This window comes from Dysidea avara, chromosome 3, assembly GCF_963678975.1.
Source record: "Dysidea avara chromosome 3, odDysAvar1.4, whole genome shotgun sequence".
NCBI classification, from domain to species: domain Eukaryota; kingdom Metazoa; phylum Porifera; class Demospongiae; order Dictyoceratida; family Dysideidae; genus Dysidea; species Dysidea avara.
The window spans coordinates 26,614,514-26,842,052 of record NC_089274.1 but is presented as its reverse complement, the minus strand read 5'-3'; the positions used below and the strand labels follow the sequence as shown (position 1 = coordinate 26,842,052).

The following is a 227,539-nucleotide window of genomic DNA, read 5'->3' as shown; positions in this document are numbered from 1 at the left end:
TCATAGATTTAGAGAATATTCATCTCGAAATAAAAGATTATCTTACAATTAGCAATGTTACATCAAAGAATGAGTATCACTGTGAAAGCATCCTATGTGGCGGGGAGAGTATGGTTTTGGTCCATGGTCACTTCAACATTTTGCATAACAAGACTATGACTAATCTTGTTTATTTTCGGGATGCTTATATACAGTTGGTTGAGAACAGTGTTATTAACATAATTGATAATATTGTTGAGCACAACATTGTCAATTTCAAACGTCAGATAAGCGTAACAATTTATCCATTATGCTTCTTTCAATTTTATAGCACACAAGGAAATAAACTGTGGAGTGATGGAAAAGCAAACTATTCTGTAATGCTAATTAATAATGAATTTACTAAAATATTTAGTAAAGCTGTTAAATTGCTGCAGTGTGGTTGGATGGATGATGCAGTGTCTTTTGTTGCACCATACGTTGCAAATTCAAACTTAATTAAATTTATAAATGCATCTGGGAATTACAGTTACACCTTTACAGAAAGAAATCAAACAACTTTGTTTTTGTACAAATGCAACAAGTTATGATTGTAATATTGATGAATTAGGTCCAATTTATCCTGGACAAACCCTATCAATTAGCCTTGCATTTGTGGGGAGTGATATATTGCCATCTATAAAAGAAAACAATGATTATGATGATGATGATGACTACTGCTACCTTGATTCTGTTACCGAGAACATTCCAAATCTTAAGGAGGTGATATTTTCAGTCTTGAATAGTATATCCCATACAGAATGCTCTGTAATGCTAAGTAATGAAACCATTCAAAAAGTCAAGAATTTACAATGTACTTTGGTTAATTTTAGAATATTGACTAGAGCTATCAGCAAGTGTGAGCTATTCCTATTGAGGCATCGTGTATATGTATTGCCTGAAAATATTGATACATTTTTTGTTAAGCTATACCACTGTCCTACAGGATTCGTCTTAGATGAAAGATGCATTTGTGACCCAGCACTAGAAGTAGGCCCACTTCCTATTAAATCATGTGACATTGACAAACAGGCTGTCTGAGACCAGGCAGAAGCTGGATATCTGGCATCACTAGTTACAAACATTCTCACAGTTATATGGTGTCACCTCATTGCCCTTATGACTACTGCAAACCTTACTCATCATACCTAAACTTCACCTCTTCACACTTGCAGTGTCAGTTTAGCAGGACTGGTTTGTTATGTGGAAAATGTCCTGAAGGACTTAGTACCATCTTTGGATCCTCTCAATGTCTGTACTGCTCATTGACAAGTGTATACTTACTCATTGTAATACCACTGGCAATAGCTGGTGTTACATTAGTCGTTCTGCTGTTTTCACTATCACTGATGGAAATATTATACCTTTTATTCTTTATGCAAATATTGTCAGTATCAATAACATCATATTCTTTCCACAAAATTCTTCTAATCATCCAGCCTATGTCTTTATATCACTTGCCAACCTTGATCTTGGGATCAGTACATGTTTCTATGATGGGATGGATGACTATGCAAAGATGTGGCTACAGTTGTTGTACCCTGGCTACCTCATATGCATAGCTGCTACTCTAATTGTTGCTAGCCACTACTTACCAAAAGTACAGCAGCTCACTGCTCAGAGGGCACTACCTGTACTTGTAACTCTATTTTTGTTATCTTACACTAAGATTTTGCGCATGGTTTGTAGTGTTTTGTTTTCGTACACCAAACTGACACAATTACCAAGCCTCAGAACCACCATTGTGTGGTCAGTAGATGCTAATGTGACACTATTTGGAACAAAATTTATTGTTCTTTTTATTCTATGCATCATGATGTTTTTAATATTGATCCCATTTACTGTGATACTAACATGTACCAGAATTTTGTCAAGGTTCAATTTTATTCATTACTTTAAACCTTTACTTGATGCTTATCAGGGTCCATACAAAACTGAATTTTGTTACTGGCCAGGACTGCAAATTGTAATAAGAACAGTATTTTTTGGATTGTCAGCCTTAGAGAAAGACTTTAACCTCACAATTGGAATTGCAGTGCTGGTAGCAATTGGCTATTTCCAAGCTCTGTTTGGAGTCTACAAAAGTAAATATAAAAATTATAATGAGCTTTTAATACTGCTCAATATAGTCGCATTGTTTTCTGTACACACTCAGAACAAGAGTAGTGTTATCTTTATTAATATTTTGATCATGTTTGCTGTACTACAGTTTAGCTTGATAATAGCATATCATATTGTCTATTTCCCATTTCATGGATGGATTATTAGTAAACTGCAGCCATGGATTGACAAGTGTCAGGAATGGTATCAAAGCAGAAGGAATGTTGGCAGTAGCATCATGCTGCATTATATAAATGCTCCTGAAGTTACGCATAATTACACCGAATTACGTGAGCCACTTGCAGGATGCGACAATTGACTGTTTTTGCATTGTAGGATTATGACAACAATATAATAGCTATGATACATTACATGCACACATGCACATACATTTTTAATGCTGCTGGATAGCAATATAAGCTTACTAAGTTCTGTATATGAAAGAGAACATCACTTTGTCCATCGTGACAGTATAGTTATTCTGTTACGTTTCAACATGCATGATAACTAGCCACCATCCACATGATAAGCACATGTCAGTTTTTTATATTGTTTGCATGGTTCTAACATTGCCTATATATGTGGGGTTATATAGGCAATATTGAATATTGAATATACCCATGATGCTATGACTTGCATTTGCCACAAGTAGAATGAATTTTAAGTTTGATTAGGGATCGTAAAAAGTATATAGTGAAACAAGAAAAGTACACCTGAAGATGTATACACTAGTGAACATTCAATCCCTAATTCAGACCATACCCTGCATGACTAAATTAGGGATTGAATGTCTACTAGTATATCTATCACCATGCATGGCTGCTATTAGCAATGTTTACCAAATTGGCACATCTATGTACTGTTGAAAAGTGACCTTGTAGTGTTTATTGCAGGGATTATGAAAAAATATGTACATACACTTACTGGCTTATTGCATGTTCAGTAAGATCATGCATGAGTGTGTAACATGCTTAATGTTTTGTACACTCTTCCTTTATTTTACTATAAGTCCGGCACTGTTCTTTCTTTTGATGCAGTATGTGCAGGTTCATCAGTCATAATAATGTTGCAAAATGTAAGCAAACAAGTACAAGGAAAAATTAGGAAGATAAGGGATCATAGTAAAAAAGTATATAGGGAAACAAGGAAGGTTGTCTGCACCTACACCTGTGATAGGAATGTGGTTTAGCTATTGTCAACATGTTGATTCATTTGAGTGAAATAAAACGTAATGGCCACTTCACTTTTCAGATGGTTAATGATAGTGGGGGCATGCATTCAAGATAACATTAAGTGCCACTCTTTCTTTTGATGTGGTATGCACTGATTCACCAGTGATGATAATGTTCAATGAACAAGTACAAGTAGAAATTAAGAATAAGGATTGTAGAAAAAAAATTATGAAACAAGGAAGTAGGGCTGAAACAGATATATATCTGTATTATCCAGATATCCGAATAATAATTTACTATCCGGATAGTAATTTGATGCTATCAGGGTAGTTTCTAATAATTTGAAGCAATCTTATGTTAACTTTTCCTTGATACATATATAGCTAAGCGTTATTACAAACTTTTCATTTAAGTGATTATGTTTGTTTTTATTTTATTCTAAAGTCAAACAAATAAGTTCGCAACAAAATATACGATAATTTTGTAGCAAGTGATGATATCACTATCCGTAGGGTATCCAGAAAGGTTTTATTCAGGATATCCGGATAGTACATATATAAAAATACTATTCTTAGAAAAGTTAGGATTGTATATGTGAGAGGAGAATATAACACAGATGAGATTCTGCAATGGGAAAGTTCTGTTCCATGTGTGGACAAAGCCAAGAATTTGGTATAAATTTAATTTGTGGTTTTGCATGTAATTATTCTCAGAAGATAAAATAATAACTACTACATGTACACGGGTTATTGCATGCTGTTTCTTGAAACTATAAGACAGTTGTTTAATTTGCATATACCAAATGGTACCATGCATTTATAACTACAAATTCTATGTTCAGTCATATACTCTTATTCAATACAGCTGTTATTGCGAGAATAGGTTAATTCCATAGAGACAGTGTTACATCTATATTTGGCTTTAATACATAGTTGCAAGTTCAAAATTTCCATCAGAAAACAACTTTCTGTTAGGAAGCTTTTTTCTCAACATGGACTTGATGTCACCTACAAAATATGATGGGGTAATAAATTGTGCAGTAACATTAAGTGTTGACAACCGAGGAGAATTGGTTACTAGTGTAGCAATTCCTTCTGTTGTCACTTATCTCACAGACAGCACTACATGTTCCAATTCACCATGAGCTGATACTTCATTCATAAATGTGTTAGGAATATCAGTCGAATCTGACTGTACACTGTTAAAACGAGGTGTTACAGGTACACCCATCGTAAAGGTGTTCATGTACACCCATGGTATTTACAACACCCTAGGGGAGTATTGTAGCACTTGGGGTGTTGTTGAACACCACAAATATCATTTTACTCCCCAATAATAGCTAAGCCACTGTAAGGGTGTTTGCCTACACCTAGGTATATTGAAACCCACAATTGGATGCTTCTATTGAAAATTAGGTTATAAGTACAGTTTGCTAACTTCTATAAGAGTGACTTGGAAACAACTATGTGGTAAGTATAAGGTGTTGCAAATATATTATTGCGTACTGCTAATGTGCTTTGTTGTTGGTAGTCATTGAGTATAAATTGAAATCAACATGAAGGTTACTGGAATGCTATAGCAAGCCTACATTTCTTTTCAACAAAATGCCACCATGGAGAGCACTAGAACACCTTTATAGCTATTCCTAGAACACCCTTAGGGAGTGTTGCAATACCCCTGTAACACCTTTTTGTTGCTCCTAGAGCACCCCTGGGGAGTACTACAACTCCCTTCAAAGGAGTTTAATTTAAACAGCAGTTAGAACTCCCCCAAAGGTGATTGGATTACACCCTATTTTTAACAGTGTATATATAACTCATGTAAACAACATTGTACATAGGTCCATTCTAGTGACAGAGGAATTGAAGAGCTTCTTGAAGTATAGTTTAGATATCTTAGCTTTGTACAATTGCAGGTGATATTCTGTACAATGGTAGAACCCAATTCCATCCAACCCAACTTACAATACACCAGGGATGGGAAGTGACAGATATGTCATGATCAATACAGTCATCACAGTTGGGACAATCTCTAAAGCTTGGTGCTAGATGTAATGCTAGCAGATGTATGAAATTCTGGAACAAAGAGATCAGACGCTGCATGTATATACTGTCATCTCGCAATGGTCTCATAATGCACATTTCTAATGCTAGGTGGGTCAACTTTAAATTGCTCAGTATCTTCCACAGCTGCAACTGATTCTCAACTTCTGTGACTGGTATTCTCAACAAGTTCAGTCCTTGCAAGTTGTGACAGCAAGTGGCAACAGTACGTAAACCTTGCAAGCTGTTCAGACTTATGGTGGACAACCCAAGTCTCTTCAGATTAGGACACATTAGTGCAACTTGCTCCAGTTGGTCAGATTGAAATGCTTGATCTTCAGAGAAATCAGTATCAGTCACAAATCTGAGGCTATTAAAATCACATTTTATCTGATCGTAATCAAAGATATCCTCAGGATACCACATTTCTGGCTTCATACACTGCTCTGCTGTCATGAGTATTTTCTGTCATAAGCAAAAGATACTTTCCTATTGTTCCAAATAATTTACTAACATTCAGCAGTGCAAGTGTGGCTGTCTGACAAAACTGTAGCTGGAACACCGGTAACGCTGGAAAAAGATTCATTGGAATTTTCAGACCATCGAAGACTTTGATACAACCGATTTTACCAGCTGGAGATATGGCATTTGAATGCACCCACACAGAGAGTAGACTATCTACAAATTTGCGCTGACACATGATATTCAAATTCCCAGGTACAAACCCCGCTTTTATCCAATTACATAAGAAAATTTCAAGTCATAGTCACTACTCTGAACTCGGATGGTCACTTCAGTAAGACAGTCACTTATGGACAGCAATAGCATCAAGTCAGTGCTCCCGGCACTGTGTATCTAGTGTCTGCAATCCTTTCGTGTCTCCTACATCTATCTTTAACAGGAAAGGGTCTAACATGTTAGCTGGCACATTAAGTGTCGTCACGTGATCGCAGTGTTGCAGTGCTGAAGGAGCGAGGGGTCCTTCACCTACAGAAATGTCGTCGATGATCATGGAAATTTGGCAATTTTTATTAGAAATGTAGAAATTTTTGTTGGGAATTCAGAAATATTAACTGAAATTTTAAATACATAAATCCGTACGATTAAAATTTTTATAATGTTTGGCATTGAATTTTGATTGTTTCATTAGTGTAAGTTACATTGCATGGATTTATATGTGTATATACACGAGGCCAGATGCAAGGAAGAGGGGTCACTATCAATACAAGACGTATAGCGCCATCTAGATTATACGCACTAACATTTGTCCGTAATCTGCTTCGTAAATTTGTTGTATACTTTCGAGCTGCCGGATTCAATTCCCACAGAGCAAAGGCCACAGTGTAAGTCGTTTTGGTGTGTCCGTGGATTACTGGTGATCAAATTCCTACCTCACCCCAACCATGATAGAGTCACGACGGCTTACCAGGCCGCTAGTGAACCATTCGGCTCGGCTTGAGCCCATACTGAAACCATAATACAGTAGCCTAAGGCACAGAATATACTACAACTCAAGCTACAACTTCGTAGCACCCAAGAATTTCCAAGACAGAAATTCGGAAATTTGGTAGAAATTTATCCAGAAATTAGAAATTTGGGTTAGCAAATTTCCATATTTCGAAATTTCGTAGATGGATTTTGTATGTGAAGGACCCCCCGTGAAGGAGGCACGTAATCTGGAAATGATAACGTTTTGATGTATCCTCCACAGGACCACAATATATTGATAAGGCGTTGTTCGGCCTCGCGTGCATTTACCCGGACTGTTTTTAATCTGTATATAATTTAAGCTGTAACTTTAGTTTTGTACTTAAATTATTTTTTTTCCCTTGCCATGCCCACTGCTGTCCACAGACATGTGGTCGCATGTTGTCCGAGGACACATAATATATAATTTGTTTGTAATCATGCATGTTTTCTCATCAATTATTAGTGATGGTTTTCTCCCGAGAAGGCCAACAAAATTCTCTCCAAAGCGATGGTGTTTCCATAAACCTTCGAAGCTTACGTGAAATGTACCACAGATTCACCTTGTCACGAGTACTCACGAAGGTCAGTACATACACTAACAGCTCAAAGGGCAGAGACAATAACATACTGAAATTCCAACGTCACTAAGTGAACGATGTTAATAATTGAAAAATTGAATTGGAAATGTTTGGGATTGATGCGCTTCTATATGGGAAGCGCCATTGAGTACGGATCTACGCGCCTTAAAAATTTAATCGGGCCCAATTTTTATGTTGTCGAGTCAGTGCCTCTAACATGTTACTAGTTCTTCCTGTCGACGTTATTGTGTATATACTGACCTTCGTAACCTGTGCACGTGACAAGGCAAAACTCAGGTATGTGTCGCGTAAGTTTCAAAGTGTCATGGAAACACCATCGCTGTGGAGGGAGCTTTTGTGGCCTTCGTATGATTATTGTGAGGAACAAAGTGTTACCTCTTTGATGAGGTCGTACGGAAAGCATATCAAACCCTGATCACGTGCCACTTACCTAATAGACAATATGCATGCTATATTATTCGAAAGAAAAATGATCAATTACAGTAGTGCGGCGACGCTTTCCAAAAAAAGTTGACGGTGAACGACTACCGAAATTTTGTGAAAATCCCATACATAAGTATGGGTAGCTAATGCGGCTCAGACTATAACTCACCACTAATGCTACATGCAGGCTTTCTCTCGCCAGGTGTGTTACCTCCTAGATAGAAGAAATCACCTCTCCGTAAGAAACGCTGATAACTTCGCTAGGACTATAACTCACCACTAATGCTAGGGGAAACCTTTCGCTCGCCAGTTATACTATCTCCTGGGTAGAAGAAGTCACCGCTCTGTAAGAATCGCTGATACTGCCACGCTATGAATCAATTCGCACTTAATTCACCGTCAAAAGATCACGTGCTTATTAGAATGTTTTCGGTATGCATATTGTCTAATCAGTACTGTGATAACATAACAGTGCTTAAGCTACCAGCTACAGAGATAAAGCCCACCCAGCTAAAGGTAGCTGTAGGACACCTGAGAGAGTTGAAGGTATTGGATATCCAGTGGAACTGGAATACTCAATTGCTGTTATTATCCATCAGTGCCAACCTTATACAAGTGACCATCCAAATGCCTAAAGCTAATGCTAATAAGTTTAAAATATATAGTTTCCTGTATGATTGGATAACAAGAGGGTTTGTTCCAGTCAATTTGAAGTTTGTTGGTCAACATGTTAATGTAACTGAAGTTTTACTCACAGTGTGGTCACAATGGAATGACAATTCACCAACTGATAAAACTGGTTGTGTTAGATGGTTTAAAAGTTCCAATAAATCTCTTCCCAGATCTACCAGTATTCCAGTTACAGTTTGGTCAGACAACCACACTTCCACTGTTGGATCCTAGTAAGCTGTTAGGGATAGTGAGGGATTATCACCTGATTTTGACTGACTACAATCATGCATGGTAGCAAAGCAGTGTATAAGACAGATTTAAACTATCTTGGGACTTTCAGTGGTTATAATTTTCTAACCTGTAATGTCAATAGCCTCAGATTTGTAACTGATATTGACTTCTCAGCAGATGAAGTATTTCAATCTGATCAGTTAGAACATGTGGCACAAATGTGTCCTAATCTACATAGACTTAATTTGTGCATGACACAATGTCTGAACAGCTTGCAAGGGTTACAAGCTATTGCTGGTTCCTGTTGTAACTTACAGGGACTGAACTTGTTGGGAATACACACTATACAAGTTGAGAATCAGCTGCAACTGTGGGAGATATTGAGCAACTTGAAGTTGACCCACCTAGGAATTATGTTTTGTGTTGTATTACCATTACAGAATGATTATGTGTACAGAGAACGTCTTATCACTCTGTACCAAAAGTGCATGCATCTACGAGCATTACACCTGCAGCCAGCTGCAGAAAAGCACTTAGTAAATGGTAGTTATGATTGTGATGCACACAATATAGATGAGTGTTCCAAATGTGATGCATCTATTGATCAACATGTGTTGCTGCTTAGCCACTTTCCATCACTGACGTACTGTATGCTGGATCAGATGGCACATGGATCTACCATTGTTAGGGATATAACCTCCAGCTGTAAGAAATTGAAATATTTCAACTATACTCATGTTGCATATAACCCTATATCACTAGATGTGATCAAAATACAGTGTGATTTACAACAGTTATGTTTGGTATCACCTGTGACAAACATTCCGGATACTTTTATGGAAACGGTGTCAGCCCATGGTGGACTGGAACATGTGGCTATCTGTGTGCAATCAGTAACTATAGAAGGGCTCACTACTCTGATAACAAATTCTCTTCAGTTATCAACACTTTTTGTGGTTACACGTCCAGTGCATGACTCAGTGGACAATGATAATGAATTTGAGACATTGTTGAAAAACAAATTTCCCAAAAGAAAATTATTTACCAGTGGAAGATTTGAAATTCAAAATCGATTACGTCATCGTTATGCGGTGTACTGGTATAAACACAAACCAAATATAAATGTAGTTTCATCTTTATGGAACTAATTTGTTTGAACTATACATAAAGTTTTGACACTAAAATGTGAGTATAGAAGAGGTGCCTTTTGGCATACCACACTTCATATGTTCGTACATGCAGTGCTTTCTTCGTGGACTTACTTTTTAATCATTTGGAAATATTTATGCCATCGAAGTATCACATGATGGTAACATGTGATATACAGCCATGCAAAATAGTAAGATTTAAGTTCAAGTTATATGAAAAAACATTATAGTCATTTCATGACTAAGTATCTGCTGTCTCAATCATTCGGTGTGACTTTACTGACTAGTTAGCAAGCTCTGACATGTGAGCAGATGTGTTTTGTGGGCAGGAAAAATTACACCTAGTATTTTTGGCTATAGGCTTGCTCCAATTATATATAAGCTAGCATAATTTTGAGCATGTATAATGGATAAGCAAAAGCATCAAGCTAGCATTATGCCAGCATCAGCATAATAGGTACAGATTTCAAAATTTAAACCCCATGCACACACCAAAAAATATCATACTTCAAAAAATCATGTACTATATTAGAGCTGAGAAACCTTACTGGGTAAACCAATTAACTGACCATGCAGTTATCCCAGTTATATATCAGTTACTTTTTGCATAACTAGTTAACCGATCTAGATATTCCTGTATTATGTTTTGGGAAATGTATTAGCTGATTACCATACATTTTACAGAAATATATTATACAGTTACTTATGGCTTAAGCCTATACTTTTGGCACAGCGCTATGAAAATTAAATGCATGCGGCCCTACCCTCATAGGCTTCTTTTTAACATACAGAGAATTGTAGAATCGTGTTATACAGTAAGGATCCCCCAAGACAAAATGGTACACCCCATCTGATATCATATGAAATATTTTGTGCGATGAAAAGCACCTTTACAGAAGAGTCTTAGTGGACACTATACTTGGAACCCCAAAAGCCACATGCCACTAATGAGTTTAATATTGTGCCACAATGTTTCATTTAGCCTCTAGTCTTTCTGCAACTGTAGGAAGACAAGCAGACCAAAGTCCAGGCTTGGCAATATTTAAATATTGGTGCTTCCTTCTGAGAGTTTTCTTAAATTTAATGCAAATTTGAAATTACAAAATTAATGCCTTTTGCTCCTTGCCTTTATTACAGTGGAACCTCAGTTATCTGAACCCCTTGGAACTAGGAGTGGTTCATAAGTTTGAAAAGTCCGTATGAAACTGTGTATAAATAACATTTCTTAAAATTTCAGTGCTATCAACTACCCTAATAGAACAGCCACTACTCTAATACAGGAGTCATTTCTGTAGTTCGGTTAACCAAGAATCCGGATAAGTAGGGTCCGGATAACTGAGGTTCCACTGTATTACCTTTCATCTCCTATCTCTAGTCATCAACTTCATCCGCATTGAGGCATTATTATACTGAAGCATGTACCACAACATTGTTTGTAACACAAAGAAGTAGAGCAGTTCACTACAGAGAAGAGCACAGTGACCATCCCCCTTAAAGATCTGGCTAACTGCATTTGATTTATACAGCTTACAGAAACAATGCAATTAACTGAATGCAATTGAAGACTATCATAATATTTATGCTGAGGGTCCACTGGCAACCTGTAACAGTGGCCTCAGTAGAGTTGTTGTAAATCACGGCAGTTAATTGTGAAGCAAAATAACTATTATAGTAACTTAAGTATTAGCTAACATTATGTGCCCAATTTGGTAGTGAGTTATAGAATTTAATCAAGAGTCCTCTCAAGTATATGTACTCTTGGTTATAGGTACAGTGTGTACTGTAAGGTATGCCTCCTGTATTCACTTTGTACACAGCTCAGCACTAGGGATACAGCCCCCAACTGCTGACAGATTAGAAATTAGAATTCTTATATTATATATTCTACTTACTAGATTCATTCATGGACAGTATAATGCTTGGCTCCCTTTAGGACAAGCACTTAGCTAATTCTGTACTGTTCTGCATAGGCAGCATAGCTATTTATTAGTGTTGTCAAATTCTTCCTGCTACAAGCTCACTAGTTAGTTCAAATGTGGTTTCCAGAACCCCATGAAAACCCCTAATATGCCAGTCACCTTTAATGGAATCAATATAAGTTTCTTATTGCACTGTAGCTATACTGTCCTGCCCCGTTCCCATTTATATATTAATTTATGGTCATGCACTGCCAAACTAAGATAGTCTGGTGTCCTGGAACCCCAGGAAATCTCCTCAATATACTTGAACAGCTTGATGCTTAAATTCAAAGCACCTATTATGCTTAAAATTGGGACTGGTGCCTAGAGTATGTAGCTACCCCTTGTCATCACCCCCTAGCTTAGTGCCAATGCTAGGCAACTGTTCTTACTGATCCTTTTGTTAGATTCTCTGAAAAAACACAGCCATACAGAGATGGGCAGCAGTGTAGGTACACGATCATTGCTTACTATACTGTTATAATCCACCAAGCTCATTAACAGGCAAAGTTAAATACATAATGGGTGGCAGTGTGCATACACGCATGTGGTCAATAATAGTAAGGATTATAATAGTCTTCTGTAAATTCCAGACTCCATGATGCAACGATAAAGATCAGGTAATGAAGCACCCCAATTGGATATTAAACAATTGATTTATAGTATCCTTACTATAATAGTAATGCACATAATTGTCCACTTCTGCACCTCACCCTATGATCTTTCCCTTCTGTCCCTTATAGTGTGTACTACAATATGTTAAAAACTCTTGATTGTGTTTCTTGTGCACTTGCACAACAATGCTAATAACAACACAAAGCTTCCGCTGATTTCTGACAACACTGTCACAATACTTTAATTATTTTATAAGCAGATACTACACCTATACACTGTCTACAGTGTACATGGCTCTAATGCAACGTCAGCACCTAAAATCAGTCATGCTAAACACCAACTGTGTACTTAATGCTCAGTCTTTGGCCTACTCTCCAACCACTTCTTAATGTTTGGTAGAGCAGCTACATCATCATGAAATTTCTGGAGCACAGGGTAGTCAGCTAGGTTGACACCTAAGTTATTTGCAATTTTATCCAACAGGTAATATCCTTGAATGTCCACCCATGACAATTTCTGTTTTGGAAGAAGCAAACAACTTATAGGCAGCTTAAAGTAACACAATAATGTTTAAACTACATGATCACATAACCGATACAAATATCATGCAGTACAGTAGTACTGTATAATAGGGATCATGAAGGTTTGGGCTTTCTTGCCAAAAAATATCACCCTTTTCCTTCAAAACAGCTTGGCAGTATTGGTTAGGCATAACCAAGCTGAAAAATGCCTTCAGAGCAACCCAAAACCCTTCAAACCAATTTTTAAAAGAATTCCTATCTATTAGCTAACTGATGCCATAACTCATGCTACAGGCTTGATTTTTCTTCACTGTTTGATGTTGCTTCGGCCAGAGACACACCTTTTCGCCAACCCAGCAGCTACAGTGCATGCATCATGGACTTAGCTTTGTCCTCTTTAGCATGTACCCTAACAATCGACTACTACTTGAAATTGCTGTGGCCTTTGTTTTCTGTTTTGCTCCACCTGTCATAACGAAGAACAGTAAGAGAAGTGCCTCTGCAACTAATTCAGTTACTGTGGAAATTTCAAGCAAAAGTTCCACCTCCTTTTACAAAAAGCCCCACTTTCAAGTACAGCATGTTCTACCCATAATACAGCATTACAAATGAAGATAGAAGAACAGTACAAGAAGTACCACTATGGAAATTCTGGAATTTTGTCATTCATATACCGAAGCCAAGTCACGCGTCACCACAAATCAGTGCCTATAACCAGTAGTGTAGAAATATATGGGACACAGAAATTGAAAGCAACAAGGGAGGTCATCAACATTTGTAGCTATACTAGTGGACATTAATTTTAATTCCTACTTCATGACACTTAATTATAAATTAATTTATGACTGGTGAACCAACACTGCATATTGCATCAAAGGAAGAATGGTGCTGGCCTTATATAGCTATTACAGAGCTTTAATGGTCCCTTAAACCCACAAAGAACTTTTGGGAAATGCATGTTTACACAATATAGGCACGCATGGCAACACTATAGGTTTGATAACTTAGCCTACAACTACACATTGATTAAAAGTCTGTTCACTAGGCTACTTGAAGAAGGTTAAATGAACACTGTAACTACAGCTTGTATATTACATTGTGCTAGAGGTGTACCGATATGGAAATTTTCCAATATACCGATAACCGATATATTGGCTACAAAAATCACTAATTCCAATACCAATATCTGAACATAAAAGGTTTTCAGTATGGACACCGTTTAAAAAATGTGGCAAAAAGCTTAAAAGGTGGTTACTAAAACATAAAAAAGAATTGTGGAAAAGGTAGTGATAAAAAAAAAGTGTGCCAGCTCAGGATTTGAACCCTGGCCATCGTGAAAACCTTTACAACTTGAAACTTCTGCTTTAACTATTATACACAAAGTCAACCATAACATACTTGTGTGTAATATCTGCTCGTATCTGCTAAAAAGTCAACTTTTCACCGATACCAATATCGGTGCAGTTCTACATTGTGCATGTATTGCATTGTGACTATGTACATGACCATTAGGTACAGATATACTGTATCACACACTACCCGTGATGATTCCCAGTTTAAATAAGCAGCAACATAGCAGCTTAGGTCAGGGAATTTAATGGACAGACAATATTAAGGTAGAGCAGTCAAACTCAAACTCTAATGTAGACAACAAGTGTGAGGGAAAATGTTATGAAACCCACATAATCCAGAAAACAGCTTAATAAATATGCGTGTCTTGCAAAAAGTGCTGTAACTGTCGAAGTGTTTATCCTATGGCTATGCAATTTATGTCATTCTACTCGTGATGTAACATGGATTAAAATGATACCTAGAGCTTTACCCTAATGTTAAACAGTGAGGCCTAAACTAACCATTAGAGATGCAACAATATATCGATATATCACGTATTGTATTGTTTTAAGATAATATTGCTGTATCGATACACAGTCAAATCGTGATATATCGGCATATCGTGGCTTGTTAACATGGCTGACAATCGAAATATTGTACATTGTGGTTAAACTAAATAGTATGTAATGCTTCTCAAAGAAAAAAATAGCTCACTTATTTCCCTTAAAAAATGACATAGACCATTGTTTAGACTTCACTTTGCATCGTGCAATATATCGTTGTATCGTGATACACCAGAGACAATATATCGATACGTCTACACACTGTATCGTTGCAACGCTACTAGCCATGCAAGTAACTTTTCAGATGGTGATTGCCCCTATCACCTTACAACAAGTTCCATTCGATTTGCCATTAAATTTTCCATCGGGCTATATTATGACTCACGTTAGTAAACTCACAACCAAAAACCAGGTGGCTAGAGTTTTGAAACACAAAGACGCAAGCTGACTCACAGTTGTTCATCACTTCATAACAAGCAAAGAAATTGAATGCAATGGCAGCTAATAAATTAATTGTGCTGGCTAATGCTCCATTGCACTGTTAACTCTAGTTCATTGTTAAATGTACCACTCTGCATGGGCAGTTCAAAGGCCCCGCCAGTGCCATAATTTGTATATGGCACTCCTGCAGACCGCAGCGAGTGCATTATAAGTTATAACGTACTGGTTGCGGTTTTGCAGACTGCAACGAGTGCATTATAAGTTATAATGCACCGACCACAGTGCAATATACAGATATTGCACTGGCTGCGGTTTTGTGCAGCAATGCACAAGTGCCGGCAGCCGAGACTGCTACGACACCTCACCTAATAGGTACCTCACAGATCACTCGAATTCTTTTATAGCCTGACATGTAAAGGTCGATTGTGGGCCATAACGTCACCAATACGTATAATGTTTACCAAGCAGCCAATGGCGATCGGAAAAGCCAACGCGGTGACCACAACTCTAGTCTACATATATATAAACGTACTCATACACCTTACTAGTCTGGTGCCAGATTAAACTGTAGTCCACTTCGACAATGACTCGATAAAACTATTATATTCTAAATAATACTCACTTTTACATTCAATTGTAGTAACCAGTTTTTGTCATGCCACCAGATTCGAGTTTAGCCAGTGTGAATAGTAAGAATTAGACTAGTATCGTTTAGTAGTTAGGTTTTGTTTACTTAAACCGTCTATTACCTGCTTTTTTTCACTCGAGAGAATCACTATGGCGATTAGTCTGACGCTTAGTCTATATGGCGATTGAGTGATCACGCTGGCATGCTGAGCACTACATGATGAGAGTCAAACAGCAAATGCAGGTTAGTGATACAACCCATAGCGTACTAGCTTTCAATATCTCAGGTGGCTGCAGTACTGTAGAGGGAACGTCATCGCAATGTTCAGCTTGGTTACCCACAATCGATGTTAGAAACCTAGCCTTTATAAGTGTTACAGCTGTCTAGTGAGACTCTCCCCACCTATTAGGTGAATGGTACATAACAGTTATACAACGTACACTCATGCTCTGCCTGTATAACGCACTTGCCTTTGGGCCTGACAGCCCTCAGGCTCGTGCGTTTATATCAGGCAGAGCACTCGTGCCCGTTGTATAACTATATAATACGATTTCCGTTTACAAATGTAGGGAAGCCATTGCTCTACCGCGAATCAACACTAGCTAAGGACACAAAGGAGGACAAGGGTAAGTCCACTATGCATGTAATGTATGTACCATGGTATGCCAAAAGGTACTGTTGGGCTGAAACAATGTCAAACAGTGACCCTAACCTTAGCCATTATCAAGTTATGCTTGTCTGAAGGTATCAATCCATCAGTCAGCAAAACATTCCACTGAATAAAAAAATTAATTCCGTAGCAACTTATCTGAAGCATTTTTGGCCATTCAGGAAACACTTTTGGACCAGGAGCTTATAAGCTCCTGATTCTACCTAAACAATTATGCCAAGGCGCCATGAAGCTACCAGATAGCCAGAAATTTTCGAGGGACAAACTTTCACAAATTTCGAGAGTAATCATAGCTCCATGAAAATATAATCACAAAATGTTTCAGGTTTATACACATAGGTATTACCTCTCCAAATCTGTTTTCTAGACTTTCGTGCATTAAAAATGCAAAAATCAGATTTTCTCATCATTTCGTGAAAGTTTCATTCCTCGAAAATTTCCCACTATACAGTATTGTGAAGTTTCTGGTCAATATTATTTTACGAAAAGGTGCTAACCTCCATGATCCCTAATATACAGTACTACTGTACTGTATAATTACTGCATATAGCAATACATCAAGACATATACCTCACACATCACCACTTCAGATGGTATATTCACATATACTCTCGTGCAATAAAAACTATAACATGTGTGTGTACCACAGCAAATGCATGATAAATTGTTAATCGCTGAATCAGGTCTACAGCATCAAATAGTGATGAATTAGAATTCACACTAGCAAACCATCTACAGTATACAGTGAAACCTGTGATCTGGTCATAAGGTCACCCGTCAAATCATTTGTATGCAAGTTACTATTAGCTTAATGTAGCCAGGGACGCCAGGAATATTTAGAGGGCCCAGGGAAAATTTAGAATGTGGGGCCCCTATAACCCATAATTTTCAATAAGGAAAAACAGACAAAAAAGGACATTACAAGAACAACTATAGCTACTAGGCAGCAAAGTAGCTACTAACTGATAAGCTAACAGTTTTAGCACTGATGCAAAGCATGCTAAGATAGGGGGCATGCCCCCCCCCCCCCCCCCCCCCCCCCAGGAAATTTTCATAAATTAAACCCACTGAGATTGAATATGAGAGTGAATTTAATAATTTATTACAGTATAGCTATAATGTCTATTTGACTGTTAGGGTGACTGCTGTATTAGGGTATCTTGAGCTTGAATTTTACAGCAAGCTTTCTGCCAAATACATACCACCCAGGAAATTTTTATACCTATCCCAGACTGATTTTGACAGTTACTATAACTGAATATTTGCCTGACTGCTGTAATAGGGTGACTGCTCAATTAGAGTATCTATCTATGTAAAAGTTACAGTGTCTATATGAGCGCCTTATAAAATTATTCGCTTTGTTGCCACCATAGATAATAAACTGAGTACCCTTTGCTTTGAGTATCTATGCTACCACTGCTACACTGCATTGCTATGGATCTTATTGAGCTTGCTGGCTATAGATGGTATCTCTTACTGAGGCTTCCTTACACAGGGAGTTTTTTGCACTGTTCAGTGTATATTTGTTTTATTGTAGCTATGTATGGAACTATGGATAATGTAGCTATGGGGCAGCTACTACTGTATGAGGACCATGGAGGCCCCCTTGGGACCCCCTTACAAGGTGGGGCCCAGGGCAAAATTCCCTAGTCGCCCCCCTGTCAGTGGCCTTGAATGTAGCCACTTTGCCCTAAGGTGAGCAGGTTTCACAGCAGCTATACCAACCTCAGATCCAATAAAGTGTCCATTCTTCACATGCTTCTGAAGGACACCAAACATCTGAGGTACAGTCTTCTCTTTAAACTCAGCAATCTTCTCAGCCTGTTAAAATATCTTTTAACATATCTGCAAGAACACAAATAAAATATACCTTCTCATCATCCTTAGCAAACACAGCTTTGTTCATGCTGGCAGCTATGTCAGACAAGTAATCAGAAGATCCTCCCAACACAGCATTGTCCAATTCATTATTACCAGCCATTCCTGTGGCCCAAACACATGTAACTAAATACTACACCACAATAGGCAAATTGACAACTAATATGTTTCTTATTCTTATCAAGATATAAGTTACAACCAACATTGTGTCCTAAAAAGTAAAAGGAATTTTTCCTTGTACTTGTTTGTTTACTTTTTTGAAACATAATTATGACTGGTGAACCAGCACATACTGCATCACAAGAAAGAATAGCACTGGACATAATCATGTACTGAATGCAAGCCCCAACCATCAGTCATAGTGGTCATTAGCTTCATTTTCAGGCTGTTCAGCCCAATATAAAATAAAGAGTTATTGAAAAGTGCCTCTGCAATATGTACACTATGGAAAAAAAAGAGGATGATTCTGGTAAAAATGTGATAGCATATATGACCGTCTCAGGGAAACCCGTCTAGTTCACACAAGCATGTGTTTTGAGAAAAACAAAATTTAAAATAATTGGTGAAATTACACGTGTAACGTTACAAAGAAAATTTTACGCAAGGTTTCATCGAGTCATTACTCAGGAAAGGAAGTCTTAAATCGATTAACCCTATACACCATCTTATTTACCTACTCATGGGGAGTTTGAACATCTGTTTCATTACCGTAGCCCCAATGGTTTGCGTGTCACGTGCATTTGTTTACAATGTGGTAGACATAAACAAAATCGTCACCATTTCTTCAACAAAACCGCCTTCATACATGCACAAGTGACTGCAGGGCTAAAACTATACCTTGATTGATCTGCCAATCCATGGTGAACATTGTAAGCCAAATTCCAACTTGGTAGACTAATCCAAACGGAAGTTATGGCTGTGAATGTAAGCACCTGTAGCTTATTTTTAGTATAGTCACTATACAAATTGATTTCCTTGTTCTTCTTACTTTCTAGCACTGTAATTCCAAACCTACTCACCATAATCGACTGAAACTTTGGTGAACCATTCCTTGGACAATGCAGATAATGCTGAGAATTTTTTTTTTAAATCAGAGGTTGCGCAAACTAGACAGGTTTTTGCTGAGATGGTCACATATGTGGCCAGATCTGCAAAAACCTGACACAATCATGCATTTTCGAACTCCTGTTTAGTAAATATAATGTTCTGGCAAAATTTTGGCCTGATATGGTAATAACTTTTGGAGTTATAACCCTACAAAGTAGCAATAACAGAAAGATCGATTTGTACAGCAAGTATTATATAGTTATACGTACAATGGGCACGAGTGCTCTGCCTGATATAAACGCACAAGCCTGAGGGCCGGCCATCAGGCCTGAAGGCGGGTGCGTTTATACAGGCAGAGCACGAGTGCACATTGTATAACTGTTATGTACCATTTATCTAATAGGTGGGGAGAGACTCACAAGACAGCTGCACCTCTAATAAAGGCCAGGTTTCTAACATCGATTGTGGGTGACCGAACTCAACATTGAGGTGACGTTCCCTCTATAGTACCACAGCCACCTGAGTTTGACCAAAACTAGTATGCTATGGGCTATATATAGTACTAACCTCAATTCACTGTTCAGCTCTCGATCACTGTGTAGTGCTCAGCATACATGATCAACTCAATCGCTCTGATTATTCTCTCAAAGAAAAGCAACTAAAAACGGCCTAAGTAAGCAAAACCTAACTACTGAACCACTACTAGTCTAATTCTTACTATCTACACTGGCTAAACTTGAATCTAGTGGCAAGACAAAAACTGGTTGCCACAATCAAATGTAATGGTGAGGATTATTTAAAATAATATAATAGTTTTATTGACTCATTGTCGAAGATGGAATAGGCTCGGATGGCATCAATCTAGTAAAGGTTATAAATATGTTTAGACCAGAGTTTTGGCCGTGTTGGCTTTTACAATTGCCATTAGCTGCTTGGTTGATCTTTGATCCAGTGACATTTAGTGATGTTATAGCCCCACAATCGACTTTCACTTGATAGGCTATAAAAGAATTTGAGTGAATCGTGAAGCATATTTCCACCTACTAGGTGAGGTATCATAAGATCTCAGCTGCCGCTACTTGTGCAATCCTGCACAAAACCACAGCCATTGCAATATCTGTATATTGCATTGTGGTCGGTGCATTATAACTTATAATGCACTCATCGCGGTCTGCAAAACCACAACCAGCGCATTATAAGTTATAATGCACTCGCTACGGTCTACAACAGTGCCATCTACAAATTATGGCACTGGCAGCGCCTTTACACTGCCTACGCAGAGTGATACACAGGGAAAATAAATCACATATGCTTACTAAAACGATTGTAACTTACGAACAGACTGCCATAGCAGGGGTGATTATAACAGTCAGCCATCAGGCATTTACCGACCAATTAGCAAGATTGCCACCCATTTCCTTGTTTGGTGTGACATTGGTCAGGTCAGGAAAGTTGGGTGTAGGCTGTGGTTCTCACCTGCATTGTTACTGTTGTTGACACAACAACAATGTTCTGTTGCTAGGAGATTAAACTAACCAGGTGGAGTCACTGTACACCATAGTGTAAACAAGTATTTTGAGGCAAATAGTGTTGTTGGCTGATTGGCTGGCAGCCATGTCAGATCAACCATAAAGCTGGGTGTCTGGATTCAGTGGAATGGAATGGTGGACTGGAATGGGACTGGAATGGAATGGTACTTTGGTAATTTCAATTGGTGGTCACCTCTTTATAAGACCACCTTCTAACAAAGACCACCTCTTTATAAAGACCATTTTACTTTAATGTTTAAATTGCTGCTATCTTGTAGTTTTAGAGTGTATCCCCATAGGATGGTCTTATTGATCAGTTGTGCGCCACATGCCTAGGAAAGTCAGAGTGATATCTGATTTGTAATGCAGCAATATACCCCATGCAAAAACAGTTTGGGTGTACAAAAATTATGTTATCATCAAACTAAAAGTAACCGCTGACAACTAAAGGAGCTAATATCTCAGTGAGGCCAAGAAATACTGGCAGATAACGCACTATAATTTGGTCCTTTATCATTGACTCGTGCAGTCTTGCTGCATTCCTAATTAATTCCCTGTAATTCTAATTGGCTAGTAATATAGCTGCCTTTTTTCTCCTCTACAATGCCGGACTATTGGGAAAGGTACCAATTTACTAGCCTATTAGATTTACAGGGAATTAATTAGGAATACAGTCAGACTGCACAAGTCAATGATAAAGGACCAAGATTATTTAAATTATACTTAGTTACCAGTATATATTAGCATTCATTTCTTGGCCTCACCAGATATTAGCTCCTTTAGTTGCCAGTTGCTTTTAGTTTTGTGGACACATCTTTTTTTTGTATAGCCAAGCTGTTTTTGTATGGGATATATAGCTATTACTGTAAATCAGATATCACTGGCTTTTCTAGACATAACATGTGGCATCAATAAGACTGTCTTAGCTATAGGGCTCTAAAACAACAATTCAGATATTAAAGTAAAACAGTCTTTGTAAAGAGGTGGTCTTTGTTAGAATGTGGTCTTTATAAAGAGGTGACCATTAATTGAAATTACCTAATTACCGTTCCATTCCACCATTCCATTCCACTGAATCCAGACACCCCATAAAGCTGGTCTGACATTTGTGTGATCATTACTGAAAAATTATAATCACCACTGCATAAGGAGTTGACATTTGCACTATCACATTTGCCATGAATGGGGGTTCTGAAAACCCAGACTGGACCGGACCAAAGTAGATTCTCCAGGGAAGAAAGATTAGCCATGTTATAAATATTTACATGCTCTATAGCACTTATACACCACTCATCTTGCAGCAACTCCGCCAAGCACGCAATTGCGATGGTTGAGCAACAGGAAGTATCCACTGTAGAACAACTAACTAAGCTAAAACACTTTCTAATGTGCTTTACTACATGATCGCTACAAAACTACATGTTCTCCTGCTGTACTTGCTAGAGTTACTGCACGAATTGGTTAGAGTCGTGCTTTTCACTCTAGAAATCTATCCTGAAATAATTTAAGTACTGCCTACCTTGCTTAACTCCCATGCGTTATCTATCACCAAATGGATTTCAAGACAAATTTAATGTTTTAATTGCTAGTTTAGTTTCAATCACTTTGCACAGCACGACTCTAATAAATTCAGGTAGCCACTCGTGTGTGCCAGTTCTATGCAAATACAGGAGAACACGTAGCTTTGTAGCGATCATGTAGCAAAGCACATTAGAAAGTGTTTTAGCTTAGTTAGTTGTTCTACAGTGGATATTTCGTGTTGCTCAACCATCGCAATTGCGGGCTTGGCAGAGTTGCTGCAGGGTGAGTGGTGTATAAGTGTTATAGAGGATGTAAATAGCAGTAAAATATTTATAACATGGCTAATCTTGCTTGCCTGGAGAATTGACCTTTGGTCCGGTCCGGGTTTTCATAACCCCCGCCATGAATAGGGGATCAGGGTATAGCACCATTGAACTGCTTGTCCTGTGGTTAGCAATGGAATACAGCTATAGTTTTCTCTATATCATAGCCCTCAACACGTTGTAGTGGACAAAGGAAAGCACATAGACGCTTGCAATAAACTTTGTGAGGTAGCCAGATGATGAGTATTTCATTTTGCACATGAATTGTGTCAATATTCATTTGTGTAAATATGTCCACAGATGGGTGAATAAGCTATTTGACATTTGAAAAAGTATTATAAAGTTGTCATGTACAGGAATCAAACTCAGAACCATTGGGTTGACAGTATTACGCCCTAACGCTAGGGATGTTTGTTTGTGGCTTCCTGTAGCTCAAGCTTTCCTCAACACCAATGCCTTCAATGCTCTCTAGAGGACAGACAAAGACAGTTAGAAACTTCATTTAAAAATGATGTAATTCTTAGATGATGAGCGCCTTGTTTGACGCATCAACTGCTTAGATACATGTATCAGTTAGTGAGATAATTGTCTGATGTCAAAGGAATGTAGACAGACAGACAGACAGACAGACAGACAGACAGACAAATGGCTTTTCAGCTTTATATATGAATATCTAGATAATAGTTAACTGCCAATAATGTAACAATTTATAGAGTATAAAGAAATAAAAAATGTTAGTTTCTGCAAGCTGTACTGTACCCAAGTGTAGCGATGTGCGATATACCAAAGATAATATCGATTTTTCGGTAATTTTAAGCATATATCGTTGGTGGTTTGATATTGCTATTAAATTTTAAGCATTCCGATAATTAGCGATACAGTGTACATCAATAAATACCACTTTATCTGTGAATACTGACAGAACGCTACGTTACTGTGACTATCGCAGTTCACACAGCTACATACGTTAAAACCAAGCAGTGGTGTAGCTACCATTGAGGCAACCTAGGCAGCTGCCTTGGTAAAAGTGCATTGAATTCAGTACTGCAAAAGATTGAGATACTCTAATAGAGCAGTCACCTACTTCCAACTCAAATAGAACTTTCCTGGCTATGCCTTTGCCAAGGACAATTCTCTACGAAGACATTGTTAATCAGTGACGTACACCCAGTTGATTTCATCAAAACACATGATCAAGAATATGGTATCAGGCATAGGAAAGGAAGTAGAAGACATAAAAGTGCCAGAGAACGTTGCTGCTGGGAGCACTTTAACTGTAAGGGACAAAGAACACATAGGAATAGTGCAGAATGGCTATACTTTAAAAATATGAACCAGCTTGGTAGAGGAGATAGTATGGCCAAGTGCAAGGACTGTGGGACTACTGTTAAAGTTTTGAAGGTAATACAACGAACTTCGTGAGCCATCTAAGGACAAAGCACCCTAAGATATACGAAGTAGCAAGACAAAAAAAACACAAGTATTCGTAAGCAAACCAGCCAGGCTAAGAACAAGCCTGTTACTACCAAGAAACAGACTACTCTACCTTGTATGGCTGCAAGAAAAGCGAAGTTAGACAGCAACAGTACCCTACATAAGATACCCCACAGGACAACATTTTTGAGATATGTCATTCCCACAATGTAACAAGAAATGAAGCAGCAAGTTGAAGCAAACATCCTAAGAGCAAGCTAGCTCTCACAACTGACATGTGGACTTCAGAGGCTACTGATGCCTGGTCAAGCTGTCATTATTTGACAGTAACCTTTGAGTTGGTTTCACTCTGTCTTGCAGTTGAGTTGAGCACTTTACAGGAAGGTACATATTGCTGCTTGCATAAAACAGATCCTTAGCAATTACAGCATTGACCAAGCTTCAGTATCTGCTGTAGTAGCAGACAATGCATCTAATATGGATCTGGCACTACGTCTTGGAGAAAGGAATAGTAGGCACTGCTTTGGCTATACTCTACAGCTAGCCATTGATGACAGCATTAAGATGCCTCCAGCCATGCAAGAGATGATTAAATCAGTCAAAGCCATCGTGTCCTTTTACAACCGCTCAACTAAAGCCACAGAAAGACTGAAAGAGCTAAAAGGACAGTTGAACCTGCCTAATCATAATTAATTACAGACTGTCTGATAAGGATGGAGCAGCACATATTACATGCTTCAGCGTCTTTTGACAAAATCTGTCAGCACACACCATTCAGAAGTAGAAAGGTTTACCCATGGTCCTGCAGATGAAGCACACATAACTGTAACTGCAGGCTTTTGTTGTTAAATCTTGCAGCCTCCAGAAGAAGTCACATGGGAGCTTAGTGCCAAGCAAAGAGTATCTTGTAGTAAAGTAATCCCTTTGTTGAATGCTGTAGTTTGAACTTCGGAAAAATGTAGTTGATGAGGATGAGATGATGTTCCTGATGATGAAACCCAGGTACCAGGGAAGCAGTGTTTCTAGTACTAAAGAAACCCAGCAAGTAGTTTGCAGGTTTGATAGCATCAATAGAAAGGAGATGGCTAGGTTATGAGGAAGATAAAATTTATAGTATATGTAGTCTATTAGATCCACGATTCAAAGAAGTCTGCTTCACCACAACTGCACTGGCTAGAGCAAAGAGATTACTTCTTAGCATCATGTGTGCAGATCCAGTTTTTAGTAGTACAAGTGTTGTCATTGATGCTGAAGATAAGGCTGAAGATGACCAAGAAGGTGCTCCTGTGAAGAAAAAGTGTTTATGGGACAGTTTTGATAAGGAAAGAAATCTACACAACTATCAATCAGTCAAGACAAAACGAGCATGAATTGTAATTGCATTGCAATGTTGAGTACATTGGTAGAAAGAAGGATCCTTTGGCATGGTGGAAAGAAAACAAGAACTGCTATCCTACCTTGGCATAGCTTGCAAGGGAGTATCTAGCAATACCAGCCATGTAAACGCCATCTGAAAGAATATTGTCAGCAGCTGGATACATTAGTAGCCAAAGAAGATCCCGATTAAGTGGAGATCACATTAATGAACTACTGTTTCTAAACAAGGTCACGTATGAGTACCAATCAAGAAGTCCTAAGTACAATATTGTGTTGGTCATGAATTACTTATTATGGAACTAATTACATGATTACCTGTCATTGTTATAATTTTAAAAGGGGCGTATCCATTCACTGGACTGCACTACTGGACTCATATAAAATTTGCTCAAACACATTTTTTCAACCACACACACCTTTTTCAACCATAAAAGTGATTTCACAGAGTGGTACACCACATTTGAAGCTATAGGGCTCTCCTCTCCATGTCTTGTCTTGCATAAAAAAGAGGCACATACAGCTAACTGTAGCCTATCTTTTTTTTAAATTAGGCGTTACAGTGCAAGTGTTGAAGGTCTGTAAGATATCTGGTCCTACAGCCTGTTTAAAGATGTTATATTAAGTATGTTTGAAAAAGACGCTATTTAGTTTTGGAGGTCTATAACTTTGCTTTGAACCCCTGTTACACTCACTGTATTTTTTTTGCAAATATGTGTAACCTTACCTTCCTGTTTGAAAGTGTGCGTATTGGGAAGCAATTCTTAACACTTCATACTCGTTGCTATTTACAAACATTATAAACCTAAGAGCCGGCAAAGCTAGAGTGAATGCACAGATTACAGGCAATTTCTATATCATAATGGGGTAAAATGTATGTATGGTGGCTATTTCACAAAAGAAGACTAAATAGATAAGACGGCAGTGTTAACAGTGCACAGTACTTGAAACATTGCTAGCAGTAGACAAATTACGATAAAGAACTGCACCAAGGTTTTTAGTGTAGTTTTTGTGGTCAATGTACAAGTTTTATGTCTCATGGTGAATGGTATCAGTTTCTAAGACACTTATTCTAGTTAAGCCTGGCAATAAAAGGCAAGAAAACAAAAAAAACTTGAGTCCAGTAGTCCAGTCCAGTAGCCCAGTCCAGTAGCCCAGTCCAGTGAATGGATACACCCATTTTAAAAGTACACTTTCGTACAGTTTACATTCCTGCACACATGTTAGCTTTGTAGCTTGGATTAAATCTATGATTATTATAATTTAAAGAAACTATATACAATTTGAAATAAATTTATACATACTGTACAGTAGCTTATACATTATAGCAATGCTGATATCGATACCGAACAATGATAGCAATAATCGTACCGAGAAAATCCCGACCTCCAAAACATAATAATGTACATCACTACCCAAGTGATGGAAGAGGTCTCTACATCATCAGATATTCTTTGATATACCAGTAACTTAAGTTTACCATTATCTACATAAATAACCCTATCATCCTTATCTCAATCATTCTTATATCAATAAGTCTTACAATATCTCAATGAACAGATATATCTAGCAGCTCTTGTCTGAAGGCAACAGTCAAACAGTCAGTCAGCAGAAAATTCCTTTAAAAGTAAATCTTTGTACAAAATTTTGTGAAATACTGACCAATATGACAACTGTATGATCGAGACACTATAATAGTATTAAAGCAGTCAGCAGCCACTCTATTACAAGTCACCCTCTCAAGAGTTCAGCTACGAACAAGTCACCCAATAGTAATCAGCAAAGTAACATGTCACCCCACCCATACAACTACATTACAAGTCACTTTGTGGAGAGTTCAGCTTTGTTACAAAGCTCCCTGTATTGTGTAGAGGGTTCAGTTACGTACAAAGTCATCCTGTAGTTCAGTTGAGTTTCAAGTTACCTTATGGAGAGTTCAGCTACATTACAAGTCACTTCAGCTATGTTACAAGTCACCATGTAGACCCTCCTTAAAGTGAACCTTTCAGTGATATTTAAGTACTACATACATATACCTGTACAATATTGTTATAAACCCATAGCTACACTTACCAAATGTTATTCCCAAGTACCTGAGAATATTCATGCACCCAGCAATCACGGTACCATCTACATCAAGGTCAGGTGCTCGTCCAAATGGCATCTCTACATAAATAATCATTCTAATCTAACTGACAATATGTAGAATATGGTTGCAGCAATAAAGGACACATAGTGAAACACAATCATTCACACTATGCATGAAAAAAAAAAAGCTGGGCAAATATTGTGTCAATGAAGTATTTAAAATGATTGACTATACCTTATGGTGCGAAGCATGTCAATTATAGAGGGGGCTGGGGGCATGTAGAAATTTGAGACTGAATCTGTGAGTATTTTTTTAGTGGTACATATGTGCTTGAATAGGATACTCCTATAATGTTATGGCGATTGACTATACCATGTGTAAATAGATACATTAAGGCATTTCAGATGGACTCATGCACTTTATGTATAGATATATCTGTTACTGGAGACAGATTGAATAAATTGTATAGCAGAACCAACTCATACATGTATGTTTCTGCTGAATGTTCTATTAGAGTAGTGCAGGACGGACAACAAATTGTCAATCATAATCCAACAAGTGAATGTGTTACAATGCTAATATAGTGTGGTACCCATACCAATAGTGCAAACAAACACAAGCACGGCTGGGAATGAGACTATATACAAGCTGTTGTCATACTACATCATTGTGATGTTGTGCTTGGTCATTGCATCCTCAGTACTAATAATTTACCATAAAATAATAAAACACACAAAAGATACTATGTATACTAAGCTATAACTACCTGTCACAAGATATGGAACTCTGACAAGCACATATTTATATGTTTAATTCAGTGGTTGTGCATCTATTATTTCAGCCAAGACTGCGTACTATAATAATCACATGCAGTTTTGCTAAAGGTAGACTATACTGAACATGTCTGTTGATTCATGTTAGCATTATCTATGCTGTGGACATTTATAGTGCACGTGGCTTCTCACAAACAATACATTATGTGGCACCCACAACTCTCACCACATTATGCACATCCCACAACTATATAGCTAGTCTATAGTAGAGTTGCTATATCTTGCATGCACACATCATTTACAATATAGCAGCAATGTGAAACCATGAGTTCTCAGCAGCTAGAAGCCATGCATGTCATTTACACAATGTGGTCAGACAATATGGCACTCACAAAATAGTATGTTCATAACAATGAAATAATTGGTATCACTGAACTCTGTCTCTGAGATAACATGCTTACATGCCAGACAGTTAGTGTGGGCGCGGCAAATAAACTGTCTAGTCACTGTGTTGCACACATTCTGTGAATGTTGACAGAGCCAATTAGATCACTTGGTGGATGAAACAAATGCAAATCGCAATTGCATGTTTACACGAAGGACTTGAGACACCATGTTCAAGGATAAGGAGTACTGTTTCAGCTGTGACTAATGCTACAACAAAGCCTTAAGGAGCTCACACATTTGAATCCTGTGATTGTAAATACTGTAATTTAATGTATTTTGTAATTCATAAATTATTTTGTAATTCGATAATTACGTTGCTAATTGCTATGCACTGCTAAGGAAGCATAACTCAACAAACCAAGAATTACACAGAGAACTATCCTCTCAACTCTTTTATAGTGTGTCTATCATGTTTTCTCAGACAGACCATAAGAAGACAAGTAAGTTGCCAGATGAATACACTCCATTTATTTCATGTGGTAGTGTCTCCCTTGTTAGCTCACAAGTGGAATCTCCGATCACCATTCTCAGAGATACTGGTGCGACGCAGTCTGATATTGGAGGATGCCCTTCCCTTCAGTTCCCATTCCGACACGGGAATGACTGTGTTACTACAAGGAGCAGAGTTAGGAATTTTCGTGTAAGGTTCACTTAAAGTGTGGTCTAGTGACTGGAGCTAGGGTATCCTATGAAGCCAGTTATGCCGTTTTTTTGGTTGCACATATACCCGTTGTGAAAGGCATTCATAATGTCTCCAGGAACTCGCTTCAACTGTTTTTCAAGCTGGCACAAATAAACTGCTTCAAAGTAAAGCTTACTTACCGGGAACATTTATACTGGTTCTGTGCAGCTTCATTTCTCACATACAGGCTGCTTTTAGTATAAGCCATTTTGCTCACATGGGTACAGAAAGACAAACAAATATACATACATACAGTGTGCGAAATAACTTTTCAGACATGTCCTGTAGTACTGTCAGGGCATTGTGAAACTTGTGTGGACATAAGCAATTTGACAGGACATTATAACTTTTATTTTTTCCCTTTCCTGTGTTTCTACCACTTGAATGAACGGTTGTTTCAAACGCATTAGGACCACCAATGTACTGTAGAGATGATTACTTATCAACCACTCACAGATACTGATAGTACAGTATTTTAAAGGGTAGCTACTGGTCACATGAAATGGCTTCTGTGGAATCAATGCCTTTGTAGGAAAGGAGTCATAAGGACTTCAGTCAAGGCCTTCTATTTGCCTTGGAATGATATAGCTATATGGTCAAACTTCGCTTATGCTTAGTGGTTCTATCCCTAATATGAACTAGATGAATAAAAAGTTGGAAATTTTAAAATAGGAATAGGGATCACTGAAAAAAGCCACAAAACAAGAAGGGATTGCTGGGGTGGTAATGTAAACCACAAATCCCTATTTTGACTCTCTATCATAACAGGATAAGCTCCTGATCATAAATCTTTACTTACATGCTCTGTCATTTTGAAGTGAGGGATTTGTGGTTTACATTACCACCCCAGCGATCCCTTCTTGTTTTGTGGCTTTTTTCAGCGATCCTTATTCCTATTTTAAAATTTCCAATTTTTTATTCATCTAGTTTGTGTACTTTTTATTAATCCAGTAATGGATTATGAAGACTGTTGCGAATAGTGTAAATTTGCATTCTCCATAGTAACACCGTCAACATTTCAGTACACACATGAAACTGATCAAATTGCAATGTGCATACAGACTGAGAGTCTCCTAACATCAGCTACAATTTACATTACTGGTGCCTTTAATAGCTGTCAAATTCAGTGCAAGGATTGTTGTTATACACTTGACTGCATTATACATCAGGGTGAACTTCCTTCAGACTGGAAGAGGGCATATGTAACACCAGTATACAAGAAAGGCCTGCGTACTAATCCATCGAACTATAGACCTATATTATTGACTAGTATTTGCTGCAAGTTTTTGGAACATATCATCTCAGCAATATCTTCTCACTCTATTGACTACAATATCATGTGTACAACTTAACATGGATTTCTTTGATTGATAATGAAAAAAGTGGTAAATAGTGTAATTTTGCATTCTGCATAGTAATGCTGCCAACATTTCAGTACAAACATGAAACTGATCAAATTGCAATGTGCATACAGACTGAGAGTCTCCCAATATGAGCTACAATTTGCATTACTGGTGCCTTTAATAGTTGTCAAATTCAGTGCAAGGATTGTTGTTATACACTTGACTGCATTATTAGAGTATTTACATGACTGCTCTATTAGAGTATTAATCTGGATAACCCGCCCACGTACAATAATCACGGAGCGAAAAAAACCACCTTGCAACAAAGTCATCAGCCCAGATTAAGCTTCTGGCCTATACCAAGTTTAATAAGGACAGATTCTATTAGCCACAAGCAGCACACACCAAAACACCTAACTTTGACCATGGTCTTGTATGGCTTCTTGAGCATAATGGCCTTGAAAAGCATCCTTCAACTCAAAACAACCCTCTGGTGGTTCTTTGCAATGAGTATAGGACCACTAGTAAGTATCAAGTGAAAAGGAAACAGTATGTGGGTTATTTCTCACACTGTACATACAAACACACGCACTTTTTGAAAGTAACCAAGCATGTCCCACAGGGTGTGTGCCTGGTTTAACAAATAGCAAACTGGTTTATTTTCACTTGATACTCATTAGTGGATCTATACTCATTGTAAAGACGGTTGTTTTGAGTTGAAGAATGTTTTCCAGGGTGGTTTTTGGTCATGCTATTGGGATTTTTGGACGATCCCTATTATCAGGAGCTTATAAGCACCACTTATAAGCTCCTGCTATTATGAACCCACTATTGTGGATTTTTAAAAGTATAGTAAACTTTTGGCTTCTTGTATGGCTTTACTGTGGAAAACATGATTTGGCGGTTAAAACCACAGGAGCCATAAATTTAATTGCATACCTTGGTTGTTAAAAATCTTTTTTTCTTAAATATAATGGTTGATCGCAATAAGGAAAGACAATCTGCAGCGAATAAAGGAGATGACAACATTATATTTCTGGCTCTGCTTTGTAGCAAGAAGTGAAGCTAGTCATTTGTATGCAATTTCTGTTGGTTTGCTCATTCCACCTAATGCCACTCCTAGAAAATTCATTGTTTCCCATTTCCCGCCCGCATACAGATTCTCTTCCCACATGGTATTTCATTATTGCTGTCGATATTCATTATTTACCCTGTGCCTACATAGGCAGCATAGCAGTAACTAGTTTAGCATTCAGAAAGCCCATTTAGCTAGCTTTTCACTGTTAAGGTTCTTAGTTTAAATATTTCTACTGTATTCTCGTACCTGTAGTTATGAATTTCAAAAATTAGTGGAAATATCTATAATGAATAATGGATAATGAACCACCCACCCGCATGTATTTTTAAGGTCAATGAAATGGGAAACAAGGAATTTTGTTGGAGTGGCCTAAAGCAGAAAACACAAGAGGTGTGAATGATGCCCTCTCTAAAAATCTTGCCCTTGTAGTCCTAGTAGTTTCATTGTTTTTTAACGTCTTGTGTTACTGTATATATGTGTTTGTGGGGAGTACGTTTGCAGGGTTGTCCTTTCGTACAACCCAAGTCTTTTGACAAAACGAATAACTTCCAAAACAAGTCAGAGAAAGGGCCATAATAAAACTAAAACGCGACCATAGTTACGTAGCTAAACTGAGTTAGGTTGAGGAGCGTACCTGCTTTGTACTTCTTTCCCCAGTCTTCTGGTTCAAATCGAAAGTCTTCATACTTCACTTCAGCTTGAGCAAAAATGATGCGGATTGGTTCTGCCGCTCCTCTGGCGTTAAAGTAGTACAACTTGTATGAAGGCATCGCGACTCTCTAAGAGATGGACTGACTCGGAGATTGTTGACGGAATCGGGATGAAAGGAAAATTGCAACTGTACACCACGGGTCCACTTGTCACGTGATACAGAGGTTTGCGGAATGTTTGCAACCAGGAGATTCGCTAAGTTCTCCCGATTGGGGGTTTACTAAGGGGTTTACTAAGTTCACTCGATTCCATGCCACCTGTCTATTATCTATGATGCCACATTACATCACTGTACTGGGATAAAAGCACCAGCGCTATAATACATACAAGCACATGTAGATTTGAATTTTGGCGCGAATTTTTTGTCAAGTTGCAATGCTCTAGTTGGGTTAGATTTTTTGTCACGTCGCATTGCTCGAGTTAGTATAGTAGACTGCCCATGGATGATTCTAAACTGCACATGAAGGCTACAGATGATTCTTGGATGAATGGATTAGTGATGAAAGGACTGTGTTATGAAGGGATACTGGAAGATGTTGACACTTTGTTAGACAGGTTTCAGCAGCAGACAGTTACAAGTTGGGGCACTAGAACTTCGACAGCAACCTCCAAGGAAGTTATGGTGAGATTTTATAGCTGAATACTTGGAATATTTTTAACCTAGGGTAATGAACTTATAGGATTGCAAGTTATATTGGTCGAAAGATGGCTTGTCGTTCTGTGATACACCATTCCGTCCATCCAAAATTCGAAGACTTCATTGTCAGCATGGGCCACAGTACTACAAGGGTAAGGATCACAAAACAGACAGGATCTTGGTTCAGAGTACAAGAAAGCTAAACTGCTCAGCTGTAGTAGTCATCAGAGAATATCAAGTCTTCAAATCATTTTAAATCCTGAATGAAGAAAAGATTGAATTGTCACAAAAAGGATTAAGACAACTGAAAGAATGCCGTTTACAAGAGCTTAGGAAAGCTCTGCAAGAGAAACACATAGTTGAAGTTGACACTGTATACCATGTATCACTACCTTGCAATGAAGCTCATTGTCGTCATCCAGTTGGTGAAGTTGCTGGAATGGCACAAAGAGTGCATCCAATGCTTAAACAGAAGATATTTCAGATTGTACAGGAGGGCTTGACAAACCCTCAAGAAGTACGGAAAGTATTACGTGAATATGTCAAAATAGAGTTTAAAGAGAATTGTCCAGATATGTCAAATCGTTCCTACTTTCCAACTGTGGAAGATGTACGTAATCACATATACCTGGCCAAACAAGGATTACAATACTCCAAGCTTGATCAAGAGAATTTAGAGCTAAAAATTAAAGAATGGTCAAGAAGCAAAAATTCTAAACATCATTTTAGGCCTTTCAACAATAATGCAGAGTCTGAGCAAACACTGCTCTGGGTGCATCAGGAAAGTTGGCAGCAAGACCTATTAGCCAAGTACGGCAATGTGATCACGCTAATGGATGCCACATACAAGACTACTCGTTATGATGTGCCACTGTTTTTCTTGTGTGTAAGAACAAATGTTGGCTACCAAACTGTTGCAGAATTTGTAGTTCAAACAGAAACTAAAGAGCACATTCTTGAAGCTATAGAAATTTTGAAACAGTGAATCCATCTTGGAATCCACCTTTGCTTATGTGTGACTATTCTGAAGCTGAAATGTCAGCATTTGAAAGTGCATTTCCCTTAGCATCAGTATTTTTGTGTGATTTTCACCGAGAACAAGCTTGGACAAGGTGGGTACGAGACCGTAAGCATGGCTTAACCAACAAAGAAGGCAAAGAACTTCTTTCACTTCTTCGAGATTGTGCATGGGCATCTGCACCAGAAATAGAAGGTCAATCTGTCAATCTGAATTATAAGAAAGCAGAAAACAAGTTAAAGGCTTCTAAAGTGTTCAAAAAGCATCAAAAAGTTCGTGCTTGGTTGTGCTCAAATTGGCTTGAGATACCAGAGGTACAGTATGTTTACAATGTGTAGATACATTAATGTAATCATAAGTGTTAAGTGTACATTACATGTGTGAGTATCCGCTATTGACACTTCTACTCCAGATATACAAAATGTTTTGAATCTAAACGGACTTCAATTTTAATACCTTTAGGCACCTTTTTTATTGTATTGTGGTACAGTGGGACCCCTCTAAGAGGTTACTGTTGGGAGATTTATTTTTGTCCTTGACATAGAGGTGTCCTTTATATCAGGAGTTTATATCTCCCATACCATACTATCACTACCTTTACCACCCACAACACACATACATTGTGTTGTGCGCTACCAAGTGTGGGCTATTGTTATTGATTTCCAGAGATGAGGGTAACGCGTTACAAAAGTAACGCTTTACGTAATAATATTACTTTTCACGTAATAAAGTAATATAATCTATTACATGCCAATTAAGAAGTAATATGCAGCGCAAGTTATCTTTGCTAAAGTAACGCGTTACGTAAGAAACGCCTTACTGTAATAATATTACTTTCGAAGTAATGCGAAACTTAGCTAGAGTAAGCGATCTATTGTCGGACACCATCTATAATCGGACACTTTTTCTCAGAAACTACCAAGCCGAATCTTCTGAATTTTACCACAGATAAACTTCACACTTAGCCTAGCAATGTACCAAAATTTGGGCTGGAAAGCTTTTGTGGTTGCTTTGCTACAGCCGATTAAAGTGACTGTCCGAAAACCTCTAATATCGGAAGTTTACCTCTTTTATCGGACACCGCCCAGCAATCCTCCACTAAAAGATGAAATTCCTCACAACTACCACTGACTGTTAGGGGAATACATGTACTTTCTAAGCAGCCATAGTTTGTTTCATTCCTCCACTCGTAAGCGGAGCTACAACCATTAATATTCGGGTGTGTCGCGACCTCTATAATCGGACAGAGCAGAATTTCATTTCACGCGGTTTTATCACTTCAAAGCTACCTTTTAGGTATAATTAGCCATGAAAATTAAAGGTGTGGTACAAAATCTAATTGGATTTCCAAGGAGTCGTAAAATTTTACCATTTTAGTGATCAGTATGCTACTGTGGGACTCCACAAAAAGACTTATGGACTGTTCCGAAGAACTTTTAGCACTGAAATGCATGGATGTAGCACAAAGGGGAGGGACTAAAGTCCTTCCACCCCTCCACTTCCAATTATCAAAATATACTCTAATAGAGCAGTCAGCTACTCTAATAGAGCAGTCATGTGTCCAAAGAAACATTTAGATTCAGGTTTTAGCAAAATTCAGTCACCTTTGTTACCAAAATCAATTTCAGATGACTATTCTTCAACTTTCCTGTTGGGGGTATTCCCCCAGACTCCCTTGATAGAACATGCTTTGCATGGTAAGAATGCTTCTCACTCTCTACCAGCCATGCTACTTAAGCCTTTCATTCACTTAATTAACTTTTGCTATCTGCTCTTACAGCCATGCATGTCACATATGCTTTGCAACACGCTAAACAAAAGGTATAGTTTTGTATGAAATAAACAACTATAGCTACATGCACTCACTGTGATGTAGCTATACAGCTAGTAAGTATAGCTAGAAGATATTACAGATTTTAAAAATGAACCAAAGAAAGGCATGACATGTGCACTATATAGATATAACTGTGACAAGCGTATAATGTAGGTTAAAAGCACACAATTAGCTCCAATCTGGATCGTAATTAACTGCTGGGATGGTTGTTTGCAGAAATGGCAAATATATAGTGATAGTCATCCTTGCTGGTTGTTACTCCAGGACATGAACATGTGATGTCATTCTTTGCATCTCTTATATGTGACCCAATTTCTTGACTGGATGATAGGAGTTCCTAGCAATGTACAAGTTTTGTTTTGCACCTGCAAATTAGCTATATACACATGCATGCATGTCTTATTTTTAATTAAGCGAAATCATACCTTTCATTGAGCACATTGTATAGTATGTGTGACATGCATGGCTGCAAGGGATATAGCAGAAATAAGGTGCATAAGGGATTTACAAGCTAGAATGGTAGCTGGTTCATACAGTTTGCTGTGTGATAAGTATACACTTATCATCATCTAAAGCATGCACTATCAAGAGGGTCTGGGAGCATGACTCCCAAAAAAGCTTTAAAAATTAGCCTTCTGAAATTCATTTTGATTTACCAAGGTTGAAATTTTATTCAAAAATGTATCTAAATACTTATTTGAACACATGACTGTTCTATTAGAGTAGTTGACTGCTCTATTAGAGTATATCTTGATAATTGGACTTCAGCCCCTCCCCTTTGTGCTATACACCCATGTATTTCAGTGCTAAAAGTTCTTTGGAACAGTTCATAAGTCATTTTGTGGAGTCCCACAGTAGCATACTGATCGCTAAAATGGTAATATTTTACGACTCCTTGGAAATCCAATTAGATTTTGTACCACACTTTTCATTTTCATGGCTAATTATACCTAAAAGGTAACTTTGAAGTGATAAAACCGCGTGAAATTAAATTCTGCTCTGTCCGATTATAGAGGTCGCGACACACCCGAATATTAATGGTTGTAGCTCCGCTTACGAGTGGAGGAATGAAACAAACTATGGCTGCTTAGAAAGTACATGTATTCCCCTAACAGTCAGTGGTGGTTGTGAGGAATTTCATCTTTTAGTGGAGGATTGCTGGGCGGTGTCCGATAAAAGAGGTAAACTTCCGATATTAGAGGTTTTCGGACAGTCACTTTAATCGGCTGTAGCAAAGCAACCACAAAAGCTTTCCAGCCCAAATTTTGGTACATTGCTAGGCTAAGTGTGAAGCTTATCTGTGGAAAAATTCTGAAGATTCGGCTAGGTAGTTTCTGAGAAAAAGTGTCCGATTATAGATGGTGTCCGACAATAGATCGCTTACTCTACTTCGCAAAAGTGACACATTACTTCGCAAAAGTGGTAACGGAGTATAGGTAGCTAATGCGTTACCTTGCAAAAAGTAGCTATCTAACAAGTTCATAAACCATCAAGATTTACTATAGGGTGTATCTGACGTTCAACCACAACGTATACTGCACGTGATACTGCAGGATGTAAATTGTGAGACTTACCGCTTTGCGCATGTGTGTTTGCCTCGTGGTAATGTGTGAATTTCTTATATGGTGAAAGAGTCGGTCCATATTTGCGTTCAAGAACCAACTTGTGGTACTAAAGAAGCCATTCTGTGACGTGAAAGAAGCCAGTCTGTGACGTGAAAATAGCCAGTCTGTGACGTGAAAGAAGCCAGCCTGTGCCGGAGGCAAGCCGGATCAATTGAGAAGCCATGGATTCTTGTAGTGACATAGAGCAAGAAGCACAAGCCAGTGCCTCCTTTTATAGTTGGAAGTATAAACACTATTTCGCGATAGTGGAGGAAAGTGAAAAGAATATCAGAGCTCGTTGTAAGTTATGTGTTGGAAACAAGACCCTCTCATTTGCTCGGAACACTACCTCCAACTTAAAAAAGCATTTGGAGAATGTTCATAAGAATGTAAAGCTAGAGTCTAGGCAAGTTGAAGGAGCAAAGAGAAAAGGTAAACGACCAAGGGCTGATAATGATGACAGTGATAATCAGCCACTGAAGAGGCAGTGCACATTACCATCAATGTTGAAAGATATTTCGTCCACAAAATTACGTAATGCACTTGCTGAATATGTTATTGAAGACATGCAGCCACTGACTACAGTTGAGTCCCCTGCATTTCGTAAACTGATTGGCAGCATCTGCCCTTATCAGTTGCCAGATCGAAAGTCATTTACCCAACATTTGGAAAAGATTTATGATATGATGGTCAAGAAGGTAAAAGAGGTACGGAAGCAGTTGATGGAGTTTCAACAACAGCTGATGTGTGGACAGCCCACCATCGCAGTTACTTGGGAATGACTGTTCACTGGATTGACAAAGATACCTTGAAGCGATGCAAAGCTGCAATTGCTTGTGTTAGAATAACCGGGCGCCACACCTACGATGTTATAGCTTCAAAAATAGAGCACATTCATGCAAGCTATGGATTGAGTGGAAAAGTGGTTGGTACAATTACCGACAATGGCTCTAATTTTGTAAAAGCCTTCTCATTGTATTCAACCTCATCACCAGAGTCTACTGAGGTTGCCATACCAGAACATTCAGAAGATGTAGAGGAGGATGAATTTGTTTTTGAAGATGTGACTGGAATTTTGCAAGTTGATGATGGAAGCACAGAGGACCTCACACAGGTGCATTATGAGCTTCCACCACATCAGAGATGTGCTGCCCACACACTAAACCTGGTTGCTAGCACAGATGTCAATAAATATTTGTCATCGTCTTCATTATCAAGAAGTGTATACCGAAGTTCCTTTGGCAAGAGTATGGCATTATGGAACAAAGCAAGTAGATCTACAGTTGCTGCTGACAAAGTAGAGGAGGTAGCTAAAAGAAAGCTAATAGTGCCCACTCCTACAAGATGGAATTCGTGTTATGATGCTGTGGTACGGATCACCGAAAATTCTACTACTGAGCTTAATGAATTATGTACTGGAATGGGACTACGTTGCTTCAATGACAAAGAAATAACTTTTTTGAAGGAATACTGTGATGTGCTCAAACCACTTGCTAGGGGCCTAGATATATTACAGGGTGAGGACAACTGTTACTTTGGCACACTGCTACCAACTTTGAAAGCCATAATCAAGAAGATTAAAGCAGTAAAACCTAACCTATCATCTACGACCATGGGGCTTGTTGATTGCATAGAAAATGCAATTAAACGTCGCTTCCAAGTATTTTTTGAAACCAAAGATCCTATTTTAGCTGCAGTAGTTTTGCCCAAATTTAAACTGAAGTGGGTAGAATCTCAAAAGATGAAAGATGAATACAAGCAAATGCTTTTACATGCAATGGAAGAGCAGACTGATGATGAAGTAGAGGTTACACCACAAAGTCAAGAAAGATTGCAAAGATCAAGGAGCAAGAAAGCTAGAGGATTCGTTTTATGATTTTAATGATGATGAAGGGAGCTCACAAGCCAACTGCATTGAAGAAGAGGCAAATGACTATTTGAAGAGTGCCAAAAGCATTGAATGCCTTCACAAGTATCCAGCCATAAAGAAACTGTTTCTTATGTACAATACTGTGTTACTTTCAAGTGCTCCGGTTGAAAGACTTTTCAGTCTAGGAGGTGCAGTGCTTACACCAAAGCGAAACAGGCTGACTGCTTCAAGATTTGAAAAGCTGTTGCTAATGCGATATAATAAAGACTTTCTGGACATTTAGAGATTAACATGCTGGTTATAACTGGATTTATATTACTTGATCTGCAGTTTTATTGATTTTTGTATGAAATTTGATGATTATCTAAAAGTAATATGTAATATATTACTAGTTATATTGAATTACAAAAGTAATATGTAACTAAAATAAGTTACATTGTATGAAGTAATAAGGAATAAGTAATTAGTTACTTGTGAAAAGTAACTAACCCCATCTCTGTTGATTTCCAACATACACTACACAACAAACATACAAGCAATTTGCACATAATCAGCCAAAAAATTACAACATGGGTGAGTGGGGGCTTTGCCAAAATAATAATAAAGGAAAACATAATTTGGGTTGTCCAGCCTGGTAAAAACCTGATAGGCTTTTTTTGCCTATCAGGAAAAACCATAAAGTAACTCCACTCATGTTGTGCTTATCTTAACACCTAAAAATACAATTAAAATTGTCTATGTCCTGTCATTCTCTTGATCTGGCAACACTACCTACAGAGAATTAAGGAAAATCATGTAAACCATATTACTGGAAGGGTGGGTGGGTGGGTAGCCCACTTGTACGAAACATGTGGCATAGAATGAATTACCACACCTCACTTAACATTATATAAACCCTGTCACGTGAGAAAGGCTCACGTGACCCCAATAGTATTCATGCGGGAGTTTATTTTCTGTCTAATTCATTACATTCAAACGACAGAAAATACAGCTGTACACGTGTAACTAACATCAACTGTAATAGCTTTATGATCAATATAACTCAACAACTGAAGAAGAGAAAGCTGGTAGCCAGCTCCAGCTTATTTATACAGTCCCACACTAAGACCAAGGGTATATCATCATGTACAACTAACAATAAACAAATTAGCAGTTCTAATTATTCACAAGAATTAACATCGATTCAGTTCATATTATATAGCACTGGTGCTATTGATTTGGGACCTAGACATGTATCCCTTTGTATAGGAGCTGTTCACAATTCAGGGGTATCTTTTAAGAGGAGTTACACTGTAACTATATTTGAAAGGCAAATCATTGAGGTAACCTGTGTTTAATCTGAGCCTTAATGGTACATGCCAGAAGTGTGTGCTCTTGCTTCCATTATAGCATACAATATGCAAATTTGCATGACCACTGTAAGTGACAGCTCAAAATTAATTATATCACTTGTTCTGTATAAGGCCTCTAATTGTTTAAATAGCTACTTTACACGGTGTATTACATGATGCATTACACTGTGTGAAGTAGCTACACAGCTGCAAACATATTAAATCTACACACTTCATATTGAAGTTATTCATCAACTAATTAAACAAAAATTATTTGTGACTGAATCTGCGAAAACCGTTCCTATCACCCAAGACAAGAAGTTAGATTTTTTTACACAATCAAAGCTTAATGAATGTACTATCAAATTTCATTGTCACATGCAGTCGACCAGAGTAAAGTGGTCTCGCTTTTTTCAAGCACGGCGAGCCGTACGAGTGGTCTGGAGTCTTGATGGAGCCCTGGTCAACCAGGAGATGGCTGTGTGTGGCTGTACAGCTCCGTGGTGTTGGACAATGACTTGTGCTGTAAATTTCCTTTCATTTTAGCCTGTTCTGAGCCCTGAATGGCCCATAATTTGCCCTAATTTATCTCAACACATTCCTTTTCAGTTTTTGAACACCATCTTACCTGCCTTCCAGGGCCCCCACCTCCCACCCTTCTGGAGCTTGCCTGATACAGACAACCTTGGTTTAAAAACTATCTAAAATGGTGGAAAACTTGGCTGTTAGCTGCTTCATCAGTGGATGATCTGGAGGTAAGAAATTGCTGTGAAACATGTGAAAATTTGGTATGCGTAGCTACCACCACTGGCCAGCTACAACACTGAATATTTAAAACCAACGCTTCTTGATACTTTTAAATGAGTGATAAGACCGGTTTTCCCAGAGCCAGTCACATTTGTCATTGATGTATCATGTTTGAAATGTAATTTAACATTTTAGTGGCACATACATGCAAGGTTTATTTATTAATACTTTGTAGATGAATTTACTATGTTATTGCATTTACAGAAATGAGCACATGCGTATCGTGACAGCAGGTATTATGGAGCTGTGGACACAAATAATGGCGTAGAAGCTTTAAACAAAGTTTTGAAATATGGTTATCTACCTAAGAAGAACTCACTCACTTTATCGGGAATAGCAACACTGTTGGTAAAAAATTATCTTCCGGACATGTACCAAAAGTATATTTTTCAAAATTACAAATTTTCTGGAGAGTATCGAGCTTATAGTCCAAGTGTACCTTCATATTTACATGGACGCCCACACTCCATCATTACCCACTGCCTACACAGGAAAGCTAAGGCTAACAAGTACACTACAGAAGATGTCACTAAAGTCGATGATGGTGTTTTTCAAGTTACAAAGCCCAAAGGTGGAAATCACACGGTTACTTTCTGTAGTGACAGTGGTTCACCAAGCTGTACTTGCAAGGATGGAAGCGACATCATATACCTTGCAAGCACTTTTTCTGCGTGTTTAATTTTTACCCTGATAATTGGGATTGGTCTACACTTCCTAAATGTTACCTGGAAAGTGCATATCTTTCCAGGGATGAGGGTGCACTAGAATCATACTTTGGCAGTAGCAGTGGACAAGATGGCATGCAGTCACTCTCAGTGGAGACCAGCCCTTTAATAGATAGTGATGACCTGCCAAGTGGGACACCATCATCATCCAGTGAAATTATGCCAGTGAATGAAACTACAGAAGATTGTATGTCTGCTCATTCCAAAAGGTGTGTCTGCTTGTAACCAAAAATTGCATTTAGTGCATGTGTATTTGATTATACAATCACTGAGTCTAACCACATAATATTCCAGTACAGATTATGAAGATTCGTATTTTCCCACCAAATTTTTTTCCATTTTCCTAGTATGAAATTATAAATAAAAAGCAATTATCAAACATTTTGTGGTTGCAGACCACACTGTGTGCTCACACGAAGACACGGTTATTATGGTAGCTATATAGTTAAACCCCCTCTTAAAGGTGACCCCTGAATTGAAGACAGCTTCTATACATAGTATACCTGTCTAAGTCCTAAATCTATAGTACTAGCGCTCTATAAGCCCCTGAACAAAGGACACCTCTTTGTATCTATAGTAAATTCCCCCAATCGTGTCCATGAGGTTCCACTGTATTGTGCTAGACTTGATTGAGAAGATTTATTTGGGGATTAAAAGACAGTTTTTAACTACAATGAAAGTGATTAAGTCCATATAATATCAATTATACTAGATTGTTTAAGAATGAATTTACTATGACAGCTCTCTTGGCTTGCAAAATATGATAGCATACAATATACCTGCAGGTAGATAAATATTGGTGACCCTTCCACTAAAATATATAAAACACATGTAAATTGTTGTTAGGCAATTTTATACGTTTATTCTTACAGAATCCTACACTGAAGAAATCCATTACAAAAGCAAGAGTTGCTATAAAGAACTTGGAAACTCTTACATACAACTTCCAAGAATGCAACCGCAAGGATGCACAAGACCTAGCCAAACAATTAGAAGAGCTCTATACGAAATTCTACAAACATTTACCAAACAAAGATGGGTTGGTAATACGTCCTCGTCTACAAGTCACACTGCAAAATATTCGGAGAAGAGAGCATCGTAGAAAGGTGTTACTAAAATGCTCTGCAATGCCTAAAACCAAGCCAAAGAGATCTTCTAAATCAGTGATGTCACGTGTTGGTATTAAAGCAGACAGAGTTCAAGAGGTAATATCTTCACAAAAGCCACAGCCTTGTTAATATGTCTCCCACAGAGTTGTAATGGTTGTGACCGTAAGAGTACAGTTAGTAAGCCAGATACAGCAGCCAAGCAATGTACCTCCAGTGCATCAGGTATGTAAGACAGTGTAACTTGTGTCCTTTGTAGTAAACATTGCTTTGCATGTGTTGCACTCTAGGGGGGAAAAGGAAAAGGTGTTTTGAATGCAGTGGTTGTTTGTCTGAAGATTGTAAGAAGTGCACGAACTGTCTGGATATGAAGAAGTATGGAGGTGAAGGAAAATTAAAACAATGTTGTTCACAAAGAAAATGCTTTGCAATTGGTAAGTAGCTAATTTGTGTGAGTACCATAATGCTCTTGTTTATTTAGCAAGAGACAGTGTGCCACCTGATTCCAAGAAGGTTCATATTGATGATACACTTCTGGTAGAATATTTGAATGGTCTTCAACGTGAAGTTTTTCCAATTTGTAGAGATGGGAACTGCTTTTTCAGATGTATTGCATTTGAATTACTGGGTACCCAAGATTCACACATGACCATTCGTGATATTGTTGTGAAACATATTTCTTTCAACCAACCACTATTTACTGCCTATCATATGCCTCAAGGCACTGCTGCAACTATTGAAGATCACTTACAGACCATGTCCAAATCTAGCACATGGGCGACTGAATTGGAGATAAAGGCAACAGCTACATTATTTCAGGTGCCAGTGTACTACTGCATTCTAAATGACACTACAGAGAATTACCAGTGGGAGGTAATTTATCCCCTCAAACTCAGAAGCATTCAGCTTCCATCAGAATTTGTTGAAGCTGTGTCAAAGGTTAATCACTTTGAACTATTTTATACTCGTAACTTGCACTATGATGCAGTTATATCCAGCGAAACTGGTAAAGTGTCTGTAGTCACTCCCAAATTAATTGGTATTGAGGAGTATGCAATGCTTGACTAGTGTAACCAACAATATGCAAAATGTAATAATTTTATTGTGTGTGTGTCTCATTTTACCTGACAACTATATATGTATATGTAGGGGGGGGGGGGGGCACTAGCTCAACCAGCTGACTGGATGCTTGACACTGCATTTGAGATCCGGTGGTGCAGTTTGTCAACTAAAGACAACACCATTTACTACATTTACTACTTACACTTTTCGAATGGTGCATCACTGCTTTGCACTATGCTGCACTTTATTAGTACAGCCACGGAGTCTGTCAGTGAGGTCATTAGAAGCTATACTGAAGACTATGCCACACACCCTCCCAGCTAGCGGTTTAATAACTTCACTTGATTTGATGCCCACATTACATCAAGGGGACAGCTATACTCTTTCAGATGCCAGTACTTTATTGTATGCAAATGACACTGAAGATTGGGAAATTATTTACCCTTGAAACCATTCAGCTACCAACTTTGCTTGTTCAAAAATTAACCCAGCATTTTCCATTTACGATGTGATGTGATTGTGTCCACAGAGACTAGTGTGGTGCCTCTAGTTACACCTCAATTGAATGGTTTATGATACTTGAATTAACTTCTGTCAACAGTTCATATTTTACATATGTACAAAGCAATAATAAGTTCAACATACTAAACATTGATCTGTGTTCACAAATCTTGAGCTCCAGTCTAATAATCAAGTTCAATTACTCGTAACTCGTTACCTCGCTTGTTACTTTCTTAGCTCCAACTAGTCACAGTACGTCAGAGAAATTCTTCACCAATCCTTCGCGTGTAGCTATATGCTGTAAACTCTTTATATTAGTCTCGCGTGGCCAGACCGCTATTTCAGCGCAGGGGCTTATCGATTAGAGATTATAAGCGCCCGCGCAGAAAAGGGTCTGGTCCAGTTCGTATAGGCAAGTCGTTCACAGAATCAACAACGTGGTGTTGGGTGTTGATTGGGGCCACGTCATCCCAATGGTCACTACGTCATTGGCCTACCCGTTTGAATGCCGTATATGGATAATTGTGAATGTCAGATGACGTACCTATGATCAGCACTCCAAGTGTTGATGAAGGTGCTGTGAACGACTTGCCTATACGAACTGGACCAGACCCTTTTCTGCGCGGGCGCTTATAATCTCTAATCGATAAGCCCCTGCGCTGAAATAGCGGTCTGGCCACGCGAGACTATCTTTGTTTTTTTTTTTTGTTTTTTTTATAATTGTAAGACTCATATGCATGAGCATAGTACAATGATTAGTTACAAATTAAATTAGAATGTAAGTAAATAAGTAAGTAAATTAATTAAGTATAAGTAATTAAGTAAGTAAATTAATTAAGGATAAGTAATTAAGTAATTGAAGAGATCACTAGTGTACAAGTGTAGAGAATTGTTGTAGAGTTGGTGCATTGACAGTGACACTTGGTAAAGCATTCCACTGAGGGACTACTCGTGGAAAAAAACTGTACTTATAGCTATTAATTGTTGAAGATATTGTAACAAATCTTTTGTTGTGACCTCTAGTGATAAGAGAGTTTTTAATCATACATTCTGGGAGTGAAACATCTATTAAACCATTTAAGATTTTATAAAGGACGCATAGAGACTGAATATCTCGTCTTTTCTTCAAACTGTCCCACTGTAAAATTGATAACATTTCACCAACACTGCTGTATCTGTTAAAATCAGACATCACATATCTAGCAGCTCTCCTTTGAACAGATTCTAATTTGTTAATGTTAATGTTGGTATAGGGGGACCAAACAAAAGCTGCGTACTCCAAAATTGGTCTGACATATGTACAATAAGCATCAACTCTAATATTCCTCTGACAGAAATGAGTGTTTCTTCTTATAAATGCTAGGGCAGAGTTAGCTCTTTTACAGATACACTCAATATGCTTGTTGAAAGTAAGTTTACTGTCTAATGTAAGTCCTAAGTATTTAGCTTCCTGTACATGGGCAAGCATTTGATCATACAGTGTGTAGTGTGTGACAATTGGATGCACTTTGTGAGTAATTGTTAAAACAACACATTTAATTGGGTTAAATTGCATAAACCATTTGTTTGCCCAATGTTCCAGACAATGTAAATCATTCTGTAGGACATCGGAGTCATGCTTAGAGTGAATTTGGCGATACAATAGACAGTCATCTGCAAATAGGCGACAAGTAGATTTGATACAGCTGGGTAAGTCATTTATAAAAACAAGGAACAGTAAGGGGCCCAATACAGAGCCCTGAGGTACTCCACTGGTAACATTGACAACTTCTGAAATAGAACCATCACAAACAACTTGCTGTTTACGGTTGGTTAAAAAAGACTGAATCCAGTTAATTGTCTCTCCGGTAATTCCGTAGTACCTTAACTTTAACAGTAAGAGTTTATGGGAAACTTTGTCGAAAGCCTTGCTGAAATCCAGCAGTATGCAATCAGTTTGTGCATTGCCATTTAAACTGGATGCTAAGTCATGGACGGTTAATAGTAGTTGAAGATCAGCAGAGTGTTTTTGGCGGAAGCCAAACTGATTGGTTGAGAGGATATTGTTACGTTCTAAATGACCCATCACATGCGAGTAAATAATGTGCTCTAAAGTTTTACATAATAAAGAAGTGAGTGAAATGGGCCTGTAGTTAGCTGGGTCGGATCGTGATCCTTTCTTGAAAATAGGTGATACTGTTGCTTTTTTCCAATCTGTAGGGATTATGCCTTGTTTAAGGGAAGCTGAAAACAAAATGAACAAACATGGAGTCAAATCTTCAGCAAACATCTTCAGAAATTTAGCAGGGATGTGGTCGGGTCCTGCAGCTTTTGATGGATCAAGATCTGTTAGAAGCTTAGTTATTCCAGAGGCCTGTAAATTGATTTTAGAAATACTTGAGAAAGGAGAGTCCCCAATGCTTGGCAGGTCTTCATCATTTCTGTCTGGTGTAAAAACAGTACAGAAGTACTCGTTCAAGATCCTCGCTTTTTCTTGACTTGTTGTATAGGATTGCCCATTTCTTTCTAAGGAGGGTATACCAGTGTGATCAGATCTTAAAGATTTGATGTACTTATAGAACATTTTCCGCTTACCATACACATAAGGATTGTGGATAGTCTTATACATATACTGATTGAAAGCACGTCTAGTTTCCCTTTGCATAGTTCTCTTAATATCTTTAAACCTATTCCAGTCAGAAATTGAATTTGAGGATCTTGCTTTGTTGTAGTACCTCTGCTTACGCCTCCTTAGCTGTTTGATGTTGCGACTAATCCAGCGTTGTTTGTGGTTTATACGGACGGTTTTAGATGGGATGTAATTGTCCATAATATCCAGTAAGTTATAATGTAAAACATTCCAGAGAAGCTCAACGGGGGTATCTTCAGTAAATACAGATGTGTAGTAGTTTTTAAGTGCCAGTAACTTAGTTTTTATGTCATTATGATTCAAGGAATTCCACAGGAATATTTTACGAGCTGTATTTTCTTGGTAGGATGCCTTCATTTGAAATGTTGTGAGAATTATGTCATGGTCACTAATTCCAGGAACTGGACCAGATCGATGTATTAGGGTTGGCCTGTTTGTAAAAAGTATGTCCAATAGGTTTGATCCTCGAGTTGGGAGCTCAACCATTTGAGTAAACCCACAATCAGAAACTAAGTCCAATGTTATATTATTGATCTCCAGAGGATATCTATATCCACTAACAGAGCTGGTGCTCCAACATATATCAGGTAAGTTTAGGTCACCTGCACAAACAATCACTGCCCTTGGATAGGCTAACACAATGCTATAGATAGCATTACAAAGTGAGTGGTAATTAGATACATCTCTATTAGGGGGTCTGTATACACTTATAAGTATCATTATGTCACTAGAGTTTGAAGATGCTTTCACTTTTACTGCACATATTTCACAGTGGATGTCACAGTCAATAAGTTCCGATTGGTACTGCCTTTTTATACCAATTAGAGTACCTCCATAGCCATCACTTCGATCTTTCCTATAGATTCTATAATTTTCAGGGAGAACTTCACTGTCAAAAACTGATTGGGATAGCCATGTTTTGCAACCAGTAATGAAATCAGGTTGGTACAAGTCAATAGATTCCCACAAAGCTTGCTTTTTACTAACTACGGATTGTATGTTTACTGAAATCAATGTTAATTTTTTAGAAGGTAGATTAGATGTAGGTGTACTATTAACAGGGTCAGGAACAATTGTTAGAGGGAGGTGGGGTAGCTAAAGTAATGAGTGGCATTTGATCCATGGCTTGAATTTGAGTTGGTGATGCAGATGTATGGGCAGTAGTAACGGAACCAGGGTTATTATTAACTGGCTTGCTTAACACTACTATTTTGTTATTTCTTATTACCAAGTTAGTTTCTCCACTTAACTTCCTTCTTTTTAATTCATCTCTGAGCATTCTAAATGTATCTCTCTCTTGTCTTGTTCTATCAGGTGAGATAAAAATGTTACTGAAGTCTTTGTGGCGGTGAAGATTATGAGCATTTCTTAGGATTAGCAGCTTCTCTTCTAGATCTGTGACTGTTACTAAGAGAGGTCTAGCTTTGTTGCTAGCAGATCTACCTAATCGTAGTACCTTAACTATCTTTATGTTAAGCCTGAGACCCTCTTTACAGACGTGAGCAAAAGCATCACTATCTTCATCTGATTCTGATAAATTGTATACAACAACATTACATTTACGACGTTCCCTTTCTGAATATTCTCTGATGACATTTATGGCTTCTGCAGCACCGGTGGAAGGTGGAGGATGTGAAGGGGGTTTGGTTGTAGGAACACTTTTGTCAGATTTAGACTGATCATGTGCAAGGGCTTCAACCTTTGATGACAAGGCTACTAGACAGGCAGATAACTCTTCTATCTTGGAAGCTGTTTCTTGTAATTTTCTGCTGACTAGCTCATGACCTTGTTGAAGATTAACTGTAAAACTGTCAACACTATTAGTAGATACATCTGTATTTCTGACCAACTGCTTAAAACGTGTTTCACAACCATTCAACTTGCAGCAGTAAACAAGGTTAGGAATACTTTTAGTAACCTCTGCAAGCAGTTTGTACTGCTCCTTACTTAGACCCTCACAAGCTGTGTGGACCCAAGAAAAACAAATATCACACTGAGCTGCCTCACTACCTTTACCCTTGGTAGTACACTTCTTTTTACAATGGTTACAAATATCACCTGTTGGTGTGCAATCCACAAGTATTCAGCAGAGCTGTTAATGCCTTCGAAAAAATTGTCACTAAACTTGTTACCACAATCATCTTCAAAACCATAACTCCTGAACGTCAGTAGGTCGTCCACCAAACACCATAATCGATTATCACAAGTCCGTTTATATAAGAATGAGAAGGACCATCTAACTTTTTATAAACGGCCTATTAGGCTAGAGCGGCGCTGTGTTAGACCATCACGTGATCTAACCGTGATGAGAGCGTGTGAAAGGTTCCACGTCTTTAAAGTCTAGCACATGCGCTAGCTAGTGATGGGCGATACCAGGATTTTCAGAACGATACAATATCGATACGATATTGACTAAAATTGACCGATATTGATACTTTTCGATACGATATTGTAACATTAATTTGCACGTGTAAATTGTTAGTTTTCTGACATAATTTGATATTAGGTAGCTATGGCTATACACAATGGGGATTTCCTGTCCACATACACAAGAGTAACAGTAATTAGAAAATTGCTGAAGGTAATGGAAAGCTACAATTAACTATTAAATAAGCTAAAATAGACATTTTAAAATTAAATCAGATCACGTGATGTATCGTATCGAAATATCGAGTTTTGAAAAATATATCGATACTTTTCGATATCAGCAAAAAATCAAACGATACGATATAATATCGATATATCGCCCAACACTAGCGCTAGCTACCAGTAGCCCCCTTACATACCAGGGCATCCAATCGAGTGAACTTAGCGAATCCCGTTATTATGTGGTGTCCGGAATTTGAAAACATACTCTAGCTAATTGGTTTCACAAAAGCGCTTAGTTTTCTAAGCAAAATCGATGAAACACTGCTTCGCGCGTAGCGAGTTTAGCACTAACCAGGTATGTTTATTGTAAGTAAAACAATGATGCCATGCTTTGTTACATCGTCCACACATTTAGCTGATGCTGAAAAACAAGTTGATGTTATTTTTTATTATTATAATAATTGCAAGACCTTGCACAGCGAGTATAAATGCAATATACAAATCAAAATATATAGCTACAGCTAACTAATTACAATTTTACAGTTCATTTATAAGAAGGTTGTTAAACACGGTGATAGATGATGCTTCAACAGCCTCTGGTTGCAAGTTGTTCCATAGTATAGCAGTGGAAGGAAAGAAGCTGAATTTATATGTGTCAATTCTAGTGAATGGCAGGGTAAGTTTGTACTCATGACCCCGGGTAATTTCTCTATTAAAAGTGATACATTCTGGTAGAGTAAGGTCCACAATATGATGAATAATTTTGTACATCATTTGGAGTCTTAACATATTTCGACGATAATTTAAACTGTTCCATTTCAAGGTAGTTAGCATTTGTGTTACACTGCTGGTGGAGCGAAAATCTCCAATAACAAATCTGGCTGCGCGCCTTTGAACAGCTTCTAGCTTGTCAATATTACATTGGGTGTGAGGGGCCCAGACACAAGTAGCATACTCCAGTATGGGACGCACATACATCAGGTAAGCTTCAGCTTTCACTTCACGCTGGCATGAAGACAGATTTCTTCTCAGGAAGGACAAGGTATTGTTTGCTTTCTTACATACTAAATTTACATGTGTGTTGAAAGTAAGCTTGGAGTCAATCATTACTCCCAAATATCTAGCTTCATTTACACACTTTAGTGGTTCATCATATAATAAGTACAACTTCTAGTTGATGATCTGTTTCAGTGAAATGTGTAGAACTTCACGTTTAACATCATTAACCACTTATTTGCCCAAAGCTGTAAATTATATAAGTCTTGCTGAAGAGTTTCTTGGTCAATTTGATTGGTTATTGGTCTATATAACACACAGTCGTCTGCGAAAAGACCACAGGATGATGATATACACTCTGGTAAATCATTGATATAGACCAGAAACAATAAGGGACCCAACACTGTCCCTTGAGGTACACCACTAGTAACATTCACTGGGTGTGATATACAACCATTACATACAACTCTTTGACTACGGCCATTAAGAAACGATGAGATCCACTGAAGAGTGGTTCCCCTAATACCATAATGGTGCAACTTGTGTAACAGAAATCGGTGTGAAACCTTGTCAAAGGCTTTACAGAAATCCGAGAATATGACATCAGTTTGTACCTTGTGGTTTAAATTTAGAGCAAAATTGTGGATAGTTTGTAGTAGCTGTAGTTCAGCGGAACATTTTCCATGGAATCCGTACTCACATTCTGAAAGAATACTGAACGTTTCAAGGTGAGACATGATATTTGAATAGACAACATGTTCAAACAATTTGACACACACTCGTTAATGATATTGGACGATAATTACAAGGGTCATTTCGACTGCCCTTCTTAAATACTGGGGTCACTAAAGCAGTTTTCCAGTCATTAGGTAACACACTTTGTTTTAGAGAAGCACTGAACATAAGGCCCATACAGGGAGCAACCTCATTTGCCAATTCCTTAAGTAGTTTGGGTGGAATACCATCTGGGCCCATTGCTTTATAAGGATCTATTTCACCTAATAACTTTGCAATACCTGCAGTGTCTACTTGTATAGCGGGCATGTCTGGGTACTGGGCATTACCCATGTCTGGTAATATGGCATTATTATCTTGAGTAAACACAGAATAAAAATACTCATTCAGTATATTAGCTTTAGCAAGATCTGTTGAATGCATTTTTCCTTCTTTTTCAAGCATGGGGATTCCTCCTGGGTCTCTGCGTAATGATTTAACATGCTGAAAAAACTTTTTCTTTCTACCACTTTGGTATGAATCGTAGATCATTTGGTGCATGTAATCATTGTAAGCTTTCCTACACTCTTTCTGCATCTGTTTTTTGAGAAGTTTGTAATCTCTCCAATGTACTGCAGATTTAGATCTCTTAGCTAAATTGTAACATTTTTGCTTTCTTCGCTGTAGTTGTTTAATTGATCTATTTATCCATGGTTTCTTACAGATCCCTGATACCATTTTTGAAGGGACAAATTCATCAAGAATTAACTTGAGGTTGTCACGCAATGAGATCCACAAGTTCTCAACAGGTGTGTCAACAGAATAATTTTCAATAAAACTGTTACTTAAAGTAGAGACGTATCTGATCAAAATCTGCTTGGTTCCACATGTATAGTCTATGTTGCGTTCCAGGTGACTTCCTAATTTTACAGCATATAGATGTATGGATAATGTCATGATCACTTATGCCTGGTCCAATGTAGCAATGGTTTACAAGATTTGGTCTGTTTGTAAAAAAGAGGTCCAAAATGTTTTGGTTACGAGTGGGGGACTTTACCAACTGGCTAAAAGAACAATCTGCAGAAAACTTCAATACTGATTGGTTGATAGACAGTGGATACCTGTAACTGAATATAGATTCACTATTCCAATCAATATCTAGGAGATTTAAATCTCCTGTATAACAGATAAAAGAGTTTGGATATTTCAGAATAATTTGGTAGATAGTATCACACAAGCTTTCTACGTGGGAGTTATTTCTATCTGGTGGCCTGTACACACCAATAATTATCAATGACTGGTTATTAGGTAAGAGTATCTTGATTGCACAAAGTTCGCAGGAGTTACAACATTGAAGTGCTTGGCAATCAATAGAGTTATTTACTGCAATTAAAACACCACCATATCCATCAGCACGATCACGACGATATAATTTAAAATTTGATGATATAATTTCATTGTCACCAATTGATTGGTTAAGCCATGTTTCACAAGCCACTATAATGTCAGGATGGTGATTGTCCAGTAGTTCCCAAAACACTTCTTTTTATTCAATATACTTTGACAATTAAGGCTGATAATATTCAAACTGTCCCTATGTATGTTTTGTTGAGTGTTACATTGGTTTGTTAAAGTGGGATTGGAAGGTAAATTAATAGAGGAATCATTCATTACATTTACATTGTTCATTAATTCAGTAGGGTTGTCAGGAACGTTTAGCAGATTGATCTGAAACAGGACCAGTAGGTTGTGAACGACGGTTTATAACAACAATACTACCATTACGGATGGCCAGATTTTGTTCGCCATTTGATCTTCTCTGCTTCAATTCATTAACAAGTTTTTGGTGCTTTTCTCTTTCAAATTTAGTCCTATCAGGTGCAACGTACACATTTTTAAATTGATCATGGTTACGGAGCTTTCCAGATTGATACAGGATTGCATCTCGAACAGACATATCATCAAGGCAGACCAACAATGGTCTGTGCTTGGTATCAGTTTTCCGACCAAGACGAACTGTTTTGCTTAGGTTTATATGTTGTGCTACTTCTAAAAACCAGGCGCCATGCAGCTAGCTAACTCATCTATGCTACTATAAATTGACCAACTATGTATTACTACTTTACAATAGGGTAATTTTGGGTTGAGCAATAACATTATTAGCTAATTCTCGTACTTCGTAATTCATGAAATATTCGTAATTCGTTCAATTACGTTGCTATGCACTGCTAAGGAAGCGTTTGTTAAACAAACCGCTTTTACCAACATATTACGCACAGAAGTATCTTCTAAACTGTTTTATAGTTTGACTAACGTGTTTTTCCCACAAATTCTCTCGACAAAGCCTCAAAGCTGCTCTTCATTTTCGTTCGCGTACGTAAGGGATACGCCCCCTTTCAACTCGAAGCGATAGGCTATTCCTGGCAGTGTACGAGGCCTGCACCATTGTTTTTCAGTTGCTAAACGCCTGAAAACCTCAAGGGGAAGGTAGTCCGAGGAAAGTCGCCACACCCGTATTTCAGTCCGCCGAAAAGAAACCACCTCAGAGCCAAGTTCACCTGTGCAGAAGTTTAATACAGACTTCATTTCACTTTAACTTCTAACGTAAAAGCTGCTTTTACCATTATTAAACGATTTTGCTCACGTGGGTGCGTACGGACAAACATAGGTAGATACATGTAGGTAGATAGGTAGATAGATAGGTACACACACACACACACTTTTACGAAAACAATTTCAGTAAACCAGGCGAGCGCCCACCGAAGGCCGGCTGTGGGCGCGCGCCTGGTTTAACAAGGGTTTACATAATTCATTTTAACGGCGCTTAAGGCACTTCCACCCTCCTCTGGTTTGCAACAAAACCGTAGGCTCGAGGTTGCTAAATCACGTGATTTTGACAAGTAAGCCGGGGACTTTTAATGGCAGTGACAAGTGCTAGTATACCTCAAAAAGGTGAGTGTAGAAAATGTGGTATTACAATCAAGAGAGAGAACGTGAAAAGTGTGCTATGATGGTGTGTCTAAGCCTTCCGGCACAAGAGTGACAAAATCCATGACCATGAGGCATAGTCTCGTGGCCAGATCACTGTTTTCTTTTTGTCATTGGCCAATGACAAAAAAGAAAATAAGTGGTCTAGACTACATCGAGGCCGGACTACATAATGGGTGTGGCAAGCAGAAAATTGCAATAAAAACTGAACCAAGTGGTTAGATATTTCCTTGAATAAATAGGTTTCTGCCGACCACTCGGCGTAGTTCCTCGCTAGAAATATTCTTCTAGAAGGCGTGCATAATATAGTCTGACGTGGCCACCCCTCGTTTATAAACGAGGGGTAGCCAACGTCTTGGGACTCGCGTACACTATCTGAGAAATCCATTAAATATTTAGAAATCCCGATTCACGTACAAAATAGGTTATTCTCGTTTTCGTCCGTTCATGAGTTCAATTATGATCGCCGCTCTATACAACGTTTCAAATTGACAGTGCAAAGTACACCTGTGTCTCATCTGAAGTTCCCAGCTACTCTCTCAGGTGTTCCTTTGCAAAACCTCGAGGAAAAAACGTCACCGTAAAAATCGAAAATAGAATTATATTGTATTAACAAATATATTTTACATACAGAAATATTTTTGAAATAGTTAAATATTGGGACTTGTACACCATGTTGGGTTTTTGCGTGGGCGCTGGCTACCCCTCGATTATAAATTAACGGTCTGGTCTGTCTAGTCATAGATTAACTATTCCCCATTGGAACGATCTATGTATCCCAAATCTATCTACCATTGATCTTACAATTAACTACTCCTACTTTATAATTGTAACTTAGCACTTATTGTAACTTAGCACTCGCTGTAATTTAGTACTCATTGTAATCTAGCACTTATTGTAACTTACCACTTACTGTAATTTAGCACTCATTGTAACCTAACGCCTATTGTAACTTAGCACTTATTGCAACTTAGCACTACTCGTTATTGTAACTTAAACTAGGCACTTATGTGTACGTACCGTGTACATTAGCGTAAAAACCCTGTCGGATGTTTGCTAATCCATAAATAATAAATTAGTGTGCCCATGACAACGCAGCCACATAGCAACAGTAGTGAGTTTGTTGGTTGTGCTATTTCTGCAACTCTTGTCTCGTTTCTGGAAGACTACTGGTAGTGCATGGTGGAAGTACCCGGGGAACATAATATCCGGGGAAACATGTATCACTGTAACTTGTAGATTGCTAGCCAGTTAGTAATGTGTGTGTGGGGAAACACGGATCCCAAGTGATATGTGTGCGGGGAACACGATACTTGGGGAAACACATATCACTGTGAAACTGGAAACCATGGAGCACAAGTTATGCGTACAGCTCACGAGTCAAACTCCCAAACAGATGCGAACTCTGGAGCCAACTAACCCAGGAGCTACCTTGGGAGCCAACTTAGGAGCTAATTTGGGAGGAGCTATCCCTCAACAGCGAGCCACGAGTGGTAAGTGATAGTTTTGCTCCCAGTAAATTTCCCCTCTCTCGGTGGGCTGAGGTGCATTACCAAGTCTGGGATGCCCCCACCTCTCCCCTATGTCGTGCCATGTCGAGCATAGGGTGGAATAACTTCCTGGTAGCTACAATTTTATTTTAATTTGTTAGCTAATAATTATTGAATTTCATTTATGTAGTCTATCCTTAGTAAGTTTGGTGGGTGGTCCAGCACATATTGACACCCTAGGTGGGAAACTAGGAGTACTTCCTTCTCTTCCTTTAAGAGCTTCTAGTCCCCCCTCACAGGGTGGGACCTTTGTAATGTTCCTTGGTACATCATCTTCAAAGTTCCCTGCATTGAGGGCAAAAGCTGGCAAAATGTTCCTCAGTCATGCTCCCCAGGTTGTCAAGCAGCACTACAGGAGTTCAGCTCTCAGTAAGCACAAGTCAACCATAATAATCTTTGTTTAACTGAGAAGTGGTATACAAACACCGATTCTGCTCACACCAAACATAACCGACAGTCAGCATTCCTCAGCTCTCAGTAAGCACCACACATACTACTGCTCTTAGTGAGCACTAGTATAGTACTCATGTACACTGTCAGTTGACTCACAGCAATCTCAGTGGGCACACCCATACTATGCTTATCATACAGTATGATAGTACTGTATAGTAGGGACCATAAAGGAGTAGGCGTGGCCCACAAAAAAAACCACTCAAAAACCACCCTCACTTTTCCTAGGCGATATTGGTTAGGCAAAACTAAGCCCAAAAAAGCCTTGAGATTTGACCCAAAATGCTTTCAACAAGTTGCTACAGGATTTTTTTTTTAAAATTATTTAATGGAATTTTCTACTGACTGACTGAGTAAGTAAGTAACTGACTGATGTCTTCAAACAAACGTAACTGGATATCGGCGAAGGCTACGGGCTTGATTTTTTCACTGTTCGACATTGCTTCAGCCTGAGAGGTGTCTTTTGGCATACCGCAGTACATACAATGCATTCTTCATGGACTTACCAGTGTCCTCCTTTGTGTCTCATTCATCTTTGCTGGCAGTGAAAAGTGTTGATTGGTGGTAGCACGTGATGGCTTCCCTTTGTAATGGAAATCGTCCGTATTTTTCATACTGACGCTACTTTGATTGTAGAGGTGTTTTTTGAACAGTTCTTGATTCGTACTACTGTGTGACGGGTTGAACCAAGAGTTTTTATATTATGAACTCTTGGTTGAACATAGCTGACAACAAAGCATAATGGATACTTACTTTTCAGACGATAATTGATGTAGCTGGGACATGCCCATTTCTTTCTTTTGATGTTGTATGCGTGGATTGCATGGGTAGTTCTTGATTCATAATGCTGTGTAACAGATCTTGACAACGAAGCGTAATGGATACTTCACTTTTCAGACAATAATTGGTAAAGCTGGAGTGTGGCACCATTTTTTCACAGTATGTGTGGGCTCACCAGTCATAATAACATATTACAAAAAAAAATTAACAAACAAGTACACAAAAAAAATTTGGAATTTTCAACTAGAGCAGGGACCATAGCACATCGATAAAATGTACCGAAACAAGCTGGAGTAGTGCATGATATCAAATCACAGTAAAACAATAAGAAGTGTTATGTCCCTACTGTGCATTTCCATTATGGTATCTTGAGCACAGTAGGGATATAACACTTCTTATTGTTTTACCGTGATTTAATATCATGGACTACTCCAACTTGTTTCGGTACATTTTATTGATGTGCTAGCTATGATCCCTACTCTAGTTGAAAATTCCAAATCTTTTGTGTACTTGTAACTTGATCTTTGATCAGCTCTCAGCGAACATCATTCAGTTTTACACCTTATACTGAATTCAAGCCAGTAACCCTGGAGTGCACTATTCATGCTGAACTGTCTAGCTTAGTGCAGTGCTGGTTTAACATACAACTAACTAGTTACAACCAGTTTACAGGGTGTATGTACTTGTCAGCACGTGACATCTGTCCTAACATGCTCCCCCTAGAGCTTTAAAACCGCTGTAACATACCAGATGGACTACAATGGGCAATACAGCCAGAGCACAAGTACATATTCCCTGTAGGGCCATGACAATGGTGGTACATATTTACACCCCACTGTACATCCACAGGCAACGAAATGGTGAACCTCCCACCATCTGCAGACTTACTAGAGGCCAACATCAGGTAATTCAAAGAGGCAGGAAACCAGCAGCCTGCTTCAGGCTCTCAGGAGCACTCTCTGACGAGAGACCCACAATACCACAGTTCATCATCTCTAGTATTCATAGAAGGTCTTCCAGCCCTCTCCACAAACACCATCAATCAAATTCAATGAGGAGATTACGTTGATTTTGCAGACCTTCCACCTTGCAGAGGAAACTATTCCCAATAGCATGGAAGGTCAAGTTGTTTTGTTGGATCTCCGTGACGTATACGTTCAAAGTGTCTACCCCAAGACTTCAGGCACAGTGTTTTGAGCTATACTCAGCAGTAGTGGCACAGACCCATCCACACAGGATACCTGACCTGATGGCACATCAATGTAACATTGCAAGGTATTCTTTGAAGTATCTATGGTCTTCATGGGTCATTTATGACATTAATTACCGCCAAGCCAAAGCCCTGAACCCAGGCTAATCCTGGGCTACATCAGATGGAGGCCAATGCTTCACATCAATGAGGAAGGATCAAGGGTAGCTCTGGTGTAGATTCTGTCACTCTATGGATCACCTGTCTGTATCATGTCCATTGGCTACTTGTCATGAATCAAAATTGTCAGATAGGTTGCTTTTCAGTATGGCACCCCCTGATCATCTGCCAAACCATTAAGATAGGTCACACACATGGTCATCCATGGATCCACGTACACCCAAAGAGCACGCAGTTAGTTAATTTATAATAGTGGTATTGTTGTGGTAATTGATTTGACCACTTCGTGTCACTTTGGGTAGAAGTCTTACAATGGCAGTAACCATGTGCTGTGGGAAACACATTATTGTAAACTAAATGCTGTTAGAGGTCGGCAAAAGTATTCTGAGCAAGTGCCTTCTATTGTGAGCTTGGCATTCTGAACAGATATTTTAACATATTGTCAAGGGATCCTTCACATACAAAATTCATCAACAATATTTCAAAATATGCAACCCAAGTTTCTAATTTCTGGATAAATTATTACCAACTTTCCAAATTTCTGTCTTAGAAATTCTTGGGTGCTACAAAGTTGTATATAGCTTGAGTTGTAACATAGATTCTATGCCTGTAGCTACTGTATCAGATGAACTGTGGTTTCAGCATGGGTTCAAGCAGTCTAGTAAGCCATTGTGACTATTGTGTTAGGAGTGTCAGTCCATGCATGTGACCTCTCTAGTGAGATGAGAACCAGCAGAAATTTGAACAGAACAGTAATCCACAGATCCACAGACACACTAACATATCTTATACAAAAGCCTGTAAGAATCAAATTAGACAACAAATTATGAAGCAGATTACAGACACAAGTTGGTGCACTAATATCTTCTAATGACAGTGACCCCTTCCTGCTCTCCATTATTTCCAACAAAAATTTCTTAATTTCCAAGGTCATTGAGGATATTTCTAGAAGGGAAGGACCCTTTCCATATTGTCATCATAATGTGCAAGAAAAGTTTGTATGAGTTATATGTACTTCACACCCAAGTGATCTGATTGGTTGCACCAGGTTTTAGTAATCTGGCACAAGTACATGATGCTAGACAGACCAGACCCTTAATTTCTAATCAAAGGGGCTGCTGAGCCAGAATAGCAGTATACTCCAATACTATACTATCACCAGGGGACACCGGTTTAACTTCACATTTAAGTATCACTCAATACTGAATTGTAGATCTAATTATTTTAGACAAGTGTGCCATAGGTGTAACATATTTGCTCACCACAAAGAGTACAATGATTGCTGAGATCCAATAAACCCTGAAATTACTCTCATTACATGTACAAACTTGCAGCTGGAAAGCAATTCCAGTTTCAAGACAGTCCAGGCTTTCTAATTCAATTGTGTGTGTGTTTTTTTTTAATGTATGGAGAAAAATGTCAATCTTAAAGCACTGTGCATGCCAAAGTACCTAAAACTTGATATCAGCAATCAATACTCTTATCTTTTGAGCATATTTATAATTGGTCTGGAATGCTTACTTACAGGCAGCAGGATATAGAATTTTTTTTTTTAAATCACCGAAACTAAAACTAGAGCTTTTGCCTACCTACCTGCCTGCCTGCCCTGCCTGCCTGCCTGCCCGCCCGCCCGCCCACCCGCCTGCCTGCCTGCCTGATCACAGTCGCAAGGCTGGAGGCCAAATGAAGCAGCACACGGCCACCATTTTATGCCATAATAACAAACTTACCAGTGACATGTGCCATTTTGTGGTTCCAGCGAGTGTGTGCTCTCTGCACATTGCCTTTGCCTTTCCTTTTATCTTTTGTCTTCAATCAGACTAGTCGTTGTCTTCTTCATGTAATGAAACCATATCAAGGCGTTACTTTCTGTATCAACACTTTTCTAGTAAAGTGAAAATATGAAATAGTGACTACGCCCCTGGTAGGTGAAAGGTACTCTAATACAGCAGTCACCCTGATAGAACAGTCACACATGTGTAGTTGTATGCTATAACAAAAGGAACTAAACAAGCTAGTATAATTAATTTTAAAATGAAGTAGGGATCCAAGTAATAAAAAGTAGTGAAACAAGAGATGATTGTTAGCAGCATATTTAGATGCCACAAACTATGTAATTATTATGTTTGGTTGATACCTGTAACTTCACAATAGGTTACAGACCACACCCATTAATGATCTTGGTTGATTAGTAATGATTGAGCATGGAGACCACACCTCTTAACAATCTATTTACTCGATCATGATGACCACACACCCTTATTGTTGGTCTAGCTGTATTTATCATGCTATTGCAGCATAGCTTGGTGGGAAAATCCTTGAACAAAACAACTTATAATATGCCAATGTAGGGATTTTCTCACAGAGCTACATATGTTATAATACCATCATTCATCTCTTGTTTTATTACTCTTTATTGCTTGGATCCCTACAAGCTCTTGTAGAACAAAAACCCTCACAGAATGCTGTGTTGAACATGCCACTGTGAAATTTGCATTGATTATGTAACGAGATGTAACTCACGCAATTGATCGCTCATTCTACCACTGCACCAGGTTTTTCCATTGTATAATAAGCCAAAATTTTGAATGCTGGTCTTTGACAGGTTAAGGAGTGTTCCCCTGTATAGCCATTGCATGTGTTTTAGCAATAGAGCTGCTTTTTCCAAGCTTAGTGTGAATTTTGTGCATTCTGTAGCACCAATATTGATGATAATACATAGGAACATGAGCACTGTTAAGAATCACTGGTTGCCAAAATGGGGGACAATTATCACTTCACGTTTGTTTATAAACTTCATTATAGTAATATTCTGAAACATAGCATCAAAGATGAAATGGTCTTCTTTACACAGCAGGAACATAGGTCCATGCATGCTCTAGTAGAATTCCTCTGTAGAGATAAAGATACAGCATTTCAAAAAAATAATTAACTACAACTGCTGAAAGCCTTGGCCGCCACCATCAGATTAGCTGCGCATTCACGTGTATATAAACATATAACAGAAGGGGTTAGAGTCCCTCCACTGTTGTTCACAGGGTGCATAGTCTTTGCACCTTTCAAGATTAAGATAGTGTACTATTTACAAACAGAAATCACGTCTATTTTTTCTGCACTAGGTGATGGATATAATAATGATGGCCTAATAGGTAAGCCAGCAGCTTCATCAAGTAACTTCCTGCACTGAGATCGTGAGAATATGGTGGCCTGTTAAATATAACTTAGAGCATTACACAGTGAGGACAGAGATATGTAATAGTTGTAACATAGGCACAAGTGATTTGCCTGAAATATATCAAAAGCACAAGGGCTGAAGGCTCAACTGCAAGTGCGTATATTTCAGGCAAATCACATGTTATAACTAATATATTCCACTTGAATGACTCACCTGCAAGTGTGCAGGAATATTTCACAAGCATATATATATGGGACCATGTGAATTTAGATTGTACTTACTTTACTAGCTATTTAATTATAACAAAAATAGTGAATATGTTTATGATCAATTAAGTGCCATGCCCAGTGCTATATACGTATGTGAGTGACATTGCGCCAGGAACTATCTTCTTCTCCAGCTCCACAGGTTAACTCTGGTTCAGCTCAGGCTCGCTTTACAGAACTATAACCCACAATCGATCTTCACTGCAATTAAGTAGAAGAGATACCACAGCTTCATCAAAGAAATCTGATGATTTCTGGGAATGCCTGGAATGTATCAATGAGAAATAGAGGTAGCATATCAAAAAATGTACCTCCTAGGAGGGATATATTTTTGATATACTACCTCCGTTTCTTGTTAATGCATTCCTGAGCACTGATAGCAGTGCCATATGGCATTTATTCACCTTCTCTTCCCTTTGAAGTGAGGTGTGAAAGTGGTACGTATATTTGTAAAAAATAATGGCCAAGAATATTAGCTTAATGGTATCATCAAGAGTGAATTATTCACACTTGTTATCATATATAGCAACAGGGAGTTCCTAATCTTTCCAGTTCAGATAAAATTTGTAGGTTTTGGTCTCTTTCAGATTCCAAATGTTGGACAGAGTCCAAAGGACACATCAGCTCTTATGGTAGTACTGTATAGTCGAGGTTTGGGCTTTCTTGCCCAAAACTTATCACCCAAAAACCATCCTCACTTTTCTTTTCTTGATGGCATTGGTTAGGCATAACCAAGTCCATAAATGCCTTCAGAGTGACTCCAAACCCTTAAATACCAACAAGCTTCTATGGAATTTTAAACTTTTCTTATTTGACTGAAAACTAACTGACTGACTAACTAGCTAACTAACCGATGCCTTCAGGCTGTCACGAGAATCATTTGTAATATCTGTAGTGACTTGATTGATTGCAGAGGTGCTTCTCGTGCTGTTCTTTGTTTGTAATGATCTAAACCGGGTAGAACATACCTGAAAATGAAGCAGAATTTCCATACACTTCGTGGTGATAGATAGTCTGAGCACACCTTTAATCAGAATTTTCACAGTAACTGCCGAGGTGCTTCTTGCACTATTCTATACGTTTGTAATGCTATGTATAACAATTAGAACAAAGCTGAAAATGAAGTGTTAACAACATTGTTTTCCAATACCTGTGATAGTCGGGGTGCATTAAGTCACTCATCATTTTTCATATGTCTGACAGGCACCATATTTCCTTTGATACGGTATGTGTTGGTTTACCAGTCATGTTATGTTATAAGTGTAAGGAAAGGTTTATATTTTATTTGAGTAGGGATCATAAAATAAAAGGCAATAAAACAAGGTAGGGCAGCTATACTAGTGGACATTTAATTCCTATACTTTGCCAATAGTATAGCCATGACTGAAGTAGGGATATTTACATGTCAGTCAGGTTTAGACAACCACCCTTCTCAAATGTGAAATTCCCTTAGACTTATTTTGGTTTAATCTTTCCTGTAACATCAGTGAACTAACAAGTAGTACTGTCCCATCAAAGAAAAGAATGGCACCAGACACTACACAGCATTACAAATAAAGAACAGTTCAAGAAGCGCCTCTGCAATCAATCCACTCAGTGTGGAATTACAGATGATTCTCGTGATAGCCAGCACAAGAAGCCATTAACATGCTAGCCGTGATCCAACACCACACAGTAGTTTGGACACAAAGTAGGATACAGGCAAGTCTGTGATACGGTGGATCTAGGATTGGGAAAAATTTATTTAGATATAAATAAGACTCTAGCAAACAAACGTAAGGAATTTTGCAAGCTACGTAATAGGTATCAAAAACTATAATAAAAGGTGCCTAAGCAAGAGAGATCATCACCTGAAATGCACTACTTTAGCCATGCTGCTTTATTGCTAATGAATGAATCTACATGCCAGATAACAATCCTCTTTGTGTAGCTAATGATCCCTACTAGCTTGTAAAATTCCAATTTTTCCTTGAAACTGAAGCCAGACCTGGAAATAAAATTTCAAGCAATATTGTACTTACGTAGTACAGTGGCCACTTTTGGAATCGTATGTACCCTGAGTGGTAGAATGCTTTAGTGGATTTTTTGTGTAGGTTAGAGACCTATAGCACGAGGATCTTCGTGGATTTTAAAAACCAGGCAAAGTGAGGTTTTAAAATCCACGAAGATCCGAGGGCATGGTCTCTAACCAACTTAGAAAATAGGTGGAGTCAGTGTGGGATTGGGTTATATGTCGTACTGAAATCATCACACAATGTTTAAATAATCACGGAAGACTGAATTTGAAGTGTTGAAAAAACTGAAGCTTGCACTGCTTCCTTTTCACAAGTTCAGTTAGACTTGGATCTGGCACAGCGCTGGAAAATGGTTTTGATCGATAGCAATGTCAAGCCAGGTTAACGGTAGCCAGTGCCTATATGGCGTCACAGCAGTGTAAAGACCATGTGTGTTGAAGAAGCAGCTTGTGTGGATTTATACAATGGAACAAGCCAAGTTGTGTCTTCAGTGGCGCCACAAGTAGCACGAAGAATAGGCACAGTTTCTAATATGGACACGTCCACATCACACATAGCACAAAATAATGTTTCTACGAGGAAGCTCACCCATTTAGGTATTAGTAAATTCAAGAGTACATAATAAAAATAGGGAGGGCCTCTCTATTTTTTATTATGTACTCTTAGTAAAGTCCATCCATAAAATAAAACAGCCTAAAAGCACTCTAGGAACAAATGGGAACTAAACAGAATTTTCCATGATATTTCTGGACTTCTCCATTCATCGTAACAAACATACATACAATGTTAGATTGTACCTCCCATAATCGAATTCCTTTAAGCATGCCTAGAAAATAAATAGAGTGGTTAACCACATGTTGGTCTGGGTGACTGGTTGCCCACTGCAGGCTATCAGCCTGAATATGCTTGGACGGAGCATTGCAAATTAATGATCGAAAGTGAGATTTGTGATGCTTGAGGTATTTTCTGCTAGCAGGTTTCTAATCTAGCAGGTCTCTTAGTGGATTTTAAAGACCTCATTATCCTTCAAAGATCAAAGCATATTATGTATACTATTTTCTAGGTGAAGATGGTAACTGGAACTTCTTCCACAAACAATAACTTCCAAAGGCACTGCATGTGACAATTGTCATCATCACATAAATGCTCTGTGAGAGTTTAATGAATTTTGTGGAAGATATATACTTCTAATTGTAACTTTGTGTAGTCTAATTCCAGGTGCACTGTCATGCCCTTCTATTGAGTAATGTTTAATATGTACCTACACAAGTCTTGTGGTTCTATCTGAGGGCCAGAGGCTTCAAGCAAAGTGAAAAGTCAAAGCAGCAGAAGAGAAAATATGAAGTGGGACTCATTGCTTACTTCATACCATGGTGCATAGCTAGTTGTTCTTCCAGACAGGAAAATAGTACTACTGAAACCAAGTCATCTACGATGAAGCACACCAGTGTGATACATTTGCTGGCTCACTGAATCAAAGCCCCTGTACCGAAGTTGAACCCGACTTTATTATAATAATGCTAACTGAGGTTTTCCTATTAAGCAGAACGATTTCTTTCATTGTCTGTATGAAAGGATTGGTTTGAAGTGAGCTAAGGTTGGCCTGGTCCACCTCAACATAAACTTATCTATTTTCAAAGAATTGTGGAATCATTTTACACTACACCTACACACACTAGGCTACCACAATGAAATAGAGTAGCACTAGTTTTCTCTACATCGACCAATTGAGAACATCGATGTGATCTTCTATATATAGAATAGATATAAAGCTGAAAAGCTGTCCGTCCATCTGTCTGTCTGTCATGCATTCCTTTGGCGTCCAACGATTATCTTACCAACCATGCACGAGTCAGTGCGGTTTTAACATCAAACAAAGCGCTCATCATCTTATGTATCGTTTAAATGAAGTTTCCAACTGCTGTCATTTGTTGTTTACAGCACGTTGAATGCATGGGTGTAACCCAAATCTTGCTGGAATTCTTTCTGTAAACTACATACAAACCACAAGTAAACAGCTTTACATTCTTTATAAATTCTTGTTTACATTCTTTACATTCAGCTGGCATTTATAAACAACTTATAGGCTATAGGAAACCACAGATCACATTTGGTCAAAGCAGTAGAGCATCAAACTTGCGAATGTTTAGTCCCCAGATTGGATCCTGGTGTTTTTTGTTTTGTTTTTTCTTCTGACCTTTTTGGTTACAACTTTTTTTTTCTTCCAACTTTTTTTTGTTGCTTTAACAACCTTTTTGGTCACACTGAACTTTTTTTGCTTCCACAACTTTTTCAACCTTTTGGTTTCACCTTTTTTCTGTGTTCTTTACTGCACATTTATGCCATATAGCTACTGTTATTCTCTCACTGGGCACCTGCTAACCTGTTTCAACATTGTTTTTTTTTTTCAAGTGTTTTTGTACTTGCAATCAATACAGCTTATACTTGACTGAGGAAGATGTTGAGGTGATGATAAGCTAGTATTGTTTTAGATATACTCTGTACATCAAGGCTAACATGAATTGCATCAGTGCATGGCCCATTTTTTGTTTTACCTTATTGTTAGCTAAGTTAAGTATAATTGTAAAGTTTCAAGTTCCAGTTTGTTAAGTTAAGAATACAGCACATGCTGCTGTCAGACCATCAGTACTGGCCACTATAAAGCTTTAATAAGAATAATATATTATTAATTTGATAGTGTAAGGAATGCACAAGTATCAGTCACAACAATCTATCACCTTACTTGAATGCATAACATGTAAAACTCCTGCACCATAGGACAGGTACCAGTGCTGTAGGGCACTGTGTACTGATGCTACATGCTGCATTATGTACAAGTTCATTCTGTTTTGTAGTCAGTAAGTTAAATGTCATGTAGAATCTGAAATGGTGCCATTACATGTATAGCCTGTGTGACAGTTACTACTAACACTGCATTTATAGTTTGCACTTTTGTGGTAAACATGTGGGATAATACAAGGCTTATATAGCTTAGCTAAAAACAGCTCATGTTCTTTAAAAGTGACATCACATACATGAATGGCACTGATGTTTAATACTTGGCTCCCATTGCTTAGTTAATATAAAGATGGTTCTGCACATAGGCCTTAGCAGGTAACATACACAGTATGGCAAGTGCTGCACCGTGAAGCAAGTACCAATGCTATAATGGTATGTACAAATTCATGTCTTGCATTTTAAAGGATTTTACATATATAGTGTGCATAATAGGACAGGTACTACCAGCACCATTTGTACCTGTGTGGTAAACACTCTATACACAATATACCACACTATAATATTATGCTTAAACAAGTGATGTTTCATACTTGGCCTGGGTTCCAATACTGTGTAGAAATTTTTGTCACTAGATAGCCACAAGATTAAACTTAGTGTAGTGCATGACTCATTGTAAGCAGTCCTGCACCATAGGGCAGGTACCAGTGCTAGTCATAAAATGATTTGGATTTGTGGTAGATTTAAATGTAAAAAAAATATTTTCATCATATTTTATGAAATTTATATTTATTCAGAACCTTTGTCCTTTGTGTAGCCACAACATTCAAGTAGAAGAGAGTAGGGTATTCTATGATGATCTATAGTATGACAAGAATAAGATTGTTCATTGCCACATGAAAGAATAGGAATATGAATAATATTATCAGCTTAAGATCCTTATATGGAAATTTGTATTAACTTGTGTAAGATATTACCGATCCAATAAAAATGAGTAGTTTAGTTGAAGCACCTTCTATCCAGTTATAAAAAGGATTACAAATGCATGTACAATGTATGCTAAAGTAGGTGCTGGGAAATTAAGGATTAAACAACATTGTATTTGATACATAAATTTCAGAATGGTAGAAGGTGACTGGTTAAAAATCCACTCATGATCAGGGGCAGATGCAGACTTTTAAAAAGGAGGGTTCTCACTTTGAAACGTGGTTTATTGTAGCTTTGCGTAGTAGTAAAATTTCATAGCAAATATTCACTCTCCTGTAATGTCATTTAACTGTTAAATCTTACTATTTTTGGCCTTTAATAATGATCAAAACAATATTTAGATGCGTTTATTGTGCATGAAGATGTTGGGATAGTAGTTTTGTAGTAAAGATGTTTTGCCACTCTAAGTGTTTACATTAAGTATATTTCTTTGACTAATAAATTGATTTTGGTTTACTGGATTAAAAAAACAAAAAAAAAACAGCAGCTTGTCAAGGCTCTTACCACTGTCGACAAAAGGTTTTCCATGGAACCCTACAACCTGCCTTGGATCCACAACTGCCACTTCTAATTAAACATATCTTTATGTGGTTCATTTATTATAGTTTACTACTGACTGTTCTGTTGATCCACACTGAGTAGACCTACACTGTACTGAATCAGGGGTTAAATGTCCACTAGTATATGTGCACATGTGGGTGACCTCCATTGTTTCCCTACTTGTTTTTTCTATGATCCCTAATCGAACTTAAAATTTTTAATTATATGTATTTGCAATCATGCTTAGCAATTGTACAAGTATATCTGCAGGTGTAGGTGACCTCCACTTTTTTTTCTATGATCCAATCTTCTTAATTTTATTTATACATTTTGTTTACTTTTTTGTAACATTATTATGACTGGTGAACCCATGCATATCACATCAAAAGAAAGGATGGTGAATGTAATATATACAGATGGTGGATGCAGGCAGAATGGTGGATGCTGACTCAAAAAGTGAAATGGCCATTACGCTTCACTTTTGGCTATGTTCAAATGAAGAACAGTAGAAGTGCCCCTGCAAACAATCCATACAGTCACCACAGAAAATACAATCGATTCCATATCGCACTACTGCGAATTAGGGGTGTGCGATATCAGGATTTTGATTTCGATACGATATCGATAGATAGTTAGTAAAATATCGATTCGATTTCGATAATTAAATAAATGGTGTGGGCGGGTTAATTGTGTGGGCGGCCGATATTTATAGATGTGCTTTAAATGCAATAGATCCACTAAAAACATTATGTAGTACTACTAACAAACCTAGGAACTGGTAGATAAGCTTTTAAAATGGCTAAATTGCACATAACTGACCTTTATTTCTAGCGTGATTGCACAATCACAGACCAAAATACTGTAACTTTACCTAAATTTTCTTAATATATCGATTAATCAATAAAATACCGAAATTGGCATTTGCAATATCGAATTCAATGCGATAATAATACTGGAAAATTATCGCGATATCGATAAATTTTCGATATATCGCACACCTCTACTGCGAATCGACAACCTTGGGCTGTCAGCAAAAAGAAATGGGACGCAAAGGAGGATAAAATTAAGTCCACGATGCGTGCATTGTACATACTGTCGTATGCCAAGAAGCACCTGTCAGGCTGAAGCAATGTTGTTCGAAAATTCCATTGAGTAAAAGTTTTTTTTTTGGTCATACTTTTGGATTTGGTTATACCTGACCAATACTGCCAAGAAATCAAGTTGGTATTGTGAAACTGGTTTTTGGGTGATATTTTTGGCCAGAAAACCCACCTCCATGATCCCTAATATACAGTACTACCCAATGATGGATCCAGGGTAGGGCATTTGGAGCAAATCCCCCTCCCACACACACACACCTTGTGGAGGAGCCATACTTCTGATTAAAATACAAACTTTATGCCAGGCCAAGATCAGCTTATAAAACTCAAGAAAATATGCACATTTTACTAGCATTTATTATGAATTCACCTGAAACTAAAGCAAACCAAAGTCAAACTAGCTATGGAATTGTCACCCAGTACTTTCGTGCTTTCTAAGCGCCTCTAAAAGTAATTATCGTGTTGCTGTTGTTTAAGATATTCAGAGCCTTTTAAACAGCTTTAAATACTTCACAACTGCAGTGGACCCTCACAAATCCGACCTCCCCTGGGACCAAAGGCTGTTCAGATTACTGAAATGTTTGGATTTGTGAATCATCAATTAACACTGTGTTTTAAGTTTTTATTGACTAAATAAGTATATAAGAGGTCTTCACATACATCAAGTTTTACAGTACAGTGTATACATTTTTGGAGTTAAGTTGAATGAAAGTGTCAAGAGTAAGTTGCTTAGCATTACTGAAAGTGATGGGGTAGTGCACTCATCTTGACATTCATACCAAGTGAAACACTTGTCCATAAGGCTAGTCACTTCTTCACTTTAGCTTATCTTCATTCTTTTTAATGCCACTTACAGTTGATTTGCCAATGCCATATTCTTTAGAAATGTTGCTTAAACTTGCTCCTCCTGTAATCTTTTTCAATATAGTAACCTTCTGTTCAATTGACAAGGTCACACGTTTTTGCTTTTCTTCAGCCATATCCTCAACTTTTTAACCTCGCTAAAAATGCGTTTATTGCTGGGTGTTAATTAGATTTTTTTTTTTTTTTTTTTTTGCTAGCTACATGACCCGTTCGGATTATCCGAGGATCCGGATTAGAGAGGGTCGGATTTGCGAGGGTCCACTGTATCTGCAAAGGCCAAAATAGTAAAAATCAACAGTGAAATAGTACTAAGAGGTGTATTATTTGCTACTTCAAAAATGCAACAGCTAACAAGAGAATCTGGGTCTCCCCAACCACCTACAACTTGGCCTGTTTGTGCCCCTCCTCTTGCCAGGTCCTGGATCCGCCCCTGCTACCGTACTGTATGATGCAACATTTATTTTGAAATCTGGAATTTCCAATGCAGGAATTTTGTCATGTACTACTGAAATTTCACATTCTCAGAAAAGATGTGGGCAGAGGACCAGAAACACAATTGCCATTTGGATTGGCCTATCCAAGTAAATTCACTAATTAGAATACACATTTGATTGATCTATCATCACACAAGCGGTAAACTTTGACCTGTACTTTTGATGTTTACAAACTTGTATTTTCCATAATTACATGCTTTTAAAGTTGTAAATAGCTACCTTACCGCTTACGTACAATTTGATACTTACAAATATGAGTGAAATCCACATGCAAAAACAGTTTGGCTGTATAAAAATGGTATACATCCATAAAATATAGCACTCAAAAAGTGGTCTCAAGACAAAATGTAGCGCTCAGCTTTGCCTCATGCTATATTTGTCTCTTGCCCACTCTTTTCCATACTGTATTTGACATATAGCACTTGTGGCAGTACTTTAACTCTAACATATATATATATTAAGCAATCCATTGTAAACTCATAATTATAGGATTACAATTAAAGCATTGCTTAATTAAGCATATATATCTGTATATGTAATGTATATGCAGGTACTGATCGTCCTAAGATTGCATACCTGTATAGACATGTCAAAGAATCTGCTGCCTTGAAATGGAAACACATTGGAGTTGAATTATTGGATGAAAAAGATGTGGAAAGACTGAATGTAATAAAAGCCAACAACTCAGGGGACATAGCTGAATGTTGTGGGGAAATGTTGGAGCTATGGCTTGCTAAAAAACCAGAGGCAACCTGGAATCAGCTAATAGAAGCTCTGAAAGCTCCTGGTATTGAATTAAATGATGTTGCATCTAAAATTGAGAGAATGCTAATCCCTTCTCTGAAAGGTAGCTAATAAGTACCATATCTATCCATCATATCTGACTAATCTAACATAGTTCTGCGTTTACATACAGCATGCATTATTTGTGATGATACATTACACTTGGAATGTTACACTCTTGATTGATTGAAAATGAATTCATGAAAATGAATTCGAATATTATTATCTAATTTAGCAACATTGTGCCAATGATATTTCCCTAAAGGAACACGTTTTGTAAGACTGTAGTAATTGTGTTCATGGATCTAATTTTATTCAGAATTTCTTGGATAAGCTTTAATTGATTGAATATGTTTCAAAATAGCTATATACATTATTCTCAAAATTATTCCATTTTATGATTTATACATAGACAGAAAAAAGTGAGTAGTATGCATTAAAATTTGCATGAATGTGACAGTTGGGTATCTTATTGGAAATGTTTCAATGCTCCCTATATTATTCAAACTCATCGGGCCCTGAGTGCATTCAAATGATTGAAAAGTTAAGATAAATGAAGCTCATATCATCAAGACTCATGGTAGTGAGTCATGCGGCCAAGAAACTACAAAGCACACACCCATACAAAAGATGCATGACCCCTTACTGTGAGTTATTTACATGTAGGGTCAGTTTTGCAGTATTAGTCCTGGATTATGCAACATCTCTCAATAGGTTTGTATTGCACTACGTGAAAAAAATCTTTTGGAGTCGTTATAGTCGTGCGACCTCACTAAAATGTAAAATAGGCGTATTTACACATATTTCACTTTATTTCTCTACCTTATGTTACACCTACCATCACGTTATACCAATCAACATAGCCATGTTTGTGCAGTCCATCTAGCACTGACATAATCTAATTCTGGTTTGCCCATACACATATTTTCTTCGATCAAATCTCTAATCCATACAATAACTTTTAAAGACGTGACGTGGATACAAACTCTAATGTCTGATAAACAAGTTCTGACAGTCTGCAGAACCATAAGTTCCCTAGGGATGGCATTTTAAGCAGAAATCTTTTTAGATTCCAATTAGTGCCACGCCCCATTTGAACATTTATAATCACCAGATGTCTTATAAACAAGGTGTTTCTTAATCGCTAGATGCCTTATAAACAAGGTGTGAAGAACAAAGTCACTAGGGAAGGTGTTTTAATCAATTTCTCTATTTAATTTTTAATAGATTGACCACAAAGGTAAGGTGCATACAAAAGGCAACAAGCCTATAAGGGTTACAACCTACCACCTCTATGTAATGTGCATCATGAAGTTGTAGCTTTCATTAATCATTATACACATACCATGGCGCAACAAAATTTTGTAATGGAGTGTGGCTTGCCAGTGATTGTGTATGAGCTTCTATTGTGGCTTTCAAGTTTTGTAACGGATTGCTGGAATGTGGTTCATGGTTTGCTGGTGACTATGTATATGAGCTGGGTTTGTTCTTATCTATAATTCCACACAACTTGCACAATGTTCAAATTTCACGGTTAGCCACAAAATTCATGAAAATTTCTTGCTTTATGGTAAACTGACGTACAACAATGCTATTACAACATGTAACACAACTTTAATCAACATCAAGACATTACTAAAAATAGTTTAACACCAGTGATGATGTCTTGGATGTCTACATAATGACATTAAGTGAGACCTGTAAAGAACAAGCAGGCACTGAACTTTACCCACACATTTTTAACTAACCTGGAACATCGGTCGCAACACCAAAGACACTTGCTTGGATATCTGACGAACAATTGCAATCGGCCTACAAAAATTAACAAGTGCATGGGCATTAAATACAATATGCCTAAAATCTGGATACTGGAAAATATCTAGCATGATATGTAAATGACGGGGGTGCCATCATATCAGTACACCTGATCCAGAAATAATGAACAACTATATTCCTTTGTATGTACATAGACTGACCTGGAAATTCACTACGCCACTGACAGTTGAGAGCTATAAAAGGAACACACAAGATAATACAATTCCTCTGTATGTAAACTTATCTGAAATTCATGACTTCCTACCTGGTCCAAAGTTATGTCCACATCCAACTGCTACTGCATACTATGACCAGATTACCTGTAAAAACCGATAGGCGGACATTAAATACAACACACCCAAAATCTATGTCACTTTTTAAACAAATAGCACATTTGAGGATTGGCCCAGCAGTGACCTTACTACACAGTGTCCTGATTAGACAGGTTTCACTGTACATAAATTTAATTATTTAGACCAGTATGCAATGTGAATGAGTATTCTTTTGTACAGGCATCATGTGCATTATCTTACTTCTTCCATCTACAGTTGTGGGACTTCTAATTGAAAGCTATTTGGTCTGTACGAGTATACCCTTGTCGACAATCCATCCATGAGAAAATTCCAAGCCGGATAATACTGGTATTTGCTGCTACTCAAGTTGATACCATCAGAAGTTTTCAGTTTGGTCTCAGTGAATTTGCACTAGTCAGTGCAGACATCTGACAGTCTAAAAACCAATCGCATACACATGGTTAATCAGTGTGAGGCGATGTGGCACTTTCCCTGGGCATTTTACATACTAGCCTCATCTTTCTTCACTCCTCCTTTCATTACTGAACCTCCACTCCTCGTTTTGTTACTGAACCTCCACTCCTCTTAAAGTACGCTTCACCATTCCATTGAAATCCAGTTACAATATGACAAATGTTTATCATTCGTATTTCCCTCTCAAGACATGGACTGCCATCAATAATTAATAAAACTGCGTATCACATCTGTTCACTTGAGGTGTTACGGGGACTTTCCAAGAGATTTCTGCAAAATAGGTCATGTGATCATTGTCAGTTGGGTGGAACTTGCTCTTAGTTATGGTTCACGCGTACTTTATGTATTTTAGTGTTTAATTAGTATTCATACTTCCCTCTCAAGACATGGACTGCTGCTCACTTTTCACTTGAGGTGTTACTGTACAAGGACTTTCCAAGAGATTTCCCCTAAATGGGGCACATGATAATTGTCAGTCAGGTGGAACTTATTTATTTCCATTAATGCACCATGGAGCTTGTGTTGTGGCTTTCATTAATCATTATGCACACATACCATGGTGCAACAAAGTTTGTAACAGATTGCTGGAATGCGGTTTGCGGTTTGCCAGTGACTGTGTATGAGCTTGTGTTGCGGCTTTCAACTTTTGTAACGGATTGTTTGAATATGGTTTGTGGTTTGCCGGTGACTGTGTATATGAGTTGGGGTTGTTCCACACAGCTTGCACAATATTCAAATTTCATGGATGTCTGCATGACGATACAAGATTAAGTGAGACATGTAAAAGAACAAGTAGGCATTGAACTTAACCTTAAATTAAACACACATGCAACTAACCTGGAACATTAATCACAACACCAAAGACACTTGCTTGGGTATCCTCATGGCTTAACTATGGAGTGACATGTGTAATTAATGGGCACTAAACAGAATGTACAACACAATTTTCTTTTCTGCAAGAACTTTTTAACACCAAATAAGGGCACTACCAGCTCACCTACAAGAGCATTTCACATGAGATGTGATATTAACTTGTTTACAACCAATATGTGGTGTATGTGTGTGAACATGCATGTATAGTGTTTGTACATTTTGTGTGTGTCTTGTGCTTGTATGTGATGTAAGGGTGTGTTTGTATGTAGTGAAATAAAAATAATAGTATGATGTTCGTGATCTCTTTCATAACCCTCAGCAAAGCATCTTGCTCTACGAGTGGCAAACCAAGCTGATAAGTTGTCCTTAGGACACTATAGCCACTATGGCTGTGGCCATAGCAGGTTTTATTCATTGATAAGTACAGAATGATTGATATACTCCAATAGAACAGTCAGACAATAAAATACTCTAATAGAACAGTCATTGAACAATATAGCTGAATACTTATATCTCTGTCTGAAAACACTGCCAGATGCAATCTCAGATTTGCTATTTCAAGATGGTGGCATTCCCCAAGATCACCTAGAAAAGCATGCTTTGCAAACAAGTGCTTTACACACATCTTTGGTAACCCTGACTGTAGCCATTACTGGCCTGACCAGTAAATTTCAGTAATTTCCACTGGCCCTTGTCCTAATAAAAATTAACCGCTACTATAGGATTGTATGTTATATGCTCACTACTTATCAGCAGATTTATGTTTGGTTGCAACATATCTACAAGGTAGAATTCATCATATCATACAACCCCATGGCTTGAACATTGAGTCTATAAATTATATCTAAACCAAAACAGCCAAGCTGTAAAAAAAGAATGTGGCCCTCAAAAAGGCCAGGATGAAAAAAAGATGTGAAATCCAAGGTGGCGGCCAAGAAATGGCTATGATGGTAAAAAATTTAATTACGACAATTCAGGTGAATTTGCGTTGCCTCCTCCACTAGGATTCAGCATGGGGTTACAGATACTTGTAGTTTCTTGGACGTGCCTTTTTTTACAGAAAAGGTGTTTTTGGGAGGTTTATATACATGCAGAGGTCCTGTTCAATAACTCTAATAGAATGCATACCTTAGACAAAGTACTCTAATAGAACAGTTATACTACTGTTTGGATAACCAAATGTTTGGTTAATTGATGGCCAGAAAATGGAGGGACCATTGTTTATAGATTGCTTTCATGATGATTTTCACAAATGATTTCATATCAAATTACACCTGTTGCATGTCAACACAGCTTTGCTGAAGCTCAGTTGTAATACTACTAACATTACAGTAATTCACAAAAGCTAATTCCTGGCAAGTAATTTTATGAGGCAGTATATAAACTTCTCATAATTATAGAGTCTATATACAAGCATAATTAGCCAAATAGATACCCACCAGTGCACTTTGAACCTATATTATACAGAGTTAGCAAAAACAGGATACTTTTTCTCTCATTATGAATATGCTGCTTTACTATTATCACAACACATGTTTACATATAAAATTATTTAGGTTGTGTTACGATGTTCAAAGTTGTATGCAAGGGCAATAATTCAGTATTTATACCTGTATGCTCACAACGCTAATAATCAACATTCTGATTAGCAGGTATACATTGCTACATAGTGGAGATTGTTTCCCAAAATTCAAAAAAAAAACATAAGCTGAAATCAGTTAACTTATGTGTTGAGACAATTTCTTACAAGGCAAATAAATAGTCAAGCACTGATTGAATATAACATAGGCAAATCTGAGGCAACAGTTATAAATGCACTTTACAGTTATAAACTGTACACTGAAATTTTTGTGCCAAGATCAAGGTACTCTACTACTCTAATAGAATAGCCGCAATTCTAATATTATCAATTGTAATTTTTTTGCAAATTATAAGAATACTTATTTTGATTTGATACACTTTACCACTAAATAGGTTTTAGCTTTGCACACTTTAGCTAAATGCTATCAAAATACTCCACCTAGGAGTTCTAGAGTTCCATTCTTCTCCCCTTAGTGGAATAAACGCTAACTTCTTGTCCCCCTGACAATGTCTTCTAGATCTGCCTATGGAGTATAACATGTGAAATGCACAAACATACATAATTTCTACTTGTTATGGATCATAATTGTCTTCACTGCTTTGTTGTATTTTCTAGATTCATCACACATTACAAAAGTTGAAAAAGAACCTGAACCTGTATCATCACAAATTGCACTTACCTTTTCTCGTGATGAAAGGATTAGGTCAGCATTTGAAAGGTTGTCTGCAACTGTCATTAATATGATCGAACATTTTAAATTTTCGAAGTTGCAACATGCATGCATACATAAGGCAATGTCACCAGACAGTTTCATGTCCAAAAGTGTTGTCCCTAAAGTAGAAGAAACTTCTACATTTGAAAATTTGTGCAACGTGCTCACTAAGGCTCATTACTGGAACTACCTGGACACCAGAATGATGGAAGCTATGGTGACTGCTTCTATGATCCCTGCTGCCAAAAAATCATTAGAAAACTACAAGAAAACATTTTTCAACATGAAACTTAGTGAAGTTGTGCCTTCCTTTGTCCCTGTAATTCAATTAAAACCAAACAACAGTACAATAGAGGAAATTCTTGATAAAGATCCAAGGCAATTTACAATTGGTGAATTACATGAACACCGCTTTTACCTTGAAACTGAACTGTTTGAAACTGGTACGGATACTTTGACATACTACAAAATCAATGTGGGATCAATCATTATTGTATGGCAAATACATGCTGATTATGCTTATCAGGCATATTTATCACTACAGAAAAAAATATCCAAGCTTTCGTCACAAAAAATTAAGCATTTATCTATTCCTGATGTAAACAAATGGACTGGATTACCTGTTGTATTTCGTGGACAGGACTTGAGGGAAATTGGTCCTATTGACCCTTCATTACATCATGTGCAGCAAGATCCGCATTCCTTACCTGAAAACCTGAGATGGGCTATCTTAAATTCTGACAACATTACAGAAGTTTCAAGGGCATTTGATCATTATGATCAAGTCAACCTTGGCATTTGTGAACGCCTACAGTGGTTTGTTTCACATCCTTGCTTTAATAAGAACTTATTGTTTGGTATCAGAGAGTCTTCCCAAAATGAGTTAATTTGGGCAGTTTATTGCACACCATTGCATGTCAGAATTGGAAGAAAGATCTTGCCAATAATAGAATTGCACTATTCAGGAAAGTTGAATCAGTATGATAAGAGTGGACAAAACCACCTGCACAAAACTGCAATGAAAGAAATCATGAGAAAAATTAACTTGGCTGGAATATCTCAAGCCATAATACAAGGTGGTCCAACTACCATGGTTATTAGAACCCAGACTCATCTTACTAGCTGGATTCATCTTGCCTTGGATTATATTTCATTTGACTCCCCAAGAACAGGTGGATTGAGAAGAATGACTTCTAGAGATGTTTCTGAAACATTAACATTTATCAACCAATACATGTCTCGGTTTGAGTTTGGACAAGTGTTCCTAACTGAAAATGAAATCACCCACTGTTTTCTGTGTCCATCCATGCCTAATTATATAATTACATTTGTAGTTGAGGATCCTGAAACAGCAACCATAACTGATTTGTTTGCATTTAGATTGATGGCAGGTAGCAAAACTGCATTAGCCTTTGCCATAATAGATACAAAATCTCCACCCAAACAGTTCATCTCTGACCTATTGATCTGTGCCAAGCAACATGGTGCTGACAGCGTTTACACTTACCAGTTTGGACTTGAAAGAGAAGCATTTACTGATAACCTGTTCTATCAAGCTGATGAGTTTTACTGGCACTTTTACAATTATATATATCCTGAAGTTGAGGAAGAAAAATTTTGCCTCTTTTGTTACTAACTATATGGGAGTAGCATCTGAAACATACTAATGCATGTACCTACAGCTATATCAATAATTATTGAAGTACTATAGCTACATGCACCTGAAAAATAATTGTTACATGTACATGTACCATATAACCGTCAAACAACTAGCATACGTAGTTATTGCTAAGGGAGAGCTCAAGATCACTAGTTAAATACCAGCATTATAATATATGGTAGACATAAAATTGATGAATCACAGTTATGGTGCACGAAGAACAAGAGCATTAAGATTTAATTCAAATGTAAAAATAGAGCTGTTGTATATATAGCTTAAGGAATTCTTATTGTCTCTGAAAATTGTTATTTCCAATTGCTTAAATGATTGTTGAATAACTTAATGGGTGAAGGAGAGGAGATAGGTAGTCACTTTTACATAGCAGCATTGCAAGTTAACTGGAAGCAAATCAACGGAATAGCAATTTTTCTATTTCATGGTTGATTAGTGTATTACCTCTGGTCCTGCATACAGAAACTTGATATACATGGTGAAATAACAGTGGCGTAGCTACCATTGAGGCAGCTGCCTCGGCGAAAATGCTCAACAGAACAGGCTGAGCAGGCCTGAGTTTTGGCACCCCGGTTTTTCTACTTAAACGTTACTAGACAGCATTACTGCACCCCAATAGCTGAAAAGTGGTCCAGCACCATGCAAGGCACCATGTCACCATAGGCTCCAGCCCTGCTTAGTACTACAGCCATAGATTCTATTTTGTGTGGCTTGAATTTGTAACAGATCGAGATACTCTAATAGAGCAGTCACCGTAATATACTCTAATACTAATAGAGTATTAAATACAGATTATAGCCACTGTTCTCATTACACTGCTTGATCATTTACATTCATGTTAATTGTCTTCACACTGCTTTTCAAAAGTTCCAATGAGTCAACTGCGTGGCATTACATTGAGTTAATTAATCATGCATATAATGCATTAGCAGTTACAATCAAAAAAATAGCCCACTCCACATGCCATTTCAAAGCATATATTTTCAAAATTTTCCTTGAGGGAGCATTCCCCAGACTCCCTAGCTTGACATGCTTAGCACATGCAGTTGAACATCACATGAAAGAGATAATTATCTCTGACTTAAACATCACATCAGATCAATAAAAAGTATAGTGTACATGACTATGACCTCTGTTGCAATCCATGGATGGCCTGACCACTCAACATATCTCCGGAGTAAGTTGTGTTGTATGCAATTAAACTAGTCTAATAAATGAAGTATGGTATACTGTATCATTAACTATGCTGCATGGAGCATTACTTATGACATGTAGAAAAACGCTCAGAGTCTTCTGAAACAGTTTCCTCCATCCAACCAGATAGTCAACCTGAAAATGCTGTACCACTCATCTGACTTAAAAGTATTTGTGAATCAGTTGAGTCAGAAGCAGACCCTCAATTTGGTCAATGTATAAACTTTGCCTCGGTAAAATTTTTTTCCTGGCTACACCACTGAATAATATATACATATACTGTTACATTTATACAAGAGTACATGCATATATTATATATATATCCGGTAACTACCGTAATTCGCTTTTTTTTGGTTGTAAAATAATCTTCGTATGCAAGTACCTGTACAAAAATTTCTTATGCATAAGATTGAACTACTCTAATAGAGCAGTCATTCACGTAAATCATGCGAAAATTTTTATCACGAAAAATTTTTGCACGAAAATAAAGCGAATTACGGTATAAAGATTATTGTAGTTTTGTGAATCTATAATATTCCTATATGCTATAGTATGTATATGAGTATGTAATGTTCTAAAACTGAAATTGTATATAAATATTCAAATGTTTGAGCTATAAAAGTGTACCACTGCATGAGCAGTTGTACATGTTGCAGTCCATTGTGTGCTGATTTGTAGCATTACACATAATGCTGCATGTAGCACATGTTAGTTTGGTGTAGCCAGACCCACTCCATGAAGGTATAGCACAGCTGTACACCAGACTAGTAGCATGTATAATGCAATGCATTATTCACATTGAATGTGTATCATGTTTATAGCCTTTTAGCATAATTATTATATTAGCATGAAAAAAGCAGACAATATTGTTTCATATACATAACTATAGTATGCAATGCAATTACTTCACATATCCCTCAAAAACCACCACAATCTAGAAACAACCTCCCATGGATTACCCCTTCTATAAAAAGATTAATGAACCGTCGAACTCGTTTATATCGCAAAGCTAAATCTCTTCAAACTGAAAAGGCTTGGAATGACTACCGTATTCTAAGAAATAAAATCACAAACTGTATTAGAAATGCTCACACCAAATATCAAACTAACCTATTCAACGAAAATGAAAAGACAAATCACAAGAATTTCTGGAAATACATAAAGAATATTCGTAAAGACCAACATGGTATACCTCCTTTAAATGAAAATGGTAATACTATCAACAGCTCTTAAAGAAAAAGCTACTGTTCTAAACAACAAATTTCAGTCTGTATTTACTCAAGAGAATACCACTGACATACCAAACTGCGACAGCACTCCACATCCTATAATTCCAGATATTGCAGTTTCATGTGATGGTGTGCAAAACCTCCTCGAAACTCTAGATCCAAGTAAGGCATCTGGTCCTGACAACATCCCTACCAGGATTCTAAAATTTTGTGCAAAAGAGATTGCTCCAATTCTAACTGTTATCTTTATCCAGTCCCTAACATCTATACATATACCAAATGATTGGCTAAAAGCCAACATAACACCTGTGTTTAAAAAGGGGGATAGAAGCAACACCAACAATTACCGGCCAATTTCACTAATTTCAGTTTGTTGCAAGATATTAGAACATATTATGTATCACCACATTGCAGAGCACCTCAACACCAACAACATATTAATTGACGAGCAATTTGGTTTTAGAGCAGGTCATTCATGTGAGGCTCAGCTCATATCTGTTGTTGAAGACGTACAATTGGCCATGGATAATACTTCCCAAGTAGATATGATTTTCATTGACTTTAGGAAAGCATTTGATACAGTTCCGCATTGTAGACTCTTAAACAAGCTTTCTCACTATGGGATTCAAGGTACAACTTATGACTGGATAAAGATTTGGCTGACTCAGCGAACACAGCGTGTTGTTGTGAATGGACATGATTCAAATTTTGTGCAAGTTCAGTCAGGTGTTCCCCAAGGAACTGTTCTTGGCCCATTGATGTTTTTGCTCTACATTAATGACATCAAGTGTGGCATCTCATCCCATTTGAAACTTTTTGCAGATGATTGCATATTATATCGAACTATCAATAGTCAGCAAGATCAATTATTATTACAACATGACCTCAACATTATATTAAAGTGGACTGAAACTTGGTTAATGGAATTAAACACTTCCAAGTGTGTGGTACTTACCTGTAGTAGACTAACATCCTCCTCTACTTTCAACTATACTATCAGAAATTACTTTTTGCAGCGAGTTACCCAACACCCTTATTTAGGAATTCTCTTAGACTCAAAAATGTCATTTACACCTCATATCAATCAAGTTATCTCTAAAGCAACAAGGATGCTAAACTTTGTTAAACGTAACCTTTATAGATGTTCTGCAGAAACTAAATGTTTAGCCTACACCAGTATAGTGAGACCACTGTTGGAGTATGGATCGGCAGTATGGGACCCCTACTTGCAGAAGGAGATACAAAGTATAGAAATGGTACAACGACGCGCTGCTCGTTGGGTCAAGTCAGACTACCAATATAACAGTAGTGTTACATCTATGTTAGCAGATCTACAATGGCCATCACTTCAACACCGACGATATGTGACTAGATTAAAAGTCTTCTACAACATTGTTTACTCCTCATCAGTCTTAACAGTCCCAAATTATTTCACTAACACCACATATCCCACCCGCCACCACCACCCCTTCCATTTTGAGATTCCGTTTGCTAGAACAGATCATTATAAATTCAGCTATTACCCCAAATCTATCCGCGATTGGAACAATTTACCAACTGACACAATAGAATCCCAATCTCTACAAGTATTTTTAGATAAATTATAACTGACTCTTATCTATGTGATTTGTAATGTTTTTCCTTACCTGAACATATCAGTTTGTAACTGTGTTTTCAGTAATCATAATCATAGTAATGTCAGTTTCATCAAATAAAAAGTTGACCAATCAGTATCATGATATGTCATGATAGCTATATATTATAGATTACATATGTTTTGTTGGTGAAACACAATGCTGCAGATAACCAGAAATTTGATAAAGTGAAAAAAGCCATCAAAGCAAAGTAGACTGAGAAATGATGCAGCTAACAGTTACAGTATCATGCATTTATGATGTAGTATAGCTCCTGACCATTATATTAATGCTTAGCTAATAGTTGTACCACAGGCACAAGTGCTTTGCCTGATACATACACACGAGCCACATGCCCAAGTGTGAATGTGTATATATCAGACAAAGCACAAGTGCCTGTAATATAACTAACATATGCCACGTGGGTTAATCACCTACACGTGTGGGAAACTGCTGGCATGCTTCATGAGTATATTTATATTGGGCCATGTGAATTTCAGCAGCAGACCAGACACCGGAAACAACTCTATAGAATAAGGTGTTCCTGTGCTAAGAGATATATACACATAACAACATGAGCATACAAAAGGTTCAATTGTGAGTTTATACTGTGAGCAATTGCAAATTAAGAGGCACGGGACATTAAAACACAACTTGTTGAAATGTTTTGATGCTGTTATAAGTGTTGCCAGGTATTCCTGAACCAGTGCAGTATGTTGGTGATATGTATGCACTGGCTTTCCTTTGCAATTACATTTCCATTATTACATTGTGTGATTGGCAGCTTTCTTTTACCTGGTACAACCGTAGCATAAAAGCATGCTTAAGTTTGTACCTTCCTTTTTAAGTTGCAAAAATAACACAATTGTAATATAAATTTGTGTCAACTTGATAGCACTGCTGACATGTGAGCTGACTCTGTTACAAGATGGCTTTTACTGAGCCTGTACAGTATGCTGGAAAATAGTGGAAGAAGCAATGTGCTTATTTTCTATATAATAGTCTATGTAGAATGATGTGTGTATGAGCATAGCTTCCTGTACAATTATATATGCATGTGACCGGCAAAAAATTATATTATATACCACTTTCACACCTCAGAGACTGTTTTCCCGCATGCTTTATACATGACTCCAGGACAGGAAACAGAGAATTTACGTACTTGGAGTGGCCTTATATACACTAGACTATGGCTCATACTGAAACACAAATGTAACCAATTGCAATCAGTGAACATGAAAGTGTACAACTGTGCTTCACAAGGGTGTCAGTGTAGTAGGTCCAGAAGACCTAATTAAAATTTGAAATTTTAATAGAGTAGTGAAACACTCTAATACAACAGTCAATTATTCAGTGCGTTAACATGGGTATACACATCAACCAAAATAGATCTACTTTATACTTCACAGCACATTTAATTGAAGACTAATAATTCTCAGTTTTCTCATTTAATTTACACAGCAATAAACCATTCAATGACAAGAAAGTATAATGCAGAAGGTTTCAGTTGCCTGACCAATACAATTGCTTCTCATTTCACTGTTTCACTTTGGATTCCTAGATACAAACACAACTGATCGCATGCACTAGCCCAGTTTCCCATTTAAGACTATACCTTTTAAAACAACAACCTTAATAGCAAAAAAATATAACAACCGTATAACATTATGCATACACATCAACACTCATTCAGTAATTGCTAGTCAAGGCAAGCAATTGTTTAAGCCCATCTGTGTACATGTGTTTCCACACTTGTGTGTCTTGAAAAATCTCTTAACACCACTTGGACCATGATCAGTAAAGCCATAACAGCCAGGAGTCATTGAATGGATTGCAGGATCTGTAAGCATCACCACTGAATATGAATTCACTCCCTGCAAGTAAAAACACTATCTATACAAAGAGATAAAAGTATAACATTGTGTTACTTTAATGAGTTTTATGTCTATATGTACAGTTACTCATAAAAGAAATTTTAAAAACAACAACCCAGAGTTAATAGGCAAAATTTGTTGTACACAATAGTTTGGAGTTATCATAAATCAGGAAAATTTCGACGTAGAAAATTTTCATCTATTAAAATTTCGACGATACCTTGCATAATCAACAAAAAATTTTGACGAAATAACTAGCTATACATTAATATTTGTATGCACAAATTATCTGTATAATATATCTGTATAATAGTTTAAAATAATTTGTCGTTTTAATTTTGTCAATACAGCCAGTGACGAAAATTTTTTGACGACAAATTTTTCCTGATTTACATTATGCACATTCATGATAAAAGTGTTAACAAGGCTGTACTTCATAAATTGTTGTAATTAAATAATCAACAATACAACTATACAACTGTTAATCATCCATAAACACATACCACAAAATTAAATACAACTGTGTAGTGTGAGAACGTTTATTTTTTTATAAACACATTTAGCAGAAATTTTGCATACATAGACAAGTAGATGAAATGGCTAATATAAGTACAAATAATTTGTGCTAGGTGGTTGTAATATTGATAATAGTAACCATTATGTAACAATTTTATCAAATTTTAGTGGCTATCGGTATAGAGTACTGACCAGTTGTTTGATAATCTTCCAGTAACTGAAACATGCAAGCTAATGGAGTTCCAGATTGAGCCATGGTTCCACCTTTACTCTGCATGTTTTCAGCCATAACTGGTCAGGGGAAGCAACTACTGACACCAAACGTAGTACACAGGAAGGTGAAGTCAAGTGGAATACCTCTGCCAAAAATTGTACTCTAGGGATGTTTGGACGAGAAGGTACATGTGGTGGAAATAAACGTTCCATTAAATGGTTGCTTATGCTATACTAATTAAACAAAAAGAAGGCAACACAACTTTTCCTACATAAACTGCCTGAAAGAGCTTTATAGTCATTATACTGACTTCTGTATTCACATCAAATAACTACAACATTTTCTATGCCCAATTTAACTTTGGGATGATTTAAGTCAATGTACATTTGTTTCAAGCAATACAGTGACTGCTATATAAATGCAATTAATACAAGCATTCACATGTGGTGTACATTAAGTATGCTTTTGAAATAACAAATATTACGAAACAGACATTGGACATACCAACCTGCAGATCACAAATAAGCAATGATTTCCCTGATTTTACCCAGCTATAATGGCTAAATGCCTGCATCGTATCTGACTCCTCAGCCTTACAAGAAACTATTCCAGCATTGTTGTTGTACTTCTCAATATTGCCTCTGAGGAATGTCTCCATCATGAAATTCTGTTGAGATCCTTCACACTGAACGATTTCCAAAGGATGGACTGTAATTTGTACAGCATTAGATGGTTTCAATGGTTCGCCATTAAAGCTATGCACGTAAGTGTTAGTGATGACACGTACTTTCAATTCTTTCATGTAGCATTCAATCTTGTTGAATTCATCCCCTTCTCGCTTGTACTTTTTAAGCACAATTTTTCTTTTACTGGTTACATCATATCCATGGTAAACAAGACATTCTTCACCTTCAGCAAAAGGATCTGGGGCACATTTGAAAGAGATGTTTGTAGCAGGAGCATCAAGTTTAAGGCCATTTTGAAGATCTTCCATTGATTTGAAAGGAGGTGTTGATGTTTTATTACCGGTTATTGCACTTATGCTACCCCACTCTGGTATATCAGGGTTTAACTTGTAAGATTTCAGTGTGGCTTTCCTGGCAACTTCAGCTCCATAAACACTGTTCATTACTGACCTACACAGGTATAATAAGCATCTGAATACTGATTATCAGGCAAGTAAAGGTGAGTAAAAACATGTTGAATGGCTACAAGTTAGGTCAACAAGCAAATATGTCAATACACCTACCAGCTATCCACTCAGTTTTGAACATTCATACGTTCTATACTCTCATGGTTTGTAAGACAAATGAAACAATTAAGATAAACAAAATCTTGTTAATACTTAGTACCAATCAAGTTCAGTGCTGTGAGTCCTGCTCTATTATCTAGTCTAAAATAGCCTAGCGAGCAGCCTTTCAAAATAGGCTAGTGTAATATCAAAGGTGGAGGTCACGAAATGTCTGCAATGATATTATGTTAATTAATTTGACATATTAATAGTCATTGCAGCCATTTCTTGGCCACCACCTCTGATACCACATCTTTTTCACACTAGCCTATTTTGAAGCACCCTTTTCACACCCTGTTTTGGATTAGATATTAAATGCACAAAAACAGCCAAGCTGTGAATAAAGGTGCGGCCTTAAAAAACCTTGGAACTTGCAATTACTAAAAGAAGTGATATCCCCACAAAACAGCCAAGTTGTGAAAAAAGGTGCAACCCTAAAAAGCCTGGGTTTAAAAAGTTGTGAAGTCAAAGGTGGCAGCTAACAAATGGCTGCAATGATGTTAATGCTAATAAATTTAATAATGGCTGTGTGCATTGTTAAAAATTGTTAGTATTAACATCATTGCAGTCATTTGTTGGCCGCCACCTTTGATTTCACAACTTTTTAAACCCAAGCCTTGGCTTTGATAATTCCTTTAACTTTTTTCTCTTTATTACAGGAGACACGTGGCAATATGAAAAACTGAAATAAGACGAATTTTGGAGGCATGTATACCTGATAGCTGGGCAGATTCAACTCAAATTAGGAATGGGAGATGCCCTACCCTGACGAAGGAGCTACGAATACATGAAAACTTTTTTAAAGATTTTTTGTATTATTCCCAAGGTTACCAGCCCCCCTTCCCACCACCCCTAGCACTGAAGATGTTAATAGTATTAGACAAATACTAAGATAAAATTTCAATCAATGAGCTGGAACCATCTGACCCTCAGCTAGTGCAAGGTCAAGTGCTCCTAGTGAAAGTGGTGATTTAGCTCCTCTCAAACACATAACAGCGGAGTGTAACCATGACACCACACACAACTTCTGAAGAGAGACAAGGAAAGCAAGCCTTCTGTAAAATATCAGTGACCCGTACCACCCCTTAATGATAAAATACAAGTTGGGTAAAAGAACCCATCTCAATTTCCCTAATGCATTGTTTTCATACTTCTGTTGTTTCTCACATTCAAAACATCAATAAAAGTGAGGATACTTGGGTACCACGATATGAAGGTGCATTTAGATTAAACACTTTGACATCAAAAAATGCCTTCTGATGTTTACCTCCCCAGAATCCTGAAGCAGAAACGTCCACACGAGCTCCATCCTCATTATTTATAGCTGTTGCATATCAAAGGGTCTCACCTGTAAGAGGCTGCAATGGATACGTAAAAACGGCATTTTCTGGTTCCGTAAAATGAGTATGTCACCCGCCCACACTAGCTGTACTTGGCCGCTTAACAGGCTATTTTCATCATTTCTAAGTACTCTAATAGAACACACATTTTTTCTGAGCACTTCAATACAATACAATTTCCCTGATAGATCTATGAGTTATCATTCCAGTGTACTAAACCAGAATTTTCATTCAAAAAGGTAGAGATTGAGGGGTGAGCAACTGACAGCAGTGGCAGAGTGGTAAGGGCATGGGTATATAGGTGTGGAGGTCCCTGGTTAAAACCCTGGAGAACTTTTTTCTGACCTTTTTTACTTCTCAGTGACTGTTCTATTAGAGTATCTCGATCAATGCATTTTCAAATGTTTGGTTTTGCTTTATATCTCCTTAGCTAATACTCTCAGTACTTTCAAATCGCAAAAAGTTTGTACTACGATAGTAGCTTCATGTACAGACTGATTTTCGAGTTATTCTGTCAAGTGGATTACCCTGTAGGCATGACAACAAATCACTTTTGAAATTTTCAAAATCGCACATAATTCCATTTTTCTTAGTTCGATCTGTATAAAAATTGGGCTGTAAATGTACCGCATTATGCTCTTACTACCCTCCAAATTTGAAGTCAATTGACTAAAGCATGCACAAGTTACTGCAATTTTTCTAAAGTGTGCAAAAAGAAAATTTACAGAAGAAGATTAAGAAGAAAAATACAAAGAAAATAAGATGAACTTTGAAGGCACATATCTCAGTGATGGCTTGGCAGATTCAGCTCAAATTTGGAATAGGAGGTGTCCTACCCCGAGGGAGTTTTCACAGCAAAACTGGTTAATTTATGTTCAGGCACTATTGAGCTACGAATGCATGAAAACAGCATTTTCTTGGTTCCTGTAAACTACACACTTGTCTTGTTTGTCACGCGTCCACGGTTGGCCACACGACAGTGTCCTGATTTCTCTTTGCATGTAGCGGAAGGGACTGTATGCACACACCTTTAGCATCACTGCTCATAACTTCTCTGTATGACTAGTGATGTCGGGTACCCAGTGATACTGCTGCCTGAGGGCAACACAAAGGGAGGACACATCAGAGAACAGCGTAAGGAGGGTATGTTTGGGGCAAACAATCCATCTGGCACCAGGAGCAGCACAACAAGTAAAAAAGGATACTAACAGTTCTGCATGTTATAAAGCATTTTTTTAAATGTCAGAAGTTATCAAAAATCGTGCAGTGACACATTAAGTCATGCATTTAAATACGGAGCGATTTCCAGTGCTTAGAAATGTATTTAAGTAGTAGTGTTGCCCAGCTGAGTGTTGCAGTGATTGGCCATAACAGGTGTTGATTATAATGATATTTCATAGTTCCTAGTGCTAATAATAGCATTTCCTTTGTGACATAGTAGAACACCTTAAGTCACGCAGTTTTCCTGGCCTAATTGAAATCCTATACTTTTCTGTGCGTGTCGGTTTTATCATGAGATCATGGCTTTTGCACAACTTACCACCCATCAAACAAGGTCAGAAGACAGTAACCAGCATCCATAAAATTTGCATATTTTGATGGTGCATAGCATAGAGAAGTGGGAACTACGCAATTTATGGTGGTGTTCAACTTACAGTCCCTTACGTGAGAATTCATTTCTTTTTGTATGTATTTAAACACCAAAGCCAGTCTGCAAAAGCCACCTGTAATGTACAGCTGGCTTTTGTCTTTTCCAGGTAAACAGTAGGACTAAATTTTAAGTGACATGTTACCATTTTGAAACTAATTTTTGTACTATCATTTTACCAGTTCTTAATTAATTAAAACCCTCTTACTGTAGAGGCTCCAATCTAATAGCTCTAATTATAATTTACACACCATAAATCTTATAAAACTATATATCAATCAACTCGCTATAGAACAAGAAATTTGATTATGGAGTTTTTGTTTACACAACGGCAACCACAAGGTCATTATTAAAGTGCAAAAATTGCCTGAATAAAATCACACAAATAATCTCATAACTTATCAGTCTAGTGCTGACACAGTAAGCATCGCTAAATCTCCAAATCTGGATTTCAGATGTTTGAGCAATTGCTATGCACATATACACAAGAGGTCACTGATTCGAGGCATACAAAGTAGCAACATGCCACTGTAACCTATATAATCCGTCTCCTTACTGTTTCTCTTTATTAGTAGTGCCACTATCACTTTGAAGAATCGTCCACAATGCCTATTATTGACCATCAAAATGATGTAACCTTAACAGCAATTGGCGCAATAGTGTGCAAGGGACCAACTGTCCCTGTTCCTGTTCACTTAAGTGTGTGACCATTACAGGATAAGTACAGGGGCTACTAAAAACTTGACAGAAGCTACAGAGTGCTTAGATAGTGATGCTACAGGCATTTATAATTGAAATCACCATACGGTGGTTGTGGCGGTGAGTGGGTTAATACCAATTGTAATAACTGGATCTTTTGAATGTTCTTTTATTCAATACAATACCCACACTAGTAGCTCTCTCCGTTCAATAACCGCACTTGTTATAAAGTCATGTATAAATGCTATGTAGCTTTGGAAGAAAAACTCTGATTCTCTGAATTTATTCTTAATTTATGGCGGGAAGTAGCTTTGTTATTACTAATGTCTTTTAAAATAAATGGAGTAAAGGTCTACTAAAGGGGCACAATATTTATTACATACAGAACTGACACACGTATATACAGAAACTTTAGCACAAGAGGGCATGTCTAGAGATCAATATAGCACAGGTTGAAACTGAATGCTGTATTTTTTTTGCATATTCAATGTAGGGATGGGCGTAGAGCTGGGAAATGTTTCAATATATTGGCAATATCGTGATATTGAACTACACAATATATCGTATCGAGGTAAATTATAGAGCCACAATAATATTGTCTAGACAATATATAATCGCCAATATCACCTATATTACCTAATTAAATCTGGCTAGTGGTTGTGTTTCTTGCACTTGCTATATACCTACAAGGAAAGGCAATTCAATTATGGGCAAATTCCAGCTGTTGTCTGGCACCATTTCCCATTCTATGATATAATATGATGTAATAATGTGTTATGTAATGATACTAGTCTCACCGCTTGACAAATTTAATTATACTCAATATTTAATCATATCGTGAATATAACCTTGTCAATATATTGAATAGCATTATTTTCAGTATCGCCCAAGACTAGTCATGGGCAATAATCACATTTCTGCTATACGATTATTGTCATGAGCCATTATCACGATTATCACAGTTATTGTCCACTTAACCACTATAACAGAAAACCAAGATTATTAACTCCTGAGAAAACACTAAAATATTAAACTAAATGACCAAAATTTTTAAGATGAATGATTATTATTTTTGAAAATTCCTTGATTATGCACGATTAGTACACGATAATTGCCTGTTTCGATTATCACTAGTTAATGAAAATTAAACGATGTCGATTATTGCCAACAAAATAATCACAATTATCATGATAACGAATAATTGCCCATCTCTAGTGCTTTAAAGAAAACATTGTACTTTCTAATCATCTTGTTCAGAGCTTGCATATGGAGTACTCTAACCACTTAAATTTTTGGCGATCAAGACTATCAGTAAGTGATATTAAGTTGTAACATACATGATGGTTGGATTTATGATTTATAATGTCACGGACGTAATCAAATTGTGCAGTCAATCAGTGGGATTGTGTTTGAAAAAAAAATTGCATTCTTTTCACAACTGCACTTTATGGAAAATACAGTACACTTCGGCACTTTGATACCCTCATGCAGAGTACAACATTTAGACTTAAGATACTTAATAACCTGTTCACGGCTTCTCCCATTTCTTTAGGCTCTTTAGCACTAATCTGTCGAATTAACAGTCGACGATCACTGAGTTGCTGAAGTGACTCATTGAAAACATTGATCATTTGATCTGTTATACTAGGATCAATATACCCAAACCAATATTGGACATCATTGTTGGCAACTTCCTTCATCATCTGCTCATGGCTTATACCAGCTGGGTCCCCTCCAGGGTAGTTATCACTTTGATTGTGGTATTGAGAACCATGACATGGATAATCCGCAACATGAACCATAACCTGTGTATAAGCAACACTAAAGTGCACATATGGTTACATTATAAGAACAACTGTGCATATAGTTGTGGTTCACCACTGGCTTGTACTATGTATGTCAAAGTTTACTAATAGAGCTAATTAGTTTCTGTATACAACTACTATATGCTTTGTATTTTTCTTGCCATTTTAGATAGCATTATATATAGCAGAGTTGCTCTTGTACAGGTGAGACAATGGTGGGTGAGCAATTTATATCACACAAAATGGATAAGGAAGAAAATGGGTCCAAGTAAAATTTTCTTCGCATACCTTACAGACTTCTTTGTCTCCCCATGACAGCTGGCTAAAAGCAGTTTGTAATCCTCCCATAATATCTTCTGGACCATCTCCTCCTCCAGTGGCATTGATTCCATCAACAAAACCACAAAATGCATTCTGACTCCTACATAATAATTAAAAACCATGATTACGGGCATATCACAGAATAAAAAGTAGTGAAACAAGATATATGAATGATGGTGTATTATAACATAGCTGTGTGAGAAAATCTCTACTTTGTCATGCTAATTATTATGAATGCCACTGTTACCACAATATCCATGTTGTAATATCTTGTTTCACTGCTTGTACCCTACTTCTCACTTTTAAATTAACAATTCACTAGCTTACTTATTTCTTTGTTATGTCATAGGAATGATATACACACGTGACTGTTTTATTAGAATATGCACTACTTATCTCAAGTGAGCCACTGGTACAGGTGTCCTATATGACCGACCAATGCAATACACAGTTGTCATGCCTTGTTTTCTACAATGAAACCAATTGCTATATATAAACCTGGGTAGGCATAAATAGTGGACCCAGGGACCGAAAATCCAAAGACTGGGGACCTAAGGACCTACAGATCCAACTGAAATTACAGTGAAACCTGTGTACACCTTGAGATCAGATAGTTCTGGTCTTTATATACAGGTGGCTCTTACGAAGAAAAGCAGGCATACTGCAGTCAGCTGACCAAGGTAATTGCTATTAAGACGCTTGTACAAACCATAATATTCTGTTTTGCTATAATTATTTGTACAGAAATGGCAAGGTGAGCTTGTTGTGAATGTTGCTAATGGCCATTGGATACTGTAAAGCAGTGAAGCCAGACAGATCAAATAGTGTTCATTGAAAGACAGGAAGTGTGATAATTGCATGCTTCGTTATAAGGTAACAACCACTATACAAGAGTTGAAGTATACAGCAATTCATAGGTGAATTCTTGATTGGCCGCTATACACATAAGACAGGTGACCGCTTAGTACTTGTGACCATGGCCATCAAAGGTGACCGCTTAATTCAGGTGACCGTTAACAAATGTACAGGTTTCACCATACTACTGAACGCCCACCCAACTACTAAGTCCTGATGAAATGTAAAATGGCCAATCCACTTTAGTTTCAGCTATGTTTGACCCATTATACAGCATTACAAATTATGAGAAGTGCTTCTGTAATCATACCACAGAACTGAAGCCTTATATAACACATTACCATGCCTACACAGTAGTGGTGAAAGAAATGGGACACAAAGAAGGACAAAGGAAATTATGTCTATGATGCATGCATTGTAGCTGCAGTTGGCGAAAAGGTATGTCTTGGGGCGAAGCAACATTAAGTGAAGAAAGTCAAATTCATAGTCTTAACCACAGTTGTGTTATGCTTGGTTGTAGGTTATGCTTGGTTGTAGGCATCAGTCAGGCAGTCGGTTAATTAAATTTTCATGGAAACTTGTTGGAAGACATTTATGGGCTTGGCTTTGTCTAAACAATACTGCTAAGCTATCATGAAGAAAAAGCGAGGCAGGTTTTTGGATGAAGCTTGATGTATTTGAAAAGACCAATGTGTATGTTCCACAACTACTTCAATCTTTGGCTTGTTCTACTGCCTTTGGCTTTTGCATACAAAGATATCTAATTCTTACTAACTAACTTAGTAAAATTGATGTATGTTGTTCGGCTGGACTGTGGTTGATCATAATCTGTATATCTCACAAAAGCAAACCGAAGATCACAACCCTGGAACTGTTGAACTAAATCATGTTGAACTCTCTTAATACAATTTTTGACAGCATCAATATGGCTTTGCATGGATCCAGTACAATCCACTAAGAAGCAGAGATCAACCTATAATCACAAGTGATGATGAGATCACAAACATTGTTAATGCTATTATCATGGACCACAAAAAAAAGTGGTTCATAATAGGGATGACCAGAAAATTTTCAAAACTCTCTAATAGAACACACGCTTATAAGCAACCTTCCAGGCTTTAAGCTTTCTGAAGGCTGAACAACAACACCAGGAAAGTAGTTTTAAACATTTTTGAGCTTTCCCCAAATATCTTCTTGTTTCGCATATCTACAGCCCGGAATTCAGCAGTAAAAAATAATTGCATGGTTAAAAATATTCCTACCCAGGTCTATGTTGTACTAAGGTCTTTTTCTAAAGCATTGACAAGATACTGGTATGCACATCACCTGTGGATTAATGACACTCAGAGTAATTCCTAGTTCTGTAATAAGAAGAGTGTCACTGGATTTGATGTCAAGATCCTTTAGTACCATCTGCTTCCCATGCCTCACTGTTTCAAGTGGTTCACTTTTAAATAATACTTGGTACCAGGACATGTTGCTTTGAACTTTTTCTTCTAGTAATGAAATCAAATCGGCAACCAAATAATCCTACGAGGAAACATGTAAAATACATCCAAAATGACAGTGAAAACTATTGCAATGTATATTACTTTTCAAAGGCTTTGTTTTCAAATAAAAAGTTTAATGTTTTTTCTCAAAGTCTCTTTTTGAAACCTTCCATATATATTCTCTCATAATTAACAGAGCCTATAAGCTGCAACATTGGCATTTTATGCCTGATTAATCACTTCAAACATAGCACTGATACATTTAAATCTATAGTCTAGAGAAATAACAGGCTGTTAATTGAGTATGTATTTTATCACATAATATGTTATCAAACTTATATCAAACCTTAGGAACAGATGATGGCACTTCCATCTCATGCATCACTTGATCTATTCCCACAACATAGAGTATGAATCGGTTAAGAATAACCAATACTAGTGTGCTTCCGTCAGTAAGACCACAATATGATGACAGTTTACTGTTAGGATCCTCTAGTTTCAAATCAGCATAACCTAAAATTAATATATCATTAGCATTCATTCCCAGTAAAGAACAATGGCATCAAGCTGACTCTAATAGAGCAGTCATGTGTTATTACTTGTGTGAGTACACCCGAAATTGAATCGGGGGGGGGGGGGGGGGGGGGATTGTGTCTTTGCATGTCTGTCCACCCACCCATGTAAAACTAAAGTTTCAATCCTATATAAAATGTCCATTTTATGAATGAAACTATTTACAGACTGTCTTAATCACTTATGAACTTGCTAAGCTGTTTTCATTGTGATATTGAAGGGGTGTGACCTGTATCTGAGATGATTAAATGGGGGTCTTCCCAAATACTGTATGGGTACATGTATTTCAAAGCAAAAACTCAACAATATTTGCATGCCTCTCATCAAAGAAGTGCTCAGCTTAGAAAAAATGTACATGACCCATAGCAAAAAACTCTCCACACTAAAGCGTGGCCATGGGTACTAGCTAAAGAATTCTCATCAATAGAGAAAGTATAAAACAGCCAAAAAAACCTTCTATGCATGTATTTGTGCTCTAAATTGTTGTTCATTACAACTCCATGTAACCAATTTAATCCAATTAAGCAATTAGCGATTACTACTAAGAAATTGCTTTTAAAAAATAATTTATACAATAAGTTTGTATGCGCGCTCAGTTTTATTGGTAGGATCAGCCAGATAGGTCTTTTACGAATGTCTGACTAAGTTTTCAACCCATAATGCATAAGCAAGAGGAGCTTCGTAGGATCAACAATTAAACCAATCTAATAACCTGTAAGATTTGATTAGAATTTGACAGGGCTCTGCTCACACTAGCTGGTTGGTAATAGTCAAAGTGGCCACCACCCTTTGTTGTTTATGGTAAGCAATACCATATTGTCTCGAATAGTGGCCCGGGCATTTATTTCTTTCAAGTAATTTTCACCCAGAGCCAGTGGCCTGGGTGAAAAGCTACTTCAGTGAAATAAACATATAGGCAACTTTACCCAGGCCATTATTCAAGACCAGGCCATTATTCAAGACCAGGCCATTATTCAAGACTGGCCACTATTCGAGGCAATACGGTATACAAATGAACACGGTCACTTACCTTGTTTGGAAAACACTAGTCTCTGTCTATGTGGAGGAGGATGCAGGTCATGACAGTCCTCAATTTGCTTCTTCAAGGTTGATATTGTAGTATCCTATAGGTAAATCGTATACATAGTTGCATAGTTCAATAATGAGTATGACCAATAATGAGTAACCAAATTATACCACTACTACATCCACTGAGAGAGCAACCATGTACAGTGCACTTTTGACTAACACAAGACGTCACCCCGAGTGACCACCCAGCATATAGGAAAGTTGCACAAACTATTTACTATCAAGTTTTCTCAAGTTTCTGATAGCTATTGTTCATTTATTTATCACCACATATTCTGTATTTTTCAAATTTTGGCTTGCGGCTTTGGCCCAGATGACATACTGTAGTATAGTTACCTGTGACTGGATCTGCTGAATTCTTTATTACAGTATAGAGTCTGGTTGTTGGACACATGTGTTTAATAATATTTCCCAAAAAAATTAATTAGGTGCATGTGAAGCATATGCACCTAATAAGAAAACCCCATCATGACTGTTCATGGATTGACTCTCCTGGAGCGGTATGATTCACAGTCACCATGCATGTGTACCAATATTTGGAGTCCAATTCCTGCACAAATCCTTCCTGTGGAGCATGATTTCTATGCTGCAAAAGACCATTTTGCTTGTAGACATAATAGAATCCACATTATTATTATTATTGGCCATATGCTACATGAAATTTCGAACCTGAGCATTTCTTCTCTTGTATAGCTGCACCTTGTGTTGGAGCTTATGCACTTACTACATATGTACACTTAACAACCAGACTGTATGGTACCAAATTATCTACATTGTCTATGGAATGCTCTGGAGACGTTTCAGCTCCATACTTTTGGAGTTACAGCACTACAGAGCAGTAGTAACAACAGGAAGATTGATTTGTACAGTAACCCGGGGCATATATTACGGATGCAACAATATGTGGAGTTGAAATTTACACCACTGCACTCTTCATGAACAAACAGATCCATTGCTGAGTTATTCCCTTTATCTTTTATTCTTTACTACATGCACAAAGTCGAAGTCATTGAAACAATTTGCTATCTTTCTTACGTGACATTTTATGGAATACCGTAGATTCCCTAAAAATTCGGCAGAAATAAATTAATTCCGTTCGTGTCTGGCCAACAATTAGGAAAAAATGTACCAACCCAGTGCTATTGTCGAATTTTTAGGGATCTATCCCTAATACAGTCTGCACGCCTCATGGCTATGTTATTTGCGATCCGTTTACTGCTTACTTTATGAATTTCTTTCTACAGGAACTGAGGTTTGCTCCCAGGTGTGTGTTGAGCCAGAGTTACAGCCGGTTCAGCATTCTGATGAGTTCCCTCTTGCCACCTCTAATACTCAGGATTCGGCTCGCTTGGATGTTGCTGTAAACGGCTTCTGGGGTGGTCGTTCGGAGAGATGTTTCATTGATGTCCGTGTTTTTAACCCTTTTGCTCCTTCTAATAGTTCCTCCTCTCTGTCGTCCACCTTTAGGAAACATGAAAAGATTAAGCATCGTGCTTATGGTCAGTGGGTTCGAGAAGTGGAGCATGCCACTTTCACTCCAATTGTTTTGGCTGCCACTGGTGGTTTAGCCCATGAGGCTACTGTTTTTTATAAGCGACTTGCTTCTCTTCTGGCCACAAAGTGGGGAGATGATTATTCTGTGGTTCTGGGTTGGCTGCGTTGTTGCCTGAGCTTTTCGTTGTTGCGCTCGGCAATTCAGTGTATTCGTGGGGCACGGTCTTCCATTGGTGTTTACACCAGGACTCCACAGTCAGTGGACTTAGTGACTGTGGAATCCCATTTGTCTGCTTAATTTTGTTCAGTTGTCCAGCACTTGCAATCTGTGCTGGGGGTGGTAGGAAAGAGCAGTCCATCAAGCCCGGGTTAAAAAAAAAAAAAAACAGGAACCAATAGGAACGCCTTGAGGCTGAGCTGACGATACCACTTGGCCGCAGCGCTATATACTATGATTGCCATTATCCAGGAGGGATGGTCAATGTCAATACTACATCGCTTTTGAATGCAATTACCCAAACGGCGTAATATTAAGGATTTCAACAAGTAATAAAAAATAGAAACCACAATCAGTAATATTATTAAACTATCTCGTGATAAATCTCGCTATCAGATGCTGCATAAAGTGTTCCATGGCTTAACAAAGTGTTATCTGTGGGGGTATCGTGTTAAAAGGAGATGTGGGGCCAGGAGAGCTGTGAACAGAAACGAAGATCATTTTGCGGTAGCCGTGATGTCTCACGATGATATCGTAGTCTCGCGTAGCCAGGCCCTATTTCTCCGCACGGCGCTTATCGATTGGAAATTATAAGCGCCTGCTCCGAAGCTTATCGATTTTTTTTTTTTGATGATCATAACACACGTACATACTGAAAACTACAACATACTACTACTTATTACCTAACTATATACTTATTACTACCTATACGTACTTAACTTAACCAAAGTCAAAGTCAGGAAATTCATCCTCAGCAGTAAGCGAATACTGGCGGAGTATCATTTTTGCATTGTACCTCCACAAAGTCACAGACAGTTGCTGGAGAAGTTGGCGCCTAGCAAACTTTCGAGGTAAACCGTTTCTAACAGTTGTTCTGTCAACTATGGATCCTAAAATTGATAGGGCATATGGTGACCAAACACCAAAGGTCTCACATACAAGAGGGATAAAATCTCCTCCATTATCATTTACAATGTCCTGGTACTGGTTGTCCTTAGCTATCTCACCAACAGCAGCGGCCACCTCAGCCTGAGAAGAAGCAGAAGATATGACAGCAGACTGAGTGGTACTCCTGACGGAGAGATCAAAATAGGCAGGACGACCAAGATGAAAGTCAGGGTGGTATATATCGCCAGGACGAGATCGGTCAGATGGAATGCCTTGCTCCCTAAGAACACCAGGGTGATCTTGGAGCAAGGCATGGTGTACAAAAGACACTAAAGCATTATGACGCTGGATCCTCAAGGGACCATGAGAGCACCCCAGCAGATGATCACCAAACTGGTCAATGACAGATAGACAAGTACAGAGTGGTAAAGAAGGGAACAAAGGAATGCCAAGCCACAAACGTAAAGCTATCGTGAGGAGGAATAGCTAGACCCAAAGCAGGCTGTGGAAGTGCTTTAAGCCAATCACTGCTGGTGCCAGAAGAATGTGATAAAGTATGCAGACGTGCTTGATCACGAATGGTGGAACTGCTTACAAGCTGTTTAAAAAGTGAATCATCTAAAATGGCTTGAAGGTCAGTTTGAGAGGAGTTTTGCAACACAGAAACAGACATACCTTCGAAGAAAGCGAGGGAACAATCCTCCCCGGGAAATGGCATAAAAACATCAAAAGTTTCCACTAAACGCGACACTAAAATACGGGAAGAATTACAGGACCCCACAAATGCAGGAGCAGCAGAACGATCAGATTCACGTAGGCCCAAGCCTCCTAACCTAAATGGCAAGGTGGCTTGTGTCCAATTACTATCAGAAATTCCACAACACAAGATTCTACTAAGGCATTCTCGCAACCTAAGGTCAAAATGTGAGGGAAAGGAACCCAAAGAGGAAGATGGCACACAACGTAAAAGGTGAGTGACCTTGCAAACGCTAAGACAGCTCCTAAGCAGATGCAACTCTACTTGAGGGTCCTCGAGGTCAACCAATTTATCCTGAATTGCAACTATTTTATCAAATTGAACAGATAAAAAGGCATCGTAAAACTGTGGAGGTCCCCAAATAGGAGATCCAAGAGGTTCCAAACCACTGTTCTTGGGGTTGATACGCTTGATGGCAGGATGAAAGTTAGGAAAAGAACTGTCACCAGAAGGCCAGTATAGTCCACACTTGGATAGATTGATGTAAAGACCAAAACTGGGACCCGACTCAGTAAAATGTGAAAGTAATGCGTGAAGACAAGATCTAGTACCTATAAATGTGCCACCATCTAAATACCACAGGTTAAGAAGACATGTTTCACTAAAAGAGATGGAACGAAGAAATTGCACCAACACCAAAGAAAAAAGTAAGGGACCAAGAGGATCTCCCTGTTGGACACCTGTGGAAGCAAGAATACACCTGTGGCCAAACCTCAGCTCAGCAAGTTGACTGTAGCACCAATACACCCAGGGGGAAATCTCTGGAAACTCTTTACACACACCATCAAGAAAAGCTGAGCGATTACATTCATTAAATGCATTCTTCATATCTATTTTGAGTAGAGCTAGAGATTCATCATTGCCAAATTGGGAAAGAGAATGACGGACAGCATGGATAGCAGCCTCAAGACCACCTGGGATACCAACACCCACTTGACCATAAGGTAGGAAAAAGTCAGAGAGAAAGGGACGAGCAAACTGACAGTACAGACGACTAGCAAGACGACGAAGAATTTCACCAACTGCAATAGGGCGAACACCCCCGTTCTTTTTCAGAAGAGCTGCTAAAGGGACACCACACAACCAAGGGGCAAGCGATGGAGAAGCTTTTCCAGAAAGCAAAAAGTTCATCAGACGAGTGAAGGTAGTAAGGCAAAGTTCAGCAGAAGGTGCAGTGTGGCCACTGACTGCATCAAGAAGGTGTTGTGCCCGTAAACCAGAGGCACCAGGACTGGTACCACGAGGAAAACCCTTCAAACATATTAATACAGCAGATTCATCTACAACTAAAGAAGCAGTCTTGGGGGCCAAACAAGAAGGTGGATCAGAGACAGGATGTCGCTGAAGCAACTCTTGAAATGCCAAATCATCATTCTTATCAGCCACACCAGTAGAAGTAAGAGACTGTACAGCTTTACTGTACCTACCTTCCCGAGCCCAGAACAAAGCTCAAGAAATATTGTGTTTTGAAGACTGAATACAGTGACTGGAGCGAGAGACATGTAAATCATCTTGTAGAGCTTTCCAAAGATTATACAAACCATCGGGCTGAGACCAGAGATGAAGGCGGTCTAGCAAAACAGAAGCTAAAATAAAACGACGGCGGCGCTGACGAAGTGGAGGCATACGTAGTGCCAGTTTAGCAAACAGAAAAAGACGCATAAAGCCCCAGACTGAAGAAATTGCATTTCGAAATTCGGTAGACAAGACTCTAGCTAGCAAAGGACGAACACTGCGGGGAATGTGAACAACAGTTGAGACAGGACAGGTCATAACATAATTCATCACTACAGAAAGAGCCTCAGACTCAAGATGAAGAGGGCCAACAAAAGAACATGCAGAAGCTGACAGAAGGGCTAACTCTAAAGGATCAGAAAGAATACTGGTGGAGAAAGCTAAGGAAGGTGGTGAAGGAGAAGTGGGAGACTGACTTTCAGACTGATCACAAATTAAGAAAGGAAGATCAGAAGCTTATCGATTGGAAATTATAAGCGCCGTGCGGAGAAATAGGGTCTGGCTACGCGAGACTAATGATATCGTTGAGTACGTTCCCTGAACAATCTCATGCACACTTGGTACATCATCCAGCATCGAGGTAGCATATCGTGTGAGATCACAGGGAATCCTCAGTACTCAAGAGACCTTCGTCAACTAGTACTCCAAGTGCCGAAAAATTAGTGCGCTTATAATTAGAAACTATCCTGCGCTTGCCGAAATTTAGAGCACATTGCGTTCAAAGCACGGGGAGTGCCGAATATTTAGAGATGCCGAAATTTTAGGGAATCTACGGTAGTATAAAGAGGCTTTCTATTTGATGTAGTGAGCAAAAAGGCTTTTTTCATTTAGAAATTTTATTTACGACGTGTGTAGCTATACTATGCGATTAATCAATTACAAAATTAAAATCGATTAGATTTTTTTTCATTGATTAATCAATTTACCGCGCGAGAGACAGCTACCCATCCTCCCTGTCTTTGTTCCTGTTTTGTATGCATGCACATTTAATCTCAATTAAAACAGTTTCACGTGAATGTTAAATTTGTGACATTCCTTCTTTTCTACTGTATAAATGCAAGTCAGTTATGTTAATAAGAATGGGAACCACGTCAGGTGAAGAAGAAACCAAAAGTTGTGCCTTACCCTATACCCCTCGAGGTTTGTTTACTGTCTGTGTTTTTGGTGAGTTTGAGGCAAGCTAGTTGAACTCACCTATAACTACACTAGTGTACATGATATTTAAGTTGTTCCAGTCAGTGTCAATAGTTTGTGTTGGCCCTTATTGACACCAGTATTACTTTGATGTCAATAGCCACGACAAGGGGCTATCATTTAGGCACATCAAATTTGTAACCTGTGACTTACCAACAAATATTTTTAGTTTTTAAATTTTTTTTCCTTGACCAGAGATTTGGTACAAATTTATGGTCACGTGCAGATCCACCTATACAGTGAAAGCCTGTTGTTACCCCCTTGCCACAGCCATTATTCAAAATGTGACTGCTCTATTAGAGTATTTTGATATTGTTGGCCTAATCCAGTAATCGCAGTAGTCTCGTCCCCAGCCGCCTGGCCACGCGACCTTCGCGTGATCGAGCACTGGGGACTATTGCAGTAATTGAAACCACGAATACCGGTAACCCAATCCACATTCCCCAGCCAGAGCATGCGAGACCCACTCTTTGTCTCTCGAGACTAATCACCACCATCAGTAGTCTAATAACTTACAGCTCCATGAATAGCATTAACATCTGTTAGTTTTCCAGTTATTCCTTTAACTTTAATAGTCCATGATGAAGACATTTTACCCACTAGCCGTTTAACATGCACACAGTAGCACTGTTATGTCTCGTAAAGTTTCTTCCACACGATCCAAAAAGCATCCAGTCATTAAAATGTAACGCGACTTCTCGCGTGATTTGTATGGTATTTCCTGGAAACTAAAATAAAACCCCCTTTGAAAATCCCTGAATTATGATCACGTGCAGGCGAAGAATTTTTATCCTGGGCTCGCGTCGACTCGGTTGAATGGAAACTACAAGATCCGCACTGCAAGTCAATTTTTTTATCAGCCCGGCCTTGATGCCCTTTCCACCAGAATTACTAGATATATGAACAGCCACATCTACAGCTAAATATGCATAAATACAGTTTGTGATTATGCTTGGTTAAACATTTTTATAATATTATAGTGCACATAAAAGTAGCTAAATCAAAAGGATCACTTTTCAGTACAAACGTATCCATAGTTTAATGCTCAGTCTTGGGTCTTGTCTCCAACCACTTCTTAATGTTTGGTTGAGCAGCTACATCATCATGAAGTTTCTGGAGCTCAGGGTAGTCAGCTAGGTTGACATTAAAGTGACTTGCTACACTGTCCAACATATAATATCCTTGAATGTCCACCCACGAGAGCTTCTGTTCAAAGGAAAAGTAACAAATACACATTTACAACTACACATGATGTACATCAATAACAGTGTAATTAGCATTGAACAATGAATCAGGTTAAGAAAATGGACATGGATTGTGTCACTAACACACTGCCTAGCCACTGTTGTAATGACACAATTCTATCAGTTATGACATGCAATCACATGACAGTATGATATAGTCCTAGCCTGTTGCAAGGACATTATTACACAACTAAGCCAAGGACAAGTGTAACAACAATATCAACAAAGTATATGGTATTTTAAATCCCAGTGCACATGCAACAGGTAACTGATGTTTGAATTTCTTTGTAGTGAGTTCTAGTTCCTGTTAGTGTGAATGCTCAAGATTTAGTCTAAATTTAACTTTGTAGCTACTGGATAAACACTATACATACAGGCTATAAACTGTGGTGATAGTAGGACAACTCCTGCTATTCTCGGTATGTCAGTATTACTAAATGTTAAATATTTAGTGGTTCGATTGTACTGTGTAATGGATTAACCATTTTATTGTGCTGTTTGTATTAACATTTCCATATTAGGCTATTTGCTCCATTGGCAGAGTTAGGGGTAACTAGTTACTTTGTAACTAAAGATATGTAACTAGTTATAACTGCCTGAAAAGTAACTAAGTTGCAACAGGAACTAGTAACAATATTTACATTGTAACTATAGGTAATTATGCTAAGCAAAAGCACTTCGATTTTTGTGCTACAGCCACATTAAATAGACACTTTCTGTGTACTGTTCTCCACGATTCAGCTTGAGTAACTGACATAAGTTGAAACTGAACTGAAATTGCTACAGAATTGTTATTTCAGAAAGTGTACATATAATTATTATATTGTTCTCTTCTTCCTTTGCTCTGGGTAAAATAATCATGTTACAAAAATTTAACCAACAATTATATCTTAATTATGAAAGTAACAAGTAACTAAATACTTAGTTACCTATAAAAATGTAACTGTAACAAAGTTACATGGGATAAAAGTAATGAGTAACTATTGTTACTTTTTATAAAAGTAACTACCCCAACTCTGTCCATTGCTATATCATTCGTGGTTGATACGATGTCACAAACTAGTCTGAGTAGCTGTCACAGGGTGATAAATTAGTTATCAGTAGGTGATACAGTAGCAGAGCTCTGTTTAGCAGTTTGATAGTAATCACCCAGCGTAGCACTTCCTCCTCTGTCTGTTATTATGTTATTCCAGTACCAATTACAACCAGTTGCACCAATTATCAAATTACGTCACAAAATTAGAGGCATATAATAGACTGAAAATAACACTGAGAGCATAAAAGGTGCAGGATATGGTTGCAACTTATCACATTTACGTTAAAGATTAAGATATTCTAATAGAACAATCACCACAAATATTCTAATAGAACAGTTACACATAGTTAACTTGGAAGGAAACTATTATATACAAGTATAAGGAATTTTAAGTTCGATTTGGGATCATAGAAAAAGGTAGGGAAACAAGGAAGGTTGCCTACACCTGCAGATTTGTGACCGTCTTAGCAAAAACCCGATTTGTTCGTGCAATTTCAGAGTGTTTTTCAGAGTTTTGGAATTTTTTCAGAATTTCTCAGCATTATCTGTAGTGTCCAAGGAATGAATCAATGTTGCAAATTGGCTTAAAATGTTCACCATGGATTAGTACATCAGCAAAGGTATAGTGTTAGCGCTGTAGTCACTTGCAAACATGGATATGAAGGGAGTTTGGTATAAGAAATGATGACGATCTCGTTTACGTTTACCACATTGTAAACAAACACACACAACATGCATTCCGTTGGAACTACAGAAGATTTTCAAACTCTCCATGAGCAGGTGAATAATATGGTATATAGTTTTAATTGATTTGAGTCTTCCTTCTTCAAGTACTGGCCGGATAAAAACTTGCATTTTTTCTTTCTTTGTAGCATGCGTAATTTTATGAATTATTTTAAATTTCATTTTTCTCAATATGCATGCTTGTGCAAACAAGTCGGGTTTTTTTGCTGAGATGGTCACATATACTAGTGAACATTTGATACCTAATTCAGTATAGACTGTGTAGGTGACCTCCCTTGTTTCCCTACTTTCTTTTCTATGATCCCTAATCAAACTTAATATTCCTAATTATTGCTTATACTTCTTTCTTTACTTGTAACATTATGACTAGTGAACCTGCACATACTGCATCAAAGAAAAGGATGGTACTAGAGTTAATGTTTTGTCTGAACGTGCACACCAGCTATCAATTACTGACTTGAAAGTGAAGTGGTTACTATGCTTCGCTTTCAGCTATGTTCAGCCCATTACACAGTGCTACAAACGAAGAGTAGTAGGAGCGCCTCTGCAATCAATACAGTCACTACGAAAAATACGGATTATTCCTGTTTACAAGTGTAGGAAAGCTATGCATCACGCTACCGCAAATCAACACCTTGGGCTGTCAGCAAAAAGAAATGGAACACAAAGGAGGACAAAGGTATGATTCGTGCATTCTATGTACTGCAGTATGCCAAAAGGCACATCTCGGGATAAAGTAACGTTGAACAGCACAAAAAAAAATCAAGCTTGTAGCCTTAGCCATTATCGAGTTACACTTACCTGAAGGCATCAGGGTATGCAGTTGGTCAGTACAAAATTTCATTGAATAATTCTTTTTTTAATTTATTGGAAGCATTTAGGGTCATACTGAAGGCACTTTTGGGCTTGGTTACACCTAACCAACACTGCCAAGGTGCCAGGATGGTATTGTGAAGCTGGTTTTGGGGTGACCCAAACCTCCATGATCCTTACCGTACTATATGATATCTAGTTCACTATACAAATAAATAGCATCCTTTAGCTATGTACAAACAAGTACAATATAATTAAGTATAAAATTATATGGCCAATATCAGTATCCATATTAGTGAAATTCACTAATGAGTTTCAATCTCAAATCGGTATTTTGCTGTATCAGCAGAACACTAATAATAGATCAGTTCAATGAAGTGTCTGGGGATGCAATTAGCATTGGATACCCATAAAAGTGTATTGAAGTCATTGAGAAACAATAACTGAGTTATATTTCCTTTATATGGTTGTCTAAATTTTCTGTACAAAGATAGCAACTAGGTAGATTTTTTTCGCTTCATGCTTGTCCGCCAAAGGATCAGCAAGCCACAAAGTTAAACGTAGCACTAACATTCATAATTTCTGAAGCCACTCAGAACTGGTTGGCAAAGCTTAGCAATAGATAGTTCCATGGGCTGCAACAAAGATGAAAGCTAAAATAAACTAGACAGGCCAACAAGTAAACAAAATGTTTAGCAAGGTAGTGAACATTACCAAGATCATTCTAACATTTAGTCTTGTGTAGTACTGTTTGCCTGCTTTGGCACCAGAAAACTTCTACAACAGACAAATTGGGACCAACTGATGTTGGTGAAGTTTTACTGTTTTTCTTTTTTTGTATTGTTAGAAGTCTATAAGGGCTGTCCTCAGTTATTTAACAAAGGTTCTACTGTATGTACAATGGTTGTGCATTGGAACACTTTCTGCTATAACATAAAACAAGACTATCACAATGTAGCAGTACTATTTACCACACACACACACACACACACACACAATAACACTAGCTAATGGGAGATACGTACAATTCAGTGGAACATTTCTGAGCTGGTTGAGCCCCTACAGATAAGCAATAATACTGTACAGACTCCATACCATTACATATGCTCCTTTTACTAAATAGGATTCGAAGAAAATATCAACTCCATCAAGAAAGTAGCTGATATACTAGAGGTTCAGATTACACTATTGGAGTATTTTAAATATCAATTCTTTGAAACTGCACAATCTATTGCCCTTGCTGTTCAGAACCAGCAGGCCTGCAGTAACTTTCCTATGTCCATTTGTGGACACAGGAAGAATACAGCATGCCATTACCAACCTCAGATCCAATAAAGTGTCCATTCTTCACATGCTTCTGAAGAACACCAAACATCTGAGGTACAGTCTTCTCTTTGAACTCAGCAATCTTCTCAGCCTGTTAAAGTACATGATGTAGTTATGACCACAAACTGACAATAACCTCATCATCCTTGGCAAACCAAATCTTGTACATACTAATGGATATGTCAGAAATGTAATCAGAAGCTCCTCCCAACACAGCATTGTCCAAATCATTATTACCAGTCATTCCTGTGGGTTAATACGGGCACCAGTCAACTTCACACATCACATCATAATGGATCAGCAGACCATGACAACAGTCTGACCTCCACACACTGGTCAAAACATGACACTATCTAGCTTTACTGGTTTAATAAGAAAAAGCAGCCCCAGTACCATCCTTATCTTAAGCTTGGCAATACCATTAATAGAAAAGTTAGTCAGTACAACTATCCTAATAGAACACATGTTAGAAGTGTGGAAGTTCAGAAATGTGGTATGGCACTAACAACTAGGTTATGGTATATTGTAACTAGTTTTACACAATTTAGAGACCCAATGATGATGTGGGCAAGGATATCCACAAATTAATTACCAAGTTTCAAGTACTTTATAAAATTTCTGAGATATAGAGGGGCTAACCATCTGTAACAACATTTAATCACAAGCAGTGATTCATTAATTTTCTATGTGTTTTGGAAAGATTTTAAAAGACACAACAACAAACAAAAGACAATGTACATTGTTAATGTGAATGCTTGTATCTTTTAACTTTATGGCTCTGGATGAGGTGCTCACCATGGCAAGAGTACTGGAATCTAGAGGTAAGAAGCTGGGTATATGGACAATAGGTACAAACAGTGGACTGGATCAATAGACTGGACTACTGAACCGATGTTTTGTTTTTAATTTCATTTTTTTTACATTCCAGTTGCATTTGAAAAAGAAATGCCTGCTTGGTACATTCTCCACCAAATCATCCTACTGCAGACTACTTGTATATATAGCATGCCCTGTTTCAAATTTAATGTGTATATATTGATAGTAAATTTTAATACCAATGCTTGATCCCCAAATGTAAGCAGTATTGAAGAGAGATACTGTTAGACTTTCCTGAAGACACAGTGTATGATATACATGTACGAGCTGCTGACCCATAACCAAATCTTTCATGAATGCATATACTGTACAACACATCTAGTGGTTGCACTCGTATTGGCTTGGGTGATTAATCGCCCGGCATAAGCTATTAGCCTGCTACAGATTGGAAGTGTTACATATTAACTGCAACATGGGGCATTCAGGCTTTTGACTATTATCTCTCCCTCAGCCCTCGGGCTGTCAGGCATACATATTAGGCAAAGCCCTCATTACCCATGTTACAACTATTACATGTATTATGTGTTGTACCAATACTTGTTTATGTACACATTGGTATCATCACACATGTGCATATTTCTTAACTGCAAAATAGAATCATTTGGTAAAGAAGGCATCAAGATTAAAAAAAATAACAATAGGGAGATCAATATAATGCCAACCACAGCTAATAAAATAATCTTGGGACATGTCACACTCATATTCAAGCAGCTATGACTAAAAAAATGTGTTGAAGAAAGTGTAACAGCCAATGTACCTAACAAAAGTGCTGAAAAATGCAATCACAAACCAAAAAATACCAGTCCAGTAGTCCATTCCAGTGCTTGTACCTTCCCATGGACAATTGTGCTGTAGCTATTTAGTACCCCCAGGTGCCAGACTGCATTAGACATGAAAACATGCTGATTAAAGCTTCCACACACCCCTTGGGGGATGGCTATGGCACTAGCCCATTCACATCAGCTAAAGTGGGAGGGCAAACAAAGACCAGCACAAACTTCCACTTTCACTTCTTGACTTTGTTCTCAGTTCTTAACTTCGCGCCAATATTAAGTTGACATCTAAACCTGTTGTTTGGTCTGAACAGGGAATGGTCACCCACACTAATTATCATAGCCTAGAGGCACCTCCAGAATAAGTAATGCCTTACACTAAACCCATGTTTCAACCCTGCATTACTGCAAACAAAAATTACAGATGAAACAAGAAGTTTTGCTACCACCATGCACCATTCTCAAGACAATATTATGTAGGCTCAGTCAAAATGTAACACTACACTGATGGTAGCTGGCTAGATACTGTCACTCCCCTTGGTTGCAAAAATACATTATTAGCAGATACAGGTGAGTACCCAGCCCCACCTAACACAATTATGGTCAATTTAGGGTTTAGCATGCACGCATCTGCCCAGTGTACCAGTATATGTAGTACTAACCAAATATCATTCCTAAGTACTGTAGGATGTTGATGCTCCCAGCAATCTTGGTGCCATCTACTTCAAGGACTGGTGCTTGTCCAAATGGCATTTCTGAAAATGATCATGAGAAGGTGAAGAACATCTTTAAAGTTGTTAAAACAATATAATATGCATATTACACCACAGTACAACAATATGGAACCATGAACTAAACAAAAAAAAAGATACTTGACATAATTGCTAGCGTCCTGACTGCAACCATCTCAAATGCCGGCAGCTCAGTGGCATAAGACATGGCACTCAGCCTCAGGCATTACTGAATTAATTGTGCACGTCCTCGGTACACCGTGGTGGATACATGATACATACCCTACAAATAAAGCAATGGCCTTACCTGGCTTATACTTCTTTCCCCAGTCTTCTCCTTCAAATCGAACGTCTTCATACTTCACTCCAGCTTGTGCAAAAATGATACGGATTGACTCTGTCGCTCCCTTGGCATTCCAGTAGTATAACTTGTAGGAGGTCATAGTACTTGTGAAGAAAGAAAGGAGGGATGGAGTAAGTCGCCTCGGGTACTGTACCAGTAGAAACAGCGAGAGAAACACTTTAAACTTTAAAAACACGTGTTAGTGCGTGTTTAGTGCTAAACCAATAAAGGTTGGGCGCGCGAGACTAGCTACTCACGTACTAACTCGTGATAACTGAACTTCTACGGGTGCAATCATAGATCTATGGTGAAGCCTCTACTGTGAAATGATGGATGATGAAGCAACTGGACTCCTGACCATCATGTTGGGAGACATATAACAGAAACGTAAGATTTGATTATATACTCTAATAGAACAGTCAGCAAGTCCAAGTATACCTTGAAAGGTTTTGCTATCCCGGCTAATGGGAAACAAAGAATCAGACATTTTCTTGACTAGTTCAGCCCGTGCTATTTCTCAATGCAACCCTGCTACAGGGAGGTGTGCAGCACAGGGGCGGATCCAGACTTTTTAAAAGGGGGGTTCCACTTTGGAATTGCAACTTCAGCCTAGTTATAAGTAAGTTGAAGACCAAAAAAAAAAAAAAGATCACTTGCTCTAGCTATTATATAATTATCACTTAGCATCCTGTATTAAAAATGGGAACTGTTATGTAATGTCAATGGTCTATTCTATGCTATCAATGAATGCACATAAATCAATCTAATAAAACAATCTAAATGATATACACTGGACATGTTATTTGTCTATATTGCATGGACATACTCCACTCCTAGTTACTTTTACTTTGTCTGATTAAGCATGACTGCACTGTCTGAGAGAACAATGATAAGCACTGAACTCTACAGAGAGACTTGTGTGTAGCTGAACACTACAGGGTGACTTTCTTGTAGCGGAACACTCTGGGCAACTTGTAACTGAACTATCCACAGGGTGACTGGTAATGTATAGTTGAACTTTCTATTTGTTTTGTAACTGAACTCTCTACAGGGCAACTTGTAACATAGCTGAGCTCTACACAGAGCAACTTGTTTGTAGCAAAACTATCTGCAAGTAACCTGTTTGTAGCTGAACTCTCTATATGCAGAGTGACTAGTAGCATAGCTGAACTCTCTACAGGTACTTGTTATGTAAATAAAGTTGAACTCTCTTCAGGGTGACATGAACTTTCTACAGGGTAACTTGTGATGTAACTGAAATCTCTACAGGAAGACTTGTAGCTGAACTCTCTACAGGGTGACTTAATTCTTGTGGTCAAATTCTCTAAAGAATGACTTGTAATGTAACTGAACTCTCTAGGGTAACTTATATTGTAGTTGAACTCTACAGGGTGACTTGTAACGTAGATGAACTCTCTACAGGGGGACTTGTCTTGTAGTTGAACTTTTCTACTGGGTAACTTGTATACAGCTGAATTCTCTACAGGGTAACTTGTAGCGTAGCTGACCTCTTTTGGTGATTTGTTGCCTCACTTGTTACATACTGAATGCTCTAATATCATAATGGATCATCCCATGTCAAATCAACAAGGAATTTAGGGTCACCTCTTGGATTTTGACGAATCTTGGTATGTTTGTAGTACCTGTGGTGCTTATCACTCATGCAAATTTTTAGCTCCATACATCCTGTAGTTTCTGATTTATGACCACAAATATTTTGAATATTTCATGAAAAATTGGTCCATCTCTAGTTACAAAATCGACTGTAACTTCACATTGTGTAAATATTTTTAAACACAAGTTTCACTGATGGAAGACTGTTGATCGACCTTTCCAGTGATCCTTGGGATATCTACTTAATTATGGTTCAAAAATACTCGTCCTTTATATTTCAAAAAAAGTCTGTTTGAAATTCTTCAAATTTTTGTGTGAATATTAACTGGGTCATGGTCTATGTTTGATAAAATTTTTGTGGTGGGGCCACAATGGGCTCAAGAGTTATAATGAATTATGTTGTGGTATGCAGTGGAATTTGTAACCTATTATTGCTGTATGGGAGTGTACACCTCCAATAACTACTCACAACAAGGCCATACCAAGTTTGTCTTACAGAGTGAAGGTGTCTAGTTACAGTGCAACCTGTATTAGTGACCACCTGTATTGAAAGACGACCTATGTGCTGCAGTTAATTTATACTTCTTTAGTTGGTTATCAATGTATAACACCAAAGCATCAACCCTTTCTAGCAAATCCAAAAACGGAAGGTGGACTTTAAATGAGATCACCATGTATCCATTAACATGTAAATGTGGTACCATCTCTTCAGAAATACCTTATTTATTAAGTACTCTACACAATTCAAGTTATGTACATGGATGCATAAGTACAACGGACCTCCTCAAAAAGGACCCCCAGGCTGTTGATAGCCATTCATGATTATGATCTCACTTTATAAAAGTACGTACATTTGGACCCAAGAAGTCTGTGGTTTCTTAAAAATTGAACACTTTATCAATGGTCCAGGAAATAATGAGAAGAGTCACACTGTATGCAGTAGATGTATTACTTGTACCAAGAGTTTTTTTAATATTATTAACACTTGCTTGCACCTCATGTGTGATTTATAGTACTGTAACTACTAAATGGTTTTTCAAAGTATTTTGCATTTACGCTTTGAAGATCAGTACAGGCAAATGTTAAATACACATGAAAATATATGGTAAACATGTTTATCTATTGCATAAGTATGTGCATGAATTTTTGTCTTGATCTTCAAAGTGGGCACAAATATAAAGTAACTATAAATTTATTTCACATATTGAGGTGCAAGTAATGCATGTATATGGGTAAAACCCTCCATTCCTAGGATTTTAATAAAGTGCTCATATTACAGAGGTCACAGAAGTATCTTGGTTCAAAGGTATGTGCACCACTAGAGTGGGAGTATAAACAGGTGTCCTGGTTATCAAGGTGTGCAGGTATCCCTTTTGAGAAGTTCTGTTATACATAACTATGCAGTCACATACGCAACTTAAATAGGGCTAAGTCCACTACAGTGGGATTCAACTTGATAAAGAAGACATTTCTGAAGAGACAGTACAACATTCACATGATATGTTTATGGACACATGTATATCAAGAAGTTTGCGGACATTTGCTATACTTTTGTCCATGGCAAAAATGCCAGCTGGAACAGGTATGTCCAATACATTTTGATTGAAAAACCATTAAAAATTAATTAATTATCGTGTACCGCCCACCTCGAGTCTGTTTAGCAACTTTCCAAATTTGATACATGTAGAGAAACTCTCTGTGAGTACAATGATACCAAAAGAAGTCCCGAAATTTAGGTGCGTCAAAATAGCTTAAATCAATCGCGCGGGTGTAGCAAATTTCCCCATACATTTTGTATTGGGCATTTCGGGGGCATGCAACAAAAGGCGTAATAACCTGCAACACATGATAGATACCTCGGATTCCAAACCAGATTTGGAAAGAGCTGTGAAAAGCGATTAAGATGAGCTATAGCAGAAGAAAATCAGAGGAAACTTAAGCGCATCATTTTAAGGTTGAAAATCACTTACTTTTTCTATGGCGAATTGAAAGGATATTTGCAAGGGGATGCTACACGGTATTTTGATGTCTTGACAGCCATTAACCTTCACTACATTAGCACTGTGAATTAGTTCTGCAGATTAGTTTGCGAAAATTGCAGTGTTCTATGATTAAGCCAAATTATGTCTGTTCCATGTAAAAACTTCTTCATATGGTGGTCAGATTTGTAATTTAAAGTCAACCTGTCTAACAAGTTGATGTTGTGCTACTTCTAAAAACCAGGCGCCATGCAGCTAGCTGAATTAACTATAGACAGTATATGCTACTATGAATTAACCAACTATGTATTACTATTTTACAATAGGGTAGTTTTGGGTTGTGCAATAATATTATTAGCTTATTCTTGTATTTTGTAATTCATGAAATTTTCGTAATTCGTTCAATTACGTTGCTATGCACTGCTAAGGAAGCGTTTGTTAACCAAACCGCTTTTACCAACATATTACGCACAAAAGTATCTTCTAAACTGTTTTATAGTGTGACTAACGTGTTTTTTCCCACAAATTCTCTCAACAAAGCCTCAAAGCTGCTCTTCATTTTTGTTCGCGTACATGAGGGATATGCCCCCTTTCAACTTGAAACGATAGGCTATTCCTGGTAGTGTATGAGGCCTGCACCGTTGTTTTTCAGTTGTTAAATGTCTGAAAACCTCAAGGAGAAGGTAGTCTGAGGAAAGCCGCCACACCCGTATTTCAGTCAGCCGAAAAGAAACCACCTCAGATCAAAGTTCACCTGTGTAGAAGTTTAATACAGACTTCATTTCACTTTTACTTCTTACGTAAAAGCTGCTTTTACCATTATTTAACGATTTTGCTCACGTGGGTGCGTACTGACAAACATAGGTAGATAGGTACACACATACACACTTTTACGAAAACAATTTCAGTAAACCAAGTATGCACCTACAGCAGGCCTTTGGCTGGCTGTGGGCACACGCCTGGTTTAGTAAGGACCATTTTTTTGGATTTGCTAGAAAGGGTTGATGGTTTTGGTGCTATACATTAATGTCCAATTAAATAAGTATATATTAACTGCAGCACATGAGTGGTCTTTCAATACAGGTGGTCACTAATACAGGTTGCACTGTACCTAGACACGGGTGTATCCATTCACTGGACTGGATTACTGGACTGGACTACTGGACTCACATACAATTTGCTCAAACACATTTTTTTGACCACAGACACCTCTTTCAACCACTAAAAGTGATTACATAGGGTAGTATACCGTCTCGTCTTGAGTATTAGAGGCACATACGTACAGCTAACTGTACATAGTCTATTATTTTAAATTTATTTAAGCACAAGTGCTGAAGGTCTGTAGGACACCTGGTCCTACAACCTGTTTAAAGATGTGTGTTTGAAAAAGGTAGGTGCTAGTTTTGGTGGTTTATTTACAACTTTGGTTTGAACTCTTGTTAAAGTTACCGTATTTTTTGCAAATATGTGTGCACAATGAGGAGCAATTCTTTGTAACACTACCCACTCGTTGCTATTTACAAACAATATAACCAAAGAGCTGGCAAAGCTAGAGCGAATGTGCAGACCGCTGAAAGGCTATAGGCAATTTCTATGTTACATACATAATTGCATGGTAAAATTATTGTGTGCTATTTTTTTACAAGAAGGCTATAGAGAAGACAGACGGGTGAATTAGTAGTGTTAACAGTGCACAGTGCTTGAAACATTGCTAGCAGTAGGCAAATTATTTTTGATAACAAACTGCACTTAGGTTTTAGACTTTTAGTGCATTTTTTGTAATCAAAGTACAAGTTTTAGTACATGTTTTATGTTGGTGAATGGTATCAAATTCTGAAACACTTTTTGTGGTTAAGTCTGGTGATAAAAGTCAAGAAAAAACAAAAAAACTTGAGTCCAGTAGTCCAGTCCAGTGAATGGATACACCCCCTAGACACCTTTACTCTGTAAGACAAACTTGGCATGGCCTTGTTGTGAGTGGTTATTGGAGGTGTCCACTCCCATACAGCAATAATAGACTACAAATTCCACTGCACACCACAACATAATTCATTATATCTCTTGAGTCCATTGTAGTCCCACCACAAAAATTTTATCATAGACCATGACCAAATCATTATTCACAAAAAAATTCAAACAGCTTTTTTTGAAATATAAAGGATTAAAGTTTTCAAAAAAGTATTTTTGAACCATAATTAAGTAGATATCCCATAATTTAGGGATCACTGGAAAGCTCAATCAACAGTCTTCCATCAGTGAAAGTTGTGTTTAAAAATATTTACACAGTGCGAAGTTACAGTCGATTTTGTAACTAGAGATGGACCAATTTTTCATGAAATATATATTCAAAATATTTGTGGTCATAAATCAGAAACCACGGGGTGTATGGAACTAAAATTTGCATGAGTGATAAGCACCACAGGTACTACAAACACACCAAGTTTTGTCAAAATCTGAGAGGTGACCTTGTTGATTTGACATGGAATGACCCTAATGTAGCTGACTGCTCTAATAGGGCATGACTGTACTATAATTGTATTAGAGTATCTCCACTGCCACTTGCTATAGAAGTAGTTGAATTTTACTTCATAACTCACTGGTTTGTGTATGTACACTGTTGCCACAAACTGTCTAAAACGTTTACAATGCCTTCAGAAACTTGCTACACCCTTCCACAATGCACAAATCACCTAAGAGCCAAGCGTGCAGAAGTTTATAACACAAGCTCTATACTGCCTTCAATTCTCACATAATAATACTATAGCTGTCTTAACCTAGAACAATACTTTTCACTTGCAGTGGTGATAAGACTGCATGCTGACAGACAAACACATTATAACATGTACATATAATAATTACATGCTTACTAGTATTAAGAAAGCAACTTCAGAAAATCAGCCACATGTTCACGACTGGCCAGTACATGTATGAAGAGTATATTTGCCAACATCTTTATATATATACTAATTTCAAAGCATGCAATGAATGAAACTGAAGTTATCATATTTATGACTTACATATAGATGAGCATAGTGTAGGCAATAGTCAGCACCACTCGCCTGTAAATCAATTTTGTCAGTTGGTAAACACATGCTTCTTAATATACTACGGAGATCTAGCACTAAGGCAGTGAACAGCTACAGAACATGATTTAGCTGCTCAGAGATATTGTGTGTACATGTGATGCTCTTCCACTTCAGCAATCATATATACCATTGTAAAGTTATCTTCTTTATAGGAACATTAATAACATACAAATGCAAGAGTTGTATGTGTGTTGTTAAACATATACATGCACATATATTTCACGGTGCAAATGTAATAGCTGCAATTTAAGTACGTGCTTTGGTATTATGTGCAGATTCATTTCATAGATTTAATTTTAGGCAGTTTTGCCAGTCATCTGTAATATGTCTATGGTATATATAGAGCACTTACGTACTGCTGTATGGTATTTGTACATACGAGCTGCATATAATTATAGGGAATAAGCACAAGTAATATACATTCATAATTTCCATCCCTCACACATATAGCTATTTTACAAGTACTTGAAATTGTCAACTAGAGTGGGGACCATACATAGCGCATCAATAAAAAGTGCTGGAGTAGTGTACGGTATTAAATCATAGTAAAACACTAAGAAGTGTTATATCCCTTCTGTACTCGGAAATACACAGTGGGGATATAACATTTTACTGTAATTTAATATCATGCACTACTCCAGCTTGTTTCAGTACTTTTATTGATGTACTATGGTCCCTACTCTAGTTGAAAATTCCAATTTTTTGTGAATACTTGTAACTTTTTTGTGCAATAAAATTATTATGACTGGTGAACCCACGCATATATACCGCATCAAAAAATGGTGCCACACACCCCAGCTATCAATTATCATCTGAAAAGTGAAGTATATCCATTATGCTTTATTGTCAGCTACATATGTTCAACCCATTACACAGTATTGTGAATCAAGAACTGTTTGAAAAGCACCTCTGCAATCAAATTAACCACTATGAAAAATATAGACAATCTCCATTACAAAAGAAAGCCATCATGCACTACCGCCAAATCAACACCTTTCACTGTCAGCAAAGATGAATGGGACACAAAGGAGGACACTAGTAAGTACATGAAGAATGCATTGTACATACTGTGGTATGCCAAAAAGCATATGTCCGGCTGAAGCAACATCAAACAGTGAAAAAATCAAGCCCATAGGCTTAGCCGTTATCAAGTTACACTTGTCTGAAGGCATCAGTCAGTCAGTTACTGAGTCATGTCAGTAAAAAATTCCATTCTATAATTTTTTTAAAAATCATAGCAACTTGTTGAAAGGATTTAGGGTCAATCTGAAGGCTTGTTTGGGCTTTATTGTCGTCAGGGAAAGTGAGGCTGGTTTTTGGGTGATGTTTTTCATGGACCACGCCCACACCTTTGCGGTCCCTAATATATTGTTTTGCTTCAAAGTCAAAAGATGGATCAATATAGGCAATTAATGATCATAATAGTTTCCAGACTTGGGTGGAAGTTTCATTCAGCCATGCAAAGCCATCAGTCTATTTAATGGTGAGTGGATAGCTACTACATGTTGCAATTGACATTTTCTTTCTCGGTGTAGTTTCATGATTGTCTGGAACATTTTCAATTGGTAAAGGCTTGATTTAACCAAGATATGTGAACATCCAAAGTTTCATTGTTTTCTTCTTCAAGGGCACACATCTTTACAATTAGCTACTTCTTCTCTTTTGCATACTCTGAAAATTGCTATATAATTAATTTATAGTATAATGGGCATTAGTGCTGTGCAATAATAATATATCTCAATAAGTGACAACCATGTTTATCTTCATAATCGATATTATCTTGATAATGATGTGACATCATGGGACTGTTTTGTAAACATCTTTTTTGACATAAAGTCATACACTAGTGTTTGTTAAGTCAGAAATTTTAATCCTTCCTAAACTAGCCTTTCCACAAGTTTTCCGTCTGACTGTGGTTGCCAGATTTACAATAGATTATGAAGATTTACTACTATTATCTTGATAAGCAAATTTGCCATCTTGTTTACAATAGGTGATTTAAATTATCTCCCAGCCCTAATGGGCATTAGTTTTATTTGTGTGAAAAGGGACTGATATTTTGTCATGGCTACAGGGGAAACTGCTGATGTAAATAACTTGACAATTTGTTAGTATACATAGATTAACCATTATGGTAGCAGTACTAGTGTTATTTGGTAGTTTGACTGAGTAATAAATATGCCCGGAGTCACACTAGCAAAAAACCAATATAATAAGTAGAATTTCAGGTCTAACAGAACAGTAACCATGGGCATTGGAAAAAGTTGTCCAGAGTTGAAACTGGTCCAGAAGATCTCCCGGCACCACTCACTCCCAAACCCTTGACCCACTGCTGTAACTTTTTTTGTTGTTTGTTTACGGTGAACCGTATACTCAACATACAGGCATACAGTCATTATTAAAAAATCTTTGTGCATCTTAATATAGTTCTCCAACTGTCCCTCTCTCCACGTTATAATAGATCTGAAGAAAGTTTATTCCAAAATATGTCATACTACAGCTGTAATCTGCCAGCTATGTATGAAATCTAAAGTCACAAGGGTTCTGAATTCTTAAATGGTTAGCAGGGTCCTAATCATGAAGTCTCTATGATCTTCTTGTGGTAGTGGTGACAAATTTAGGACAAAAGGTCAATAGATTACCTTGTCCTTCACCAGCTAACAGGCAACAAACAAGGCCCATTATTGCAGCATTTCTACGGTTGCATAAGGATGGAAATTTAGAGAAGCTCATATTTTCAACGCATGTCTGTAAGGCAAGACAATGTGAATAGGATCAGAATAGAAAACATATCCATATTCAATTGTTGGTCTCACCAATGACTTGAAAAGGATGAATGAGTCAGTCATAAGAGTTTTAAAAGTTATGACAATGATGTAGCTAACCAAGTTATTGCTTTCCACGAGTCAGCACCTTCACAATATGATCTTGGGGTAGAGTCAAAAGTAAACCCCACAAGAATATTAGTTGAGTTAACTTCAGAAATATTGTAATCATTCAGAAACAAAAGTGGATATTTCAAAATATCTGTCTTAGAAATAATTAATGAGAATGTCTTGAATGGGGCAAATTCTATATTCTGAGGACAGCCAAATTGATATAAAGCGTTTAGATCAGCATTTAGCTAATTGAGCAGCAGCATTGCAGCGGTCTGACTTCTGAGGGATAATTTTCCAAAGGGTACGGGCATTGGCATATCCTATCATTGAACAATACTTTACTACAGTAGGAAACAGCGGATGTATAAATTAAACAGAAGTGGTGACCAGATGGTTCCTTGAGGTACTCCTGCATAGATAGAATAAAGTTCAGATGAATCTACAGAAGTGACAACTTTAATGTACCGATCTGATAGATATGATTCAAATAGATGAAATACAGTCTCTCAAAACCCAATGCTCCATAGGTGGGCCAAAAGACCTTTCCAACAAACATGGTAAAATGCTTTATATTACACCTCTGAAAATCCCAAATTTAAAAGTATTCATATACAGCAACGAGGATTCACCACCAGCAGATTTATAATAACAAATGCCTATACATGAACAGTTATTTCCTGATAATGGAATACTGTACCCCCACATGTTATAAAATCAATGTCAATCAATTTATTTATTTCATAGAGAATTAATCTGTACTTAGACTTTTCTTTGTAATTGTCTGGGACAAAGCTAGTACCCTGGTACAGTGCTATCAAATAAATAATAAAAAGGACAACACAGTGCTTATTGATTAAGTGCATTATGCCTATCTTTTTATTGTTTAGTTTAGTATTGGCATAATGTGTTTTGCGGACTCACGGACTAAGCTGGAAACAGACTCTTAGCATTAATCCAGGCATTATCTATCTCTTGTAGTGCTGGAGACACTGTTATCAAGCCACAACTGCTGATACTGCTCTTCCTCAGAAGTCATGAACGTCGCGATTACATGCCTTTTGTATTTGTGTTGTCCATATTAACTTGATGTTTCCATGTATCATTTCTGTTGTGTTTGTACTCACGTGGGTGGTTGGAGTTGTGAAGAATAAGTGGCCAGTGCTAACCAGCTGCCGGCTAATGACCAAAGTCGAAGTGCTGAGCAAGATACTTCATCATTTTGATCAGGGCAGGGGCGGATCCAGGGTTTGGCATGGGGGGGTGTACCAAGGTATATGTGGTAGGCATATGGAGCAAGGGGTGTGGGAGTGCAGCCCTGCAGAAGTTATATAAAGCTATTTCATATGTTTCAGGGATAAAAATTTTGATGTAGAGTGATTTTATAGAGAAATATCCAAATCCTTTCTAAGTAGACTACGTTGATCAAGAGTTATAGTCAAATACTCTAATAGAACAGTCACCACACATAATACTACCTCCATAGTTGCTGAGTATAATAGGAGAAAAAAAAAACAGCATCTGCAGCACTATCCCGTGCATGGACAAGGATACTTTACAAATGAAATGTGCTTGGTCTTGTGTATGCCATTCTTTAGGTCCATAATTATAAGCTATATAATAGCTAGCTCAACTGCTCATGACTGTGACTGCTCTATTATGCACCTATCAATGTATTGCCCCACTACCCCCTACCCCCTCAGAAATATATGGGGCTATAGTGGGGATTTGACACAGCCAAATGTCAAATGCCCCATAGTAGAGCAAACCCACTGTGTCAAATCCCCTCTGGGTTGGCCCTAGTTGTAACACAGGGATTTACGCGGGATTTGACATAGCATAGAAAGTTACAACAAAAAAAATACTTGGGTGCTTAATGAATGATTTTCAAATAGCAGTTTCGTGCCAATTCCCCTGTAAAGCCCACTTAAGCCTGAAGGGGGATAGTGGGGCAATACATTGATAGGTGCATTAGAGTATCTCAATCTCGTACAATGTTAACCACTTTGGGGGGGGATGTGTCCCCCGTGGATCTGCCATTGCAGGGTAAAAATGCAATGAATAGATATATCCTACACACATAGCCAAACAGTTAAGCAAGTCTTGCATGAAGCATTAGTAAACTTATTGCTCATATAACGGACTTTTGTACCAGCCTTATTTGGAACCATTTGCAAGTCATCTATAACCCACCTTGAAGGGCTCATTTGAATCAAGACAATTAACTTTCTACTGAGCAAGCATTCCATTAATGTTATGTACAGAGATGAAAGTATTGATGTTTCACTTGCATGTTTGTATAATTATAAATGAACACAGCATAATAGAAAACTGCCAACTGTTTTACATATACACTGTGAATTAGACAATAAAAATGTTGTTTAGATAATATTGTAAAATTAAACAATAGTTCTACTATAAACACTTCCACTTTCAATATACCAGTACAGGTATGTGCACAGTGTGTGAGCAGTTTACTTACAACACAGTTTGGTAGCACATAAACATGATGCTTTAATGGGAACATCAGCACGGACACTCACTTTCTCAAACAACTTATGAATAGTTTCGGCTTCTGCTTTTCCTTGCTGCTTCAAAGCCTGGTATAAGCCTAGCAATGACCATAGGTTGTCCTTGTACTGTTTTAGGTCCTCTTTATACACAACTTCAGCCTCTACAGCTCTCCCTTGTTCAAGCAATAGAGCACCAAGAATATGTCGTACAGGTATCATCCATCCCCACGGCTCATCGTATACCAAGTTAGTGTCACGCTCCATGGCTAAGCGAAGATGCTTGAAAGCTTCCTCAATGTTCCCTTTGTGGTACTCCACTTCACCATTCATAACAGCTTCAGCAATATCAAGAATACCATTGTGATTCTCAGGGTCATGCATGATGTTGTTAAACAGGTAACGTAACTCAAGTGCCTTGTTGTTTAGTGCAGTATAGAAGTGACTTCGTTCCGCGTCAGCTTCTTTCAAGCGACCTAGAACCGCAAAAGCTATAGCTCTAGAATAATGTGCAGTAGCAACTGCACTGGCATACATGTCCTTGTCTTCCTTCAGTGGACGACTAATGATGTCCTCCCATTTGCCAAAGCGGATCAACACGTGCCAAGGAACAGACGTAAATGGCTCAAGATACAGGGAACCCAATGGTGTACCATCCAACTTGAACGTCACAGTTTCTGGTCCAAGTTGTTTCTCACTGCCTTCAGCATATTCCATGGCTGTGGCAAACTGCCCATCAAACAATGCTGCCCATACTGTGAAGTGGTAATTGTGGAGCCGATACATTTTGTAGAATTCATTGTTTTGCCCAGTGTGTTTTACATATAGCTTGTCTGCCATAATACCCTTCTTGTTGATTTCAATTGCCTCTTTGTACTGTCCTACCCACATATCAATATGACTTGGCATATGGATAAGATGACCTTGTTCAAACCCACTTCGTAGTGCATCAGCTGCTGGCAAAGCCTCTTCTGGTGTGGCTGATAGCTCCATCGTGTGAATGTAGTAGTGGCAAAGCCCTGGGTGAGTAGGGTACACCTTCAGAGCAGTTTCCAGAACAGAAACCAACTCTTCTGTTTCTGGTATTGCAGGTTTGTATTCTGGAGGTGATGTCCACAGCTTCCATGGTGCTAGCATCATCAGTGATTCAGCAAAGAAGGCAGCAATATCTACGTCACTACCTCCAAACTTCTGATACACAGATCTCATCTCGTTAGCATAGTTTTTATTTAGCATTCCTGCTGACTCTGAACCGGGGGGCCAACAAAAGCGAGACTGCTGAGCCTTGATCAAAGCCATTTCCCATTCAGATACATTCCCGTCTTTCGCTTTCTCCATGGCGTTCTTTGATTCTTGAAAAGCAGCGGCATGATCCAGGCCATCCGGATTGTTGTAGTTGGCAGCATTACTGTAGCCAATAAAGTAGTGAGCCATGGCACAGTCCGCGTCATAAGTGAGCGATTTTTGAAAGCATCGGATTGCTTCTTCGTGGTTAAATCCGTACATTTGTAGCAAGCCATGGTTGATAAGAACCTGGCATTCGGCCGATTTGGTGGTCACTTTCTTTCCAAAATCTCCCAAAGTCAAGTAAGTAGACATGACACCACTTAACAAACTTATTTTCGCGCATTAAAATTTTGCTGCCCAAAAGTATGATACAGAAAATAAATTATTAGCTACTATAAATTTAAAAAGTACTGTATTTACAGATATTCTAGTGACATTTATGTAGTTTTGCGGCAACACAGCTTAGTAGCACACAAACAAGATGCATAAAGATTTATGTCACTACGGGCGCTTGCCTTCTCAAAAGCTTTAAGAGTGAGTTCAGCTTCGTCTGTCTTCCCTTGTTGTTCCAAAGTCTGATGTAATCCTCGCAATGACCACAAGTTATTCTTATAGTGAGCAAGATCCTGTCGGTACACAACCTCTGCGTCTGCAGGTTTCCCTTGCTCAACTAGTAAAGCACCGATTACATGTTTTACAGGCATCATCCATCCCCACGGTTCATCATAGACCAAGTTAGCGTCACGGTGTGCAGCTAAACGAAGACATTTGAAGGCTTCTTGGACATTCCCTTTGTGATACTCCACTTCACCATTCATCACAGCTTCAGCAACGTCAAGAATACCATTATGACGCTCTGGGTCATGCATGGCATTGTGAAGGAGGCTCCTGCCAATTAGCGCCTTACTGTGCAATGCTGTATAGAACTTACTCCGTTCTTTGTCAGCTTCTTTCAACCGACCAGTAACAGCAAATGCTATTGCACGAGCATAATGTGCTGTGGTAGTTGCACTAGCATACATGTCCTTGTCTTCTTTCAATGGACGACTAATAATTTCTTCCCATTTGCCAAACCGGATTAACACATGCCAAGGGAGGCAAGTAAATGGTTCAAGATAACAGGCACCCACCGCCACATCCTCTACCATGAATGAAATTGTTTCTGGTCCAAGCTGCTTCTCAGATTCCTCAGCATACATAATGGCAGTGGCATACTGTCCATCAAACATTGCAGCCCAAACTGTAAAGTGGTAATTATGCATTCGATACATTTTGTAGAATTCAATGTCATGTCCGGTTTCTTTCATATACAGTTGGTCAACAGCAATACCCTTCTTGCTGGTTTCAATGGCTTCACAGTAGCGTCCTACCCACATATCAATATGGCCAGGCATATGGATAAGATGACCTTGCTCAAAAGCACTAGTGCGTAGTGAGTCTGCTGCTGGCAAAGCCTTTTCCGGTGTAGCTGATAACTCCATTGTGTGAATGTAAAAATGACATAAGCCGGGATGATTTGGATATGCTTTGAGGGCTTTTTCTAATACAGATACCAGCTCCATTGTCTCAGGGATCCCTGGTTTGTACTCTGGTGCTGGTGTCCACAATTTCCATGGTTCCAGAACCATCAATGATTCAGCAAAGAAAGTTGTGATATCTGCATCAGCTAGTCCAAACTTTCGGTATACCGATCTCATTTTGTTGGCATAATTTTTGTTCAACACTTCCAAAGGTTTTGAGTTGGGTGGCCAACAGAACCGATGCTGCTGGGCTTTGATCAATGCCATCTCCCATTCCGACACATTGCCCTGTTTAGCTTTCTCCATAGCTAGCTTAGTCTCTTTGTAAGCAGCCCCATAGTCCAGTCCCACTGGGTTATTGTAGTTGGCTGCATTGCTGTAGGCGATGAAGTAATGCGCCATTGCGCAGTTTTTGTCGTAAGTGAGTGATTTCTTGAAGCATCGGATCGCTTCTTCGTGGTTAAATCCGAACATTTGTAACAGTCCATTGTTAATCAATAGTTGACACTCGGCCGATTGGGTGGACACTTTCTTTCCAAAATCTCCCAACGTCAGGTACGTAGACATGGCCGGCGGATATTTTTCATAGATGTTTTAAGGCGCACCAGACGCCTCCAGCATCTTCTAGCGTAAAATGATAATGAGTTCTCAAGTAATGCATTGTTCTAATATTTTCGCGCGCTGAATAATGTGGCCGTCATGAGGCTTGCAGAGTGCAAACGTGTGCGATTTTCGTGCTGAATCTGTATTACGTCCGCATCATCTTGTTTATACAAACTGTAGCTAATGGTTACTGTATGCGAAGTGAATAATGTACGTGTGATCGCGGCCTGGCCAAGTGCTTCAGCTGCAGCCTTAACTAATTGTTTACACTAGTGTACTGTATGTACAGTGATGTGGTTAATTTCCCTTCCCTCAACAGAACCAACCATTTGCAGTACTCATGATCATAAATGTGTCAATTTCCTAACATGGTTATGAAACCTGAACTACTTGGGAGATAATCAAGTAACTGGCTAAGTAAGTGAAGACTGGCCACATTTTATTTTAATACTATTAGCTATAGGGAGATCATATTACATAGAAAGTACATACCACTTATTGTGGAATTAAGTTAGTGAACTTTGAGGCCGGAAGGTCAAAATCATGCTCAGTAGTTACAGATATGTATATAATTATTGTACACACTGGCACACTAGGGATCTGTAAAGCGTAGGGGAAATCAGAACCTTGACACTATAGCTATTTGATCACACTGAAGGAGGATCCAATCCTATCACCAAGTCAATCACAAGCAGTCAAGCATGGTAGTCTCAGCAAAGTGCCAAGGTAATGAGTGAGGTAGCAAGCAAGATTGGCCACTACCACTTCTCATTTCAGGTGCAAGCAAGTACATTCTTGTTCCGCATACCATAGATATACAAACCCCAGAATTATACACGTACACATTCGCTGTTTGGTATTGACATGAATAGAAATCAAAAACTTCCCTTAAAGTGTTTGAGGTGCTGCAACAGTGTGTAACACTAACTTGAGAGTTGTCCATGTTACCATTTGTATGGTGTTCTAAAATATCCAGACACTAAACTATTAATTTTAACTTAATGAAAACCCAGTGATTGAACTTTATATTATGGGTTTTATAAACTTTCAAAAAAAGAACTAAATAATCCACGAAACCAAATGTCCAAATAGGTACAGGTCACCTAACATTTGATGTGGTGAAAAAACAGCTAGTTAGATTTTCACTGAGGTTTAAAATCGAATGTGAGAAGAATTTAATTCAATCAAACCACAAACCATTTGAGCAAATTGCAACATGTTATAATTACTTTGTCATTTATGGTTTCTAATGTAAAGCTAAACATTCTTATAGAACACACAATTTGTTTATTGCATATTCAATATACATTTGGCCCAGAGCACATATCATGTACCAACTGCCTTTGTATTATGGAAAGCAAGCACAGCAAAATTTATGATCCAAGTTATTAGACAGTTCACTGGTAGTGTACGTATTTTACCTTTTATTTAGGGTGACAGCATCCATGCCATCCTAAAGTGTATATTGAGTACAACAAAACCCTGGACTGAATGTTAATGAAGTAGCCTTACTAGTCAACTACTTAGATCTGTTTGGAGCTCATCGATGTGGCCACTATAATGAGGTGGTAGTCTCATTATAGAGATGGCCACCTGATGAGGTTACACTGTACTGAAAAATAGTGCATCACAAGCAAAACATATTTAAGTTCTGCTTCAAATATTTTAGTGCAGTAGTTTCTGCAATAACATTTATAACGTTAAAAAACTGTACACACAACATCTGGACTATTTACACAAATATACAAATGTACACAGAAAAAACACAAACATATACAATGACAGATAACTGGGCTATACTAGTTCTCCCCATTCATCATGATGACATAGCCTGACCAGAGATGGTCTCAATTTGAACATCTTTGTCCTGCAAGCAGACCAACACAAAGATTGACACAGGTTGAAGTATAAACAAATAGTACACTTGTAAGAGTTTTGTTTCCATGGGCTCGTACAAATAGCACAAAACAACATTTGACATCTAGTGAGCTGGAAGTGCAAGCCAGCCAAAATATTGGCAACTACAGTATAAAAATTGTACCACTGGAGGTTGATGATAATGCAGCTGTGCTTAATATAAAACTTTTACCTGGCCAATTACTGTAAAGTAGGCCACATAAAGTACAGCTGAAATGATTTTAATGCTTGAGTACTCTCTAGAGTTAACGATTAAGTACTCGCAAATACTAGCTACTTGTCATACCTTTGTGATGTGTTTTAATGGACCATAAACAGTGTATAACATTTTCAAGTAGCTGCAAATAAAGCTTTTTTGTTGTTGCAACGTTGTCTGGTTTGGGAAAATAGCAAAAGTTAAATTTCATGTGAAAGTTTGGTATGTATTTTAGGCAACTGTCCTCTCTAATCCAACCTAGTTGTCATGGTGTTGCAATATTTGTTAATTCACGTCAAACAGGGTTGTGCTATTTCACAGTACTAAGGGTTTGAACATACAGTATATACTAAGTTTACAAACTCACTGATTGCTGTGAAGCAGCTGCTATCAACATATCAATAGTACAGTCCACTTGATTGTTAGTAGCAATACACTCTACTTCATTACTAGCAACTATAACTTCAGTCTAAACAACAAAACAACTTCAATACAACATTGTTTGGCATTGCCAAAATCATGGTGATGACAAGGGCAGGACATATGAGCTGGAGCAGTCAGCATTGAAATGTTTGCAAGGGATACTGTACTGTTATGAGATATGCGTTTTATACAATACATTATCATGATACCTCTCAACCTTATGTTGTAGCAAAAAAAAAGTATTTGGTTTCCAAGTAATACAAAGACACAATACTTATACATGGGTTATCCAGTCATTACTCAAGTTCTAAAGTCAGCACAGGAAAATTCTCCTATGTAGGGTAGGACTAGTAACCCACAGGAGGACCATGGGAGGACATGTAACATAAAGTTCCACAATGACCCCAGCACCATTTGTTTAGTCAGCTGACACCAAGCCACCAGGTCGCCACTATATACCGTTGGGTAGACTGGACTAAATAACAACAGCGAATACACATCAGTAATCGACCTGCAATTACCAGGCCAATGTTCTAACCACTTGGCTGTGCTGCTACACACACACACATACACGCACGTACACACACGCGCGTGCATAAACAAGTTACCTCAGTTATCCCAGCATCAGGAGTAGGTACTATTCCAGTACTCTCCAGAGCTACTGTCAGAGTGTCCTGTTGTTCATCGGATGACAGTGGCACTTGGTTGGCAGTAAAGCCTTCAGGCAGTGTTGATAAGGTGACAGGTGATTTCACTGTCTTCAGTTCCCCATCATCAGCAGAAATACTAATGGAATCCTTTGGATTACCAGACTCATCCAGCTACAGTACATAGCAACAGAGCATTGCACATGAACTATGTTCATAAACACTGTACAATTTGAAGTCTACAAATCAAATCACACATACCTACTTTATGTATTTTTAATTGTCTGTTATTTTATGGTTGTTAACTTTTCTCAGCTGATACAAACTGTAAAATAACAAACAAGTACAAACAAAAAGAATGGTCCCAAATAGTGTGTGCTATAGTACAGGAAAGCATTAACTGCTGTACTAAAATAGCTCTGGGGAATGTGCCAATGGTGAGTCAAATTGTAGGATAAAATGTAGAAACCTGTGTTGGGGTTACTAAATAGTAACCTGTGGTCTCGCCGGTGGTTGTTTGCTACATTCATCAAACGAAAATCGGCAAAGCCAAAAACAAAATGTCCATACTGTTAGCTTACTTTCTGGCATCATTAACGTTCAGCTAGGCATTCAATACCAATGTCTGGCACGGTGTGACACTGACAACAAACTCGAAGGATAAATCTCTAGCACTCACAATTTTCTTCTCAATAGCTTACTTTCTGGACTAGTCCTATTCTGGACAAGACAAGCGTCTTTCTCTATCCCGGCATAGTAACTACTTGATACTGGCACTATAGTAACTACTTGATACTGGCACTATAGTAACTACTTGATACTGGCACTATAGTCACGCAACAGTTATGAATGTCACGCTGGTGCAGTAGCACTGACGCAATCAACTCGACTTGAGGATAAATCCCAACGTTAGCATGCAGTTAGCCACTTTCTCTCACTCTTTCTTAACCTAACAATCTCGTTCTGAGTTACTTCCAACATGGCCATGGGTTAACAAGTCAACCCTAGCTCACACTACTCCTCGGTTCATTTAATACATGAGACTAACACGAGCTACCGACCATGTGTGCCAAATAATAATGAACTAGAACAAGCACACAATATAAATGGTATAGCCTTTGTTTATTAACCCATTAACCATCATTGGCTCCATATGGTACCAAGCAATATAACTTATGCATAGAATATATTTTGGGATTCACTATCAACATTGCTGTGAATTTCTATAGGTAGTGCACCTATACTAAATGGTCATGCCCATAGAAGCTCTGCTTACTGGGTTTACTAGTCCTATTCCGCAAGTGTCACATAATCACGAAAAAGTTAACTCGCTAGAATAGGCTGTTACTATAGTCGCTAATAGCAAGAGTTTATAATGTGTTAGGGGCACATTATAAACTCTTGCTAATAGTGTCTTGTATTACAATAAAGTGAAACAGATCAATAGTACTTACTTGTGATGATTGTTCTCCCGTCCTCTGGAGAACAAAAGAAGTGGCCACGAGTTGAAGAGCGCATGCGAGAAGACAAGTTTTGCTGAAACTCACAGAAAACAGCCTTGGAAGATTTCGCCATAAGGAAACATTGTAGAGTAATAATAGAGACTGACTAAACTTACTTATTTAATGTTGTTACACTTACAAAGCTCGTTTCTGCCGATTTTTCGTGTTTATTGTTTAATAACAATTTTGTAGTTAACATTATGTAAACAACAACACACCAGCATTGTTTCTTAGTACATAGCGAACAAATTCATGCATAGGTTTTATATATAAACCTATACATTGTCTGATATAGCATATTTTGGCAAGCGCTGTATAGTGCTCCAGGAGGCCTGACGGTTAATGGGTTAAGGCACTAATTAAAACTGTACTGAAAGTGGCAAAGCATAGAGTAAGCTGTTCATCATGTTATAGGCTGCTGTGTTATAGCTAGTAGATGCTACTTTGGCCAGGAATATCAATACACTGGTAGAGCAAATGGTTGCAATAAACCACAATCACAGCCATGTTGTAGAATACTTAAGAACATAGAAAATACTCGCCATTTGCCTAACAATTATATTTCAGAAGGCTCAGTCTCTCATATCAACGGTGTTTGACCAGTTTTCTTAAAATAACAGCTATGTTTACAGCTCAAAAATAAATTAAAATTTTTTAAATAAAATGTATATACTCCCACAATCGACCTTTTTCTTAGTTTGAATACGTGTGACAGCTCAGGAACGACGTGGTCTACTTTAGTGATGACTGACACCAACAAAGTGCTTCAGAAACTGACTGATCAGTTACAATCACTACAAGACGATGTTTCTTCACTTAAACAGCAGAAATCGAAAAAGAAGAAGAGGAAATCTCACCGCTCCAGGAGCTGTGAGAGGCGCCACCGTTCTCAGAGCAGAACTAGATCTAACAGCCCTCGGAGAGGGCAAAGATCCTGCTCTCGGAGTAGAGCATACTCTCCCCATGTCTCCCTTTCCCACAGTAGATCCCCCTCTCGGAGTAGAGGACCAACACCCTCTCGGAGTAGAGAAACTGCTTTTCACCCTCTTGGAGTTGCTTTTCACACTCTTGGAGTAGACTATCACTAGGCTCTCGGAGTAGAGCACGCCATAGGCACGATGGCGAGTCACAATCCAGAAGTAGGAGTTATTCACGATCACGGAGCAGAGGTCACTCACGTTCCCAGAGTGGAACAAGACACTCTAGGTCTCGTTCTCAGAGTAGAACACCTAGCCCAGTAAGCAAGAGCAGAGATTGGGCAGACTGGTCGGACGACCCGGACTATGATGAACTTGTAGCTTTTTCAGACACGGAAACTCGTGGTGCCAAGACTGCTCCACCTACCAGACTGGTAAGTCACCAACGAGATGGCAGCCTTCCTGAAGCAAGCATGCTCTAAGAGACTGGAGATTTCTGACCATCTGAGTACGAGAAATGCCTATGCTCTCCCCAAAGTACCAGCTACAAAGACAGCAGTGCTTGTTGATGCATATATGAAACCGGAGGTTTCTCAGAATGGAAAGGCAACCGATAAAGAGCTAGGAGTGATCCAAACGGCCATTCTAGACTCCATGGCACCCCTCACTACCATTGTTGAGGCTGATGTCAAATGTGACAATGTCACCCACAAACAAGCCGTTAATGCTGCAAAGGCAGCCATTCAACTTGTGGGCAATGCAAATGTCAAATTCAACCATTTGAGGAGGACTAAGATAATCTCTCAAATGAACAAAGCTCTCCTCCCCCTAACAGAGGATGATGAAAACTTTACTGGTGCCACTCCCTCCCTATTTGGAAGGGAATTTGCCAGAACTCCAAAGAGCTAGTGGATCAAGTTAGAGCTATGAGATCCCACCTCCCTGGCAACAAGGACAGCAGCAGCAAACCACATTTTTTCGAGGCGCCCCCCCCCCCCCAACAGCAGGGGGGTACCAGTACAGCCAAAGGGCAAGGAGGTAAGGCGGTCGAGGATTCAGATATCCCACACAATGGCAGAGACCCCAGTGGAACAAATGAACATATTGACACATACGGTTGTTCAAAACTTTTTGATAATAGATTTCAAAAGTACACTGCAGAATCACCTAGCACGTCTGGGTATAATCCCCCCAAAACAAGTAAGCTATCCCCCAGCTGGGAGACTAGTTCACTACCAACAAAACTGGTTGAAGGTAACCCAGGACCGTTGGGTCCTAACACAATCCAAGGTTACCTGATAGACTTCTCCTCAAGTCCACATCAACCTGTAACACCACATTGTCCCCAGTATTCTGCGGAGCAGACTCATCTGATTTCAGAGGAAATAACCAAATTATTGCAGAAAGGGGCAATAGGGGAGATAGTACCTGTAAAGCAACCAGGGTTTTACTCAAACGTCTTTCTTGCTAACGCCCAGTAATCAACCTCAAAGCTTTGAACAACTTTGTGAACAAGCAACATTTCAAAATGGAGGGCATTCATACATTGAAAGACCTCCTGAGGAAAGGGGACTGGTTAGCCAAAATAGATCTAAAGGGCACTTTTTTCTCGATTCCCATTCACCTAAGCCACAAAAAGTTTCTCAGGTTCATTTTCAAGGAGAAGACATACCAATTCAATTGTCTCCCTTTTGGCCTGTCCTCAGCCTCTTGGGTGTTTACAAAAACTTTGAAACCAGCATTGGCCATCCTCAGAGAGAGGGGTGTGCATCTAAAAGCCTATATCGATGACATATTAATTCTGGCGGAGTCCAGGGAGTTGATCCTAGATCATGTGACTGGAATGCGGTACCTTCTAGAATGTCTGGGATTCATTGTGAACACCAAGAAATCAGTACTAAATCCAGCTCAGGTAATAGAATTTCTGGGTCTGTTCGTAGACTCAATAGCTATGGAAATCAGGCTTCCTCCAATAAAAATCAAACAAATTCGAGCAGAATCTTGCAAGCTAGCGAGGCAAGAAACAGTCTCAGCCCGCATGCTTGCACAACTACTAGGCAAAATGAATGCCACAAACTGTGTCCTTCCTCCAGGGCCCCTGTTTTATCGCCACCTACAAATGGCACTAACGAATATATTGGGGCAGAGCTCCCAATGTTACAAAGCACAAGTCCTCCTAACACAAGAGTGCCTGGAGGAGCTGGAATGGTGGGACAACAACATGTGCAGGTGGAATGGCAAAATACTCATTCAGGGGGACATAGATCTGATCGATTCTGATGCATCCCTGGAGGGATGGGGTGCCTGTTACTCCAAACAGAGAACAGGGGGACCAACAGGAACGCTTGATGCATATCAATTGTCTCGAACTGCTTGCAGCAACTCTAGCAACCAAAACCTTTGCAAAGTCCAAGACTGCAATATCCATCTTATTGAGGATCGACAACACCACAGCGGTAGCCTATATCAACAACCTGGGAGGAACAGACTCCAGGGAATTGGTGATGCTTGCAAGAGATCTTTGGATGTGGTGCCTGAAGAGGAATATCCACATTGCAGCAGTGCATTTACCAGGTGTTCTGAACACAATAGCTGACACAGAGTCCAGGGAAATGCTGGACAGGACAGACTGGAAGTTGAACCCTGTGATATTCCAGGAAATCAACAACCTCTATGGACCCCTAGACATAGACTTGTTTGCGTCCAGATTGTCCACCCAGTGCCCACTCTTCTTCAGCTGGTGGCCAGATCCCTATGCACTGGCAGCAGATGCTTTTCTCCAAGAGTGGACAGCCATGAAGGGTTATGCGAATCCTCCATGGAATCTGGTGGGCCAGGTTCTTGCACAAGTGCAATCACAACAGGTTCAAGTGGTGCTAGTGGCTCCTGTCTGGAAGGCTCAACCATGGTTTCCAACACTTCTGAACATGTTGATAGACCATCCTCGGTTAATCATCCTCGGTTAATCATACCGAACCTGAGGAAGCCAATCAGCACAGATCCAATGCCTCTTCTTCCTCAGTTAGCTGTATGGCACATCTCAGGGATAAGTTCTGAGGTCAGAACCTTTCAGAAGAAGTTACAGCACTCATCCTCAAGTCATGGAGGACCAAAACAAACAAGTCATATGACTCATTCTTTGGCAAATGGCACAGCTGGTGTGCTGAACGGAGTTTTAATCCATTTTCTGGACCTATAATTAATGTAGCCAATTTCTTGGCAAAGCTATGTACTGAAGGATACCAGTATAGCTTGATTAATTCTTATAGGTCCGCAATCTCATCAGTGCATGAGCAAGTTGATGGTCACAATGTGGGACAACACCCACTGATATCCAGACTACTGAAGGGTATATTCCACAATAGGCCTCCACTGCCCAGATATACTAGCACGTGGAAGGTTCAAACTGTGTTAAATTATCTGGAAGGCTTGGGAGAAAGTCCCTCTCCTTAAAGGCATTATCATGGAAATTGACCATGCTGCTTGCTCTGACACGCCCTTCGCGGTCAGCAAATTTGTCCCAACTGGACTTGTCAAGAAGGGTGCACAAACCAGACAGTGTGTGCTTCTATCCTAATGTGTTAGCCAAACAATCTAGACAAGGATCCCAAATAGTAAATTTCTTTTTTCCTGGAAACCCTACACTGTGTCCAGTGATGGCTCTTAAAGCCTATGAGGATAAAACCGGACCTATTCGTGGTGATGAGACTAAGTTGTTAATCTCCTTCATCAAGCCACACAAAGCTGTGACATCCAGTTTTGTGGCTCGTTGACTTAAATCAGTTCTGAGTGCAGCTGGGATAGACACTGCAATATTTCCTGAACACTCCACTAGGGGGGTATCTTCCTCTGCAGCTGCTAATGTTGGTATCACCACCAATGATATTTTAAAAGCAGCTAACTGGAGTTCAGAGTCAGTATTCCAAAAATTCTACTATAAGCCATCTGACAATTCGTCATATGTGACCTAATTTTAGAAAACTGTTGATATCCGCACAATTTTCAAATGCATTTATTTGTTCTTTGTTTTCTACAGGGACAGAGGAATGGACTAGCAAAGTTTCAGCTTCATACGTTAAGCAGCACTAGACAGCCGGATGAGCAAATAAATTGATATGTACAGAAGCTATCGAGAAAAGAGTCTACAGGCACTTACATAAACCATCATAACATAAGGATACAATGGCGCACAGAATTGAATCTTCACTCATTGCGTTCGCCATGCATTTGTGCATTCACCAAGGTATAGGTTAGCCCTAGGCGTGCTTCTGTGTTCGAGAAGGAAGGCAAATTCACTGAAAAACGATCAACAGTAAATTCTTTAGTCACCGCAACGTCTGTAACGTTGGAATCCTTTCGTGTATGGAGATGAAACAAAGATTTTTGTACTCTCTATGAACAGGCGAACACGATGATGCCCAGAATTTATCCATTGGAGGCTTAATTCGCCCACCAGTGAGACGATAAAAACTTGCATAATTTTTTTTCTGGAGCTTGCATTTTTTACCCATAGTTTTTAAATGCGTTTTATTACAAAGGTACTATTGTGCATATATCGACGGTTTTCCAAAATTCGGTCACATATGGTAGAGCAGTTCTGTCCAATTCAGCCTACAAACAACACCATTGATGAGAGACTGAGCCTTCTGAAATACAATTCATAAATGGCTCAGACCACGAAGTGGTTGCATGCTATTTAGAATTGTATGAAGAAGGTGAAGTCGAACATATCAACGGTCCCACCCACCCACCCTTGTAGGCTTTCTCAAGCTAATCAAAGGTCGATTGGTGGGTTCAATTGTGGGAGTATATACATTTTATTTAAAAATTTTTGAGCTGTAAACATAGCTGTTATTTTAAGAAAACTGGTCAAACACCGTTGACACGTTCAACTTCACCTTCTTCATACAATTCTAAATAGCATGCAACCACTTCGTGGTCTGAGCCATTTATGAATTATATATTATTAAACTGAACTGAGTGTATTCACCACTGTACCCTTCCAGCCAAACTCATCTTGTTGTGCCAGACTAATATGGCTTACACAATTTACCCACTGCCGAGTAGTAGTGTGAATGGGATGTAGGCACCAGAAAATTATACCACAGAATTTCAAAATACATTGTGACTTTGTCCTGCTAATAAAACATTTTCACATTTGTAGAGTCAGCTGTGTTCATCGCTTATATGGCTAACAACTGATCACACTCAGCAAAAGTGTCGAGACTTCAGATAAGACAACAACACTTATTATGGAAACTACTGTCAAGTACAGTCATGCACTTTACCATAATTTTTTTAATTGTTTCACACAAATTCATCCCAGCTACATAGGTTTCCTACAAAATATCAATACATTCTTCAACACACACACGTTTAGAATAGAAATTAATAGTCCATCATCTCACTGATCATGCAATCATACAGAACAGGGTTCCCAAAATATAAATTTTTATGATGCATGACCAAACAAAAGTATTGACGAAAGGAAAATTTGATGAAAAGCAAGAAATCCACTGGCACTTACTGACGTTTGATAAATTAAAATTTTACGAATTTAACCAATTCGTTAAAAATTCGTCAAATTTTTCTTTCATCAAAACTTTCTGTCGTATGGTAGTAAGTTGTACACCAGTTCTAGTCTCTCACCTCAACTCCGACTATTTCAACTTGCACCTGTTCCTCAGGTTGTACCACACTTGTCTCAAACTCCTCATAGTACTCAGCCTCGTTCTGCTCCCCTTCATATTCACCGATCTCTTGTGAGTAACTATCCTCAGTGACTGGCTGTTCATATGTGCTAGTGGTTGGTGCTGCCTCAGTGTGGAATGTGTTGGCTACTATCTGAGACAGCTGAGATAGTTGCTGTTGTTGTTGTTCTTGTGATAAGGTTTCAGCCTCTGTAGTGTCAGCAGTGTGGTTTGTGCCCTGCTGTTGCTGTTCCTTCATACTGCAAGGTCAAAAGATGTGCAGAATAAGCAGATGTCTTATGTGAACACCACAACATTTATCATACTATGCAAATGACTAACAGACAGACAGATGGACACTATGTACTACACACATATTGTACTAAATAACAATCACAAACTACACAGTGACACACAAAGCACACTAAACATACCCAATACACACACACGCATGCGCACACGCACACTAAACATACCCAATACACACATGCATGCAAGTGCACACACACACTAAACATACCCAATACACACATGCATGCAAGTGCACACGCACACTAAACATACCCAATACACACATGCATGCAAGTGCACACACACACTAAACATACCCAATACACACATGCATGCAAGTGCACACACACACTAAACATACCCAGTACACACGCACACACACACACCCATGCATACACACTAATCATACCCAATACACACACACACATGCATGCACACACACAAAGCAAAGCCTACAGCAACCGTGCAAGGTACCACTATTGCTGCCCAGTGAACCAGCACTGGGATGCCTGTGCACCACTCAGGCGCTTGAACCTTGTGCAGGCAAATCCTCCTGGGGCAAGGCTAGTAACCCACAGGAGAACTGTCAAGGTCTCACAGAGAGAGGTCGCGGAACCTGAAGTTCCACAACAACCCCAACACTGCTAAGCGAGACAAGGACAGTTGGGCATTTGCTTCCCCAGTAAACACAAGGTACCCATTGATGTTACAGCTGGGTGGGCTGCTTCTCCAAATAACACCAGGTCACCATTTAAACAGCTAGGTAGACTGGAGCAATGTGAGTAAAGTTTCTTGCTCAAGGAAACAACAACAACACCAAATTGGCATAACCGAGAATGAACCTGGAACCTCTCAATTACCAGGCTGATGTTCTAGCCACTTGGCTATGCTGCCTCACTACACACACACAGAGTCACGCACGCACGCACGCATGTACGCACTGCATACACCAACTTTTCTAGGAACAGGCTTATCAGTTGAGCACTATTCTGGTATAGAACTTGTTGTTCAGTTTGCTCAGATGTGCTGGCCTCTGTACTGGCAGCTTCCAAATCCATACCAGATGCTTCCAACCGAGTGGCAAATTCCTGGAGTTGTTCTAGAGGAGTAAATTAGAAGCATACACATGCACATATACTTGCTTACCTGGAGTTGGTGCTTTCTTGGAATTAAGCACATTCAATTTGTACCTCTTCAAAAACTTCTGTGCCCACCCTCTTGAGGCCATGAAATCAGGACACTCTGGTGTAATCAGTTCTTGAGCTTTCTTACAAATCATTGAGATGGTAAGACGCTGCTTCTTTGCATATTGTTTTAATACCCAGTTACGCAACTTCATATCCAATTCTTTGCCATACTTCACAGGTCTACCACTATTGGGGTTGTTTCGCCTACGATCTTCCCTAGGAGAATCTAAGTCAATCTTCATCCAGTAGGCTAATGAAGAATCCGAGATGCCCAAATCCCTTGCAGCTGGTCGCAGTCCTTTTTCTTTGGCCAGCTCAACTGCAAGTTTCTTAAACTGCACTGATCGGTTAGTGGAGTATGGACCACGAGCTCCTTTACCACGACCACCAGATTTGTAGTCACCATCAGCATCAGGATCTGTCTCACTGAGCCTTATCTTCTTCCTGGCCTTTGCCTGATTAACAAACAAGAGCAATACTAATAAGTGATCACTATAACAAGAGGAAAGGTTGGAAGTGTGCTGATGGGTTGAAAAGCATACGGAATGAACTTACTGTAGGCTACTGAAACATCACTAGTGTGATGAAATATGGCAAGTACATAACAGTGACATGAGTCACATGATCAGCCCCATTGAATATGGTAGTATCATGAGATCTTGCACTAGGTCATAGGTGTCCTTGTTGGTGAACAAGAAAGACAGACAGAAGTCCCATTCAAAAAATAGTGATGGGTTAACTTATTGCAATAGTGCACATCACATCCTGTGCAGTCATGAAGTGCTGCCCTCAACACATCAACAGGATGAACAGACCACAAAGGTCACAATGAAGCAATACACTAAATAAACAAATGATGAAATAATCGTTTGTTGACTTGGCTGTTTACAGTATTAGATGACCTCTATCCAAAATGACGACACAAGCATAAAATGACCGCCAATAGTGGGGGGACTTTAATACTTTCGAGTACAGACACCTATGAAGAAAATTTTTTGATCAGTCATATTTTAGCCGAGAAAAGAGATACACAGTTACAGCCAACAGGTACAGTTATAAGACATTACAATAAATCATTTAAGCATCTTTTATAGAAGCTTTTCCATCGTAGATTTCGACTATAGCGTAAGTTCATCCTTATATTATTTATAACCATACCAGTTAGTTGGAGCTCTGTATCTTCCATCTTGGCTGAACTATGACCAGTCAAAATTTTTTTCTCCATAGGCGCCTGTATTCGAAAATATTATAAGCCCCCCCCACTATTGGCAGCCATTTTATGTTGTGACATCATTTCAGATAGAGGTCATTACAGACAATTTGGGACCAAGAATTTTTGGTCAGTAATATAGAGGTTTTCCTCTTTCAGAGGTAAAAAATATATTAACCAGACCTGTTTGGACCAAAATTTTCGTTATTATGGAGGTTTTTTCTATTGAGTCCTTAATTCAGAGAGCTTGTTAAGAGAGGTTCCACTGTAATAGTTCTTGTGTACAAAAACAAGCAGGAATCATGAGCAAGTAACTTCTTTTTGAAATTCAACTAAAATAGCCTACGTGATTTCTAGTTTTTGCATGAGAACTATTAGAACTTCTGAGTCTGTATTAAGAAAATGTTAAGACTCCACTGATTATTCATACCCTGTGTGATCTCAGTAGTGTCTAACAATACACTCCTTATTAGAGAAGACACTGTACTTTGAACTTGACTTTGACAGAGTATTAATAAAAATAAAAATAAATTCTCATTCAATTTCACTCACCATTGCTGAGGGGTAGACACGTTTTCTTTTAGTTTGATCATCTACCAGCTCAGAACACTCAACTTCTTCACCACCCACAGTGTCTCTGCTACTGATCTCAGCTATCACCTCTGAGTATGACCCACCTGTGAATGAATCAATGTGTGTATTGTGTATACAATGATATGTCAACATCGATACTCTGCCTGACATCCATGGGAGCAAAGTGCAGCAGCAGCATGCATGTGTATGTGTGTGTAGGGGAGGCATGCATGTGTGTCTTGCTTTACTGTGCAGTGTCTATATGAGTGTAACATGACTTACTTGGGATACTCAGTTGTAGGGAGAGCCCATTCTGTAGTAGGAACTGATGCATCCAAGTCATGGTAGGAATAAAGTCTGGATACTGTGGTTGAATCAACAGAGAGGCTTGCTCTTGTAGCATCTTTGTACTAATAAACTTGTACTGAGCTTGCTCTGACAAGACCCAATCTCTCAACATCACATCATGCTCCTCAGAATATGCTGACACTGCTGGAGTAGTAAATATCTCATTAGTAACTTCACTCTCTTGTATCCAACTACACACCACTTCTGTTGATAGTCCAAACAGCTGACAAATGGCATCTAAGTTTTGCGTCTTTGCCAGTTCAACAATGTACATCTTTTCCTCGGGTAACCAGTCCTCATAGGAGCTGAGTACTACCACAGATTGTGAGGCTTGTTCTTCAACTGGTTCATCTTCAACTACCGGCTGTTCGTTGCCAACCGCCATATCTAGTACAACCAAACTGTGGTCCCCTGAATCAAGCTCAATAGTCTCCTAGAAATCACAATAACACATGAGTATGTCACCAACAATATAGACCCAACAGCATCAGCCGAGGCCTATCAGCCTACAACCACTCCTTTTACTATTCAGCCATCAATCTTACTTGTTCTAGTACTTCTCCTTGTTGTTCCTGTTTAGTGTTGGGTTCAGCATCAGTCCTAACCAGTTCTGTACTGCCCACATAGTCCACAGTGGTCGTGTACACTTCAGTCTCTATGAACATGTGCTCCCCGCCAGCAACTGAAGATCCCGCCACTGTTGAAGCTGTAACCTGTTCCGTACTTGTTTCGGTGCGCGGATCATCACTTCCAGTGACTGCTTCGACTACTACTTCTCCCACATCTTGTGATCCTTGGGTGGCCATCCTGCTAACGAAACAAGACCATTTCGGTGAAGATTGTTACAAAGGATAGCCATTTTTATGTCACTTTCATTCTCGTTACAAATCAAACGAATAACCATCGCTATTAGTACTTATGACAAGTTAATGTTACACCCAAATATCCTAGCTTACTGCCCGAATTTAACATAGAAGCTGGTTTCTTTTAATTTCGCCGTACCTGTGACAGTTTCTTGTGAAGATTGATCACGTGACATTATAGTGCACGGATCGTTTAACGCGTGACATCACAGTGATTGCATAATCACTTCTGTATCCCAGGAGACAAGACGAGAAACAATAGTTGCGAAGGTGAAGGAAATTGAAGTAGTGCAGGTATATTCACAGGGGTTTATAGTATTTATGGTAATGCGGGGCGAATTAAGAGTTTTAGATTAAATGACTATGGTGTTTGCTTGTTGGTTCTCACGTGAAAATCAGCCAATGAAAAGAGAGGAAATACTTTCAAATTCTTATGAACACTGCGAACCATTCTTATGTGCCATTCTTTTCGCACAAGAACAGTGATCATGGTTTTTAGGTTAAGCGCCGGCTAAGGCATAGATTTTGGCTAAGGCTAGTTGCGATGCGTGTAACGATTAGTGAGTCTGGACCTTCGCTCCCTGAAAGCAACGATATGATGTCGATGTGGTTTATCTAGTACAAGCCTATCTCGGTGACGACACATGGTGTTATTCTTGTATTAATGATTAAATAGCTAAGCTGGTGTATGATGTTCACAATTTCAATTACCTCATTTTAATACAGTGAATAATGCCAGTATCAGCACCATATTCCTTTGTTATGAAATGTATGAGTGGGAAGGAGGGGGTTAAGTATTACTTACACAGGTTACAACTGACACTGAGTTCAAGTTGTATGTTTAAATTGTAGTTAACAAAGTTAAAAATATGTTTCCATTGTGCACATTTCTATACAAGGGCATATAGCAATAAGGCCACTCCAAATGAGACTGTAGTTTCCCGTCCTGATGTTTTCGTTATTCGGTGCGGGCGGGAGGCTTATCATTATTCCATTATTAAAGGTGTGATTGCTCTATTAGAGTATCTCGATCTTGAGAGGATTTCAAGGTCATGAAAATAGATTCTTTGCAAGCTAGCAACCACCAGAACCGTTCATCTTTAGGTTTTATTGTACTTTTTAGCAATGCTAAATAAAAGGCTCCATGAGAAGTTTCCAGAAAGCAGCATAGAAAGTGGTTGTGGAAAAATAATGACATGCAATGCGGGTGTCCAGATGTGATGTGGGCAGAGGACGAGAAACTACAGTCTCATTTGGAGTGGCCTAAGTTTGACTTTACTGTCATACGTTCTATAGGACAGCTTGCTCGCCTGAACAATTACTCCCACGTCACTCCTTTTACCCTGTCGTTCCAGCTTATAGAGTATATTTTCCCAGTGAATACAGCTGAGAAGCTAATTAACATTATTTGTTTAAAATTCCAAATCACACAGCTGGTTTGCACTATTAGAGTGTTTTGGTCTGACAGGATTATGATTTATACATATTTTTTAACTGATCGTGAGACGAGCTTGATTCAAAACATTGTGGAGTATGTATCACATGAGCAATAAAGCATATTTTGTTTGTGTCCTAGGGCTGAGCTAACATGTGATAGAACAAATTAAATCCTTGGAAAAATGACTTAAAACTCGTGAAGGAATATATAATGACATGGTAGGGTAATGATTATTACTTTTTAAGAGCGGCAATGTGCTGAGTACAGAATCCAGTAATATATACTAACAGCAGATTAGAGATAGATTCTTTTTTTTCTGGAGGTTACAATGCAATTTCACGTACATGATTCAAAGATAGAGCAAAGCCAGTCATAGTATATATATAGACTATAGGCCATATTATTAACTATATAGTGTTGCATGCACCAACATGTGACTGGATTTGTAAAAAGATATCTTTTCCACACATTTTACATCCCAGCAAACAAAATGATGTGACACTTGACCCCTTATACTGATTAACCTGCTCCTCATTTCAAAGTACAGCCAGATACTTTAGCTGCACTCATGGAAAATTTCAGGCAATTATATACAATGATAAAAAAGTTATGAAGCTTCAAAGTTCAAAAAAATGGGTCAAATTTTGTGTGTGAAAAAGGTACATTTTTGCAAATCCGGTCACACATATGTATATATTGTATAGTTGTACATTTTTAAAAGCTAAATCTGCATGCATGTGTGTACATGAATCCCATCATCAAATAGTGGATGCACAGGGGATAGATGACTGCATGGCTTTCTCACAACTAGGTAATAATCTTAACAGCAACCATTACAGTTGTATTATGTATAGCTTCATAGAATTATGACATGCATATTAAAAGCATGTATAGCTTCTGTCCATGTGACATGCACAGAAATTGGCATGCACAGAAATCAGGTAGCTAACCCAGTACAGTCATCCTTTTTTAGTGCATGCAGTTCTTGTTCTTATATTGTATTAGTTTTAGAAACCATCCCTAAATGTTTTTGTTAGTACTATATATATATACTAGTATTTTTTTAAATTTAATTTTAAAAATGAAGAGGGATCTATGCAATAAAAAGTAGTGGAACAAGTGATGAATGATGGTATTACAGCATAGCTCGTAGGGAAAGTCCCTAGCTACTTTGGCATAGCTATAACAATTATTTTGTTCAATGCCAAAGTAGGGATTTTCCCACTGAACCATACTGTAATACCATCATTCATCTCTTGTTTCACTATACTTTTTATTCATAGATCCCTACTTCATTTTTAAATTAACAATTTTAAAAATACTAGTTTGTTTAGTTTTTTGTTGTAGCACAGCTAGCTATGACTCACACACGATTGTTGTATTAGAGTATCTTGAGTCAGCCAAGGGTATGCAGCTAGCTAGGCCGAAGTTATCGTGTTTACTGTTAAGTAAATAGCTAGATTGTTATTAAAGAGGTGTGGTCTCTGTACTCTATCTCTATTAGTCCACCTTCACCTTTCTGATTTTGATGGGTGTAGTCACAGATAAGCCTAGTCGTGAACCTATCGCAAACGGGATCCCAATCGTGAAGTTGGAGGTATCTAGCTGGTATAAATTCTAAAAGAGAAATTAGAGGGATCACAAATCCCTATTTTGACTTGACTCAAAATGATGAATGGAGCATTAAGTTAACAAAAATTAGTCAAAAAAGGGATTTGTTGTTTACCCTGCCACCCCAGCGATCCCTTCTTTTTTTCATGGATTTTTTGAGCAATCCCTATATTCCCTTTAAATTTTTCATTTTTTTTATTCATCTAGTACTAAAAAACAAAAGAAGTGATGTGCTAACATTGCTCCTAGTTTTAGGTGTATAGTACAAATCAGACTGAACTTGATGTCTTTTGAAGTTAGATGTTCCATGCAGACACAGGCAAAGGAAATGTTTTTGCATGGAGTGGCTTAAAAGAGGCTACATGATTATGGCCTATACATCAAAACACACCTTAGGATTGATTCTGGGAAGTATACCCGTTCAAGCAAGTGCTTTGGAATGTTTGGATACATATATTGATTGGATATTAGTCTGATTTAAAAATCGAGCGATGCTTTCACTCATGCTCTCAAGGAGGGGGATATGAAATGTAAAACATTGTAAAAGCGAAGTAAGGCAGTTTTATCATATTAAATTCACCATAGAAATTTAATGCATGGTCATTTGAATATTCTGTTAGAGCAGTGACTGCTCTCTTACAGTATATCTTAACATAGTCAAACTCCTTTGCCCAATTGCTTCATATGCTGTATACAGTTTCTACATGTAACGTGCATATAGCCTTTTATGCCCATTGATTTTCTGTGCTTCAGTAGTGTGTAATTCCCAGCCTGTTGTCTTGCTGTAACTAAAATCAAAGAGGGAAATTTGAGGGGTCAGAAAGAGGAGCTCATTCTGATCTGCCTATGTCTCTTGATTTGCAAAAAGGTACCAAGTATAGCGTAGCAATACAATTAGTGTGGTCATTTAGCTGTGGGATTTAGTTATTACAATGGGTATTGTAGGAAATTACATCATGTCTGAATGCAATGGTCACCATACATAAACCATAACTTATCAAATTTGCTTGCAGTCCAAACCTCTAATTTGATACCGACCTCAATGTCAACCTGAGATGGTAGAATAGTTCCATTTCACATTACATGTCATCATTTACTACATCATTGTTTCATGCAGTCTAGCATATTAGCAATGACAGAGCTTTCCCCAGCAAAGTAAAGTAGAATGGTAAAACTGTAAATTTTCTACCAACATCAAATTTAATTTGTTAATTATATACATTCTTTTCACCACATCAAAAGAAATTTGAGTATATAGCTGTGCTGCACCACTCTACTGCTCTTTAGTGAATGATGAATTCAGCAGGTAAAGTCCTTCATATTGGGGACGTCATTACTATACCATTACTCCCCTACTGGAAGAAATTCAATGTTAATGCAAAATTGCACTGAAAGTCCAATGGTACATCAACTTAGCATTTGTCATTGAAAAAATTAGCCAAAAGTCCAGCAAGACTTCAGCTTTTCTCCCAAAACATTTGTCAGCTAGGTTTACTTTTGGTCAAATCAGTTGGTGGTATATTATATATATACAACGGCCACGAGTGTTCTGCCTGATATAAATGCACGAGCCTGAGGGCCGTTAGGCCTGAAGGCAAGTGCGTTTATACAGGCAGAGCACGAGTGCACGTTGTATAACTGTTACGTACCACTCACCTAATAGGTGGGGAGAGTCTCACAAGATAGCTGTAACACTTATAAAGGCCAGGTTTCTAACATCGATTGTGGGTAACCAAGCCAGACGTTGTGATGACGTTCCCCCTGCAGTACTGCAGCCACCTAAGATATTGAAAGCTGGTATGCTATGGGTTATATCACTAACCTGCATTTGCTGTTCGACTCTCATCATGTAGTGCTCAGCATGCCAGCGTGCCATATAGACTAAGCACCAGACTAATCACCATAGTGATTCTCTTGAGCGAAAAAAAGCAGCTAAATAGACGATTTAAGTAAACAAAACCTAACTACTAAACGATAAGTCTAATTCTTACTATTTACACTGGCTAAACTCGAATCTGGTGGCATGACAAAACTGGTTCCCACAATCGAACATAAAGGTTAGTATTATTTAGAATATATTTGTTTTATTGAGTCATTGTCGAAGTGGACTACAGTTTAATCTGGGCTAAGATGGCACCAGACTAGTAAGGTGTATAAGTACGTTTATATATGTAGACTAGAGTTGTGGCCACCCACGTTGGCTTTTTCAATTGCCATTGGCTGCTTGAAAACATTATACATATTGGTGACGTTATGGCCCACAATCGACCTTTACATGTCAGGCTATAAAAGAATTCGAGTGATCTGTGAAGTGTCTTTCCACCTATTAGATGAGGTGTCGTAGTGGTCTTCGCCACCGGCACTTGTGCTATGCTGCACAAAACCGCAGCCAGTGCAATATCTGTATATTGCACTGCGGTCGGTGCATTATAAGTGCACCGACCGCAACCAACTGTCGTTGTGGTCTACAAAACCGCAACCAACTGTCGTTGTGGTCTACAACCAACCAACCAACTGTCGTTGTGGTCTACAAAACTGCAACCAGTGTGTTGTAAGTTATAATGCACTCGCTGCGGTCTGCAGCAGTGCAATATACAAATTATGGCATTGGCGGTGCCTTTGAACTGCCCACGCAGAGTGGTACATGGAGAGCTTGTTGACATGAGGCCTTTTGTAATGTGCTTGTTTTGAGTACATGGAATCAGCATGTCATGGATGTTATCACAATAACTGTATATATACTACAGCTACACTGTAGCTCTTCTATGTCCATGTATGCATGTGATGATCAGTGATGCTTCCATGAGTGTGAAACCTATATCATGACAATGAGAATCACAACTATATGACTCACTGCATGCTGCATATATGTAAATTCTCATATTTTAAATTTATGGATAATAAAAATAGTCACTTTTTGTGATCAATTATCACACAGCCCTAGAACCAGATCCTGCTTCTTTGTGGACAAACACCACGTAGCACTGTATTGTTGAGGGGTTTGCACACAATGTGTCTGTTCAACTATTTATAAAGCTGGATTGATTTTTTTGCAAAGTTGTGTAGGCATGCAATGCAGCATGTGTGGCTATATATTTCTGGTACAGTGGAACCTGTTAATCAGCACACTGTTGGTTGGTCCCAAGGTGTCCTTAATACGTTTCACTGCACGTATATAGGTATTTTTAAGGAAAAAATATTCTCCATATATTCCCCAACCCTGGCACAAAAGTAACAATGTGTTTGGATTACTGCATCATCCAAGTTCCCATGGGGATGAAACTTGATATAGGGTTTGTCTATTTGTTAATCATTGTGAAAATCTTAGCTTTTTAATCATGCTTGATACATCTATCAACTTTGTGTCATTTGTATACAGTACGTACTGTCAGATGGAAGGTATTCATTAGTGCTTACTTTAAAGTGCATGGTTACTTTGCTTTTTCTGATGGTTATGTCACCAAGTCAATAGTATTAACTGTGCCTGTTGCAATGTTTACATAATCTGTACAACACAGGAAATCACAAGCTTGTTATGAAATTTGACACTATCAAAATAGGTGGACCCACATTTTTTTCAGTTTCACTTGACAATCCTTTTGCAAGGAGTACACAAATGTCCATAGTGGCAAGCAGGGCACGTTTTGTCAGGTCAGCCCTGCTTCTTTATCTTTGCTCTGATCACATGGTTCACACCGCACTAAATTCCCACCATGTCCAAGATGAAGCCAATGACTACTGCTGCTTTTATATTACCAGTACTGTGGTAGAGTACACAACGACCAGCTTTGTTGCAAGGGAAAGCATTTTACATAACAGGAAACTAGTTGTAAAACATAGGACAGCTGATAAGATAAGAATTATTTGATCAGTATGTGCTGATTCATGCCACAGATCAGTTTTAAAATTGTGGAAAAGTTATTTCTACTTTATAAATACTCCCTTACTCTGAGGGAGATTTTTTGTTAGCATGCAAGTTATGGCTGTGCTGAGCTTTCATAAGAGTCAGCACAGTGTGATACTTTCTGCAAGAAACCCCCATGATATGCCTGGGGGGAATTATTCTGGTATATTCTACCTGTCTTCACTGATGATCTATGCTGCTAGGTCCACTAACACATTTGCTTTGTAGCTCAAGGAAAATGCTCATGAGCTCCTGGTAGTATTCATGCTATTGCAGTAGTGCTGGCAGTAGAAACATGTACATCAACAGCTAAATTTAACATTATTGTACCTTCAATAGCTGGTTCGTGCCTGTTGCAGGCTGCTGCCATGTTGCAGTTACTTTTGACATTAGCGATGCTAGTGATTGGTAAATTGTGTTGCTATTATTTACTTCCTTTCATGTAATATCCTGCACCATCATTGTTAAATTCTTACTGTAGATCATTTTAAACTCATAGCAACATTTTGTATCACTTGGCAATCAGTCCAAATTATCCTCATGTGTTGCAGTTACTATTCACCTTGTTAAGCACTTCATGCATCAGACATTCAAGGTTCTGGCAAAAATGCATTTTTTTATTTATTGATACGTCATTCATCTTTTATAAGTGTAGCATTATAGGGTTTCTATTTCTGTAGGGAAGTCTGTTAGTCATGTGTGCATGATATAATCTTTTGAATGGGTGTCAAGTTCTTTAGGAAGAGGTATATGGAAAATAAGGTGCAGTACATTGAGTTTCATTATTGCTGGGGCCTGGTTCACTAGGGAGTGTAACACGAAGATTTTCAACTAATGCATTGTAATTATGTTATACTATGAGTTTAGGTGTGACTACCATCCACGCAATATACCTAATATTCTTTTCACTTTCAGTAAAATGGTCTTTCGTAACATCTTGTGGTTTTTAATTTATGCATGGTCATTGATATCATTGTGGTTGTTTGTTTATATGACCACAGTTAGGTATTTCCCTAAGATTTTCCCAACACGTAATGTTATGAGTTCCTGTTAGCATAGCATGCATGCCAAAGCAAACAATGTAAGCAGCTCTTGTATTGTACTTTTACGTATTTACACGTGGTGTAACGCATAATAACAATAGCTTGTGTAGGCCTAAAAAATAGGTCACTCCTGCAGCGCAGTTGTTGTAGTGCAGTTTGTGGACAGTTGGACATAATACTGAGTCACATGTCTCTTGGACTTCCCTACTATTGTTGTGGAAACAAAAGAAATGCTGCATCACATGACCTGTACTCTACCTCCATATCTTCACAGATCTTTGTATACAATACAGTTACAATTTCAGTAGTGTAGTACAAAGTACCATATTTACACAATGAGCAATACTACAGCTTACGTATGTATAAAAAGTTAGACTAAATTCTCATCCATAAATACTCTCAAAAGCAACGCAGGCCTTTAGGTTGTCTGAATTAAATACAACAAACTGGAGCTCTCTGGGATGCGTGTAGTGTGAGTTCGAAGTTTAGGAGCAAATACTTCCTTCGCGCTTGGTGGAATGGCACTAGATCACACGATTCAGAATGTTCCTTTCTTTGTCCAGTTCCTTCAGTGCTGGTCACTGTAAAGCATTAATACAATACAATACAATACAATTAAGATGACCACGTTCATCCACCATGTTATAAAAAGTCATTGACATGGCAAGGAAATGATGTGGGTAAGAATAAGGGTGGGTTTAGTGTCTTTGTGAGTTACTTCGTCTTTGATATGTTAGTCTTTCACATCTTCCACATGTTTACCACTATCATTCCAGCAAGGACCAACATCATTGAGTTGGCACCATGTGTGGTACTTGTGCCTCTACCTCCAGGGGAACCAGTTGTTGTAGGAGGAGGTGTCATGGGATGAGTTGTTACAGGAGTAGGTGTCACGAGGGTTCTTTCACTTGTTGTAATGTTTAGTTTGTGTCATTGTTTGTACGTGACTTGCAAAACAAGTGATGTTAATATTCCTACAATGTTCTGTGACTGTCGGTATATTAATTATTAAGTGTCTGGTGAAGTTGTTATCATTGTCAACGACCATTGTAGTGTAATTGCAGTCATCTGAGCCAAATTCAGCACTCATTGTTGGCGGTGGGTTTCCTTCAGCGCTACACGAAGCATTATAATCCTCATTAAGATTGACTAGTTTGAAATTTGCCTCCACTGTGTCTGGAACCATATCAACTTTAAGATGGCAAAGCCTTCTGTTATTGCATCTACATCTGTAGGTCCCTGCATCACTGTACTGTCTTGTAGGTATATAAGCTGTATGCCAGTTATATTGTTGTCTAATCACATCATATTATCCTGATAACTGGTTGTAGTGTTCAAATATGTGGTTCCCAGTGCATCCTAAAGGGCAGAGAAACTCCCGTTAAGATGTTTAGATACCGTTCCAGCATGCTCAAGCTCTTGTGTGCAGATACCAGGTTTCCTACCTGCAGTAGTTTGATGGCAAATAGTTATTATAAGAAAAGCAGCAACTATCCCCTGCTCAATATACTCATTAGTATGGCTTCAACTTAAAATAATGCCATTTCATATTAAGGTTTTATTAGGCTAGTGTCCAACGGGGAATCTCAAGAAAATTACCAGTGATGTACAGGGCCGCCCACAGGGGGGACATTTTGCCCTGGGACCCAGCCTGAAAGGGGCCCCAGGAAGCTCCATGAAGGGCCCCTTGAATACCTGTTTAAAAAAATCGATATACTCTAATAGAGCAGTCACAGTATTCTTCAGAGGAGCAGTCTAGCAAGCTTATAAATAAGGAGATATGGTTGGTAGCTATTGTCATTGTCAGCATGTAATGACCTTTTTATTATTATTATTTTGGTCTTCTACTTACAGCTTGGATAAATTTGTAATTCATAATGGAAACCTCCTTGCCCCTGGGGCCCCACTTTAACTCTTTGCCCTGGGCCCCTTAATTTCTCTGGGCGGCCCTGGTGATGTAATTGTGGATTATGTCAAGCTATTGTGGTTTACAGGTATATTTGTAATGCTAAGCATGTTATTATGGTTTCAATAGCTACACCAAGCACTTATGTATACAAACCCTGCTGTGCTTCATACATCCATACAGTGCTACAGTAGCTAATCTGCTGTTTATCTAGTGATAGTATTGCAATTCTTATTGGTCAGTGTACAAAATTGTAAACACAAATTTTATAGTACAAAAAATTACGGTGGTGATGATGTCATTGAGTCACATGATTGTAGTTGATACCCTTGGATTGCTGCATCATCATTGTTCTTGTATGGATACTTTATACTCTCAATTCTGCATACTACCACCAACACACATTTGCAGGTACAATAGTACAACACTATGAAGCCATCCATCTGTCTACATTCCTTTTGGGTAAGCCATAGAGCTCTAGTAAGCCAGCTATCTCACTAAACACTGCATGTATTGAAGCAGTTTTTGTGCTTCATGACACACTCATTGTCTGGCTTTACCAAGTTTGCTTAAGAAAGTTTCTGACGGCCGTCGTTTGTCGTCTTTAGTGCATAACTCATTAGAATTTTTTGTGTAAACCCAGTGATTCAATATTTGGTAACACTATGATGTAAGTATTGTTACATCATTGTGGCACCTCCATTCAGTTGTTTACCTTTATAAGTTGCTAATTTTCAACTTTTTTACTTAGTACATCACTTAGGCTGTGCAAAGTTAATTATATGTTTCTGGTCCTACCAATTCCCCAAAATTGACCAGGTGCCTTGTTTTTTTTTGTTGTTTTTTTTCTGCAACATTTTGATGTGGTAGCTACACTACATTCGACGTAGCAGTACATGGGAAAAATGAAATTAATGTATAAATCTTTATAAGAAAAGAGTGTTTACAAGACATGGAAACCTTTCAACAGATTTAATATTGTATGTGTAACTGCGCAATTTATTCAGCAAAAAAATGACCAGGAAGGGAACCAGAAACATATAATTAACTTTTCTTGGCCTTACCTTTGGGTATATACCATATATTGTGTATGTGCAATAGGTGAACCAGGTTACTAGCTATATAGATGGCTTCCTGTGCATTTTCCCTTAAAAATGTATGGGAGCCCTTTAGAAGCAATCAATAGTCTATATATTTTGAGTCAAACAATTAATAATCTACCTACTTCTGGTTATATGCTAGGCATGTATACAAAGTTATATGCCTTGAAACTGTCCAGTCAGCATGCTATTATTCTCCAAACAATTTAAGCCTATTACCAGCTGATACACAACACAATAACACCAAGCCCGCCTTAATTATGTAATAAATTTTTTGTTTAACAGTCACTCACTATCTCGTAACCTTATATGCTAGCTATTAATGACTATGTATACATGTCCAGTCTTAAGCCACACGGTATAGTTAAAGCAATGCAACTGAGTTGAGCCGGGAGCTTATAAGCACCAAAGGAGCAAACCTTGCAGCGCTTGTGAGCTCCTGGTTGAGCTAACAAACAAAGATCATAAAAGTAAACAATAAAGGTATCCACAAACAGACAAGGAAGTGCTTAGTGAGATTAGATAACTGCATTATGTATCATAGTTCTCACAATGCAGGTTGGTATGTTAAATTCTATGCATGGTTGGTATAGGTACACTTGCATTGTGTTAGTTACATGTTACTCAGCACACAGCATCTTTGTTTACCTTACATGGGCTGTAGGAACTACGTAAATTGCCATGCATCGCGACTACTGATGCTACCTTAGCTAGCTATTTAGCCATAGCTGCAGTTTAGTGAGCTCGTTTGCATGTTGTATATTTCATCATACAGTATACTATCTATAGTTTGGGTTTTCTGGCCAAAAATGTCACCCAAAAACCAGCTTCACAATGCCATCCTGGCACCTCGGCAGTATTGGTTAGGTATAACGACCCCAAAAGTGCCTTCAGTACAATCCTAAATGCTTCCAATAGATTGCTACAAAATTTTTGAGTTTCCTACTGATGACTAACTGCTTGCCTGCCTGATGCCTGCAGACAAGAGCAACTCGATAACAGCTATAAGGCTATATGGGCTTGATTTTTCACTGCTCAACGTCGTTTCAGCCCGACAGGTGCTTTTGCCATACCGTAGTATGTGCAATGCACCCATCATGGATTTACCTTTGTCCTCCTTTGTGTCCCATTCTTTTTGCTGATAACCCAAGGTGTCAATTCATGGTAGCACGGTGGCTTCCCTACATTTGTAAATGGGAATGACTGTATTTTCTGTAGTGACTGGATTGATTGCAGAAACGCTTCTCCTACTGTACAGTTCTTCATTTGCAATGCGTGAAATGGTGTGAACATAGCTGAAAACGAAGTGAAATGGCTACTTCACTTTCAAGTCAGTAATTGATAGTTGGGTCGCACGTTCAGTCAAAAACATTACCTCTCTTCCTTTTGATGTGGTATGCACTGGTTCACCAGTCATAATAATGTTACAAAAAAGTAAACCAACACTGAAGTATAAGGAAAATTAATAATTTTAGGGGGGGAAAAGCAGGAAACAAGGGAGGTCACATAATTATCTGCAAGTGTAGACAACTTCCCTTGTTCCCTGCTATGATCCCTAATCAACTTAAGATCAGATTTTTAATTTCTCCTTCAGTATACTTGTTTCATTTCTAATTAGTTAGCAAGCCCCTGAAGGGATAAAACATTAATACAAAATTAAGTTCATACATGTTTAAAATCTGCAAGGGATATGTTATTAATGCCATTGATTTGTAGACTGTTCCATTCAGGTATCGTTCTGGGGAAGAAGGAGAATTTGTAAGTATTACAGGAGGACTGAATGTGATATGATGTCAGTCTTGCAGGTGAAAGTAAATATTGTAAATTGAAGATGATGAACAATAGGACCAATCGAAGCGATGGGTTTGAAGTGTTGATTGGCCATTTCAAATCATCAACACCACAGTTACACTATCCATGTTATCAAGAGTTCATAATATTTGTATGCATACAAATATTATGAACTCTTGATATTATTGCATGCTTGTCCATGGCTTGTTGAGAACAAATCTTTCTGTTCTGCGTTGCACTGGCTAGATGTCTGTTTGATGATGAGGATCCTAAATAGGCGCACAATATTCAAGTAGTGGAAGCACTGGTTGTTTGTATGCTTAATTGTTCTTTCAAGTAGGTAAGTAGGACAAGTTCTTATATTTCTTTGTAGGAATCCCATGCAGTGTTTGATTTGTTTTGTTACAAGTATACAATATGTGAGTTTGCTACTATGATGACAGTTTTTCATTGATCTAGATCCCAAGATGTTCTTTCACTTTCAGTTGAGAAGTTTCATACGTTGTATAGGTGTAGGTACTTGTAGTGGAAAGATGTGATATTCGTAAAATGTTACATTTAAATTCCATTTGCCGGGATGTAGCCTACAGACTTGGATACCTTGCTGTAATGTTGTACAGTATGGTCTTCGGGAGAGTTCATGGTTCTATATATTATGCAGCCATATTTGTTCACCATCTGCTTTGTGATTTAGTTACACAAGGAAAAGCGTAGAGCCAAGAACCGACCCTTAATTGAGGTAATACTTGAGAAGATAATGCACAACTTATAGCGTTGAGAACGATCTGTTATCGTTATTATTTTAATTTTAATTTGCTGTGCAAAACTTCTAATATGAGTATAAAAGCACAGATAAACAATTTGGTAAATTACAATAAATGATTAAACACTCAAAGCTAGTTTCTGTTTAAACTGTTCCAGGTGTTGTGCATGATACAATATCATCACTTAAATGAGTTCCAAATTTTTGATAAGAATGCTGCAAGTCATGCTAGAGTGCCACCAGTTATGCTGAAAGTAAATATTATTTACTCTTGGTAATAACCATAGAACTCTATCATCTGGAGAATTCTATCATCTCTGAGGTTCCTTACACGAAATATCTTGGGGTCACCATTGACCAGAAACTATCATGGAATGAACACATTCAAAGAGTCACTAGCAAAGCAAACCAGGTTAATGGATTCTTGCGTCGTAACCTTCACCAATGCCCTGTTTCTGTTAAGAACAATTGTTATAAGATGATGGTCTGCCCCATTGTTGAATATGCATCCTCTGCCTGGGCCCCCCACACCCACATAAACCAACTTGAGTCCATCCAAAGGAGATCGAGCAGCTAGATTTTGCTACAATGATTTTTCTGGATTTAGTAGTGTAACAAGAATGATGTCATCATTAAATTTACCTACCCTCGAAGAAAGAAGAAACAAGTCTAAGATAACTACAATGTATAAGATAATTAATGGCAATCTAAGTATACCCACAAATGATTTTATACCTAATCATCGTCCATCAAGGGAAGGATATTATAAACAGCTTGACACTATGATCGATTTTTATAAATTTTTCCTTTTTCCCTTCTACAATCAGACTCTGGAACACACTCCCCCCCTTTGTAATTCACTCCCCTACCTTAGATGAGTTTTGTACTAACCTGAACATTCATTATGATCACACCTGTGCACAACTATCTTTTGATTTCTGCACAGTAACAAATATAATAATAATAGAACTCAAGTTTATGCAGGAGTCGTTGGTAGGGTACCTTGTCAAAGGCTTGAATAGAGCATGCTGAGGGGTTTCTGCCCCGTATAATGGCTGGTTAGCTATAGATGGAATTGTAAGTCACTGCTCACTGAGTCACGCTGCTGTTTATGTATACACTTGGGGAATTTTCACTGAAATACCCGTTAACACTATATATAGCTACACAAAACCATAAATAGTATATGCAACGTCAGTAGAGTGGAATTAATTAGATACATAGTGGTCGCCGCCACAATACGCGAGGTGAAAACCTTCTTTACCTTGCTTTATCAACCTTATCCACGATTGCTGACCGTACCACTGTTACAAGTGGTATTCCCAGACAGTTTGCAAGGAAACAATTGCTTCAGCGCTTGTCAGTTACTCTCTGGCGATATAATGCCAAAATGATCCTGAGGCATTATGGCTTATGCCCAGAAGATGGCATAGACTTGTTGAACTAAGTTATTAATTAAGGTTGTTTTGTAGTTAAGGTAGCTAGTTTTGTAGTACTTAGTTTGGTAGTTACGCTAGTTAGAATTTTGTATTTAATTAAAAGACGCGCGGCCACTACTGTGAAAAAAAACTTCTCCGGCGCGGATTGCCACCATCCAAATTTCGAGAGGGGGGTCTTACTTTAGGATCTTTGTAATACTCAAATAATGCCATTTTAGCTAATTTCAAGGGAGATTTTTGTGGATAGCTGTAATCTGAGAAAGCGCGAAAATTTTCTCCCTCGAAAAAACATACGGTAATTTTTTTGTTAGACGAGGAGTTAGATCTCGAGTAGGATCTATTTCGGTACTACTGGTTGGGAGATAGGATACGATACGCTTTTCGTGATTAAGTGAGACAGTGTTGTAATTGTACTTAGATAGCCACATTTTAGTGGTCTGAGATAGTCTGATCACTTAATTCCTTTTGTGTATGGTCTTCGTAGCATCACAACACAACAAGGCCTATGGTAAGTGTGCTAGTATTCTGTGGTCGCCGTTTCACGAAGATAAACGTCAATCTGGTCGAAGCAGATAGAAGTACTAGATTGTGACTGGTGACACCTGGTCGGGGGGGGTATGACGCCTCTACAAATCACGTACGCCCTTCAGTTCCAAATCACAAATCTCCAGCGATTCTCCCACGCAAGTAATTAATGCTGCTCGAAAACATATTTATAAACAATACAAGCTTACACTGATACAATACTAGTTCTTAATCAAGAACTAATGTCCTTCAGAACCCAGTAATAATATGATGTTTCAAATCAAGTTTTAAATCATGAAGTGATTTCAAATCACATACAGATTTGCGAAGGTGTCGCACCCCTCGCACCTGGTGCCACAGAATCGGTTGCAATCACTTGACTGGATGTTTTTGGATTGACGACGAGTTCACGGTTTAAAATTTTGCACGGTTAAGTCTTCTGTAACCACCACCTCCGCCCATACCAATAACCATGTGTACAAGAGGCAGGGGCCAACTGGAATCCAACACAAATCACTTGGAATCTGGAATATCGACAAATGTTCTATATAAGTCCGATCATTTACACAGGCCTTGCCAATGATCCAATTAGCCTGAAAGCCAGCCGAATGCACAAAAAGTGTTCGTATATTTGGCTATGTAAATTTCCTAATTTGGAACCTGCAGTCTTGGGTATTTGGATTCTTTGCAAAAAAAAAAGGCGAGATTTGGAATCTTGCACGCAACTTTTGGGTGGTGTCGGACCCCTCGACAAGAGGCCATTCCCAAAAATTTAGACAGACACTAAAATGTTAATCTACACACTTTTTCTGCAAATTAAAATATGGAACAGTTTGCCAGCTAGTGTAATTAAAGCGAGGAAATTAAGAAAAGGATTTTATATGAACCCAACTGTAGCTACATAGACGGGTTTAACAAGAATGCGTGGCACTATATTACATTATTTTTACACAACACAATCCAGATTTGTGTTAGGCAAAAAGACAAGTAAAATCAATGCAGGCGAAAGTATTTCTGCTCACCTGCATCGATTAATCACTACCCGAAATGCAAACCTTGTAGTTGTACTTTATCAAAATTCAGGATTTGCTGAAGAAGAATAACAAGGTGACTTTTCTGCACAAGTGGTTTATGAATGTGAAATATTAATTATCTCCCAAACTTTTAGCATCTGAAAAGTAACTGATTATTCCATGCCAAGTTTAATAATGGTTTTAGTCCTCACGCTACCCGGTTTTAGTCCTCACGCTACCCGGTTTTATCATTATTTGATAGGTTAGTTGCAGTTGATATTGCATTTCTTTTGCCCTACAAAATATGGCTGGTATTTGTGCATGCAGCACATTTTTATGACCACATGCACCTGTTTATTATACATATCTATGGACTGTGTGATGTTGTAGTTTTGTGTAAATAATACAAACACTGATTGTAATTTTGTACATTCAGCTATGTTAAAGTTTCCACCTCTGTGTTTGGGTGTGAGAGCAGCAGTGTGTGTAGGTATTGACTTATCAGGACTTTATCTCTCACGTGACCAGACCTAGAATTCCTAAGTTTGGGTGTAGTAACTTGCAGCCATTGTAAATGCTATCCTATTATCCCAATTGAGACCTGCAAGGAAGCTACAGATAGCCTGTAAAGCAGGGAGTTTGAAACTAAGACTATATTCCTCCACTATCGGATCTGGGATTCCTTTATCATAGATAGGCTTGATAATGCTGAGCTAATCTTACAAAGGAGCAGGCGCTTATAATAGGTGTTGAGACTAGTGCTGAGCTCATATTTTGCTATGGCTTCTGCACAATCAGCACTGCTCAGAATGGCTTTAGTAACAATCAACGATATCCAGATTTTGCACAAGACAGCTATTCCCAATGAGAAAAAGAATTGATGGTCTGGCCACACAGGACTATATATATTATAATATGTATGTATGTTAGATATGATCATGCTTTGTCAGTTATCCAATCTAAAAAAAAAAAAAAAAAAAAAACTGTTAATTGTCACTTAAATACTGTTCGTATGAAAAGATATGCCCCCTAGAATTCATAGGCATAAAAATAACACAAAATCAGATGCACACACACACACAAGTCAAAGTGCACATTACAGTTATTATTATTAACACTTTACAGTGACCAGCACTGAAGGTCTGACAGCAACATGTGCTGCAGCCTTAGGATTACCTAACCTAATTTCAAGGACAGACTTAATGACTTGGTTTAATGACTGATAAGGCTTAATGACTTGACTTAATGACTGATAAGGTGTAACAGAAAAGAGGCCAAAGTAAGGAGAAAAAAAATCTCCGATTTGAACTGCAGGTCATCCAATGTCTAGTTGGGCCACACTCAGTCTTCTTACACTTGTTAACATACACTTGTAACATCTTTGAGGGATACTTCAGTAATTTTTTGGAAATGTTGGTGCCAGCAATCATGCTTTATTGCTTGAAAGAAGACTGGTTTGTTGATTTCACTATCGCATAATACAACTAATCCCTACTGTGCATTTCCATTATGGTATCTTGAGCACAGTAGGGACACTTCTTATTGTTTTATTGTGATTAAATATTGTGCACTACTCCAGCTTGATTCAGTGCTTTTTATCGATGTGCTATGGTCCCTACTCTAGTTGAAAATTCATTTTTCTGTGTACTAATTTGTTAACTTTGTTTTGTTATGACTGGTGAACTCACACATACCGCATCTGAAATTGCACCGTGCACCCCAATTATCATCTGAAAAGTGAAGTATCCATTACTCTTCATTGTCAGCTTTGTTCAACCCATTACACAGCATTTCGAATCAAGAACTGTTCAAAAAGCACCTCTGCAATCCACGCATACCGAAAGAAATGATGCCGTGCGCCCCGGTTATATCAATTATCGTCTGTAAAGTGAAGTATCCATTATGCTTTGTTGTCAGCTGTTCAACCCGTTACACAGTAAAAACTGTTTGAAAAGCACCTCTGCTATCAAAATAGTCACCGTTATGAAGGGAAGCCATCACGTACTATCGCCAAATCGACACTTTTTGCTGTCAGCAAAGATGAATGGGACACAAAGGAGGACACTGGTAAGTCCATGAAGAATGCATTGTACGTACTGCAGTATGCCAAAAGGCACCTGTCAGGCCGAAGCAATGTCAAGCAGTGAAAAAATCAAGCCCGTAGCCTTAGCCGTTATCAAGTTATGCTTGTCTGAAGGCATCAGTTACTTAGTCAGTCAGTCACTAGAAAATTCCGTTAAATAATTGTTTTTTTAAAATTCCGTAGCAACTTGTTGAAAGTGTTTCGGGTCAATCTGAAAGCTAGTTTGGGCTTAGTTTTACCTAACCAATACTACCTCCTCATCATCGTCAGGGTAAATTGATGCTGTTTTTTGGGTGATATTATTTCTTGGGCCACGCCTACTCCTTGGTCCCTACTATACAGTACTATTGTACTGTATGATACCTTTGTAGAGCTGTCGGTTTCCTGATTCATTGAAGGTCTTAGGCTAGTCTCTTGGTATTGACCAAGACTTCTGTGAGGGCGGGGTATGGCATCTTCTGAAAAAAACTTATTACTAGATCAGGGTCTCTACATTCCACAATTCTGTAAGGTCCATGCCACAAATGAGATAACTTCCTCTGCTTTCCAGTTTCTTCATGAGGAAATCTTATCAGCACTAAATCTCCCACTCAATACTTAGCAAGAGCAGCATACTTGTCATAGTACTGACCCTTATAATGCTTCTGAAACTGTTTCAATATTTAATGCTGCTAATTCTCTTGCAGACAATAAACTGTGTACCTGGTAGTCCAAAAGAAGTACTATATTAGTATACTCAATAGGCTGTGGAGTTAAGAAGGCTACCTCTGTAGGGAAACAATGATCATATCCAAATAAGAGGAAGGAAGACGTATTTTTCATAGTGGTTACTTTGATTGCAGAGGTGCTTTTCTTGATTCATAATACTGTGTAACTGGTTGAACATAGCTGACAACGAAGTGTAATGGATACTTCACTTTTCAGACAATAATTAATAGCTGGAACACGCGGCACCATGTTTTTCTTTTGGTGTGGTATGTGTGGGTTCACCAGTCAATAATTTTATTTTTACAAAAAGTTTATAAACAAGTGCACAAAAAATTTGATATTGCACAGTAGGGATATAGCACTTCTTATTGTTTTACTGTGATTTAATATCGTGCACTACTCCAGCTTGTTTCACTACTTTTTGTCGATGTGCTATGGTCCCTACTCTAGTTAAAAATTCCAAATTTTTTGTGTACTTGTAAAAGTGGGCATGGCTTATGAAAGAAGCTGGCCTACTGCAAGACTAGACTATACCTTGTACAATAATAGTTGATAAGTCTCCACATAAGGCTGCCAGACAGCAACAGACATGAATTTGTACATACCTACAGACTGTAATACCATTGAAAAATGGGCATGACTGCATATTTGCCTACAGGCACCAATCCATGAAAGAAGCTTGGCTGCAGCAGGACTAGACTGTGACATGTCAACACACTTCCGCGTAATTAATTCATTTTATACATGCGGGTCAGACCTGGATGACCAGGACAAAATGTGACCTGCTAGCATACACCATAGAATGTAACTAGCCATCTGAGAGAGAATAGCACCTAACCCTTAAATACTATAGCATCAGTCTCTATTACAAAGTCAATTGCAAAGTCTGAAAAAAAGTTTGGGTAAACTAGAACAGGTGCAACCTTGCTTTCATTAACTTTTGTCACAGACTGACAGTCTTCACCCCCAAGGGAGAGGCTGTTCTTTCAATAAAACATCAACAATATGGTGCTAGCCCTAAGAACTAGTGAAATTCTGTAACATTCCATGAAACAGGAAAATCTTTCACAGCTGTAACCTGCTTGGGGTTAGGCATCAGTCCTTGTGGAGTGCTAAAAATTCTACAGAGTGTCTGAAGAAATGACATTTGTGACCCAGCCTGGGAAAACCGGTTTTATCACCTATTTAAAAGTGTCGAGAAATGATGGTTTTAAGTATTCAGTGTGTTGTAGCTCTCCAATGGATGAAGCTACGTGTACCAAATTTTCACACATTTCATACCAATTCTTACCTTCCAGAGCATCCACTGTACAAGTAGCCAACAGTTAAGTTTTCCATAGCTTTTAAACCAGGGTTGACTGTATTAGGCAGCAAGCTCCAAAAGGGGGGCCAGAGGAGGGCAAGGGGCTGTTTTAAAAAAGAGGAAGGTGTTGAGATGAATTAGGCCAAGTAATAGGCCATTCAGGTCTCAAAACTTGCTAAAATGAAAGGACATTTACATCACAGGTGTTTATTCAATACCGCAGAGCTGTACAACCACATACAGCTAGTGCTGTCCATATATCAGAAAAGTCCGTAACTAAGAAATACATGCTAATACGCTAAAGTAACTGACTTAAATACAAGTAATGTTGTTATTGCTAGGGTAGAGGAAGAAGAATGTATTATCACCTACACTGTAGCAACCAATTGGTAGTTATTTTAGCAGAATAAACAAGCCACCTAACAGATAAACAGCAACCTTTAGGCTGCCTCCTTGTGCTTTCATCTAACCCAAACTTTATTATGGTCAGTAGACTAGTGTTGCACCGATAATCATAATTGGTTGAATAATCAGTAACAGCTGATATAAGGTGGTTTTGCAAGTATAGGTATTGGCCATGAAGACGAAATTATTTGCCGAACCTAAACCCACAATCAATCATTAACGACAGAAATAAATACGTGACAGTATTAAAAGGAAGCAGTGAATGCAGAGGTAAGTGGTAAACATTTATTTGCTGTACCTGTTTATAACTATTTAGGCTTGTTTATCTGTGAATAGTGTGGCTGCAAGGTTGTGTATATTTATCGGCGCCCTAACCAATCACTATTTGTAAAGGGTCTGGAATCCCACAAAAACTCCATTTGAGAAGCTGACTTAGGTGTTTTATAACTACTTGGCTTTCATTTCCATGAAAGGGGTTAGTGGCACACTGGTAGCAAACATTGTAGAATCGGCCACCTACACAAGTAATTAAATTATTGCAATTAATGTTATACACACACATAAACTTTAGATGATTTTTGCTCCTTCTCCCCTGACCTATAGAATTTAAGAATATCAGTAAATATCGGCATATCGGCTACAGGAATGAGTGAAAAATCGGTATCAGTAAATGTGAAGATATGCATATCGGTACAATACTACAGTAGACTACGAGCCACATGACTACTTTGGGCTGTCCAGACAATGGAGGTGCCCTAACAGAGGTCAGGAAAAGAGAGGTTCCACTGTAGTCATAATTATACAAAAAAGTAAACAAACAAAAAAGATTATGGATCAAAGAAAAAAAGTGGCAAAACAAGGGAATAGCTAAAAAGTAGTGAAACAAGAGAGGTTGTCTATATATCAATCAACATTTAATCCCTGATTCAGTATCATGAACTACCGTGGCTCATATTAGGGATCATGGAGATTTGGGCTTTTCTGGCCAAAAATATCACCCAAAAACCAGCTTCACAATACCATCTTGGTGCCTTGGCAGTGTTGGTTAGGTATAACCAATCCCAAAAGTGCCTCCAGCCTAAATGCTTCCAATACATTGTTACAAAATTCAAAAAATATATATTCAATGGAATTTTGTACTAACTAACTGATACCTTCAGGCAAGCATATATTGATAACAGCTAAGACTATGAGCTTGATTTTTTCACTGTTCGACATTGCTTTGTCCCAAGACATGCCTTTTGGCATACCACAGTATGTACAATGCATTCTTCATGGACTTACCAGTGTCCTCCTTTGTGTCTCATTTCTTTTAGTCCAAGGTGTCGATTTGCGGTAGTGGCTTCCCTACGTTTGTAAATGAGAATCATCCATATTTTACATGGCGGCTGGATTGATTGCGAAGGTGCTTCTAATACTGTTCTTCGTTTGTAACACTGTAATGGGCTGAAATAGGTGAAAGTGAAGCATAATGGCCACTTCACTTTCGAGTCAGTAATTGATAGTCGGTGAGCCCATTACACAGCATTACAAACGAAGAACAGTATTAGAAGCACATCTGCAATCAATCTAGTCACCACGAAAATACGGACGATTCGTGTGTCAATTACTGGCTCGAAGGTGAAGTGGCCATTATGCTTCACTTTCAGCTATGAACATAGCTGAAAGTGAAGCATAATGACCACTTCACTTTCAAGTCAGTAATTGATAGTTGGGACACACAAATTGTCCATATTTTCATGGTGACTAGATTGATTGCAGAGGTGCTTCTAATACTGTTCTTCGTTTGTAACGCTGTGTAATGGGCTGAACATAATTAAAACGAAGTGTAATGACTACTTCACTTTCCAAGTCAGTATTTGATAGCTGGAGCGCATGTTCAGATGAAAACATCAACTCTGGCGCCATCCTTTCTTTTGAGGCGGTATGCACGGGTTCACCAGTCATATAATATGTCACAAAAAAAAAAAACAAGTATTAGGAATTTTAAGTTCGATTAGGGATCATAGAAAACAAGTTGATGTTGTACTACTTCTAAAAACCAGGTGCTCAGTGAATATTATCCAATAGCTAAACTACAAAACTTCATTCAATGCATATAAAGGCTGTTTATGTACTGTATTAAAGGTTAACTTTCTGTTTTCGTTGTGTTTACTTGAAGGGGTGTGGCTGGTAACTGAAACCAGGTGAAACAGTTTTTTAGGGGCTAGCTTATGTGCTGTAACAGACGTATAACAACTGGAAAACAACGTAACAGGCCTTATAAGGTACCAGGAATGGCATATCTTCTCGAGTTGAAAAGGGGCATATCCCTGTTGTGCGCGAATGAAAATTAAGAGCAGCCATAAGATAGACAAACTATAAAACAATTAACAAGATACTTCTGTGCGTAATTTGTGGTTCAATGTGGTTTGTTCAAGTTTTGCTTCCTTACTGATGCATAGCAACGAAATTGATGAATTTAAAAAAATAATTGGTGGATTACAAAATACATTTAATGTTAATGTACTGTATGTATCGTTACGAAACAAGGCAAGAAATAAACTAATAGCATACTGTGTGTTAATATATAAAGAATTAATAAATTCAAGCCTTGTTTCATTACTTTTCTTTGATCTCTAATCCAACTTCAAATCTTAAAATTTTCATTCTACTTGTACGGTATAATGGCAATTCATTTCCATTACCAGGTAAAGATGAAACCATGCTTCATGTTCCAGTTGGCGTCAGTAGTTTGTGGTGTCACTTATTGACGCTGACGATCAGTGTCAATGATCACTATGTTAGATGAAAGAAACATTTATTATTGAGTTCTTGCTGTATTAGCTTTGACGAATTTAATTCTGACAAATCTATCGCTCAATAGCAAACTGCATACATACTAAAATACACTAAATAATATAGTATAAAATGCACTTACTCAAGTTTGACAACTTAAATGTTGACAAATTCATAGATTACATCAAAATTTTCTACTGTATAGTATATATTTCCCATTGTGTCTATGGTATGTATGGTTTATTGCAATTATTTGTGGAAAAAAAAACATTTAGAATTTTTTTCCCATGGCCATTGACACTCGTGGCGTTTAATAAAAGTACCTTGCAATATCAGAGAAATTAAGGTTGTGCATGTGGGTGGGAAATAAAAGATGAAACGAAGGGTGGGTGGTACTGAAATATACCATTTTTCCATGGCATTCATTTGTCACCATGACTATTGACATTAACTATCATTGTCAATAAGAGCCATCATAAGTTAATGCACCAGCTAGAACAACTCACTCAAGCACACTAGTTGTGTGAAGGTAATTTTTGGTGAGTTTGAAGTGAGTTAGGGTTGAAGGGCAAAAGCTGACACTAGCTCCCCTTGAACTCACCTTCATACAAACAGTGACAGACTTCATCTTCGTTAGGCAAACATGGGTAAGCATTCAGGATTAGGGTCAGATTCAACATTACTTTCTTTTTAGGTTCCTTGTTCTTAATGTGACATTTTCTTAATTCTCATTTATAAACTATAGAAAAGATAGCCCAGTATTTTTTTTCCTTTCAAGTTTCTTTGATCAGTTGGTGTCAATGGCCTTCATTTGTTTCAATATGGCTACCGATACTCAATACCTTTGATTGGTATCCTTGTAGCTAAGTTGGATTGGTGTACCTAACAGTGAGTATAAAAAGTTTGTGGTACCAAGCCAAATGTGTAGCCAGAAAAGTTCATAAGCTGACTGCTCTATTGGAGCATCTCAATCTCTAAATTCTCTTCAGTCAAGCTGTTTTTTGTAGTTAACTGCCTTGGTTGCCTCAACAGTAGCTGCAGCACTGTAGGCAATAAGTGTTTATGTAGACAGTTTGAGCAGGCATATCATGCAATCACCTGGAAATGAAAGCACTCCCTTTTTGTGTCGTTTTGTATTGTGTAGTTTGTTGTGTAATTACAAGTAAGGTTGTTACGCTAATGACAATATTTATAATCTTGTACTTCACAAAACTGTGTTGGTTACAGCAATGCAAAGAGTACAATCTGAGTAGGGTTGGACAGTATCTTGGTATTGTGGTGGTACCATGGTTTTCCAATGAAATGATATCCTTGTCATCTATATTTCAGTGAAACAATAATATTACGATGTCAACATTACCGTGGTTTCACCAATGATAAGTGTTTGTGACAGCTCTTTTGAGGCCAGAAGAGTGCTGTATTGTACTACAAAAACACAAAATGCTGCTGGAGATCCATTGCGAAAGATCAAGATACCCTACAGTCAACCACTAACAGTCACCTATAAATATCATGAAAAATAGTATTATCATGATATTTTTCGACATGGTATACCAGGCACTAAAATTCCACCCAGCTAGCTCTATATAATGCAAATGCCTTCAATCAAGAATTAATAACAGTGGAGAGATATTAACTCTTGCTTCAATCTTTAGCTATATAATAGCTCATGACACCAATGCTGAGCATTTTGTAATCAGGGTTGTAGCAACAAAATTTAAAGTGAAGGGACTAAGAAAGATGAAAAGTGTTTGGTGCAATTTGCATAACTTTTTAAGTTATCCTTCTGAGATTGTATTTGGTAACAACTTTTGATGAACTATTCTTTTAAAAATGCACTGAATGTTTTATTTGAGTGCGTGATTGCTCTATTAGAGTATCTCTATCTTAAAATGTGGAGGGCCTTGTTGCTACGCCTATGGCTGTAACTAGGCAACACCATGACTAAATACAGAAAATGAACTTACAAGTCTAATTAAGAAGTATTTGTTTGATATAAGTCAAAATTGTAACTATTTTTGATCCCTATTAAGTATATTGGAGTTGTAAACATAATTATAAAGAAATTAGTCAAGTTAGGTAGTTTACAACATCCATACTTATCATGCACATAACTTAAATGCATGTGTTCATCTGTTAGGGCATAGTTATGGCTAATATGATACACAATGATATGGTGGAATTTGCGACACACTCATCAACCAGTTATGTTACTTCTGGTGGAAAACGCATTGTGTTTTCAGCAAATAGCACACAACTACAAATTGCAATGATAAATTGTATATGTAACAGAAAAGATACCTTCAATGTCAATGCTATTGACATGGTGCTTAGAATTGATAGTTTGTACATCTACCCTCAAGTTTTTATTGGTGTTAGTGATCATGATCTTACACGAGTCAGTGATATATTGAGAGAACCAAATGTGTTTCTGTGGGAAGTCACTAAAGGAAGTGTGTTCTTCAATGGTATAAAGCAGACAGTAGATGATATCAGTACTTGTCATCATGGGAACATGTTTGAATTGACCATTGATATGGAGAACAAGAAATTCACATGTCACGTTGTTGGGGACCATCGTGCGATATCCTTACCAGTGCCAGATCTTCCTAATAAGTTATCATTCGTGGTTGCTTGTTATACAAGTGTTGAAGTTAGTTGTGAAATGAGAAACTTTAGACAATCAAAGCCACCTCTTCCTAGTATCATCAGTCAAGCCTGCTTTGATGTTAACTCAATGTATGGTCCTCTAGATTTGCCTCTTGGCAATCGCACTGTGTATAGACCTGATGTAACATCAAATTGTTACATTTTGCTTAATCAAATTATCAGAGAAGGAAAATACTGTATGGAGTTAAAAGTTAAGAAAGATACCGGTGCCTCATTATGTATTGGATTTGCTCCACCTAGTTTCACTTTACCCAGAACAGTAATGTATGATAGAACTCATCCTATTTATGTTATTAAAGGTTTAACATTATGGAGATCTTATCGTGGATTAGTATATATTAATGGAGTTGAACAGAAATTAGCATTCCCATTACAAGAATATAAGGATGATAGATTTCCTATTACCATTGAACTCTATGTGGACTGTGCTAGTGGTAAAGCTGCACTATATAAAAATAAACAATTTGTTGGTATTGTATTTGAAAATGTTTGTCCACCAGTTCAGCCAATTATAGCATTCTATGCTGGTTACGAGAAAGAAGTTGAATTAATTGACTTCAGTCATTCCGTAATACATAAACCTATTAAAGCTAATAGACAAGAACCTGAAGATGCTATATTTATTCACCAACAAGGAAATATTACTATAACCAATGAAGGGAAAACTGTTGAAAGAATGGAAGAAGAATTCGGTAATAGTTTTGCCACACTAAATGTTAAGTGCACATCTGGTATTTACAAATTTACTTTCTGCATTGAACAAGATAATGGTGCTTCCACGATAATAGGAATAGCTGGTGAGCAACTTGGAACAATTAAAAGAGACTCTAAAGTTTATCTGGAAAGATGGGCATGTGCATATCGTTCATATCAAGGACAGATATACATTTATGGACGTCAACAGCAGAAGAGATTTGAACAATTCTGGGAGAGTGGAACACTTATACAAATGGAGATAAACATGGATAAACGTGTAGTAGAGTTTACTGTCAATGAGCAGTCACAAGGCGTAGCTTTTACTGGAATACCTAAACCTACTATACCATTTGTTGGCTTCTATGCTGATCATGCTAAATCTTTGTCACTTTTGCATTACGCTCATACTGATACTAGCTCTACAGAGATAGGTGTAAAACCAATTCAACAAGAAATGAATGATTTTAGTATAACAGAAAAGAAGAGTAGTACTCCTCATTCTAGCATGTTGAATGCTGACACTGGTGGAATGTTGATACTTAAAGAATGTCTAGTGTGTGAGAGACCTAACAGAAATGTAGTGTACATGCCTTGTATGCATGGTGTCCATTGTCCAGATGATGCAACTATATTTCAAAAGTGTCCCCTCTGTGATCAAGAAGTAACTGGCATGTACAATGTATTTTAGCAACAGCAGCAGCATGTAATCAATTTTATAGAAGGTGTACTGTAAAATGTTTTTGTGTCATGTATTTGGAAAATGCAGAGCAGTTGCTATATTTGTAGCTTCATTTGGATACACAAGATGGTGTGACGAAATTACAAACCATTGAACATACCATGCAGTCACTGTACTACAATGATACAATTTGTTGGTACTCCAAATATGTGCATGGTTAGTATTATTGTCAGATATAATTTTGTGTAATTGTTAAGCTGTCATACTTTTAAAGTTGAGGTATGAGATGAGAATTAGAAAAGCATGATTTTGTTGGCAATCCAAAGGCATAACATGTAGGTGAAATTAAAGCATAATTATAGACTCCTGCATTTTGTGTTCAGCAGTACAAACCTCCATTGTGGAACACAGCACAAAAAGCAAACCCCTGGACATGTGGGGAGCCCCCTTTCAGTGCAGCCTTTGTTTGCATAGTACTATGTATATAAGCATGTATACAAAGAACCGTATCCTGAACCAGCTCCTGATGTAATGGAAGATGAGAAAACTAAAGAAATTATGAATCTTAATATTAACAGATTTTGTGCTGATTTCATCAAGACAAATGTAGAGGAGCACAGGCATCCTCCCACCCTCACTATAACTCCCAATAGTACAATCACATAACAATACCATGCATTTGAATTTTGTGACTTATGCAAGATCTAGCAACTGTCACTGATATGTGTAAGACTTTAGATCACTTATGGATATTTGATCATGAATACCTCAATGTAATTTAACAGCATTTAACTATTCTCCTTTGTCTGGGTGTGGCCTCCCCTAGGCCTGTTAGTTTCCCCTGCGACAGTTCTCACATTAGAGTTTTTATAACCAGCTAGCTATATAAGTGTCGTGAATTTAATGCAATTGATAAAAAAAAAACAATCTTCATACAGTGTATAGTCAGATGGAGCAGACATACAGTGTATAGCCAGATGGAGCAGACATACAGTGTATAGCCAGATGGAGCAGACATACAGTGTATAGTCAGATGGAGCAGAGGCCATGAACAGCAAGAATTATGCAGTAATCTGCTGCGTGGGCAGTCTTGCTGTATCTCTATAGGGTAACTTGTTTGTACTTGAACTCTCCACAGGGTGACTTGTTGGTATATATAGCTAATTAAACTCACTACATGGTAATTTGATTGTAGCTGATCTCTCTACAACGTGACTTGTAACATAGCTGATCTCTCTACAACGTGACTTGTAACATAGCTGAACTCTCTACAGGGTGACTTGTTAGTTCTCAATAGGTTGACTTGTTGTGTAGCTGACTATACTTTCTACCAGGTTGAGCTGATGAAGCTGAACTCTCTACATGATGCCTCGTTTTGTAGTTTAAGTCTTTTCAGGGCAACTTGTTTGTAGATGAACTCTACATGATGACTGGTAATGTATACCAGTAGTTGAACTCTCTACAGGGTGACTTATTTGTATATAGCTGTGGCTACCTTCTACAGGAACCTTGTTTGTATAGTTTATATTGAGCGAACTTCAGAAGTATGATCTACACACTAAGTGATCACAGAAGTCATACCTTTAGCGTGAACTATAATATCACCCTCACCATCAGCAGCTGTTGTCTGTCAACTGCTATAGAATTTGACGGAAAAAAAGTCAGTTCATACTTTTGATCACGAGTGTACAGCGATGTCATACAGTACAATAGTACTGTATATAGGGATCATGAAGGTTTGGACTTTTCTGACCAAGAATAAAACCAGCCTCACAATACCTTCATGACACCTTGGCAGTATTGGCAAGCCCAATAGTGCCTTCAGTACAACCTGAAATACTTCCAAAAAGTTGCTATGAATTTTTACTTTTAATAGAATTTTCTACTGCCTAACTGACTGATGACTGAATGGTTGACTGACTAATGCCTTCAGACAAGCATAACTTGATAGCGACTAAGGATACGGGCTTGATTTTTTTTACTGTTCAACGCCGTTGCTTCAGCCCAACAGGTGCCTTTTGGCATACCGCAGTACATAGTGGTACAATGCACGCATCATGGACTTACTTTCCCCTGCTTTTTGTCCTATTTTTTTGCTGACAACCCATAGTGTCGATTCGCGGTAGCACGATCAGGCTTCCATACATTTGTAAACACGTATTTTCTGTGTAGACTGGATTAATTGCAGAGGCGCTTCTCTTACTGTTCTTCACTGTGTAACGGGCTGAATATAGCTGAAAGCAAAGCATAGTGGCTACTTCACTTTAAAGTCAGTAATTAAATTGATAGTTGGGGTGCGTGTTCAGACAAAACATTAACTCTGGTGCCATTCTTTCTTTTGATGTGGTATGCACCAGTTCACCAGTCATAACAATAATTATTACAGAAAAGCAAACAAACAAGTATAAAAGAAAATTAGGAAATTTATCATACCCTACAATGGAGATCATCTACACCTGCAGACTGATATGTATACTAGTGGACATTTAATCCCTAATTCAGTCATGGATATCGACTGAAATAGGGATTAAATGTCCACTGGTATATTTGACAACCTCTCTTGTTTCCCTATAGACCTACTTTATTTTCTATGATCCCTCATCAAACTTAAACTTGTAGTTACTTTAGTGTGCAAAACAGGTCCAGGATTTGTGGTGTCCACCATGCAGATTGTATTATGATAAAATGATGCTTTCTGGTAGCATTGCATACTAAAATTAAATCATTTACAAAACTTTCCATTGCAAGTATGCCATAAATTCTATATTTTTGTGCATGGTATGTAGTTTCATTAGTTCACCGGAAAAAAGAAACTTTGCTGCAAGCAGTGCATGGTGTGGTTACAGTAGAAATATATGACATATGTATCTCAGTGTACTACTTTCTCAGACATTGGACTGTAATACTAATGGTAAGTAAAAGTCAGCCGATTATAACACTTCTTTATAGGCTCTGTCAACTTAAGTATGTTATACCGGTACTCTACTCATTGGATTTTTTTTTATTTGCAGCACACTACGCCTCACTAAAGTGTTTTTGGGAGATATTGTTGGAGAGGGTCCCAAGCATAAATTGGTATTCCAAAAGCTTTGGAAGATGCATGAATACTGTTGTCTTGACTTACATATCATGACTACTGTTGTATGATGTGGGAAAGGACAATCATGGTTTAGCCTGAAAGTTTACATTTGCAACATCCAATAATTCCATACTTATATGGATAACTCCTTGTTTATGAGGCTTCTTCTCAAAATTCATTATTCCTATCAGAGGACTCTATCATGTATGGATGGAACAGATAATGCGTACATACGTATGTATATATGGTTTAGTTTAGAAAAAAGGAACATTACTATTATTATATAGGGGCAATGTATATGCAAAAGAAAAATTCTATAAAAAAATTAAACTCAAAGTATTACATGCATACAGCATATGGCATAATACATATAGGCAAATAAAAGAACCACAGACCACCTAATATAAGCTTACAACATGTAGCAAAATTAAAACAATATTGCCAGATGGCAATCGCCCAATAGAGCTAATGCCTGGCTGCTTCATTCGAGCATCTTGATCTTTTCACCAAAATCATACAGCACAATAGTACTGTATAGTAGGGACCACAAAGGTGTAGGTGTGGCCCATGAAAAACATCACCCTAAAACCATTTTTCCCTGATGATGATGAAGCAGTATTGGTTAGGTAAAACTAAGCATAAACAAGTGTTCAGATCGACCCAAAACGCTTTCAACAAGTTGCTATGGAATTATAAAAAAGTTATTAAACGGAATTTTCTACTGACTGACTGAGTAACTGAATGACTGACTGATACCTTCAGACAAGCATAACTTGACAATGGCTAAGGCTAAGGCTGTGAGCTTACAATGTTCGACATCGCTTCGGCCCGAGAGGTGTCTTCTGGCATATTACAGTACGTACAATGCAGTCTTCATGAACTTATCAGTGTCCTCCTTTGTGCCCCATTCATCTTTGCTGATAGTGAAAAGTGTTGATTTGGTGGTAGTACGTGATGGCTTCCCTTCATAATGGAAATCATCCATATTTTTCATAGTGGCTACTTTGATTGCAGCAGAGGTGCTTTTCGAACAGTTCTTGATTTGTAATGGGTTGAACATAGCTGACAACGAAGCGTAATGGATAGTTCACTTTTCAGATGATAATGATAGCTGCAGCACGTTGCACCATTTCTTTTTTTTGATGCAGTATGCATGGGTTCACCAGTCACAATGTTTTACAAAAAAAAGTCAATAAACAAGTACACAAAAAAATTAGAATTTTCAACTAGAGTAGGGGCCATAGCACATCGATAAATAGTACTGAAACAAGCTGGAGTAGTGCACGATATTAAATCCATAGTAAAGTAAAACAATAAGAAGTGTTATAGCTATCCCTACTGTGTTCAAGATGCCATAATGGAAATGCACAGTAGGGATATAACACTTCTTATTATTTTACTGTAATTTAATATCATGCACTGTATACTCCAGCTTGTTTCATCGATATCCCTACTCTAGTTGAAAATTCCTATGTAGTGTACTTGTCATAATTCAGAACACCAGGCTGAATGCTACAATACAAATGCTGCTATCATGTGAGAAACTATTATTTAACTAAGATAAAAGTTTAAAATGTGTCCTGTTCCATGATAAATATTCCAGACCTGTTTAAGTAGTGTGTATAAAATCCAAAGGGGTTTCCTGAAACCCCACTAGGTATGCCCCTGGTAGCTGTATTTGTTTGTTTCTAGTGGGAATCAAATTAATGTGAGAGTTGTGTATCTTCCCACAGTACCAAGTGTTTCCAAGAGTCTAAACACCAAGAGACAGCTAGAGATGAATGAAATTCCATCTCTCCCCACTCTGTGTGACTTCTACCTTGCACTCTCTCTTCACCATCATTACCCTTTCCCTCCTGTACAATAATTGTGGTGAGTAGCAAATATTTCATGTATTTTAAAAATTACAATTCATTGAAACAGCCTTTTATTAACTGCAAATACCATATTAGACCGGTTGTAACTGTATAGCATGCTGTGGTCAGCAACATGTGTATAGCTTCTGTTGTATAGCACAAAGTTCTGGATCACAACAAGTCAAGTAGGCAGTTATAAGTAGCAACATTGCTGCTTTGGCATTACCTTTATATGCTGTGGTTAAGATAATCATACAGGGTTTCCAAATTAGCATCACCATCAGACTATATAGGGACCTGCAAGAAGGCCAAAGCCTGTGTATACACAAGGTGCAGCTATACAAGAGAAGAAATGCTAGAGGTTTGTCAACTGTGCTAGACTCGACTCAAAATTCCATATGGTACATGGCCAATAATAACTTGGATTTTACTATGCTTACCAAGCAGAATGATCTTCTGCAGCATGGAAATCATGCTTCACGCAAAAGATTTGCACAGTAACTAGGCTCCAAATATTGGTACACACGTGCACCATTCCAAGTGAGTTAATCCATGAACACTTACAATTAGATTATCTTATTAGGTGAATGTGTTTTGGGAAGTTTTATTAAGCACATGCACCTAACAACCAGACTCTATGGTACGCATTTTTTGGACATTTTTATAAATACTCCATGTGGTGGATGTTCTGATCATGTGAGATAAAGTGATGATCATGTGACCACTAATTACTCATGTCCACTGTTTGGGTATCCCACTTTGACATACCTGCATAAGTTGTGGCATGCACGATAGCATAATGCCCTATATATTCATCCATACATATCAGTGTGTAACTTTGGGAGAATTTAAAGATAATTGAAGAAAATTATAGTCACTCTACATTTAGGTACGAGTGTTGCTGGTTGTGGAAAAAAAGATACATAATTTCACAGCTACACATGCATTGGTGGTTCTCCTTCTCTCTAGGTAAGTGCATCTACAAGAGTATTGTAATGGGAATAAATAACTCTTGGTCACACATTACTTTACAAAAACCCCATGAACAGTTTCTTTTTACGTATGTATGTATGTATGTAATAATATCACGAATGCAGCATTTGGCATTTGTCTGCTACTAGTAGCATTTAGCGTACTATAAACAGCATCTGTGCCCTGTGACTAAAGACCTTCATTCAATTCACAAATTATGTACGTGTAGGCATGCTGCACTTTATAGATAATTAATTGTGTGGTAAAGTTTCATCATCACCTGTAGGGGATGTGTAACTGAATGTGTAATGCTCCTATCAATATTAAGCTCCACTATCCCCCTCCCAGGATTAATAGTGGGGAATTTTGGCCTAAAATTCTGCCCCATTAGTGGGACATTTGACTGTTTGAAACTTTTGGCATTGTTTAACTTGCAAGCAACATAAGAACTACCTTATTGTTTCCTAAAGTGTATTGGAGTGAGAATTTGACCACCACTTGTGCTCCCATGGGTGGAGAATGTGAAAAGTCAAATCCTCACCATTTTCCCCACTATTCCCGGGAGGGGGGAAGTGGGGGATAAATCGATAGTCGCATAACAGTTAGTATGTCTGTCATGGTCATTAATGTTTACTGTCATGCATGCTCTATCTAACCTCAAACAATTTTGACCCTTCATAAATAGTATATGGAGGAACTGTACATGGCTAGCAACACTAAATCTAAACTACTGATGTGAACACATGCAAACATGAATAAAATTGAACATTTATCTGTAGTATAGGTAGTGGCGATTATAGCATTTTACTATAATGACAGTTATGGCTTTATATATCTTCTTACAAGTACAGTCCTCCTGCTTAGTACATGTGTGATAGCTGTAATAGGATGACTGTGTAAGTTTTAAATGTGAAAAAGGATGAAGCTTGACACATCAGCTTGTATTCCACTTTTAACATAAATTTCTTGACCACCAGTTACACCATCAGCATTACCCATAGGTTACTAAATATGGCATATCATAATTCAGTGTTTGTCTCAGTTATTATTACTCATCAGAGGAATTAATTAAGGGTATTGTCAGTCTTATACACAGACATTAAAAAACTGAGAAAGTATGTACTGCATGTGCGTACTCAATATGAAGGAAAATTACAGTTGTGATTTAGACTTTGTATGTGTATGGTCTATCATTTGATGTCCTTTCTTGGCGGGTAATCAGCTGTCATGAATCTTGTTTAGTCACAATATGACAAATAAAGAGTGCAGGGAATTCCATTGGGCTCCCTATCCTCCCAGATTACATCATGGAACTATAGCTAGTACCACTAAAAGATGAACATGATAATTAGTATCTCATAACATCTAAGCAAGCAGAATTTGAACAGCTATCTACTGATCAGTTCAAGATAAGTTGGTTGCAAATATTGTCATTGATGATCTTCATTGTCTTATCATCCTTCCAAAAGGGGAGTACAGGTACAGCCATAAGCAATATAATACCATGTTTACTTGGTTAAATGCTGTGGCATTTACTATTAGTTCCAAAAATCAATGCTGTGACTATTCAAAATTGGCAGCCACCATTCAATGCTCAAAAATGATATTTAAGTAAGTATTTTCAAAGCACAACTCAGGTGCAATTACCATTGAAGGTGTGGCATTTAACCAAAGAAATACCTTATGTACACTTGACCTGGCATGAACTAGCCACATATTTTACCTTCGTTATGTAGCTGGCACGTGCAGTGAGTCAAGAGGTGCTGGACAATCAGTTACAAAAGTCTATTGGTACACTGTACAGTTTATGTGTCCTCGCTTTGAATGTGGAAGATCGACTTACAACTTCACCCATTAATAACACATCAAGGTTCACACACTTACAATTGGACAATAACAAGTCTCAGTGATCCTGGAGATTACTGTTGTAGTAAACAGTGTGATGTTCAGTGTTTATAACAGTGGAAGGAAAAATTGCATGTACAGTCATAGTTTTTCCAGATGAATGCATTGGAGCAGCTATACATGCACAGTAGAGGTGCACCGATATGACTTTTATCCAATATTCTGATAACCGATATAGACTAATATTATCAAGCCAATAAACACAGTCAATCTGATATGGTAGCATAAGCATGTTCTCTAATAATAATTAGCACTCTAAATTTAGCTATATATAAAGTGACAGAGTTGGGACAGTTGGCATTACAAAAACAGACATTGCTAGGATATTACTATAGAGCATGAGTGCCCATAAATAGATTTTTATGTATATCTGTATCCACTGCATGATGCTTATTTTACACATGTTACCGATCCAATACCGATATGCAAAAACGAGGCTGATATAGCCAATAACCAATCCAATTATTGATCCTCTAATGCATAGTGTGTTCTGTTGTATATTATGGTCATTAATATTTCTACAGTTCTATAGAGTGGACACTTCCAGAAGCAGTTGCTGCTAATGCTTCAGTCACTGATAGCTGCAGGAACACTGGTTATCCTAGACCATTTGTTTATGTTTTCAATACCTGTAACTATCAATACCGATACAATGTGATTGATGAGTACACTTGAGGTAGTGTTTACTATTAAAAATGTCACAAAGAAATGCCAACACATCTACTGCTACACATCCAGTTCAGTAGACATAAGAAAATACTGATATATAGCTGGCGAGAACATGCATACACCCATGAATATACATTCATTTTTGTGTATGTATGTGTATGTATTCCATAGAAAATGTGTGTGTGGCAGTCTAACTCAGTTCCACTACAACAAGCTACTAGGAGTGTAGAGCAGCTGTAACTATCCAAACACATTCCAGTGGAAACACCATCACATCAACCATGTACATGGTAATGATGATGTCATCAATTTTACTACTTGTGATGTACTATTTATATTTAACACTGTTTAACAAACTGAGGCCATTTATAATGTACAGTAATTATATTAGCACATAATCAATTATAATTTGTAGACTTATGTCCATACACATACACATTACTATATACATATTACACAACACAACAAAATTCATACATAATCATAGGCACTGCTTCAGTCCAGTAGTAAGTTTGTATACACATTAGTATACATAGGAGTGGGTAAATGCACCGACCTTCACTTAGTTCATGGTTAGATGCTCCAGGCATGGATTGTTTCTTTGAACATGCAGAGAGGAGATTGATACATCCTTTACTCCAGATGCTTTAATTCGTGGTGATGAACTAAACATTTACAAGGGATATAGTCTTTTATACAGCAGTACATACATTAATGTAACTACAGTTTATAAGTTGTATGTATGCATAGCTTAATTCATAATCTATACAGATTTTGACTGACATGCATGTCACAATTACTTTACATTGAGTGAATCATAAATTTCTCATAAAAATCACCACTGCCACTGACTGCTATACAACCTGGGAGAATTCTTTTAATGCAGTTGTGTATGTATAGGTGACTGTTCTATTAGAGTATTTGACTGTTCTTAAATACCCTAATAGATAATAGAGCAATCAAATTGAAAATATTCCTATAAAAAATTGTGGGGTGTAAGCAGAAATTTTGGAAAAAGGTTTCCACTACAGCTAAGTGACTGTTATATTAGAGTAGTTAATATTAAATTGATCTTTTTACAGTTTTTAGATTACTCCAAGAATAATTTCTAAGGGAAACCTAAGGTCCCATATTGGTAAACCAAGGCCCCCTTTACCACCTATAGCTATCTAAGAATATTTATGATTTGGTCTATACTGATCACATCATGTCATGCCATTGAACAATACACCTGTCAACATGCAAAAACAAATTTAAAATTGTTTGAATTTTTTTTCATGAATGGGTAGTAGAACTTGCTAACTTGGTAGCTACACAGCTAGTTAACATTGCAACGTAATGAATAACTTTTACAACAGCACTTGCAGCAGTCAACAATCCCAGTAACTATAGTACCAACTACAACCCATGCAGCTAGCTAGCATGTTCAGCACATAACTTACAATATCAGCACATTCTTTTTGTACACCCATAAGGTAGTAATGCTTTGAACTGTAAATTAGTTGCCAGTTCTGTGTGACTGGTATAGTATTATAGTATTCACAAACTAATATAATGTAATAATTATATGCATTGTGACTAATGAATAACATATGTTAGGCTGGAATTCATAAAGTGCTATAGCTACATGACTCTTTCTTAGTCAGCAGATTCTCTAATACTATAAAAGAGATAGCTAATTATAGGGCTGTATGTATACATGTGTCTGCATCAGTATGAAGACTAGCTGGGTGTTATGTGTTGTACTGACTGTACCACTGATGGTGATGAGGTATACTTTTTATTATGATGTACACAGTAGCATTCTCAATTTCACAAAACAGCTAAACTATGAAAAGAGTGCAGCCCCCGAAAAGCCAAGGTTAAAAAAAAGTGAAATCAAAGGTGGTGGCCAAGAAATGGCTGCAATGATGTTAATGCCAATGATCAGTGTAATAATCAACATCATTACAGCCCGCATTTCTTGTCTGCCACCTTTGATTTCACATCATTTTTCACCCTGGGGCCACACCCCTTTTCACAACTTGGCTGTTTTGGTTTAGATACCTGTAATGTAGCTGAATTCTTTACAGGGAAACTGTTTGTGGCTAAACTCTCTACAGGGTGACTTGTTTGAAACAGCAGGATGTCTTGTTTTGTAGCTAAATACTTTACAGGGTGACTTGCTTATAGCTATCTCTCTACAGGTAATTTGTTTGTAGCTGAATTAACTCTGCATGGTGACTTGTTTGTAGCTGAACTCTCCACATAGTAACTCGTCCTGAACTGTTTATTTTTACGGTGTTAATAGTGCTTATGTGTTGTGTGTAGCTTTGTATATAGTGTTGCTGTGTATGTGTTTGTAATGTTATGTGTACTCCAGTACAGAAGAACGGCTTTGCCTAGTACTGTGATAAATAATAATAAATCAATCAATAGTGACTTGTACTGTACTACAGGATGACTTGTTTGTAGCTGTACCTTCTACATGTGAAAAAAGGGTGTGGCCCTTAAAAATGCAAGATGAAAAAAGTTGTGCAATCAAAGCAAATCATTTTTTATGATCGCCATCATCATTAAAAATGATTGGCATAAGCATATTTCTTGGCCGCCACTTTTGATTTCACAACTTTTAAACCTGGCCTTTTCTGGAAGGCTGCATCCTTTTTTCACAGCTTGGCTGTTTTTTGGTATAGATATCTTGCAATTGCAAGCCCCAAAGCCACCATTTATCCAGCTCTCTTTTAACTTGTTTTTTTTTTCATACTACAGATATCATTGAACAGCAAATGGCTATTGTGTGCAACTATGTGTCTACAAATTTGAAACTGAATAAAAAATTATCATGTAGCTATTAGAGTGAACCATGTTCAGGGTGTTATGTATAGCTGAACTATCTACAGGTCTACAGGGTAACTTTTTACATGCCTGAATGCTCTACAGGGTGACTTGCAATTGTTTGTAGCCAATTTTTTTGTGGCAGCTGATCTCTCTACAGAGTGACTTGTAACATAGCTGAACAGTATGGGTGATTTGTTCATAACTGAAATGTCTACAGGGTAACTTGATTGCAGCTGATCTCTCTATAGGGTGACTATTTTGTAGCTGAAATTTCTATAGGGAGACTTGTCTGTGGCTGAACTCTCATCTCAACATGGTGACTTTATTGTAGCTGATCTCTGAATGGGGAGACTTGAAACATACTTGACTTTTTTGCAACTAAACTCTCTACTGGGTGACTTGTTGTTCGCTGAGCTCTTTAGGGTGACTTGTTATGTAGCTGAACTCTCTACAGGGTGACTTGTTTTGTAGTTGAACTCTGTACAGGGTAACATGTTTGGAACTGAACTCCCTACATGGTAACTTGATTGTAGCTGAACTTGGTGACTTGTTAGTAGCTGAAATTTCTACAGGGTGAATATTTTGCATCTAATCTCTCTGTGGGCGACTTGATTGCAGCTGAATGCTCTAATAAGGTGGTTGCACTACTACTGCTACTACTACAGTATCTTGATTGAGCACTTGTTATGCCTAGTTAGCTTTCATAGTTATATAAAACTCAGCAGTCTTTAACCTGATTTCTTGTAAACCACTGAAAGGCCGTTCTAAATAATTTGTACTAAAACCTATTTTCACTTTATTTCATTAACTAGTTTGCCAGGCATGGTAAGTAAAATAGTTTTTTTTTTATTACAGAACTTGATCACATGTTTCGTGGTGTTTTTGTTGTAAAGCCATGAGCATCTCCTGTGTTAAACAGGAGCTGAATCCGCCAAGCTATCACTGAGATATGCATCATTTTATCATTCTAGTAAGCTCCACTTTAATGAACCAGAAAAGTTTTCCCCCTAACACTATATGAGAATGGAACAGTTTATCAAATGAAATTATTGAAGAAAAGTTCACCAACAACCTATTTAGTAACAATAACTATAATTATAGCTAATTAAGTGTTGTACTGTATGTGTCTGTTTACTAGGTCACCGATCAGCCTAACTGTTTTGACCCAGTACTCAATAATTATACACCCTCAAAGTTTGTCTTAGTTTCTTCATATTTTCCTTCATTTTCTTCTTTCACACTAAGAAAAATCACTATAACTTGCATGTGCTTTAGTCTATTTACTACACATTTTATGGGCAGTAAGAGCACAATGCAGCACATTTATAGTCCAAATTTTGCACATGTCGGATTAAGAACAAGGGAGTTATGCCCAATTTTTGAAAAGTGCAAAAGTAATCTTTTATCACGGCCACAGTGTAATCCGCTTGAAGAAATGACTTGAAAATCGATCTGTATACATGGAGTGACCATCATAGTGCAAACCTTTTGTGGAAATTGTGCTAACAGTCCATTCTGAGGGAGTTAACACAATTACTTTGTGGTCAAGCTACACAGTGTCTGTTGTATGCCTGCACTGCATGGCTGTACTTTATGTATGTGTGTCTTGATAGGTGCAGCTCAACTGTGATGGATGAAATCGATGATTATACTCATACAATTGCTAAGGTATATTATATTAGTTAGTTAGCTGCCTACATTAGTCAGCTGCCTACATAATATACAAACCATGCTTTTATGTTTTGTGTATGACTGCATACGTGTGTAGCGAAGTTCTAATACACCAAAAGAGCCGTACACGGTATGTACTAGTTCTGAAGAAGGATTGTGCAAGTCCGATCCTGACACATCCAATCTGATATGGATCTGTAAGAAAAGTGAATGGATTCCTTATGAGTAAGACCACACCCAGTGTTGTAGCTACAGACATTATTGTCAAGCATTATAGGATTAAGCCAGCTATGGGGAAAAGCAAATCACTTAGTGTTACTTCATGTAAACACATCAAGGAAGCATCCGGTGATGTCCAACCCAAGAGTGCAGTATACTGGGTACAAGGCATGCAGGTATGTATCAATGTACTATAATGCGTAGCTACTTAGATTTTCCTCTAATGTAAGTATGTGTACATGTAGGTCTACTGTGACATGACAACTGATGGTGGAGGATGGACACTTGTATGGCAACATTCATATTTGGAAACATTACCTCTCTCCACTAACATGTACTACTTCTCAGATTACTACAAGGCCTGTGCTACCTATGCTAGTGGATGGTGTAACATACCCAATAAGAAACGTTTCAATCCAACAGAACAAATGGCTGTGGCTTACCACAATAAGAAAATTGTGTATGCATATAAAGGAGTGTTCAACTATAATATTGACCATGACTGGACTGGTGGGGAGTTGGTGAATGTTAAAAAACTTGTTGATAGATGTACAAGAAATGTGAATATTCAGCCAGCTCCTTCAGCAGAAACAAATCCAAACCTACTAGGGATAGCTTTTGATAAACGTAGTCCATACAATTATCTCTACAATTGTGATACAATTCATATCAACTTTAATTCACCGAATGATTGTTGATGGCAAGACTGCATTTTGCCTTCAGATATTTCCTCTAGCAAGACTCGTACTCAGCAAACAGTAGCAATATATGTTCGCTAAATAACAAGCGGTACTGAGAAAACTATACAATGTCAAACCAAGTATATAGATATGTCCAAAAACATATTGTAAACTATGCATTTTCATTATTTTATTTGTATATTACATGCACTCTCACATTCACGTCCATTAACATTGACATTGGTGACACACACATATATAATTATTATGTTGATATTTAGTTTTGTCAAAAAGGTGCTATAGATATGCATTTTAAATGGCTAAGATACTGGTAGCATGTGAGCTCACAAATGTGTTTGGGATGAATTTCCTTCTTTACACTACGTACATTCACACATAATTATGTGATCACTGAGCAAAACTGGTCATTTTTGCACATACCTCAAATTCCATTTTATTGCTAATTATCTATAGTAACAAAAGAGTGGACAGCCAAACTTTCAGCTGTTTGTGATTAATAGTCTTGAAGTTATGGTGTTAGACAGTTGGAACAGGAATTTAATCTTTAATAACCCACGATTGAAACACCATGAACTGGCAAATCGATCAAGGTATAGTGTTTCCCTATGTGTCTCTATGTGGACAAAGAAAACTGCCATTCCAGCAATGATGGTAAACTTTATTTCTACCGCATTGTCAAGGGTCAGTCATTTCGTACAAGTCCTTCAAAATTAATTTTGAAATTTTGGTCTGAATCTTTCATTAGCACATGCCCCACTGTTGCACAACTCCATATTTCCAAGAGACTAAATAATAATTACTTGGTGAGCTGCTGACAAATTTTTCTTAAATTCAGTAAACTAATGTCATTATTATCAGTCAAAGAAATACTTATTTCAAACACTTAGATTTATACCCCAGCATCTTCATACTCAATAGACATCGCTAACAATTAACAGTAGCTAACAATAAGGTGAAACAGAAAATTGGACAAAGAAATGAAAAATCCCTCCTACTCCATATTCAAACTGCAGATCATCCAATGTCTAGTGAAGCATCACACTCAGCCTCCTCCAGAAGGGAAGGATTTCCTTCCTAGTATTTATTGCTATTTAGAGCTTTACAATGGCCAGCACTGAAGGTCTGACAGCAACATGTGTTGCACCCTTCAACGTATGTAAAATGTGGTGATTCAAAGTTACTCACATTAAAGAGTTGTGTATCTAGAAGACATGAGCATAATACAGCTCAATACCTTGATGTATTTATTCATGGTCATAACCATTTTGTCCTGTCTTGCCATAACTGCATGCTTTCTTAAACATTGTACATGGTATATGCAGGGGTGTATTTAGGAGGTTTCCGGGGATTCTGGAAACCCCCTCTGAAATTGTAACTTGCAGCAGGAACACCAGATTACCTTAGTTTGACAGCACAATTGCAACAGGGCAGCTACAGTGTATATAATAGGAAACACTTACACTGATTCCTTAAAAGATCTAGGTTATGTATTGAAAACTTTTAAAAAGATCGAGATACTCTAATAGAGCAATCAGATGTATTCTGACATCAGTCAAATTACTCTAATACAGCATTCATAAACTCTAATACAGCATTCATAATGGAGTATGATGTTAAAATGGAATAGCATAACTGTAAGACTAACTTGAAATTCAGGGAATGATTTAGGAGCTAGTTTTCATTTCAATTGGAGAATTTGCAAATGTATTATCTAATCAGCCATAAACACATTAAGCACTTAAGGGATGGAAGCATAGCGTAACAAAAATAGCTTATACTGTTCATGAAGTCATGAATGTAAAGTCTGTCAGTGGCTGGGAGCTGAGTCCCTGTCAGCGGCTGAGGGATGAGCCCCCAGCATCTATTATATGCTCACTAGCAAATCTGGAAACCAAATCCTGGATACACTTTGCTATGGCTATATGTGACTGGATTTGCAAAAAGGCACCTTTTCCAGACATTTTACATGCTAGCAAACAAAATGATGTAACACTTGACTCCTTAAACTGATTAACTTTCTTAGATTATAGAATTACAATCAATTATAACCACGTATGCATACAACTAATACAATATCCTGACAATATCCTGAGATTAAAGCTGGCCATTGTTCTAAGAGGCTTTTCCTATATTCCCAGAAAATTTAGTTTACTATATTCAGGCAATTAAAAAGGTATCAAAGGTCCAGATCAAAATACTCTAATAGAGCAGTCAACTACCCCAATAGAACAGTCACATTTAGTATTTTTTAAAAGTTTGGTTTACCTGTAGCAAATAGCCTAGTCATGTCCACAACCCCCCAGGATGGCACCCATGGAATACACACACACTACATGCATTTCCTAATTGCCCAGCTGGTCCAGGATTTTCTTCCCACCCCCATGAGACACATCTCCAAGGGATTCTCAGAATTACATATTTAGGCTACATAAGTCAACCTTACCAGGCCATGGAAAATAGTAGGTAACAGGGAACTGAGGCTCTTCTTGTGGCTTGCAAAGCCAACTATAGGGCATGTACCCCTGACCCCGCCTGGTCTCCACCACACAGTCAGGGATGTGTCTGTTGTATGCTTCACTCTTAATTCTTTAGCCCAATCCTGAAGCATCAATCAATCAATCAATCAATCAATCAATCAATCAATCAATCAATCAATAAATCAATCAATCAATCAATTCCTAACATATATTATAAATTCAGTGAAAACTGTCACCATGCAAATTCAATCCTGAAACACATAATATTTTCTGGAGGAGCATGACCACACCCACCTAGATTTAAGTGTGCATGGAACAGAACCTGTCACCAAAACTTCTGGAGCCACCCTTGGTATTATTGAAAGGAGTTTTCACTGGATGGTAATAAAAGGTCCACAGATCTCTACTACTAAGTGACTGTTCTATTAGAGTTATTCTATATACTGATGTTACATTATTAAATACTTACAATTTTACTAGCTTGTGATCTTCTTGACCATTGGGCTGAAATAAAACTTAAACATTCTATTTGTTGATCAGCAAGGGATATTATAGATGTTACCAGGTAGTAAGCTTTGCTAAAGCACGTGCATACAATTGTCACGGCATAAACTGGGCTGTATTATATGTTGCAAGTCTTGCAACTATAACATCTCTCTCTCTCTCAAAGACACAAAAACGACATTTGACAACATGTGCTGTAAGAAGATATATAAGGTTTCTGAATACGCACTGTTAATTAAGCAGTTCCATTGAAGAAGCCTTTGAGTTTGTGCTTGTACTGACCACATGATGTAAACAAATCAAAAGTTAAATGGTTTCTTCATTCTGATTGCCAGAACCATTGGCTCCAGACCCTTATGCTCATACAAAGGGTCAGATGCCATTATTAGGTTCCATTGCATGTATATGCATGGTCTTATTCAGAAAGAAGGTTGATACTACTCTAACATGACACTCCACTACACATACAACTTATTGACCTAGCTTTTGTAGTAATAGCTACTGTATTGTCTTGAATTACGACCTGGACGTTTATTTCTTTCAAGCAACATTTTACCCCAACTACTAAACAAGACTGGCAACTATATGAGACTGGTATTTATATACCTGATCAGCATTCACGAGTCAACTTCATACCTTGGTGATGTACTCTCCTTGATGTTTCCCTCAGCATATTTCACAGATTCAAGCTTAAGAGGAACTCTATAAAATGTTCTTCACTTCATCATTTATAACACCATCCAGAATTGTAAAAAATAATGACTGCACTAGACGTTTATTTGAGACCCAGCATTTATTTTTGTTATGATGCTGTATAACTCCTGGTGACTAAACGGGACCAGATATTTATATGAGACTGGCCATAATTCGAGGCAATACAGTATGTCTATATGCCAGTGAAAGTGTGTATCTATTCAATGGACAGGACTACTTGCATTTGTGTGCTTGTTTATTACTCTTTGGGCCAACATAATAAGATTGCCTGTTTTCAGGAGTAATCAGGTAGTGATGGTGGATGGTGACTATTATATAAAAATTGCAACACTGCATGTCCACCAGCTATAAACTATGATTTAACAGATTAGGTACAATAAGTAACACTCGAGTATGAATCCATAAAAATGCCTCCCAGTAAGTAATTTTGATGCAGTAGAATAACTGAGTGCTATATTAGAGTGACTGACTGCTCTATCAGAGTAGCTGTTTTGACTTTTTAACAGAAATAAATACTAATTACCAATGTGGTAGGGTAAAGTGGTATGGAGGCAGGTGATTGGATTAATAAATGTTGCCAACCTTTACCACATAAAAATTTGCACATAATAATATCATCATCATCTCAGTATACACTTCATCTGAATTGATTTGCCTACTACAACACTAGCGCTTAAGTATTGTAAAATGTTAACACCATTTTCTTTCCCATGTAATATGAAATAGAACACATGCATTGTCATAATGTTTCGTTTGTTCATTTTACAACTTTCAAATAATACAGTACTGATATGACACACATACATCAGTCTGCAAATGTTCACTTGAGCACTCAGCTTTTCACTTGAAGTTTCAGTATAGTTGCAACCAGTGGCATGAGCATGGGGCAAATGCAGCTGTTCACAAATAGGTATAAACTCCAGCACTAATTACCTGGCCGCAATTATAGCTATATATGTACACAGGCTCAGGCAAAATGATACACAGCTATGGACTGGCAAACTACACATAGTTATGCACATATCAAAGTTTTTCCCCACCTACTTATGCCATGCACATGCAGGTGTGAGGATTTAGGTAAGGCCACTTTAACTAAATCTTATGTTTCTTGGGTGAAATTCAGCCAAATAAAAGTCGGTAGGTCGGTAAAATAAAAATAAAAATAGGCTATTTTGCTAGCTGAAGAGTGATATTGCTAGTCAAATGGTGGCTAAGCTACATTACAGTTGCTGTATTACTTGTGAGTAGGCAGCTATATGTTGAGATATTTAGTGTTACTTACTTTTTGAGAGCTTAAAGATAAATTTGCAACTCCTTCGTGGCGTTATCACTCTTTGCAAGGTGATCACGTGATTAACATAATTATTTTATGCTGAAAAATATAGGGTCGGTCAGGTCCGAGAAACAAAAGATTTAGTTGAAGTGGCCTAATACTTGTAACAAGGATCAAGATTGTTGGTATTTCCAGCTGTCCAGCACTTAACACCTAGTGCTGGGGGTGGTGGCAAGGGCAGAGCCACCTAGCCCGGGAAAAAAAAATTAAGATAGTAAAGGAATGGACAATTTCGTCCCAGTCTAGATTTAGGTGAATTAGACTTATGGTCAAATCCCCTCCTCCCTGTCCACATAGGCAAAACTTTGATAGGTGCATTATGCATGTTTATATACGCCTGAGCACAAAACAAACTATGCATGCCATGGCCACGTGACAAATTAAAAAAATTTTTATAGGTAGCTACTTGCCAGCAGTGGCAGTCCAGCATGCCTGCATACATCTACACAAGTGGTGACCAACAGATCTGATGCAGAATAATCCAATAACTAAACCATTGCCTACAAGTTGTTAAGAAACCACAGGGAGATTACACCATACATAATATATACTACGTACCCGTAGTATATAATCTATGATTACACATAGATACGTGATAGGGTACGTGAATTAGCTATAACCATAGATAAAATATACTACGTACGTAGTATATATTATCTATGCTATAACACGGCATTGGCGCCTTACCTGTAGCAGAATGGGGATTCACGTGCCTACAGAGAGACTTTCCAAGGACTTGTAACAATGGCAATATAGTGTCTACAGGATCTCATTTCACTGCATTTCTATTTAGCTAATTTGCCAGCAACGAAATAATTGGGATTACTCAGAAGTTTTGAATTCGGCGTGCACGTGCGCGACTCAAATATTTCTAATTGTACAAACAGAGTTGTTTTCTGTGTGGCACGCATTCTTCTAGTGGTTGCGAGTCGCCTGGCTGAATAGTGCTGTTTCAACTTTTATTGTGAGTAAAAAGAAGCGCTCTGTTGTGCTTACTTTAGTTGTGCGCGCACAGGTCTGTGTGCGCTTTGTTAGAATGGACGTTCTATTTGGTCGTTTCTTTCGGTTTCTTTAGCTAAGTGCCGTTTTTGTGTGTCAAACGCCGTTTGTTAACTCGTATTTTGTTCCTACAGGGAGATGAGCCAGAGATCTGCCACTAGTTCAAGTATTGAAGATAAACAGTCAAGTCAGGTATATATGTCGTGTGACGTCATTGTCTTAACACGTGATCCGATGATCACTTGTAGAGTGGATCAAGCCAGCCAGTCATCACTGACTCATCAAGTTCAGTACCAATATCCAGCGGTTACAGTACTGAAGGGACAGGCTCTAGTACACAAGGTGGTCAAAGTATGGAAGCACCCAATGATGCAGACCCGATAGTCGTGGAGGCTGGAGAGACTGTTGTGTACAGTGTACAACGTAGTGGTATGTCTGAAATATGTATGTAATGCCATATTCTGTATGTGTGTACTGTTGTGTGTATTGTGTATATGTATTCACTTTTTCTGTTTACATTGTGATGTCTTATTCATTTAGTTTCATCCCAGTCACATAGCAGTGAGTCTTCAACCTCCTCCAAGACGAGAAAAGCCCAACGACCCAAGAAAAGTGCTTCAGCCACCAGTCAGTCATCGCAAGAGAGTGAACCATCTCAACCAAGCCAGCTTTCCCAGGCGTCTCAAGAAAGTCGATACTCTCGAAAGCAAACTTCCAAACAAAGTTCCCAAGTAGTCGAGATACCTGCAGAGGATGCACCAAGGGAGGAATCTGAAGATGATGAGATAGCAATGGAGACAAATGTTGAACCATCAACATCAGGGAAAGAAGTGATTAATAAGCAGTCTTACGTGGTGACCATGAATGATCCATCTGAATTAATGCCCACCAGTGAAAGCCAACCAGAGCAGCCACGTACTCAGACTGTAATAAAGAAGACAAAGTCACAAAAGAAAGGAAAGGCAAAGATTGATGTTAAGGCAGTGACAGGCATGGAGCAAGAAGGGTCACAGGAAGAAGAGACACAGGAACAAGAGACACAGGAACAAGGAGATGCCTTCACTTTAGAGCTGGATGAAGATCCACTTGGTAGCTCAGGCTTGTTTATGGCAGAGGACACCAGTGAAACTATGGAAACCGAGGCTTCAACCTCTGCTACACCTGCCTCAACAAAGAGGAAAGGAAAACCCAAGAAACTTTCTAGTGCTAAGGTGTGCGCATGCGTGCGTGTGTGTGTTTTATACATGTATTGTGGGCTGAGTCAAAGGGTTCAAAGCCACAGAGCCTCTCTCTTTTCAAATGTTGTTTGCTTATTGGGGAACTTTGCAACTGTTGATATGTACAAAACTGTAGACTCCTTAGTTCTCGGAGCAGCTGCTGGCCATAATGTTTAAGCAGCTGTTACTACATGTACTTTTAACAAGGGCTAATATGTAATGCAGTGTACACTGATATTAATATCTCATTATGGTTACTAGGTTATTACATAACTTTATTACAAAAGCACCTTATCGAAAGCTAATTTTAATGTACATTCCAACCTTAGTGCGTGCACATGAGAATATCTACCCTCAAAGGCTTCTCCTTTGTTTGTATTCTTTGTGTTCAGTGATTGCTATATTTTCTTTCTTTTCTCAGACTACAACTCCAGTTGCCAAGAAAAAGCCAGGTCGGCCTAAGGTATGTACCTGTAAATACTTGTTCATGCTGTTTCCAGTACAAGAATAATGACCGGTTACCATATACCATACAGGAGTTGTTTTTCCAAGGTGTGATTTTTGCAGCTATCCGTAAAATATTTCCCCTCAAAAAAAAGACATTGTTAGGTGATGTAATGTATCGTAAAGAAGTTTAAAAAATTAATTTTTGGATGGTGGCAATCTACAAAATATCCCTCGATCTCATCTCACTATGTTGTATAGCGAGTATTTCAAATTTATGTGGCACTTAATCCTGCAAGATGATGAATTTACAACATTAAATTCCTTATTACTCTCTTTTATCACTGCATGCATGCATATGTGTGGTAACTGCAGGAAAAGTGAAAAAGCTTTGTTACTTCTATATTGGTAAGGTAGTTGTCTTAAGTAGGCAGCTGTCACATGTAGCATGTGAGTAGTTGATCTATTAAGCTGTCTGTCTACTGGTCTATATTCTGCTTTGTTGTGCCGCTAACTCTGCAACGAAAGCATAGATTGACACGGGACTTAGCGAATTTAAGTACTCATCACCTGGCAACTCCAAGTTTGTTGTTACGAATCACTACATGCTTTCCTAAACACTTTTTAGTTGGTAGCACTGTTGGGTGTAACACTTTTCATGAACCAGTAATATGTAACAGGTCATTACTTTGTAAAAGGGACATGTTATTACTTATTGTAATATTACCTTTGTAAGGTAACTAAGTAACAACTTGTCTTCTTCTGACTGGTAGCCACTATACACACATAGCCTACAATCCTTGCTACAGCTATTACAGGTAGCCAGCATGACACTTCTAATAAGTTAGTCTCATGCACAGACTCCACCCACTGCAATGAGTAGGGTCTGGTGACTTGCGCTATGTTTTTGGGCCCACCGCCATATTGTTTATGCATTTGTATCCATGGTTCCGGTCAGCCATCTTCATAGTTCTAGCCTATCAAGTCGCATTACAGTTGAATTAAAGCGTCTGATTGGTCAGATAGGGAAAATGGCGTAGGGTCCAAAACTCTTGCGTTTGTCACCAGGCCCTACTCAACAACGCAGTGGGTGGGGTCTGGGCACGAGACTACTAATAAGTGAGGAAATCACATGACCATAATATTTTGTGCCGATGCTGATCACAGGCTAATATGGCGAATAAGAGTTGAATATATGTTCGAATCATAAATATGATGTCCTGTTCAAGTGGTGGTTTAGTTCAACTGTTTTTTGATTAGCCTGTACATCTTTTTTCAGAATCTTTTTGACACCTTTTCTCTCATTGTGCGTCTACCTTTCCAAAACACCAACAAATTTTAGTGCTTTGTAAGTTCCACCAAGAGTTGATCAATACCTCTCCTTTGTTAACTCTTGCATGGCTAATTACCCAGTCACTTGTTATTTGTTTCAGGTCCCCCACCCTCGTTGCTATGTCTCACTGCCTAAACTTGTTCATTATTATGGCAACATACCACTATTTCATGTTAGATGATTGTATGGGAGTAATAAACTAACTTACTTACGCGGCTAGGCATCAAGAAAACCCATCTTAGGAGAGGGCGCTTTAAAACCCTAAGATAGCAGGATAACGATCAATAACAAATCAAAATACTCTAATAGAATATTCAGGTAACTCTAATAAAACAGTCGGGTGCATGTGTAATTGTAGTGACAAACCACCCGCATTGGTTTAGTTTAGGCCAGCTTTCATGATCTGAAACATAAGATTAGCAATAAGTGGCCTAATAGGTAGATGGGTCATTCCATGTCAAATCAACAAGGAATTTAGGGTCACCTCTCGGATTTTGACGAAACTTGGTACGTTTGTAGTACTTGTGGTGCTTATCACTCATGCAAATTTTTAGCTCCATACATTCCATAGTTTCTGATTTATAACCACAAATATTTTGAATATTTCATGAAAATTTGGTCCATCTCTAGTTACAAAATCAACTGCAACTTTATACTGTGTAAATATTTTTACACACAATTTTCACCGATGGAAGATTGTTGATTGACCTTTCCAGTGATTCCTAAATTATGGGATATCTACTTAATTAAGGTTCAATAGTACTTCATTGAAAACTTTAAACCTTTATATTTTGAAAAATGCTGCTTGAAATTTTTTGAATTCTTTTGTGAATAAAGATTGGGTCATAGTCTATGTTTGATAAAATTTTTGTGGTGGGACCACGATGGGCTCAAGAGATATAATGAATTATGTTGTGGTATGTGATGGAATTTGCAGTCTATTATTGCTGTATTGGAGTCTACATCTCCAATAACCACTCACAACAAGGCCATGCCAAGTTTATCTTACAGAGTGAAGGTGTCTAGGTACATTGCAACCTGTATTAATGACCACCTGTATTGGAAGACCATCTATAAGCTGCAGCTAATTTATACTTTAATTGGATCTTAATGTATAGCACCAAAGCATCAATCTTTTTTAGTAAATCCAAAAATGGTCCTTATTAGACAGGTTGACTATAAACGAGATCATCATGCGTCCATAAACACATTAATGTTGTACCATCTCTTCAGTTATACCTTATTTATTTTATTAAGTAAAATCTCGCCGTTATGCACTTACATACATATCCCCACTCTACACTATTCAAGTTATGTACATGGCTGCATAGGTACAACAGACCTCCTCAAAAAGGATATCTGGGCACCTTGATAGCCTCATGATCTTACTTTATAATTGTATGTACATTTTGGACCCAAGATAAGTCTGTGGTTTCTCAAAAATGAACACTTCATCAATGGTCCAGGGAATAGAAGAGTTACACTATATACGGTAGATGCATTACTTGTACCAAGAGTTTTTATATTATTAACACTTGTTTGCACCTCAATGTGTGATTTGTAGTACTGTAATTACTAAAATTAATGGTTTTAAAAAGTATTTTGCGTTCACGTTTTGAAGATTTTTACAGATAAATGTTAAATATGTGGTCATCACGTTTAGTTCCTACGTGAGTATGTGTATGAATTTATGACTTGATCTTCAAAGTGGTCGTGAATGTAAAGTAATTTAGTAGTTAATTTCACACATTGAGGTGTGTAGTGCATGTATACAGTAAAACCCCTCCATCCCTAGGACCATAATCAAGTGCTCATATTACAGAAGCCACAGAAGTATCTTTGTCTAAATGTATGTGCACTGCTAGAGTGGGAGTACAGTGTATAAACAGGTGTCCTGGTTATCAAGGTGTCCAGGTATATATCCCTTCTGAGGAGTTCTGTTGTTTGTACCTATGCAGCCACTTACGGAACTTAAATATGGCTAAGTCCACTACAGTGGTATTCAACTTAATCAAGAAGGTACTTGTGAAGAGATGGTACAACATTTACATGATGCTTATGGACACATGGTGGTCAGATCTGTAATGTATAGTCAATCTGTCTAATAAGGACCATTTTTGGATTTGCTAGAAAGGGTTGATGAATTGGTGCTATACATTAAAGAAGTATAACTTAACTGCAGCACATAGATGGCCTTTCAATACAGGTGGTCATTAATACAGGTTGCAATGTACCTAGACACCTTCACTCTGTAAGATAAACTTGGTATGGCCTTGTTGTGAGTGGTTATTGGAGGTGTAGACTCCCAATACAGCAATAATAGACTGCAAATTCCACCGCATACCACAACATAATTCATTATATCTCTTGAGCCCATTATGGTCCCACCCCAAAAATGTTATCAAACATAGACTATGAGCCAATCATTATTCACAAAAGAATTCAAAAAATTTCAAGCAGCATTTTTCAAAATATAAAGTATTAAAGTTTTCAATGAAGTACTATTGAACCTTAATTACATAGATATCCCATAATTTAGGGATCACTGGAAAGGTCAATCAACAGTCTTCCATCAGTGAAAATTGTGTGTAAAAATATTTACACAGTGCAAAGTTGCAGTCAATTTTATAACTAGAGATGGACCAAATTTTCATGAAATATTCAAAATATTTGTGGTCATAAATCAGAAACTATGGAATGTATGGAGCTAAAAATTTGCATGAGTGATAAGCACCACAGGTACTACAAACATACCAAGTTTCGTCAAAATCCGAGAGGTGACCCTAAATTCCTTGTTGATTTGACATGGAATGACCCAGATATAGAACAGGAGGGTAGATAATTGAGTAGATTATCATACAGTTGGTTGACTATTACTGGTTCATCTGGCTGCACCCATAACACCTAACTAAATTTAAACATGGTTCATGCTTAATTATTTGTCATTGAAGTTTAGTAAGCCAATGTCCTTACTGTTAGCTCGCTTTCTGGACAAGGCAAGCATCATCAGCATTCAGAGTTAGGCATTCAATACACCATTGCCAGTGACTGATTCACAGTGTGATGCTGGTGCAATAAACTTGAAGGATAAATGTTGATGCTAGCACTCACAGTTTGCTTATTATTAGTCAAGACAAGCATCATTCTAGCCTGGCATAGTAACTACTCGATACGGGCATTGTTGTCACATAAAATATATTGTGAATGTAATGCCATTGCAGTGGCACTGACATGTTCAACTTGGACTTAAGGATAAATCCCAATGCTAGCACACACAGTTTGCCACTTCCTCTCACTCTTTCTTTACCTATGTACTTTGTTTAGGAAATAACTTGTGACTGTTCTATTAGAATATCATACATGATATGATTACAGGAAGAAGAAAAAGGCATAAGCCTGTGAGTCCTGCTCATGTACAAAAAGAAAATAATCATTAGATATAATAATTATCAAATAAAATCTTAAAGTTATTTACAGAGTTAGTTGACACTACTTTGTTAGACTGTTCTATTAGACTATCTTAAGTCAACCAAGGGGTGAGGTCATCTTGTTTACTGTTAAGTAAATAGCTAGACTGTTAATAGGTGTGGTTTCCACACTCTATTGCTATTAGTCCACCTAGATCTTTATTTGATGGGTGTGGTCGCAAACAGGATCCCAATCGTGAAGTTGCAGATATCTAGCTAGTATACCTCTTACAAGGGGGTGACATGCAGGCACTCACTGTAGGTAGATCTGTGGCCGCAGTCAAAGTGTAAGTCAAAGGTCAAGGCCACCAGATTTGTGCCAAGTCAATGGTCAAGGGTAAAAATTTTCAACCTGCAATTGAAAAATATTGAAATATCGTTGCTAAGCCACTGGTCAAAGATTGAAAAGGGCTCTTGGTGACAGGTCAAAGCAAAATTTTGGCTGGTGACCACAGTCACAGATCTCCCTATAGCACGTACCTACATGACACCCCCTTGTTCTTATAGTAGTGCCGGGACTGAAGCACTTCTAAAATCCAGCACTGAAATATTTCTGTGGCATCTAAATATGCTGCTGAAAGTGTTGATATGGAAAATTAATGTCTTGATATAGTTTTGTTGGATGAGGAAGACAAGCATCCTGATTGAAGGTAAAAGAAACGACAAAGCGTTTACACTTGTCAGAACCCCAAAAAGCACATCCCACTGGTGAGTTTGTTATTTTTGCGTAAAATGGTGGCCGTGCACTGCTTCGTTTGGCCTCTATGTTTGCAACTGTGGTCAGTGAGTGAGGCAGACCAAATTTCAAGTTTGGATGATTTAACAAAATTCTATATCCGATCACTGGTAAGTGTTTTCTAGTTTTTAATGCTGTATTTCATGTTAGATGAACTAGTAGTATTCCGTAAAGGTGATTTTTGTGGCGTAATATGTCTCTAGGATAGCTTTTGAAGGTGGCGTTTTAGGCGGTACATGTCATTTTGGGGGGATCCCTACTTAAACAGTACTACTGTACTGTTTAATATTGGGATTGAGCTTTTTGGCACTTCACTGTCACCCAAAAACCAGCCTCACTTCCTTCATGACAGCATGGCAGTATTGTTTAGGTATAACCAAGTTGAAAAATTTCTTCAGACTGACCCCAAACCCTTCCGACAAGTTTCTATGAATTTTTAATTTTTTAAATTAAACTGAGTTTTCTGCTTACTGAGTGATGTCTTCAGCCAAGCATAACTTGACAATGGATAAGGCTATTGGCTTGATTTCTTCAGACTGCTGTTCGACGTCGCTTCATCCCGAGGCATACCTTTTCGCCAACTGTAGTACATATGATACACTGTACATCTCTCCAGTTTACATACATTATGTTTTCCCATCCACTAGATGGTATTTGCTGTATGTTTGGTACATAGCACCAAATGTTATGTGTTCTTTTTCCAAAGTCCATTTGTTGTGTTTTATCACAAACAGGAAAAAAAGTATCCACGTACATATATGCACATCACTGCATTGCTGTTGTGTATGCTGTTGTCACTCTGTATCTTGTACATACAAACTAACAGCAAGCTAAGGCAGATGTGTCTGGCAGCAAACAGAAGAAACCAAAGGCTGCATCAACTGGAAAAAAGAAGGCTGGAGCCACAAAGCAGAAAGGAAGTGCAACTGTAAGTGATATACTTACAATATAGTAGCATACCCACAATCATTCAAATAAGTGTTACTATCCTTATCATTTACAAGTACGCAAAAAAGTTTGGAATTTTTAAATAGAGTAGGGACCATCTGCACATCGATAGAAGTACTGAAACAAGCTGGAGTAGTGCACAATATTAAATCACAGTAAAACAATAAGAAGTGTTATATCCCTACTATACTCAAGTTACCATAATGGAAATGTGCAGTGGGGATATAAAACTTCTTATTGTTTTACTGTGATTTAATATCGTGCACTACTCCAGTTAGTTTCAGTACTTTTTATCGATGTGCTGTGGTCCCTACTCTATTTGAAAATTCCAATTTTTTTTTGTCTACTGGTTTGTTAATTTTTTTTGTAAATAATTATTGTGACTGGTGAACCCACGCATACTGCATCAAAAAAAAGAAGAAATGGTGCCATGCGCCCCAGCTATCAGGGGCGTAGCCAGAACCCGGGTATCAATAATTGGAGATACTCTAATAGAGCAGTCAGATCAAGATAAATCAGTCTCAGTATTCAGAGAAGCAGTGTAGCAAGCTATGTATGTAGTTATAAATAAGGAGGTGTAGTTGGTGGAGGGGAGATCAAGGGCGTAGCCGAGGGGGGTGGGGGTTTGGATGAACTCCCCCTTCAGAGGCAGAATAATTTTTTAAAACTAAAAATCACATCAAATCTTACAGCCCTGGAACTCTCCGGTAGCTACTTGCGCACTAGTGCTCCTATGTACTACTCTTGAGGGTCACATTGCATTAATGTTGAACTACTGCAGATCATCGAGATCTATTGCAGTAGTAGATCTTGAGATCTATTGCAGATCTATTGCACGTGATTAGTAGCGCATGTGATGCATGGTGGAAATGGCGAAAGAGTGTTGATTGGTTGAGGCAGACATATTACAAGGCAGCAGCTGCGATAAACTTGACTCGGTGGTCGTGTTATGCATGTGTCAGGTGAGCACAAACTGAACAGTTGGTGTGCTAGAAAAATTGAAGTTGGCTGTCTAGAAGTGAAGTATTTGCTACAATAGGTTTATAGTTTCTATAAGCTGCATAAGCAGCAGTGTGTAGGTTTTAGCTAGCTAGATGCACAAACAGCACCTTTTAATGTTACTGCCTAAAGGCACATTTTGTGTGCATCATTTTTGTTCAGACGTGGTCTAGGGGGAAGCACCCAGGTCTTCCCCCAAGAACATTCCACTTGAAATCCAAACCCCCTTCAAGAAAATCCTGGCTACGCTCTTGGAGATATTGTCAGTAGGTTTGGTCTATAGCTTACAGCTAGGCCCTGGCATCACCAAAAGTCTGGCTACGCCCCTGCCAACTATATCAATATTGTCTGAAAAGTGAAGTATCCATTATGCTTCATTGTCAGCTATGTTCAACCTGTTACACAACATTACAAATCAAGAACTGTTCGAAAAGCACCTCTGCGATTCATGCATACCACATCAAAGGAAAGAAATGGTGTGGCCCGTCCTAGCTACCAATTATTATCTGAAAAATGAAGTATTTATTACGCTTCGTTGGCAATGTTCAACCCGTTACACAGCAGTACAAATCAAGAACTGTTCGAAAGGCACCCCTGCGATCAAAGTAGCCACTATGGAAAATACAGACGATTTCCGTTATCGGAAGGGAAGCCATCACGTGCTACCGCCAAATCAACACTTTTCATTGTCAGCAAAGGTGAATGGGACACAAAGGAGGACAATGGTAAGTCCATAAAGAATGCATTGTATGTACTGCAGTATGCCACCTCTTGGGCCGAAACTACATCAAACTAGGGCTGAGCGATACTACCGTTTTAGCGATATATCGCGATATTTTGAAAGTATCGATATCGCGATATTTTGTTATTAACTATCGTGATACCATACCTGTACATTATTGTCATTAAAAATCCATTTGTTATGCAGTACTTGGCTAAGAATGTAAATGATAAAGTCCACCTATTTGGTTTCCCCTACAGAGAGGTGTGAACACCATAACATAACCTCAAAGCATGTGTTACAATAACTGTTACTGTAAACAAGGATGATAGTGGCTAGTTTGCTATCACCTATAAGGACTTCCTGCAGGAATGATACACCATGTAGCAGCAGCTATGATTGACTTATTTGTAAGTATCGTGAACTATTCAATATCGTGAATAGTGGCTTTAGTATCGATCATGATACTAAAATGGCAGTATCGCTCAGCCATACATCAAGCCCATAGCCTTAGCTGTTATTGAGTTATGCTTGTCTGAAGGCATTGCTCAGTTACTCAGTCAGTCAGTAGAAAATTCCGTTTAATATTTAAAAAAAAAAAATTCCATAGCAACTTTTTGAAAGCATTTCAAGTCGATCTAAAAGCTTGTTTCGCTTTTGGTTTTACCTAACCAATACTGCCTCATTGACGTCAGGGAAAATTGAGGCTGGTTTTTGGGTGATGTTTTTCGTGGGCCACACCTACATCTTTGTGGTCCCTACTATACAACAAGTACACGAAAAAATTTGGAATTTTCAACTAGAGTAGGGACCATGGCACATTGATAAAAAGTACTGAAACAAGTTGGAGTAGTCCATGATAATCACAGTAAAACAATAAAAAGTGTTATATCCCTACTGTGCTCAAGATACCATAACGGAAATGCACAGTAGGGATATAACGTTTCTTATTGTTTTACTGTGATTTAATATCATGGACTACTCCAACTTGTTTCAGTACTTTTTATCAATGTCCTATGGTCCATCCTCTAGTTGAAAATTCCAGATTTTTTCATGTACTTGTTTCAGTACTTTTTTTGTAATTTTATTGTGACTGGTGAACCCCACGCATACCGCATCTGAAATGGTGCTGCGCGCCCCAGTTATATCAATTATCATCTGAAAAGTGAATTATCCATTACGTTTCGTTGTCAGCTATGTTCAACCCGTTACACAGCATTTTGAATCAAGAACTTTTCCGGATGCACCTCTACAATCTACGCATGCCAAAAGAAATGGTGCCGCACCCCAATTTTATTAATTATTGTCTGAAAAGTGAAGTATCCATTACGCTTCGATATCGGCTATGTTCAACCCGTTACACAGCAATACAAATCAAGAACTGTTTGAAAAGCACCTTGGCAATCAAAATAGCCACTATGAAAAATACGGATGATTTCCGTTTCGAAGGGAAGCCATCATGTGCTCACACCAAATCGACACGTTTCCCTGTCAGCAAAGATGAATGGGACACAAAGGAGGACACTTGCATTCTACTTACTGTGGTATGCTAAAAGGCACCTGTCGGGCCGAAGCGACGTCGAACAGTGAAAAAATCAAGCCCGTAGCCTTAACCGTTATCGAGATATGCTTGTCTGAAGGCATCAGTCAGTCAGTAGAAAATTCCGTTGAATAAAAAAAATTTTAAAATTCCGTAGCAACTTGTTGAAAGTGTTTCGGGTCGATATGAAAGCTTGGTTTTACCTTGCCAAAACTGCCTCATTGTCGTCAAGAGAAAATTGAGGCTGGTTTTTGGGTGATGTTATTTTGTGGGCCACGCCCACTCCTTTGTGGTCCCTACTATACAGTTACTATCGTACTGTATGACACTATCATACTTTATGATACTGTGATCTCAGTGTGCAAAGTTTAATGATGTTTAGTGGTTTGTTACTAAGGACAGGTATACTACTTAGCACACATAGTTTACATCTGTGTGGTAAATATGTTATCAATATCCTTAGCTTAGATTAACTTCTGCTGTTTAACTTTCTTGCATGTTCACGTCATTTTGGTATTTAGCACGATGGCATCACACTTATGTACTAAGTGACATCACTGACTCACAATCCATGAATGGCACTGACGTTTCAATCTAATATTAGATTGTTTCCCATTAGATCATAATTATTGTAATAATGTGGAGATGGTCCTGCATGTAGGGTAGATACCAATGCTAGTTTCTTTATTTTATTAACAGCTTTATACTGTCACTGATGTATGTCAACAGTAGCTAGCTATAAGAAATTTACTTCTATCTTCACCTGTAGAACAAATGATCCAGACAAAATTTCCTGCAAATGTGACAAATTTTAATACAATAGTGCCTAATTCTATTGCAAGCACACCAAGTGATTTGTTGTTTGATAGTGATCCAAGTAGGTGTAGTGTGCAATGTTTGTTTGATTTTCTGATGTAAAACAATACCTTATAGTGGGGGTTTTCCAAGGAAGGAAATTTTTTGCAGATTAACTCCAATCCATGAAAGATTCCCCTTCGAAATTTTGCAGCTTGATCAAAATAACATTGTAAATGTCAAAGAGGTGGAAATTTCCCCTCTTGAAATTTTAGATTGCAAAACATTTCTCCCTCAAGAAACCCATCAACTGATTAAAATTGTCACCGCAAAATATACAGAGACTCTGTAGCATTGTTAAGGTGCATACAAGTGCATGTGCAGTCACAATGTACACTGTATGAGGTATGTAGGAGAGTTAGTAAGGATGTGTATAAATTTAATGCTAGTGCATCAGAATATAGTGGTATATCAAACACCTAAATGTTGTTTTTCAGTATCTCATAGGCTCGTTGGAGTTTCTTGGTAGTATCATCATTGCTCTGTGTATCATCTTGTACTAGAGCCTCATAGGCCTCATCTACATCAGCAGCACTGAATTTTTTGAGGTAGGATTTAATTGTAACACTATACAAGCCCAATGTCTTAGCGTGGTTGGATCTGCTTGTGGTGACCACAGCTTGTGGAGTGTTGTTTTCACAATCTGGAGTTTCTTCTTGATTTCAGCACGAACAGGCGTACTTATTATACGGTTGTGCCTTCATTCACAGGCGAATCTATCCTCGCTTAGTTCATGTCTCTAGGCCTCGTAGTTTTCTCAAACATTATTTATTATTTATTCATTCATTATTAATGACGTAATTTTATCGCATTTCGTATTATTCTTAGTACTTGGTTGTATAATTATTCATAATATTATTTTGTTTCACTCATGTACAGCAAAAGTTATCCACTTTTTCGCCCTAAAAACTATATAGCCATGCTTACTGAGTCCTTCCGCGTGTCCATGACCTATTAATAAGCCCGTATCAGAGTAGATTATAACGGTCGGCTATCGGACATTTACCGACCAATTAGCTCGAAGACCGCCCAATTACTTACTGAACCGGTCGAGGATGGCCGACCACTTTCCGCTAAAAAAGATCGATATACTCTAATAGAACAGTCAGCTACTCTAATAGAGTAGTCAAAGAGCTTCTAAAAAGGTGTATCTAAAAGGTTCAAAAATCGAAGAAAAAAAGTTGTCTGGCTCGGGGAATCGAACCTGCACCTTTCAATAAAGTGCAACCTGCACCATTCTACCACCCATATAGGTGGCTTCTAAAGTGTACTGCAGTATGACCATACAGGCATACACTGTAATTGACATGTCACAAAACATCACATTGATCATAATGTTATTATTATGTATGTGGCTTAACAATGATACAGTGCATGGCTGCTGAAGGAGTTTTGGGTGTCAAATACTCACATCCAAGCTTTGAAAATTCAAAATTATATCAGGGGGCATACTCCAGCTTGGCATGCTTACACATGCTTCTAAGTATTGCCATACAATGTCAGATCATGTCAGATCAACTTTGACTTTGATCTGACATAATGTCAGATCAACGAAGACTAGTTATAATCCTCTCTGCGTATTCCACAGATCGCCAACCACCCTACACCTTGAAAATTTTCTAAGTTCTCTTCGTCATTACACTATTGGCAGCAGCTCCGTATACTAAAGAAGCCGTATAACACTAAAATTACAGGACTCCATTGTGTGAGCTTCTTTGGGTTTAGTTAATCAAGTACTCAACAGCACTTCTTAGACTTAGAAGATCTCGCATAGCATCTCTGCGTGGTGAGTATAGTCTACTTCTTCCTGTAAGCGCACGGTCACGCGATTCGTTACAAGTGACCATACAAGCGCTCTCTCAGAGACATAACTGAAGAATTGATAGTGCTGACACCAGAGATTATTCATTGTTATGAATATAGTTTCTATAAACCGTATTTCCTTTCCACGTAAAGCCTAAAGTTGGGTGGAGTCAGTATTAGTGTTAATTAAAATATTCGTGAGTGCCATAATTGTCTGACCACTGACATTGTGTAAACAACATGGCTTCATGCTGTTGATAACCCATGGTTTACAATAGGCATTGCAGCTATACACAGTACCTGACTGTTGTTATGAATGATGTGCGTGCATGCACATTAGCTTCAGACCTTCAGTGCTGGTCACTGTAAAGTGTTAACACATAACGTTTATGGGAAGTCATGCATTCATATACATTTCAACATAGATTTCTTCACTGTGGTATACTCAATGAATACAATACTCACATGAACAACAAACTCTAGCTACACAAACTATATTGTACGTAGCATTATATTATCATTTATACTACTGTGCACCAGTGAGCCAATGTTGTAGTCCATGCACCCATGGAAAATCTGTACATGATTCTTCTTATTGTGTACGGTCTTGGCTGAAATAATAAATTCCCAGCCACTGACTATTTTAACTTATAATTATATGCTTGTCAGAGTTCCATGTCTTCAATTGTCTTATGACAGGTAGCTAGCTCAGTATCATACTATTTGGTGTGTGTATATTCATGAACACTGCATTAGGATGCTAATGTGAGTAAAAGACTAAAGTCCTGACACATGTAGTAAGACAAGTTAGACAACAGCTGCTCACCATTGTGTGTAATGTATAGTCTCGTCCACAGTCAAGAGCAGTCAGGTAAATACTCTAATAATGCAGTCAAGTGTGTCTGATATCAACAAAGCTTACACTAAACTTGACAGCCACTAATTGTAAACTGCTCTACGTATATCTACAACAATTATCATTATCAGTAAAACAAATCCATTACTGGGTTAATAAAAAGTACACAAACTAGATGAATAAAAATTGGAAATTTTAAAATGGGAATAGGGATCGCTAAAAAAGCCACCAAACAAGAAGGGATCACTGGGGTGGTAATGCAAACCACAAATCCCTATTTTGACTCATTTTAAAATGACTCAGGGGAGCATGTAACTAAATATTTATGACAGAGAGTCAAAATAGGGATTTGTGGTTTGCATTACCACCCCAGCGATCCCTTCTTGTTTGGTGACTTTTTTAGCAATCCCTATTCCCATTTTAAAATTTCCAATTTTTATTCATCTAGTTATATATAACACTACGAATTTCTAAATTCTAGTAAGTACATCACATTTCTTGTCAGGTGAGTAGAAAGGTCTTGTTAATATATCTGTTAGAGTAGTACAGAGCTTAACCTTATACAGTATTGTGTATACAGTGGAACCTCTATTTATTGGACGCTTGGGGACCAAATGAATATAAGGAGGTTGTCCTTTCTCAGAGGTAAAATTTTATTGGTAGAGATATACATATATAAGGACAACAGAAACTGTCCTTTATGAGGAGGTTAAATGTACAGTGTCTCTTCCATTGTATAGAATTTACTATCTGGCTACCTGTATATTTGCCATCCTATTATAGCCGATCACTCCAATTGGAGCCACCAGTGATGAGCCAACTGAAGAAGATACCAAACGAATGCCACCCAAACATCGTCGTGTCAGACGTAGGATCACAATGCCAACATCAACCTCAACACCAGCTGGTAAGGTGGCTGTGGTTGAGTGTACCACAAGTGGTGAACTGCCTTCAGTGGAACCCACTGCGACTGTGGAGGTATGAATTATATATGTACATGTACCATGTTGTGGAGGTATGAATAGACAAGTTTCGGTAGTATATTTGATTTAAAAATGAAATAGGGATCCAAGTGATAGAAAGTAATAAAACAAGAAATGAAGGTATTACCAGGAGTTCATAATATTTGTATGCAAATATTATGAACTCTTGGTATTACAACATAGCTCTGTGAAAAAATCACTACATTGGCATGTTATAACAATTATTTTGCTCAAATATCCACAAATTATGCTGTAATACCATCATTCATCTTTTGTTTCACTACTTTTTATTGCTTGGATTTTTAAATTCACTAATTTCAAGTTACAGGTATCTACTGGGTGTCTGCTATCTTTTACGGTAATGTAAATGCTTTAAATGATTTTGTGGCATCATATAGTAGGGACCACAAAGGTGTGGGCGTGGCCCATGAATAAACATCATCCAAAAGCCAGCCTCACTTTTCCCTGACAATGATGAAGTAGGTAAACTAAGCTCAAATAAGCCTTCAGATCGACCTGAAACGCTTTCAACAAGTTGCTATGAATTTTTTTTTTAAATTCATGGAATGGAATTTTCTACTGACTGAGTAACTGACTGACTGATGCCTTCAGACAAGCGTAACTCGATCATGGCTAAGGCTATGGACTTGATTTTTTCACTGTTCAACATCCTTTCAGCTGGACAAGTGCCGCAGTATGTACAATGGGGATTATGCATTCTTCATGGACTTTCCAGTGTCCTCCTTTGTTTCCCATTCATCTTTGCTGATATTGCGTAGTGTTGTTCCCAACCTTGTAGAAACGTAGTAGCAATATTTTCTTCACTAGGTAGACTTTCTACATGCTGAAAACAAATGTCACTGGAGTCTTCTGCCAGGAGGGTGCCCATACTTAAGAACTCAACAACTTTCAATAGCCATACTGTAAGGACCGTTCACTAAGGAATGTGGTCATTAACAATTGCAATTCTGCAACACCTAGTGTCCTATAAAATGTATTGAGGCCTATGAGAGTGAGGTACATAAGAACCTTCACAGGAGTCTAATCAGTATTTATTCTATTATAAAGAAGAAATTGTAATCTTCAAATTGAAAGCATTGTGATGGTGTTATAGTTAATAACCCCCTCACCGCCAAATTTGTAGAGGCTCCAATCCACTGCTTATAACTTACACACCATACCATATAATCCTATAAAACTATACATCTATTTACTTGCTATAGAACAAGGAATTCGATTAGTGAGTTGCTGCATACAAAACAAGAGAAACCACAAAGCCATTATATAACTTTAAAGTGCAAAAATCAGCCTAAGTGAAACCAAACGTGAATTGTACAGGCTAGCACTGTGTATAATATCACACTAAACATTGCTAACCTGTTTACAGTTGAAGTGGTTATCTCCAAGTCCAGTTTCCAGCATGTGAGCACATGCGCATGCACATACAGACACAAGGTCACTGTTTTGAGGCATACAAAGGTAGCAGCACACCACTCCAATCTACAGTATATAATCCTCTCCTTACTGTTTCTCTTCATTAGTAGTGCCATTATCACTTTGAAGTGTTGTCTCTTGTCATCGGCATTGTGAAAGTAGGCAATTGCATCATCTAACTGCACGATAGTGCATGAGAGACTGGTTATCCCTGTTCCAAAGAATACCCGGTACAGGATAAGCGCAGGGGCTACTAAAACACTCGTTACAGAGTGTTTAGAATGTGATGCTATGGGCATTTATATATCAAAGCGGTGAGAGGGATAATTATTAATGAATATTTGCTGCATTGTAAAGTAGTGATTAATGGGCCCCTGGGCCCTAACAGTATCTGTAAAGCTAACATTATAGTTATTTGTTACAGGATGAAGATTGGACTATGGAGTTTGATGAGGACAGCACGATGAGCAAATCCTCCAGCAGGCAGTCACCAATGGTGCGTACCCCATGGGAAATTGCAGAGAAGAGGATGTTGGTTGCTGAGGCAAAGCAGTGGGGTATACGACCTACAGCTCGTCGCCATAACATGTCCTTCTCCACATTGCGTGTGTGGATGGCTCAGGACTTTGGTGACTTGCCTGGCACAAAGAAACGTCTTCCTGGTGGTGGAAGACCTTTGAGGTAAACACTTAAGTAAAACAAACTGTCCATTTGTTTTTGTCTACAGACACATTTAGTGTACAACCTGTAGCTTGCTGTTACAATAATTTATTTATGTTCTGTGTATTTTATAGCACATACAAATCTTCATGGATATCATTTTTGCAGGTTTTGTGGTTGTTTGGCTTGGTTGTCCATGAAACTTTTATCCTTAAAACTAATACTGGTTCTCCAGGCTTTATAGTAGATATCATGTGATAATTGTCAAATTCCTTTAAAAATTGTACGCATATGGTTTTTATTTGTGACCAGATCTGCAAAAACTCGACACAATCCCACATTTTTCAAATTTTTGCTTGTTAAATATTTATAATCTACTTAGCCAAGTGTACCCTCTGGCAAAATTTCAGCCTCATATGCCAATAACTTTTGGGAGTTACAGCCCTGCAAAGTAGCAACAACAGAGATTGATTGTACAGCAAGTATAGGGAAATTAAATTACAGGCGCATACTAAAACGGTTCTAACTTACAAACAGAATGACGTATGGAGTTGAAATTTGTACCATCGTGTTCACCATGAATAGGGGAATTGATAACTGTGTAAGTTTGCCTTTCTATCACCTTTCTTCAGTGCATACAAAGGCAAAATTTGTCAAGAAAGATTGATCATATACAATTGCTTTGATGTGTTAAAGCACTTCTGCACATGTGTACGTAAAATACAGTACACACACACGTACGCGCACACAAACATGCACACACACGAGTGTTGTATTCTTCATAAACAAGCATAGGTGGTGCTTTATGTGTTATATTATACTTCGCTATGTAGCTAATTGGCTATACAGTTACTGTTTACATGTCAGCACTTTTATCTCTCCCATCCACCCAAAATATGATATACTGATGTAAGTACTCTGCAAGATTGGTGTTGGTGATTACCATTCGTGTTTGTTTTTTTCTCTCTTTTGCCTTGTCAGTGGTTCCTAACCACATAAACAAATGTTAAATATCTTAGACCTAGTCAGCCTATGCATCTATTTGCAGCACGTGAAGTGTGTACATGTACACAATACTAAGAGACCATAAGTGCTACAACACTTTCAGTCCCTTGATGGTCTTTTCTTTTGCACTTATATGTGTGTTCATTATTTTTTGTATACAGGTATGACCAGTCCATAGATGTGGCCTTGAAGGACTGGGTACTGCAGAAGATGGCCATGAAGGAGAAGGTGACTCATGAAGAGCTGAGGGAAAAGGCCATGGAAATGATTGTACCGTACAACCCAGACTTTCAGTGCTCACAAGGGTGGATCACCAGGTTCCTGTACCGTCATGAGATCAACCTCAAGACTAAGGTGATAGGTAAGATGGTTTATAAATGTTCTGAGACATTCTAGTAGCTGGATGCTAGAGTGTTTCTGGGAGATAATTTAAAGATTATCTAGATACCTAAATCACCTATTGTAAATAAGATAATGAATTTGCTAATCAAGATAGTAGTAAATCTTTGTAATCTATTGTAAATCAGATGGGAACGGTGTTAGGGAAGTGATAAAATTTCTGAGTTAACAAGCACTGCTTGACTTTATGTGTAAAACTGTGTTTGCTAAACAGTCCTATTATGTCACACCATTATCAAGATAAAAGGTTGTCACTTATCAATTATAAATATCAGGTGGACCCACCAGGAACACCTGCATGAGTGCTTTATTAGGGTAGTTTAAAGTAATGCACTCTTTAAATGGTACAAGCGTGTAAAGTACTATTAGAAGCTTACATTTGAGTAGGAATCATAGAAATAAAAAGCAATGAAACAAGGTTGAAAGGTGACGTGGCCATTTCACTTCAATTTCCGCTCATTATGTAGTGTTGCAAGCAAAGAACAGTATGAGAAATGCCTATGCATTCAATCCACTCGCTACACAGAAATAGCAGGTGATTCTCATGATACAGTAGAAGCCATAACACGCTACCTGTGGATTAATACTTACTTAGTTGTGGAGAAAGAAACAGGACGCAAATGAGGACAAATGTAAGTCTATGATGCATGCTGGCTATACCAAAGAATTATGCGATGTTGATATAGATGACTGTGACCCTAATCTTTGCCAGAATGGAGGAAACTGTATTGATGGAATTAAGTATAGTAAGGAGAGCAAAGGTGTGGGCATGGCCCTTGATATAATATAACCCAAAAAGCTGTCTCAATTTTTCCTCACAACAACATGACAGTATTGGTTGGGTAAAATCAAGTGCAAAGTGTCTTCAGATCAACCTGAAATGTTTCTGTCTAGTTGCTACAGATTTTTGTTGGTTATTCAACGGAATGTTATAATGTCTGCCCTGCTTGCCTGCCTGCCCTGCTTGCCTGCCTGCCCTGCCTGCCTGCCTGACACCTTCAGTCAAGTGTAGCAGAAAACTGGCTACGCTACAGCCCTAATTCTTTCACAGAAACGTTTCTAATTCAGTGAAGAAAAACCTTTGGTATGTTGATAAACATACAATGCTTGCACTATAGACTGTATTCCAAATGATGTCACACGGATTTTCTATTTGGGGGATTCTTATATTGTCGAGTATTATCACCAATGGCGATTGATATTTCAAAGATTGATATAAAGGCTAACAAACTAGATATCGACGTAAAATTACCAGGTTTGGTTATTACAGCAAAGAAACAGTAGTTTATCTTCTAGACTTTGTAAACCAGCTGAAAAATTCTAACCCGGCATTAGAGAATGGATTTTATACCCTTATAACTGTACCTGTTAGTTTTAGGTCAATATCATCTTCCAGGATTGAATAGCGATTTGAATCTTATTAAGCCCCATTGGAACTCTCACTTGAAAATGTTAGAATATCCCAAATAGCCGCAGCCATTTTATTTCATGACATCATTTGGAATACAGTCTATTGTCAAACTATTCAAATACACGTGTTTAGTTTAGCGTTGCACCAAACTATTTGAACACACGTGGCTAGGTAGTTTTCAAAGTTGGTAGTTGATATCAATTAGTAAGAGAAATCCGTGGCGAACTAGCCACATGTAAGTCAATAAATATAGTTTAGTAACAGTGTTAGAACCCAAGTCGGGTCATCCAGGTCCCACTTTACAGATTATCCGGGTCTGACCCAGATTGGATCACGTGCTATCTTAATTAGTGTAACGATGTGGATGTGTATTAACACACAACATAACCCTGCTTCTTTCGTGAGCCACGTCCACTTACGTAAATTACTGTCTGTAAGCATATGGTGGCCACGTCCATTATTATCTGCAAACTTATGTAGAGTCAACTGTTATTGTATGAGTCATAATCTAGTATATAGTGCTGTGATTAACTCTATATAATATTGTGACTAGTTTTGTGAAAAGCAGGCTATTTAGTGGTCATGAGCTTGCAAAAAAGTTCACAAGAAAAAATTTGGAATTTTTGATTGGAGTAAGGACAGTGTATAGTGCTGCAATAAAAAGTACTGAAACAACGGAGTAGTATGTAATGTCCAAATGCTGTAAAACAATAAGAAGCTAATATCCCTACTGTGTTTTATGCTTATTTAACCTTCTCAGTGAACAGACTTTCTATCAATATAAATAAGAACTAAGTTACCCCCTAATGTCACCATGCGTGCCCACATTGTGTAAGCACGCATTCCCCTGAATATATTTGCAGGTTTAAGGGTTAAACTTTTGACCTGTTTTTGTTTAGATGTTCATTTTAATTGATTTAGTACTTGTGCTATCTGCAGGTAAAGATGCTCATCCCCCAAAGGTCAAAGAGTTTGGCAGTAAGTTATTACTAATTTTGTGACGGAGAATGTTATCATTGTTGTGTCACTCTGTTAGCACCTTCACCATCAAAGACAAGGAAACGTGGTACTCCTAAATCTGCTGATAAAGCTGCTTCACAGGAAACTCCTGTCAGTGCTCCTCTGGGTAAGTGACTGACCGGTCTTGTACACAGGATAGGGGTATGCTGTTGTTTATCAGATCTGCTATCAATGAGATGATATTAGTCTAGTTTTTGTGTGTGTCAGTACCAGATCAATAACCTATGGTGAAAACAGATAATATTATACAATGGGACCTCTGCTAACTCAACTCCTATGTATTCAGAGAAGTACATTCTGTCTGAAGCCCAGCTCTCATTACTCTAACAGAGCATATGCCTACTCTAATAGATGCCTACTCTAATAGAATGTTTGTCTGTTGAAGTGAACAATCACTTTCAGATAGTCAAGGTCCTGCTTGCTGTTCTGGTTTGGCTTTGCTCACTTCATTTGATAAATTCAACCACAAGCTAGACAACAAAACTAGTTGGTAACCCCGCCACAGGTTTCTATTTTAAGTAGTGATCTCAGTAAGCCTCCAGAGTTAGTGTCTAACAAGTGCACATACATACACATATTAATACACATTTATTTTATTGGCCAAGTCCTGAGATGATATTGTTACTGTCAATATCTTACACAGGTAAAAGAAAGGCAGCCACTACACCTGCCGGTAGGAGGAAAAGGCCCAGGAGGGAAGCTGCAGAAAAATCTGACCTCTCAATTTTTGACTTTGAAGACTGAACAATATATTCCCAGCAGCTACATATATTTTTATATAACTTTTTGTTTTTGTTATCATTTCTTAGGATTCATTTCGTAGTTTTCATTTTGCTTCTCTTAGAGAATTTACCTAGTTGTAGATTGTTATCTTGTTTTGCATTGTACATAGTTTCATTAGTTGTACTTTAACATGAGTCACATGACCAGGTGTGTGTACCATATTTACTGGTTAAATTCCAATATTCTGTAACTAATACAGACATTTGTGTAATCTCTGCAACAGGACCGTCAGGTGGATAACTAAAAATGTTGTGTGACTACTTTAAAAGCTACTGAATTATGTAACAAGCTCACATTCCAGTGACTTCATGTGTTACACAGGTTCAGTGATTGTCTGTACTATGGGATTTAAACCCAATTCTCCAATAAAATGCTGTGCACCATACTTAGAAATGAGATTTTCCTTGAGGTTATGGGATAGTGAGTGACAAACTTTATGAGGCAGGCTTTGTATTGGGTATCAGCTGGTAACAGGCTTAAATTGTTGGGAGAATGATAGTGCTGATTGGACAGTAATATGGTATGATTGCAAGAAAACAGGTAACAGCTCAGTACAGGATGATAATCATAATATAGAAACAACACACTTATACTCATGACAATAGAATGATAATGTTAGTATTATGATCCCCCACTTTGACTTGGTGTAATAAACCACCTCAAGCACATTAATTTCCTGGAGGGACATGCTCCCAGAACCACTAAAATGGTATCTGTGTCTGTTTTATTTGTTATTCCCCACCCTATAGAGTGCAGCAAATTCAACCACTATATTATACACATACACTTCTGTATCATAATTATGTGGTATAGGGATCTCATGGAGGTATAGGGTTACTTGCCTGTGAACATCACCCAAAAATTAAACCAGCCTCACTTTTCCTTTTAATGACTTGGCAGCATAACCAAGCTCATAATTGTCTTCCCAAACCCTTCCAACAAGCTCATAATTATAATTTTTCTGCAAACTGGCTGACTGATGCCTCCAGCCAAGCATAAGTCAACTATGGCTTTTTTCGAGACATCAGTACATGCATCATGCATTGACCTACCTTTGTGTCCATCCACTACTGTGTAAGTGTTGACTTGCAGTGTGGCTTGAGTGCTTTATTTCCGTAGTGTGACTGGATTGTTTACATACTGTTCTTTGTTTAGTGGTGCCAGACACATTAATGGCATAACTATACATGTGCCCCAATTATCAATGACAGAAATGCAAAGTTGAAAATCAAAATAGTAAGGAAACAAATGTAAGGAAAATTAGAAATTTTACATTTGAGTAGGGATCACAGAAAAAAAAAGCAATGAAACAAGGGAGGTCGTGATCTACAAATACATGGACACCTTCTGGGAATTTTTTTGTCCTTTAAGGGGTGTGCAAGCTACTAATATTGTTGATTTGGGACCTAGAAAGGGGTGCCAGGGTTCCACTGTAATCCCTGTATCTACTTCAGTCATTGCTATAAAGTAAGGATTAAATTTTCTGTGATCTCTGCTCAAATGTAAATTACACTTATTATATACTTCAAATACAAGCCACATTCATATACAATAAAGTTCAGTTTTAAAATGTATAAAGTTGCATCAGTAATGCATCATGATTGTAGTAGATCAAGATGTATATGCCACACCAAGAAGCATACAGATTTATGCCCACAAAGTTGTTGAGACATCTGTGTCCAGATATAGCAATTCACGAAAACGACAATTTGATAATTGATCAATTTCACCAATTTCAAAACTCCCAGAAATAAACAAACTCTTGTCACAGAACCTCTTCTTCAGTGCAGCCATTGCATTGTTCGCATCAAGTGCCACACCTCCTGATATCAAGACGTCTAAAATAATATGAAATGTTAATAGCTTAGGAGAGTTCATTATCAGAGTAGCAATTCCTTCATATCCCACTGATTTCACAAACAAAAGCACATGTACCAGTCCACCATGAACTGATACTGCATTCATAAATTTATCAGAGACAGCAATTTTTAAACATATAAATAACTGTTGCAAATTTTGCGCACTGAACTCTTCTGGGAGTGATAATGGAGCTGGAAGATCATCTGAAAAGCAGTGAAAACATGTAAGCTTCTTACAGCTGGTAACAATGTCCCTTACTGTGTCAGATGCACGTGTACTCCTCAGATCCAGTGCACAGTAGGTAAGTGATGGAAGATAAGACAACAGGAATATATCTTGACTACTAACATTTTCACATTTGGGGCATGTACGATTAAAACCAGAAACGCCAAACTGTAATGCCTTCAAGAATGCAAATTTGCTATACAAATTGAAAACCTTTCGTTTGCTTACATCATTATCTTCAAATGACAAAATATTGCATAACTGTATTCCAAGATGGGTTAGTTTCAAGTCGCTAAGTATCTCCCACAACTGCATACAATCCTCCACTTCAGTTGCACATATACCCACCAAGTTTAGTCCTTGTAGGCTATGACAGTAACTGGCAATAGCACGTAAACCTTGTAAGTTCCTCAAACAAGAAGAACTATTATCTAACAAAAGGTTTTGGAGGTTAGTACATGTCACAGCTAGTTGCTCAAGGTGATCCGGACGAAGCCAACCACATGACACTTTCAAGTATGTCACAAAGTTTAGATTCTTAGTATTTTCATCAATGGGAATGCCATCAGCATTACGAAATGAACAAAATTCTGCCTTGAATGCTATCTTACCCCCATAACTACAGTCAGTTAAACACAACCAACTGAATCCTGACCCGGCCACACTCCCATCTTCAAACAACACAACAGGACTGACCAATCCAACCATACGCCCATCTACCAACCGAAAAGGAGCAGCTGCACAACCAAATTGTAATTGAAATGCAGGCAGAACAGTGTAAAGATCCAAAGGAACTTTCAAATTATAATAAACCTTAAGCAAACCAGTGTGACCACCAGATGAAATGTGACTCCAATTATGAGTAGAGCAAAATATCCATTCATCTATAGGAAGCTGTTGAAAGCAAAAATAAACTATATTCACATAATGTGGTATACAACCCTTCACAGCCCAGTTATGTAGAAAGGAATCTAGCAATTCCTCCAGACTATCGTCTTCTTCACCTTTTGGTGTCAATCTGACTGTCAGCTGATTCAGTTTACTACTGATTGACAGTAATGGCATCATGTCGGCATCTGTCCACTTAACATCTAGCTTCTTCAATCCTCCCATGTGCTTTACGACATTCCCAAGTTGCTCAGGATCTAACTTTGCTTGTGGTATACTAAGTTCTACGACATTGTTACAGCATTGCAGAGTATTGACAGGTGGCACGTGATTAGGAAACGTCAAAGTTTTGATGTACCCTCCACACGACTTCAACAAGTTTTTCACACTATTTTCCCCACGCCTGTCGTAGTAAGGCCACACAAACTCACTCCATAGTGATGCTGTCTCTGTTGCATATCGAATTCTACGTGAAACGTATCGTAAGTTCACCTTGTCACGTGAGAGTAGGAAAGTAAATATATGAACTAACAATTCTGTAGGAAGAGCTTGAAAAACACTTTTGTTGTCCAAGCTTTTCTCCATTTTCAGATCCAGACTTTTTCAGTAGCTCAGAGATGCGACTGTTCAATTTTATGCGCGGGCTTCAGTTTCTATGCTACTCCAAGGACTCTATCTATCTAAATCAATCTATCTTAACTCTCAGTCAGAACAAAGCTGGTAAGAGAGCGAACAACTATCTTTAAGAGCTAAACTAATAACTCAGAGATATCTTGTCTGTATACTGATTATGAACATTAAAGACAGCAAATTTATACTTACAAAACTGACCAATATTACGCCTAAAAAAGTACCGCCTATATGTAATCTACAGGAAATGTCAATTCCAAATTTAGATGTTCTAAATAAACTCTTTGGTTTCTAAGAAACCAAAGAGAAAACCTAATAAGTCAATGTTTATGATGTCATCTTATCAGAAGGATCAGTCTGAGTGTAGAAAAAGATCGGTACGCTGAGCAAGCCTCATAGTTGATTCGAAATTTATACATACATGAACATGGCGCAAACACACAAACAGCACGGATAAATATACATAATTTCAGGAAGCATGTGGCTATAGCTGTTTGTACCACATGTTCCTGTGGGTATTATTATTTTGTAACCACTTGTTCCTGTGGTAGACCTCACTGAGGATATGAAGTCATCTTCTTAGTTCAGGGGCAATGACCATCCAGGGCCCAACAGGAAGTCATCCTGAAAAGAAGTTAGTAGCTACTTATGTAGTGAGCCGGCTTTGCTTGTTGAGCATTAGATCACAGTAGCCTAGTGGCTCACGATGTTGGGCTCTTGGATGGTAGAATGCTGGATATTCTCAGGCAAGATTACTGTTCCCCGCACCATTAGATGGTGAGTAACATCTGCATGTTCAGCATCACTGGCCATGGCCTGTCCTGCATAGGATGGGTGGTAGTTTTCTTCTACATGTACAATACAAAACCACCACCTGATTTAGTGAAAGCCCAAAGGTAGCTATTTGGCAAATTAGCATTTCAAGAAATTTTATGGATTAAATTTTTGCCAAGTTATTTCTCCCAACTGGTAGCTAACTATATGCAATGGACACTTTCTCCCATGCAACATATAGGGGCCGGTCTGAGTATTCAATAGAATTATATCTCAAGTTTTTAATAGTTGATTGAAAGCACACTCTAGTTGCTAGGATTATAAACAGAATATATAGCAAACCACATGGGAGCTATAATATGATGACTCATTTCAACCACTTAGAAAGCAAGATGCAAAAATCAGTCAACACATGAAGCCATTGCATGTATTGAAACCTACCAGCAGAAGCCTGTTAACTGAACTCAGTTTATAAAAGAAGCCACTTAACTACTTTCAATATTACTGTTATGCAGGGCCGCCCAGAGAAATTAAGGGGCCTAGGGCAAAGAGTTAAAGTGGGGCCCTTCACCCAAGTTGTAAGGTGAAGACCAAAAAAAAAAAAAAAAAAGGTCACAACCTGCTGGCAATGACAATAACTACCCAGCACCAACCATATCTCCTTATCTATAAGCTTGCTACACTGCTCCTCTGAAGAATACTGTGACTGCTCTATTAGAGTATTTAGATCTGACTGCTCTATTAGAGTATATCGACTTTTAAACAGGTATTCAGGGGGCCCTTCATGGGGCCTCCTGGGGCCCCTTTCAGGCTGGGGCCTGGGGAAAAATGCCCCAGTTGCCCCCCCCCCCCCCCTGTGGGCGGCCCTGCTGTTATGGACTACCCATTTGTGCAGCCTGGCTGAAAGAAGCATGTGGCCATCACAAGCTATGGAGTTTTATACCTCAAATACTATTATTGAAGCAAACTGTATAAACAACCCCGGATTTTAAACTGACAATAGCAATTATGACCTTTGTTCAATGACCTCCATAGAGGAGGGTGCATACACCTATGGCCCCACCCCTAGATTTCTCTTTTTTTATGTTCCCAATGGTTAGCTAAATAAATATAAATATCAAATTACAGACCAAAGGAGGTAGATAATTAATTGCGTGGGAGCTTAAATTATATGAATTTGTAGCTCCATAACTTTGGAATGGATTATGCTATCAACAAGAGTATATAATGAGGAGGGTAATACTCTTTGTAACAAGTATCACCTTGTCACGGTCTTGGATAAAGATCTTCACTTTGACACCCATTGTTAACAAATTGACTGTTGTCAAGGGCGACTCCAGGAGTTTTGGTGACAGGTTTCCACAATTTCTGTTGCATGTACACTTATATCTATGAGGGTCTGGGGATATGCTCCCCCTTTAGGAAATTTTTGAAAATTATGTGTTCTGAGGTTGAATTGGATAACAAATTTCATCACAAAATGTGTAAGCTATAACGTATGTTAGGAATTGATTGATATGTGCTAGTTTCTAGTATCAGGAGCTGGCTAAAGAGTTAAGTTATTGAGCAATGTGAAGTTTGAAGTATGCAGCAGGCATGGATGTCATTCTGGGAGAATATCCCCAGAAAAAATACAGGCTTGAGCTGCGATTTTGCTGTGTCAATGCAAATGAACTACATAACTTTTAGAAAATATAAAATGAGGTTGTTCTATTAGAGTAGTTGACTGCTCTATTAGAGTATTTCAATCTAACTTTTGATACCTTTGCAAATCAATGCAAAATCAATTTTTAGTGTACCTGACTGGCCCGGTTTCTGGAAACCCCCTGGATCTGCCCATGGTTGTATGGTTGATGTAGCTATCGATAAAGGTCACTATTCTTTGGATATATAATGAGTTGTAATGGACACCAAAGATCAAATCAGTGATGGCTCCATCTCTCATGTCATCAGGTTGATTCAGGTGCACTATAGACAGTTTCATGCATGCTTTTATCACCAAGTGCAAAATTCACCCCATTTTTGTGAGTATCATGCTGCTCAACTATATTGACAGGCTATACTGAAACATGAATTTTCTGATCATGTTTTCTTACACTTGCTGGGCTTTCAGTCATGAATTGGTCATGAATTGCTATACATGAAATAGAAAACCATGCATGTTGAGTTTGGGCTTGATTGTACCCAATCAAACAATGCCAAGTCACAATAAAGCAAGGGCGGTGGAGTAGGGAGGAAACTTTTACAATGAAAGTTAAACAAAGCATATAGCAGATATAGATTCCATTCAGAGGGGTCTGATCCCAGAAGGTCCAATATAGTAGTCACAATGTAACTGTTCTATTAAATTATTTTGATCTTTTGTTACAAGCAATGACAGTAAAAGTGGGGGACCATGGCCCTCCCGTTTCCACTGCATATGTCATATTTTGTCTAATAATATTATGCTTTAGCAAATAGTGCAAATCTTCATGATCCCTACTATTCAGTACTACCATACTACTACAGTGGCAGATCTAGGTGGGTTTACATTGTTTTGACAGAAACCCCCTTCATCAGTGGCAGGGTATAACTAGCTAATATTAATGCTGTACTGACATGTAACCTTTGCTCTCCAGTTAGTTTGCTTATTTTAATAGTTAAAGCATTGGATTTTTACCGTGATTGTTATAAACTAAAATTAGCCTAAAAATCTGTCCTCAGGGCTTCTAAATTATTGTTGGACAGCTAAATTTTCAGAAACTCCCTTTTCAGTAAGAACTAACAAATATAAAATCATCAAATGTTGTGTCTATATATGCATAGGATTTGTTATGAATGACTTTTCTCTACGTAGAGTAACCAGACCACTGGCCAACTTTAGAACAAACAAGAAACTACCTTAAACTACTTATGCTCTTTAAATAAATTCATGGTCTTGTTGAAGCCTAATCAATTACTCAAGCTTCCTTAACCTCATGTACTCGAGGTCACTCTCATCATTATACCATTCCACCAATTAGAACTGACACATATTTTCCTACCTTCAGCTGTAAAATTATGGAATGATCTACCTCAATCACTAATCAACATTGATTATGTTGATGATTTTAACCTCTATATCCCACACTCCCTACATGTATGATTATCTGTGTTTGTAAACTATTTTAGAGGTAACAATAATAATGATTAATCACAATGCACCTTACCATATAGACATACATTTAGAACCACATCTATGATATAACATCTACACCATAGACATGCATATATTTCAGATCCACAAATATGACATGACATCTATATCAACTTCTAACAATTCATTACGACAACAACTAGGCATTCGATCAATTTGAAAGCTGCCAGAATTAAACAAACTCCTGCCGCAAAACTTCTCCATCAATGAAGTTTCAATATAATTCATGGGAAGTGTAGAGAGCAATGTGCCTGCAATAATATGAAACGTTTCAAGCTCAGGAGAGTTTGTTATCAGAGAAACAATTCCTTCATACCCGACAGATTTTACCTCCATTAGTACATGTGCTAGTCTGCCATGAACTGATACTACATTCATAAATGTATCAGGGATATCACAATTGACTGATCCTATGAATAACTGTTGTAAAATTTGTACACTTAAATCTGCTGAGAACGACAACGGCTTTGATAGACCAGGTGAGCTATAATATAAACAGGAGAGTTTCTTACAGCTGGTAACAACGTTCTGTAATGCAGAAGGTGCATATGACATCCGATCCAACCTACAGTATGTAAGTGATGGGAAAGAAGACAACAGTAATATATCTTGGTTGTTAATGCCATCACAGTTGGGACAAATTCGTATACCACTACACTCACTTGGTTCTAAATGTAGTGCCTGTAAAAACAAAAAATTCTGATACAATTTGAGAAGATTTCGCTTGTATGCATCATTGTTTTCAAACGGCACGATGTTACATAAATCTATTGCAAGATGGGTCAACTTGACCACACTCAATATCTCCCATAATTGCATGTGATTCTCCACCTCTGTCACCTGTATTCCCAACAAGTTTAGTCCTTGTAAGTTGTGACAGCAGCTGGCAATAGCACGTAGACCTTGCAACCTTTTCAAGCAATTCAAATTTTTAGACAATGAAAGTCTCTGGAGATGAGGACACATCACAGCTAGTTGCTCAAGATGATCAGAATGAAGTGATTCACAGCGTGAGATATCAAAGTCTGTCACAAAGCTTAAATTATAATCAATGGGAATCCCACCACTATATGAAGAAAATGTTGCCTTGAGTGCTACTGTATTCCTATGACTAGAGTATACAAAATTCTTTTCTAACCCAGCTAAGTTGTTGACATCTACATATAAAAATGGAGCTGTTTGACCAAACTGTATCTGAAACAAAGGAAGAGCAGCACAAAGATCCAAAGGGACTTTTAGACTGTTAAAAAGTTTAACCTGACCAGTATGGCCATCTGATGAAACGACATTCAAACTAGACCATAGGTTACATAGATCTGTTGGCAAAACATGAATACAAACAATATTCAGATTAGGTGGCATAAAACCCTTATCCACCCAACTACCCATAAAGGAATTCAGTGATGACTCTAGACTGTGTGAAAATATTTCATAGTTTAGCTCCAGTGTCAGTCTGATTGTCAACTCTTTCAGTTTGCTACCAACAATCGACAGCAATGAATGCAACTTGAAGTTGGTGTTCCACTTGACATCTAGCTCCTGCAATACTTTCATATGTTCTATAACTTCCCCTAGTTGTCTAGGAATAAACTTTGCAGTTGGTAAAGCAAGTTCTACCACGTTGTTACAGTATTGTAGTACACTGAAAGGTGGCACGTGATTAGGAAAGGACAATGTTTTGATGTACCCTCCACATGACTTTAACAAGCTCTTCACACAATTCTCCTCGCGCCTGTCGTAGTAAGGCCACACAAACTCACTCCATAATGATGGTACTTCTGTCGCATTTCGTATTCTACGTGAAACGTATCGCAAGTTCACCTTGTCACGCACTGTGGGTAAGAAAGTAAATATACTAACCAATAATTCTGTTGGAAGAGCTTGAAAAGTGCTTTCGTCACCCTCCATTTGTCGATCCAGAGCGAATTCCAGAGTGCCAACCTCGGTGTCAATAGTCTAGCAGCGCCCGCCCGCCCGTCCGCATAGAGGCAACGTGGCGGGCGCCGCCAAATGTCAAAGCATAGATGTATGCTAACCCGGGGTTAATAAAGTTCTAGATACTATCTAGTTATGCTGACACAGAATACTGAACTTTTGCACACAGCAACAGTGCTACAATGAACAACACACAACAGCAGTAATAAACACTATAATGACACACAATACTGAGTGAGTACAAAAAACACTGAACACAAAGTGTGACTGTAGAGTACATGGACAAAAGTATAATTTATAGTCATGATCAAAGGTAGCTAGCTACCTTATTGCACTGAAAACTCGCATGTAGCTATGCAGTGTCGTCCTGCATTGATAGCAGTTGCATAAAGATGCTGGGTGGAATTAATGTTAGATGATGACTCTTTGTTGGTAGAGTATATAGCATGTAGCTAGCTAGCAATACTTATTAATATTATTATATTGTGCAGACCTCAAAAAGAGTGTAGTGTACAAAAAAGAAAAAAACAACAAAACAATAGTACAATAGTACAATTACTTTTTTTTTAATTAAACAGTCTCAAGACCAGTTATAGGCTCAGCTGTGCTTGAATTGTTCGATCTCTGTTAAGTCTATCACATTTTGGGGTAAGGAATTCCAACTTTTAATATGTAGCAGATGGGAAAAAGGAGTATTTGTAAGAATTTATCTGTGTCATTAGTAACATAAATCTTCAATGGTGAATATCTTGCAACAAGCAAGCAGATATAAATTCTTGTCTATCACACATGTAGCTACAATGGGGCAGTTTGTAACAATCATTACATGGTAAGATCCCAATGACTGCCACAAGCCCAGCATATGATGACATGTTCTAACTAGCTAATTAATATCTTTAGTAGTGTATGGGTACCAAACAGTGCAAGCATATACGTATACTCCACTGAACTGTGTACATTGATCTTTCATAGCTTTTGCAACAGTCACCTGACAGTGATTTGACTGTATCAACTTGCTGCTGTTAGACGAAGTAGAAGTTTACAGTACTGCTCTACTTGATCGGCTCTACTATCTCTCTAGCTGGTAGCTATTGATGGAATTAGCCATGGTACAGTCTTGCAATTATTAAATCTTTACTGACACTATTTTCATATGCCCACCGTACTCTTTCCGAATGGGAGATTTATTGCATCACCTCTATTTTCAAATCTGGCAACAAAGCTAGTGTCACAAACTATAGCTGGACCTATCAGTGTCTTAAGTTATCCTTACTATGCATATGTTGTGTCCATGCAAGATACTTGAACACATTATAGCTATTCATGACAAAGTATAAATTTTTGCATCTCTATGTCACAATTTGGATTCATGAATGGACGCTCAACCTTACAACAACTTCTTATCTTCCTTAAACATATCTATGAACATAAAGCCCATGATCTATTTAGACGAAGTTCATCACAATGAACTACTATTAAAATTATGGTGCATGAATTGGTATAATTACTGTGGTGATGACTCAAATAATATACGTATTTCACTGAACAATGTACACTGTAATGGTTCATATTCAACAATACTTACAGTCTTATCAGGTGTGTCCCAAAAGAGCATCCTTGGACCACTTTTGTTCCTAGTTTACATTACTGAATGACTTAATTATTCCTACTGATTCATCATTCCAGCACATTATCTTTTGTAAACTCTACTCAACTCCCTCAAACTCCAGGATGACCTCCTGACTGTGCATGACTGGTCTCTTTATCTTACAAATTTACACTTTTCCTTTAATACAAAGTTCCCTATACTCCTTATAAGGCCACAAAAAGTTAATTATATGTTTCTGGTTTCCTTCCTGGTCATTCTTTTGCTAAAATGAATTGTGCAATCACCATACAATAATTTATAATATTTTATACCTGTTGACAGGTTTCATTTCATGCCTCAGTTGTAAACTTATAAAGATGCACTAATTTTACACATTAAGTTTCAGTATTGGGCAAGTTACTTTGTAAAAGTAGCTAACTATAGTTACATATTACATATTACTTGCAACCGAACTATTTAGTTACAGTTACATATTACCCAAAAAATAAAGTAACTATAATAATATTACATATTATATTACTTTGTGTCCACAGCTTTAAGCTGTCACGTGTGAAACTACCACCTTATCACGTGCCATGATGACATTGTTGGGCAGTGTGCAAATCTTGGTTATAAGTAACAAGCTGGTGAATAAGCTTCATTCAGTAGGCTTCATCACTTTGTTCAGTGTGCTAGGCGTTACTCGGTGCATGGATTACTAACGAGATTAGTAACTTTGTTATATGTAGTAATAATATTAGGCCACTCCAATTGGTAATTATGTTTCTGGTCCACCGCCCGCATCCTTTATTAGAGAAAGTGAAATTTCAGAAATACATGGGTAAAATGCCCGCATCAGCTTTTTGAAAAACCTGGATTTCAGAAACAAATATTGGGCCGCAACAAGTATACTAAATCTAACTATCTAAATACCATAATTTGTATTTTATCAGTGAAAACCTGCAAGAAATGGACAGAGTGCATACATAGTACGGATCGATATACTCTAATAGAACAGTCAGTAAATCACAAAAATACTCTAATCGAGCTAGCAGTCACTTCATTGTTGCTTTGTTGCTGAATTCCGCCCGCCCGCATCTAAAACAGATTTTCAGAGGACCAGAAACATAATTACCAGTTGGAGTGGCCTTACGTAATATTAGACCCATTACAGTAACTATACTACTTAGGTAATGTGTTTTATACATTTGTTAGTAAAGTAACTTGAATTACATTGCCTGTTTTTATAGCGTATTTCGTTATATTACTTAGTTACTACTCAAAAGTAATAATATTATGTAACGCGTTACATAAGTAGCGCGTTACTCACAACACTGTTAAGTTGTTTTCCCCCTATCAAACAGTACGATAGTACTGTTTAAGTAGGGATTGGGGTGGATTTGGCGCAAGCCTCAAATTTCGATCCCTCAAAAATCATCCTAGAAATATCTCACACAGCAAATAAACCTTTTACTAAAGAGTCTTCAAGTTCTGACTTTATTTCTAGCGTTATATATCAGGAAACGACTAGAAAAGTGCTGGAATTTTATTTCTAAAAAATCGCTAAAACAGAAATTTTCGTCTGCCTGCCAGCCTGCCTGCCTGCCTGACCACATTCGCAAGGCTACAGGCCAAACGAAGCAGCGAAGGATCACCATTCTTTGCCACAATATTTAACTCGCTGCTGGGATGTGCCTTTTCGGGTTCCGACGAGTGTCTGCCTTCTGCGCTTTGCCTTTCCTTTTATCTTCAATTACGGATCGTCTTCTTCTTTTCCAGTCACGGAGGCGTTAATAATTCGTATCGACACTTTCCTTAGAGCAGCCGTATTCGGACGCCACAAAACTAATAACGGATTCCGTACTGTAAGGGCAAGTAGATGCCTGTATAGCAACACTTGCAAAGCGATCAAACAGCCTAGTGAAGTAAGAACACACTGCCACGCCCTTATCAATCAGAGCGCGCGCTTGTACTTAACGATCAGTGGACCACGCCCATTATTAATGGTCCAGCTGTAACTAATTGTAGAAAACAGGAGATAGAAACCCTGCATGCCTTTCAATTTAGTAATTGAGCAGCTTGCATAAAGCAAGCAGCAAGATCGAGATACTCTAATAGAGCAGTCAGTGCCAAAGATCAATAATAGCTATATACCTATACCAAAAAAAGTTAACAAACTAGTGAATTTAAAAATTGTTAATTTAGAAATGGAAGTAGGGATCAAGTGATAAAAACTACTGAAACAAGTGATTTGAATGATGACAACTATTACAACATAGCTTTGTGGGGAAATCCCTACTTTGGCATTGAACATATATGGTGACGTGGTGAGATACCAATGTAAGGATTTCCCCACAAAGCTATGTTGTAATAGTTGCCATCATTCAAATCACTTGTTTCAGTAGTTTTTATCGCTTGATCCCCACTTCCATTTCTAAATTAACAATTTTTAAATTCATAATTCATGTACTGCTAGCTATGTCTAATGTAGTCAAAAAAAAAACAAGCCTGGTCAATTTATAGGAATTGGTAGGGCCAAAAAATAAACATTATAATTAACTTTGCACTATTATACAATCACATACCATTTAAAGATTATTGGTTAGATCTACATTCAGCCAATCTATTAACATTACAACTGTGGCTGATGAAGGGGGGCTACTCAGTTGTCAGATGATGTTGACAGTTGTCTGACCAAGAGAGTAAGATCCCAGCTACTCTATCGTTCCCTATTATACCTTCTCCATGATATCTCAGTCTGCTCTCAAAAGAATTCATGATCATTGTCGAGCCACTAAATATATTCTAAATGACTATAATTGTGTTTTTGACTACAAAACTTACTTAATAACATTCCAACCTACGTATTACCATTAATGTATACTTATGATCTTGCTCTTTATTAAATCAATCCAAAATCCATCTGACCCATTTTAATCAGACTTTTGTCAAACTCTGCCACCATTCTATACAAGGTCTTAATTTCCTGTAACAAACTTGAACACATTTATACATCATCTAATAACAATTAAAGCAACTTCTATCACATTGAACATTAATATAAAAGCTTACTAGTAATTGGCTCAATTTTTTGCTACCATCAAATTTCAGTTAACTAAAATTCTATGGCAGCACTTCATGAATAACTTTGATCCAGACAACCAACACAGTTTTTACTTGTCCCTGCAGCACCTGCTCCATGCAAGCCACCTAACTTTGATGCACACAAAGGTCAATTATAATTTAATTGTAATACTGTGATTACTATAATATTATGCACTACAGTAATGTTGTAACTAACAGATCTTTGTATAGGTATTAACAACTTGCATGCCACTAAT

General features: G+C 38.0%; 12 protein-coding genes and 1 long non-coding RNA gene across 19 annotated transcripts; 5 read left to right on the top strand and 8 right to left on the bottom strand.

Annotated features, from left to right (window-relative positions):
* Positions 1-12,654: 12,654 nt before the first annotated feature.
* LOC136250561 (glutathione S-transferase-like) lies at positions 12,655-33,013 on the bottom strand. Its single transcript, XM_066042775.1, has 5 exons — positions 32,756-33,013; positions 27,783-27,875; positions 18,474-18,586; positions 18,329-18,424; positions 12,655-12,964 (listed from the first exon to the last, which is right to left on the bottom strand). The coding sequence occupies exons 1-5, from the start codon at positions 32,889-32,891 to the stop codon at positions 12,797-12,799; spliced, it is 606 nt and encodes a 201-aa protein (XP_065898847.1). The 5' UTR covers positions 32,892-33,013; the 3' UTR covers positions 12,655-12,796.
* A 22,098-nt stretch (positions 33,014-55,111) lies between these two features.
* On the top strand, positions 55,112-79,921 carry LOC136250558 (glycylpeptide N-tetradecanoyltransferase 2-like). The gene is made up of 3 exons (XM_066042773.1): positions 55,112-55,207; positions 72,120-72,416; positions 78,005-79,921. Exons 1-3 carry the CDS (start codon positions 55,174-55,176, stop codon positions 79,735-79,737), a joined length of 2,064 nt encoding a protein of 687 aa, XP_065898845.1. The 5' UTR covers positions 55,112-55,173; the 3' UTR covers positions 79,738-79,921.
* Positions 79,922-85,450: 5,529 nt separating this feature from the next.
* Positions 85,451-104,326, bottom strand: LOC136250557 (alpha-protein kinase vwkA-like). 2 transcript variants are annotated; one of them, XR_010698576.1, is made up of 10 exons: positions 104,127-104,326; positions 97,487-97,580; positions 96,230-96,396; positions 95,720-95,923; positions 95,173-95,366; positions 93,506-93,638; positions 92,937-93,217; positions 86,943-87,570; positions 86,413-86,596; positions 85,567-85,704 (listed from the first exon to the last, which is right to left on the bottom strand). XR_010698576.1 is itself a non-coding variant. In XM_066042772.1 (9 exons), the coding sequence occupies exons 1-9, from the start codon at positions 104,199-104,201 to the stop codon at positions 85,534-85,536; spliced, it is 1,947 nt and encodes a 648-aa protein (XP_065898844.1). In that variant the 5' UTR covers positions 104,202-104,326; the 3' UTR covers positions 85,451-85,533. The 2 variants fall into 2 exon arrangements, 1 of the variants encoding a protein (XP_065898844.1); XM_066042772.1 differs by lacking the exon at positions 86,413-86,596 and having other exon boundaries at positions 85,451-85,704.
* A 208-nt stretch (positions 104,327-104,534) lies between these two features.
* LOC136251877 (hematopoietic prostaglandin D synthase-like) lies at positions 104,535-111,716 on the bottom strand. Its single transcript, XM_066044279.1, has 5 exons — positions 111,461-111,716; positions 111,085-111,177; positions 108,910-109,019; positions 108,769-108,864; positions 104,535-104,816 (listed from the first exon to the last, which is right to left on the bottom strand). The coding sequence occupies exons 1-5, from the start codon at positions 111,594-111,596 to the stop codon at positions 104,649-104,651; spliced, it is 603 nt and encodes a 200-aa protein (XP_065900351.1). The 5' UTR covers positions 111,597-111,716; the 3' UTR covers positions 104,535-104,648.
* Positions 111,717-123,326: 11,610 nt separating this feature from the next.
* LOC136250512 (uncharacterized) lies at positions 123,327-125,217 on the bottom strand. Its single transcript, XM_066042729.1, has one exon. It carries the CDS (start codon positions 125,158-125,160, stop codon positions 123,526-123,528), a length of 1,635 nt encoding a protein of 544 aa, XP_065898801.1. The 5' UTR covers positions 125,161-125,217; the 3' UTR covers positions 123,327-123,525.
* Positions 125,213-127,063, bottom strand: LOC136250510 (uncharacterized). Its single transcript, XM_066042728.1, has one exon. The coding sequence runs from the start codon at positions 126,933-126,935 to the stop codon at positions 125,286-125,288; it is 1,650 nt and encodes a 549-aa protein (XP_065898800.1). The 5' UTR covers positions 126,936-127,063; the 3' UTR covers positions 125,213-125,285.
* A 1,569-nt stretch (positions 127,064-128,632) lies between these two features.
* Positions 128,633-142,986, bottom strand: LOC136250501 (uncharacterized). Of its 3 annotated transcripts, none has more exons than XM_066042716.1 (10): positions 142,875-142,986; positions 142,418-142,679; positions 141,807-142,305; positions 141,504-141,628; positions 139,701-140,196; positions 139,509-139,653; positions 138,223-138,523; positions 130,116-130,328; positions 129,452-129,553; positions 128,633-128,838 (listed from the first exon to the last, which is right to left on the bottom strand). In XM_066042716.1, exons 2-10 carry the CDS (start codon positions 142,676-142,678, stop codon positions 128,788-128,790), a joined length of 2,193 nt encoding a protein of 730 aa, XP_065898788.1. In that variant the 5' UTR covers position 142,679; positions 142,875-142,986; the 3' UTR covers positions 128,633-128,787. The 3 variants fall into 3 exon arrangements, with proteins under 3 accessions (XP_065898788.1, XP_065898787.1, XP_065898786.1); XM_066042715.1 differs by having other exon boundaries at positions 142,418-142,682; positions 142,875-142,938; XM_066042714.1 differs by lacking the exon at positions 142,875-142,986 and having other exon boundaries at positions 142,418-142,868.
* LOC136250507 (uncharacterized) lies at positions 142,947-171,285 on the top strand. The gene is made up of 2 exons (XM_066042724.1): positions 142,947-143,005; positions 168,686-171,285. The coding sequence occupies exon 2, from the start codon at positions 168,695-168,697 to the stop codon at positions 170,597-170,599; it is 1,905 nt and encodes a 634-aa protein (XP_065898796.1). The 5' UTR covers positions 142,947-143,005; positions 168,686-168,694; the 3' UTR covers positions 170,600-171,285.
* Positions 158,040-179,713, top strand: LOC136250554 (uncharacterized). 2 transcript variants are annotated; one of them, XR_010698568.1, is made up of 5 exons: positions 158,040-158,121; positions 175,403-175,541; positions 175,683-175,886; positions 176,415-176,494; positions 177,797-179,713. It is a non-coding gene; the product is annotated as an uncharacterized lncRNA (long non-coding RNA). The 2 variants fall into 2 exon arrangements; XR_010698569.1 differs by lacking the exon at positions 175,683-175,886 and having other exon boundaries at positions 177,797-179,710.
* Positions 179,714-180,705: 992 nt separating this feature from the next.
* Positions 180,706-184,803, top strand: LOC136250539 (uncharacterized). 2 transcript variants are annotated; one of them, XM_066042758.1, is made up of 6 exons: positions 180,725-180,842; positions 181,144-181,257; positions 183,505-183,559; positions 183,660-183,787; positions 183,840-183,957; positions 184,027-184,803. In XM_066042758.1, exons 3-6 carry the CDS (start codon positions 183,521-183,523, stop codon positions 184,477-184,479), a joined length of 738 nt encoding a protein of 245 aa, XP_065898830.1. In that variant the 5' UTR covers positions 180,725-180,842; positions 181,144-181,257; positions 183,505-183,520; the 3' UTR covers positions 184,480-184,803. The 2 variants fall into 2 exon arrangements, with proteins under 2 accessions (XP_065898829.1, XP_065898830.1); XM_066042757.1 differs by lacking the exon at positions 181,144-181,257 and having other exon boundaries at positions 180,706-180,842.
* Positions 184,804-190,342: 5,539 nt separating this feature from the next.
* Positions 190,343-213,284, top strand: LOC136250506 (nucleolar protein dao-5-like). 2 transcript variants are annotated; one of them, XM_066042722.1, is made up of 12 exons: positions 190,343-190,474; positions 190,644-190,701; positions 190,758-190,938; positions 191,050-191,720; positions 192,148-192,189; positions 198,533-198,634; positions 206,212-206,406; positions 208,270-208,526; positions 209,672-209,871; positions 212,260-212,298; positions 212,357-212,446; positions 212,984-213,284. In XM_066042722.1, exons 2-12 carry the CDS (start codon positions 190,648-190,650, stop codon positions 213,082-213,084), a joined length of 1,932 nt encoding a protein of 643 aa, XP_065898794.1. In that variant the 5' UTR covers positions 190,343-190,474; positions 190,644-190,647; the 3' UTR covers positions 213,085-213,284. The 2 variants fall into 2 exon arrangements, with proteins under 2 accessions (XP_065898794.1, XP_065898795.1); XM_066042723.1 differs by having other exon boundaries at positions 190,356-190,474; positions 190,526-190,701.
* Positions 213,285-215,097: 1,813 nt separating this feature from the next.
* On the bottom strand, positions 215,098-217,114 carry LOC136250515 (uncharacterized). The gene is made up of 2 exons (XM_066042734.1): positions 215,242-217,114; positions 215,098-215,186 (listed from the first exon to the last, which is right to left on the bottom strand). The coding sequence occupies exons 1-2, from the start codon at positions 216,679-216,681 to the stop codon at positions 215,112-215,114; spliced, it is 1,515 nt and encodes a 504-aa protein (XP_065898806.1). The 5' UTR covers positions 216,682-217,114; the 3' UTR covers positions 215,098-215,111.
* A 3,526-nt stretch (positions 217,115-220,640) lies between these two features.
* Positions 220,641-222,635, bottom strand: LOC136250517 (uncharacterized). The gene is made up of 2 exons (XM_066042736.1): positions 222,536-222,635; positions 220,641-222,470 (listed from the first exon to the last, which is right to left on the bottom strand). Exon 2 carries the CDS (start codon positions 222,227-222,229, stop codon positions 220,754-220,756), a length of 1,476 nt encoding a protein of 491 aa, XP_065898808.1. The 5' UTR covers positions 222,230-222,470; positions 222,536-222,635; the 3' UTR covers positions 220,641-220,753.
* Between the last annotated feature and the right edge of the window lie 4,904 nt (positions 222,636-227,539).

Coding starts and splice junctions, on each gene's coding strand:
- LOC136250501 (XM_066042716.1), bottom strand. CDS start 142,678: ATGGCCACCCAAGGATCACAAGATGTGGGAGAAGTAGTAGTCGAAGCA. Junction 140,197..141,503: donor GTGTCTACCCCTCAGCAATG/GTGAGTGAAATT, acceptor TTTGTTAATCAG/GCAAAGGCCAGGAAGAAGAT. Junction 130,329..138,222: donor TTGAAATAGTCGGAGTTGAG/GTGAGAGACTAG, acceptor TATGTACTGTAG/CTGGATGAGTCTGGTAATCC.
- LOC136250512 (XM_066042729.1), bottom strand. CDS start 125,160: ATGTCTACTTACTTGACTTTGGGAGATTTTGGAAAGAAAGTGACCACC.
- LOC136250506 (XM_066042722.1), top strand. CDS start 190,648: ATGAGCCAGAGATCTGCCACTAGTTCAAGTATTGAAGATAAACAGTCA. Junction 198,635..206,211: donor AGCAGAAAGGAAGTGCAACT/GTAAGTGATATA, acceptor ATCCTATTATAG/CCGATCACTCCAATTGGAGC. Junction 212,299..212,356: donor AAAGGTCAAAGAGTTTGGCA/GTAAGTTATTAC, acceptor TCACTCTGTTAG/CACCTTCACCATCAAAGACA.
- LOC136250507 (XM_066042724.1), top strand. CDS start 168,695: ATGGCTAATATGATACACAATGATATGGTGGAATTTGCGACACACTCA.
- LOC136250517 (XM_066042736.1), bottom strand. CDS start 222,229: ATGAAAGTATTGCAGGAGCTAGATGTCAAGTGGAACACCAACTTCAAG.
- LOC136250557 (XM_066042772.1), bottom strand. CDS start 104,201: ATGTCTTCATCATGGACTATTAAAGTTAAAGGAATAACTGGAAAACTA. Junction 96,397..97,486: donor ACTAGTGTTTTCCAAACAAG/GTAAGTGACCGT, acceptor TATTAATTTTAG/GTTATGCTGATTTGAAACTA. Junction 85,705..86,942: donor TGCTTATTTGTGATCTGCAG/GTTGGTATGTCC, acceptor TTTTACTTGCAG/GGAGTGAATTCATATTCAGT.
- LOC136250515 (XM_066042734.1), bottom strand. CDS start 216,681: ATGGAGAAAAGCTTGGACAACAAAAGTGTTTTTCAAGCTCTTCCTACA. Junction 215,187..215,241: donor GTACACGTGCATCTGACACA/GTAAGGGACATT, acceptor ACTGCTTTTCAG/ATGATCTTCCAGCTCCATTA.
- LOC136251877 (XM_066044279.1), bottom strand. CDS start 111,596: ATGACCTCCTACAAGTTATACTACTGGAATGCCAAGGGAGCGACAGAG. Junction 111,178..111,460: donor GGGAAAGAAGTATAAGCCAG/GTAAGGCCATTG, acceptor GATCATTTTCAG/AAATGCCATTTGGACAAGCA. Junction 108,865..108,909: donor GGTTTGCCAAGGATGATGAG/GTTATTGTCAGT, acceptor GTACTTTAACAG/GCTGAGAAGATTGCTGAGTT.
- LOC136250558 (XM_066042773.1), top strand. CDS start 55,174: ATGGCAGTGACAAGTGCTAGTATACCTCAAAAAG. Junction 55,208..72,119: donor TGCTAGTATACCTCAAAAAG/GTGAGTGTAGAA, acceptor ATGTATATGCAG/GTACTGATCGTCCTAAGATT. Junction 72,417..78,004: donor GCTAATCCCTTCTCTGAAAG/GTAGCTAATAAG, acceptor TGTATTTTCTAG/ATTCATCACACATTACAAAA.
- LOC136250561 (XM_066042775.1), bottom strand. CDS start 32,891: ATGCCTTCATACAAGTTGTACTACTTTAACGCCAGAGGAGCGGCAGAA. Junction 27,876..32,755: donor GGGAAAGAAGTACAAAGCAG/GTACGCTCCTCA, acceptor TTATTTATGTAG/AGATGCCATTTGGACGAGCA. Junction 18,587..27,782: donor GTACTTGGGAATAACATTTG/GTAAGTGTAGCT, acceptor TTTGGGCCACAG/GAATGGCTGGTAATAATGAA.
- LOC136250510 (XM_066042728.1), bottom strand. CDS start 126,935: ATGTCTACGTACCTGACGTTGGGAGATTTTGGAAAGAAAGTGTCCACC.
- LOC136250539 (XM_066042757.1), top strand. CDS start 180,763: ATGTATACATGTGTCTGCATCAGTATGAAGACTAGCTGGGTGTTATGT. Junction 180,843..183,504: donor GTACCACTGATGGTGATGAG/GTATACTTTTTA, acceptor GTGTCTTGATAG/GTGCAGCTCAACTGTGATGG. Junction 183,788..183,839: donor AGTGAATGGATTCCTTATGA/GTAAGACCACAC, acceptor CAAGCATTATAG/GATTAAGCCAGCTATGGGGA.